The sequence below is a fragment of the Mustela erminea genome, chromosome 12 (assembly GCF_009829155.1).
Source record: "Mustela erminea isolate mMusErm1 chromosome 12, mMusErm1.Pri, whole genome shotgun sequence".
Lineage (NCBI taxonomy): Eukaryota > Metazoa > Chordata > Mammalia > Carnivora > Mustelidae > Mustela > Mustela erminea.
The window spans coordinates 93,036,226-93,324,583 of record NC_045625.1 but is presented as its reverse complement, the minus strand read 5'-3'; the positions used below and the strand labels follow the sequence as shown (position 1 = coordinate 93,324,583).

The 288,358-nt window shown below is 44.1% G+C and overlaps 1 protein-coding gene across 3 annotated transcripts; it reads right to left on the bottom strand.

Moving 5' to 3' along the window:
* Positions 1 to 84,721: 84,721 nt before the first annotated feature.
* LOC116570531 (contactin-associated protein-like 3) lies at positions 84,722 to 247,877 on the bottom strand. 3 transcript variants are annotated; one of them, XM_032307716.1, is made up of 24 exons: positions 247,738 to 247,877; positions 221,057 to 221,167; positions 211,112 to 211,305; positions 174,656 to 174,803; positions 166,992 to 167,195; positions 166,149 to 166,333; positions 164,933 to 165,076; positions 161,637 to 161,898; positions 155,668 to 155,814; positions 149,487 to 149,658; positions 142,599 to 142,705; positions 138,315 to 138,434; positions 126,065 to 126,265; positions 122,123 to 122,279; positions 115,127 to 115,254; positions 107,336 to 107,506; positions 106,203 to 106,421; positions 104,045 to 104,284; positions 103,250 to 103,480; positions 101,900 to 102,033; positions 101,023 to 101,110; positions 91,670 to 91,900; positions 91,376 to 91,447; positions 84,722 to 87,432 (listed from the first exon to the last, which is right to left on the bottom strand). In XM_032307716.1, exons 1-24 carry the CDS (start codon positions 247,820 to 247,822, stop codon positions 87,239 to 87,241), a joined length of 3,945 nt encoding a protein of 1,314 aa, XP_032163607.1. In that variant the 5' UTR covers positions 247,823 to 247,877; the 3' UTR covers positions 84,722 to 87,238. The 3 variants fall into 3 exon arrangements, with proteins under 3 accessions (XP_032163607.1, XP_032163609.1, XP_032163610.1); XM_032307718.1 differs by lacking the exons at positions 174,656 to 174,803; positions 211,112 to 211,305; positions 221,057 to 221,167; positions 247,738 to 247,877 and having other exon boundaries at positions 164,933 to 165,071; positions 166,992 to 167,091; XM_032307719.1 differs by lacking the exons at positions 161,637 to 161,898; positions 166,149 to 166,333; positions 166,992 to 167,195; ... (2 more) ...; positions 221,057 to 221,167; positions 247,738 to 247,877 and having other exon boundaries at positions 164,933 to 164,948.
* Between the last annotated feature and the right edge of the window lie 40,481 nt (positions 247,878 to 288,358).

The window sequence follows — 288,358 nt, the reverse complement described above, 5'->3', positions numbered from 1 at the left end:
GGAGCAATGAATGCTGTCAGGCCCACGGCTGACCCTCTGGGTATCTGCATCAGTAAAATGTGAATCACCACTTCCCTCCAGGAGCTCACAGTCATCTTGGGAAACCTGCACATAAATACGATCCTGTCATTTGGGAGTCTTCCTCTAAAACCGATGTGTGCATTTCCATGTTTTTCTAGGAGGCAGCCATTCTGTTTTGGTGTATATTTCCCAAGGAAACACTTGCATGAGCCCAGAGAGACGTGAAAAATATCCCTAGTGGCTTTATATTTAACAGTGAGCCACTGGCAACACCTTACACATTCCTTAACAAAGCAAAGGATGAATTAAGTGAGGACATGATTGTAAAACAGAGTGCAAGATAACACTTACAAAAATTTATATATTTCTATTTATTTAATTTATATGTACTTATATATTTACATTTATATATTATAAATATATAAAAATATATGTATATTTAGATTTAAATATATTTAAATATTAATTAAATAAATTAATAAAATAAATAATTAAATAATATAAATATATAATAATTTATATATAAATTTATATATTTGTAAACGTACATATATGCTTAAATGCATATATGTATTTATATGCATATAGCTATATGTGGATATTTATTTTTTGTGTATTTATATGTTTATGTGTACATATAATTATATGTATATTTATATGTTTATAAGTACATATTTAGTTGTATTTATGTTTTTATATGTATATTTATACATATATATGTTTATGCAGATATATACATATACAAATAGATTTTAGTAACATAACACTTATTCCTTAAAAGCTGTTCTTTTATGTAACTTCTGTAAATTCATAATATAAAAATAATATTTATGATTTTTAAATATCCATATATCAGGGTGTCTGGGTGGTTTGGATGGTTAGGCATCTGACTCTTGATCTCAGCTCAGGTCTTGATCTCAGGGTAGGGAGTTCAAGCCCCATGCTGGGCTCCACACTTGGCCTGGACCCTACTTAAAAAAAAAAAAATCCATATATCTAAGTATTAAAATATATGAAAGGTTAGACATCAGGTTCATGATAGGATTGCCTCTTTCTGCAGTAAAGATTTCACTTATTCCCTATTATTTAATGTGATCTTGGGGAGAGGGCACTAAGGTCAGGAAAGCTCACACGGACCTTGTAGGTGAGAGTGCGGACACTCGTGAGCAAATATCAGTGTCAGATGGTGAAGAAATGAGACAAGACTGGGTGCTCGAGGGAAACTGCAGGCTGCTTCAGAGCGGGGACCTGGAAGAACAGCTAGAAAGCAGCTTGAGAAGAGCGGCATCAGCCATGTTAAAACTTAGGGCAGGAGCACTGCAGGCAGAGGAAGGGGCAAACGCCAGTAGCTCAAGTAGGAGGTCGCGTGGATGGGACATGAGGAACAGGAAGAAAGTGGGAGAGGAAGGCCAAGCCCAGGTCCTGGTGACTTTGTGGGCCAAGCTGACCGGGAGAGGTGGCTCCCTTCTGAAGTGCAACAGGAGGTGTGGGACACTCTTGACCAAAGGAATGATAGGACATAACTTGTGTTTTCAAGACTCGCTCTGGGGGCGCCTCGGTGGCTCAGTGGGTTAAGCCACTGCCTTCGGCTCAGGTCATGATCTCAGGGTCCTGGGATCGAGTCCCGCATCGGGCTCTCTGCTCAGCAGGGAGCCTGCTTCCTTCTCTCTCTCTCTCTCTGCCTGCCTCTCTGCCTACTTGTGATCTCTGTCTGTCAAATAAATAAATAAATAAATCTAAAAAAAAAAAAGACTCGCTCTGGCTGCTGCTTGAAGAACAATGTTGAATGGCAGGGTGGTGCCTGGGGGGGCTCAGTCTGTTTAGCATCTGCCTTTGGCTTAGGTCATGATCTCAGGGTCCTGGGATCAAACCTGCTTAGCAGGGAGTCTGCTTCTCCCTCTGGCCCTCCCCCTACTTATGTTCTCTTTCTCTCTAATAAATAAAAATTTTTAAGAAAGAAAGAGAAGGAAGGAAGGAAGGGAGCGAGGGAGGAAGACAAGGAAAGACAGTGGTTAGCAGATGATCACAAAGTCCACATTGCAGGTTGAGTGGTTGAACCTGAGGGACAGGGTTGACTAGGGAGAGAGGTGGATGGGCGTGGTATTTGGAAAACTGTAGGATAAATTGAATTAAGAGAGGATGGGACTGTGCTTTCAAGAACCAGGCAGATGGATTGACTCTCCTGAATGCAAACCAGTAGATTAACTGGAAGTGGCTTCTGTTGCTTCTGGACCAAAACAGTAAAAAGAGAAAAATTAGGAAAAACTCCTGGTTTCTGGCTTGGGTGAGAGGGTGTGTCCTGCTATGCTGAGGACATGGCAGGAGAACTGGGTCTGGGGACATGGAAGTCAGGAATTCCTAGGCTATTTAGGTCTGAAATGTTTACAACATATCCCCGTATAGATAGGTGTATGAGTGGACGTAGACGCCAAGGTAACGAGAGAGAGGAGTAAGAGAGAGTCGCTGGGACACCAGTGATCACTGACATGCAGAGGTGGAGAAGAGCACCGGACACGGAGAATTTAGAAATTTTCTGAAGGGGCTTAGGACCGGGACCTCCTCCTCCAACAGCTAACCATCAAGCAAACTGGACAAAAGAAGAGGAGCCATCAAAGGAGGTGGAGACGAGCGTCCCGGCAGCAACACTGTTTGGAACATCACAGGAGCCAGGAGGAGAAAGACTTCCAAGGGAGTGGTCTACTACGGCACAGAGCTGTGGGGGTTTGAAAAGACGAGACCGGTCACCCGTGGCAGGGGACCCAGGAGGAGGGGCTGCAGGGAGAATGTCGGGTGAGGCAGTGGAGCGGCAACTGCTGGAAATTCTTTCAAGATTTTCACCAAGAATCAAGCAGGGAGATGGAGTAGCTGCAGGGAAATATGGCATTAAAGAATTTTTTAAAATCCAGTAGATACTGTGCGGGGTTGCACGCTGTTGGCGATGATTCACAAAGATGGGGAACACACGGTCATGGGGTGGAAGAGCTTGAAATGGAAACTCAAGCTCTCTACAGGGTTTTGCTTTATGTTCAAAGACACCCTGCAAATTAGACAGAATGTTAAGGGTACATGGTGGAAATAGCCGTATTGGGTCCACATGGCCCGTTTCTGTATTGTAGACATTTTCCCAAAGGGACAGCACATGTTTGCACACACATGTAATTAGGAGGTGAAGGTGGGTATTGTGTTCTGTGATAGACCCAGCAAGTTGGATTGAGTTTTACGGAAGTAGTTCACAACTACATAAACAATGTTTGGGTGAGTTTATGATGTTTCTAGAGCTGCAAAGTGTTTCCAATTCTCTTCCTCTTCCTGAAACATAAAAGACTGTGTTCCCCAGAACCGGGCAGATGGATTGACTCCCCTGAATAATTCAGGCCGACAGGTTATGACTGGAAGTGACCTCTGTCACTTCTGGACCAAAGCACTGAAAAGCCAGAGAAGCTGCCTGTATTATTCTTCTGTCAGAGGAAACCTGATGCGTCCTATGAAAGGAGGGTGTCTTGAGAGCCCCTGGCAAAGCAGAGCTGTGCAGGGAGGCTGGTTGCCCTGGAGACTTGCTCGGAACCACAAAGAACTCTGCAGGAGCAAAAAAGGGACTTTCTTACGTTAAGCTACTGAGATTATGGTGGTGTTTGTTATCAATCCAACACAATTAGCCTAAACCTTATGCCCTGCAAATCAGCCTGTATCTACACCATAGCCTAGCCTCTACCATGTGCCACAGAAGGATGGCAGAGAAAGACGGCTGTTACCCCATAAATTCAACTTCTTAATAACCTGCCTAGATGTTTATTTTTTAATCTCTTGACATTGTCTCTTCTCTGCCAAAATCATGTGGACTAAAAAGGTCTTTTCAGAATGTTGTGTAAGAAACCAGAGTCTTTCAAGGCTTGAGAGTCAAGCAGAAAGGTAATAGGATTTGTGTGATTCCAAGGCTTCTGTCAGCAGAATGGTCCTCAGTTATTATGGGTTGAATTGCATCTCCTAAAATTCCTGGGTTGAAGTCCTAACCCTTCTACTGCAGAACGGGACTGTACATGGTATGAGAACAGACTGACTTCTGCACCCCGTGGTCACCGTGGCCTGAGAGACAGTGAGCTCAGTGTCCTGAAGCCAGGGAGCTTCTGGGCTCCTGGAGCAAGAGAGGCCATCTTTTCCCACTGCACTGAGCCTAGCCTGACAGCAGAACAAAGACAAAGCAGGCCCCGGGGAAGCAGAGATGAGCAGAAGGACCCAAAGAAAGGAGACTTTTCTTGAAGGAAAACTGTGGGTGGGGCTCGTGTCTCACAGTCCCATGCAGATCTGTATCTGTGTGAACTTGCACACATCCTGGGCCTGAGTCTCACATCCCACCAATGGCAGGAGTAAATTCCAATGAGCAGTCAGCAAGTCGTTTATGGAAGTTTCCAATAACCCTACAAATGGAAACGTGGCTCCCAAGGCAGTTCTCCACACATAGAAAATTGATCTCTCCTGGGTAATATGGGTTCTTGCCAGTTATAATTTTTATGCTCAGGTTATATATTAGACAAGCTATTTCAGGAGCTCTTAAATCCATGAAACCAATTCCTGTGGTTGCTCCAGAGGTAGAATCTATAGATGGCTGATTCTACAGATGTCAATTACTTTGCTGGAGGCTGATCCTTGGGTCCCACCTGCCATGTGTGTAACTCTAGGACCTGGAAGACGGTGTCTGAGGGTAGCAAAAGTCCATCAGGTAAAATGAGTCATGACCATTTGTCTTAATACCTTATTTTCTCAATGATTTGTTTCTGGGTTGCATGTCACCTACTGTTTTCTTATTTACCTAATGATTTTATTTAAAATATGTACATTATAATAATTTTACTATCTCATTGGCATAAGTTTAAACCATCTTAATTATAACATATTATTATAGCTCATTATCTTTTGCTATGTTTTCTTTTGTGCTCATTCTCGTTAAATAAAATAAAAATGTTTGACTTAACAATATACTTTCTGGAGCAGTTTCAGGTTCAAAGCAAAATTGAACACAAAGTACAGAGAATTATCGTACACTCCCATCCCCATAAATGCACAACCTCTCTTATTATTGACATCCTGCCCCAGAGTGGTATGTTTGCTACAATCCATGAACCCACCATGAACCAACTATGCAAGGAACCAACTGTGTCAATAGTTGAGTGCATTTATGTGGGTCTGTTTCTGTACTCTGTATTCTGTTTCATTGATCTATTTTTACATCAATACCACACTGCCCTGAGTAGTAGTGTACTGTAATAGTAAGTCCTTTTTTTTTTTAAAGATTTTATTTATTTATTTGACAGAGAGAGATCACAGGTAGGTAGAGAGGCTGGCAGAGAGAGAGAGAGAGGGAAGCAGGCTCCCCGCCGAGCAGAGAGCCCGATGTGGGACTCGAGCCCAGGACCCTGAGATCCTGAGCCGAAGGCAGCGGCTTAACCCACTGAGCCACCCAGGCGCCCCGTAAGTCTTTAAATCAGGTAGTGTCAATCCCCCAACTCTGTTCTTCCCCTTTCAAACTGTGTTCATTATTCCAGGTCTCCTTATAAACTTTAGAATTCACTTGTCATTATCCACAGAATAAGCTGACACATTTGACTGGGACCGTGTCGAATCCATAATCAAAGCTGGAAGGACTGACGTTTTGACAATATGCCATATACACATAAATCCACTTAATCTTGGGGTGATACCCTATCCTACTCACAGGTTCAGCCATACACAGGCACAGAGTTACATGGGCACGCACACCAAGGAGAGAACTTCTGGACTATATTAGGACTGTGGCCACCACACTGCTCTATATTACAGGGACTTAAAGGATATAATCAATAAATGCAGTATGAGGTCCTTGATCGACCCTGGTTTGAACAAATCAGTTATAAGAAGATATCTGAGGGACAACAACTTATTAAAGGTGATAGGAACTATTGCTAATTTTAGTGAAGTGATAATGGTATTTCAGGTACCTTGAATTAAAAAATAAGAGTCCTATGTTGTAAAGTTACAAGCTGACATATCTAGAAATAAAGTGCCATGATGTCTGTAATTTCCTTTAAAATATTGCTTCAAAGACAAGAATTAGCAGAGACCATTATGGAAAAATGTTAATGGTTGTTACAACCAGATGATTTCTATGAGGTTTTCATTACAGAAAGAAAAAACAATAGAGAAGTGAGAAGAAACATCAGGGCCTTGGCACTGGTCTTTGGAAGTAGATATATGGAAGACAGAATTTTTATAATAGCTTTTTATTTTGGAGGCTTTTAGATTTGCAGTAAGTTGTCAAAATAGTGGAGTTCCAATCTGCCCTTTGCCTAGCTTCCCCCATGTTATCTTAGCTGACCAGCATTTGCCAAAACCAAAATGAAGAGACTAGCATGGGTATGATGTACTCACTAACCTACAAATTTATTTGAATTTCACCAGTTTGTCTTTTTTTTTTAATTTCTTTTTAGTATTCTGGTACTTCATATTGCATTAAGAGTTGCTTAGAATTGTGGGGAACATCAAAGATTTTAGCATAATAAGAAAAGCTTGGAGAGGCCTGCTGGTTGCACGGGGCTTGCCTTCTCAGGTGGAGTAAGTGAAGAATGTAATTGATGGTCACCTGCTGGGTGATAACCACAAGCCATGCAAGGATAAGAGTTTTATACGGTGAATAGTAACTTTATAAAGTAACATTGGAGATTGTTTATATTTGAACAAATAGACCAGAAGACCACAGGCCCACCACCGCTACCAAAGGCAACAAGACAGAGAAAGGAAAACAAAACAAAACACCTTTCTGATTTACAAAATTTTTGGCTTTTGTTTTGTCTTCTTTTTTGTTTTTGTTTGTTTTTGGTTTTTGGTTTTGGCTTTCCTGTTACAAAATATCAAGATAAATAAAATAGAAAATATTACCTATTATTGGAGTTTTTCAGTAAATATCTGCACTCAGCAAAACTAAAACTAAAACACAAGCAAGTGAGCCTTAGTTTTCTGCTTTCTGCAAGTCAGCTTAAATTTATTGAATGAAATCATTACTTTCAAAATTGGTAATGAACAGTCAACAGATAAGTCTGGAAATTTCTCCATTAAAAATTCTTTCTCAAGAACAATGCCGGAAGAATTAACATCTTTATTTCATTTGAAAAAAAAAATGTATTCATACTGAATACAATATCATTATTGAGCTCTCATTTTACTGGTTCACATAAGACCACATCTGCCTGTGGGGGAAGGGGTGACTCCTTTAATCTTTTCCACATGTGGCTTTGACAATGGTTCCTTGGGGGGGTACATTTCTCAACATTGATATAAATTATAATTTCTGTCAAAAGAAATTACTGACATACTGGTTGGTTTAGAAAGGTTTATTTTTGAATTCAAGATAGGCTTGGCAGGTTTTGACACAAGTCACATCCTCAGAGACTGTCATATTTGGAATCTGAGAGGTCTATCTTGCTGGAGATGTGGATTTAAAGCTTGCTGGTGTGAATGTGAAGACTGATTGCTTTACAGGTGCAGCAGCTTGACAAGGTGGAGTCGTCAACTGTCCTATAAAAAAGTCACATTGCTGTGGACGATACACAAACCTCACCTGCAGGCCTTCTGAACCTCAGGGTTGAGTAAAAGGAGGTTGTATGTGATTCTTACATTGTACAAAACCAGGAGAATGGCTTTTATTTTCAGACCTGGCACTAAGATATTATTCTGTCAAGACTGGCATCTTTATGAATTCCTAGTGTTTGTTTCCCCATTGTGATTCCATGTCCACATAAGAAGCAAAAACTGGCATAATAATTAAAATTACAATACAAGAGAACTATTAGAGGGGTCCCCCCTATTCTCTGGAGAGTTAGATAAAATTTAATGAAATGCTCAATCCTATGTTCTGGGGAATCCCAGTACTTTCCTCCAAACTCATAAAATTTTCCAGATGATAGAAAATCTCATAATCTTCATGGATGAGAATTTCTGTTTCTTCATTTCATAGATCACTTTGTATCCATAATGCATATATATTAAATCATAAATGAAACTAATTCCCTTCCTTAATTTCAACAATCAAGCTAGTGAGGAAATAACAAGATTGTCATAGCAACGCTGGGCCACAAAATATGAAAATAGACAAGTGGACATCTTGGAAATGTAAAATGACATTGAAATGAAAACCAGGTAAAGAGATGAGTAGAAAATTATCAGAATTAGCCAATTACAATAGAATTAATAAATTTAAAGTTTATTCTGAAAAAATTGCCATTTATTCTGAAATGAGGTTTAATGTAATGTAGCTAGAATAAGGACTATACTCTGAACACAGTACAGTGATATTAAGAAATAGAAAGTTAAATAAAAGAGTTTAAGATATATTGAAAATGTCACTCAAAATAAACCAATTAAGTTACTGGAGTTTGAAAAGTAGAGAATAGCAAAGAAAAGGGCATTATTTTATCTTGTCTGCCTAATTCCAAAACACAATACATCAATTAATTTTGAAATAACTACGCTCTGTGTTGTCCCTCAGTTCATTTTGTTCTTGAGCTGACAATGAGATCTCCTCTGCATTTCCTTATGATCTGTACTATGTCTCTCTTTTCTTGTAGATTTCTTTTCTGTCAGTAGACATTAAAAGGAAATAATGTTGCTCAAAGTGTGCTATTCAAAAGGATATCGCCAGAGGCTGCGATGAAACACAAGTCCACCGTCAAACAAATTGGGAAATCGGTCTGCCTATGAAAGGCTATGGGCACTTCCACAGCAAAGAAACATGCCTGGCCTAATTGTAAGTCATGTTCTGAAATGACTTCATTTTGGAACTTCTTTTTCACTTGTAAAATTGAACGAAGCCAGAACTTCCAGCTCTAACGGAGGAAGGAAGAAGGTCTGCCACTCCCTCCCCACAAAAGCAGCTATAAATGAGCAGAAGTAAAAAAACAATTCTTTCAGATGTCTGGGAAATCAACCAAAGTCCTGAAATAATCTGAGAACTGTCCCTTCTTGGAAAAGTACTAAGTCTGGGGTCAGAACAGAGGAATCGCAGGCACTCTAGCCCGGGGCTCAGTGGGTGCAGACAGGCTGACATGAAGTGGCGGGAGGTGACAACTGCCAACTTCTCTCCCATGGTAAACAGAGCTCGCTGGCAGAAAGAAAGGGCTCCAGTTAGCCACAAATACAGCAGATCCCGAGGCTGTCTTCAGGCACAGAAAAGAGGGGAATGAGCAAACACAATGTATAAGCCAGGCTTGAAAAAATCCCAAACATTGAACTTGCTCTTCCAAACCCACATACACTGGCAGAGATAAATACCTCATGGGCTTGAGATCTTGGAGCACAATCCGCTCAAGCTTCGGATTAAGCAATGCGGATGCAGGGAAGTCAGAATTGTAAATTAAGAATATAAAAATTTTTTGAGCAGAGACATCAGCTTCTGCACACCACAGAACTCACAGAGTCTGTCAAGACAGGATAATAAACAGAGAAACCAGCAAGTGAACAAAACCAATAATAACAGCAACTGAAGAGGAAAGTCAGAGTCAATCTCTGATATGCTATGTAAACTGTTCAGTTTTTAACCCAAACTAGGAGACGTGGAAAGAAAGAGGGAGCCATGGCCCATGCTCAAAATGAAAGGGAACAAATCTGTTCATATATGCCCAGATGTTATACTTGTAGGAGAGACTTAAAGCAGCCATGACAAGTATGTTCAAACAAGTGAAGAAAACCGGACGTAAGGCATTATAGTGTGAAAATAATCTCTGTTTGAATAAACCAGTAAAGAGTCTAAAAGGGATACAATTTTTTTTGTTACTAATGATCTAAGGGAATTTCTGCCGTTGGATAAGAATAATTGAAATGAAAAAAGTCACCTAAGGGGCTCAACATCAAATCAAGATAGCAGAAAGAAAAGCAGGGAAATAGCATCTAGATAAACAACAATTAGCTTATCTACAGAACATGGGAAATGACAGAATAAATTCCAACAGGAGAGACCACTGAGTGGAAACCACTGAGTGGACACCACTGAGTGCACCGACCTATCATACAAGCCTCAAAGGAGAGAACAGAGAAGAAACATAGAAAACATATTCCAAGAATGAAAGGCTAACAACATACCATGAAACTCAACAAATCTCATGGAAAATAAGTGTAAAGAAATCCACACCTAGAAACATCATAGTCAAAGATCGAGTCAAAGGTAAAGAGAAAATCATAGAAGCAGAAGAGAAGAGAAGAGAAGAGAGAGAGAAAGAAAGAAAGAAACTGATGACTTGTCACACATAGGGAAGTATCGATGGGATTCATCATGGCTGATGGACATCTAACCAGACACAATGTGAGACAGAGAATATTGGAATGCCATAACCAAAGTGCTGGGGGACAGTGGGATAGTCCACCAAGAATTTTATTTCCGGAAAAAGGATCCTTCAAAACCAAAAGTGAAATAGAGATATTTCCAGATCAATGGAATGGAATAGTTTATTGCCAGCAAAAAGGACATACTGGAAATATTAAAGAAGACTTGTTGTCTGGGAAAAAAATTTCTATCAGATGGCAATTTGAAGCCATGTGAAGAAAAAAAAAAAAAGCCATGAGAATGGTAAATATAAATACTTTACAAGCGATATTTTTCTCATTTCTTCTCTTACTTATGTTAAAAAGCATGAGATTGTGCAAGTGATAATTATAACACAGTATTATTAGACTTACACAAAAATGGAATATATATGGCAATGATAGCACAGAGGTAGGTACGCAAGTGCATCAATGTTAGAGAAAAAGTTTCTATATTTTGTCAAAATTAAGTTCTTGCTAATCTGACCTAGGTTGTGAAAATTGGGAAATATTGTAATCCCTACAGCAACCACTAAAAACAAAAACAAAAACCAAAAAACTCAAAAACATAGTTAAGAATCAACATAGTCTTTAAAATGCTGCAGTGAAATAAATTTATCACAAAAGGTGGCAGTGAGTAGAAAGACAGAGGATCAAAAGACAGTATGTTTTCTGACTGCCACAGAATCAGAAATTGATGGCAAAAAGAAAGCTGGTAAACCTAAACATATGTGGAAATTAAAGAACTCACTTCTAAATGATCATTCAAAAAATGTCACAAGAGAGTTTGGAAAAGATCTTAAACTGAATGAAAGTAAGAACATGACCTGTCCTAATTTATGGGGTACAGTTTCTGTAGGGTTGAGAGAAAAACCTATATATGTAAATGCTAATGTTATGGAAACAGTAAGGCTCAAATCAACCACCTAAGCTCCCCCTCAAGAAACCAGAAAAATATGTGATAAAAAATCTGACTGTTTAATGTTCGACTACTGAAAACACTTACATCTCACCATCCTGGTTCCCCCTCTGCCTGACATCTGGACAAGCTAGTAAGAAAGTCCCTGGGCTCCTTCCTTTGTGCCCATGGGGAGCTGAAATACACCTGAACATCCACACCCAAGCTCCAGACCCCAAGCACTGTCAGAACCGCAGGTCAGTCTTCTCTTCCTGGTTTTCTCCAGCAATTCCCATTTCTGCCGGGGAGCCTCCTTTCCCTCTGGAGAAAGCTTCGTTATGCTAGTAACAGACATTTCAGCTCCTCGTGGTGGATGCCTGTAGCATCATCAGTTTTGACATCCAGACCAAATTTGGGGTATAGAGAAAATAAAACGGAGTTCCGTTGAGGGGAGGAATCCAGTTAGTAGTACACAAGCAGCCTGGATGAGAAGGAGCCAGAGGTCACTCTGAGAGGAGGGCTGTGTGTGGGGGGCCACAAGGTAGCAGAGAATCTCAGACAGAGAGGACTCAGGGGTTCACAGGAAGTGCTAAATGGAGCACTTTACGGGACCTCCTCTACCAGCAGGAGGGAAACTCACACTCACCAAGAGAAGTGCCTAAAATTTGGCATATCTTAGCAGACTGATTCTTATGTTACTAAACTTAAGAAATTTAAACAATGCAAAGCTACATTTATTGATTTTTTTGTTTGTTTGTGTTTGTTTGTGTTCCAAGATTCATTTTTTATGCACCACACCCAGTGCTCCATGCAATATGTGCCCTCCTTAATACCCACAACCAGGCTCACCCAGCCCCCCACCCCTCTCCCTTCCCAAACCCTCAATTTGTCCCTCAGAGTCCATAGTCTCTCATGGTTCATGTCCCTCTCCAATTTACCCCAATTCACTTTTCCTTTCCTTCTCCCAATGTCCTTCATGCTATTCCTTATGCTCCACAAGTAAGTGAAACCATATGATAATTAACTTTCTTTGCTTGACTTATTTCACTCAGCATAATCTCCTCCAGTCCCATCCATGTTGATACAAAAGTTGGGTATTCATCCTTTCTGATGGAGGCATAATACTCCATCGTGTATATGGACCACATCTTCCTTATCCATTCATCTGTTGAAGGGCATCTTGGCTCCTTCCACATTTTGGCGACCATGGCCATTGCTGCTATGAACATTGGGGTACAGATGGCCCTTCTTTTCACTACTTCTGTATCTTTGGGGTAAATAGCCAGAAGTGCAATTGCAGGTTCATAGGGAAGCTCTATTTTTAATTTCTTGAGGAATCTCCACACTGTTTTCCAAAGTGGCTGCACCAACGTGCATTCCCACCAACAGTGGAAGAGGTTTCCCCTTTCTCCACATCCTCTCCAACACATGTTGTTTCCTGTCTTGCTAATTTTGGCCATTCTAACTGGTGTAAGGTGGTATATCAATGTGGTTTTAATTTGAATCTCCCTGAGGGCTAGTGATGATGAACATTTTTTCATGTGTCTGATAGCTATTTGTATGTCTTTATTGGAGAGGTGTCTGTTCGTATCTTCTGCCCATTTTTTATATGATTGTCTGTTTTGTGTGTGTTGAGTTTGAGGAGTTCTTTATAGATCCTGGATATCAAACTTTTGTCTGTAGTGTCATTTGCAAATATCTTCTCCCATTTCATGGATTGCCTCTTTGTTTTGTTGACTGTTTCCTTTGCTGTGCAGAAGCTTTTGATCTTGATGAAGTCCCAAAAGTTCATCTTCACTTTTGTTTCCTTTGCCTTTGGAGACATGTCTCGAAAGAAGTTGCTGTGGCTGATATCAAAGAGGTTACTGCCGATATTCTCCTCTAGGATTCTGATGGATTCCTGTCTCACGTTAGGTCTTTTATCCATTTCGAGTTTATCTTTGTGTACGGTTTAAGAGAATGGTCGAGTTTCATTGGCCACACTAATCCAAAAGAAAAGAGAGAAATCCCAAATTCATAAAATTATGAATGAAAAGGGAGAGATCACAACTAACACTAACACCAACGAAGTAGAAACAATCATCAGAAGTTATTATCAGCAGTTCTATGCCAATAAGCTAAGCAACCTAGATGAAATGGATGCATTCCTGGAAAACTGTAAACTCCCAAAATTGAACCAGGAAGAAATCTACAACCTGAATAGACTGATATCTAGTAAAGAGATTGAAGCAGTGATCAAAAACCTGCCAAAAAACAAGAGCCCAGGACTTGATGGATTCCCTGGGGAATTCTACCAAACTTTCAAAAACACATAATTCTTAGTATTTGTAATATTTTGATAAAGTCAATGGTGGAGATTCTGAATTTATAGACACTCATGAAGTTCTTCTCCTTAGAATTTTGACTGTATGACTTCTTAGTTAGCCTGGCTGGAGCCTTGTGTGTTTTATTGATCTTTTCAAAGAATCAGCTTTTGGTTTTGTTGATTTTCTCTGCGGATTTCTTACTTTCAATTTCATTGATTTCTGCTCTAATTTTTATTGTTCCTTTACTCCTCCTTACTTTGGATTTAATTTACTCTTCTTTTTCTAGTTGATTAAGGTGAAAATTTAGATCATTGGTTTTTAGATATTAGGTCTAAATATAGATCTATGAAGAACGAGCTTCTTAGATCTTAGATCTTTCTTCTTTTCTGATGCACACAGTGAATGCTATACATCTCATTTGAAGCACAGCTTTGGCTGCACCTTGAAGACTTTGATGAGTTATGGTTTCATTTTTACTTCATTGAAAATTTTTAAAACTTTCTCTTAAGATGTCTTCTTCACCCATGTGGTATTTAGAAGTGTGTTGTTGAATCTTCAAGTATTTTGAAATTTTCCAGCTATTGATTTCTACTCTGATCTCAGTATGGTCTGAGAACAGACATTGTATAATTCCCCTCACCCTTTTTTTAATCTGTTAAGGTCTGTTTTATGGCCCATGATGTGGTCTATTTTGGTGACTGTTCCAAGCGAGCTTGACAGTGATGGGTGCTCTGCTGGTGTTGGATGAAGTGGTCTGTAGCTGTCCATTATGTGTGGTTGGTGGAAGATGCCGCTGCGTTCAACCTTGTCCTTACTGCTTCTCTGCCTACTGACACACCCACTTCTAACTGACAAGGGTTGGTGTCTCCAACTATAAGTCCACTGATTTATCTTACTCTTCTTATGTTCTATCAGTTTTTGTCTCATATATTTAAATGCTCTAAAACACACTTTATCATTATATAATACTTTTCTTTATTTGTTTTACATTTATAATCTGTACACCCAGTGTGGGGTTTGAGCTCATGACCCTGAGATTAAGAGTCACTTATTTTATCTGAGCCAGCCAGATGCTTTCCTTTATCCCCGGTCACGTTTCGTTGTCCTGAAGTGCTCCGTCTGAAACTAATAGAGCCACTTCTGCTTTTCTTAAATTAAGGTTAGCATGGTATATTTATCTTCACCTTTCTACTTTTAATCTATATGTGTCTTTATATTTAAAGTGGGTTTCTTCTAGACAACATATAATTGGACTTTGTGTTTTGATCTACTGACAGTCTGTGCCTCTTAATTATTGATACAGTTGGATTACTATTTCCCATATTTGTTACTACTTTCTATTTGTTGTCCTTCTTTGTTCCTGGTTTTGTTTTCCACTCATTTTCTGCATGGTGTGGCTTAAACATTTAATATGATTCCATTTTCTCTCCTTCCTTAATGTATCAATTATACTTATACCTCTCTTTTTTTATTAATAGGTTTTATTACTTCAATCACTTTTATTTCTTATTCTTATTTTTTTACTTTAATCATTTTTAATTGGCTTTGTCATTTTTGTGCCTCTTATTGTAAAACCACCATAGATGTCTTTTGGAATTAAGTAGATATAAATGATTAATAAACATAAAGGCAAAATCAGTTTAACATATCTATTGCATCTAAGAAAATAAAAAGTCAGCTTTTTAATCCAGAGAGAAATAAGAAGACAGAAATTACATTTAAAATTAAAAACACATTTTAAAAATGTAAATATTAAGTGTGGTTTTACAACTGTATCTTGACTTTATTTGGTTTATGTCATCTGGGACATTGACCTCATGATTCAGGGGAAAGAGAGGAGCCAGGGAGAGGGATCTCTAAACACCATGCGGAAGAAAATAACTGAGCGTGTCAGTGTGTTCAAACGATCATAAAAATCAGGGCTAAAAATATGGCACTGGACTGGGAAAATGGTGAGCCACTCATTGGCTTGAAGAGAAATTGGATGTTGTTCCCACAGGGACAAGGTGTCTTTTGTTGGAACCTTTGCTGGGACTCCGATTTCTTGGAAGAAGTGCAGAGAAAGCACCATTTGTCTTAATTATATCCATGCTATTCAGGTATTTCCCACTCTCCATGAACTTAGATCATATTTATAAGATACTAGAATAAGTACCAAGGTAAAATTTATGTGAGAATTTCCAATGACTATGCAAATTTTGAGACTTTGATGCTTGATGCATTTAAATAAGATAAGCAAAGACTTATTCTATTTAGTTGGAGTATTTATTTAATAAACTGAAACTCATAGGATTTTTTTTCCTTAAAATTGGAAGTAAGTTTGGAAAATGGAAGTTTTGTGGGAAAGCAGTAAAGCTTGCATTTCACCTGAACCACAAACTCAAGAGATTATCTCATCTTAAAAGAACACAGCTGAAAAAAAGAAAAATCCAAGACACGAAAAACATGGATAAGGTCACAAGTAGCATCTTCTGAATGCAGAATTCAGCAGATAATGTAGACATAAGGAATGAGGTAAAATTCAATAAGAAATCTAGAAATACATTACTTTGACATTTTGCTTCCCCAACAGAGACTTGGGGAATAGTGTCTGCATTTGGATTGTGTATATTGGGTTGTGTACATACATAGGTGTATGTCCAAAGTCGCCAATATACACATCAGGGAAATGAGGGTTGGGGGGAGGAGGAGTAACAAGGGCTTACAATTCAATTCAAAGGGTTGTAATATTTATCTCTCCTCTCTCATCACATCTTTTTTAAAGGACAGTAAATGGATTTATGAAAGACATGTACCCACAAGACTATAGTAAAATAGAGAAGATAACAGCAAAATAATTTTGCAAGTGAGCAACAAACCCAAAGAAACCAACCCCAGGCTGGGAGATGAAAAGCTAAGGACACCTAAATCCGTGTTGTGAGAGTCCCCAGAAGCTGGGGAGCTAGAGATAACCCATGTCCCCAGAAGTGCTGGCAACCAGCCGGTGGGCAACGCCCCGCCCCAGGCAATGTGTCCAAAGGCGGGGGTGGGGGGGTCGGGGGGGGGCGACAAATGGAGGGGGGGTGGGGTGGGGGAGTGGGGTGACAAGGGTTAGTAACACCTGGCTGCTGAATCATCAGGGGCCATCCTGAGGGCTGCCCACCTCAGTCAGCATCGCCTTCCCTGAGGGAGAGTCAATGTGAGAAAAGACCATCTTTGGTAAGAATTAAGTGAAGTCAGCCTTAGAAATGAGAAATGCTAAATGCAGTTTTCAGAGCTTTGTCAGAGATGGAGACTGGAGAAAATAATAGAAAAAGGCATTCATGCAGAAAATGAAGATGTTAGGAAAACCTTACACTGTAGGTAGTTGTTACTCACCTGACTGATTTCTTCCTCTCAGATCAATGGACTGACTTTCAGACTCCCAGACTCCTGGACGGCTATTTTAAGAGTTACAGATAAAAGTTCAAGGTTTGTGAACTTGGCATGTTGACATCGTGCAATTATTTCCATTTGTCCTTCTGCTGTAATGGTGGATCATATTGTGCCGAAGTTCATGAGTTGGTCAATAATCTGGGTTGTTATGTTGGTTAATTATCACTGCTGTAATAATACCCACTATTTACCAATAACCATTATGTTTCAAAGCACCAGGTGAAACTTTTTATCATGACTCTAAAAAATGTACAGACTTGACCTCTGGGCATCCTCTCGTGGTCCAGACCATTGGCTTCTAGCGTATCTGAGGTGGTTCTGAGATCAGCTGAGCAATGGCCAAGCCCGCAGTTTTGGACCCTCCCCCATTGTAAGGCTCATTTTTTCCTCTCCTCAGAGTGAGAGTCTCAAGACTGGTCCTTTCTTCACGGTGGCTTTTCCGCTTTCCTCCGTGGAGAACCCTCAAAGCTAGAAGACGATGCTAAGTGAATCATGTGGCCTTCACCATCATAATTAATGACTTCTTACAACAAATGATGCTCGTTTTAAAGAGCAGCATGGGTATGGCGCAGTCTCTGCCTGGTCGATTCATCAAAAGCCACATGAAGCTTTAGAGGTGGCCGGGTAATTTATCAAAGGGAAACGGGAGAGCCATGAAGGGGGATATTGCTTCATCACTAGGATGATGGAAGAATGCACAGAGGAATTTTGAATGAAGCTAGGATTACTGCGTGACAGAGGAACGGTGCCTTCCCTCTGGCAGAGTGCACTTTGAAGGGAGGAAACCTGGACAAGGAGCAGAAGAGAACACTGAAAGAGAATAGGATGGAGAATGGAGGCCAGTGATGGGAAGCCGACAAGAGGACACTTAGGGGGCGGGGCCTCGGCAGAGACAAAGCACAGCCCCTACCACTCCCGAGTACACCTGCCCCCCACAACACCCCCTACACAGGGCTGGTGTAATTTAAATTACAGAACATCCAAAAGCCTTTGCTCAACAGCCTTGGTGTGCCCCACAGGAGACAATGGCGGGAGCAGGTGTGAGTCTGACCCAAAGGAAGAGCACAGGAGGGTTTTATGGAAGCCATGGAACCAGCGTCAGTGAGGCCCATTTGTATTTAAAAAAAAATAGCCCAGCACTCTGGTCTCTGATTTTTTTTAGCACTCTTCTGAAAATACAGTGCTTCTAATTAACTTAAAAATCGAGGAAGAAAATTGCAGCCCCACCTCTGGATGGGAGGAAGCCCTCAGGCCGCACCCCAGCCTGTCCGTGCTGCAGGCAAGTGCGCAGCCTGGATCTGCCCCACTGGAAGCCACTGAGCTTCCCCGCCTGGTCAGCAGCGAGCAAGGCAGAGTGAGGAGTTGTCCCCCCATCAGATGACCAGACCCCAGGGAGTGACAGGTGCCCTGGTGGAGAAGTTATGTGAGGGTGGGGCCAGGAGGGCATGGTTTCCCTCCCCCTTGCAGTACAGGACTCTGATCTCCTTTTCCTGGTTTCTAAGATCCCAAATTTAAAAATCCTTTTATAGCCTTTTCTCTGCATTGCAAGTAGTGGAGAGAGACTAGAGCTAAGGCCGTGGGCTCCTGTCTACCAGTTAGTGGGTAGAAGAAGGGGACATATTTCCATGATGATAAAGTACATATCCGTAAGTCAGTTTCCCAAACAGGATGCCTCTTTCAAACAATACTTGCATTTCAAAGTAATGATGTCTATTTTCTGATTTTTACTTATAAATAAAACTCCTTTATTCTATGTTGTATCTTCTATTTGATGGTGTTTTGGAATCTAGGGGATATGGAGGGATGAAGCTTTATCTGGCCTCAATAAAGTAAACATTTACTGTTGGGGGGTGAATGGGAAAAATAAGGAAACAATGTCTGTGAACGTGATCCTTGATATAAAAAGGATGATCAGAGGAGGAGGAAGGGGAAGGAAGGAAGGCTGAAGGTTTTACCCAGAGGAAGAGGTGGAGGAGAAGGTGAGGCTCCCCCGCCCCAAAGCTGCTGTTCTCCCCATTGTGGAGGACACATCGCTGATAGGACACATAGTTGTTCTAAGTCACCCCTTAGCTGGAACCTATTTATGATCCATGTGGACATATTTAAAAGGAGAGTTGCTAGCCATCCCGAGAGGGAAGGATCTTGAAACTTGGGAGGTTAAAAATCAGCAGCAGGGAAGAGAGACAAAGAGGAGAGAACTGGAGAGGCCCCATGATTACAGAAGGGACTGTGGAGCCTGTTGGAGGAGGGGAGTTGGAAGCGAGGAAGAGAGGTTCTGCATTCCCTGCAGGATAGCTTCTGTCTGGGAAGGCATGTGTGAGCGCCTGATCTTCTCCTGGCTGCTCTGTCTACAGTCAGGTCGGGCTCAGGGAACAACTCAGAGACCCAACACTGAAAAAGGGAGCAAGCAGTGTGAAAGGCACAGGTGTACCCACCACAGAGACATGCTTTATTCGGCAGCCATTGCTAAGCAAAGTGAGCCGTCCAGCCACAGAGGCCACCGAAAGGGTCTTCACTCCCTTGGTAAACACTGCCTGCCCGGCCATTGGAAACCAGGTGGGAAAGAGGCACTGTGGGAGAAGTAATTAGACACAGAACTTCTAAGAGGCGGGCAGAGAAAACCTCTCACAAAGCAGAAGACAGAGAAAGCATCCGTGCTGCTGAGGAAGTGCTGAGCTGCACATCACAGGCAGGTCAGGGGCAGGTTTACGGTCAGGGTTAGTGTTAGGGTCAGGGTCAGGGTCAGGGTTAGTGTTAGAATCAGGGTCATGGTCAGGGCCGGGGTCAGGGTCGGGGTCAGGGTCAGGGTTGGGGATTGCAGAGACAAAAGGAAATCTCACCCCTCCGTGCAGCTGAGCTGGGATGTGCATGATCTCGGGATAAGTGACAAGCTGCCCTCAAGAACAAGGACTAGAAAGCGCCATTCGTCACTTGCAGCTCATCCTCAGCACTCCTGGCCCTTGGGAGGCCACCTGTGTTTTCTAGTTGACTTTATCCAGGGGAAAAAGAAACTTCTCATGTCTTAACGATAAGAGATCATTCATACACTTTGGGCCAAGCAGCTGGGTTAGTCTCCTACCCTCCCACTGAGACTGGGAGATGGGACCTCACCTTTCTCGATGATTACATTTTAGAGATGGTTCTTGGGTCCCCAAGAAGAGCGTCTTGGGTCATAAAATGGCCAGAAGCTTGTGCAGGCTGTACAAGGATTTCCAATCATCTGAAAAGCTAAGGGCAAGGATTGATAATTACAGGGTTTCTAAAGGAAACATCCTCAGAAAAGGGAAGGAGGACATTCTTTTGCCTCCTTTCCACCTGGGACAGCTAAAAAAAAAAAAAAAAAAAAAACCTGTTTTTTTAATTGGTATTTGCCCTACAGCACCTGAGCATCTGAGGTTTTACTTCAAGAATAGAAAATTTCCAGGCCTTAGAAGCCCCAAGCATGCTCTGTTTGCCCCATAGGGGATTCTGTTCATTTTTTAAGTTTGCTGTCAAAATTTAAATATCTCACAATGGCCCGTGAAATCCAGACTTCCTACATCTCAGAGAACTCAGAGCATTTTGTGACAGTCAGCTGGACCTAAGATTAAAATATCAAAATACCATCCCAGTGTTATTTCAGAGTGAGTTTATTTACTGTTAATGAGCTACACACTAGGCTAAAATCTACACTGCACAGCGCCGGGGCTGGGGACATTTCCAGATATGATAAAAATGATCACTTGTTGAGCACCTGTCATGTGTCGTGCTGTTGTAATCATCTCCTCTTCACCCCCTTGGTGAGGGAGGAATTCCCGCCCTTAGGGTGGCGGGGATGGCCACACACACAGCCTGGACAGACCTGAGGGGCAGCATTCAGCACCCACGGGCTAGGCAGGGGAGGTCAGTGCACACACCAGGAAGGGCACACGGGGCATGCCCTTGGAATCCAAGAGAGCCGGCAGGTTCCCAGAGGCAGCTTTGTGGTGACAAGAGGGTGGGGCACCCCAGATCCCTCAGGAGGCTGACCTGCAGCCTGTCAGTGAGTTGGAACCTCCTACTCAGGCCAGAGCAGCCGTCTCGCCTGGTCTGCTGGGCAAGGAGGACTATTTGCCGGGGGACACCTCACCCACAGGTGCAGAGGGGAGCTGGAGGTCAGGCTGCCCAAGGCTCTGCCCGCTCCCCATATCACTCAATAATACTAACTTGGACCTATCGCCACCCTTGCATATAGACTATTTCAGGGTTCATAGCCCCTTTGTGAAGTAGTCCTTCTCTTGTGCCCATCTTACAGAGGGGGAAGCTGAGCTGCAGTCGGGAAGAGATTCAACCACAGTGACAGCCCCTACAAGTAACAGGGATGAGCCAGGCTCCAGGCTCCAGGGCTCAAACTCCTACCCAGGGAAATGGACAAAATGACGTTGTATCCCGAGTTAAATTTTACCAAAATACTTGTCTCTATTATTTAATTTTACCATTTTACCTTGATGTAGTTAAGCCATATACCAAAAGGTACAGTAGGCTTTCATTTCACTGAATCAAAGTGAAATGAAATTTTTACAGTGTCTTTGGCCATAAACCAGTAGTTCAGCCCTTAAAAATGCTATAAATAAAATAGATAGAAGTCAGAAAACCATCTAAACATTAGAACACCATCTTTGCCTCTTGAAGTTATTATATTTCCAGAGTAAGGTGCTTTGATTCCAAAAATTGTTTTTACTTCTTTTGAGCCATGATGGCTAAATGATGATGCCAAGCACTGACCAATGGATGGTTCATGGAATAATTACTCCAGAATGCAGGTAGTTCCCAAGAGCAACTGTCAGGAAATGTGGAGAAAGACTTTCAAGTGGGTAAAAAATATTATTGAGTGTCATCTCTAATACATTTTCAGTTACCTCTTTGAATTAACTACTTTATAATGCTGCAAGTTGTAGCATTTTTATAGTAATGAAAGTCTTCCTATCCTTAGAAATGCATATTTGTCCCAGATATCCAGTTGAGAATTGTCATGCAGACATTGAGCCCCTTTGCCTCTATCTCATACATTTATTTCAGCATTCCTGATACCTGTAAATGTGCCTGTGTGTGTTGAATTCTTCGTTTAACTACGTGTTACATTAACCTGGTTCCCTTGTGGAAAAAAACATCTTGGACACATGTTTATCTTTTTATTTACATGAAAGTCATGATTGACCTCTTTCTTTTTAACAAAGTATCGCTTTGCACAACTATTACAATGTTGCCTTCGATCTTCAAAATGACGCTATAGGACTCTGGTATAGATGTAACTTAAATTTCTATGAGGAAATGCTAACCTGCTGTGAATCAGAAAACAGATTCTCTTTGGTACTTTAAACATGTCAAAACTAGTTCTGATCCTTAAAACTGAATATCTAAGAGTCAAAGTCAGTAAAGCACATGGTAGGATGAACTTGGTTTTGGGGTGGTGATAACAAGTGTCTCGTCAAGCCACAATAGCGTGGCACCTAAAATCGGAGTCATCACTCGTGTCCCAGTGTGAATTAGTTCAAAGCAGCTAACGCAGGTGCACCGGCCACCTGCACAGTTCTCCCTCGAATGAAACTTCTGGGGTCAGGTGTGCTCTGCTCCTCTCAACACCCTGGGTGAGCGCTGGGCTGGGCAGGCGCTCCCACAGCTGCTCTCCATGTCTGTTCCCGGCTCACACAGTGTGTCCTTGGCCTTCCAGGGCCTGGCATAAGTGGCTGTGACAAGTGGCTTGAAAGGCCCCATTGGGCAAAGACAATTCAGGCTCAGTGTTCTGGTTAATTTTCATTGTAATTTAATTGCAAACTTAGGGAAGAGTTTTGAGAGTAAGATGAAAAATTACTCTCTCCCCATATTGTTATTGCTATTCTTTGTTTTCTGGATTCTAATGCTGTATTTGCCCCACTTCTCTTACATTCTTTATTGCGTGTTTCTAAGGAGCATAGACATTCTCTTGCCCAACACTGTACCATTATCAAAATCGGAGTATTTAACTCAATACAATACTATTAACTAATGCACTGTCCTGCAGACATAGGCAATTGCACCAACAGAGTCCTTCGTAAGTATTTCATTTTCCTGTCCAGCACCCGATGCAAGATCACAAATTGTCATTATTTGTTTGCTCCTCTTCAATTCAGAAGAGCTCCTCTGCCTCCTTTTGCCTTTCTTGACCTTGATGTTTGCAAAGATCACAAGTCATTCTGCGGAGTGTCCCTCATGGGGCGATGGTCAGATGTTCTCTCATGAGTGTCAAAATGTTAAGGATTCTGGAAGTAACAGCAAAAGCCACGTGTCCTCCACAGTATGCCATATCAGAAGACACATTCTGCCCGTCTGCTCCTGTTTTGGTCACTGTTGTAAGGGCAAATACATTTTATTTGTTTCGTATATACCATGGAAAAAGTTTAAGGATCTCATGACCAATCATGTTTATTGGACACGAGAAGTAGTTATTGGACACCAAAAATGGCATTTGATAAATCCGTAATATGCAAAAGATCTCCATCCCCCTGCCCCTGAGTCATGTAGACACAGTTCTGGCTTCTCATGGAAGTCATGGCAACTGGTGAACTCTTCCGACCTCACGAGTGCACACCCAGGAACACGTCTGGCCAGGGTTAGGATACGTACAATGCAAACTGAATGGTTCCCTATGTCTGTGCTGAATAACAACAGAGAGTAAATGAGACTATTTTTCACTGTAATGAAAGACTTCACAAAGCTGACTTCTTTTTTCTCATTTTCCTTTTTTTGTTGTTTTTTTTTCCTTTTCCTGCCTTCCTGTCTTTTTTAGTCTTACATTCTATTTATTGTTATTCCTTCAAACACTCTTAAAATACAATTATGAAATAAAAAATGCCACTTGCCACACATCTATGCAAATCCATTATAATATGACTTTAGATTGTTCTATAGTAATCTTTAGAAACAATTCTAAAGTTTTGCTGATTTGCACTGCATTTACTGTGTAAAGACAAATAGTGGTTGTATTAATTTTGATTTAAGGTGATGCATTTTGTTCTGATTTAATCTGAGAAGCAATGAGTCTTCTGTCGATATGTATCATGTAAGAGTGTGATTTCACCAAGGAAGCACAGCACAGCAACTTTCTTCATATTTATGAAATATTAATTAAAAGTAGTCAAATATATTTTGCTTCCAACAATGTGTAGAGAGAGAATTAGTTTTCCAATATACCAATTTCGAGCATGTTAAATAGCTAGATAGTCATGAAATTTTATGCAAATAATGGTTAGGAGCTAACTCATAGGATATTATATATGACATACCTAAAAGTGGATATAAATTACAATCAGCCTTCTGGTGGTATCTGGGGAATGAAATTCTGATTTAATTAGTTCTATAATCTCTATTTCAGAATTTATAAGTGTTGAAAATCATCCAATGGTGGCAGAAAGCTTTCAACCTGATATAACTTTATTCAATTTAGCACCCAACATTTTGAAAAGAATTTTAAACTAAATACTAAATATTATATAACCACATGAGTCATCTTCTCTAAACTTTTTGCTAATAGTCTTTAAAACACAACCATTTGAAGTTGTAAGAGGAAACATTTTCCTTTATGTTATGAAGCATAAAGCATTTCTCATTAATTTCATGTAAATCACATTCACTGATGTTTTTAAAAGTCATGATTCACGGGAAACGGTCTCTTACAAAGTAAAAAACGTGTGGTTCAGCCTTTCTGATCCACATGCTAAGAAAATGCTGTACTAGGAAAGACCAGCATTGCAGTGACATTTCTCTTTGACAGTGTGAAGGAGCACAAATACGTCTAGTTCAATTTAAATCGTCTCTGTCTCCTAACCACTGTGCTACTGCAAACCCACATAATATGTTTCAAGAAAAATCTCCAGATGGAAAGCTTGAATATATTTCTTTAGTAGACGGAGTTCTATACAAGCCCGACTCGGCAGTGACTTTGTCAGATGTGATGGGAATTCAGTAGGACTTGTCTGTCTCTCAGTGATGCCGACCTCTCATTTTGGAGGCACATTTCAGGCTAAGGAGTTGCCCCCCCCCCTGCTGTTTTTCCTGCTGCCATCACTCTCCCTTGGTCCCTCACCTTCCATTGGTTCCTGTGGCACATCTGCTGTGTGACGTTCTACCTGCCTTGGGATAAATGGGTCCACCAGGAGGTGGGGATTGAGGTTAGCTGCCCTTGTCCTCTGCCTCTGTCTAGATTTTTCCAACAAGATGGTTAGCTGCTATAAGTAACTACGTCATCTTGAGAGAGACAGAGAGAAAGAGAGAATCCTTGGCCCTGGCGATAGCTGTTGTTGCGTTTTTTTTAATACCAGGAGTTGCCTAAAAAGATTTTCTAGGGAAAAGCTATCTATCTGGTCATACTAGGAAGGCAAGGGCAGCCTGGACAGCAGAGAGGTTGGTGTCATCAGCTTGGACCCAGGAAGCTTATCCCTATGTTAAGCTGTGTCACCCTGAGGGAAATTACTCCTGCTTCCTTCCCAGAGAAGCCAGCTCAGGAAGCAGCCATGTCCGCCCAAGTAGGCACATACACCCCTGTTCACTAATGCCTCATACAGATCCCTACAACACCTCCAATGGACCAGGAAGTATGGGGAAACCTGGGTGCATGGGGGCCTGGATACTACATGCCCTGTCATCCCATGGACCTGTTTTCTCCTGAGGAGGTGGACACTGACAAGAGCAAACACAGATGGCAATGTAGACACAAGAAGCCCAGGGGTCCGTCCAGAAAGGTCAAACCAGTTCACTCAATCAGCGTGTCTGGGGTGTTCAGTCAAGGAGGGGATGAAGGATCCGTGTGTGTGTGTGTGTGTGTGTGTGTGCGTGTGTGTGTGTGTATGGGTGGGTGGGTGTAGCTGTGTGCTGTGTGGTGTGGGTGTATGTGGGGGTGGGGAGGTTAATGGAACTGAAGGTGGGACCAGAGGACCGGCTTGTGATTCAAATAGTGAGCATTTACTAAATTTGCCTGATACAGAACTCTGAGTTTTATTTTAAGCTGCTCTGTGACCTGTGGGGTGCAGGTTAGAGAATAAACATATTGTTTCTTCTCTGCCATGTTCTCTCCAGTACAAACAATGCCAGTTGCTCTGGTGTTACTGCTGGTAATTCTAATTATTCTGCTCTCGGTCCAGACAGATGTGGGAAACCTCTTTAATTAAGTGCATCCAAGGAAATTCAGCTCAGCAAAGTCATGACAAGCACAAGACAAGGGCCTCAGGGCTCCCCAGGTCATGCACCAGTCTCACCTCCTGGCGAACAGGTCTGACCCAGCTCTTGTGCTTATGGCTCAGACATGCTCGGAGGGGATGGTTGGAATGTTTTTCCAAGCTGTGTCTCTGAGCTCCTCCCCTGGAGGAACTTGCCAGCTGGGCTCTGGGGCTAAGACAACCCCACCCCCCCGGGGTCCCCTCCTTGAACAGAGCGGGAGAGCCAATGAGTCCCTATTTCTCAGCCTCTAATTCAGCTTCTCTTCCAACCAGGTCCCTGTGTTCACACATCTTGTCTCCAGGCATATGAAGACTATTTATTAGGCTACGCTCTTTTTATAACTTATCATGACTTAATTAACAATGTTCCTTGCTGTTTTGTCTTCTTTTCCCCCGGGATGATGGGGGTGGGGATTTTTTTTCCTGTAGCTGTCGGTATGTGACCTGTCACCCTTTGCTTGAGAACCCTGAAAGTGAACCCCAGAAGCCTAAAGGAAGGCATGGGCTCCCCATGTACCCACTCCCACCCTCCAATCCCTGGAAGTGAACCTCTGTCAGTTGGATGCCTCCAAAGCAGGAGGCTCACAGAGCACTTGGAATTCATGCTGGGGGCAGGGACGAGTCCGATAACTGTGGGGCTGCCACACCCCTGCCTGCGGCATTGCACAGACAGGTTTCCTACAGAACAGGGGGAACCCTGGATGAGCCCTAGACTTCTCATCCACCTGTGAGTTGTCTATACCTCCCAGTTAATTTCTACCTCCGCTCTGGAGCCTGTTTCCATGGCTGATAGTCAAGAAGCCCCATGTTTGCAGCATTCGCCTATGGTGAAGGTGATGTCAGTCATCACCCTGACCGCATAGGACTCTGCTTTGGAGTCCTGGACCTGCATCCTATGAGGTGAACCCTGATTTTGCAGATTTGAAAATGTCTTAGCAGAACAGTGGAACTATGGAGCCTCAGGACCAGGATTCAGACGTGGGTCTACCCACTTTAATTCAAGTCAAGAGTATTAACTCAGGGGCCCCTGGGTGGCTAAGTCGTTAAGGGTCTCCCTTCGGCTCAGATCATGATCTCAGGGTCCTGGGGTCGAGCCCCGCATTGGGTTCTCTGCTCAGCATGAAGCCTGCTTCTCACTCTGCCCCTCCCTTGACTCATGTTTTCTCTCTCTGACAAAAAATAAAGTAAATAAAATCTTTTTTAAATAAGAATATTAACTTAAATTCTCTATTCTAGTTTTTTATAGGGAAGAAACTTTCAAGGTGTTGGAACTGTTTAGGAAAAAAACTAGACAACTAGTGGAATCGAGTATCTATGGAGAGTTCATGCTTTCCACATCACATATGACTTCCACCTGCAGTCACAAGAGTTTGCACCCCCACCCGCAGCCCAGACACAACAGCTCTGGAGTCATCTTCCAACCGTAATGGTAAGCCTGGTTCTCATGGGCTCAATACATCACCATCTTGATTCTTCTGGCTCTTCCTACACTCTATACCCTGGGGACAGCTAGTATCTGACGTCACAGACAAGCCCACCCAAGCCCCAGGGTCATGCATGGTCCATGGAAGAGGCAAGCAATGACCCATGTGTGTCCGATTCCCGATCCTTGATGTGTCCACCTTCCCACAGGAAGGCCCTGTAATGATCTATTCACGCCATGCACAGCCACTGCGCTTGTCCTTGGCCAACAGTTACAGAACAGGAGTAATCCCACTCCATCAGTCCAAAACTTCCCTCAGAAACCCTCTAAACAAAGAAGGACGGATGAAGTCAGTGCGTTGCTGTGCTCTCCGAGTTGTTGCTGTTTATCCTAAGAAATGGTTGCTTGATGTTACTCATTCACTCAAATAACGCACAGACCACCTTCTCTGTACCTGGCCCTGTCCTCGGTCCTGGGGATGCGATGATAAACCAGGAAGAAACAGCCCCCGACACGGAACTTCCGTTCTAGCCAAGGAGCGAGGGCCAGACACTCTCAGTGTGGAAGGTGAAGGAAGGCGCGCGCTACGGACTGAATATTCTTGGGACACTCGTGCAAAGTAAGAAACATATACCGTAGATACATACAGGGAAACACTGGAAAAAGTGTACATATCTACTATAGGTGACACATTATACGTCAACCCCCAAAAATATCATGAGCCTCCCAGTCAATGCTTAGAGACAATTTCCATTCGACTCATAAACAAAATAAAGGCAAAAATGAAGATAAACTTTGGAGGTAAAAATAAAGATGTGAACGTTGACCAAACCCATGAACACAGAAGAGCAGAGACAATCTGGGAGGCGAACAATTCGATTTTTCTTACAAAGGGAAGATAATGTCAGGACTCCACAGTTCGGCGACACTGGAATGATTTTCCTAGAAGCAGGAAGCAGTGAGGGATTCACATCGGCACGGCTTCAAAATAGCTCTTTTTTTGTCTGCTTCTCAGGGAGTCGTGTCTGAGTTGGCCCCAAACACAGCTTAATTCCTTTCTTATTGTTTGTGCTGCTCTGTGAGCTGCATCATTTTTGCATTCTTACAGGGCTTTGGGCTTTATCTCTGTCGACAAGGCACAAAATGAGAGGACTGCACACGCGTGGGGAGAAACTTTCCAACCTGCCTGGATACTTCCAGCCGCTCTATTGTTGCCGGTGCCCCTGGCCAGTGGAGCCTGGTGTTTGTTCTGTCCAGAAAGCATATGCACCAGATAAGGTCACTTTAATTAAACTTGGAATCAAGAGCTGAATGAGATGCTTACACTAAGCCCAGCATGGAGGAGCTCAAAGTTGTTGTCTTGAGTGAAGGAGCCTCACACATAAATTCATCCTGGATGTGCCCATGCCTACGATATTCTAGAACCAGTGAGTAAGGTCAGGGCCCCAGCTGGCGCTGGGGGGTCAGGGATGTGGCAGCAGCTCAGATCTGCTGGAGAAGACCTGATGAGTGATTTGCTGCTGTCTGTAGGTCCACACCCTGATGCGTGCAAGGCTGCCCCTCCCCCACTCTGCCCACAGGCTGTGATCAGGGTGTGGCTCTAGGACAGACCATTGGTGCCCACTGGGAGCCTCCTACCAGAGCAGCTTTGGCTTCAGGACACCCCTCTGGGCTAGTCAAGAATCCCCAGCAGGACACTGCAATGAGACTCCCATGACTCCCTATGCCTCTCCCAGGGTCAGAGGGAACCGTGGTCAGATGGTGTCTCCTCCCTTCTTCCTTTCCCAGACCTTCACCCGGCAGGTCTCTTGTGTATTTGGTCCCATCCTGGTTCCTCTTCTCAGAAGCCCACACAGACACAGTAATGGAAGACAGAGCTGGATTTCTCATTAAAAGAAACGTTGTGACCAGATGCTGAGACCTGGGTCATTTTATACGCACGTGGAAGTCTGCAGGAAGTAGCAGGAAGACATTTGCAACTTTCTCTAAAAAGTATCCGAAAGGGCCACCTAGGTGGCTCAGTCATTAAGTGTCTGTCTTCAGGTCAGGTCACGATCCCTGGGTCCTGGGATCGAGTCCCACATTGGGCTCCCTGCTTAGTGGGGAGCCTGCTTCTTGGGCTGGGAGGTGCCCACCAGTCAGGATGCTATGAAGCAGGAACACTTCCTGGCTGCTCAGTCTCCTGCCAGATGTGGCAATCACTTGCAGACCCTTGGAGAATGCAAGCAGCCCCAGAGGTGGGCTGAACCCTATCCCTCCAGAGGCGCCCCTCTTGGGGAATGACCAGGAGGTAGTGGTGGAGCCTGGGCTTTTACCATCTGCTTCTGATTCTCATCTTCCTGGTGCAACTTCATGCATGCGGGATAAGGAGAGCAAGGCTCTGTGCCCCTTCTTTCCGTCCTCTTGGGCACTCTGCCTATTGGGGCGACTCATCCCAGTCAGCCACAGAACTGCTGGCCACGGCAGGGGGTCCTCCGAGCTGAGCCCAGCCTGCCTGTCGGTGGGTAAGGGGCGGGTTCTGCATGAGGTGTCCTGTGGGGTGCCCGGGACCAGTGCAGGTCTTCCTTAGCCCAGAGCGTGAGAGCCACCAGGATGTGAGGGGTCATCCTCTGTCCGCAAGTTCTCGGGTTCCCTGACTGCCTCACCTGTGACACACACAGGGCTGTGGGTGGCACACGGCATTGGCCATCATCGCAGACAGGGGCAAGTTTGAGAAGGAGAACAAACTGCTTCCTAGCCACGTGCTTCTTGTCTTTGCTTACCTGAGAGCCTAGGGGCGTCACTCCCAGTCACGCTCAGTGCTGCTGAGCTGCAGGGGGCAGAGAGCTGGGGCCTTCCTCCATGTGGGGAACCCCCCACCCAGTGGGCCACACAGCTATTTGGGGGCATCTGCTGTGCATTTTAAGACTCCCTGGCATCCTCAAAGCCTTGATCAGGATGCAGGACATGGTGCTCAAGTTGCACACAACTGAAAACAGGCTGTCCTGGAAACCAGGACCCAGCTCTCTTCGTAGCATCGCTGCTGGAGGGCAAACCGACCCGGTACAAAGTCAACCCTTCATCCTCGCTGTGGCAGTGGACACCTGCCTACCCGGGTGCAGCTGTGCTCATCCCTGAGGCCCTTCAAATGTTCCACCGAGTGTCTCCACCAGCAACAGAGCTTCTCGGGGCACACCCAGCCCGTTCAGTGCCCCCCGGTGATCGCCCAGCCAGTGGCCCCATTCACGCATTTGAAGTCAATATTCTAAAGATGGAAAAGACTCAGAAAACGTCAGGGCTGGAGGAAAGGCACATAAAGGAAGGGGAGTCAGTTAAGGGCGGACAAATCTGTTAATTGGGATCTCTCCTGCAGAATTTATGCCTTAACTTTCTTTTATTCCTCCCCTCTTTTTTTTTTTTTTTTGTGTGTTTTTAGTAAAACACCCAAACAAAGCCATCTTCACACAGCCAGGAGATTTGGAGATAATAGGGAAAAGATTTCAAGCCACTGTGAAAACTGCTGGGAAAGAAAATTCATGCCAGCCGCCTCTAACACACACACCCACACACCTTCACACACAACAGAGTGACACACACACACACACACACACTCACTCACATACACACTCACAATCCCAAACCAGCTCATTGCCCCTGTAACTGCAGTGGGGCAAGCTTTGTTACACGGTAAGGAAGGAAGAACCATGGGATGTACCAAAGGGCTCTCCGTGGCTGGTTAGGCCTGTGAACCTAAGCTCCTTCAGCTCACAGGACTGGAGTTCAGTGAGATGCCAGACATGTTTCCAAAAGAATACAGTTGAAAGACATTTACAGGATAATAACACCATTCCTGCACATTAGGCATTTGGCATGATTAAAGAAATTCATATTAGTGTATTCCAGTACAAGACACTTTAAAGTTGGTGAGCAAATTCTCAGCTCTAATGCTAATAAAATATTTATCCTTCAAAATCTCAGATAAAATATGAAATATATTAATGATGTAGGAGAGCATAGACTAGGTACGATGTTCTACTCTAAGCCTCCAGCACGTCCCAGTGAGGCTTGAATGTGATGATCACTTCCATCAGTCACGGAGCTCCACATGCAGCAAAGTCAGGCAGAGATGGTGGGGAGACTCAGAGGTGTGTTCACTCGTGCCAGGTTCAAGGGCATGTATGTTGCACGTGTGTCCCTCAGCCACTTTACCTGGGGGTGGTCTGGTGGTGCATGGCCGTGGACACCAGTGAGGGCAGACTGCTTCAGGGCTCTGCGCCAGACGTGAGTTCCCGCCCCTCTGGGACTCATCCCAAAGCACGCCCCTCCCTTGCGCTCCTCCTGGTTGTTGAAGGTCAATTGAACTCACCGTGTGCATCCAGCCCCGAGAACCCCGCAGATGGGAGCCTGTGAATTTCATAAGGGGTAACTCACTTGTCCTGCTTGACCTTCGTATTTGCAGTAAAACCTTCTCTGTCTTTAAAATCAGATAGAGAGTTGTGGGTGGTGCTGTTGGTTATGCCTTGGGCTCTTGATTTCAGCTCAGGTGAGGATCTCAGGGTAGTGAGACCGAGTCGCAACATCCAGACTCGTGTTGGCTCCATTCTCAGAGGGGGAGTCTGCTTGGAATTCTCTTTCCTTCCCCCTCCGACCCTCCCCCCTGGGCACACACATTATCTCTCTAAAATAAATAAATACATCTGTAAAAAAAATAAAATAAAAATCAAATCAGGGTGCCTGGGTGGCTCAGTGGGTAAAGCATCTACTTTCGGCTCAGGTCATGATCTCAGAGTCCTGGGATTGAGCCCCGCATCAGGCTCTCTGCTCAGCGGGGAGCCTACTTCCCTATCTCTCTGTTTCTGCCTCTCTGCCTACTTGTGACCTCCCTCTCTGTCAAATAAATAAATAAAATCTTTTAAAAAATCAAATTGGGCAACAGTATTAGTTAGTTCAACACAAGGAGCCTCAATTAATTGAGCCCAGGGTGGTGTTGCACTCTTATGACCTCTGGTATCTCTTTCCTGTTCTTTTCACTTTTCACAGCATGTGCTAATCACCATTGAAAGTGGCTCAAACTTTTATCTTAGTCCTATATAATACATGCCCTTGTTCATCTAAAATTCAATTATATCCCTTCTCTGGCCAGTGTGGTTTGTCTTCTCTTCTCTAAATTTCCCAAAAAGTAAATTATATTTTATGATTAGCTGGATTGTTTTCTATGTCTAAACATTTAAAAAGTACTTATGTGATTTTATAAAGTACCGAATATGCCATCATTTTGCAGAGTTCCCCAGAAAAAGGTTATTTATGTGAGCATAACATTCATAATATTTATATTTCACTCTATTAGCGTTATTTATGCAACCTGGATCATAGTTTTCTGTCCAAACTTAAAAGGATGGACCTAGAAGCATTGGTTACTGACCTGGCTCTCCTAGCTCCTCCAACTTTTTTTAAATGAGAAATTCTTCATGAATGATGGCTTCTGCCATGTGACGTTCTTTTCATTTGTCAATCATAGCCATCACCAGGGCACCATGAATGGCTTCACTGTCTCCAGGGCTCCTCTGATGCTCACCTGCTTCTTCCTTCCAAAGCCTCAGTTGCAGGAGGCAGGACACACTTAGGAGAAAGGATTTAGAATCCTTAATCACAGAGACCATGGATGCACACTTCCCCACTCTCTGGGCTCAGACTCACATTCCGTCACCTCCCAGCCATCCGAAGGAACGGAGGAGACTGTGCAGACATCTGGGCATTCACTTACATTGGGCATTTCTAGTTCTCTGGAAGATCAGGAAGGAGTATTAAGAAAAGAGAGTCAGTACCAAACCTCTGAGAATTTTTTTTAAAGATTTTATTTATTTATTTGAGAGAGAGACAGTGAGAGAGAGCATGAGCAAGGAGAAGGTCAGAGGGAGAAGCAGACTCCCCATGGAGCTGAGAGCCCGATGTGGGACTCGATCCTGGGACTCCGGGATCATGACCTGAGCCGAAGGCAGTCGTCCAACCAACTGAGCCACCCAGATGTCCCAACCTCTGAGAATTTTATGCTCACAAAGGAAGTGAGAAATAATGGGCAGCCTTAGAAAATTTGCTTTCAAAAGTTTTGCTTTTAGATAATATTCACATTTGGGTTAGGCAGGCTTGGCTTTTAAAGGCCCTGAAGCTCCTACTAGTACCATCCCTTAGATCAATGGCTGGCCCTGTCCAAATCTTCACAAATATCCACTGAGGCATGTGGGGTCTGTTACTGCTAGGGGGTCTTCATGAGAAACAGATGACACCCAGTGCAAGGGGTACTCAGCAAAAGGCTTGGTCACAACCTCTGAATGCACAGCTGCCAGCCTCCCCATCTAGGACAACAGGTGGATGAGCTCCTGCTTTCCACTCTGGTCCTTGGAAGCAAAAGGTCATCAAATTCAGCTGCCCCTCAGTGGTCAAATCTGACCCCAGTATTGCCTTCAAACACTATTGCCTTCCAACAAAAAAGCATCTCTGTATTAGACACATGCATACAAAGACAAATGATTACAATTAAACACATAGCAAATTTCTAGAATAAGACCACTGTTGGAGGCAGCTAACAGTCGTTAATACCATAAAAAGTAAGAAATAGAGGATAAGTCGAAGAAACGACTACTGAAATGCAGAATTAACCCCAAACTATTACACAAAGAGCCACCCATCTTCTACTGGAAATGTGCTTTAAGTTCACAGCATCTCTGTTTGCTTAAGAGTTGCAGAACACCATTGATGGTCAACAGAGCCATATTTTCTTAAGGACAGTTGTAGAGTATTTTAAGTGATATTAACAAATTGCTGAATAGCGTCATGCATGACTCATTTTAAAAACATGTGCACAAGTGAGAGTGTTGTGTATGTGTGTGCGCACGATTGAGTGTGTGCTGTGTGTGTGCACAAGTGAGTGTGGTGTGTGTGTGTGTGTGTGTGCATGAGTGAGTGTGTTATGTGTGTATGTGTGTGTGGTGCACAAGCCACTTTTTAAAAACTGGGCTGAGAATTCTGGATAGCTGCAAGGAACTGTTAATTGTATAAAGAGATGTTGAAATAGACTTGGACATTTGATTGAGAGGATATCACCTTGGCCACAGTTACAATCAGATTAAACCTTGGTAAGATTCCAAGTGGGCTCAAGAAGATATTACCAAGGCAGAAGTATGGAAACGGTGCTTTGAATGAAACACAGAGATCCGCTTTCCCTAGTGTGCTCTTATGAATGGCAAACTCTTCTCTTTTAAATTCAGTTTCTTCTCTGTATCATTTTGCATACACAAAATCTTTTTAGTAGAAAGTCCTGGAATGAGAAACTTGTTGAATACCTCATTTGACTAAGCAGAGAATGTGGTGACTACATCTTATAAATAATTGAAAAGCCATTTCTGATAAACTTAGTGAAAACAGAAATAACAGATGTGACCTAGGAAAAACATTGTCTGAAAGCTTGGGTGCATAGATACTGATTGTCATAATTTAAAACTCATTAAATCCAAATGATAAACAGTGAACTTCTTCTTGAAGTTCAACCTTGCTTCCCAATTCAAAATGGTGAATTAAACACATATGTGTATATGTGGTTTTCCCCCCTCATTTTCTTCTCAGTTTCCTATTGAAATGACAGAGATGATGGGCAGAGAGATCCAGTCTGTAAGTGGGATGACAATTGTGGTACTTATGAATTCCTGGTACCCTGGGGATTTTGTAGCCAGATGGTTGGAGGACACAGTTGACACAGGAGAAGACCCTGTCCTCTTCCCCCAACCCTAACACAGCCCCCATGCTTGAGCAATGGGGGTGGATTGTGCTAATGGGGAAGGGAAGGAACCATGACAGTATTAGAAGACTGATTTTAGAAGGTCATTGCATCACGACCTTTGCTCTCTTCAGTCCTGGCATAAATGTCAAAAGAGGTATTTATAAGAAACCCAGAAAGCAAGCCAACCTATAGATAGCCGAGTAAGAAATGAGCCAAGCCCAGAAAATTTGAGCTAATCCTCAGTCTTCTGGCTCAGGACACACTAAGGGATGCATGTTCAAGCCTTGGGTTTGGGGTGCTTTGTTGTTGCAGCAATAGCTTATTCATACAGAATTCTGGATTCTTCACTGAACTCAGTGATCCCAGAGGCCTGAGCAGTTTGTCTTCAGGAACCTCTGTGGATCCTCTCAGAGGAGTCCTATTTGACTTTCTAGAAAATCCAAGATGTGTGAGCACACTGGGGCTTGTGCTGATGTTAGAACATGCAAGGACATTCAAGGGAAACGCAACTAGCGAACGGAAGCCATTGAAATAAAGAGACTCCCATGAAAAATTCAGCTCAGTTTGCTTAAAAATGTATTGACAATGGGCTAATGTCAGATTGTTAAAAATAACATCAATGGTTATTTGATCTCAAATGAATTTTTCATTTGTAGCCTTTATTTTATGCCCAAATTACAAATGTGTCTTAAAAAACTGTGACTCAAAGAAAAAACAAACCAATTCTTAATTTAAGGATCAGATCTTTCAGTGTGACAACTGCTGTAAGCAATGCATTTTACTTGCACTAGATGCCCAGGAACTGGGCACAAGCCCATGTTCTCAATTTTTCTTTCCCTAACTCATGTTAATTAAGTTTAAACTGTCTTGACATCTACATTTGGGGACTCAAGTTTATGGCTCAAGCCAACTTTTCATAAATTGTAATTTTCCCTTGGCTATGAGATTTCTTAATCTTTCATGACTGACACTTTTCCTAATATAGAGCCCAGGCATTGTAGGTCCTTACTAAATCTATTCTAACTGCACATATTTATTTCTGTATTTTATATTAAATATCTTATAGGAGCTAAGTGTAGAGGACAGCCCTGTGTATCCAGCCACAGCAGAATAATTCAGTTTATTTGATCTGTTCATGCCATCAGTTGCAGTAAAGGCAAAATATAGACAGTCCTTTCTGAAACTAATTAGCGTACAACTCAAAAATATTTCTACCACATCACTGTGGAATACCAATTTACATTATAAGACATAAGAGTAGCTCTTCAGCTCTTGATTTTCTAGGAAAAAATGAGGGAAAAATGCCACAGCTGCCCTTTCAGGAGTTTGCATGTTGGGAGTAACCCAGCCTGAGAGGCTCACGTCCTGCCCCTGGCAGGGCTCACAGGGATGGGGAGGGCCGGTGCTCCCCAGAGAACTTCTTCCAGGGATAGCACCTGTCCGTAGCGGAACTGTTCCAAGACAACATGACCTCAAGGCCCTAGTTTTCCTTCGTGGGAAATGCATCACTTCTCAGGAGAGAATCCTGTATCCCAGTGCCCTGAGGGACAGGTGACCTTTCTGTTTCCCTCTTCCAAGTCAGGAATCCTTGTCCCAAGGATCTAGTGCTCAGAGACACACAGAGACTGGCTTCCAGGGCACCAGTCCCCTCAGACTCTGCTGCCCGGCACCTGGTGACAGGTAAAGGGTCTGCAGGAGACGTCTGAAATAGAAAGGTCCTTTCTTGAATAGAAGGGCCCATTAAACACATGTCAGAAACAATAATGTCTTTCAATAAAGTTTCTGTTTACTGGCTAAATGACAGGGGTAGAAGCAGAAAAGATATTGTAGTAAAGTTCTCATATTTCCTCTCATACGATGATTTTTTAACACAAATTTCCTATTTCCTATATTGAAAATACGTGACTTTTCTGTATTCAGTTCCTTCGAAACCTGTCTCTACTTCAGTTGTGCAGAGAGAGGCTTTCTCCCTGTCTTGGCATTTATATTTTCTGCTTTTCTGGGTGAAATATGCCCACTTGGCTCCTTGGTGTCCTTTGAATGTCCTCTTATTCATATCCTGTCTTGTACTTAAACAACAACAACCCTCACACAAAGGATGATAATCTGACAAATGTAAGGCAGGCGTATAAAGAGGGAGACAAACCATAAGTGACTCTTAATCTCACAAAACAAACTGAGGGTTGCTGGGGGGAGGGGGTTTGGGAGAAGGGGGTGGGATTATGGACATTGGGGAGGGTATGTGCTTTGGTGAGTGCTGTGAAGTGTGTAAACCTGGTGATTCACAGACCTGTACCCCTGGGGATAAAAATATATGTTTATAAAAAATAAAAAATTAAAAAAAAAAAACCCATAAGATAGTGTCTGCTCTATGACGGGTGCAGAAGTGGTCAATTTTCCTTTCAGTTTTCCAGAATTTAGGGCAAAGAGGAGTCTGAGCTGTTCGGCTGACCTGTGATGTGACCAGGTCCTCAGGTGGTAGGCTCTCAAGTAAATGCCCTCTGTGGGGACCTCACAGAATGGACCCTGAGTATGATACTGAGCAACATTTTAAACAATTAAGTGTATTCATGGGGTTGTTTTCTTTCCTTTCCTTTCCTTTCCTCTTTCCTTTTGTCATTGGACAAATCTGCTTTGTGTTCATGAGGTTCATAAAACATCCCTCCAAGTCAGGTGATGGCAATAATAATGCAAAGCTATATACCAGAAAAAGCAGATCTCTATGGGGCCAAAGTAACAGGTTCCCATTTAAGCTCACCCTTCACCCTGCTTAATGGAAAACAAATGATCAGATGCAGAGAAATAGCTGAATTTTACATCCTCTAGACCACCCTGAGCAATTAATTATTCTTTTCAATCAAATTTCATTTTGTTCAGAACAAGAGTGACTCCACAGTCAAGGGCCCTGGGAAGAATGTGGCATGCTGGTGCTCTGTCCTACAGCAGTGGGGGATGTGACCAGATGACTCAGCAGGCAGCCAAGCTCAGGGAAGGACAAGGTCCTCTTATGAGAGGTGACCACCAGAGAAGGGCTCAGATCTGTGCAGGAGTGGTCCCCCAGGAACCTGTGGGTAGAGTCTCATCAGAGCAGAATCACGGTTGTGTGTCCCAGGGCTAGCCCCTAGGACCAGTCCTCCCAGACACAGCCACATGCGGGAGAACAAACATATAGTTATGAGGCTTCCCATAAAACTTCATGGAAGCAATGAAACTCTCTAGTTTATCCAGAATTAAATGCACGTAATCATTGCCTGCATCAGACTTTGGATTTCAGGATCATAAAGCCCACACAAGCACAGAAACATAAAGAGCAGGCACATGCAGGAGAATCTAGTGTTTCCCGAATGTCCGGCCAGACAGGGCCAAAGACCATTAGACACAAACAGATTCCCCTTAAGCCTGTGATTCCAGCTATTTCACAATGAAAAGTCCTTCAGCAGTTGTAAAATAGAGAACAGACAGAAGAGTCAAGACAGGGGTCTTTAAAGTGGAAAATACCGGGGCGCCTGGGTGGCTCAGTGGGTGCCTTCGGCTCAGGTCATGATCTCAGGGTCCTGGGATCGAGTCCCGCATCGGCATCTCTGCTCAGCAGGGAGCCTGCTTCTCTCTCTCTCTCTCTCTCTCTCTCTCTCTGCCTGCCTCTCCGTCTACTAGTGATCTCTGTCTGTCAAATAAATAAAATCTTAAATAAATAAATAAATAAATAAATAAGTGGAAAATACCCCGTTGTGACAGTCTTCTTTTTTCTCATTTTTCTATGGATGAAGTTTATCCATATTTTGATCTTTTTTTGTCACTGTACTGGAGTGTAATAAGCCCTGCAGAAGGTGAGTTAGATGCCTGTGGTGAACCTGCTGTTTTGGGTGAGGATTTCCCCAAATCATGTGCTGAATGGAACCAGATTCTTCAGATATATGATCATGTAATGACAGGCTTTCATACTAGATTTCCGTTCAAACCATTTCATAAAAAGATATTTTATTCTCAATAAATCTTCATTTTCTTAAAATAGTCACAAAAATTCCTGCTGCCTACTACATCTGGATAAAACTAACAACCATTCCCTAAATTCAGAAGCTCACCAAAATCCTTATCAATGAATTGTTCTCATCTTGCTAGACTCTCAAACTGAGAAGTTGAATTCGGTGACAAGTCTGTAGTCTGAACACTTTGAAGACATGAAATCTGACTTCTTGGTTGTGGTTTGGAAGTGTACAGCATTGATCTCCCACGGCTCCCAGAGCAGTAGAGACAATGACAATGTCTCTACTCCTCCCAGAGCAGTAGAGACAATGACAATGTCTCTACGCCTCCCAGAGCAGTAGAGACAGTGACAATGTCTCTACTCCTCCCAGAGCAGTAGAGACAATGACAATGTCTCTACGCCTCCCAGAGCAGTAGAGACAATGACAATGTCTCTACGCCTCCCAGAGCAGTAGAGACAATGACAATGTCTCTACGCCTCCCAGAGCAGTAGAGACAATGACAATGTCTCTATGCCTCCCAGAGCAGTAGAGACAATGTTGCATGGAGGGCACTCTTCCTCCCCCTAATCTCCTTGCCCCATGTGTCAAGTCAGACTGTAGGTCCAACTGTGGCTCAAGACAGATGAGTCAGGTAACTTTGGCTCATGTATAGGACATGGGCTCCTGTACTATATCACCCAGGCATAATCAGCTCCAGCAGGGTATGGACTGTGTCTGTGATAACCAGCCCTCCTTCCCCAGGAGCCAAAACAAAACAGCTGAACAACTGAACAATATTTAACACTTAAAAAACTCTGTGGAGTCCTCTAATGAAAGCCAGGCATGTAGCTCCCAGGCACAAACATAACCTACTGGACTTAATGAGTTAATTCTCTCAAAGAACTTTAATAACTTGTGAATTCAGAGCTGCTATTCCAGAGAAACTATTGCCCAGGTCTTGGTTATGAAGCTCTCTGGTTTCCATGAACGCAAGCAACTCTGAGTCTCGTTCCCCACAATGTGAATTCTCTGGCTTCCAGTTGCCAAACCGGCGAAGAAAGAAACTTGAAATGAGTAGCTCAGACCATGCATATACAGGGCAACCGATGGGGTGTAGCCGCTGTGGGGTATGTAAAATCTGGCTGCGCAGCGATCATCCTGGCAGTGTGGGAGAGACCACAGTCTGTGCTGTTGGAAACGACTTTCCAGTTTTGAGGTGAACTGTTTCTACAGCTGACCTTCCAAAGTTAATTTATATAACTTGCATCACCTTTTCCATGAAAATAATTTCTAATACATATAGAATTTAAATAGTAAATAACAATATTTTAATTTTCAGTAAATACTAGATTCACATGTTCAAAAACAAATGAAAGATGAAGAAATGATGCACATTGCATTGTTCTTGAATCATCCCAGGTCCATGAGCTCCCAACCCTGGGGGAACACGGTGTGCTCCCTGTGCCCCATGCAGCTCCTCTCCCATGCACTGTCCTCCCCAGGGCAGGCTCTGGGGTGTACACTGATGGCTAGGTCCCGACAGGAAGGCTCAGGGTTGCACCCACCGTGCAGTTTGCCAGATGTTGACCTCTAGTGACTCCGTGCCTGGGTTCTGGAAGTGACGGGATCATCCCTTTGTCTCCATTTCTGTTCACAGTGACTGGAGAGGGACTCTGGGACCAGAGATGAAAGCCCCTGAGGGACTTGGTGGAGATCTGGCTGGTGGAACCTGCTCCTGGGCACTCGCTTGGGGCTCTCTGAGTGTCTCCAAGGACGAGCACACTCCTTGCCTTAAATGATGAGGCCTCAGCATATCATTTCTTCCCTGTCCATGTTTGCTGTTCCAGGAAGCATTTCTTGGAGGATTTATTTGTTTATTTTTAGAGAGAGTGAGCAAGGGTGAGTGGTGCCGTGGGGTGATGGGAGAGGGAGAGAACCACAAGCAGACTCCCACGGAGCGTGGACTGTGACACAGGGCTCTATCTCATGACCCCAAGATCATGACTGGGACTGAAACAGACTTGGAGGTCCAACAGACTAGCCACCCAGGCTCCCCAGGAAGTGTGTTCTCTTCTTTAGCCGTTAATATTGTTCTTACTAATAATCTCCAGAGCTTCCCTAGGCTACGTGGGAGCACTTATAGAAACGCTATACTTTCCTACACCAGTCTCTCAAAAGTCCTAAATGGCAATATTTATGAATGTAAACATGACAACTTTTGTTCTTCGGTTGAAGAGTCTTTGATATTTACCAAAGTAAAACATTATTTGCCATCTTAAAAGTGGGGAAGTGAAAAAGCCAGAGGTTTAATAACACAGAGCCTAAGAGTTTCGTCTGCAAACTCAGACTGCTCGGGTTTGAGACTGGATTGTACTCTGGGGCTTACTAAATGCGTGACCCTGGCAAGTCACTGACCTCCACCTCCAGGTGATTGTCACCATGCCTGCCCCACAGAGCGGCTGTGAAGATCAGGTCAAAGGAAGGAGCCCCCTCACGTGCTCAAGACAAAGCAGGCTCCCAGGGACAGATTCGTGACCCCCGGGTGCTGACGACTGCACGTTTTCATGCTACCACATAAAGCATCAGCAAGTGTCTGATGACGGAGAACTCCAGAAGGAAATCTTTGTGGACTTTAAGAGGTCTGAATGTTTTAAAGACACTAATTCATTCATTCTTGGATCAGTTACTGGATCCCAGCTCTGTGCTGAGCATTGCCTTTAATGCGAGCACTCCATAAACACAAATAAATAAAAATTTAAAAGACAACACCCAAATACGAGTGCTGGACTTGAGTTGTGGAAGTGGGAGATGGCAGGTGATCAGAAGACGGGCTCCTGCAGATCCTGGACAGGGACAGCCCCCAGGTAAGGTTCCTACAGGGCGGCCTGGGGGCACAAAGCTGTGGGCAAGAGCCATCTGCAGACAGTCCTTGGAATGGGTGGGAAGAGTGAACCCCGGGTGCCCTCCCTGCCGCCATTCAAAGTCACCACCCCACCCGCCCCTCAGTTAAGGAGCTTCCAGTCGGACGCGACTGTTAGAGGAGCCTGGAGACTCGCCAGGGTCCCCTCGCTGTCACATTTACTGGTACACAACACAGCGGGCAATGGGGATGGTGACCCGTGCCCCCTGGAGAGCAGAGACTCTGAAAACCCACGTTGTAAGATGCTGGGGCACCACAGGAAAGCCCCTGCCGCATTAAAAGGGGCTGGATAGAACTGTCTGGAAAATGGGCTACACACAATAAAATTACATCTTTATTAGACTCTGGGAGGATTTGGGTTCAAAAGAAAGCAGTTATTACCAATAGGAATCCGAGAGCTATCCCAGCTGCCACTGTGGTTTCAGGGGTGTTTTGCACACCTCAGTACTGATCAAGTGTAGTGTGTCGTGTGTTATTATATCTCAATTAAACCTCAACAAGATGGTCAAAAATGAAGCTCTGTTCTATTAAGTCACCTGTAGAATTTGGGCTCGTAGAGAAAGCATAACGTTTCTGACTAGTTTATGGCTTTGTTCATAGATTAAAATAGTTGGGATGTTTTGTGATTTGACTGAAATTTCATGTATTTAGAACCATGTGCACCAGAATTATTTCCACATATTAGGCAGCTCTTTTTTTCTCAGAATTCAATGGGGAAGATGTTTAGACGTTTCATGCTGAGTCAATAAACACCACCGAAACATTTGATAGTATTTAATCTTATTTTAGCTTGAAAACTTTGGGTATTTAAAATTATTTAATGTTTCAAAATCAATAATAAATTACAGATGAAGAAACACTATGTTCTCCACGTTCTGAGCAGCATCAGATTTCTTCAGTACTTTGACTGTACCTATGGTTCACGATGACCTTTTCTGGTTGACCTGACTCTGCTGATTGTTTAACAAATACTTATGAAATATCAATTATGTACAAAATGCTACAGACACAGGGGTGAAAAAAGATACACCCCTAATCTCCTGGGGCATATATAATTCAGATATTAAAAGGAAGTGACACTGGTTCTGTATCTAAAGAGCCTGCAAATCATCCCTCCATCCTCCTAGCAAGTATGAAGCTGGATACAGTCACACAGTCAGTTCTTCCCCACTGGATCTATAGATTTAATGTATTTCCAGACAAAATCTCAGCAAGTTATTTTGTAGGTATCCACAAACTGATTCTAAAATTTATACAAATTGGCAGAAAGCCCAGAATGGATGACACAATATTGATGGAGAGGAACAGGTTGCAGGACTGACACTATCCGAGTTCAAGTCTACTACAAGGCTACAGTACTCAGGACAATGTCATTCTGGGAAAAGAACAGGCAAACAAATCAAAGGAACAGAACGGAGAGCCCAAAAAGAGACCTTCATAAGCACAGTCAATGGACCTTTGACCAAGGAACAAAGGCAAAACCCAGTGGAGCAAAGATGGTTTCTTTAACAAATGGTGGTCATCCACACACAAAAAGGGATTCTGAACACAGGCCCATCCCCTTCACAAAAATTAACTCTGAATGGATCATAGACCTAAACGTAAATGTGAAACTGCGAAACTCCTAGAAGATCGCAGCAAGAAAACCTCGTACACACAGACAGCAAACCCTTATTACACTACAGACGAGAAGTGACTGTCACACAGGTCTACGGATGCAGCGCTCCGGCAGGGGGATGTCGATCATGGGGAGGCTGGGGGGCTGTGCGGACTGGGGATCTACAGGAAACCTCAGTTCCCTCCCCGCAGCTGTGCTTTGAGCCAGAAACTGCTCTAAAAAGTAGGTTTTAATTTAAAAAATGCAATGACACAAATAGATGTGTATTTGCAGGTTATGACAAATGCTGTCGAGAAAAAACTCCATTACTCAAGGACTTCTTCCTGAAGGTGATCACACTCTAGGCAAAGAGCCAGAGAAGCGTATTTCCTGAAGCTGGAGCTCACGGGCCAAAGCTGGGGCATGAAGAGTCTGGTGGCATTCCAGGACCGGAGAGACCAGATCCCGATTGAGACAAATTGTCATTTTTTGCAAAAGCACAAGCACTTAGCTGTTTCTGAAATCCTGACATTTGCTCCTGCTCAGTGTACGAGCCATGGGCATTTTGCAAGCAAGTGGTTGTAGCTTCATTCATCCTGAATTCTGGACTGTTTGCCTTCGCCAAGGAGGCAGCTGCTAGGTGCTCCCAGAATCATTGTTTTCAAGACAGGCTCTTCATTAATAACTGAAGACTTCTTAATAACTGAAGATAAGTGTCTCGTAACCAGGTCGTTGAGCCTTAATGAATTTCCAGAACCACATTATGGAGGATTTTGAATCTACATTACTCCTTCCCTGTAATCTCGAAGTCATTCTCTGGTTTATGAACACGTCGAAGGCTTCTCATAACTGCCTCGGCTCACAGCTCGCTGGCTGCACACTTCTTTTTAGACATCTCGGGCTCATTTGATTCTTGAGTTGTTCTCACATCTGTTCTGCAAAGGAAGTACCATCTCTTCATTTCAAAACATAAAATAAAACAAACTTTAAGAAAGAATCAGAAGCTGTAGCTGGTGACAGATGACACGTGAAGGGACCAGAGGTTAATTTCCTTCAGACTGTCCAGGAAGAGTCTAAGGCTCTCCCTTCAATGCAGGCCAGACACGTCATGTCCTGCCATGTGCTGTGCTTATGTAGGAAAGGGCGAGGGGGTCAGTGTGCCCCCGTAGACATGAATAACTTTTTTTAAAAGATTATTAGATTGTCTTAATATATTTCCAAAAAAGTCTTCCATTAGATAACACAAGCAGGAAAGCATATCATAATGGCAATTAATCATAATAAGCAGGAAAGTGTATCAAGCAATCTCCTGAATGATGACAAGAAGTTTTTCGGACAGCCTGACTTACCGCTGATTAAATCATGAATAGTCTAGATAGCGTGTAGAAGGAGACTTCCCCCTTCCCTTTACTGCAGCTCAGTTCTTGCTAGAAAAGCTCTGCTGACTTGAAATCTTTCAGATGCATTTTGAATGGCTTCGGGTTAACAAGTGTGGGGTCTGTGGCAGGACAGGAGCACGAGGCAGTGTGACTGGTGTGCCCCCTTGGCCTCAGCCGAGCAGAGGCTGACAGCTGCTCTTTCAACAGCTAAGGGTGAAGGGTTACGAACTTCCCCTTCCCACGAGCACAGGCAGAAACCTAGATGGAAAGACCAAAAAAGCTAATAAAGTTTTGGGAGGTGTGCCTAAAGGCAGCTCATCATGTGTGTTAACGAAGCTGTAGCAAAAGTCATTGCAGGATTTTAAATTCTGTAATATTGTAATTCCATGGGTTAGTATGTTGAACAACATTTGTATTCGTTACCTACTGCCCTGCAGTGAATCGCCACAGACTCGGGGGCACACATGTATTAGGTCACAATTTCTGGGGGAGCCCAAACCCAGCTGGGCTAGGCTCTCTGCAAGGCTGCAAGACACAAGTGGGGCTAGTGCTCTCCCCGGGGCTCTGGGCTGAGCTAGAAAGGGTCTGCATCCAGGCTCAGTCTGTCTGCAGGCAGAATTCACTCACTCCTTCATGGTTGTAGGAATGGGATCCCATTTTCATGGTGGCTGTAAGCCAGAAATGCTGGCAGGCTGATGGTTAGAGTTTGCCTCAATTCCTCGAGGCCACGGCCAGTTCTTTGCTCTGTGGGATCCATAATAACGCTGTCTGCTTCATCAGAACCCACAGCAGAAGGAATGTGAGTCTCTTAATGAGATGAGTCACAATCCTATGTATGGATATCACAACGGGGAGTCACACATTCCCATCACCCTTGCCGTATACTGTGGATTATTAGCAAGTGACAGGTCCCAACCTCGGGGAAGGGGGTAAGGAATCCCAGAAGGATGTGACCACCAGGAGGCAGGGGTGGGGGGTGTAGGACACACCTTTAGAGTCTGTCTGCCTCAGCTAACAGTGACTTTTCCTTAAGGGTGAACACAATAATCACGAAGGGCTCGTCCATCATCTGAAGTTGCATGGGCCATTATCGGGTTTCTTGTCCAATACTGCAGCCACAAGCCACACATGAATATCTACATTTAAATTTAATTAGCTGTAATTAAAAGCTTGGTTATCTGATCACACCAGTCACAGTTCAAGGGCTCAATGGTCACGTGGAGTAGTGGTTAACATATTCAACAGCCCAGATGACAAAATATTTCCATCATCACAGTAATTTCTATGGGAACCTGTGGTCTAGAGTGACTTTCACATTGGTCTATATTGTTTACAGTTCTGGACAGACAACACTACTTTTCACAAATTATAAAGATTCTTTATATTTTATATTTTGTGTTAGATCTCTTTAGATAGTTGTTTTTTGAGATATAGTTCAGAATGAAATTTTCTATCCAATTTAAGTATATAATATAATAACTCTAAAATAATGAGAATAAATAAAAATACGTATTTTTTTAAAATAACAAAACACCACCAGCTCTGCACTGTTAGCATATTTGGGTAGAAGGATTTTAAATTCTGTAATATTGTAATTCCAAGTAGATAAAGTTGAATTCCCTCGATTTTCCATCAGCATTACAAACATACATAAACACATAATCAAATATTTCCTTCCCTCCCTCCCTCCCTTTCTTCTCCTCTTTTTGCCTTCCCTCCACCCCTACAAAAATACTTATGCAAGACCTACTGTAAGCCAAGCTCTGTTGCAGCTTGGGATACATCAGAGAACCAAAGGTGCATTCTAGTGATGAGTAAAATATTTTCTGAAACTCAATCTCTTCCCTACAAGATTATGATGGGAAATGACCAAATAAAATAGAGCAGAGTTCCTTCGCCTGCGTCCTTTTCAGCTTCCAGATAGGCACGTCCCCATGCATGGGAGGATCTCTTCCAGCCTATTCTTGATGCTGCCTGGCCTTGCCCAACTGGGGAGACTCCTAGGGCACAGTTAAACCTCATTTCTAATGCTGTCCTTATAATAAACAAGCAGAACAAAAACCCAGTTAAAACAAGCAAAGAAATAAACAAAAATGAGGTAACACCTAAAGAGAGTCAATTTCTCAAGCTCGAACATCTCACAAAGTCAATGATGTGAAAGTCCTCCAACTTCCCCATTATGCCCCTAACTTCACATCTGAATGATCATCGAGAATCACACAAAGCCCATTAGCAGTTGGTCCCTCACGTTGCTAGAATTACCAGGAGTATTCCAAAGTATATTGTCAGTTCAGTTATTTTTAAATGTTTCTTGCTGTCTTAGGATTTTTTTTTTTAATGAATTGAAACATAATTTTGAGCTATAGGTAAAGGCCGTTCCAGAATACAGATGCAGCCGCACATCACTGAGAGATGGGAAAGGTCTTGATCATGAAGCATTCTGTAGCTCCTTTTTGCTTCTCTTGATTAACTGGTGAAATGTTCAGTTAATTCACTCAAGTCAAAATAATTTTACTTATAAGAATCTTGATTAGGGGAATTATTATAAGCCTCCCCCAAAACACCTAATACTTAAATGAAATGTTCAATTCTGTGTAACACATGACAACAAAATAATAATACACCAGACAGGAGTAGATCACTGCATATGAATTTGCTGATTTTCGTAGCTTTAGTTATCATGTTTCTGGGTGAGGAAGAAAACTCTCTGAGGATAAACACTTTCTCTGTATTTGTCCCGATCCCACATAATAAAAGACATATCATTCTCATTTCTATGGAAACTTTCATTCTCAACATCCAGGATTGTTTTTTATCCACTACTTTCTGGTTAGGAATGAGTGCAATCCTATTAGATGCCCATGGCCCCCAATCAGATATGTGTGCCAGTCAGTCAGACAAGCACGCCCTGCAGGTAGACATGCGAGCCCTCCAGCTAGACACCTGTATCTGCCTATTGAATATGCATGTCCTCCACCAGACCAACTCGGCCTTCTGTTAGAAACACAAGCTCCTCAGTTAGAATGCTCTGTCCTCTGACTGTACACGATGGCCCCTCTGTTAGCTCTGCCTGCTCTCCAGTATGACAGACTCAGTGGCAGTTAGGTGTGTCCTCCTTCCTATGAAACTGGCACATGCTTCATTAAGCCAGACAAGTAAGCTGTGCAGCACACGCAGAGGCCCGAACGACCCCAGTAAAGGACTGAGGGTATCCCATGTCTTCAGATGGCTGCTGAGATCTTTTGGAGTCCTTCATCTGTCGGCCGAGACCTGTCAGAGGAAAAACTCCCCCGTGTGAGGGGGGCTCAGATTCTCCAGCAGCAGAAGACAGCAGGTGCGGGAGTTACGTCTGATGGGAAAAGTGAGCAGCTGCCTCGTTTGAAGAGGCTCGGTTGCCAGAAGGCAAAAAACGATGGGGGACGGGGGGATAAAACCAAATAACCAAATAGCATTAGTCGGTGCTTGGAGCATTTAGTAGGAATGTCTGTTGGTTGCTGGCATGTAGGTGACATTTCTCCTGGGTGCCTCATTGTGACCTCTGCTCATCCTAGGAACTTTTGCTTTTGTGGGCCCCTTCCACAAGAGATACTAAAATTTATATTTTGTGATTATATGGATTTAAGGACTTATGTAATCAAGTCTAGACTACTTTTATTTTCCATGAATATCTGTTTATCTGTCAATTTTCCACAGAAGTTGCCTCTATCAGATTCTTTGGGCTGCTGTGAAAAATAAGTAGTACAAAGTTGGTGGCTTCAAACATCAGAAATTCATTTGCATGATCCTGGAGACCAGAAGTCCAAAATCAGGGTGTTTGGTAAGCCCCCACTTCCTCCAAAGCCTTCAGGGCAGGGTCCTTCTTTGCTTTTTTTTTTTCTCCCAGTGGCTCCTGGTGGCTCCTGGTGGTTCCTTGATTTCCAGCACATCATCCTGATCTCTGCCTCTTTTTTCACAAGGCTTTCCTTCCCATCTTCGTGTGTTGTTTCTCTGTCTCTCATTGGATTTAGACCCTAACTTAAGCCGAGATGATCTCATCTCTATCCTGATCTTAATTACATTAACAAGGACTGTACCCAAATGAGGTCTCATTCTGAGGCTCTGGGTGGCCATGAATGGTGGAGAGACCCTGTTCTACCCCCAACACTGCACAAAAATACTTTTGACCTTGTGATTTTTGATGATGGAATTGTTATCTTTTCTGCGACTGTGCGAGAAAGTGGATGAAAGTCAAAATGGAAGCAAGACAGTAAAATTGTAATCATAAAGGAACTTGCACTTTTAATACATGACCTGCCACTGATGTAAATGAGTTCTGTTCATTTTGCCCGTGGCCGGTTTTTCATTCAGATCTTGTCGCCTCCACCTACCCTTCCCTTCCCTCTCGCTTTTCAACCACCTCCATCCGACTCTATTCTGAGACCTCCTCCATCTCGGCCACTTGTCCCCACCATTCTGTGGCCTTCATATGTCCAGGTCCCCCAGCTATGACCTGTTCTGAGTAGATGGGACTCCACTCCCTCCTGCCAAGTGCAGCGGTGGGAGGCGAGTGTGCCCTGGAGAGGTGGTTCCCCTTGCTGACTGCCATGGGCTCACGGAACTCACAGAGGAACCTCCTACGTCCACTTCACAGACTCTGATCACGTCATGTTTTCACACTTTGTGTCTCAGACCCAAGGGCAGAGTAAGGATGTGTGTTAACACAGTTCCCATCACCAAGCAGACATTTTGCAAGTTGCCCAGTGTGATGTGTGAGTGTGTGCTTTTTATGTGTAAGACACCAAGAATGTTTCCTAGTGTAAACGTGAAAATTATGTGGAGAGCCTCTCTCTCTTTTTTCCACTCTCCCTTCTCTTCAGTATGTTTAGTACATCCAACCTGCCCACTGTGGTCAGTGACCCATGTCGTGGCCCCCTGAAGCCTGAGGTCCCACATGCTGTTTCACCTGGCCAGCTTCTGGGCACAGGAGCCATTCCTTTTTCTCCTCTCAAAATTCCCGTGTTCCATTTTCTTGCAGCCCGAGGAGATAATTAATGTGCTAGTGGCACCAAACCAACTGAATTCATGTCAGTGTTGCTAGTAGCTTAATGTTCTTCTCCTCAAAAAGTATCTGCACTGTATTCACTTCACTTTTACATGGGTCATGGGGGGATTCTAGAAAGAATCATAACTCTAATACGTGAGTGAAACCTCACCGTGCACGCACACAGCAGACCCACACACAGACTCAGCAGACGTGCTGTCAAGCCTCCTCCTAAATAAACACAGTATCTGCCATAACTTGCATGAAGTCTGTGATGGGCTGTATTCAGCAAGATAAAGAGGTTCTTGTTCAATGAATACCAATGTAAAGGGTCAGAATCATAATGCAGTCTTTTAGAAAAAACCCACAATGAATATTTATCTCTCAAATATTCACTTGCCTTCACATACTTCATAATTGACTATAAAGCAAAGTATAAGAAGGAAATGGCTTGAAAGATAATTTAAAAAGAAAATATTAGCAGAGAAGCTCTGTTATCAGGGAAGAGGCTAATGTATATTGTCACTTTTTTGACAATTGGTCTTGAAGAATCAGATATTTTTAATAAGTTTCTCATTCCATCACACACAAAACATCTAGGGAAAAAATGTATTAGAGAAACCTAATACTAGCTCATGATTTGTGGCTTTGCCTTAGAAACTATCCTGATACAATGCGTAGCTTGTGTTTGCCTAATATCAGAATATAGGTAGAACTATGCACAACCACACATAAATGCTCATCAATGTAAAGTGACATAAATCATCACTGGAGTAGACTACAGGGTGAGTGTCGAGTGATCTGACTTGAGTTGACCATTTGTTATGTGGTGGTAGAGCCTGCTAATCAATTTCTAATGGCGGGTAAGGCTGGCAAGTAGGATTCAGCAAGGATATTGTACACACCATATGTGTATTCATTGTATTATATGTATATGACATATATGTGGTATACATTGTATGTGTATATGTCAATGGAACAAACTACGAATCCAGGAGCAACCACGTTTTCATATGGTAATTGGTATACGATGTAGGTTGCATAGAAAATCACAGGGGGGGCGCCTGGGTGGCTCAGTGGGTTGAGGCCTCTGCTTTTGGCTCGGGTCATGATCCCTGGGTCCTGGGATCGAGTCCCGCATCAGGCTCTTCTCAGCGGGGAGCCTGCTTCCTCCTTTCTCTCTCTGCCTGCCTCTCTGCCTACTTGTGATCTCTCTCTGTCAAATAAATAAATAAATTCTTTAAAAAAAAAAAAAGAAAGAAAGAAAATCACAGGGAAAAAGATGGGTGGGCTTCATAGAACATGATGCCACCACAGCTGGTTTTTTATGTGGAAAAAAATAAAACTGAACCTCAACTTCACACACCCTTAAACAATAAAGTTCAGGCAGACAACATAAATAAGCATTAACAACAAAGTTTAGAACTGTGAAAAACAACCCTCATCTAGAATTTGACCCACGTGTCGTCTTTCCTCCAACACAGATAGCCAGCTGGAATTGAGTGTAAATAATTTCATTGTACTTCCTGGCACTGTATGAAGAATTAAGCCATGCTTACCCAAACCCTGTCACATTATTGTCAACGCTACCTCCCGTAGGGTTTTCAGAACATATTAAAAAATTAAGAATGAAATACCTTGACATTTGAATCTGCTTGTCCTTAGCTTTGGAAACAGGGCAGGGTTGATAGGGACGGCAGCAAACAGGATCATCTGTTCTCCATACAGAGGTGGAAACACTTTCACCAGCGGTAAATTATTTGCTTTGGGGAATATTCACTTATTCATCAAATAAATATTTACCGAGTGAATTCTATAAGTCACTTGCTTTCTGGGTCTTCAGAAAACACTGATCAAAACAGACTTGTCATCTTGGCGATGACCTTCCAGCGGAGAAAGGCAGGAAGTGAGCAAAGCCAGGCTATTCCACTCTTCAGTGCTGCCCGGGGCATGGAAAAGGCCATGGGAGTGAGCTTGCTGTTTTCCCTAAAATGGCTGGGGAAGTCCTTAATGGTAAGATAACCTTTGAGCAAAGAGGTGAGCCAAGGGGAGTGCAGTCTGTTCAGTATTCTGAGATCAGAGCATACTCAGGCCCTGTGTTTTTAGGCAAAGTCTGAAAATATTTAAATGGGTAAAATATTTAAAAACTTAGTTGGGCCAATGCAACATGGTTCTGGACAGAATGTGGTATTCCCGGGTCATTTCCCAATCCCACCACTGTGAGCCATACCCAGTCCTTCTTCCAGCTCCCCCCACAGGCTGGGAGCCCTATCTGCCAGCAGCTCTGGGCTCTGAGTCTCCAGGCCGTCTGACATCGGGTCTTTATGAAGTCACCATCCCCTCTGGATCTGAGTCTTCCCATCTCAGAAGTAATAGGATTAAAGGCTAGCATGGCACAATGCTGTGATTGTATGAATATTAACTATGACAAAAATGGGATATCACAGTTGATTTTAAAAGGCATAACCTTGGGGCACCTGGGTGGCTCAGTGGGTTGAGGCCTCTGCTTTCGGCTCGGGTCATGATCCCAGGGTCCTGGGATCGAGCCCAGCATCGGGCTCTCTGCTGGGCAGGGAGCCTGCTTCCTCCTCTCTCTCTGCCTGCCTCTCTGCATACTTGTGATCTCTGTCTGTCAAATGAATAAATAAAATAAAAAAAAATAATAAATAAAAGGCATAACCTTTTTAGCAGGAGTATTTAATTCTGTAATTGAACAAAAAACATGGGGATGAAATCTCAAAGCAATAGCCATGTTTCTCCTACATCAGGTAACTATAAGCAGCCTCCTTCTCCTGGCTGGTGTAAACCCTTTCTTTGAAGGAGCAAACAGAGAACGATGGGCCTCAAAAGAACAGACCAGTTAGAAAAAGGAAGGTGTGGGTAAGACTAGAGAGGTGGAAACATGACATTCCTCCTCTAAGTTTTTATGCTTCTCAAGGTCACCGACACTTCTCCCCAAAGGCATCTGTCCTCAGCTGCTGCCCAAGCAATGACTCCATCCCCAAGGCCCATCCTCACCCTGGACAGGGTTAGACAGAGAACTCAGACCAGCAACTTCCCCATCACTGCACCATCTTATTATCTGCTCCTGCTAGTTTATTCTGAGTTAAAGACCGAAGAGCTCAACTACCATGTTGCCAGGCATGATTATTTATAGTAACAAATAAAATACTTCCCAAGTGCGAAGTTTGACCTTACTAAATAACATACAGCGCCAACCTCAAAATGACTGACTTAGTACAGCTTATTTTACCTCTCTTGGCCTCAGGTTCCTTACTTACATAATGCTAATAATTAATAAAAATAATAAGACCCCATCCCATAGAGTTGTTAATGTGAGTGAAGTGAATCTAAGTATCAAGTATGCTCAAAGCAGCACCTAGGCTATTTTAAGCAACCTATCAAGATCTGCTGTTATCAGGGCACCTGGGTGGCTCAGATGGTTGGGTGTCTGCCTTCAGCTCAGGTCATGATCCCAGGGTCCTGGGATCGGGCCCCACATCAGGCTCCCTGCTCAGAGGGGAACCTGCTTCTCCCTTTCCCTCTGCCTGCTGCTCTTCTTACTTGTGATCTCTCTCTATCTCTCCGTCCAATAAAAAAATAAAATCTTAAAAATTTTTTGTTGTTATTATTTGAGACTGTATCTGTCCCCAAACTAGAAACCCTAGTGCTAGCCTTCACATTGCTCTTACATGTTTAAAGAAACCTCAAGAATCTGTTGGTTTACTGACTCCTGAATTGTCATTCACATGGGCTGACCTAAGTCACATTTTCATTCTGGGTATCTGAGCCCCTCATTCTGATGGAAAGATCACATGTCTACAGGATGGTTTCATAAATGAGCAGGATCAAAATGTTCAAAGAGCCTACTCTGAGATTTGACTGCACAGACGATCTCAAAGGCAAGGAGTCTTGAATCAGCTTCAAGGAGCAAATGGCAGGCAGCTGTTGGAAAATCTTAAACAGAAGAGTTCACAGAGCATAGTCCTTGTAGGGGGAGGGAGCAGGGAGCAACTGAATATGGCAGGTGGCCCATGAGACTGGGAAATCAAATCAGGGGTCTGGAGAGGCCCTGAAACACGCTCCAGTGCACAGTCAAACCAGGGTCTCATTGGCCAAAGATAGCTTGTGAGCTGCGTCTGCATTAGGGCAGGTGTACGTATTCCAAACAGGCAAGAGCTTAGCTGAGCTTGGTGCTGGTCATCAGATGCGATGAAAGAGGAAATGTAAGAAAGCGAGAGCTTTGCTAAACAGAAGAAATAAATTGTATATTTATTCCAAATCCTGACCATTGGGCACCAGCATGCAAGCCAACATCTGATACCTGTTTATGCAACGCATGTGTTATCATAACATGAGTAGATTAGGTGGTATGTTTGCCTTATATCAAATCACCAAGTTTTATATTAGAGTGATATACTCGTAATGCTTTGCTTATCAAACCAGAAAATTCATCACACGAAGTCCATTTTTCACAACACGTCTGGATATTTTTTTCATAGCAGCCAGCCTGGCCATGCAATTCCTTTCAGCATCACTGCCAAGCTTGGAAATCAGAGCAGGCCCTCTGGGAACGCTGAATGCATCGTGGTAATGGCTTTCTAGGACTATTTGTTTTTCCAAAGTTGAAATGCTTGTTACAAAACTGTGTTATAGGACACTAAAGATGTTTATCTAAAACTGCACACAGTGGTTGTCCACATATATCCAGTATGAAAGCCCAGATGCTTTCCTTAAACAGTTCTTGAATAAAAAGCAAATGAGGGTTTAAGTTTAATATCAGGGCCTGATATTAAATGTATTATGTATGTTGTCACAGAGAATGGACTTTATTCCATAAATGTCTCCTGACACAGGAATGTAAAGTTAAGGAAACTGTATTAATAAGTTGACATTTTCTTAATTTTTATTTTCCTGGAAGTGAGTTCCCTATATATGCAATTACTTTTCAATTAAAATATACAGCTTAGATTGGAAATAACCAATTAAGAGTTATGGATTTGTTTTCAGAATAAATCAACCCAGAACCCAATAAAACATGTTTTTACCTATAACAATATTTTTCTCCTTTGATTTTTTCTAAGGTGCTTAATATGCAATTATTGAAATTTCTGCAACTTTGATTAGATAGAGAAACAGGTAGATGATAGAGATAGGTGATAGAGACAACTGAATGATAGAGAGTTAGATGATAGATAGACATTAGAGGGATGGATAGATGGAAGACAATGGTGGGTACAGATAGAGAGATGATAGATAGAGAGATAGATAGATACATAGATAGATAGATATAGATAGATGATAGATAGATAGATAGATAGATAGATAGATAGATAGATAGATGATAGATAGATAGAAAGACAGACAATGGTAGGTAGGTACCTGGAGAGACAACAGGTAGATCTATCTGTCATCTCCCATCACCTCTAACTGCCTACCGTGGAACTTCACCCAGTTGGTCTGATGTCTCAGTTTGCTTGGAAGAGTAAGAACACCAGGAATGTCTCCAGAGGAAAGGAAGAGAGAGAGACTAGGGAAGCTTCCAGCTCTTGCTCTATGGAATGCAATGGAAGAGCCCACAGGGCACTCCTGGGCACCTTGCTCCTGGGGACTAGGAGAGCTCGGCTCCGGAGCAGAGCCAGGTGGCAGCTCATCCAAGAAGCTCAGTGCCAAACTTCACCATGTCCTTTCACCTATAGTTTTAACTGGTTTCCATTTTTCCTTCTTAATAGTATCTTAAGGAACATTTGATTTGTCACTGCCCCCCTGACCCTGATTCTGGAGACTTAAGAATAGAAAGAGAGCTAGAGCCCTGAAATATATTCACAAGATTATTGAATAGGATGAACGCTTAAGACTCTCTTTTTGTTAATATATTCTTTTTCATCAGAATGCATTCTTATGATGCTCTTCCCACTCAAGAGTGTACTGAGGATACATATATACATAAAAGAAAGTGTTCTTTGAGAATACATTCCTAATGTATACATTATCTGTGCGTAAGGCCTATAACAAGCATTTGTCAGTGAGGAGAATATATCCACGGGAAAACTCTCCCGAGAAGAAACCCTCTCATTCATGAACACATTCATGTGAGTGCATTTCTCTTCTGTCCCATCAGCTGGCCTCGTTTCAGCCTCCAGCTCCAGCATCAGGAGCCGCTACAAATAAAGTGGACATTCTTTAATGTGCTCTTAACCCAAAAATAAGTCAACCCCAAACAACAGAAAGAAACACATTCTGCCAAAGAATCATTCAACAGATTGACCCCATGGTGACCTGGTTTTGTCTGCTGGCCTGGATATGAGCACGTGGGACCTGTCACTGCAGGACTTCCCAGGGCTGGAAGAGATGACCCCAAAGCACCCGGGGACAGTTGGCCAGATGGAGAAGTGGCTAGGTCTCAGGGGTCTGAAACCAGCAAGAGGGAGAAGCAAACAGAATCAGGAAGGATCTAGGGCAGGCATCACCCAGGGACGTTCCCGAGTCCAAGAGCAGGCCCAAACTCTGGTGAAGCCCCTGACCACCAAGGCATCCAGTGACCAGGCCACGTCCAGGGCACATCCAAGGACACAGTGACCCCGGAGACCCCTCCCCATATTCACAACCCCAGTAATCCAGGGAAGATCCACCTTCCTGCCTCAAACACCCACATGAGAAGAGGGAAGGAAACCGTCTTGAGTCCAAACATTACGGCATGGCCCTTGGCTCTCTGTAATCAGGAGCAGACCGGAGGTGGCTTGCTTTGGCCTTTGAGCTATAGACTCTGACCATTCAGTTTCTGATTTTTTTGATTGGGCTGTTCAAAGGTGCTAACGTTTGGGTTTGCTGCCAAAATGCCTAGTGGAGGCTAAGATGACCGACCTATCAGTAGGAGACAGACAGAGTAATGAGTTCATTCAGTGACCCGACCACGCAAGCTCTTCTGGAAACCAGTCTGCTGTCTCCATGATGCCATGCAGTCCTCTAAATATGAGAGAAGTTTCTGGAAGCAGAGGATGAATTATTGCCTTTCCTGGTGCTTCCATTGTTGCATTTTACAATTGCCCTGTTTCCTTCCAAGTCCAGGCCATGAACATTTAAATGGATTTGTGATGATTGAATCACAGTAAATGATTTCATGCAGATTATCTGCCTAGTTGGAAGTTAAAACTCTCTTTTCCATCCCAGAGGAAGTCATCGATAGGCAGAGGCATATTTTTAAACTGTTGACCTTGATATTTTCTTTCTTGTTGTGTTTCTTGGCCAAGATGTTTCTTGGAATTTGAGAGGGGAAAAAAGTCTTCGAGACGTGTTATTTAGCTTTATGTGATATAATGAAATTGCAAAGATGCTCTGAAAATTATATTAAAAAATATAAAAATAATGACGTGGATACCCATACCCCGCACTGCCCTTCCCTGCACATTATCACCTGCTCCATGAGGCAATGTGCACATTTCCATGCAACTGTTAAACCATTAGTGAGTGCCTCGTGCCAAGGTCAGTGCTTTCTTGGAAAATATAAATGTCTATCGACACTATTGTCTTCCCTGCAGACTTGTTCCATATTTGCAAAACATGGCTTATATGGTGGTAATAAGAGTGTCAAGTAATCTGTGGTGGCAAGATCAACCAGCAGGAAGTTCTCACTGTTGTGCATCTCTGTGTATCCTTTTTTATGTAAGGATACGACCCAGCAAGTCCCAGTTAAGTCTGGACTCGTAAATAGTTGAAATCACACTGGGGGAGGTTCGCTTGAAATTTACTCTTATTTCTGTTCATGTTCAATAATTGCCATGTTATTTTTAAGAACTTCACATTCTTAGATGCTGTAAAGCTGAAAATAGTCTACCTTGAAAGAAATCTTAACCACAGAAATTATATTTCTATTTCTATTATCTGTAGAAAAAGTACTCGCTACTAAGTTTCTGACCAAAAAGCTAAAACTGGTGTCTTTCCTCATTTTCCTGCAATTTAGAGGACACATCAGTATTGACACAAGTGCATAAAGCAATGCATACTCATGAGCCCATAATGTCTGTTAAAAATAAATCATTTCAAAATAAAATCAAAACCCACCTAGATATATGGCTGGTATTAAAAAAAAAAATATTTTCCTTAAGACTTGAATTTCTAAAAACAGTATCACAAGCTTGAGGTGTATCATGCTGCTTAACTGAACTCTGGTCACTGACATGAATGCACCATAAACAGAACATGGATGCGGCATGTTGAGGTCACAGAGGCAGCTGATATGAATGCGTGGTGGTGGTGGTGGTGGGGTTTCTAGCTGAGTTACCCATTCATTCACCACACAGTGTGCATTCCTAATGAAAGGAAGGCTCTTTATCTTCTTGCCTTAAACTCCATTTGTCTGTTCACTCCTTGACTGATGAACACAGCCATTTTCACTCCCTGTGACTATCCAGACTCAGGTCCAGTGTTTACACCCTTAGAATGCACCGACTAGAAAGGAATCCCAGGACCCCCTGCGGGGCTCAGTGGGTTAAGCATCTGTCTTTGGCTCAGATCATGACCTGGGGTCCTGGAGTGGACCCCAAGTCAGGGCCCCTGCTCAGCAGAGAGCTTGCTTCTCCCTCTGCCTCTGCCTCTCCCTCCCCTTGTTCTCTCTCTCAAGTAAATAAAGTATTTTTTTAAAAAAAAGGAGTTCCATCTAAAAAGAAGTATTTAATCTCCCTTTCTATGACATTCCCTTTCTTGAAAGGTAATTCTTTTTTTTTTTTTAAGAAAGGTATAGTTCTCATAGAAATACAAAGTGAAAGGTGGCAGAGTTTTTATTCATCGCGTTAGTTAATGAGGGAGCTCGCAAGGTGTAATGACCAAAAGCACCCGAAGGACAAGCCATACAAAAGGCTACTAAGAATGCTGAAAGAATGTGCTTAAGAGATGTGGACCGGGCGGCTTTCGTGCCAGGGGAGGGAAGTTGGTGGCATTTCCACCTGACACTCCTTTGCCATCTCTGCATGAGGGTTGTTTGCATGGCTTTGCAGTTATCTACAATTCACAGAATTGTGGAACAGCTCAAAGGCATTGAAAATCAGGAGGTAGCACTAAAGGATGGGCCCTGAGAAAGCTCAGTTCAAAGTCCTTCATAATGTGTCTCTTTATTAATTATCATGTAAGCATACACAAATTACATCCTTTGGCTGCATAAATGGTGGGTCTAACCCGAAGTTAAGTCTTACTCAAATAAATGGGTATATGTGTGCTTAAGAGCCCTTCTAGAAGTTCAAGTGCAAACTCACCCTCGGAAGAAATACAGCTTCCACGCAGCGCACGATTCCAAGTTGGCACCTCTCTCTATTGCATTCTCTTTTAGGAACACTTTCATTACTAAGTGAAAATTACCATCTGGCAGGACAGTAACCCCAAACCATGAAGCCTATCCTTAGGCAGAATGGTAAGGTAAAGGAAAACTACTTTATGTGATTAATTTTCTAGTTCAAAGATGGAGAGCTTACACTAATACATGTTTAGGGAAGTTACAGGCGGCATGCAAGTAAGTCTCGCTCTTCCGATTGGATTAGATCATGTTAATTCACACACATTGAAATTCACCTGCATTTGTTGGTCTATCTATGGGATGCAAACCATCTCCTAGACCTGCTCCCACTGTGGACCCTAAGTGTGCCTCCAGTTTTGCCGTGAACTGGATATGATGAACCATACCCTCATCCAGTTACCTTTAATGCGGTATATCTTTTCAAGCTCTGAAAATCCCCTAAACTGCAGCCCATAATGAGATGGCGGAGTTTACCATGTGGGTTCTCCAAAGCCATGGGGTTGATGAATATCTCTGAGTCCCCGCTAACCCACGTTTGAAATGGATTCAATTACAGACGCACCCTCTGGACTGCTGTGCCATTAAATGAGATCACCCACGTTAAAAGGTGAAAGGGGTTAGAACAAGTGTCCCCCAAATGTGCCACTTTGTCAAGTGAATTGCTTAGGGCTGAAGGCAATCAGCACCCAGCAGATTCAAGAAGAGCATTTACCTCTCCCTTAAACTCCCTGAAAGAATTAAGATAGGGGACTTGGTCCAGAAAGAGAACTATGACTAAGAGATAAATTATTTTATCTGAAAGACCTATCTATATGGCAGGACAAATACCTAAGTCCTCAGCATCTGGTCTTCTTATCAACCTGTGAATCATCTCCCTCCCCTTTGAAGCGCCAGGCCCCCTTCCATTCCTCAGCTCCCTATGGCACATGACCTTTGACTGCCCAGGTGTCCTTAGGTCACGTTGTCTTTGTGGAGTAGTTCACACGTGATTAATTTGTTTTTCTCCTTTCCATCTGTCCTATGTTACTTTGCCTATAAATTAGCCTAAGAACCTGGAAGGATAGTCTTTTCCTCCTAAACAAAGGTCTTCAAAGGATTTGACATTAATCACTTAAGTATTGCTATTGTCATTATTATCACTATTGTCCTCAGCTGAGAGACTGAATATACAAACCACCAATGGCCAGATCATATAGGACAAGAAAACTCTGACTCCTAACTCAGCACCACGAGCCCATTTCTATCCCTCACATGCTTTCCAAACCACCCACACAACGGGTTTCCTTCTACTTAGCCTGCCTCTAGCTTCTCCATGTTAACAAGCTCCAATGACAGCTTACCTAGAACCTGACTTGTTTCCAACACCAAGTTTTCCCATTCTCTTACCTCCTTTGAGTGTCTGCAGGCACAGATGATGGTGGCTGACCTTCTGCCTCTAACAAGGCCCAATGGCCTTTTGTTGTTTCACTGGCGTGATGGATCTCAGATTAATTTTTTGGTGTCTGCTCCTTTTTTTTTTTTTAAAGAGTGTATTTATGTATTTGACAGAGAGAGATCACAAGTAGGCAGAGAAGCAGGCAGAGAGAGGGGGGGAAGCAGGCTCCCTGCCGAGCAGAGAACCATGTGGGGCTCGATCCCAGAGACCTGAGATCGTGACCTGAGCTGAAGGCAGAGGCTTTAACTCGCTGAGCCCCCAGGTGCCCCCATGTCTGTTCCTCTTTGCCAGATGGCTTGTCCCTTCCTCCCTGGTGCCACGTCCCATTTACCTTGGCATCATTAATTTTTAACACTCGCCAAGTCACCACCAAATACAATTTGCTGAGTGATGGAGTATATCCCTGAAAGTCCAGAACTCTGCATTTTCCAGTCCTTTAGTTCCTGAGCTAGGACTCAAGAGACCAGTGGCCTGTTCTACCCAATAGAGGTGAAAAGAAGAGACAAGGAAGACGCGAGCAGAGAAGTGAAAGGTCTGTTCTGGGGATGGAAGGGATGGGTGGGGGCAGTCGATGTGACTGTGAGCTGCTGGCTGGGCTCTGAGTGAGCTGGGTCCAGAAGCTTAGGCACTTCTGTAAGGCAAACAATAGAAATGTAGGTACAAGCATTGGAAGAGGCTGGTGCAAATGGGTGCCTCGAACTTAAGCCGTCTGAGCTTCCGCGTGAATCTGTCTCTGGGACCTGTGGATGGCAGAGGTTAAGTTTTGTGAAACTGACACGTCCCTTGTGGCTGACTTAGCTTTGATGTTAAGAACCGTTAAAAGTTAAACGGAGGCATATAAAACTAGCAAGGGTTTATCTGAGCAAAAATCGATTCCAGTCAGAAAGCGCGCAGTGTAGCAGATAGAGAGGAGCTTCAAGGAGTCGTACAGAATGAAAGACCTTTGCAGGCAGAAGGGAACAGGAGCGAGGCAGGAAAGCAGATTGATCGTTGTTAGTTAAATTTCCTTTGGGGAATGACAGGACGTCCACCAGGCTGATGACCCGACTAACGCTGATCAGGTGATTCCCACCTGGCTGGTTTAAGATTCCATTTCTGGGAGAGACAAACCTCCAAGTCTTGGTTTGGTGATGTTGGACTTAAAATAGCCACCCGTTCTGGGCCTGTCGTCTAATTTTTCACAGACTACTGCAGGTCAGTCTGGGACCCTGAGGAAAATGTCTAGGGTAAAAGGGGAGGAAGGCTACTGTAAACTGAAGGTGGCCAGCGCCCTGTTGAGGTCACCTAACTCCCTTGGTGACACCCTGTTTAGAGTCAAAGTCCCACGGCACTTTTTTTCTAACCTAGACTGCTTCTTATACCTTTACAAAATGTCTTGCAGGGAATATTCAAAAGTGTCCTGGCGCTACCTCCAACAACAGAATATTCATCTGTGGCCTAGGGAGGGATGCCAGGAAGTGGGAAATGGCACTGAGCTCCTGTGCATCCCAGTTCCTAACCTTGCAAGTGTTCTGGCCGCGCGTTCCTTGCTTCCGCGCACTCGATCATGACGAGTTCAGAACTCAGCTGCGAGGACGTCGTTGCTCTGGGAGATGTTTGTTTTCCTTGGTGTCTGTTGGATGTTTAACTACTTAGGCACCAAGTTCACAAAACACAATTCTTCAGTATAATAAAGAGATGTGCAGGGAGCAAGGGGACCCAAGAAGGAGATATTTTTTAAATGCCATTGTTTTTGCTGAAGGGTTTTATCTCTATTCTTAATTGTGAAGGAACAGATATGAAAACTAGGATCTAGGGGACTGGGAGGAGTTACGTAGAGCTGTTCCTATGCCAGACCTTTTGGCTGCAAAGACTAAGGTAAAGTGTCCATTATCGCCCTCGACCCGCAAGGACGACAAGAAGCCTGGTTCGGTGTTAATGCTTCATTTCTCGTTTATTTCATCAACTTCCTTAGCTTATATGCAGCAGGGTGACCAATAAGGGGCCAAGCAATGGGGAGAGCCAATCAGAGTCTTGTTACTATGCTGATTAAATTTGAAACAGCCAATGACTATGTCCTCCTTTAGGCGGGCTTCACCAGAAAGTTCGTTGTATACTTGCAGCGTATTTTGCTGGCAGTGAGCCAAGCGCCATCTTGTAATGGCGGGGACTTTCCCGGCTGGAGGCGGTCCCCGACAGTCCATCCTATCCTATGTTTGACATTAAGGCCGTTCACATCAAATCTTTTCAGAATGACACATAAACCATAAAATAGAACTCATCTGCTTATAATGAAAAGCCAAGGCTCCAAGCTCCTAAGCTCCTGCCCTCGGCCTGTCCAGCCAGATGTACCCATCGTTGCAATACGTGTGCTTCCGTGGAAAACGGCACCGTGTTTGTGGGAAGCACACCCTTCAGCCATCTGACACAGACCCTGTGTTCACGCTGAGCCTCTTACTGCCCCTAGCGATTTAACAACTAGGAAAATCTCTGACAACTGAGGCTATGCTGAGGGATTCTAGTCCACAGACACTCAGATACACTCTTTCCGGTGGGAGTCCACGGACTCCCCCATTCTAGGGAGCGGAGCAAAATATACTATCCCCAAACATGCTTCTTTGACATAAATTTTATCTTAAACTGATTATTTTTAAGAAATGGCAGACACAGAAGAAGCTCCAAAAACTGAACACAAGGAGCCCGGGGACCCCTCGACTATATCTGGTATGCGGAGTGCAGGGCTTGGACAGTTTCAATTTGTCACCTGTTAACTCAATCTCCTATTTTCCGGGTTTGGCCTTTTATTGTTTTTGTTGACCATGAGAGAACCTGAGCAAGTCATTCGACTCATCTTGAAGCTCAACTATTGAATTCATATTTAAAAATATTTCCAAGGGTAATTTCAATTTCCTAATTTTTTCATTTTCTTATTATCTTTTCTTAGAAAGGAATTTTATATCTGCATCATTTTCTTGAATCCCTTTGAGGATGCTAATTAGAATTTTTAATAAAACCATTACTTCTGTTGCCTGAATTATTGATCCTTCCCCAGGGTTCCAGTCTCCACTTTCCCTACCTTACAATTTCTCTTACATCTTTTCTGCTGAGATCTGGTGATCTCTGGCTGCACATTTATTTTTAAAACTCAAGGACTAGCGATCAAAATGAAAGAGAGGGCTTGAGGTTACCTTTGCCCAGCATGTTGTGAGATTGAAGTGGGATGGGGAAAAGAGCTGATGCAGGTCAGGGGGGACACGTGACCCCTGAGATCCCCATCTCAGTGTTGCCTCTGAGTGATTTGAAGGGAGGCAGCTCGGGTGTCTGTGCAGAAGGAAGGTGCTTTCCCAAGAATTCCCTCCCCAGGTTAGAAGTCTGCCTGGAAACCCCGTGGATGGGTCCAGACTTTGTTTTAATTTCTGTGGCTGAGCCACCGCTTCTTCAGAAGCCCTGGCCCTGGCAACCAAAGTCGCCCACCCAGCCCGGCGGACGGTTTGCAACATGACGTCACTCTTCCCGTCTTCACCGACATTGTCCCAAGAAGCTCAACCTCAGGGACCAAAGCTGCAGCGACCCCGAGGCTCATTCCGAGCTCCCTGAACAGCCTCTAAGCTCTCAGGAGCAAGCGTCCATGACTGCTTTGCCGCCAGTTCTGGGGTGGCTGCCCCCCCAGGCCCCACCATTTCCACGCTCCCAGGAACTCCAAGCATCCCCCTGGCAGACAAGCCCATCACACTGTGGTCTCTGTGCGGAGTTACCTTCCTCTGGAACAGCTCATCTGCCATGGGACTCAGTGGGCACCGAAGGGGAAGACCCGTCCGTGTCCGCTACCGGTTTCCACCAACTTACTCCGTGATGGCCCTGGAGTTTGCCACAAGCCACAAACCAGATTGTACTTGGACTCTAAAGAGACAAACTTATTCTCATGTTTGAAGATACCAGTTAGTGTTTTTCTAACCCTGAATTCCCAAGTTCACACTTTCCAAAGCCCGCGTGTTGATAAGTGTCTGCAGCTCCACGCAGGCCTGTCTCTGTGATTCATGCTGGAGGGCCGTGGCCTCTGTGCCACGTGCTCATTTCTGGTGCCGCACTCTCTGCCCGAGGCCACCCTCTGCGGATGACAGCTGGGAGTCCCATGCCCTCTGGCCAGCGGGGACTCTGGCAGGAGAACTGAGAGAGGGAGAGAGCGCTCAAGCTGTTTGTTTCCCTAGTTCTCTCTAGGTGTAGTCGCCCCCGGCTCTGTCCCCGGCAAAGGCCACTGCTGCTGCCCAGGTGGCCTGTTCTACAGAATCTTCCTCCTTCCAAATTCTAGTGATCTCTGTCCGCCTGCCTTCAAACCTGGGGTGCTGCGGCCAGCCCTGGGCCCCTGCACTCTCCTCCCCTGAGACCTGTCCCTACTTTATAATTAGGCTCTTCGGTAAATAAAAGCTTCTTAAGGAACCTCCCTGGTGTGCACCATCTGTTTCCTGTTGTGCATCTGACTGATACAGCAGACCAGAGAGAATAAAAAAAAAAAATATACCATTTTCTGCACAAGGAGAATGCCACACCTTTGGGACTGGCTGGGTGATAGATGCGTCCCATTCATTGAGTAATGACAGGCCCTTCACTCAGCACAGCTGTGGATGATATCCTGTGTGTCCTCAGCTTTATTCAGCTTTGGTGTGCGCATCGGCGTTGGTCTAACGCACTTAAATTTCATGACAAAACAATGATTCCCCAAGTATCTTAGTTTTTAAGCAAACGGCCACCACTTGTACTCATTACAGCATGAGTTTTTGCCATTTTGTGATTTTATTTACCCCATTGTCCTAAAACTGCCATACTGGAGATCCGGGATTCTGAACCGCCCAACAAAGGCAAGGACAGTCCTGATTCCAAAGGTCCTTCCTACCATTGTATGATGCTCTCCAGGAATCAGGTCTTGGCTGCCCCCCAAGATGGGATAGCAACCTCACTTCCTCCTTCCTCTGGTCACCACCTTATCCTGCTTAATTTTCCCCCCAAACATTTACAGCCCCCTGACATTTAATTTGTTTGTGTGTGTGTTTGAATTTCTGTGATTCCCCACAGTGGAATGTGAGCTCTGTGAGGAGGAGGCTTGGTCTGGATCCAGCTCTATCCCTGATACTCAAGACAGTTTTCAGTGTTATCATATCAAAATCCTGTATTGAATGAAAGAGTAGCAGATGTGGCTCTGGAGCTCCGGAAAGGGAAGTGAGTCTTTGGAGATGATAGTTAGAGAGAGAGAGAGAATCTCATTATCTTTAATGAAGAAATGGTGGTTGACTATCACTGCATAACTGGCCACTCAGAGCACCTCTGAAGGCTGAAGGCAGAGGAGAAAGAAGGCTGGCAGCATCCTGAAACAGAGTGGCTGGAGGAGAAGAGGGAATCTGGGAGTGCTAAGTGCTGTCGTGGAAAGCCATGTCATAAGGGAAAGGGGCGGAGAAAGGACGAGCTACCTAATGTTCAAATGCGGCAGAAAGCCCTGGTGAGGTCAAGGGACATGTCCACGGGCTGCGGGCTGCCTCACCGAGTGTCCACTGAGCACAGTTCACAAGGACTGCAAGATTTTTGCACACTGGCCCAGGGCCCCTTCCTGGGAAACACGCATCAGCACCATCTTCCCTGTTGTCCTGGGAATGGAGAGGGGCTGGTCTAAATCTACCTCGTGTTCATGTGTGGCCGACACCAACTATCTTCCAGGTCTGTGCACAGCAAAACAGAAGGGAGGTGGGAGCCCTGGGAATCTTCCTGTGGCGTGGCTGGTGGATGTGAGCACCCCTGGGTCCTGACGTGGAAGTCAGAGGGAGCTCAAAGGAAGGAGAGCTGCCACTGCCAGGCAGCATGAGTGAGAAATAAAATTTGGATGCCTGATGCTTGTGACCAGCTCCTCACAGCAGCAAAGCTGGCTGGTACTCCTTAACACACACAGACTCTTACTCTGGTACCCACTCGTAAGCAGAAGACCATCACCGGGCAAGAGTAAGCCAGGCTAATAGGGTTCAGACCTACAGTCCTAATGACCAGCATGAGCCTAATACAACCCCTAATCAGTGGTTATCAAATATTCTGTGGCCACATATGATGGACTGGTTACATCTCTCGATCATGGGCATTTCTGGAAGACGTCCCACTCTAGAGGATGAAGTAAAGACATGTGACGCATGATCGTAAGTTAGTAAAAATATAGACTCAAAAACGTGGAGACTGATTCATATAATCGTGGAGATTGATTCATATAATCAATTCATTTATTCCAAGACAACAACGGGCAAGTTTGCTCCTCACCTCTCGTTCCTCCTTCAAACGTATTCTGCAAGTTTCTACCAAGAGGAGCTCTGCTTCCTGCCTCATGCTGGACCCAAGCAGCTGAATCTAACACGGGAGATCACAAGGGCTGAGTGAAGCTGCTGTAGTTAGTTCACAACGGACCCAAACAGGCACTGAGGAGCTGCCGGCAGTCCTACTGTGCTTCTGCAGTTAGCTCTGTCTCCTGTCCATAGAGAAGATGTTGTGACATATTGTCAAATTTTTTCAGTGATCTCAGCCCAGAGTCACACTTCCCATGGGAAAAACACTCTCAGAAACATTGTCATCTTTCCAGTGATACAGTAATACCTCTCCATGTGTCCTTATCTTCCCTCTTTTTCTGACTTTTATCATAAAAAGGAACATCCCATCTCAGATCAAAGAGGGAACAGGACTCTCACCTCTCCTGCCTTGTCTGGGAACTCGGTCCACATCCTGCTTCAGGGGCAGGAGAATCTCCTGCGGACCATGTACCCTGTAGGACCTGAGGTCAGCAGCGAGCCAGACGCTGAGGGCAAGGGAAGGGTGATGGCAGCCTTGGACTGCAGTAACTCTGTATATAGCAGTGCTCTGGACCAACATAGAACTTACCAGAGGAAGAGGGAACTAAGAATTCCATTTTGATACATCTAGGTTTCAAGCTGTCTCTGACCTACAAATGAACACACTTGTCTGAGGAGGTTCCAGTGAATTTATTGAGAGGCAGAGCCCGAGATGAGCTACCCACAGACACAACTGAGCTACAGGAGAAGACCCCAGAGTGCTGCTGAGAGCCTCTGACAGCCTGCAGTCAGGTGACGGGGAGTCAGCAAAGGAGCCTTAGCAGGAGCTGGCAGTCGAGAATAGAAACCAGAATCCGGTGGGCAAGTTCTTCTGGATGGGCTGGGTTCAGATGACATGAGTTATCATCACTGGGAATTGGCATCTCTGCTGCCCTAACCCAGATTTCAGAGGATCAGCAAGAATGTTATTCAAGAGCCTCAAGAGTGTCCCTAAAACCTCATTCACCCACATTGAGTCTAACAGGCACTTTATAAATAATGTATTAGAGCAGTTAAGATGTGGGAGCTTAATTAGAAATTATAGGCCTTTACTACTCACACCCAGGAGTAGAGAAAGCATTGGAGATGTTGGAATAGAAACCATCCATAAAAAAAGTAAAGTAGGCCCAGCTGCAATCAGCATGGGCAGGGAGTGCCGCCCGTACCGCGTGACCCAGTCCAGGAGCCGAGCAGGCTGGTCATGCTCTGTGGGGGGCTCACTGGACCTTGTTGTTCAGATGAAGCTTCCTCTGACCCCAATAATATGAATCTTACAGAGCCATGTGGGCAGGGAAGTAGCCCTGAATAGAAACTGTAAATGATCTGCTTGTTAATTCACAAATTCCAAGATTTTTGGAAGCCTGACTAATATGGAAATATGTAAAGATTTGTTATATCTATACAAAGAGGGAGCATACAACAAGAAGTGTATTTTATTTATTGCATCAAAAAAAAAAAAAAACCATGGAGGGGTGCCTGGGGAGCTCAGTCGGTGAAGCATCTGCCTTAGACTCAGGTCATGATCCTGGGGTCCTGGGATCGAGCCCCACACTGGGCTCCCAGCTCAGTGGGGAACCTGCTTCTCCCTCTCCCTCTGCTGTTCCCCCAGCTTGGGCTCTCTCACTCTCTCTCAAATAAATAAACAAAATCTTAAAAAAAAAAAAAAGACTGCCTCGAAAAAGATACAATCATAAAGTCTCTGGCATTTCAGAAATTATATATGATTTTACATTTAATTTAACATAACTTTTGTGCTATACAAAAATGAATCTCTGATTTTAGGTTTTGGTCTAGAATGGAAATGATAAAACGACCCAGGAAATCACGATTCGTCTCTAGGCATCTGGAGACAAGCTTCTCTATAGCACAAAGTGACTCAGAGGTTTGGTACTTACCCACTGAATTTAGGCCAGATAACCTATCAAAATAAATGATTTAAGATAACATTTGTTGCAATAAGTAACAAATTATATTTTATTATTATTACTTTAAGTAAGTAGGTAAATCCATACACAGAGAAATATTCGTGGGAATAACCACATCTACATCAGATTTAGTAGTATCTCCTGATGGCTCTTTTTTCCTGTTTTATCAACAATTAACATACATCACTATGCCTGTTTAAGGTATACAGGATGAGGGTTAGATTTACGGATGTTATAAAGTGACCATCACAGTAGGTTTGGTTAACATCCATCATCTCATATGGATACAGGAAAAAGAAAAGACAAAAATTCTCTCTGTGATCAGTTTTTAGGATCTATTATATTGACTTTTGAATGTTATCACACAGCAGTGCGAGCCCTGGTCATCATGTTGTACACTGTATCCCTCATACTGATGCATCTCGCTGCTGTTTGTTTGTACCTTTAGCCACTTCCCCCCAGGTCCCTTTCCCAGCCCCCGTCCTCAGAAACCATGCATTTAACCTTTTTCTGTACACATTTAGCAGGATTTTTCTGTTTTATTCTGTACTTTTTTTTTAGATTTCACACACAAGTAAGATTGTGTGGTATTTGTCCGACTTATTTTCCTTAGCCAAATACTTCCTAGTTCCATCCATGTCGTTGCCAATGGTAGGGTGTGTGTGAGTGCATGCGTGTGCGTGTGTGTGTGCATGAGAGAGAGAGAGAGAGAGAGAGAGGGAGGGAGACAACTGCTTTATCCATTCACTCACTGACAGACACTTAGGCTGTTCTCGTGTCTTGGCTATTACAAATACTGTCGCAGTGAACATAAGTATGCAGATGACTTCTCAAGCTAGTGTTCTCATTCTTTTGGTTCTATTCCCAGAAATGGAGTTGCTGGATCATAGGACAACCATTTTGATGGACACTGCCACCAGCATGGGGTAATACCTGACATGGTTTAATTTGCTTTTCCCTAGCGACTACTAGTGGTGATGACCATCTTTCTATATAACTTAGCCACCTATATGTCTTCTTTGGAAAAATGTCTATTCTGGTCTTTTGTTCAGGGTTTTTTTTGTTTTTGTTTTTGTTTTTCTCAGTTTTTGATTGGATTTTTTTTCCTGTTGAGTTGTATGAGTTCTTGAATATTTTATCAGCACTGGGTACTATATTCAGTAGTAAATGGGGGTATAAATTAGCTTCCTTCCTCATCACAGTCAGATTCTCAATGGTTGGGCCCCACAGATTCTCCTGCAAACCCTGTGGTATGAGGTCAGAGCGAGGGTCCCCACGAAGTGACCCACAATGCTGGGAAGGCATCTTCATTCTCTTCTCCCCTCAGGGGGTCCTCACCAAGGGGTGCTGCAGTGGCCTGGAGGAGGGGCAATGAGGTCAACGTGTAGCTGACCCTCTGCCAGCTGCCTTCACCTAATGCAATCTGCCTTCATCTCTGTGGTACAGGGAATGTTTCAGCCTCACGCCTGTGTTCTAGGATTTTCTCAATGTCTCAATCACGGTTAGGTGTTCTTCTTGTGAGCGGGAGCAAAGTCAGGCATAACATACGATCCTATCTTGGTGGCATTACTTTCCTGGCAGTTATTAGAAATAATTTCCCAAAAAGGAGAAAATCATGACACTCATAAACAAATAAAATAAACCTGTGTTAAAGATTTTATTTAACTCATTGGTTAAATGGAATAACCAAGCATAATGTACACATGAAGGCAACACAGTTTTGTTTTGTTTGTTTCTGCATTGGAGGTGGGGGTTCTCCCTCGGGACCTGCATGTCTCTAGACAAGAATTATTCTGCACTACGGCTCATTAACTTAGCTTGCAGAGCTCTAAAATAGCCTCTATGAAATCAGCATCAGATTACCCAGAGAGCATGCTCCACAGTGAACGCAGACTTTCTCATTGAGGCACACGTCTTCTCTACGCGGCCCGCATCGCAGGAATGCTCATGAGGAAACTAACCAGGAGGTCGTGTGGCATGTGCTCCGCTCTGTCTGCTTCCTGTCCAGCCAGCCTTGGCTGAGGGATGAGGAGGTGGCCAATGCAGCAGGGAGCAGTGTAATTCTGAGAAGGTCTCGTCTGCCTGCCCACCATGCATTAACCATGACAGCCTGGTGCCTGCAGACTACGAAGCCTTCCATGGAGACCCTCAAAACCTGCCAGAAGCTCCTGGGGTACCTTAGATGGCAGATGTTTGAAGAGTTGCAGATGGCACATCAGAAGAGGGTCTGCTTATAGGACTGGTCACGTTACAGAAGACAATTCTTTTTTTCTTTTTTCAGCATAACAGAATTCATTGTTTTTGTACCACACCCAGTGCTCCTTGCAATCCATGCCCTCCTTAATACCCACCACCTGGTTGCCCCAACCTCCCACCCCCTGCCCCTTCAAAACTCTCAGATTTCTTTTCAGAGTCCACAGTCTTTCATGGTTCATCTCCCTTTCCAATTTCCCTCAACCCCCTTCTCCTCTCCATCTCCCCATGTCCTCCATGTTATTTGTTATGCTCCACAAATAAGTGAAACCATATGATAATTGACTCTTTCTGCTTGACTTATTTCACTCAGCATAATCTCTTTCAGTCCCGTCCATGTTGATACAAAAGTTGGGTATTCATCTTTTCTGATGGAGGCATAATACTCCATAGTGTATATGGACCACATCTTCCTTATCCATTCGTCCATTGAAGAGCATCCTGATTATTTCCACAGTTTGGTGACTGTGGCCATTGCTGCTATAAACATTGGGGGTACAGATGGCCCTTCTTTTCACTACATCTGTATCTTTGGGGTAAATACCCAGTAGTGCCATTGCAGGGTCATAGGGAAGCTCTATTTTTAATTTCTTAAAAAATCTCCACACTGTTCTCCAAAGTGGCTGCACCAACTTGTGTTCCCACCAACAGTGGAAGAGGGTTCCCCTTTTTCCACATCCTCTCCAACACATGTTGTTTCCTGTCTTGCTAATTTTGGCCATTCTAACTAGTGTAACGTGGTATCTCAATGTAGTTTTAATTTGAATCTCCCTGATGGCTAGTGATGATGAACATTTATTCATGTGTCTGATAGCCATTTGTCTTCATTGGGGAAGTGTCTGTTCATGTCTTCTGCCCATTTTTTGACATGATTATCTGTTTTGTGTGTGTTGAGTTTGAGAAGTTCTTTATAGATCTCGGATAGCAGCCCTTTGTCTGTAGTGTCATTTGCAAATATCTTCTCCCATTCCATGGGTTGCCTCTTTGGTTTTTTGTTTTGTTTTTTTTTTTTTTTACTCTTTCCTTTGCTGTGCATAAGATTTTGATCTTGATGAAGTCCCAAAAGTTCATTTTCGCTTTTGTTTCCTTTGCCTTTGGAGACATATCTTGAAAGAAGTTGCTGTGGCTGATATCGAAGAGGTTACTGCTGATATTCTCCTCTAGGATTCTGATGGATTCCTGTCTCACATTGGAGGTCTTTTATCCATTTTGAGTTTATCTTTGTGTACGGTGTAAGAGAATGGTCGAGTTTCATTCTTCTACATATACAGAAGACAACTCTAATTCCCTTAGATAGCAACGTCTTGAAGGAAGGTACCACACAGTTCCTCCCAGTATGACAGCCTCCTGCTGAACAAAAGATGGACTGGATTTGAGGACACAGACAATGTTAGCAGCCGCATACCATCGGGCATGCACAGCACAGCTGTGGACTCTGCAGACAATGGACAGGGAAGCAGTCACTGCAGACAGACTACATGTTGGCCTCACGGTGAATCCCCTCACTCCCCAATGGATTATTGCCAACTCCTAGGTCACATGTTCAGAAGGCAGATTGTAAGATATCTTTTAAAAATGAGAATCATTAACACATAAGTTGCTGGTTCTGAGGTTCTAATCAATCTGCACCTGTTAAAACCAAGAAATAGAAGAGATGCATTAGAGCATGGCTTTGCCTGGACACCTACTGTGTTTTTAAAAGAAAACAAAATTATATATTCAATCGACAACTGGAAAATTTTCAGAAAGCCTTCCAACAGAAAAGCTTTGTACTCAGTAAGCAGTGCATGTGACCAGGAAACTGATTACACAAGCCTATGTTTAAGTGCTGTGAAACCCATTATGTAAATAAGGCAAATTCAGAATAATATTGAGGTCTAGAACTGTAGTAGCCTTTCCTTTGATTGTGGCTGGGGTCATGGCCACATATATACAATTTGATTTGTGGGAGAAAATGACTATTATGAGCCATATTTTACAGACAATTCCCTAGCAATGTTTGGGAGACACTGGGTCAGAAAGAGGGGAAATACAGCAGGCTGCTCCTGAAAGCTCCAGGAATTGATATACTTTGCAAAGCAAGGGGCAGGACACATTTTTGTACCATGGATGTGCAGTGTCTTACCATTTTCCTGCCTTGCTTTGCCTGTTGCTAAGATCTAGTGGCTTCTTGGCCCTGGAAAGGGTCCCCTTCAGTGGGGTGTGGACTCTAAGAACCAGCCACATGATTCTGGAAGCCAGTGCACAATGGCTTCTTGTAGAAGAGAAACGGCAGGTGTTCTGAAACGAGTGGATAAGCAAAGATGGAAATGTTTGTTGGAAGTTCTCAGGCTTGTTCTCAGTCTCCTTTCTGGTTCCCCATGTCTGTTCATCCTGCTGTACTACATTTGCCATCATGGGGGCGGGGGAGGGCCCATGTCTCTTTAGTCAATTCTCAATCACCTGGTGAGCCCAGGAATCCCTCTAGATCATCCTCCGCCACACCCACACCACACATCTCAGGAATGTTTCTCCTGCTGGAAGTCTTCACAGTGGGGCTGCTAACCTCATCTGACCCCCAAACACACTGAGATGCACTGTTTCTTCAATGGCAGAGTGAGGACCTCAGCAAACCGCTATTCCGGGGCGGGGGTGGAGAAAAGAAAACTAACAAAACAACAAAATACCAACCAAACAATTCAAAGGTCAATATATTTATGGATGCACAGAATAGCTATTTTTTAAAGTCATGCCTGCTGTGATGCCTTGAATGCCAAGGACAGCCACTGTCTACACACTTGTCTTAGCCCCTGAGAATCTGCTTTGTCTGCCAATGACCATGAGTTATAATTGCTTATTTCTGTTTCTATGTATAGCTCCTCATGAATTCAATTTCCGCTAAATACAAATTATTAAGATACGTGCTTGAGGGTGTAAAATAATGAATGGTATTGAACAGGATCAGCTCACCTGCCTCCAGAGACCCATTGAAGAGCACCTGAATCATCGACAGAAACGACCTCCAGCAACTCTTCCCGGGTAAGCTGTGCTGAATCGACGACAGGGACGACCTCCAGTAGCTCTTCCTGGGTAATTTGTGCGATGATGTCAACTGACATGAAACAGAGGAGCCAAAAGCATGAAGAAATTTAATCTGAGAGGAAATGTGGGTTTTTTTTTTCCTATTAGTTAGGAAAATGCCAGTCTCCTCAAAGTTAGTTAGCAGAGCATTTCTGTGGAAAAGTTAGAAACTGAGAGAACCAGGGCGATTTCTGGAATATCCGAGGAGGGTCGTTAATCTTGTCTGACCCCAAAACACACTGAGGTGCAGTTTCTTCAATGGCAGTGAGGACCTCAGCATGCTGGTCTTGCAGGAAAACAAAACAAAACAACAAATGCCAAGCAAACAATTCAAAGTAACTAGTTTTGAATTCTGAAAGTGAATCCAGTCACAGAACAAACCAACAGCCGTCTGTCCAACAGAAGCCACTGACCCTTGGTGAGACAGCGGTATCTGGAATGTTCTAACCCCCGCCTCCTCGCACACCCCCTCATCCCACACCCTGCTCAGCAGAATAATGCAAAGTTGGCTGGATGTGTTAACATCTTAACAAGGCTGGCCTCGAACTGAACATCGATTAATACCATACACCAGACTGGTAGAAGGGAAAAACAAACAAAAGAAATGTGATAACCTCAGTAAATGCATAAAAAGAATTTGACAAAATGCATTACCCACAAACAATCCAACATGAAATTAAGGAAACAGTTACATTCCAAACAGCATAATTGAGAATAAAATACCTAGGAATAATTTTAACAAAAGAGGTGTGATACTCATATACCACAAACTACAAAGCAGTGTTGGAAGAGGATAAAGCAGATGTCAGGAAGCGGAAAGACACCCCGCTCGTGGACTGGAAGGCAGCATCATCAAGGTGGCTGTCTCTCAAATGGGGCTGCAGCTTCACGGCACACCTAGTGAAATCCCGGCTGCCTTTCATGCATAAATAGACAAAGATGAACCCAAAATTCACATGAGATGCAAAAGGCCCAGAAAGGAAGAATTAATCCTGGAAAAAAAAAAAAAAAAAGGAAAATTTAAGGCCTTGTATTTCCCAATCTCAAAACCAGCTACAAAAGTACAGTGACCAAGAGAATGTAGAACGTAGGTAGGGACAGAAACAAAGACCAAGGGCACAGAACTGAAAATTCAGAGAGACCCTCACTTTCATCAGCTGATTTTTGACAAGAGTGCCAAAACCACTTAATGAGGAAAGAATAGTTTCCTTAACAAGCGGTGTGGGGAGAACTGAGTATCTTCATGCAGAAGAGTGTGGTCCATCCTCCCTCACACCGTGGACAGAGACCCACTGAGAGTAGCCACAGAGTGACACGCAGGAACTGAGACTGTAGCCTTCCAGGAAAAAAAAACAAAGTAAATCTTCGTGGACTTGGCTCAGGCAATGACAAGCAGTTTCTTAGAAAGTTGAGCATTGACTTAGCACAGGACCTCACAAATGCCCTCCCAGAGGTACACCCAAGCTCACTGAAAACCTATATTCACACACTGTGTTGGTATCTGTGCACCAGTGTCCCCAGCAGCTTCATTCCCAACATCCAAAGAGTGGAAACTCCTCAGTGTTCGTAGGCGGGTCCATGGATACACGAATCCTGCATCCATCCAATGGGCTCTCATTCAGCTTACCCAGGGACCACAAAACTGGAGGTCACAGACACAGCCCTCTAGACTGCCCCAAGAAAGCAGACACCAGCCTGAGTCTGGAAATCTCTGAGACCCTGTTCACTTCAGAGCAGCTACGAGCTTGCTTGTCCCTACAGACCATTCAGGTCTGGTCACTCTGCTGGAATGACCCACAGAACTCAGGAAAGTGCTCTGCTTCCAGTTTTAATATAGCAAAAGGGTAAATCAGAACCAGCAAAGGAAGAAACATACAAGGTGGGTCTGGGACAGGGAGGGTTCCAAACGTCAAGTCCTCTGAGAGGCGCTACCCTCCTGGCATCATGTGGGCAGTGCGTGCATGGAGGACCGTCTGCCGGGAGGGTTAGGTTGCTGTTCCGAGTACTTCCTGGGTCTTTCTCACAGGGACACGATCAGCTGAGCCACTGCCAACATGACTGACCTCATTCGTCAGGCCCACTTCATTCCCAGAGGTCAGGCTGACATCATTTGGCTCATCAGGTGCCCTAAGACTGTCAGTGCGGCCAGCCCTACCACGAGCTGTCTGGGAGCAAACTCTAGCAACTGTGGTGTGAGGGGACCCACAAGGACCTTCTAATGCTTGGGAAATTCTAAAGATTGGGAGGTTGTCCCCTAGGAGCTAGGGACAAAGGGCAGTGAAATTCCTTATTACACAAGCCATAGGAAGGAATGAACTACCAACTCGTGCCACAACACAGATTTAGCCCAAAACGCATGATGGTAAGTGAACGAAGCCCGATGTCAGAAGCCACATGTTGTGAACCACAGCTTCTATGAGATGTCCAGGAAAGGAAACCCATAGAGAAAGGCAGTAAATCATCATTGCCAGGGGCTGGGGGAAGGAGGCATATGGGAGGGACTGCTAATGTGTCCATGGCTTCTTTGCTGGGGGGGGTGGTGATGGAATGTTCCAGATTTAGAGAGTGGTGATGGGTGCACAACTCTGCGTATACACTCAACACAGGTGACGTTCATGGCACTTGAATTATCTCTACAAGAAAAAGCACATAATTCAACGATTCTGTATTTAATATTTACCTATTCACTAAAACTTACTTGTCCCCCAAAGTCAATACTTATGCTGCTTTCAAGCCATTCATTTACGGACATGCACAGGGCATTGAAAAATTCGTCACCCAGCGCATGTGTTTCTGGCTGAGTGACAATGGAGCGTGGACAGCTTTCTTGTCTTGCTTTCAGAAAGAGATGGACAGAAGACACAGACAGCCGGGAAGGCACAGTGTAAAGCCAGCAGCATCCACTCTGACACCTGCTGGGGGATGGCGGGTGGCCTGAGACAACTTCTTAACACTTCTAAACCCTCCTTTCTCTTTCGTAAAACAAAGAAAATCAATGCATTGCTGTTAGGATCTAAGGTTTTAATCTATGGGGGAGGGGTGTTTGTGTGCACATGCGCACATCCACAATTTTCCCTAGGGAAGATGTTTCAGTATTCACTAATTCAGTGTTCACTGTGACTGTGTAGAACATAAGGACCAGGAATAAAGAGAATCCAATGTATGTATTGGATTCTCTTTATATATATACATATATATATGTATATATATAAAACCATAGGTGTATCTTTACATATATGTGTTAGTCATGTGTCTGTGCCCCAAAGTCTATTTTAGCTGATAATGGACTGCTTCCTGCTGATGAATATGTGCGCAATGCGACATTCTTCATCCTTTTTCTTCCAACCTGCCTCTATTATTATATTGAAGATGAATTTCTTATAGACAGCATGTTTCCGAGTCCAGATTTTCATTCCATTCTGCCTATCTTTTTGGTGTTTCCTATTTTCATTGCTTTATTGTGACCAGTTATATAAAAATAATCCTTTTTGTTAGGGCTTAAGTCCATCATTTAATTTTTGTGTCCTGTTTCTTGTCTTTGATTTTAGTTTTATTTGGTGTTTTTTTTTTTAATCCTTTCTCCTGCCTTCCTGTGGATTTCTTGACCATTCTTCTAGAATTCATGTTGATTTATCTCTAGTGTTTTGGAGAGTGTCTCCTGCATAGCTTTCTAGTGGCCGCTCTAGGTGCTACGTTTTACACACATCAACGACTGGGCTCTGCTGTTGAAATGAGGTCCCTTTACCCTTCCCTGTTATAGATGTCGCAGACATTTCCTAGTCACGCGTTTGGAAATTCATCACACTGTGTTGCGATTTTTCCTTTCACCGTCCAATGTAGTTTAAATAGTTCAAGGGGGGAACAAAAATCCCTTGATCTGCCCATATTTCTGTCTACTGTGTCTTTTTTTTCCATCCTGGTGTTTCAAGGTCTCTTCTTCTGTCAGCCTCTGTGTAGCACTTTCTTCTGCCGTCCCTAGTTCTGCTCTGACAGACAGTCCTGCTTTCTCTGTCTGAAAATGTCCTGATTTCCTCTTCACTCCTGAAGGACAGTTTGGGCGGACAGAGAATTCTGAGTGGACAAGTCTTTTCTTCTAGTACCCGGGCAATATTACATGACTTCCCTCTGGACCCCATGGTTGCTGTAGGAAACCCCCCTGCCTTTGAAGTGGTGTTGCCCTGAGGGGAGGTGATGGCTCCCTCTTGAGGTTTTCCAGACTTCAGTCTTCTGTTTGGGGGAGATTGATGACAACGTGTGGTGGGTTAGAACTCTTTGGGTTTCACTGGCAATCTTGTCTCTTCAAGTTGATGTCTTGCCAAATTTCGGAAGCTTTCTGCAAGCCACTGTTTCTTTTTCCTTGCTGAAGTGCACTTGGCACATAGAATTGTGTTAGTCTCAGGGGTACCACAGAGTGATCTGACAGTTGCATCAGATCCCTACAAAGTGCTCACCATGAGGACACCCTCCCTGTCTGTCACCTACAGTCATTACAAAGTTACTGACTATACTCCCTGCGCTGCACTTCCCACTCCCACAAATTCTTCACTTTCTAACTGGAGGTTTGTACCTCTTGATCCCCTTTTTGCCCAACCCCCACCCCTCCACTCTGGCCACCGTGAGTTTGTTCTCTGTGTTTATAGGACCGATTCTGCTTTTTGTTTATTTGTTGATTTATTTGTTTTGTTTTCTAGATTTTGTGTGTAAATAAAACTGCGTGGCCTTTGTCTTTCTCCTGCTGACTTAGCATGTTACTTCGCATGATACCATCCAGGTCCAACTACACTGCTACGAGGCTGGTACTTCTTTGAATATTTTTTCAGCCTGATGTCCTTCTGTCATCCCGAGGCTCCAAGGACAGGTACACTGGAGCTTCTGTTACAGTCACACAGGGTCCTGAGGCTGGGTGCATTTTTTCAGACTGTTCTCAGTCTCTTATCCAAACTGTCTAATTTCTATTTCTCTATCTTCCTATTCATTCATTCTCCCCTCTGTTATTGTGCCACACCCTGAGCATTTTATTTTGGTTGTTATATTCTGCACTTCCAAGTGTCTCATTTGGTTCCTCTATAAGTGGTCTATTTCCCTGCCAAGACTGAACTACAAGATCTAACTGTCTTCTATTTTGTTTCAAGGGGGCTCATAATTGCTTGTTGAAGTTCTCGTATGCTAACTGACTTAACATCTCTATTGGATAATTCTAACAGCTCTGCAACCTCAGCCTTGAGATCTATCGACTGCCTTTCCTCATTCAGAGATCTCCCCTGGTTCTCAGCATGATGAATGGCTTTCTTCTGAAGCCTGGACAGTTTGGGTATTATGTTGTAAGACTCTGGATCTCATTTAAAGCTACTGTGTGAGCTGGGTTACTTTGACACTCGTCAGTAGAGGAAGTGGGGAATGCCAGCTTATGTCTGCCAGGTCGGGGCAGAAGGGCAGGTTTCCTATTTGGCCTCCTTTAGCCCACATCCCATGAGGGGGTCCTCATTACTTTAAGGCAGGGGTGGGAGGTGTGGCTGTACACTGAGGCCTGTGTGGTACTTCCCTGGCTGGGATAGGTGGTGGCGTCTTGTGACTGCTCCCCCATGGCCTCCAACATGCCTGGGAGGAGGGTTGGCCTTGTTGGATTTCCCTAGGCACCTAGGGGAAACCTCGGCCATTCGCCAGGCCTCACCCCCCAGCATCCCTGTGGGAGGACCTTGCTGCTGTTGGGTGACGGAGGGAATCCAGCCTCCCATGTGCTTTCTGCACTAGGACTTTGGGGGATGGAAGTCCTGACAGCTCAGCAGACCTTCGTCAACACTACCCTGGTCATGAGCATGTGTTGGGACAGTGTGCGATAGCCTCACGAGGGAAGTCTAAGATCCGCACCTCTCCCTGCTGGCATGTTGTAAGTGGGACTACGGGTTTCCCTGTGCTGTGATCAAGAGTGGAACAGTTACCCTAAAAGTTTTCTTCCCCAACAGGCTGCCCCTTCCCTGTTCCTTGGTTAGAGAGAAAGCAGGATTTCATTAGGGCTGTGTGTGTGTGTGTGTGTGTGTGTTGTAATAAGAAACAACACACCACATAAAATTTTCTACTGTAACCACTTTTAAGAGTGCTGTTCAGATCAGTCGTGTTAAGTATATTTACCCTGTCATGAAACAGATCTCCAGAACGTTTCCATGCTGCAAACTGAAACTCTGTACTCACTAAACAATTCCCCTTCCCCCCTTCTCATGGTAACCATAATCCCTAGTATCTGTTTCTCTAAATGTGGTTACTCTAGATTCCTCATACAAATGAAATCACACGGTATTTTTATTTTTTGTGACTGGCTTATCCCACTTAGTATTATGTCCTCAAGGCGCATCAACGTTGTACCCAATGACAGCATTCTTCAATAAAACTGAGGGTTGTTTTTGAAAAGATCAACAAATTTGACAAATTCTTAGCTAGGTTAAGTAAGAAAAAAAACACAAAACACTCAAATAAATAAAATCAGAAAATAAAAAGACCACAGAAGTAAAAATGGTTATAAGAGTATGCTGTGAAAAATGGTTTGCCCAGAAATTGGGTAATGAAAAGAAATAGAAAGATGCCTGCAAACTCACGACCTACCAGGGCTGAATCATGAACTGGAAAATCTGGACAGACCAATAAGTATTAAGGAGCTTGAATCTGTGATGAAAAACCTTCCCACAAGGAAAAGCCCAGGACCAGATGGCTTCACTGAAGAATTCTACCAAACAATTAAAGAAGAATTAACACCAATTCTCTTGAAAACCTTCCAAAAAATTGAAAAGAGGGACCACTTTGAAGCTCATCCTAGGAGGTCAGTATCACCTTTAGACCAAAGCAAGACAAAGAAACTGCAAGAAAAAAAAAAAATACAACCCAGTATCTCTGACCAATATTGGTATAAAAGGTCCCAGCAAATACAAGCGAACTGAATCCAACAGCATATTAAAGGGATTATACACCACAACCAAGTGGGGTTTGTTTCTGGAATAGAAGCATGATCCGGCACATGAAAATCAATCGTGGTAACTCACCACACTCACAGAGAGAAGGTCAAAACCACACGGCCACCCTGGCTGGTACAGAAAAAGCATTTGACAAGATTCCACAGCTGTTCTTGGTGTACAGTCCTGGACCAACAACCTTCGAATCCCGTCTTTTTATTACCTTTGTCTGGCTTTATTATCAAGAATATGCCTTTTGTTTGTTTGTTTGTTTGTTTCTCCCCTAAATATGTGGCATTATATTGGAAGTATTTACTCCTTGAGTAAGGGTAGAATCTGAGTCCACCAGGACTTGGACTTTGTGAGAGGAGTTTTGACTACTGATGTCTGAGGTCCTGGCTGGGATGCTTCCCCCAGAGAGGAAAGGGCCACCCAGTCCAATACACTCCACAGCACCCACTGCTGAGGTTGTGAGGAAGAAACAGACACAGAGGGTAGCCTTCCAATGCCTCTTTGAACCCTGTGGAGAGAAGGGTTCCTGGGTCATCAGAGGTGTCACTCACTAGCAGTCTGCACCAAACCAGAAGGGTTCAGCCCAGAACACCGGACACAATCCCCCCCCCCACCCACAACGCATGCCCTTTTGGTTCACTACTGGTCTTCTTGAGCAGAATATCTCTTTTTCAGTTACACCCCTATCCGGACTCTTGCTGCCAGTGTGAGAACCTAGAACATATGAAGTGGAGCCATATGCAGTTACCATGTCATTCATATCACAGCTTCTAGATTCACCAGCTTATCCACATGTTATTAATTCTTTTAAAATACCACGAAGGTATCAGTATTATTATTTTGAAGAATTTTCTTGCAGTTTATCCACATATTTAACTCTGTGCCCTTCATTCTTTCCTGTATCTCAGACCGTGCAGTCTCTACAATTGCTTTTTTGTGCTCAGGACACATCCTTTGACCCGTGTTGACTTATGTAGTAGCCATTAGTCACATGTGGTTATTTAAATTTAAGGAGATTTTTTAAAAGATTTTATTTATTTACTTGACAGAGATCACAAGTAGGCAGAGAGGCAGCAGAGAGAGAGGGTGAATCAGGCTCCCTGCTGAGCAGAGAGCCCAATGTGGGGCTCGATCCCAGGACCCTGAGATCATGACCGGAGTCAAATGTAGAAGCTTAACCCACTGAGCTACCCAGGTGCCCCAAATTTAAGATGATTAACATTAACATTAACATGGGGTTCCCCAGTCAGAGTAGCCACATTTTACATGCTTATTCATAACCATATGTGTCTGGTGGCTAATTTTCTATTCTCATAGAAATTTCTACTGAGCTGTGTTTCTTTAAAATGTCATTAATGAAGATCTCCACGTGAAGACGTACTCACTTTTTGTTATCCTAAGTGTCTTCCCTTCGCACTCCCTTTTCACAAATCTTCTCCTGAGTATAGGATTCTGGGTTGGATCCCTGCATTTGCATATAACAAGGGTAAGGAGGTGCTTCTGTAATCCTGCAGCTGAGAAACCCAAGGTCAGTGTCCTTCTCCCTAAATATGACCCTTGTGTACAATCCCAGATGAGGCTGGAAATCGGGGCCTGGCCTGGCAGGTTCCTGCTCCTGTGACTGCGAGTATCCCATGACCTGGACGACTGCATCTGCAGTTCCTCTTACTCCCCTGTAAGCGTGGATAAAGTGGCTCCCACATCATTAACTTGGATGTAAGATGGTTATTAATGAGTTACTTTCAGTTAATGAATCTTTCCCATGGGGTCTGAACTATCAGTCAACTGTTTATATCTAAAAAAGATACCCGAATAACCACTTTCATTCCTACTTCAGTATACTTTATATGTATGAGATCTCCAAAGCCTCAGCTGACTCAACAGAAGCAGTAAACTAACAGACTCACTGTAGGTTAGGGGCTGCGCTAAGCCCTCCCAAGGGTTAGGTCAGTGCTTATGAATACGTTCGTCCCCCACAAAACGTCGTAATACTCATATGTGGGTTTAAGTAGCCCGAAGATCTAGCACTAATAACATTTTTGTTCAGCTGTAGTATTTTCAACGTGTACAGAATCTTCCAATGCCCTAGAGCTTGAAAACGAGCCCATGGTCTCTAGGGGAGCCTTGCGTGCACATGCGAACCAAATCCATTTTCTCATTTGGAAGACAGACCACTTCACGTTTATCACTATCTTCCTAATTCTTCTTCCCATGTTGCCACGCCTGATGAGCCAGGCTGGTGTAGAAGGAGACTGCCAGGACCATGGAGAGCGCCGAGGGACCCTTAACATGTTAGTTACATGCACAACAAACAACAGATTAAATAACCCAATAAACGTGTTCATTCACTATGGGTCCATGGCCCCCCATGTGGGAAGACGGTCCACGCTCCCCCACCCCGTGCCCGTGTGGGAAGACGGTCCACGACCCCCATGTGGGAAGACTATTTCAACATCCCAGTCGCATCGTCACCGTCAGTTTATACCCTATACAGGAAAATATATCCATCGTGTTTGTCCTCCTTCAGGGCAAGAATCATGAACTTTATATTTTATTCTTAAAAAATCCATGGAAAACAATTATCCGCCAGATGTTCTGTAAGGAAAGAAAACAAACAAAAATTCCAGAAGTTCTGATTATTCTAGACGCACAGAATGCCCCAACATGTTTTTCTCTATGGTTATATAATGCTGGGTCATAGTGAAGGGGGCTTTACGTCATCATGGAGTAAGCAGGGGTTCTGAAGTTCTAGTCTGAATAATAAGTGCTAATTATGTACTATTTTCCTTTTCTATTTGGAAATAAAACTTGGGGAATTATTGTCTTTGAACATTTATTTCATAGAAAGATGTTATTTGCAAATTGGGATTTGTATATTTATAGTGCTCTAGAAACCCAGCTCCGGGAGGAAATCTTGTGTAACCTGTTTTAAGTACATAGTAAACATCCAATGAATAACTTACTGAATATTAAATTATTGTTCTCTGGCAAAGGCATAAATACCTACATTCATAGGTACTTTAAGTTGTAATAATCAGTAAATACTAGGCACTTTATGTTTTACTTTGTGTTTGACAATTTAAACACCTTCACAAATCATATTAACAGAGCACAGTATTCTCTATATAGAGCAGAGATAAAATAATACACACACCACAACAGAGTATATGCCTTTCAACAATTTTTAATAATTTAGGGGAAAAACAATATAATTTCATAATTCAAATTTCATTCAATTTCTCTTAAAAATATTTTCCTAATTTAATTCAAAAATGTTATTTCATTAACAAATAAGCAGGTAAAATTTACAAATCAGTAAAGTGGGTGATTCGTCACTGCAGTTTGATACAAATATTTTGTATTCTCTTTTAAAAAGAGAGCAGAATACAATGAATTTCACTATCTATAAATCTGCAAAATGCCAGCTACCAAAGTGATTAACATTTCCGGAACTTACTATGATCATTTGTTAAAGTTGTAGTGATTTCAGGGTGTAAACAGTTAGTTGTGCATTAACTAGAACCTATCGTTTTTGTGCTGAATCCTTCTCCACTCTGCATAAGACTTTTGGGGGGAGGGGAGTATATATCATTCACCAAAGTAGGTTCTTCATATATTACTCTATTGAGACCCTGAAAATCCTTCATTCTTCACTTAAAGAAACTTCAATATAGTACTGTGGTAGATTAACCTTCACGTGACTCCCATGATCTGCTGGTTGGAGTCCTTCTGTGATCCCCTCCTCTTCAGTGTGGGCAAGACCTAGGACTTGCTTCTCACCAACTGAATTTGGCAGTGGGGATGGGCCGTCACTCCCATCATCACATTACAGTGTATAAAACTCCGTCTTGTTAGCAGACTTGCTCTAGAGTCTCTGTCTCTGTCTCTGTCTCTGTCTCTCTCTCTCTCTCAATCTTGCTGGTCTCGAGCAGAAGCAGGCTTCCCAGAATCTCCCAGCAGTAAGGAACAGAATGCTGCCCATAGCTGTAAGACCGAGGACTTCCCCAGCTGAGTCTCTGGATGAGGACACAGTCCTTGCTGATGCCTCAAAGCAGCCTTGCAGAAAACACAGTAAACTGTGCCCAGCTGCTGATCCACAGAAACTATGAGATAATATACTGTGATGACTTGTTCAATGTCATAGAGAACTAATATGAAACCATAAGAAAAAAGGGGTTTTGTTTTTGTTTTTGTTTTGAGAAAAGACTTATACAGGGGATATCTTTTTCTATTGTTTAAAAAAGTCACAATAAAATGGGCATACACTCAAAGGTCATAGCAAGGCTCGGTGTATGGAGTTCTGGGTGGTCCTGTTGTGGTCAAAAGAAGCAATGTGATTCCTGGCAGGCACATGGCAAGTGGATTATCAAGACCATAGCACGTTTCACTTAGAAATGGCTAGTGAGTGCAAATGGTCGGCTCCGTGCAATTATCCTCCGACCCCTACCAAAGAAGTCATTACTGGAACAATTCCTGTGGTTAATACAAATCCTTTACACCTCGAGTATGCAAATATCCCCGAATATGAAATGAACTGGTTGATTCTGGGTTCTCTGATGGAAGACTCTGACTCCGAGATCCTGGATCCTGACCAGCATGACAGATTGGGTCCAGATCCCACAACCTGCATTTCCCCTGGCATCAGCACCCTTCCCCCGACATTCCAAACAGTGACTAGACTGAGGTGGTGTTTCAGGGGATGGCTTGCCTAGATCACTCGGAATTTAGAAAAAAGAAATGTAGAATTTTGTTCAAAACGAGTCTTTCCCCAAGTAAATGAAAAGACAGTCACAAGACATCCAGTTGTTGGGACAACCTTCAGAACAAGAGAACCACAAGGCTGCAAGGAATCCTGACCATAGCGCCCCACATTTGAAAGAAACAAATTTAGGATTAAGTTCATACTGATGAAAGGGAGGAAGGATACATTTGCAGTGTTAAGGACAGAGTTTATACCTGAGCACTACTTCAGTTAGAAAATACACATGTTGGGGAGATCGTCAGCTGATCTTTATCATAATTTACAAAGATTAATATGGTGAATTACAAAGGAAAAAAAAGCAAAGTAGCGCAGACTAGAATGCTTTACACGCTTTGCTACCTATGAATTTTTCTGTTCCATAAATGAACAGAATACTAAAATTTCATAGCTGACATTTAATATTCATTTCATCACTAAAAATGTATGCAAACTGACTTAAAAGAGACAGATCATAAAAACAATCGGCCAAAAAAAAAATGGTTTTTTCTAGTTCGCTAGTGCATTTTCGGCCGGTGAGCTCTGGTTCACGTGGAGATAGAAACGCACTCCATGACCATCAGAGAAGCACTTCCCGGCTTAGAAGCATCCGCAGGTGATCGATAAAGTAGGCAAAACACAGATTTGCATGCGACACACAACACTAGGGTCCAACTTTGACTTTTATAAACTTCCGGGTCTCATTTTTAAGAGAGTAGGACCACAGCTCACATCCTTGTTCTCACTTCAAACCCAAAGTCAATATGCAAACCACGTGTGAATTTTCGACAATTGGGCCAGACAGTCAGACACCGCTGCACAGGGGTTAATGGGCACAGCCGAGTTCTTCTACACACACAGGTCATGAAGCAGCATGGAGCAGAGCTTCCCAGGACCGCAGGCGAGCAACTGACAGTGCTGCAGGACAGCCACCTGTCCGGGGGATGTGGGGGGGCTTCGTCCGTGGGGAGCCCCCGCTTAGTGAGAAAGTCCCATCACCAGAGCCCGAAGTGAGGCACTGCTGCCCTTCAGAAGAAGTACTCTCTCTGGCTCTCACTGACTGAGCTTTGCACGTTGACCTCACTCTTCAGAGCCGTCTCAGCACTGTCTCCAGCCGGGGGAACAGTTGACCCATTTTTTTGGTACAGCCACCTCTGCTGATAAATGCGTGCAGCTATGGCAGTGAGACAGAGCAAGACAAATACCACCACCGCTATCACACCTGGGGAGAGAAGTGGGAGGCGCAGTCACAACACAGACTTGTAACACACAGGACTCACGTAGCTGATAGCAAGCTCACGTACATCACACACGCATCGTCAGGAAAGTGGGCACTGGCCTACTGGAACACTGAGTTTACTTCTAAGTCCACACGTCCTTTGGATACAGCAGTTTTATGCCTTTAGACTAAAGATCTATTGGCCTGGCTTTCACTTGGTGCCTGCCTGTTAAAATTCAGAACCACAGCGTGGCCTCTAGGTCATGGCCCCACGTCATGCTAACAAGCGAGCACGTTTTCATTATTTTAAAAGGATGGAGTGTATAGACTTGTCATAGAGTAACTAAATGCTCATGTACAAGTACATTAAAAAGATCTGCTGCTGACGTTCTGCAGATTTACAGTTCTGTGGTGAGTACACCAGTTCCTTCTATGACGCTAGAAGAGTCTTACGTGATCTCTGCTGCTGGGGGCCATGCTTTGTGCGTGATCACCTTCAGGTGCTTGTGTGTAGGGTCTATGGCTTGTTTTTAACCAAGGAAAACAATGGAGGTGATGTGCTGTACCTTGGTTGTGTGAATATGGTACGTGAGACAGTGGGACCTCTCTTACGGGACCGTCCCTCTTCCTGCTGGCGGTAAGGGGGCAGGCAGTCATGGTGGGAGTCTCTATAGGAATCCTTACATGGCATGGAACTACAGGGAACCTCTAGGTGCTAAAGGCAGCCAGCAACAATTGAGAAGCTCTCGGTCCTACAGCTACAAGGCTCTGGATGCTGTCAACACCCATGTGGAGGAGGAAGTGGATCCTTCTCCAGAGGAATCTTCAGATGAGACCTCAACACTGGCTAACACCTTCATTGCAGGCTTCTGTGACACTGAGCAGAGGACCCAGCTAAGCTCTGCCTAGACTGCCGACCCACAGAAACCCGGACATACTAAAAGGGAGTTGGGTTAAGCTCTACGTGGCTGGTGATTTGTCAGGCAGCAGTAGCTAACCGATATACCACTGTATTAAAAATCTGTAGAAAGAGAGACAATGTTCAGCAATAGGGAAAGCAGATTATTTGACATCTTCTGCTGGTAATGCTTTAAGTACTAAAGTGTTAGCTCTGTCAGTGCTTCTCAACTTTGGCTGCACGGCAGATTATAGCTCAGAATCTTTGGTGGGAGGCTTGGACACCAGTATTGTTTTAGAAGTTCCTCTGATTTTTTAAGGGCTGCCCATGTTGGGATGGTCAGATGAGGCCTAGAGGGGGTTGCTCAAGCTGCCATATTCATTAAAGAATGAATGTTAATCCATACCCAAACAGGGAGGTACCAAAAAAGCATTAATCAGTCAAACACTTTTAAGATGACTGACACAGGCATTGATATTCCAATTAGCAAATGTTAGAAAATGCATTACTGTTTAGTTACGTGAATCCAAATTCATGTTGTTAAATGAAGATTCTTCACTATGCTCTGGGACAGAGATAAAGAGCATAATGGAGCCCAACAGACTTGCATGCAGCTCGGTGGGTGCCTCCGGTCACAGGGATTCCTGAGCAGATGCTCAGAGCCCCTGGGAAGATTCTTAAATACTAACAAGTACAGCAGTCATCACGTTCACCACACTTTGCACCTCACCTGACAACAAACAGTTGTTGCTTTAATTACTCTTAAGTTTTGTTACAGGACTTCGCTTTGAAGAGCTACATTGTATCCAGTTTTAGTATCAGGGACAGGAACTCAGTAACAGTGATCAGGCCACTTGATTATCCAGTCACTGTCACCATTACCCTCAAACACCCAGGATGTTATTGTGTATGTAACTGAGTACTAGCTTGTTTGTTCTGTGAGACTTGGTAGGGTCCTAGGGCAACCTCTGTCTTCATCCGCTCTCTGAAGAGACTGAGATGATGTGACTAATGCATCCAATGCCTTCCATAACCTTCCTTTTGACAATCCCAGTGTGAATGTGTTTGTGACAAGCACTTAGGTCTGTCTGTCTCTCCATCCATCTACACATCTGTGTCCTTCTCTATTTGTCCATCAATACAATGGATCCTGTGGCAAGAAACACTCTGTGATCTCCGGCGTACCAGGTGTGAGCATGATTTAGGTTAATTCCCCTTCCTGTATTGTTCCCTTTGTTTGCAAGAGGAGCGGTGACGGAGGGCAGCACGTGGAGAAATCCACCTGCCGGGGTGGTTCTTTAACCGGACTAAGTACTTTACACGTGGTGTGGTCTGGGGTCATTCGGTCACAGGGCTGAGGATTCCACGCAGGATTCTATACTGCAGCTCAATGCAGCACACAGCCACCGCACAGATCGAAGGCAGAGCCAGGTAAGTTGCAGGGGCCATAACCTGAGCTGTTCCCTCCCTCACACCCTGTGTGGTCTGATTCTCCCTCCTGTCTGTCAGGAGCCAAGCAGGATTTCTCAGGGGAAAAATATAGGTGCAACTTACTTACTTTGTACAACTTGCCAGTGATATTTAACCAAAGGTGATAAGGCCCCAGAGACCACGCCTTCTGCTCCAGCACCAACCTGACTACCATCGTTGCTCTCACTAAACATGGCGCCAACCGTTATAGTTTGCATGTTTCGACTCTGATTCCTATTTCAGAAACATGAATCACATTTAAGTCGATTTATTTTAAATCAGCTTTTTGCCTTATATTGAAGTCTTCTCATTCAAAATAAATGAGAATGGCTCAGGATTAAGGCTTGATTTATATTTTGACACAAAAGTATTCCTTTTAGGTATACATTATAAATAACACATATGTTTCTTTGTTCCTGGAGTTGTGAAATCAGAAGATCATGTGCCTCATTCATTAGAAAAACAGAAGTGGTTAAGATAGGAATGGGCAAGTTCACATTCTTACACAGATTTGGTCAGCACTTGAAAATGTCTGAGTACCTTCCTAATAGTTTGGAGAAAACTGGCATCTTGATGAACAGAAACCCAATGGGCAGATGCAGTCTGGTCTGCCTGAGAAGCAGACACCCACTTGCATCCTCCAGCTTGGGGACGACCTCCCTTTTCTGGAGTAGCCATGGGACGGAGAGCCGCTCGCTCCCTGCAGAGTTTACAACAGACACATTCCAGTAGTCTAATAAATGTAAGCCTTCTCTGAATCATAAGGAGGATACTTGAATATTCATTTTTTAAAGCAGGCCTAAATAAATTCTGTTTCAGAGAACATAGTGGGAGATATTTAGGATGGAACTACCTGTACCTTTTCAAATATATGTAAGTACATAGAAAATGTCAATATACATTATATGTGAATATATATGTAAATACAGGTATGGTTTATCTATAGGACTTTGCTTTAAAGAGCTGTGTTATACCCAGTTTTACCATCACATGTATAGAATACATGTGACACTAAACGTGTATATATAATACAAATATATGTGAATAGTTACATTTAGAAATACAAATAAATATATGTAAATCTAAGATAAGACTGACACCAGGAAACAGTTCCATATATTTATGTTTAGAAAAATCTTTAGGTTTTCTATCTTTATGTTTATGAAAATGACAACTTGCACAGTTTAGGTGGTTCTAAACTCACTTAATGCTTTACTTTTAATATTATTTTTAAAAGTTTTGGGCGAATGGACTGAGAAGTTGTGGCTGTTTTGGATCAAAGAAGTAAAGGTGAATATGTCATATACGTGTATGTGTATATATGATCTCCTGGGACATATGAGTGGGTATTTTCAAATGAAAAACCTTATTACTCTGTAGTTCGGCACCTATCCATGGGTTCCCTCCACTCAGCTCCCCTGAGCCCCGGCAGAGGCCGACATGGGGGCAAGCCCGTGAAGAAAACCCGCAAAGGGGTGTCCTGCCATTGACCTCGCCCCCCAGCTCCGACTCCGGAACACGGGTTTATGCCCGCAGTGACAGCAGCGCCAAGGACCAGGTCGTTCACCGCCCGGTTACCTCCGATGACAGCAGGGCCACTTCTGTCAGCGCTAACTAAGGGCTCTCCCCCGTCTGCCGGTCCAGAACCACCTACAGCAGAGAAAGGAGAATGACAGAGGCAGAGGAAGAGGACTTCGGTGACATTCGCAAACATCCGACAGGAGAGCAGAGCGCTGCGCGAGCAGAAAGGAACAAGAAACCCAGACCAGAGCAGGGCCAGGCGACCCCACCGAGGACCTGGGCAGCCCCGGGGTGCAGACGAGGTGGAGGACCGCGGGCGGCGAGCGCGACTGCGGGCGGAGGGGCACGCACCTGCGCCACCTGCGAGCGGGCGGGTGGCCTCCCGCGCCGGGGCTCCGGGCCCCGCGGACTCCGCGCACCGGGACGCGGCGGCCACGTGTCCACGCACGGTGACCACGACGGGGCCGCTGGGGCGCAGAGCAGCCTTGAGCGGAGCGGCGGGGCCGAAGCGCACAGCTGACAGGCAGCCGGTGAAGCCGCGCACGCCGGCCCGCAGCGTGTCCGGGTCCGCGCCGGGGGGCTCTGCGGGCAGACAAGCCGGGCACTGGTTAGGGCGTGGGAGGCACAGGCCTGGCCCGTGTGTGCAGGGCCGCCACCAACTGACCCGCTCTCCGAACCCTCGGCCCCTCCTTCCGTAGGGCAAGACAGGCAGGGCGGTTCCTACGGCCCCCGCTGGTGACCGGCGGGCGCCAGCTCTGCCGGCAGGCAGGCCGAAGCGACCCCGGGTGCAGTTCCGCCCAAAAAAGGAATCCACTCTCTGCCGTTACGCGTTTCAAAGATCACAGCATTATTTGTAACGGGATCTGTGGCCGGTAATCGAGGTGGCACAGTGAAATGTCACCCACGCGTGGGGACAACAGTGCTCTGGGAATCCCTGGGGTGGTTCTAACCTCCCCATTTACACTTGACTCTGGCCCAGTTCTCAGCCCCACAGAGGTCGCACCCCAGCTGCAGGTGCCACCAGGGAACCCCACCTCCCACTGCCTTTCCCCTGTCACAGCGGTGGGCTCTGTCCCCTTCCCGTAAGTCTGGGCTGGCTCCCCGTCCTAGCCCCCGACCTGGCTCGGATCTGACCGAGGTTGGTTAGTGGGAGAAGGGCCGCGACAGACCCAGGAGAGCAGAGCACCAATCTCTTCACCTGGAGGACAATTAGCCCCTACACTGCACTTGCTCAGTGCGCCCCAAATCTGACCGGGCCCAGTTACGTGCAGGCTTCGGACGTTTCACGGGTGTGCAGGGAAGCCGCCTCAGTGTGGGGACCCGGGGCATCCGCGTCTGACTCCCTCCCTGCTTCAGTGTGTCCACTAGTCGGCTGACACCTTCTCCTACCAACCATACACAACAACCAAGAATTCACCCGGTGCCTTCCACAGGCCGGCCACCGTGTGGGGTCATTTTATTCCTGCTGGAAGCCAGTTGACATTAGATTTCAGAAATGCGACCTGGATCCAGGCTGGTCACGGGAACCGTCTTTTCAAAAGGATATTACCTCTATCCTGCCAATGGCTTTTGGACATGTTGGTAATTGCTCGCGTTAAGGGAGGGATAATGAGGATCGTTACACTATGTTTAGACTGCTGTACCTTCTGCAGAAGAGACGCACGACTCTACAAGTCGTTCTGGTTAGCGTGACAGCAGGTCTTAAAGCTCACCCCGAGGATCTCCGCTGTGATCTGTCCCTCTTGATGTTGTGGATAAACTCAGGGGGTAGTGTTTGCTTCCTTGGAGTTTCTGAGAGGTGCTCTAAGCGCTATGTAAAAGACCTCTAAAAGCAACTAAAATGAGGGGCATGTTTACATTGCTACAATCCTCATAAAGAACTCTCTGAAACACACAGCTCTCTTGGCCAGGCTGCTCATATGAGGCATCAAGGAGGCTTATGTATGATGAATTCCAGGTAGATTCTCATAGTGAAGTAAGCCAGATGGAGACAACTCAGTTGAATGATCATTTTAGATTAAAGAGCTCTTCTGGGGCACCCAGGTAGTTCCGTTGGTTAAGGGTCAGCCTTTGACTCAGGTCATGACCTAGGGGTCCTGGGATTGAGCCCCTTCATGCTCCCTGCTCTGCGGGGAGTCTGCTATTCCCTTTCCAACTGACCCCCCCCCCACACCCGCAGCCCTAAGGCACTCCTCTCTCCCTCAAGTTTAAAAAAAAAAAATTAAAAACAGAGTTCTTTAAAGGTCACATTTTTTTTTTTTGCATTCAGACAATATATATTCCATAAAGAAAGGTGTCCTTGCTTGAATATACTTAAGAGAATATCAAGAAGAACTAAAACAGGAAAACGCTGTGATAGTAACTAGGACTGCCACAACGCTTCAATACTAAAAACAAAAACAAAACACCACAGGCCAATTAAAATTCCCATCCACTGAGCAAAAAAAGGAACCAGACAACACTCGCTTTCCTGGTCAAAGTCTGACATGAGCACTACCAGGCTAGGGTCACAGAATCAATCCTGCGCAGATGTGTATCTTACTAATTAACTGGACTAACTTTGTGAAATTTATTTTAAAGATAAATTTTAAAATGTCTATAGGCAGTGCTATTATTCAAGAAAGGAACTCCGGTATCTCAATGTGGTTTTAATGTGAATCTCCCTGGTGGCTAGTGATGATGAATATTTTTTTCATATGTCTGTTAGCCATTTGTATGTCTTCATTGGAGAAGTGTCTGTTCATGTTTTCTGCCCATTTTTTGATATGATTATCTGTTTTGTGTGTGTGTTGAGCTTGAGAAGTTCTTTATAGATCTTGAATATCAGCCTTTTGTCTGTACTGTCATTTGCAAATATCTTCTCCCATTCCGTGGGTTGCCTCTTTGTTTTTTTGACTGTTTCCTTTGCTGTGCAAAAGCTTTTTATCTTGATGAAGTCCCAAAAGTTCATTTTCGCTTTTGTTTCCTTTGCCTTTGGAGACATGTCTTGAAAGAAGTTGCTGTGGCTGATATCGAAGAGGTTCCTGCCTCTGTTCTCCTCTAGGATTCTGATGGATTCCTGTCTCACATTGAGGTCTTTTATCCATTTCGAGTTTATCTTTGTGTACGGTGTAAGAGAATGGTCGAGTTTCATTCTTCTACATATAGCTGTCCAATTTTCCCAGCACCAGTTAGAATGGCCAAAATTAGCAAGACAGGAAACAATGTGTGTTGGAGAGGATGTGGAGAAAGGGGAACCCTCTACACTGTTGGTGGGAATGCAGCTTGGTGCAGCCACTTTGGAGAATAATATGGAGATTCCTTAAGAAATTAAAAATAGAGGGGCGCCTGGGTGGCTCAGTGGGTTAAGCCTCTGCTTTCAGCTCAGGTCATGATCTCAGGGTCCTGGGATCGAGCCCCGCATCGGGCTCTCTGCTCAGCTGGGAGCCTGCTTCCCCCCCCATCTGCTTCTCTGCCTACTTGTGATCTCTGTCAAAATAAATAAATAAAATCTTAAAAAAAAAAGAAATTAAAAATAGAGATCCCCTATGACCCTGCAATTACACTACTGGGTATTTGCCCCAGAGATACAGATGTAGTGAAAAGAAGGGCCATCTGTACCCCAATGTTCATAGCAGCAATGGCCAGGGTCGCCAAACTGTGGAAAGAACCAAGATGCCCTTCTATAGATGAATGGATAAGGAAAATGTGGTCCATATACACTATGGAGTATTATGCCTCCATCAGAAAGGATGAATACCCAACTTTTATAGCAACATGGACAGGACTGGAGGAGATTATGCTGAGTGAAATAAGTCAAGCAGAGAGAGTCAATTATCCTATGATTTCACTTATTGTGGAACATAAGAAATAACATGGAGGACATGGGGAGATGGAGAGGAGAAGGGAGTTAGGGAAATTGGAAGGGGAGAGGAACCATGAGACACTATGGACTCTAAAAAACAATCTGAGGAGTTTGAATGGCTGGGGGTGGGAGTTTGGTTGTGCCCGGTGGTGGGTATTATGGAGGGTACGTATTGCATGGAGCACTGGCTGTGGTGCATAATAATGAATTCTGGTACACTGAAAAGAAATAAAAAATAAATAAAATGTTACTAGTCAAAAAAAATTTCTTATGAGATGCACGACTTGCGAATGTTTATTTTCATTTTGTGGATTGCCTTTTTACTTTTTTAGTAGTGTCTTTTGAATTACTAAGGTTCTAATTTTAAGGAAGTCTGACTTATCTGTTTTCCTATTTCTGCTTGCACTTTTAAGAAACGATGATCTAACCCAAGGCTTTTGAGAAACCTTCTCTAAGAAACCCATGCCTAACCCAAGGTAACAAAAATGTACAACCATCATTTGGTCTAAGAGTTTTATAAATGTAGCTCCTACCTGGAGGAGTATCATTCATTTTGAGTTAATTTTTCTAAATGGTGTGAGGTAGGGTCAACGTTGCTTTTTTAACCTGTTGGCTCTGTCCCATTTGTTCAAGACACTAGTCTTCAGCTCCACTGGATGGGCATGGCAACTATGTCTAATGTCAACTGACGATAAATAGTTTGACTTCTTGACTCTCAGTCTACTCTCTTGGTCAATATGTTTGTCCTTATACCAACAGCACACAGTTTTGACACTATGGCTTTGTACCAAGTCTTAAAATCCAGGCAAGAACTCCAGCTTCACTCTTCTTTTCAAGATGGTTTCTGCCAATTGGAGTCCCTCACATTTCCATATGCATTTGGGATCGACTTGCCACTTGGACTTGGATCGGAACTGTATTGAACCTGTAGATCAATTTGGGGAGCACCACCATCTTAGCAACGTTAACAATTCCAGTCCACAAACATGATGTCTTTCCATTTGTGTAAATCTTCCATAATTCCTTCCGGCAGTGCTTCATAGTTTCCAGCGTATGTGTCTCACACCTCTTCTGTTCAAGTTATTCCAAGGTATTTTATTCTTTCTGATGCTACTTTAAGTGGGATTTACATTTCTGTCTTCATTTCATTTTTGTATTATTCATTGCTAGTATAAAAATACAATAAATTTCTATATGTTGATCTTATATACTTGCTCAAACTGTGTACTAGCTCCATTAGCTTTTTTCATGGATTCCTTACAAGATCACATTCTCTAAAATTAGAGATAGTTTTACTTCTTCATTTTTATTCTGGATACTTTTTACTCTTTTTTTTTTCTTGCCTTGTAGTCCTCACTCAAACCTATACTACAATCTTGAAGGAAGACATTGAGAGTAGACATCCTTATCTTATTCCTGATCTTAGGGAAAGATTTCCATTATTTTCCATTAAGTGTGATGTCAGACATGGAGTTTTAGTAGCTGTCTTTTTTCACACAAGGAGGTTTCTTTCTATTCCTACTTTGTTTTTTGGTTTTATTTTTTTATGAAAGCACAGTGGATATTTTTCAAATGCTTTTTCTGTGTCTATTGAGGTAACCATGTGGCTTTTGTCCTTTATTCTATTAATATGCTGTATTATGTTGATTGTTTTTATCTGTTGACCCAACCTTAAATTCCTAGAATAATTCTTATCTGGTCATGTATAACAATTTGCTTATGTTACTGAATTAGATTTTACTGGATTAGATTTGTTAATATTTTGTTGAGGATCTTTGCATTTGTATTCATATTGCTAAAATTATATAAAATCTTTGTGTCTTCCACCCTATGACTTTCCTCCCAAATGAGAGAAATTCTTAGGCAGAGCACAAGAAAGACAAAACATATGTCACAGAAGTCAATGGTGTTTTTAATATCCAAACTGCAGTCTGTCCATGAAGGCATCAGTGAGTAACCTCCACATTATTTATAACCCAATTCTCATATATGGAGTTCCATTTCAACACAAGATCCTTCAGTGGGTTTCTTATCCCCACTAAGGGTTATCTGCATGACTGTACTGACTTGAACTACATTCAACCTATTGTACTCTTTCCCAGGAGGAAAGAGAAAGGCACATCTTTATTCTGCACCCTTCAAAGCAGATTTTCATTTTGATATTTTGGGGATCTTTGGTGTTGTTGCTCTTTAATGCACAAAAGACAAAATCCTCAGAATACCATTTACACAAAAGTCTTTAGAGAGATAAAGCTTAGTGAAAATATCAGGGCACCTTACTGGGTTGTTTTAAAGCTCTCATACTTCAGGGTTACAGGCCACATCCGGGTTAAGACTAGACAGAAAATTAGAAATGTAATGATCTGCACTTAAACTAGGATTTTACTAAAATTATATTATAGTAACCAGGAGCACTTGACCTGAGCAGTTGTCGTTAATAAGACCACTGAAGAGCGGAAAGAGCAAGAGCAGCCTGTTAATCTAGAAGATGACCCTGAACCACTCCTCCCAGCGTGTAGTAGGGTAAATAATAATGATGATAAAGGAGATCCGTCATGAACACTCCTTTATTCTTCATGTTCCTATTGTACTGACAGCGCTTTTAGGGCAGGTACAGTATGTCTTGTTTCTAGGATTCAGAATGCCCAGGGAAGTACAAGTGCACATCAGGGACCCCCAGAGCTTTTTTTACTGAATGGACAGGTTGTTGAGTCAAAGGAGCTCACCAAAACAAGTGGAGGACAGCCTGCCATAGCTCAGGACAACTGTATTTGGAAAATAAACGGCTCTTCACTATCCAGTCTGTTGGTCTATTTTACTGCAAGTTTATGAAAGGAAGCTCAGCTTCTATCTCCCAAATCTGAACACAAAATAGTCATCTTCTCATAGTTACTAACTGCTAAGTAGAAGTTATCCTGAAATAAAGTTACCCAAACATGAAAAGTGTTATTAGCCTTTGATCAAGATGCATACCTGTAGGTACAGATGAAATGAATATTTATAATTTTATTAGACTCAGTTGCTTCAGGCAATAAACTCATTGCTGAAATTCAACTTCAATTTCTACAGCCTGAGAGAGATGCTTTTTGACTAGACCATTCTTGAATAGAAACATTAACATCTTCGATTCCATGCTACTGCTCTCTACATATGAACTTCCAGAAAAATAAAAATGTATATGATAAAATGTATTATTCTCCTTTTTTATTAAATGATTCCCTTTATATAAGGCAGTTTAGTTATTAAATCAGTTTCCATAATCCATGACATATCCTTTTACAGATAATACATTCAAAGCTAAATTGTCTTTAAAAATGGTTGTCAATTTCACACTTTCTGCTGGCAACTTCCTACCTTGTGCCACAGTCACCTCTGAACCTGCCTCATCTCTCCTGTCAGAGCTGGAGTCACTGAGGGCAAGTGGTTAGTTGTGTGTGGTGTGTTCCTTTTGTTCCTTGACCCTATCTGTCCTCATGGCTGGGAAGAGTGCCCACAGATGCCTGCTCCAGCAACAAAGGAGGGATGACTCTGCTGGGGGCAGGCAAGGCCATCCCTGCACTCACAGACCTCACCTGCACGTAAGTAAGCTGAGCTCTGAGGCTTGCACATCCCTAAGATGATCTACTCCTCACTCTGTTCAAGCCATGAATGGTAACTGTCAGGCCAGAGAGTGGAGCTCAGCAGCACATAAAAAGGGAGCAAATTCTTTTCCATTTGGGTATTAAAAATTCTTTTCCACTTGGATTGTATAAAAAATTATAGTCTTCAGCTGACAGCTGAGGATGGGGTTCCATCCCACTGTTCTGCGAAACTCAACATGGGCTCTGACTTTTTAGGAACTTCATAACCTCCTCCCACTAACTGTATACTGTTATTCTCATGGGTCAAAGCCAGAGGAGAACCTTATTTCTTTCCATTGTTTACCCAGTTCTTGTGGTCTTTCTATACTATGTCACTGTTTTTGTTTTGTTTGGTTTTGTTTGGTTTTGGTTTTGGTTTTTAAATTTATTTGACAGAGAGAGAACAGTGGGAGACGGAACACAACCAGGGGTGTAGGAGAGGGAGAAGCAGGCTTCCCACTGAGCAGGGAGTCTGATGTGGGGCTCCATCCCAGGATCATGACCTGAACCGAAGGCAGATGCTTAACGACTAACCTCCCAGGCAAACCTCCCACCACCCCCTTTTTTGCCACTGTTCTAAATAGAATAATAATAATAAAAATAAAAACTTACTGGGTGTTGTATCTAACTGATGAATCACTAAATTCTACACCTGAAATTAGTATTACACTGTATGTCAGCCAACTAGAATTTAAATAAAAACTTTAAAAAATTTACTCATATCACAAAAACATGGATGTCCAGAAACACCTAGAAAACACACCTGAAGTCACACATTAGAGACTAAGCTATTCCCCTCCCTCTCCCATGGGCTGTATGAACAACAGACTTCTCCCAGTGCTCAAGGGGAACAACTGTGCTCGTCTGCATTTCCACGGCAGCTGCTGGAGGCCCACTCTGCACGTGTAGAGGGGGCAGGAATGGCGGCCACACCAAAGCCTTTCTGCCAACACATCATGGGCTCGATTCTTTATCCACCTTAAGGCACAGTTAGAAAGCAGGACCACCACTTCAGCATGAATTTGGTATCCGTTATATGATGCCAAGACTGTTTTCACAGCAAAGAACCCGGGGAACCTGCTTCACTGGCTTAACCTGCACCTGTAACTCCCAGGACCAACTCAGAGTTTCCCGTACCCTCTACCATCTAAACTATGAGCATCTGCATTTACCATTTACAAGGGCACACTGCGATTTTCCCCATTTCCTCTGAAAAATAAGAACTCATAATTTTATTGCCCATCATCTTTTAGAAAAATGTCACCTTTTTAACAGTTACTATGCTTCTCACCCTATTTTGAACATGTGCTCGTGGGCTGTCTTTAAATCTCCAGCATCTGTAGGATGTTTTATGTGTCGGGGATGGAAGAAATGATCCAAGAATCAAGGTACAAATGGCTGGAAAGGTAGTAAAGAGTCCAAGAATTATCTCGGACCGAACACAGCCAGATGAGTGTCACGTACCAGAGCAGGAATTCTACTCAAGACTACAAGAGGATTTCTCCCAAATAACTTTAAATATCGACAGCACATACAGTCTACAATATAAACAATCAAAAGGAAAAAAATACCTTTCAAACTTTATTTGTATTTCAATTAATTCTTTGTGACAAGGGGGAAAACAAAGGTATAAACAATTTGATGCTTAAGTAGTCTGGTATGCTTTTACTCTGCTACTTTTATGAAGAATAACTCACAGCCCTAAAGGGTATGGGGGGTCTTCAGATCCTGACCTTCCAGGGATAGCTGGGAGCACTGAACACATCTAAGAGCAGGGCCCAGCCTACTGCCCAACATGTACTCACTTGCTTCAAAGAAAATGTAAGTCCTTTCTCCTTGTAAATGTAAATCTATATTTATCACTGGGTGATTTCTGCATTTGACTCCTGATTAATATACAATCTGTGAACATGACACCTGCTTTGATTTCGCCTTTCCTCAATTGTTATAAAAATACCAAGTTTCATTCAGCTTGATTGCCAAGTGAGAGGGCACGTGAGGAGACCCCTGACACTTCTCAGGGGTCACTGTGGCTCACCTAGCAGACAGCCCTCACTGGTGATTACAGGCACACTGGGACAAAAGGGCCACTTCTACCTTGATTGTCACTTGCTAGGAAACCGTGAATATGACAAGGAGCTTCTTTCAGCCTCATGAACCCTTCTCCTGTTTGCAACTTGACACTTCTGATCCATGTCGGGGTTTGGAGGAGTGGGGACGATGTTCTTTCTGACACTTACCTAAAATTGTCCCCAACATAAGGGATTTGACAGCATTGAATTCTGCCCCTGATGACAGGACGACTTGTCTCCTTGCACTCTGGTCAACCTATTAAATAGCAAACATCAAAATGGCGAGTAATTTTGGTGATGAGAGCATGGGGGTCTGAGGGAGACCAAGGAAAACAGTAAGAACGAGCCATACGTTCAGCTGTCACAAAGGTGAAATGGTTTCATAGCAATTGTTTTAATACCTTGGATTTCACACGACCCCATTGCCTATTCTTTTCCCTTTATTTGTCTTCATGGTTTAGGGATCTGTAATTGGTATGATCCACAAAGAATTGCAATAAGCTATTTCAAACCTTAAAGCTTTTACTTATTTCAAACAGAAATTAGTAACACAAGCCAAAAAAGTATTACTGGCACAGATTCAATATATAAAGGTTATTCTTCAAAACCTAGTGACAATGAATAATTGAAACACTGAAGCTTTTAAAAAATGTATTCCCACTTTAAGCAAAATCTTGCTTTTCCCCTTGTGTTAACATTTCTGCTGCTTTTGCTCTTTTGTAGTCAGATGGATATAGGCTCTCTTTCTCATCAGAATGTCTCCAGTAATCACTGGGAGAAACTGGGCAACATTCCCCTATGGAGGAGGACAGCTTGGCATTTTCACAGTCAAATATTAACAAGAACCACGTCAGCCTCTTGCTAAACAAACAAATGACTTTGCTGAAGCAAACACTTTGACTATGTTTTCTGTCCCCAGGACTTTCTGGGAAGACTGCTGAATGTGTATCTCTTTTACTAGGATTTATTCTCAAATCCTTGCTGGAGGTCATACAGTGAATGCCACAAGTTTGGTTACTCTTGCTGCTGTGAATCTACCCCTTACCTCCACAGAGACCACCACCTCTTCTCTGTGAATCGTCACCTGGTGAAGCCGCCCATCGGCGAAGTTTTTAAAACCAAAGTTAAAAACGTCAGGTTCTTGGTGCCTGTCCAGCTTATACCTGATCTGCAAACTTCCTAAACAAGCCAAAAAAATGACATTTTTAACTAAAATGGAATTTTATAAAAACCATCAATACAGGTTATAAAGCACACTTTGTTTTTGTTTATTTCCTATAATTTGAATTTATTGAGCATTTGCTTAAGGACACCGAGAGTCTCTATTCCTGGAAGAGTGATCATTTATGTGCTCTTCCAGGGCTGAATTCAGAATCCGATTGCACTATTTGAAAAGTCAAGCCCAAATGGTCTTTTCCCAAGTTCTTCCATTTTCCTTAACAAAAGGAAAAAATTCTAAGTTAAGCATATGGGAACTCGGAGCTAGGCTCAAAGTTAATTATTCATGTGGTATTCAAAGCATTTAATGGTAAAACCTCAAGCAATATTGCATTAACATTCAGTCTCTATAAGCATCACTTCTTTTAATGTGACTTATTTTAATGCATTTTAATGTATTGCTGGCATTTGCATAATGAATTTTTTTTGCACAACTAGAATTTTTTCCCTAATGTTTCTGCCATAACCAAGAAACAGAAGAAAGACCAATGATTTGCTATGACATCTAAATCTCCTGATGTCCTTCACAGGGATGCCCACTGCCCCATGACCTCATACTGCCTGGAGCAGATCTTCCAGAAAGTAGGTCTCTGCCCTTTCGCTCTGTGAAGCAAGGTTACAGCTTGGGCTAATGCTCCATCTGCAACAGTCTTGGAAAGACTCGGTGGCCATGAGTTGGGTACCTCTCATCCCACTTCTCTTCATATGTAGATATTGCCATGAATGGCTTCCCAGCCACCAATGAGTAAAGAACAATCCTATTCATGTGATGCATAGAAATAGTGGATTTTAGATAGTTTAATATATTTCTTTACTTTGCTAAGAAGGAGGAGGAAATATTTTCCATGTACAAAGTGAACTATCTTGTTTCAAAGTGAATTGCAGAACTAATTTATTCACATACAGAAGGAAAGACTTCCCAGAATAGCAAGAAGCCTAGAGGCACATCAAATACCTAAAATGATCAAACTTGCATGGGGAAAATGTATCTTAAATGTAATCATGGAAATGTGAACTTTAGTGATAAACATTTGAGGGTTATCATGAACAAGTGTAACAAGCATGGCAAGCCATGCAATTGTGTTTCCTTTTCGTAGTTAAACACCTAAAGGGTCCCCCTCATTGTGGTCCTTATTTTTTAATTCAGCCTCCTCGTTCTTACAGACTCAACACTCACCATTGGGGGCGAGGATCACAGACAGGTACTCCTCGTAGAAGGAGCTCACGTAGAGGAGTAAGCTGGGCATCCCTGTGGTCCGGAAGCTCAGTGTGGCCACTTCTCCAGCCAGTGTCAGACCCTCATGAAGTAAAGCTGCAAAGGAGCTTGAGTTCTTGCTGGAAGTGTAGTTAGAATGTTCCTGAAAGTCGTAGATAACGGACGAACCAGTTCCAAAATACGCAGAAATTTCTGGAATGACACTCATTTTTGTTATGTTAGCACAAAGTCAAGGCGAGGCTCTTTTCTACATGTATTTACACACTATCTCTAACCCCTAGTCTTTCAAGAGAGAACATAAGAATGTCACGCTTTGTTGTTGTTGTTTTTTTAATTCAGAAATATTTCTGATTAAAAAGGTAATCAAGTATGGATAAAAAGACAACTTATCCCTGTATATATTCACATGACATCAAACCAAGTAACAGTATTTTATTATGGCCCACAAAATGTTTCATCTCAGAGTTACACAGCATTAAATGCCGAGTGTAAACATACACTTAGAGTTATTGTCTGTCTCAGTGTTGCGTGAATGATTCTGAATCCAACAGAAGTCATCACCAGCTTCTCAAGAACAGAATCATAAATGGGCAAATTTGGGAGAGAAACAACTCGTTTAGCTGATCACAGAGTACTGCCTTATCCTTTCATAGAGAAAAGGTAAAATGCCAGAAACACGAGGCAAACAGCCAAATGGGGTGCCTCCCTCCCCCCATCCTGCTCCAGAACTTGTCTCCTGCTCAGGGAGACACTCACCGCTCTCGCAGAATGGCCCGTCATATGCAGAGAAGGCACAGTCGCAGATGATGCCCCTGGGTCTCTCCCTACATCTCCCTCCATTGCGGCACAGGTGTCCATAGCTACTGCAGTGTCCTGGGCAGCCTGGGTCCACGCCTGGTGTCATTGTGGCCCTTTCTTCCAGGTCCAGGGCCAACCCGTTCAACCGCAGCGACCGAATGCACCCCAGGAAGCCTCTCTGTCTGGTGGCCGTCCCGCCTACAAGGAAAACAACTACAGCTATGCCCTGGGGGTCTCAGTGGCATTTCCACCCCAGGTCCAACTGCGGGCTGACTGATCACGTCAGAAAAGGGACCCACCAGAAGCTTTACAAACACATGCAATTTTGAAAACCTAGGCTGTGATCTCATACTAAGAATCATCAAACAATATCGAGTAAACCACAGATGGAAATATTTTTGAAGTTGAGCTTCGTAAATATTTATTCTAAAAAGTACTTCTTCAAGTTCTATTTAGAAAGATTTGTACATTTTTAAGTCGGTTCCTTCATTAAAAAAAAAAAAAGACCATCTCTCCTTTTTAAAGTTTAAGTGTATAAACTGTGATGGGCACAATAAAATTAGATAGTTGAAAATCTTTGCAATATAATATATATTACAAATTTGTAACATGCAAATACATATACATTGTATAGGGTTAATATGTAATATACATTATAATTTGTATATGCATTGATCATATATATTTTGTTACATATTTATTATATACTTGTTATATATAATATAATACATATATTATATATAATAACAAATTATATATGTAATACCATCCTTTCTTAGAAATGCTTCCATTAACAATGCCATTAAAAAGGAATTGAGGAGCAGGCAAAGAAAGAAATTAGGGTAACATTAAAACCCAGGCTCAGGGCACCTGGGTGGCTCAGTGGGTTAAGCCTCTGCCTTCAGCTCAGGTCATGATCCCAGAATCCGGGGACTGAGCCCCGCATCAGGCTCTCTGCTCAGCAGGGGGCCTGCTTTCTGTCCCCCTCTGCCTGCCTCTCTGCCTACTTGTGATTTCTCTCTCTCTCTCTCTGTGTCAAATAAATAAATAAAATATTAAAATAATAATAATAATACCCAGGCTCAAGCCTGCCTCGCTCCAGCCTGCTGGCTCTGAGGTCAGGAGGGTAACAGTCACAGAACACTGAGTAGCTCTCTCTATCATGCCTACACGAGCCTAATCTCCAGTCTGGGGGCCTTGGAGTTTTCTGTGTCATGGGTTGTACACACACACACACACACACACACCTCCCTGCATAGCACAGCCCCCAGAAGCTGTAGGTGTCCTCTGGCAAAGCAGACTGCAGGCTAATCTGTGATTTAGATTAGTTCCTAATTGGACAAGCTCCTTATTTACTTGAAAACACATGAGAAATGACGAAGGAAGTGCTACCTCGTTGATTTGCTTGCTTTCCAAATTAAAGTAGAGTTGTCTGAAAAGTAACGTAGCAAAACTTACCTCTCCCTTTGAGAAAAAGAAAAAAAGTCTTAAAAAAAGTAAGCGAGTACATGAAAAGGAAGACTTCTACTACCCAGAGCTTTCATCCCTGAAGCACCAGCAGCAAGAATGGAACCAGACTGGTTCTGAACCTGGTGTCTGCAAGGAGGCTGACACAGCCACGTGAGTCCTCCTGCAGTCTGTGTTAGAGGGGACACGGGAGAACTCGGGCACAGTCACATGTCAGATTCCCTGACTGCACTGAGAGATTGAAGCCGGGAGTTCTGGATGAAATTTGCTAACCGTTTTATAAATAGCATTGATAAGAAGTCACTAAAGCAAACACAGGTCATCAATACTGTTGAGGTCCAGCCTGGGAATCCACCCACTGGGGACCGGGTTTCTCTTCTATTTCAGTTTCTAGACTACATCACTCACTCTCTCTGGACCTCCATTATCTCATCCATGACCTGGGAAATCTATGGAAACCATGATCCTGAACAACACCCTATGGAAACTGTATTAACAATCATCTGAGGAAAGAGAGCCCGACTCTTGCTGGACCTCTCGGTCCATGGTGCCAACAGGAGCCGCGTGCACCTGCTGCCATCATGGCTGGATGGCTCGACTCTTCTCTGTGTCCACCAGCGCAGCCCAGCCAGAGGGCAGCCACACTCACCCACAAAGAGCTGGCTGTTGAGCTGCAGGCGGGCATGGCCGTCCGCGGGCGCAGCTTGGGTCTTGCTGGGGAGCTGGTCCACTTGAAGGGTCGCCTCCTTCACGTTCCTCTCAGCCCTCACGTGGTGCCACCGGTTGTCGTTAAAGGGAGTGGGAGACCGCACGGTGACCTCACATCGCCCGTTCCCCACATCGAAGGAAAAGGTCACTTCTGTAGGAGCTGCAAACACAGAGAGGAGAGTAGCTCGGTTCATTCCGCAGGGAGGAAATTCGGTCTCGAGAGACAGGAGGTCAGCGGCACGACACGCTCGTTATGAAAGCGGACGGTGACACTGCTGCCGACCAGTGTCACTCTGAGCTGGTGAGGAGGGCAACAGAAATGTGTGTCCTGGGGCAAGAAAAACAAAGCTGTTTTACCCGATTCCTCATCAGAGAATGCTCATCTTGCTAAACCTTAAGGAGTAGAGACCTTTCCCCACCGGAGGGAAACTGGCCTGTGACCTGCCTTCTTATATATCAGCGGATTTATTTCAAGGTGGGTGGAATTCTCATGTACTTCATTTAAAAAGCCCTCCGTGAAATTTTGAAATAAGGAACCGAGCCTTGCATACATGCATGAATGATGTGGCAAGTCGATTACATGAAATGATTCTGCAATTTAGGGAGTAGTTATCGGATGAGTTTGGTTTAATAGATCCTACTGCACACACAGTTAGGGCAGCACAGAACTGGGCAGACTGCTGTGTGTTTTGTGAATCACTGTTTTCCTCTCTATTAAAAATAAGGATTTAAAATAATGGAGCTTTAGGCGCTCCTGGGTGGTATGGTTGGTTAAGCGTCTGACTATTGGTGTGAGCTCAGGTTGTGATCTCAGAGTCATGAGATCAAGCCCTGCACTGGGCTCCACGCTCAGTGTAGAGTCTGCTTAAGACTCTGTCTGCCTCTTCCCCGCTCCCAACCCTGCTCTCTCTCTCTCAAATAAATAAATCTTTTTTTAAAAGTTATTAGAATTTTAGTATGTACTAAAGGAATACAAGTTATGAAGAAAGCATAGCAGTACTTTGGGAATTAGGTTCCCAGAAGGGTTACTGCTATATACTGAGGCCTGGTGGCTTTGCCCAAGGAGTGACGCACCGTGCAGCTCTAGCCTGATGAAGTCTGTGATCCCCAGGTTCTCTATAAACACCCCAGAAGGTGCTGTCGTCTTAAAAAAGAAAGACACATCAGCACTGAGCTCTCCACGGAACGTAGGGAAGTGAAGGTATGAGGTCTCAGTGTTGAAGGAAGCGGAATTCCAAAATGAATCTGTGTCCAAAAAAAAAAAAAAAAAGATAGTGACAATAGCAAGGATACAGAATAACAACCATATTTTGTATTTCTAGCAATTTTTTTTACCATTATTACCTTTTTTTACCATTATTATCATTATTAAATGCACTCATTATCTATGCAAGCCTTCACTTGGGGGTTCTTCCAAACATACAGCCACAATGTGAATATCCAGATACTGACTGTTTCAAGGATTAAGATGGGCAAGACTGCAACTGAGTGGACAGATAATCACTGGAAATACCCTGCATTTTTTAGAAGACGATATCATTTATAGATTACCATTAAGTCAAATTGACTTTGGGGGGACGTACAGTTAGAGGAACTTTAATACACGCATAGGGTTGTATAACCACCACCAAAATCAGGATAAAGGACAGCTCCATCTCCCCTCCTCCCTCGGGCTGTTCTTACAGTCACACCCTCCTCTGCCCATGAGCCCTGGTCTTTGTGATCTACAGTTGTGCCTTTTCCAAGTGTCATATAAACAGAGTCACACTGTAGGTAACTTTCTGAGACTGGCTTCTCTCAGTGGAAAGCCTTTGAGATGCATTCATTTTGCCACGACTTGTTGCTGCTCTATCATCCTTCATCATGTGGATCGGGCCACCATTTCTTTGTCACTGGAGAACGTCAGTGTGGCTTCCAGCTTCGGTCATTCACAAACAGAGCTGCTCTAAACATGTCTGCCAATCACATGTGTTTTCTTTCTTGCTTTCCAACCTAGATGACCTTCCTTCCTTCCTTGGTTGCTGCACTGGCTAGGATGTCCAGTGCGACTGAAGTCACAGAACAGAAGCGGTGAGATTGAATATCCTTATCTCGTGCCCACTCCTGCAGGGAAAGGATTCAGTTTTTCACCAGTAACCATGCTGCCAGCTGTTCTGTATATAGATAATCTTTATTAGGATAAAGAAGTTCCCTGTTATTCATAGTTTGCTAAGAATTTTATTGTGAGTCATATCTGATATGAATATATCATGTTAGTTCGTGATATAATCATAGTAATTCAAATGATTGTGTTCATATCAATTGATGCAAAAAAAGCATCTGGTGTGATTGTTCTTCTTTAAACTGTTAATATGGTAGATGACATTGATTGATTTCCAAATATGGTCAACCCTTGAACAACAAGGGGGTTGGGGCACTGACCTTTGCACAGTTGGACATTCACATGTAACTCTGGACCCTCCAAAAACTTAACTACTAATAGCCTAATGAACAGGTTGACTGGACACCTTACCAAGAAGCATCAACATTTGATTAACACACACTTTGCATGTTATAGTATTATATACTGTATTCTTACAATACAGTGAGCTGGAGAAAACAAAATATTATTAAGTAAATCATAAGGAAGAGAAAACACATTTATAGGATGGTACTGTATTTTGTGAAAAAAAAAAAGATCTGCACATAAGTGGACCTGCCTAGTTCAGACCCATGTTGTTCCAGGGTCAGCTGCACTCAGTCAGCCTTGTGTCCTGGGGTAAACTCCAGTTGGCGATGATGTATTATTCTTTAAATGTTCCTGGATTTTTTGCTAATGTAGTTGAGGATTTTTGTATATGTGTCTGTGATGATGCTGTCTATAGTTATCTCTGTCTTAATTTTTTTTTTTTTTTTGCATTTTCTTTGTCTACTTTGGGTACCGGGGCAATGTTGGGCCCTCATAAAATGTTGGAAAGAATTTCCTCTGCTATTTGCTGAAAGAGATTGTGTAAACATGGTGTTATTTCTTCTTTGGTGGAACTCACCAATGAAGTCATCTCTGACTGGATTCAATTCTATCAATACTTCTAGGTCCCTACTAGTTGTTCAATTTATCTTGAGTGAGTTTTAGTAGTTAGTGGTTCTCAAGGAATTATTCTGTTTCACCTACATTGGAGAACTGACATGTGTAGAGTTGTTTGTGGTATGCCATTATTATCCTATTGATGTCTATAGGGTCTGTAGTGATACTCCAACTTTCACTCCTCATGTTGGTAATATTTCTCTTCTCTCTAACAGTTTTGCTAGAGAGTTATCTATTTTATTGTTCTTTTCTAAATATTTTCTTTTTATAGATCTCTGTCTTTAACTGATTTCTCTTCTTATCTTTACTATTTCCTTCCTTCTGCTATTTTGAATTATTTTTTCTTCTTTTTCTAATTTCTTATGGTAAAAGCTTACATCAGAGTTGAGACCTTTTTCTTTCATAATACAAGCATTTAATACTATTACTGTCTCTCCAAGCACTGACATAACTGCCTCCCACCATTTTTGATATGTTGTATTTTCTTTTTTATTCAGATCAATATATTTTATAATGTCTGTTGAGACCTCCTTGACTCATTTAATATTTAGCAGTTTGGTGTTTAACTTCTAAGTGTTTGAAGACTTTCTCACTCTGTTCTTTGTTTCTAGCTTAGTTCATTCATGTCAGGGCATGTATTTTTGTGTGATTTATTTGATATGTGCTCAAGTTTGTTTTGTGACACAGAATACGGTGTATCCATGTGCATTTTAGAATAATGTGTATTTTACTGTTGGTAGGGTGCTCCATAAATGTCAATTAAATTCTGTTGCTTTGTGGTGACATTAGGTTTTATGTACACTTTGCTTGTTTCCCCCTCATTAGTTCCAAAGATTAATGAGAGAGGAGTATAGGAATCTCTAATTATAATTATGATTTTGCCTACTTCCCTTTTGCATCCTGTCAGTTGTTGCTTTATGTATTTTGAAGCTTATTAAGATTCTTATGTCTTCTTAATTGCTTTTTGTATCTATTAATTTTCTATGCTTTCAAGCAAAAATTCTAATACAGAATCTCCAGCTTTCTTTCAGTTAGTGTTTGTGTAGGTAATCTTTCCTTACCCCACTTTTTAAACTTATGATATCATTATATTTGAAGTGAGTTTCTTGTACAATGTACATAATGGAATCATTATCATCTGTCCTTTAACTGGTTTATTTAGACCATTCATATTAAATATAAATGTTGACAAGTTTAATTTAGTTTTATCATTTTATTATTTTTTCCTGTTATTTTTTCCTTATGCTTTTTTGTTCTTCTCTATCTCCTTTGGGTTTAAACATTTTTTAGTATTCTGTTTTTGTTTGTCTGTAGCAGTTCCTTGGTTGGTTATTTTAGGAGTGACAATATATACACTTACCTTTTCAGAGTCTGCTCAGAATCTACATTTTAACCACTTGGACTCATATGTCAAAACCTGGCCAACAACTCTGTCAGTTTACTGCGTGCCCTTTATTTAATGCTGCCAAATGTATGCCATCTGTACAAATTAAGAGCTCCTTGAAATAATGTTGTATTTTTTGCTTTCAACCACAGGTATATTTAAAGTAACTCAACAGGAGAATAAGCTATTATATGTACCCTGATATTTACTATTTCTCATGCTGATTTTATACCCCTGAGGTCCCAAATTTCCTTCTGGTATCATTTCCCTTCTGAGTCTTCCTTTAGAAAATCTTTTGAAGTATCTCCTGGTAAGGAGTGCTTTTAGCTTTCCTTCATCTGAGAATTTCTTTATCTTCATCCCTGAAGGAGGTTTTTGCTGAATATGGAATTCCAGACTGACAATTCTTTACTTTTATCCCTTGAGAAATGTTTTGCCACTTCCTTCCTGGCTTCCGTATTTCTAATGAGAAAGTCACGGCCATTTGAGTAGGAGTTCACCTACAGATGATGCATTACTCTTCTCTCTGGTTGATTTTAAAACATTCTCCATTGCCTTTGTTTTCAGAGTTTGATAATGGTGTGTCTGGAGGTGAATTTGAGTTTATCCTGTTTCACGTTCATTCAACTTTTTGCCAAACTTGGACAATTTTCAGCCTTTTTTTTTTTTCCAATTTTTTTTTTTTTTTTCAGCACCACACTATTCTGGTCTGCTTCTGGATGTTCAATTACATGAATGTTAGATCTTTTGTTGTTGACTCGGAGTTCCCTGAGGCCCTGTTCATTTTTAGATTTTTTTCTTTCTTTTGATTAGATGAGTCATTCCCATCATTAAGGCCACTGACTGTCTCATCTCAGATCCACTATTTGGTCCACCCACGACATCTTTTTTTTTTTTAATTTTCAGCATAACAGTATTCCTTGTTTTTTGCACCACACCCAGTGCTCCATGCAGTCCCTGCCCTCTCTAATACCCACCACCTGGTTCCCCCAACCTCCCACCCCTTGCCCTTCAAGACCCTCAGATTGTTTTTCAGAGTCCATAGACTCTCATGGTTCACCTCCCCTTCCAATTTCCCCCAACTCCCTTCTCCTCTCTAACTCCCCATGTCCTCCATGCTATTTGTTATGCTCCACAAATAAGTGAAACCATATGATAATTGACTCTCTCTGCTTGACTTATTTCACTCAGCATAATCTCTTCCAGTCCCGTCCATGTTGCTACAAAAGTTGGGTATTCATCCTTTCTGATGTAGGCATAATACTCTATAGTGTATATGGACCACATCTTCCTTATCCATTCGTCTGTTGAAGGGCATCTTGGTTCTTTCCACAGTTTGGTGACCGTGGCCATTGCTGTTATAAACATTGGGGTACAGATGGCCCTTCTTTTCACTGCATCTGTATCTTTGGGGTAAATACCCAGTAGTGCAATTGCAGGGTCATAGGGAAGCTCTATTTTTAATTTCTTGAGGAATCTCCACACCGTTCTCCAAAGTGGCTGCACCAACTCACATTCCCACCAACACCCAGGACATGTTTTATTTCAGTTTCATATTTTTCAGTTCTCGAGTTTTCATTTAGCTCTTTGGATATCCTATTTCTTTGGTGAAATGTTCTTTTTTTCTATTTGCTACAAAAGTGTTTATGATCACTTGTTAGAGTTCTTATGTAATAGTTGCTTTAAACTCTTTATCAATTTATTCTAACCACTGTGTCACAATTGCATTAGTATCTGTTGACTATATTTTCCTAAGCCAGCTTAGATTTTTCAGATTCTTTGTGCTAAGTAATTTTGGATGACTTCCTAGCTATTTTAAATATTATATTAATAAATTCTGGGCTTTGTTTAAATATTGTGGAGCATGCTGATTACATTTGTACATGAATATTATGTATACATACATATATACACATATATACATATATACAAATCTTATTTTTTGTTTTGAATTTATTTAGGTTTTTTTGCAGGCACTTGGCCTAGTTAGGATCTGGCCACACATTGCAACCTGCCTTCTGTGGGCTGTCTCTAATGGCAGTCCAGGTTCCAAAGCCTTTGCAGCACGACTCAGCTCTGCCTCACTTGTGCACGACCCAGCACCAGCCTGGGTCTTGGGAGGTCAACTCTCCATTCAGTTCTCAACTTCTTGGGTCTACGGTTAGGACCAAATCCATGCATGTGTGGTTCCAAGGTGAGCCTCGGACTTCATGAACAGCATATAGCATGCTTTCCTGAATGGCTGCCTCCCGCTGCTCTTCCAGGTACTTCCTGGTCCCCTGGTCTCCCTTGTCAGTCACGGAACTGGAAAACAGGCTCTACTGAGACTGCTCTGTAATACTCTCCTATGCAACTGTACCTGGTCCGTTGCCAAGCAATGGGTGAGTGGAGGAAGAAAACAAAAATAAGAGGAGTGTTCCCATCATCTCTGAGCCACAGCTGCCCTATGCAGGGCAAAAGTCCCCTTCTGAAGTCCTGGCTCTTGTGCATTCCCTGTGCAGCTTTTGCTGCTATCATCATGGGTCTGCCTGGATAGAAAAAGAGGGAACTGGGATTCCTGCATTCCCTGAGAGTTAGGAACTTTCCGTTCTGGCCTCTAGCCAGGGTTCGAAGGCTTCTCTTGGAACGTCTCTGTCTTTGACCCAGTGCCTACGTCTGGGTTGACTGAAAGATACCAGAGGGAAAAGTAAATGATGCCTCCTGGTTTCTCCTCCTTGCCTCTCCTAGCTTCCTAGAGCCCTGAGAGAAGTCTTCCAGGAGTTCTGCCCCGGTTTCATAGGGGCACTCATTGGAGAGATGGGGTGGGTGTGCTTAGTTCGTCCTATCTGGACACCGAGTGTGGTCTGCGGTCTAAGGTCATGAGTGGGAAGAACAAGCCTTGGTCCTGTCGTCCGTCCAGGCGTGTTCGTATGTTCTTGACACTGTGACTATCCACCTCTCAGTATTTCTGTCATCTGATGTAACGAACTTCCTTTTTCTCAATGGCAAGGCTCAGAAATGCCAGGATATCTCCACATGGCAACATCTCCTATGCAGCCCCAGGAACGGCTGGCCACCACAGCCTTGGTAGATGTTGAATTTTGGCCTCTGCTCTGAAACGAGTGCCACTGGAGACTCTGGGCCAGAGGACTGATGTGCCCTGACTTTTCCCTCTGGCCATTCTGTGGCATCTCCGCTAAGTGGGCAGAAGCAGCTTAGCAAGCAGGTGAGTCAAGCCACTGGGAGGGGGTGCTGGATCCGGTTTTGAAATTTAAAGCGATACAATTTGTATTTGTGGATGAGTCCAATGTGTGTTAAGAGAGGAAAGAAGTTATGAGTGGCTGTTACATTTTCCATCGAAATGAAAGGAAGCATGGAGTTGCCATGCCCTGAGTTGGGAAGGTTGTCATGGAAACACTTTTTTTCCTTCTTTTGGATAAACTGTTCTGAAATGCCTACTGAGGCAGAGAGGTACAGCCTAAGCAGCTGGGTGGCAGGGGTGGGAGTGCAGGGGGACGGCCTGGGGTATAGCGAAGGCAGAATCATTGACCTCAATGTGGGATGTAAAGCCACCAGCCTGTTGGGAACAGCTCACCACTGGAGAGTAGAGAGGGAGGGCTGAGGACGCAGGCCGGGGCCACCACAACAGGATAATGCCACTGGCACGGGGAAGGAAGGAGGGAAAACCCAGACTTTTGTGGGTAAGCTGGCAGCTGAACAAAGACGTGAATCAGAGTGAGTGAGGACAGGAGGTCAAGGTCAGGTCCGATGCCATCCGATGCCACCTGAGAGCAGGTGTGGGTTAGCCAGGCTGAGGTCTCACTAATACCTGGAAAAGGCAGTTTTTAGGGAGTGATAAAGAAGAAGCCTGGAAGAGAACGTATTCCAGAGGGTTAGAAGGAAGTAAATTAAGGCAGAGTGGGTCTGCTTTATTTCAGTTAGTTTGGGAGAGGGAAGTCTCCAGAGAAATCCACATGCAGTGGGAGGAGTGAGGACAGTCAGGACCACTGAGGTTTGCAACTGTCAGAGCGTGACAACGAACAGGCACGTGATGGTTTCCGGCACCCCGTTTCTCAGTATCTTACCAGTTTTAGACATCTCAGCACTCAGCCAATACTTACTCCAATTAATTAATTTTCAAATCACTAGATTTTGCTGACTAGGTGATCAGTGTTTCAGATCATCCCACCAACATTCACAGTGATAGTCCGACTCAAATACTACACAGAGGACACACACTCTGAAGGTAATACAATATTCCTCATTTTTTTCTCAAGCAGAATGCCGATATACTCTTCTTTTGTAAGTTAACACATTCCTAATGAGATGCAGAGTATTAGCATAGATGGTGTTTTTACAGATTCAGGCAGCTACATGTCTCCTACAACACTGACATGCATTTCCAGAGGTCAAGACAGTTCATCTTGCCTCTACTTACTGTCCCCCGAGCAAAGCAGAGGCCCCAGCACATAAGCCGCTTCTGAATGTGGTCGACCTGTGTCTCTCATCACAACCTGAGTGACTGGCAGGTGCTCCTTGTGGGAAAGGACTACTGTGTCACTGGTCCTACAAAACAAATATGACCACCTTAGTGTTATTCTGAACGACATCCAGAAAAGAAGCAAATAGTCTTTTACTGCAGCACAAGACGTGATAAGCTAAATTTGTAAATATGTAACAATGAGGAACTCAAAAGGCTCATCTGAACTCTGGCAGAGTAACGTACTTAGTAAGGTCATGCACGGATTGGAGCCCCTGTCCGTCTGCGCGACCACGGAGATAACAGCGGGCAGGACTGAGATCATAACTGTCACTGCGAGCACGAGATTATATTTCCCTGCAATGAGGCAACTCGCTGCCCTTTCCCACATGGCCGCCTTGTGAGATTTCCTTTTCTTTTTCTTTTTTCTTTTTTTTTATTTGTGAGATTTAAATGAAAAATTTACACATGCAAGATCTGCCTGGCTTCATTAAAAACAAAACAAAACAACAACAACTAAAAAATGCCCAACTCAACAGATTTAGGTTTTCAATTCCCAGATTTTTCTTTTTTATCTCAATTTTCCAAAATTCTTATCGTGGTTACTAAGCATTTCCTTATGTATTGATGCCATCCATTAAAAAAGAAAGAAAGAAGGAGGAGGTTGATTAAACCAAACTGAAGGTATGATACAATGTGCTCTTAAAATTAATACATGGGGTAATGTGGGGGAAGAGCTCATCGTGACTGTCACTATCCGTTCATTCAGCCTACATTTGGTGCACAGCAACTCCTTGCCAGGTCCTGCGTGTCAGGGGTGTGGGCATAAGAACCACCATCAGTGTCCCCAAGGAATCTCATGGATATTATAGACAATGACGAAAATATAATTGTAATATAACAAAATCACGTAAGTGAATATTTGGGACTGAATATCTATGGTTCCAATGTACCAAACACCGGACTAGAGCCAGAGGTCCTGGTAGGAAGCTAGCTGTGCCACCAACCACTGCTCTGGGCAAAGAAAGAAGATTCTTCTGCACCTTGTGAGCTGCTCATGTTTTTACATCCTGCTTCAATTATATATGTGCTTCGGATTTAGAACAGATAATAGTTTGTCTAATATTTCCTTCAGGTGTGCTGCATCTGTGTAGAACCTAGGAAGTTTCAGTTTCTAACAATTATAAAACCCCCACTCGCTCTGCTGTATACAAATGGAAGCATCTGAACCTGACATTTTTGCAAGTTAAAACAACCAGCAGTTTTGAATGGTTCAACCTAATAGCTTAGCCTCAAAAAGGCCCTGCATCAATTAATAGTTAATCATTCCAATTCTGTTGAGGCATCAAAAATATTCTTTCGAGGTAGGAAGTTTAAAATTATTAGCATTTTTATTTTGCCTTAAAAATGTAACAAAGTGACTGCTGGAGCAAATTAGCAAGATATCAAAAATTTGAACTAAATATCCTGAAGCTTCTGAAACATTATTTTTTGGAATCAGATGGTTTCCAAAAATCAGATGGAACAAAACTCCAGGGCTTTATCTGGGTAAGGCCCTGCGATTTCTGTGGGTGGAAGCACACAGGAAGGTCGTCCCAAACACGGAACACCTGGTTTGTTGAGACCGGGACAGGTGGTCGGTCACAAGCCAGAAGGTGGCATGGATCATGGGGGGAGTCAGTCTGGAAAAATCATTGTTATAAATGTGGGGCTAACACAGCAAAATTAATTCCTGGTGTTAAGTATCAGGAAATGTTACAAATAAGCATTTTCATTCCTGTCATTGCTATTTTGGTAGAACATTTAGAGGGAAAATGCAAGGGTATTAGTTATTCATTGAGTAACCCTGAATTTTAAAGAACCATTTAAAAGCTACATTTATAATGTAGTGAAAAGCTACACTTTAATTGTTTTTAGCAATGACAAAGCACAGAGAACCCTGCAAAAAAAAAAAAAAAAAAAAAAAACCTAAGGAAAATCATAACGGGTAATTGTGTGTTAAGGCAGATATCATAGTTAAGGACTTTTTTCATTCTGTTGTTTGCAAAGTAGCTTCCTGAGCCTGAGGAAATTTTAAACAGCTCTTAACTGAGAATTCTTTCTCAGTGCAGGTCATTCCCAAATGCCCACGCTTCATGTAGGATGAGATTCATTGCCAGGGTCACCAGACTCATTCGAAATCGCCGGATTTAGTTACGTCTCAGGTTTTTTCTTGTCTCTCCATGTTTCTCTTTCCCGAAGGCTGGGAGTGTTGCTCTCTCGGCGTGAGGACTCTCACGATAGGTTCCAAGCACTCAGTGATGCGACTTCCAAGGCCACTTCCTCTTAGTCTTCAGTTCCCAATGCTCTAGAGACACTTTTTTCTCTGGTTGTTTCGCAGAACACCTTTTCGCAGGTGCAACACAGCCACCAAGACTCCTGCGTTCTGGGAAAGGTTGCAGGGAACAAACACCGGGTTCGCTTTCATGTTTCCTAATTCTTCCGGAGAAAGTGAGCCTGGGGACCACGGAATGATTACTGCCCAGAGTTCCCTGTTTTGAAAGCTCCCGGGCTCGCTCTTGGGCTGTGCTGTTCCCTTCGCTGATCCCATTGGCAAACGCCCTTGGTTCAGAGCCTGCAGTCCCATGACACTCCAAGTCCTGGAGGGCCAGTCTTCCGTCCTTGCTTCCACCTTCAGAACTGTCACTGACCACTGCTTTCCCATGCCCATCTTCCCAGCGCCTCGCCAACCCAAACACTCAGCAAATGACTGGCATTGGAATTAAGTGGATCAAGAAAATACTGATTTTTCCCACTCATGGCAGTCCTGTGATATCTCCATTTAGATACATCTTCTTATAATCTCATAATAAAACATAAAAGTTCTGCATATTTCTGTTATCTTTATTGCAGAATCTACAGTCTTCATCGTGATTTTGCAGTAGTTTTCATGATATTTTCTTATGGTAATAAGCTTTTGTAGGAATTCAGTTATTCTAAGATTTAGTGGCTAGCCCTACAAGATTCTCATTAATGTCAGCAATATTTCTGTCTATCCTCTTGGGTTTTCCTGGTAGGCAACCATATTTCCTATGAAAAATTTCATCTTCATTTCCTTGTTTCTAATCATTTGTGGCTTTGAAATGCCTCTATATTTTTGTCCCTCTGCTATTCATTTCTAACCTAAATGTCCTATAACCAGAGAAACTGTCCATACCAAAACAACTACTGTAAAATTTTTTTGGGTTTTGCTTTATGAAACTAAGAAAATCATTTTGCAAAAATGTGCCATGTGTGCTTGAGAAAATTATATTTTCTGTATTTTTCAGGGCCTACCAAATCAAGCTGTTGATTTCATATAAAAATATTCCATATTCTTGGGGCGCCTGGGTGGCTCAGTGGGTTAAGCCTCTGCCTTCGGCTCAGGTCATGATCCCAGGGTCCTGGGATCGAGTCCCGCATCGGGCTCTCTGCTCAGCAGGGAGCCTGCTTCCCTTCCTCTCTCTCTGTCTGCCTCTCTGCCTGCTTGTGATCTCTCTCTCTCTGTCAAATAAATAAATAAAATCTTAAAAAAAAAAATTCCATATTCTTAATAATTGTCATTCGCATGATGTACTAATTGCTAAAAGGTTTATGTCTAAACCTCTTCTTACAATGGCTGATTTGTATATTCCTTCTTTCAATTCAGACAATTATTTTATATATACATTTTGAGTCATTTTTGTTAGAAACATATGAGTTTAGGATTATTAGGGGTTTTTTGGTGAAATTAAAAAGCATCACGATATGGTGATACTAATCGTACTACTTAAGACTTCAAAATTTGGGGGCACCTGGGTGGCTCAGATGGTTAAACATCTGACTTTGGCTCAGGTCATGCATGATTTCAGGATCCTCTGATGAGCCCCAAGTTGCTGGGCTCCCCATTCAGCAGGGAGTCTGCCTCTCCCTCTGCCCTTCCCCCCACTTATGGGCATAGGCACCCTTCCTCCCTGTCAAATAAATAAAATCTTAAAAAAAAAAAAAGGCTTTTAAACTTAAATTACTTCTGTGCACATTTGCTTGGTAAGTTGTTTTAGGATTTTGCTTTCAACATTTCTAGGTGTACAAACAAGATATACTTATTTTTAATTCAAAATGACCTATCTGCATTTAAATGGCTATTTTTGTCACATTTATTGTGCCTCATTACTCATAATATTCTTACGTTATTTTGTTGCTCGTTGTTTCCTCTTCCTTTTTAACTTTATCTCCTACCTTCTTTTGAATTAACTGTTCCTAAAATCCTGTTTTTCCTTCCCTCCCTCTTTGGATTTGAATATTACACTGTTTCTATTCTTCAGTGCTTACACTTGAAACCCTAATGTGTGCACTATGGAGGAGGAGTCAAGATGGCGGAGAAGGAGCAGCTGAGACTACTTCAGCTATCAGGAGATCAGCTAGATAGCTTATCTAAAGATTGCAAACACCTGCAAATCCATTGGAAAATGGAAGAGAAGAACAGCATTTCTAGAAACAGAAAAACTACCACTTTCTGAAAGGTCCCTCCCCCAGAAGATCAACAAGAAATCCAGCCAAGGAGTGCAGTTTCAATACCAAGGAGAGCAGCAGAATTCCAGAGGAGGAGAAAGCAAAGCACGGAATTCATGGCTTTCTCCCTGTGATTCTTTAGTCTTGCAGTTAATTTTTAATTTTTTTTTTCTTTTTCATTTTTTTCTCTTCTTCTGCTAAAATTTTTTTAACTTTTACCCTTTTCTTTTTTAACATTTTTTAACTAGTTTATCTAATTATATGTATATTTTTTTCTTTTTTTATACTTTTCTTTATTCATTTTCTTTTTTTAATTCTTTTCTTTTCTTTCTTTCTTTCTGAACCTCCTTTTTATCCCCTTTCTCCCCCCTCACGACTTGGGATCTCTTCTGATTTGGTTAAAGCATATTTTCCTGGGGTTGTTGCCACCCTTTTAGCATTTTACTTGCTCCTTCATATACTCTTATCTGGACAAAATGACAAGGTGGAAATATTCACCACAAAAAAAAGAACAAGAGGCAGTACCGAAGGCTAGGGCCCTAATCAATACAGACATTGGTAATATGTCAGATCTAGAGTTCAGAATGACAATTCTCAAGGTTCTTAATGTGTGCACTATGAGCCATTTAATGCTGACAAACTTCTACAAAACAAGTTTCTAAGTTCAATCATATTCTTATTTCTAACCCTGGCTGTAGTCCTCTGTCAATCACAATCATTTTGTTTCCTGGTCAGGACTGCTCCCTCCTGTTTCCGTATGGTACATGCCTGACACATGACTGGTGTCTCGTATTTGCCTCTTGTGTTTCTGTTAACCTCTGAGTTTACACATTTCTTTCCTCGATGTTTCTTCTAGCGTCTGGGACTCTCCTTACCAGATCACCCACTTTCATTTTGAAAACTTTCTTGAAACTTTGTCTTCTGGAGTCAGCTGGTGGTGTATTTCTTCTGTGTTTGTCTGTCCATCTGGGTGACCCTGTATCTTGGCTGGGGACACACTTGGAACCAGACAGTTACAGTACTTACTGCTGCACAGCAAGGGGAGTGCCGGTGCCTGCAGGCTTAGCTGGGTCCACAGAGGGGGTCTTGCCTGGCTCCGACAGTCCTTGCTTTGACACCTTCTGGTCACCTCCACTCCCTTTCACATGCTCTTTAATCTTCCTTGATTTCAGCATGATGTTTCTACAGATGGATTTACTCTTATTTATCCTGCCTAGTAAGCTAGTATTTTCTCAAGTCTCGCCACTTCGCTATTTTGGTCCTTAATTATCACCTGTCTCCCCTGTTGAAACTTGATTCCGACCCCAGATCTCCCCTCCCTGTCTCCGCTTTCCTTCCTCCCATGCCCATCTCTCTGGGCTAGAGTTCCTGCCATCCATCTATGTGCATTTTCCATTTCACCAGTGTTCTGATCCCATGTGTCTAGTATCTGATCTGCCAAGTCTTAAATTTCAATGAGAATATTTTCATTTCTAAACGTTCACTCGGTTCTTTTGTAAGTCGTGATCACCTTTGTCAATAGTATCTGGCTGCTTTCTCAATCAATCCCAGGCCTTATTTTTCCAACAGCTCATGCATTTATTTTCTCTGATGTCCTTAAGGTATCCATGATCTGGGATTTTTAGGCATCCGTTTACTCCGTGGTTTCTTCTGTCTCCCACTTCTGGCCCCTGGGGCTGTGTAGCCCTGATTGTGAGCTCATGTTTGGTGGCATTGTTATCTGTGGGAATCCTTGGGGAGGGCAGGCCTCTAGCAAGAATGTCACATACTTTCACGACGAGCCATCGGTACTGCTAACCGGTGGCCACACTAACTTAATCCAAGGACTGTGTAAATTGAACTCCAGATCTGTGTGAGGGCAGGTGTGTGGATGTGTGTTTTCAGGGAGTTCTTTCTTGCTGCCTGGGGGGTTAGCTGGGAGGTTGGTCCCTTTCCACCACCTCTCTGGGTTTGGAAGTCTTCTAAGACCTCCATCGACAGGGAGAGGTTTGTGTCCCATAATCCCCTTTTATGCACCCTAGACCCTGTTTGATTTCCCCTATGAGGCCATTTAAAAATGCAGCTGGCAGCGAGGGAGGTGAGCAAGCATGCGGGGTTGGCTATGGGGCCATCGTCGTATCTGTCGGGTTAAACTTAACAGTAGGAACTTGGATAATGGTACCTTCAGTGAATGGGAAACATTAATCTGGTATTCCTATCTTGTCTTATTAGGAAAAAAATAAAATGGACATGATTAGTTACTCACAGGTAAGCAGAAATAGCTACCTTAACGCCTCAGACCTCAGATTAATTACACAGTACACATCAAAGCTTACACCTCGAACTGGCTGGGGAATACATTAATCTCTTCTCTTTATACAACTGTCATGTCCAATGTCTGCCTAACTTACACAGTTTAAGCAACACAGAATTACAGTTTGCACAGGGAAATCATAGGGAAATCACCATTCATTCCGGGCGGCAGCACAGTTGCAGTGATATTGAGAATCAAGGCAGTTCCCCTGTAATCCACAAGCACACTTTTGAACACCAGGCAGAGAACCTCCCCAGTAACTGTGTGTCTCATTGGTTCTTCCAATCCACCAGCTCACTGGGGTTCCATCTGAAAGACAAGTATGAGAAAGGTGACACCTACTTTGCCCCCCACTGCCTGCCTCCCCAACATAGTCCTTTATTCCCTTCTGTCTAAAACACAGATGAGCAGAGGTTAACTCCACAAGAGTTCTTTCAAAGAGGACTTCCAAAGGTTTAAGAAATATTTCCACGTCTAGACTTAGGTTCTCACCATACGTTTTACTTTTATTAGAAAACGAGCAAGTCATCCCTAACTCATTCAGGCATGATATCTATACATTTCTCTTGAGGACTCCAATGACATCATTTATTTGGACACAACATTGAAAAAACTGTTATTAAAAAAAAAAAAGGAATGAATGAAAACCAGAGTAATTTGTACACTGCATCCAAAAGCTGTTCGAGAGCCTAAAATGCCATTGAAAGATATAATATGGGACAAAATACGGATTTCTTATCTATTGGACAAAAACACCCATACTCTTCTGTCATGTCTTCCAAGTCTGCTGGAGGAACGAGCTTCTTGTACTGACACATTGGCTTTGTATCTGGAAACCACAGACATGGCCTGACAAGCCTCCCTCGTGCCCGAGGTGGGTCCTGGGCTCTGGACAACTGAGGCCAGTCTATCTCAACATTCAAATGCTCCAACAGGACCAGAGGCCACCTCAGCTCTGCTGGACTGTGTCCTCTGCTGAGGCCCTAGGGCAGACGTGCAGGGTGAGGGTGACAGGGAGGAGGGCTCTCGGGAGGGTGGAGGGGAACGGTGCCTCACAAACAGAGAGAGCCAGAGCAGGGGAAATGGAAGGGACCTCCGTCAGCCGCCCGCGAAGATGCCCGTCCGTGTCAGCGTGCTCCCTCCCTCAGACCCTCAGGTGGTCCCACCCGGCCCCCACCGGGAGTCTGGAACACGTCACCTTCTCCGTAACTTACATCCGCCACCGCTCATTATGGCTCCCTGTTCGATGAGCCTTCACCTGCTGCCCGCAGCCTCCCAGCGGGTGCGCACGGGCCGCACTCATTACCGCCCCCCGCAGGCAGCTGGGTGGGATATGCGCCAGGAAATCCAGGTCGGCGATGTTTGTTTTTTCCCCTCAGTGTGTTGAAACTTCTCTGTAGGGGGTGGAAGATCTTTTCCACTCAACAGATACTTTTTAAAACACCATTTTAAACACAGGATTTTTCAACATTCTTTTCATAGATGGAGGAGCAAAGAAATCATTGCCCACAGATGCACAATTGTTTGTTTACATCTGAATCTCTTATTTTCTCTATCAAGTAAGAACCAGCAAGTGCTGTTTAAGGTACAGAATGCATTTGGCTCAAGGTTTCTTGGAGAAATCCAGAGAGTTTGCAGAAGGATCACTAAGAACAAGGCGAAGAGGAAGAAGAGGCTGAAGGGAAGGAAACAGGGCTCCCCACACCTCCAGCACCCGAGCCCCTGGCTGGCTGTCCTCTGCTCTGGCCACAAGGTCAATCCTCAGGGACCTTAACGCTCACAGCATGGAGACTGAACAGTGTCCTGGGATCAGCACTTGCCGACCTTGAGCTCCCTCGTAGGCCCCCAGAACTGCAGCCAGTGAAACCTGCAGGATAGAGACCTGCCGGCCACTGCAGGCAAAGGCTGTGGGACCCTCACACAAGCTGAGGCCCACGGCTCCCCAGCAACCTCCCAGAACACCACAGGAGCCAGGGCTCCGCCTTCTCTCCTCTCACGATAAACCCCGGGGACCTGAGAACAACTGAGGATTTGAACATAGGAGTTCTTGGGGGGAAAACTCAATTCTGACTGACATTTCTGTTCCCAGTCTGCTCCATGACACTCTTAAACTTGCTGCTCCAAACGTGGCAGCTGCCTAAGGTGGTTTTCCATGGCGACATTCTACTGAGGGCTCCCAGGGAAGGCTCCTTGCGCCCATGAGAGTCCTGGATGGCACACGGCGAAGCAGTGCGACCCTTTTAAGTGTCAGGCAACAGTGTTTAGGCCTTACCTGCACCGTAATGAAGGGCTGCTGGGATCACGGGCTGGACTGCGTCCGTCTAAATGAGGTTTGTACGAGTTCTCCAGCAGCAGCCCACGGAAGTGCAGCCTTTGTAGTTACGAAGGCCCTCGTTCCATCTCCACCCCAACCCCAGTTAAAGCCTCGGTTTGGTCGCGGCTGTGGCTGTGTTATTTATTGCTGTGGGAGGGAGCACAGCTGAGGAATCTCTTGCGAATCAGGTAGGGGGAGGCCCACCCTCCATGTGGGGATTCTCTACTAACCTGGGCTGTGCGTCCAGGCTGTGGCACAGACCACACACCAGCACGCACGAGTTTGCTCCCGGACTCAAGGGGGTTTTGCTTTCTGACCCTGCTGGCGGCTGGCATCTACACCACTCTGCCTTCGCCGCTTTCCTGCTCCAGCAGCCCAACCACCATGAGTTCCTCCTCCAGAGGCTGCTTTCTCCGTCCCAGGAGCAAGCCGGTTTAGCTCTCTCATGTGCTTGGCAGGAACCCAGTCACAGCGAGCACTGAGCCTCCAGCACAAACCATGCATCCACACGCTGGAGCAAGGCCAACGGTAGCGTTTGCTTCACGCACTTCATCGACGTTGTGCAGTTTGGTCCCGGCGAGGTCAGTGTCTGAGTATGAAATTCTTGGGGAGATGAACCCCCGGGCTTCTGAGTGGCAGGCTCGGACCCTGAGTTCAGAGGACCCTGATGACCTGAGATGCCTAAATTATAACCATTACCGCTATTTCTGCTTCTGTACCTTCGCTTGCTAACCCATGAGGAGATGGAAAAATACCAGCAGACTTTCTATGGACACTCTGTAACCACACAACCCCCACCCAGAATCGAACCTGACAGAATGGCTGCTCCCAGACCCCCCATCCAGCTCTGGGCAGAGAGATAACCATCTGGTGCCCCGCGGCTTGACAGGAAGACCCCGGTCAATCCTGAGGTGACACATACCTTAGCGGCACCAACTCAGCAGTTTGAAGAATGACAGCCCTTTGACCTAACCAATAATCTGTTCCCAGCCTGTAGTGCACCAGTCATATTATAGAGTTCCTTTTTGATTTTCCGCGGTATGTGGCGATTTGTTACAAGATACTATGATGTATGCTAAGTCCCTGCCTCCCCAAAAATAGTGTATAAAAAGTGTTGTGATCCTGAGCCTGGGACCTCTTAGCATCACCAGCAACAAGTGCGCAGAGGTCTGGGTTCAAACTCGTAATAAATGACCCTTGCTGTTTGGCTTTGACTCTGGACTCTGGTGGTCGTCTTTGGGGGGTCTCGAAATTTGGGCACAACAGACCGTTCTGACAGAATGAGGTATTTCAGAGGAAGAAAATATGAAACCAAAAATAGAATTTTCAAGAACAGTAGCACTACGCAGAATGAGCCGCCAGCGGGTGTGCCGTGTGAGAGGAGCTGCGTGACACCGACAAGGCTCCCTATTAATAATGACCGAGAGACTGATGCCACTCAGCCCGTGACAAAGAATCTCCAGATAACTAAGCCCGCATGCTGTCCCCCATCTGTCTGAGACCGAACATTTTGGAGGCGTGGCCGCCCTTCGTGGCGGCTGAGCGCCCGGCATCCCACAGCCTTGTGAGGGACTTTCACTGATCTGTCGCCTACTTGAGTCGGGAAGAGACTTCCCAGCTCATTCTCCGCTTTGAGCGAGGAGTCACACTTACCAAGCCTGCTATTCACTCCAAGGAAAAGCATCTCTGTAAAGTCCTGATCGCAGCATGGGCACCTGGGTCAGGCCCCTGCCACGGCGGGCACGGCAGCCTGTGATGGCGAGGGACTCCCACTACTCACCACGACTAGTGGAAAGCCTCGACTTCTTGCAGTGCAGGACCAGCTCCTGTTGGCAGTCGTCCGCACCGTCCATGATGGCTTGCAGCTGGTCCGGGCTGGCTGTGTACTTGAAAAACAGGGGCTGGGGGCTGTCTCCATTCAAGCTTTTGACCTTGGCCAGCTGGGAGCCATTGTGCTGTACCGAGGTCCAGGTGGTGTCCTCTGGGCAGAAACAGGGTTGGGAGGGAGACAGTGACTGTGACTAGGTTGGAGCAGTTAAACATAATGTGAAAGTTGGAAGCCTCCTTTATCCAAATTAGGGTTTTAATGTTTTTAACTATCAGGTCTCTTTGGTGTTGGGGTCAGCATAAGAGACACTGTTAAACTGTTAGGAATGGGGACTCTATTGGAATTCATCTTACCCTGAATGCAGCCAACATTGTCAGGGGGCCAATTCTTAAAATTCTGTGTTATAATATTCAAAGCTATAAATAAAACATTCTGTCCCTTAATTTATGTCTTTCCATTACTGTAAGAAGAAAGCTAAGTTTTTACTGTGTGTGCATATACTCTTACATTAATATACATATTACTCTTCATTGGACTGAGCATTTTTTCCTCTGGTAATCAAAGAAATGCATAAGAGACACAAGAGGGGAATAAGCAGCTCACATGATCATACAAAATGATAGGAAATCAATATTTTTGACAAAAATTGACTGATCGTGTGTCAGCATCTCATTCAGAGCCCAGCCCCAAACGAGGGCCCTCTGGAGTCGCTAATACAACCATTCCTGTCAGGAACATGACACACTAATGTCTGCTGGCAAATTCTGACCTGTTTCTGTTCCATTGATTACCCATATTTTTAAAAGAGATTTTAAAACAATGGATGAGCACTCCATGGTGTTTAAAACAGAAGAGAAAGATCCCCCTTTCTTCTACCTTCCCCCAAAACCTAGCTCCTCCCACAGTGTAAAAGGGCCATGGTTCAGGGGCCAAAAGGCTGGCTTCATGTTGTCCTAACCCAACTTCATTTATAGCATCAAATCACATAAAACTTCGTCTGGAACACGCATCTGGTACAGACATGATCGGTCGACATATTTCCAAATTATAGGGGCTGGAAACAGTCATGTGAGGTTTATTCTTACTACTTTTAATGGCTAAGACCTAAACAAGGTTAAAAAGTCAAATCAGTGTTACCAGGAACCCTCAGAGCCCTCCCCGCCAGCCCCTCCCCATCCTGCCCCAGGAAAAACCTAACAGCCCCACTGGTGCTGAGGGACCCATCGAATACAGTCAGAGATCCAGAGCAGAGAATGCCCAGGGGCCATAGCTCAAAGCCTATGAAAAACACCATCAAATATGCAAAATCCAGCAGGAACAGGAGCAGACTGTGAGTCAGCATGACTAATGTAGTCATTCAGTAAGTCACAGAGAAAAAGCTTCATAGATCATCCCCTCTCTCTGCTCATTTAAGGGGCTCTGAGTGTTCCTATAGCAATTTGAATCCTACAGGTTTTTCTCCCCCCCTCTTTAATCATGTTTTCACCAGACATTTTACACTTCAACATTTTCCTGGAAAATTTCTTAAATGGACCTGGTGTTATTTTTTGCAATTACCTACTCAAATTCATAGTCAGGGTTCTTCCACCAGATGAAAGGGGGTGAGAGCACTGATGGAGAAGCCAGGGGCTAGGGCTCGGGGATTCATGGGTTCTAATGCCGGAGGGTCATTTATGTCCATGGCTTACAGCACAAAGAGAAACGCTGTGCCTGAGGGGCTCACGCAGGCTGGTGGCCGTGTGACGGACTCATGGCCTTGCATGGTTACAGTGTAATCAGAGAACTCTTTCTTGAGTGGAGAGAAGGGAAAGCGTGAACAGAATCTCAAAGCTGCCTTTTGAATAAAAGAGAAATTTCAATGCTTGTCCTTTCTAGAAATATCACTTGTAAGGCCCCATCAAGGGCTTGTTATGTTTCCTCGATGCGGCACAACATGGGATTTTAATAGATTTCCAGCTGTAGCTGGGAAGGCACCCTGGAGAGGCAATGTGACAGAAGCTCTCGAGGATGAGGAGACAGACCAAGGAACCGAAGGGACCAGCGTGGTGGAAAGACACTTGGTTGTTACACACCGTAGTATGGAGCACAAATGAGATCAGAGGAAATTAACTGTAATGGGGAAAATTTCAAGCAGGACTTTCAGACTGTTGTATGAGGCCCCATCATATCATGTTCTCCAGCTCAGCGGAGCCTCTCATCTGCACATGAGCAGGGAGGCTAACCGGGGCTCCTGGCCCACCGTTCGCTTGGGCAAACCAACCTACATTAATGGGACACTTTGGTGTGATAAGCAGGATATAAAAAAATAACACTGACTCACCATATCATATGACACCCCTCATTTCTCTTTTTATTTTGCCAAATTATATCCACTTGGCAACCTGCAACACTTCGTACACTGTGGATTGTATCTCTGAACTATACAAGGCATCTTTTAAGGGAAAGCAGGTGGTCAAATGGGGAAAAGGAAATGGATGTGTATTTTTAACGGTCGGGGAAATGTGAACCCAAGGTGGGTCTGCTATGCTCATTTTCATCTCCCCAAGGGAAAAGAAGAAAAAAGACTTGATTGTAAAAACCCCGATGCCTGTCTAGGTGGTCAGTCTGTCCTTCATGAGATGGACATTGATCTCCAGGAAAGGGAAGGCAAGAATCCCCTTTCTGACAGATGGCTGAAATAAAGTCCAAGTTGGGTCCAAACACCACCTCTTCGAAAACAAAGCCAGCTGCCTGCATCTCTTCTGATGGGAAGTGGGTGCTCGAGTTCAAGACAAGGAGGAAGGCAATATGTGAGGTGGTGGGACACATTGCCTTCCACATGCAGAAGAAGAACCAGTGGAGGACAGGCACTCACAGTGACACAGGACGGCAGAGGGATGGGAAGACTAGCAGACATCCCTGGAGTCACCAAGATGGCGTGAACACTGTGCTCTAGGCAGGACAGCCCCAACCCTTCTCAGGACTCTGCAGCATCACGATCCAGAGGGAAATACCACAGCAGGTGGCTCCCATCTGTCTTACAGCCCAATCCTCCTGCTGCCCAGAAAATGGAAGGGAAGCCTGGGAACACCCAGTCACCCAACTTCAGGAAACTGTGCCACATCACCACGCAGTGTGGTCACCAGACCTTCTGAGATGCTTAAGTTCTCAAAGAGCACTGAGGCCCAAGACCTTTCCAGAGTGCCTCATGTACCTGGGTCTGTATCCTGGATTTCAAAGGAAAACACTCCCAGGGAAAACAGAACCAGATCATGGGCTTCTGATGGGCACCTATGTGCACACAGGGTTGGGAGGGCCAAGCAGCTGCTGTGAACATCCAGTGGGGGCCAGAGGAAGACAACCGGTGGCTCTGATCTGCCCCTGCCCTAGACCTAGGTGGCACTGGCCCTGCCGTGTTGTCCATGTGCCAGAGCCCAGGAGGATCAGATGCTTGTGTTTCACCAAGGAGAGGTATGGCTCCTCAAAGCAGGCAGCCCCTAGATCCTAGGAGAGACCCAGAGGCCGTCCTGTCTCAGCCCCACCCCTTTGGGTCTCTCCGGATCAATATTTGCATTAGGGCCCTTACAAGCACTGCTGTTCTTGTCAGAGTTTGGAGGCCTTAAGCTTTCCATGATTTACTTTAATATTTTCCACACAAGACAATGCTTTGAGACACAACTAGACACCCCCAAGAAATGCAGCCACTTCATGGTCTTCTTCTCCTGGGGTTTCAGAGGGTCATCTTGTCACTTAACAGGTCACACTAAGTGTAGATTTATGTGTCTGCTCAGTCATTAGTGTGGACCCTGCTGTTTAACATGGAGGGACATGGGCCCCTACCCCCACAACCTCCCATGTGCTCAGTACCATGAAATGTCATTAGTGTCCCCCCCTGCGTTTCAGCCTGCCACACAGCAAGAGAGCAGAGCAATTTCCTTGGAGAGAACCTTGTGTAGACACTTACAAAATTAGACATGGACGGAACACTGTGTCACAGTCAATGGGAGAATATGGGCCCTAATCGGTGCTCTTGAAATCATCAAAAAATTCTCTAAGCCTTTGATGCTAAATTTGGTAAATGGGGAGACTGAACCAGGTGACATCAAAAGACTGAAAACTATGTTTTTGCCCGTCTTCAAAGGCCATTAACCAGGCACGATGCTGGCCGAGCCACCATCTGAGGGCTGGATTCTCACTGCTTGTCGAAACCATCTTCCTGTCCATCCACAGGCAGGGCCGTGCTGATGAGAGCAGGAAGACGAACTTTCCCCAAACACACATCTTTCCACTCCCTTGGGAGCAGGGACAGGACCTGCTGCGGAAGTTGTGTGTTCCCACGCACACTGGGTGTGCCTACTTCGGGAACTCCCTTTAGAAGCTGCAGGAGATCAGCCAGAATGATGTCCCCTCCATGGGAGCAGGAAGGATTCCTACCAGGCAAAAGCCCATAAAAAAGAGATTCAGGGTTGTGGTGCATGACCATCATCAAAGAGCAGATTTTCTCTCTCTTTTTTTTTTTTCTCTTGCAAATTCTAACATTTCAGCATTATAGAATCTTCTGGAAGAGATGCTATTTTCAAGCAAAACTTGCCACACGTGACATGATGATGCCATGCTTACTGTCCATCTCAGTTTTCAAAGGCAAAGCAGAGAACAACAAAATCACAACTCTTCCCAAGCAGAGAAAAATATATTCCTCAGCAGCTGTGCATGTGTTCACGAAGGAGACTCTCTAACCCACAGGCAGAGCCTTTTTATTTTGTTTTACTTTATTTTATTTTTTTACAAATTCCCAGCAAGTGTCCCTATCTACAGACGTACATCAGAGATACGCAGGCCCCGGTCCAGACCACCTGAATAATGCATATACCACAAGACAGAGAGTCAGAAGAACGTTTCGGTTTCCACTGCATGTACAGGTCACCTCTCTGCCCTCCTGGAGTCAGTATGAAGTGTGCGATGACATGATGTCTAACAAACCTACATACCTCAATCAAGAGTGCCTCTTGCTGAATGAATGCCAGCCATCATCGGCGCTCTCAGTGAGCCATGATCTTTGCTGCTGGAGAGCCTTGCCTTGCTGTTGGTGCTGCTGACTGATCAGTGTGGCGGTGCTGAAGGTCAGGGCAGCCGTGGCCACTTCTGAAAACAAGACAATGGTGATGTCTGCAGCACGACTGACTCCTCCTCTCCTGAGTGACTTCTCTATAGTGTGGGATGCCTTCTGGTCACATTTTACCCCCCAAACTGTCAACTAAGCTGATGCAATATTTAAACACTTGGTTCTTTCAACCACCTTCACCAGGAGTAGATCCCACCTCCAGAAACCACTTTTTCTGCTCATTGGTCAGCAGCAGCTCTTCATCCATTCAAGCTATATCCAGAGTCGGCAGCGGGTCCGTCCCATCCTCCGGCTCCACTTTTGATTCTGGCTCTCTTGCTACCTCCACCACTCCGGCAGTGACCTCTTCCTCTGAAATCCTGAGCCCCTCAAAGTCATCCATAAAGACTGGAATGTACTTCTTCCAAATTCCTAGTCATGGTGACATGTTGATCGCTCCCCATGAATCATGAATGCTCTCCAGGGCATCTAGAATGGTGACTCCTTCCCAGAAGATTTTCAACTGACCTTGCCCAGGTCCATCTGAGGAGTCACTATCCAAGGCAGCTACAGCCTTAGGAAATGTTATTTCTTAATGACGATGACCTGCCGGCTGAAATGACTCCTTGATTCATGGGCTGCAGAACGGATGTTGTTAGCAGACATGAGAACAACGTAAATCTCACTGTCTGACTCCATCAGAACTCCGGGGTGATTGGGTGCACAGTCGGTAAGTGATGATAATGTGAAAGTAATCTTTTCTCTTTTTTTCCTTAGGCGGGTCTCAACAATGGGCTGAAAACATGCAGTACACCATGCTGTGAACAGGTGTCCTGTCCTCTAGGTTCTGCTGTTCCATTCACAGAGCACAGGCAGAGGAGACTTGCCGTAATTCCTAAGGGCCTTAGGATTGGAGATGTGATAAATCAGAACCCGCTACACGTTAAAGTCACCCATCGCACTGGCCCCGACCAGACGATCAGCCCATCCGTGGAAGCTGTGAAGGCAGCACTGACTTCTCTCGTCTAGCCGGGAAAGTCCTCGATGGCACCTTCTTCCCGTGGGAGGCTCTCACGTCCACCCTGAAAATCTGCTGGTCAGTGCAGCTGCCTTCAGGAACAATCTCGATCTTCTGGATCATCTGGATCTCCTGGTCACTTGCTGCAGCTCCCACGGCAGCCCGTGCTGCTTCACCTTGCGCTTTCGGGTCCCGGACGCGGCCTCCTTCCTGAAACCTCAAGCCCGGATCTCTGCTCGTGTCAGGCTTTGCTCCTGCAGCTTCCTGCCCTCTCTCTGCCTGCATAGAACTGGAGGGAGACAGGGCCTTCCGCTTTGGCTGAGGAGAATGCCGTGGCTGGCTGGACTATTCACTAAATAAATAACATTTATTCACTAAATGTTCTCTGTATCAGCAATAAAGCTGTTTCACTTTCCTATAGTTCATGTTTTCACTGAAGTAGCACTTTTAATTTCCTTCAGGAGCTTTTCCTTCGATTCATGACTCGGCTAACCAGTATCAGAGGCCTCAGCTTTCAACATGCCTTCCTCACTGAGCTTTAGTCTTGTCTAGCCTTTGGTTGATAGCGGGAGGCATGCAGCTTCTCCTTCCAGTTGAACACGTAGAGACTATTGTAGGGCTATTAATTGGCTTAAATTCAATATTGCTGTGTCTTGGGAATAGGGTGCCCAAGGACAGAGAGGGACCTACATGAGGAAATGGCCAGTTGGTAGAGCCATTTACCAATGAAGTTCATGGTCTTGGATGCACATAGTTCATGGTGCCTGAAAACAACCCTAATAGTAAAGATCACTGGTCAGAGATCATCATAACAAATATCATGGCAACAAAAAAGTTAGAAATACTGTAAGCATTACCAAAATGGGCCACAGAGATGCCAAGTGATCAGGTGCTGTTGGAAAATGGGGCTGGTAGACATGTTTCACCCGGGGCTGCCACAAACCTACAATTTGTTTCAAAAAAAAAAAAAAAAAAGCAAATCCCTTTGACCTGAATCCAAGTTCAGTAAAGCAAAATGCAATAAAATGAGGTATGCCTATATTTAAAATAGCAAATGCAAACCTATAATAGTCATAATATGTTTAGTGAGCTGAATTACATTTGTCCCCCTCCCTAGTCTGAAGGTCAACAAGAGATGTTCATCCCTCTTCTTACTCAAACTCGGTGTGACCCCTGGAGGCCCTCAGCACAGCGGTCAGGTGTGAGCAGGAGTGACCAAACACCTGAATTGAACATCTGACTGGAAAGGGAGGTGTTTGACTGGGCTGAGACAGAAGCTGTTGCAGAAAGACAGAGGCAAAAGAAACAGAAAATCCGTACAAATCCACAAACATAAAAAGCACAGCAGGATGCCTTGACAGGTGCCCATTCCGTAGAGAATTTCCTTTTGAAATTAATGGGAGAGTATGTAAAGCAGCTGACTGGCTGTCCTCCGTTCTACCACGACGCCAGCTGGAGGCCACTCGAAATTTCTGTCATGGGAAGAAGGAGGCTGTTTAAGAAACACGGTGGCTCAGTTAGCACAAGCGTGACAGAGTCCATGGTAAGTGGTGGGTCACTAACACGCTGAGTAGATGAATCAGGATCCGAGCAGGGCAGCGGGCAGGTGTACAGCAGACCGCATCCTCGGCATTTTCCTCGAGCCCCTGTCGACTCATGAATCTGATGCAGAGTCATAGCTCTGCCTTCATGCCATCCCTGAGACAAGTGCTCCCACGGTGCCGTGTCTGGGAACCAGTGTTTGGAGGATGACTAGGAACACATCAGAGGACAATTGCAGGGGGCTTCCAGAGGGGAAATATGGCCCCACTGTCCCTGAGGGCAGAGCCATCGAGCTCACGTTTCTCATCCCGCCATCAACGAAGTTAGATTCTGTCTCTTCTGCATAGGAAGGGGATCGATCTGTTAACAAATTGCATAAACAGTCCCTTCAAAATAGTTTTTTGTTTTGTTTTGTTTTGGTTGCTTTTATACTAAAGATACTAAAATTTATACAGAGTATATTCAGAGTATATTCTGGCACCAGAGTTTGGAAGGCTGTTACCAAGTATATACTTGTAACCATTCCTTTAGAATTTTGTTTTTTGCATGTTTCTCCAAGCGTGAGTATTGTTTATAATAATTAAAGAATACTTAATTGTCCACGGGCATGGTAGCTTCATGGAGAAGGTGACCTTGCAGTGGAAATATTTCCCTCCGGGGAGAAGAAGGCCAGGATCTTAGTTCTTCCACCGTCACAATGAGGTCTGTTGGGGGACCTCATGGGATTATAACTGGTTCCTTCCTGGATTACCTTGGATTGTTTTAAACTTTTGATTAAAAACTTTGCAGTGTAGCTTCTGGAATTATTTGTCGTCTTTGAGTTGGCCTCTGCATTTCTCTGTCTTTAGCACGGTGCTTTCCTTATGGCTTTGAGTTTCATAAAAACTCTTGGCACTTAACATTATTTGGAAATCCTCTCCACAGTATTTCTAACAAAGCAGGATGTATGTGTGTGTGTGCGTGTGTGAGTGCATGTGTGTGTATGTATGTGCGTGCATGTGTGTGTGTACGCACGCGTGTCTGTTCCATGCTCCAGCTCAACCCTAACTCATGGAACTTTATGCCACTTATTCATCACATAGAATAAGAATATACAAGCTTTAGGGGTTTTCTCTTATGAAAGGCAGCTGGAAACTTTTCTAAAAACTTAATTAACCAAAAGTTCTTGTGATACAATGATCTGTACTTTGCTTGGTCATTTGCAAAGTAATATGAAGGTGTACATGGTTAAGTGTTATCTGATAATAAAAATATATAGCAATATCAATCATTAAATCATTACCCCTAATGTTCATAAATTCCTACACACACAGACATGCACATGCACGCTTTATAGCTCTAAGACTTTCCAAGATTAAGTTAGAGAGTTTGGAAGATGTTTAATTTACAGAATCCATGCCTTCAATATTATCTTAAGGCATGTGAGTGATTCTGCTGTCCTTGTGGATGTGGTGTCATTAAATTCCACAACAGCCAATTTTACAAACAGAGCAACAGAACCGTGGCCTGGACCAAGAAATGAAGAGTGGCACCAGAATTTTACAGCTGCATTAGCTCTATTTCTCCTTTCTGTGATGCTCTTTGCCCTCTTTCCATTTTAATTTTGGTGGACACAAGGCAGGGGGTGCCAATGAAACCAAAGGTCCAAGCCCCGTGGCCATGGCTTCTGAATCTGTATGTACATCAGAAAATCTCAGGGAGCTTCATAAAAACACAGCTTTTCCTGGGATGCTGCTGCAGAACTCGATCCTGCTGAGAGCAGAGCTGCCCTTCCATGGACAGTGGACAAGGGTGTAGAGACCCAGAGATGCCCCATGTTGCTGTGGGATGCTGGACAGTGTCCACCAGCCACCCCAAAGCAAAGGGGATCCTGCTGGTCTTTTCAATTAATGTGTAAAGTCACTCTCCAAAAATTTTTTAGAAGTTTGTATTGCTGAGGAGATTCTAACTACCCAGCGGGCTTTCAGATGACACATTGCACTTGTTTTTATGACCAATAGGTCCCCACAAACTAGTTGCACAGCTGGCAATGCAGCCTCATGAAGTCACTGCGGGAATCCTGCTCTCCTCTGCAGACCCACTGCTTACCTGCTGCTAATACCTGCACCCTCCTTCCAGGGCTCAGATGCAAACATGGTAAACGTTCCAGATGCCTGTCTTCCTCCAGCCACATTAGGTCCATGTATTCGGCCCCAAATCCCTCCCCTCCTCCATTCCCACCTGCTCCACGCCATCCCCACTAACGGGTCTCCTTGCCCCTGCCGGGCACAACCTAGTGGTCAAAACCCCCAACTACTCTACCAGTGGGAGTCCTGGACCTGTCACTTTCCAGCGGCGTGACTCGAGGGTACCCCTCGGGTTCCTCCCCCCACGTCTGTCCAACAGATTAGGATCCCGGGAGTGCACTCCCTCTGCTTGAAGGCTTGCTCGGGTTTTCTGGAAGCAAACCTAACTTTCAAACTGAGTGCTTCCCTGGATGCCTCTATTTAAAATAGAGCCCCGCGGCCTGTGTGCCCAGCCCCCACCATATTCAGAGTCACAGCACCTGCCGCCATGCACCAACCACCTGCTCCAGCAGCAGCTCTCAGGGCTCTGGTTCTGCACACAGACCTGCGCACAGCACACCGGGGGCAGGGAGTGTTCTCCTCCGCTCCCTGCCGTGGTTACCTCCGTGCCCAGCACACGGCGGCTACTGCGGACGCAGCAGCTCCGTGTTGGGAGGCACTGTTTTTTCAGCTCTTCAATGTGGGGCATTACTTCAACGTTTCTCTGAATCACGCCTGGGAGCAAAGTGATTTGCATCCTCAGGAGACAGTCGGTGAGGCTTTCTTCTTACATAAATTGATCAAGAGATTTTACCTTTTAGAGGCTCCTTCTTGCCTCAAGGATAAAAATTAAAAAAAAAAAAAAAAAAAAAAACCCGGCTTATATGTCATCGGATAGTTTCTTGTGTTACCCAGAATCAAAACCTGAGATCTGTTCCTGCTTTCTCTTCAAACCTGAGATCTGTTCCTGCTTTCTCTTCACACTTTGACTGTAACTACTCTTCACTCTACTAGTGGGCTCACTCTGAAAAGGCAGCAGCAATGACAGACCATCAAAACACATCAGGGATGTTATGAAATTCGTATTAAAACAAGTGTCTATGAGCCAGCGGTACATTCCAAAGGCACTTTATAAATACACACAACAAAAGCTTCTGGGTGAAGCCTGGACCATGTGTCCACTTGCATGATTGAACTATTTTTCTTTTATTATAACCATACACTGCAGACAGTCAGGCAATTAGCTGTCTGTTACGCCTTTTGGCAGCAATTTTTTTTTTTTTTTTTAATAAATATGACCTCAGCCTTGCCAACCCTGTCAGCAGTTAATTATCTAGAAAACAGCTTCAGTCATTGAAAACTTATTCATCTTTGCAATGTGCCAGCTGGGATCATTTTCATTTTTCTCCTGATCTTGAAATTTTTCATTGTATAAGGAACTTTTCTTATAGGACAAAATATATGAAAATCTGTAATAGGTCCTAGACTTCTGTGATAATTAGGCATATGATTGATAAAAGTAGAATGTATTACTGGGGTGCCAACCTCTTTATTTAGCTTTCTCTGTTCTTGGCATTCACTTGAGCCATGAAAACCAAGCAGAAATTGAGTAAGTAGAAGCCTGTTACAACCACTGGAGCCCAGGATATCTAGAAAGATCCTTACATACTTAACACTTCACATATCTTTCAGTAAAGTAAGCCAGTATATTTACCTCATATCCCGCTGCAATGTTTTGGTCAGTTTCTATGATAAGATGCTTTCCCCAAAGCCCCCAACAGTCATACATCCATCCAATGCAAAGTTGAGGGTAGTTTTGGGGCTGGAAGATATAATTGATCCAATTCAGATCAACACTAGATTCACCATTACCAAAATGCTCAGATTTTATGTATGCAGTGAGAGTAGGTGTAGAAACCATAGCAGAACTTCCAGCTTGTCACAAACCACCATTGTCAATTCCCCATAAATGGCTCCTTCCATCTAGAAATTGCAACCCTATTGGGGTGACATGTAGCAAGAGCAGAGAAAGCAAGTTGTAACCAGGTTGGGGTTACCTGAGAACCATTTACAGCTGACTCTTTTCTGACCAATGTCTCAGACTATGCAGGGTCAAACCCTAAGGTTGTCGAAGTCCCCGCCAGGTCCATACCACTAAAGTAGCACAGGAAGTTTGTAAAGGAGGGTTGTTTCTGCTGGCAAAATGTGACGTGAGCACAGAAGGGAAGATGTGGCCACAACACACACACACACACACACACGGAGGCATTCGAAATAGCATCAGTTCATGGGCAGCATTCACCACGATACATGCACTGATCCTTTGCAGAACTTGCCTACAACACACCTGTATCCATCTGCCATATGTAAATGGATTTCTAGGGAAAATGAAATATTGCTTATACATAGTTGCACAGGAACACACACGTTATTCCATGGAGCTAAACCTCATGGTTTTGCACACAGCAACCAATCACACAAGCTTAACGGGCACAGTAAAGCGTATCATTAGCGTACCTGTCACGTTGCAGTACACAAGAGCAGGTCCCAGCGGGCCACTTCCATCTGAATCGATATAGTAGAACCCTGAGGAGTCCCCTCTGTGCCTGTGGGCGTCACAGGACTGCTCGAACAGAGCTGCAAAGGACAAGGATCTCAGACAGGGCTGCAGTGGGATGGATCCCTCCCTGTCCTTAGTGATGGGATGCTTTCCCCAGTGATATTCATTCTGCCTTGCTCTCCAGGATGGTTTCTCCAGGGGAGTGTTCCCCTGTGTCAGTCAGGCAGCATGAAGACCCTGAAGCTTGGAGCGAAAGATTTTAAGAGGTTATCACCATGTGTATCTGAACCCTGCCTGGTCTAGCAACAAGATTCATTCCAAAACCACGATAACTGGTCTCACACTATCTCCTCTTCTGCCCCATGACGTTTAAGCCTTGGAAGTGCACTGGCTTCATCTTAAGTGATCTGTTATTACCTAATAACCATGTCGATGTATTAAATTACTCAGTAGTTATATCCTCTGTTTACTTAAAACAATCTACCTGTGCAATGCATTACTTTCCAGAGGAGTTTTATAAATCAGTGAGTCTCCTTCATTCCATTTATTTTTTTAAGACTTTTTTTTTTAAGATTTATTTATTTATTTGACAGACAGAGATCACAAGTAGGCAGAAAGGCAGGCAGAGAGAGAGGAAGGGAAGCAGGCTCCCTGCTGAGCAGAGAGCCCGATGCGGGGCTCGATCCCTGGACCCTGAGATCATGACCTGAGCCAAAGGCAGCCGCTTAACCCACTGAGCCACCCAGGTGCCCTGTCCTTCATTCTATTTATAATGTGTGTTTTAAAAGGAAATTTCCTGAAATGCTTCACAAATGATTAAGCAAATTGAAAGTCAAAATTATATATATACACACACATATATATATGCACATATATATATACACATACACACACACGTGGAATATCTCTAAGTAATTTCAACATATCCCGATTCTTAGTTGAATTTTTTATACGTGCAATAAATGTTTTGCTATCACAAGGCAAGTGACTAACATTGGTGGATGATGGACTTAATCAATGTTCAAAATAAGTTTAAATGACTAATCAACTGAGTAATAGCTCCCATGTGTCTCATTCATTTTCTTGACAGGAAAGACCCTTTGAAAACCTGAGAAGTAGCTAACGGCAGCCAGTCAAGAAGGACAACGTGGACTGGGTCTCTCAGCCCCCCTAAGGCTGAGACCTGGCATCCATGAACACAGACCTGCAAGTGGCCAGGCCAGAGCCACAGAGTGGAGTGATCCTAGCAGGGACAGAGGGGTCCGAGCGTGGGTGGAGAACAAACACAATTCTAAGCTCACGGAATTATCTACCTTTTAAATCTCTGCCTCTTTTGAAGAGTGAAGAGAATCTGGGAGAAGCGGGGCAGCCAGGGCAGAGGGATTTTCTCCTTTCTCACAGAAGAAGATCAAAGTCATGTCTGCCTGCCCAAGGATTTTGCAAAATATGGCATTCTTTTATAAATTATGGCTGAGTATCAGTGTGTCAAATTAAATTGGCCTCCATCTGTCACACACCTAGCACCACCATCCACTCATGACCACAGAGACAACACAGATTACTTTCCCAGACATGCTGACAGTTTGCCCACTCATGTTTGTGTTTCTGCAAATACATAAATATGCTCGTAACTGCCTAGGAGAGTGTCCAGAGGGACAGACTCAAAGTGCTAATGATGGTTACGTTTGGGTTGGGGCTGGGCCTGCCTGGGGACCAGAAGCAGAGAGGGAAACACTAGGGAGACACCTGCTGTACATGTGAATGCAGACACATTCACTGGACATTTACACCAAAATCTCATGGTCTCTGATCCCTTCCTGTGGCTTTGGAATTATCCAACCTCCACTTCGGTAGACAGAGAATCAAAGTAAAGTCAGTTCAGTCATTCGACCAAATCAAATTATGAAGGCCACAAGTGAAAGACCGTTTTTTATAACACTTGGGACTTTTTCAATCAGAGCTGTTTGGAGCGATGTTTAAATCATAGTTACTGATAATGCTTTAGCAACTGTGCCTTAGTCATTAAGTCTGTGTAGGACACCTTGCTTGATGTGATGGGGAGACATACCCCATTCCTAGCTGCAACTCTAGACCAGTCACTCAGCCTCAGACTGCCCAGATGCCAGCTCCTTCCAAGTAGTTGCCTTGGCAAGTTCTCACCTGGCACCATAATAATAAATAGAGATGCAGATAGAATTGCTCTGGTTGAACTTATGGGATTTTAGGGGGTTGAGTGACCTCCCTTTGTCTTCAGAGCCTCCTGGCTCATCTGCAGAACCCCCTGGGCTGGGGACTGGGCCTTCTCATCCCAACAATGATGCCTGCTTCCTTGGGGTTCAGTTCACTTAAGGTTAGATATGGGACAATCCATGCTTTTGCTCGGTGAATTTTCATGTCATGCTGTCTCTCTAAAGGCCCAGAGAAGGAAGACATGCTACAAAAGGAGGGACTCAGAAATGGTGGCAGCCACTCATGAAAATAGTACAGAGGTTCCTCAAAAAGTTGAAAATAGAGTTATCCTATGACCCAGCAATTCCACTACTGTGTGTTTGCCTTGGAAGATACAAATGTCGTGATCCAAAGGGGTACGTGCACCCCAAAGTTTATAGCAGCAAAGTCCACCATATTCAAATCAGGGAAAGAGCCCAGACGTCCACTGACAGATGAATGGACAAAGAAGATGTGGTGTGAAAATACAATGGAATGTTACTCAGCCATCAGAACGGATGACATCTTGCCATGTGCAACAACATGGATGGAACTAGAGGGTATTATGCTCAGTGAAGTAAGTCAATCAGAGATAGACAACCATCATGTGATCTCACTCAAAATTGGAATTTAAGAAACAAAACAGAGGAGCATAAGGGAAGGGAAGGAAATATAAAATAAGATGCAATCAGAGAGGGAGACAAACCATAAGAGATCCTTATGAAAACAAACAAGGTTGTTGGAGGGGAAGGGGTAGGGGGATAGGGTCACTGGGTGATGGGCTTTAAGGAGGGCATGGGATGGAATGGGCACTAGGAGATGGATGAATCACTGACCTCTCCCTCTGAAACTAATAATACACTACATGTTAATGAATGGAATTGGAATAAAAATAAATTAATTAAAAAAAAAAGAAATGTCACTGATATACCAAAAAAGGAAAAAGTAAAATAAAAACACAGACAACAAAAGCTAGTAATTAGAAAGCAGTGAGGATCTCAGGGCTCTGTCGTGAGCTTCTAGTACTAATGAATTAGGGGTCAATAAAGTGTGCTTACCTGTGAAATTTAGAAAATAATTATTCAGGAAAGAGCCTGGTATTCAAGGTGGAAGAAATGGGATGGAGAGGTGGTCGAGAGCCCTCACTGGCAGTGGTGTCACCACGGTCAAAGGAGCTGACCTCTTTCTTTCCTCAAGCATGCAGTGTGGAAAATAAAGCACTTACCTTCCAGGGCAACTCTAAAGGAGTTGAAACGTGCAGAACTAGACAGAGTGAGGGTCCCACAGGCATGCGGTAAGTCCCCAATGTGTAAACCACTACCATTATCAAAAAGCATCAAGATTGCAAGGGACCTGAATGTTTGCCTGGCTTCTGGTTGACATCTAGAAACCCCCCATGGTATGTCCCATCCTATCCTCCTCTAGAGACTCTCCCTGTGTGATTTTATAAATACTGAACATCAGTACTTCGTCCTCTTTGGCAGACAGGACTTGGGAACCAAAGTTGAGTCCAACCCAAGGAACAGAACAAGTAATACCACTATGCCATCTAGATTTCTTTTTGTATGGGGGGGGGCTTGTTTTTTCACTATTTGTTATATTTTATCTTCCTATACTATCTTCCTTTGCCTCCTATTTTATTTAATTTTTTCTGTCCTATTTGATACTATGGATTTCTGTAAGCTGTCGTAACATCACTAGGAAATAAAACTGATTAAAAATAAACCAGATAAGGGCACCTGGGTGGTTCAGTTATTTAAGTGTGTGACTCCTGATTTCAACTCAGGTCATGATCTCAGGTTCATGAGATCGAGTCTGATGTCAGGCTCCATACAGGGCTGGGATTCTCTCTCTCCCTCTCCTCTGGCTCCTCCCCACCTCTAAAATACATAACCAAGCCAGACACAAATTAGTCTCTAAAATACCTACTGGTTTTGTTGTTTTCCACCACATGGTTGCACAGATACAGACACATATATACCAAATCACGGAAAGGAAAAGAAACTGCACAGAAATTGAGGTGTGATGCTTACAGGAATGGCAGGTTGCACCTGTGTATCCAGTGTATGCACAGTCACAGCTGAAGGTGTCCCAGGACTGGGAGCATTTGCCCCCGTGCTCACAGTAGCTGGGCAAACATCTGCAAAAAAACAGATACACTGGCTTTTCCCCACATTCAGTCAGAAAATTTGTGTCTTAGGGCTAACCTGCTACAGTGAAACATGATACCAACAGGGCCTACCTCAAACTCAGAAAGTTTTGCCCCATCAAAAAACAGAAATGCAACCTTTGGAATGAGAGAGGATATTTGCAAATGATATATCTGATAAGAGCCTAATAACCAAAATATATACAGTGCATATAACACAACATCAGAAAAATAAATAACAAATTAAAAAATGAGCACCGAATCTGGACAGATGTTTTCCCAAGAGGCCATCCAGATGGCCAACAGACACATGAAAAGATGCTCATGACTCATCATGAGGGAAAGGCAGATCAGAACCACGATGACATCTCATCTCACTCTGCTCAGAATGGTTAGTATCAAAGAGACAGGAAATAGCAAGTGTTAGGGAGAATGTGGTGGAAAGGGAAGCTTTGTGCACTGTTGGTGGGAATGTAAACTGGTGCATCAATTACGAAAACAGTATGAAGTTCCCCAAAAAAGTCAGAATAGAAATCACATATGATCCAGTAATTCCACTTCTGGATATTTATCCAAGAAAAACAAAAACATGAATTCCAAAGGATACATGCATCCTATGTTTATTGCAAGTATTATTTACAATAGTCAAGACATGGAAGCAACCTGAGTAGTCATAACAGATGGGTGGACAAGGAAGATGTGGTATATAAACACACAACAGTAGACTCCTCGGCCATAAAAGAGATGAAACCTTGCTATTCGATGGAACACGAATGGACCTAGAAGGTATTATGCTCAGTGAAATAAGTCAGATGGAGAAAGACAAATACCGTATGATTTCATTTGAATGTTGAATCTGAACAAACCAAACAAATGAGCAAACAAAAGACAATTAAAAAGAGAAACAGACTCATAAATATGAGAACAAACTAGTGGTTGCCAGGTGATGGGGGAGGGGAGAAGGGCAAAATATGTGAATGGGATTGAGAGGTACAGACTTCCAGTTATAAAATAAATGCCAGGGATGAAAAATACAGCATAGGGAATATAGTCAATAATATTGTAATAAGTTTGTGTGGTGACATGTGGCAACGACACCATTCAGGGTGAGTGTTTCATAGTGCATGTAACGGCTGACTCACTCTATTGTACACCTAAAACTAATACAATATGTAAACTGCTTTTCAATTACAGATTAAAAGAACTTAAAGTTAACTCAACTTAGATCATAGACTTAATTGTAAAATACCAAACTGTTAAACTCCCAGAAGAGAACACAGGAGAAAAATCTAGCTGACCTTGGGCATGGCAATGACTTTTCAGATATGGTCTATGAAAGAAAAAATTGATAATTCAGGCTTCATTAAAATTTAAAACTTAAGGGAATGAGAATAGAGGCCACAGACTTGAAGACTGTCTTTGCAAAATCCATATTTGACACAGGATGGATATCCAAAATATAGATAAAACTTTTTAAAAATCCAACAATAAGGGCAATGAGCAACCAACTAAAAACTGGGTCCAAAGAGTCAAAAGATCTAAACAGATGCTTTACAAAAGATGGCCAGACAGAAAATACATGTATGTAATCATGAACAGATGTCTTACGAAAGATGTCCAGATGGAAAATACATGTATGTAATCATGCTCGACATCATTAATGATTAGGAAAGCTCAAATCAAAACCACAATGAGATGCCACTTTTCACCCACTGGAATGGTTCTCATCAAAAAGACATCATAACAAGGACAGGCAGGGACGAGGAGGATTTGGACCATTCTACATCACTGCTGGGAATATAAAATGGTACTTTGGAAAGCAATCTGGAAGTTCCTCAAGCAGTTACACACAGATTCACCCCTGACCCAGCAATTCCACTCCTAGGTATCTGCCCAAGAGAACCAAAAACACAGGTCTCCACAAAAACCTGTACATTCATGTTTATATTAGCATTATTCATAAGAGTCAAAAAGTAGAAACAACCTACATGTCCATCAAATGAGGAATGGGTAAAAAAAAATTGTTAATATCCTCACAAAGGAATGTTAGGCATCACAACTTTGTCAATGATGTAGAAATGAAGACCGACATCAATTTAAAGGCAGATTACTTGGGTCCTGACAAGTCACATGGCCTCTCTTGTTACACAGTTAAAGCTCTCGATATAGTCCTTCAAAAGCTTTATACATCTGCAGGAACTTACTTAAGTACTTGTTATCCTCTGGAGCTCAATGCCTATTTCTCTCAAGGAGTCAAAGGAATGGAACCCAAAAGAATGGGTTCCTTCTACTCTATATGCAGTTGGCACTCCTTTGCTATTTGGGAGGAAGTGCTGTAAATGAGCCCAATGTCTTTCAAAGGACACACATAAACTCTCTCCTGCTAGGTCTGCTGGCATTTGAGTGGGGACACCTGATTCCATCCAAGAATTAGAAGGTGAGCTTCTTGGGAAAATGGAAGAACATCTCTTCACCTCCAATGATTATAGAGCAGGTCTGTTTGCATCTGGGCCCTTCCCTTGGTGACTGTTGTCCCATGTCCTTGGCCTATTTAGGACAGTTTCCTTGACTCTACACACATGAGGTCAGCTTCCTTACCCCAAACCTCCAGCTTTCTTGGTAGGAACCAGTATGCACAAGGAAAACCAGAGAGAGGCACCAGCTGTAGTAAGAAAACTAAAATGGCGGCACACTCCCAGGTTTGTGATTGGTGGAAACCGCAAGTCCAGCATGCTGGTGATGCTTACACACAGATGAATTGAGCTTAGCCTGCACCAGTTTCTTTGGGAAAGGAGGTTACAAATCCTACATATCATGCATGGACCAGGTCCCTTCTGTATTTAGGGAAGATGTTGGCCACAGTTGGTGCAGAGGAGGGCAATCAGGATTGAGATAGTGCTTAATGCCTTGACCTCTAAACAATTGTTAAGAGAACAGATGTTAGCCTAGAGGAGAGCCAATGAAAGGAATTCACTGAGTACTTGTTGGATTATGGAGATAAATTGTGCCTAAACTTAGAGCAGGAAATATGAAGATTTGTGGTAGAAATCTGGGTGGAAAAGAGGACATTGATGAAGCATTTGGTGAATGGGCAAGGGTCTCATTCCTGAAATATGGAACAGAAGCAGGATTCTCTTCTTTATGGTGAGAAAGAGATCCCTGCTTTGAGATGGAAACTTCAATAGATGTCATGCTTGAAATTCTTCTCAACTTTAGGATTTTGTACTTCTATTATTCCCAAAATATCTTCAGATTTAAGCCTCTTGACTCTGTACCTCCAAACATCATGCTTCTTCTTCAGTGTTCCACTGAGTGATGATGCAACCTCTTATCCAGCTGTCCAAGCCAGAACCCGAGGGTCATCCTGACCTTTCCCTCTCCATCCCCCCATAGCACACACTCATCAGCTTGTGCTTCTGTTCACCACACACTGTGTACATCATCTACATTTTTCTTTTCCTTACCTCAGGCTATTATTCCTTCTCCCATGAGTAGGCAGCCCCTTACCTGGCTTCCAGGCCGCACACCCTCTCTCTGTGGCCCACACCCAAACCATCTTCCCCCGTTGGCAGTATTGCTTAGCTGTGCAAGTGGCTTCCTAGCACAGATCCCTCAGTGACTTCCTGGAGAGCCTTAGATCAGCGTCTGGATTTTGAGCTAGCCACCAGGCCTCTGTGGTGTAGCCCCTTCCCAGCCAAGCAACCCCATCTATCACCATCCCTCCTGCTTGTCCTCAGACACCCAATTTCTACAGCAGCCATGTTCAAACAGGCAGACTCATGGTGGAACTTTAGCTTGGGCTCATGGCTTTACCATTGCTGGATTTCCAGCCTCTCACTCAACTGACATACCCACCTACAACCCCAGGGTAGGTGTCTCTCCCTCCTCTCTGATAGCCCTGCCTTGTCCTGGCACAAATTAGGCACCTGTCCCACATGTCTCCACAACCCCCACCCCAGAACTTCCACTTCAGTCTACTGATCTCTAAAAAACAACATGTAGAGCACGTGATGTTGTATTTAGCATCTAGAAGATGAATGCTGGCCAAAGTCCGCAGAGGTGGGCAAAGCGGCCGCATCAGTACAGTCCGTGCCTAGAGATGTTCAAGGTGGCATTCCTGTGATCCTAAAAGAAATCTGGAAAGGACTGTGTAACCTGAGTTATAGGACATGAAATCCTAATGTCCAAAACATGATTGCTGTAAGACACGGTCCCTCACCACGATAACCTCGTTTCTGAAGCCTTGTCCCCAAGAACCCACAGCTCTCCCAGTGTCATGGGAGCCTGGGGTGCACAGAGCACCATATGCATAAGTCCTTGTGCAGCTCAGGAAGGTCTCCTATATCCCCAGCCGGTTTCAAACATCTTTTCATAACCTGCTGTGCCATTGGGCCAGGAATGCTGTTATATATCATGAATTATTAACTCCTTTGCCCGACAGATAAGAGTTACAAAATTGCCTGCATTTCAATCATAAATCTCAGCTTCACCTGAGCACAGCATGACTGGCTCTGGACAAGCAAGGTGCAGGCTGATGGGTGGCCGGGGTCAGCACGGAGCAAGTGCCGGCAAGAGCCTGGCATGGAAGGTTGCTCAGTCGTATTTCCACGTGAATCTACTTTGTGGTACATTGAACATGGAGGTGGAGGTGTGGCCTGAAGCACCAAGGAAGAGTGAACGTTTCTAACAGTGCAGAGTAAGGACATGTTTTCTGATGTTAAACCATGAAAACCATAAAAATTTACAATTATTGGCTACATCAGCCAAAGTGCCGATGGCTCTTTTCAGGCCCACGTACGGGGTTGCCATGAACCTCAGTTTCTGCTTTGAGCAGAGAAGGTAACTTAGCATCCCAGATCCCAGAGGTCCCCATCCATTGCTAGTATGTTCTAACAACCATTTTTAGGTGTGATATGGGAAATCTTTCTATTTTGGTCACACATACACACACACACACACACACACACACACACACAAAAGCATACCTCACTCATACTTTGTTGTTGGTTTTTTGTTTTGGGGATTTTTGTATGTTTCTGGGTAACGACCTTTCTGCACAAAGGCTCAACATGCATTTCTTATGTAAGAGAAACAATATGATTGCATCATGCTTTGTGCAGGAATTCCCAGGGCACTGAAGTAAGTTCCTGTGAGCTTCACGAGCTCCATGACTGAACAACAACCTGACCCCTGACCCTGCTGAGCCACTGACAGCCATTCTCATCGGCGAGGGCTATACCCTACCTCCAAGTGAGGGTTTCTGAACCCCCTCCCAATACTAAGATTTAGGATTCCAGAGTTAGCAGAAGCTATAACTTACAGACAAAGCCAGTTCCTATGCCAGCATACATTTCATAATCTGAGAATTAGGATTCAAAGTTTTTGCCTAATTCTTTGACTCTCCTTTTGCCCCTACAAATGAACAGAATATAACTATACCCATGAACATCTGCATTAAGGAAAGCAACTTCTTATGAGTTAATATTTCAAGTTACTGGAACTTATGGTTTTCTAACACACTGCCAAATTGCAACACAACTTGTACTTTATTGGACACAACATGGGATTCCAACTAGTGTCATTAAACTGGGAACAGATCTACTGCACAAAGCACCTTGTACAGCATGAACTTGGAAGAGGTTGGCCACACACGGATGTGGGAGGGTGTCTGGAGTGTGCTCGCTTATTCGACAGGAACATAAGGCAGTCCCACTTCAGGAAGGGCAGACATACCGGGCACAGAAAAATTTAATGTCATCAAGCTAAGCCATCCCTTTTAGCTAGAAAACCTGAAAAGTCAAAGAGTGTGACAAACAAGACAGTTTGAATAAAGTTGCAAGACTTCGTGATTTTAATGTCCTATGGTTTTGGGGGTTTTCTTTCTTTTTCTTTTTTTAAATTGAGGTATAATTGACTTAAAACATTATGTTAGTTTCAGGTGTGCAATAGAATGAGTCAATATTTGTGTATCTTGTGACGTGATCACCACGATAAGCCTCACTAACATCCAGCACCACACACAGTCACAAAAAGTTCTTTCTTGCGATGAGGACTTTCAAGATCCTCCGTGACTTTCAAATATGCACGACAGTATTCACTACAGTCATCATGCAGCTTGCTACATCTCCACACTTACTTATTTTAGAGCGGGAAGTTTGTGTCTTGTCCCCTTGCACTCGTCCACCACTATGTCCTCACTGACTGGTACCATGCTCAGTGTGTGGTAACTGGGTTCCCTCCATTCCTCCTTGTGTTTGTGTGATTAGGAATCCCTGAGGCTGAGACCCTTCTAGGGGAAGAGTTACTTTTCATTTTCTACATAGAGAAGGGAACATGGGGTGAATCCCGATGACCACATGTGGCTTTCAACCTCCTGGTCCTCAATGATTCATCATCTTTCTAGAATATTCTAATCTGTTTTGTGCCGTGAAAGAATTTTTAGAAGTATTTTTACTCATCAGTATTTACACTCATCAACAATTATGGCACCACGAACAGGATTCTGTAAAAACTAAGTGGCTTGGGGACACACACAAGGAAAACTCACGACAGTGCATCTTCTAAGAAGACACCATCTGAAAGGAGCAACAGTTTGAAATTAAGCAGGGTCATTTTCTAGTTTTTAATTAATTATAGGTTTCCACATGGGTTGGCTATCAGGAAGGAGAAGGGGCTAGAAGGAGGTGCTCTCCCTCAGTGGCTCATTTGTTCTTAACCCACTATCCAAAAATTTTGACATCAGGAATGCCAAAATGACCTGGGACAGCTTTACCTGTCAGTGAGGCCACAGGTGTCTATCTGGAGGTCACGGAAAGTCCCCAGCGACCCCTGCTGTACTGTGATGGGGTCCACCGCCTTGTCGCCAATGGAGATGAGCCTCAGGCAGCCCTGAAACCCGGCCAGGGGACCTCCGCATCCAGGGCCAGAGCTGCTGTCAGGACAGCCTGAATGAACATGGAGACACACAAAGAAGAAAGTCAACAGCCGTCAGTATTCTGTACGTGCGAGTTCGCCGCCGCCTCCTCGCAGACGCCTGAAGATGACGCTTCCTCATGGCTGAGAACAGACGCTACTGGTTTTGGTAAAGCACAGAAATAACAATTCAAGCCAGGCTGGTGGACAGATGAGCCGAAGTAGACTCTACCAGTAGAGTCAAGGCCTAAGCTGAGTTTAATTTCTCTTTTGAAACCGTCCAAAGAAATTAGTCCTTTCAGCATGATATTAAACTATATGAAGTAAAGGCCATGGGATAACAAAATCAGAAAGAAAAAATCACAGGCCTACTAGGACCTACGAAACTTAAAATGCTTGAGAAATAATTATGTATGTGACATTCCTACTCTGGGCGTGCATGTGTAAGCACATCGTCACAGTTAAAACAAGGTTTGACCATACACGGTCAGAGACATCTAACGACAGTGTAAATGACTTACGTTTCCAACTGTTTCTGAATGAGGCATTTTAGTCAAATACCTTTTCACACACACACACACACACACACACACACACACACACTCACACACACACTTAACAAGTATCTCAACAATATGGCCCTGAGAATAACGGAGAAAAGTTAGCATCCTGGAGCACCCTATGCAAGAAGAAATGAGCTTTAGCTGTTTTCAATAATAGTAAATTTTTACAAGTTCTGCTGCATTCACTAATTGGCTTGCTGTAAATTACTGTTAAATTAATGAAGAAAAAAGGCCATCAGACCACGATGACTCACCAAAAGCTTTAGTGGCCCAAGACAGCAAACCAGAGTCTGAGGCTGTAAATGAGTTTGATTTCTGGGTGGCTTCGTGTGGCTCGTCAAGGCTCTGAAACCAGAACCTACGGACAGCGGACCCAGACAGCCACCCCCGATTTCAGCCAGTGCCGATCAGTAATTCCTCTTTTTGCTGCCGCCTCTCCTCTCTGGGAGCCCTTCCCCGACTCCTTCCCACGGAGCACTCCTGACAACTTCTTACTTTGGTGTTGTGTGATTCTGATCAGGTTTTGCTCCAAAACACCCTTAAAAATTTGAATCCACCTCAGGTTATCTTCTACAGTTGCAAACCATAATGCCTCTGAGGAAGACAGAGAAATTGTCACTGGATGTCACAACCCCAGAATGGGTCACGAGGTGAGACCTCGTTACAGCCGTCATTGTTCCCTGGTCTGCTAAGGTCTCACACACACAAGGACCCTGGAGAGATTCAGAGCGTAATTTGATGTTTCCCAGATCTGCAGGGCATGTGTGGACAGCACCACGATTCCACAAAAGGAATCCAGAGGGCAGCAGCTTCCCACTACCCTCCCTGGCAGACACTGAACTCTGTGGATGGTAGGGTAGAGCGAAACTGTTGTCAGAAGAACAATTTACAAAACTCACACAGGAGAAATATAAAAGGGAAAAGGGGAATCCGCACCACTTGCAAGAAGGCTACGAATCTGCGAGAGGAACTTTGTCACGGAAAGAGACACAGAGCCCTGCTTTATGCGCGCCGTCCTGTCATAATTATCGAGATCATCCCCTCCATTTGCTAAAGCATCCTGGTTTGGACAATAAATGATATGGCCACCCTAACTGTAATAGGAAGATGCCCTAGTCTGCTCTAATGGGAAAGCATGACAACAAAGAGTCACTGACCACATGGTGAGCAGGGACGTGCCACTGAGCCTCTGTCAAGAGAGCGGGCTAAGGAGGGTCTCGGAACATGGGGCACTGGCTGCCATGAATACCGCATACTGCTACGGAGCATGGACTGGATAAAGTGGATTTCCCTGTTATCACAATGCATATTCCGGTCCCAATGGACTGGAATATAATTAAAGAGACGCTGGCATACACCATTCTTGGGGCTGGATAAAACATCTCTGGCATTGACATCTTTGGATCTCAAAGTTCCCACTCAATTTGAAGCTGACCTGCCCCCCCTTTCCCCAGAACAGAGCTGGGGAGTCCAACACACCATACAGATGAGGGGCTCTGAACAAGGAATTCTTCCCGTGCACATACAGCTTTGAACACAGCACATCGACTGAGAATCGGGCTGCATGTTCACTGGTCCTAGACCTGCCTCTCCTGCTTTTCCTTCACAAGAAACAATGGTCATCTTCTTATTTAACATCAGTAAATTGGGGTGTTTTGGTTTTGAGTGTTTGCTCCAGCTTGGTGATGGCATTAGCTGGGTTGGTTGGAAAGTGTAAATTCCTTCTCCAGGTAAAAAAGATGCTGTTATGTTGGTATAAGAAGGAAAGTTGAATATGTTGGTTTGAATCAGTGCCTGGAATTGCTCTGTAGGAATCAAGTGGGTGTTTACAGCGGAGTACGTACAAGTCATTCTGAATTTACACATTAGTTATAGATAATGTGCTGTGACTGCAAGATCTTACACTACTTTTGCCATTCAGTGCCAAATTTTAATCAAAACCAAAAAATAGCAAACTGGTAATGAAGAAAAGTCGTTATACTCTCTCATGGGATGTTTAAACTTTGTAATTCCACTTATCTTAGAGACACAATTTGTTATTAGAAACTATACTAACGAGACAGTTTTTCTGCACATCAACACAATTTTATGAAAACACATAAGAAAAGCCTATTATGCTTTTTTTTTTCAATACATTGCCTCCAAATCTCTAAGGTCCTTTCATAGACCAAAGGCTGGAAACAACCAAAGGTTGTTTCATTGAATTGATTATGCATATTAGGAAAGCTTGATAGTTTGTACATAGGAAAATTTTAAAATCACTGGCAAGATGATTCTTGGCAGCTATAGGATATTTATCACATCTTTTATAATAGCAAAAAAATGGGCACCATCAAGTTGTTGCTCAATAGTAAAACGGGACAACAGATTTAATAAGTGAAACATGGTGTCATACACATCCAAACCACAGGGCGGTAAAAATTAATTAACTTACCTATAAGTACTGCCAGGGTTGGATCTCCAAAATTAATCTATAACAGTGACAGCAATAACAATAAAAAGAACCCAGAAGAAGGCACACGTTAGGGCCCTATGCATAAACTGAAAAGCAAGGCAACACAAAACACTACTGTGTGAAGTCACCTACGTGGATATAGGTTCTAAAGAAAAGCAATACATTAAAAATTACAAACTTTCAGTTGTAAAATAAATAAGTCATAAGGATGCAACGTACTGCATAGTTATTACAGCTAATAATACCTTATTGTCTATTTAAAAGTTACTATGAAAGTAGGCCATAAAATTTTCATGACAAGAAAAATTATAACTATGTATGGTGGTGATATTAACTAGTTATTGTGGGATTATTTTCTAATGTATACAAACACTGAGTCATATGCTCACATGTGAAACAGACATGGTGCTACACATTGATTAAAATATAAAAAGGTGTTTCTCCGATTGACTTATTTCAATAAGCATAAGCTCTAGTTCCATCCTCGTTGCCATGTCAATCGGAGAAAGACAACTATCATATGATCTCCCTGATATGAGGAAGTGGAGATGCAACATGTGGGGTTAAGGGGGTAGGAGAAGAATCAATGAAACAAGATGGGATTGGGAGGGAGACAAACCATAAGTGACTCTTAATCTCACAAAACAAACTGAGGGTTGCTGGGGGGGAGGGTGGGTTGGGAGAAGGGGGTGGGGTTATGGACATTGGGGAGGGTATGTGCTTTGGTGAGTGCTGTGATGTGTGTAAACCTGGCGATTCACAGACCTGTACCCCTGGGGATAAAAATATATTATATGTTTATAAAAAATTAAAAAATTAAAAATTAAAATATATATATATGTAAAGGTGATCAAAGATTAGTAAAAAGGGGGGCAGGGTAATTCTTACTGGGGGAGTGAGAATTTAGAGAAGAGGGAGACATTAAAGCATTGTAGTGTTTAATTGTGTACATTAGGGGGTTAGCCCACAAACACTCTTTCAAGAAACATGAGTAGTATTTTAAAATGCATACATGGATTACAAAATGACCTCATATCACATCACATGTAAGTATTTATGGAAGGTACTTGTTCTCATGCAGCTGTGCGTTGCACATTTGGAACATGCCCGAAACTATAAGAGAAGACTCTGTGGTTTTAGAAAGTTTTTTTTTTTTTTTTTTTTTTTTACTTTTTAATACAAAATAACAAGCATTCCATTTTGCACCATTAAACAATACAGCAAGGATTTTTCTTCCTGTCCCCTTTAGTGCTTCAAAATCTTTTATGTTTTAAGTTACAGCCCCTGGGTAAATTCTTTATTTGGTTTTGAAGGAATCAGCTCCTCCGCAGAGCTCTAAAATCTGTCATAAGCAGGTTGGTTTTTTTTTGTTTTTTTTTAGAGAGAGGGAGAGATCACAAGCAGGCAGAGCAGCAAGCAGAAAGAGGGGGGAAGCAGGTTCTCTGCTGAGCAGAGAGCCCAACGTGGGGCTCAATCTCAGGACCCTGAGATCATGACCTGAGCCGAAGGCAGAGGCTTTAACCCACGGAGCCACCCAGGCGCCCTGTCATAAGCAGGTTTAAGAACGTGTCTGGGTCAGAGGTGCACCGTATTTGGCGGGGGCGGGGGGGTAGAGCAAGCAATCCAACGTTCTAACGCTCCTGGCACCGCTCCACGCTCATAGTGATGCTTGCTTCAGGGGGCTTGGAAGACTAAACACCCTGTGTGGGCTTACTGTCAACTCTTTGGGAGGATTTTATACTTTGCTTTTGGGCTATCAAGTTATCTCCACCATGACCTCAAACTTATTTTGGAAAGAAACAACCATAAAACGCGAAACGGGAGTAAGAGCAAGGGCGGCTTCCAGCCACGACTAGACGGACGTCTCACAACGGACAGGCCTAAGCTTCCTGTGGCTCAGTCTTTTCACACGGATGCCTCAGAATGGACACTGTTACCCTCAGGAGCCCCCTCCCTGGCCGCATGGATCCTGCACAGACTCGGTCGAAGTTCTACCCAACAGGCAAACCCGCCGTCTCCCACAGTTGGGGTGATGGCCTGGTGTTGTCTTGGTAAAGTTCACCACGAGGTAGTGAGTGAGTGTCAGTAGCCATTAAGTTCCTCTCTTGCTCTGGTGTAGGTGTACACAGTGGGCAACAGGACCCTTCCTGAATGTTTAGGGCAACAGAGCAGCTGGGGATCTTGGGGAAATGCAGATTCTGGCTCAGGAAGTCAGGGGAGTTACATCTGCACCTGTGACAGGCTTGAAAGTGGTGCTGCCATGGGTGACTCCCAGGCCACACCAGAGGACCTGGGCCACCCAGGGAGGAGAGCGGCTTACAAAAAGTAGACCGCCCACGTGCAACAAGGAAACTGTCGCATAAAAACACCTGAAGGAAAGATCCTAAGGGTTATTTGGCCTCCCCAAAATACTCTACAGTGAAGCACAAAAGGTAAGAGACAGAGAGCGAGGACCCTCAGAGTGGCCTGCACAGAGTCACCTGGAGAGCCCACTCCCTGGGTGTCAGAGCCAGAGAAAGCAGATCTCTAGGGACAGAGACAGGCCCTAGCATTCTGGAAGCTTTCCAGGTGACTGCAGTGAAAACAAGTGCTAAACAAGTGCTAAATTCAAAACCCCCATAAATTCAAGGCCCCCCAGAGACTTGTGTTTTAGGCCATAATTTACCACCTTTGTCAGGGGTGCCTGGGTGGCACAGTAGGTTAAGCACCCTATTCTTGGTTTCGGCTCAGGTCATGAGATAGAGCCCATGTTGGGCTCTGCACTCAATGGGAATCTGCTTGGGATCCTCTCTCCCTCTCCCTCTGTCACTCCCACTCGTGCTCTCTCTCTCTCTCTAAAATAAGTAAATAAATCCTTAAGAAAAATTTATTGTCTTTGCTTGACATTCTCATTGACAAAACTGAAAGAGAAAGCTCACTCCTCAGTATTAACCTTCATTTAAAATTGCTGGTTGTCTCAGAAGTCAGGAGCTGGAAAGACAAAGATGGTTTGATTGTCAGCACCACCAGTTCCTTTCACTTACCGCCCAAATAATAGGTGTCCCCTGAATCAATCTGCCCACGCAGGGAGTGAGCCACAGAGGCTGCCTCACCATCCACCATCACACTCAGGTAATTTCCTTTCAACGAGAGGGACACTGAATGCCACTGCCCATCACTTAATCCAGCACCTGGAAGTAAACAAAATCGGGTCAGAGATTGCTAAAAACCGTATAGATGCAGCTACACAAAGCCATGCTTGAAAACAATATAATCATGATCTTAGACACCCTACGAAACTTCACCTGAAGTTTGAACTCACTTGAAACCCCCCAGGTTATTTAGCTGGCTGGGCAATGGAGACACACCACAGAGGACAGCTGGGCCTCTCTGAGAGAAAGAGAGAGGCTTGGGACAGATGTGGGCTTGGGGGGTTCTTAACAGACAATGAGATGATGTGGTATCCTGGTCATGTTTATCTAGGAGGAAGGGGTTGCCTGTGGAGAGAGGCTCATTGAGTAAATGTGTGGTTCCAGAGGGTCCTTGCCTCTGATCTTCCACAGTCATAGATTGGCCAGTCATGTTCTAACACAAATTATATTCTAGCAAAAATTACTGTGGTCAGTTAAGAGTATTAAGACATATGTGCACAGGGCAATGACTCTGTTTCACTTTCTCATCACTCGGTTAAATCAGAAAAGTACAGGAAGAAAAAAAGAGAAAAGGAAGAAAGCTGAATTGAAGGGGAAAGGAAGAATCAAGAGTGTACATTCCAAACATTCTGCCTTGGACAGCACAATCTTAGTTTCTCCCAGTGCTCAGGCTTTAAAGGATTAACACAACAGGATCCTGAACAACCTTAAAATGATCAAATACCCTAGTCCCCTGGCACAGGGCGCACTTCCCCCTCTTCTAGTTTGTTAATATTTTAGGATATTAAGAATGATAAGATTTTCCAAAATTGTTTTTATAAAAATAAAATCTTGTCCCTACTTTCATGTATTATTACTATATATAATCTTGGTAGACTCTTTAGAAAAATATATCATATATATCAATATAACTCTTTAGAAAAATGTATCAGCAACTTAAATATTACTAAAACATGAAAATTCATAGAAAAAATGTAAAGTTTAGAAAGCATCACATTAAAGTGTATGTGGATGTGTATGGGTGTGTGTGTGCATACTCAATCACTGTCTAAAATTGGACAAAAACCAGTAGGAAATATTTTTAAATATTAACATTAACTTTGGATGGGGGAATTGTGTTTGCCTTTATGCCCATTTTCCATTAGCCAAAGCGAGTCATTCGTTCAAAGGCAAGGGACTCCTCCCCTCCACGGGGAGGTCATGGCCACTGTGGTGGCCCCAGAGACACCTGCTGTTCTGAAGGAGCACAGTGAATAATTGGAATCTTTAGAAATTGTCTTGCCCAACAGGGAAACAGGTCAGAAACAAACTGTTCAGCTCATTGAAAACAACAAAGTGAGACTCTTGATTTCTTTGATGTTGTGCCCAAGCTCGCGAATGAGCCTGCCTGACTCTAATATGATGGTCTTGGGGAATTGTCCTAATATATTAGCCTATACCTCTTGCAAATAAGAAAGGTGCCAACTGCTTAGAGCCCTGTAAGTTTGGAAGTCAACCTGCAAGGGTCAGAAGTTATTTTCTAGTTCATGGGGATATGGGACCATGTTTCTGGTAGAAAGTTAACCAGGCATATTTAATTTAGTATCAGAGTTTGGCCCATGGAACCTAATCAACCCTGTAAATCCATGTCCCTCCAATTCTCTTTAATATGTCAACGGTACTGCAATTTAAAATGAAAATACAGCTTTTTTTCTTGCCTTGGCTTCATTTCTCATCAGTGACATTGACATGGATTCAAGATGCTGTGCACAGGAGTATGTTTCTGGCCTGACCCAGGAAGTCATAGGCCCTACTATAAAAACCGTGATGCCTCTGCTCCTCTCAGACTGTGAAATAGGAGTGATGGTACTTCCCAGCACTCCCTTTCAGGGACTTTAGCTCTTTGTCATGTACACACATCTCTCACTTTCTGTGTCACATTTGTGAATCCAGAACTGTTGCAAGGACCCCACATGGGTTATGTTCATGAGCAATGATAAGAAAGTTGACAACAGAATCCAGAGGATTACGGTTAGATACTCAAGACCTACATTATGACACTGGTCCTGAAGGAAATCCTCCAGTCCTGGAGCTGAAGGAATCCACAAACAAGAACCTGGGAGTGTCCCTTCCACTCTTGTCATTCGGTATTTATTTTGAAGTTTACCTAACATTATCTGTCAGGATAATCCATTTAAAATCTGATGTTAATGGGGCACCTGGGTGCCTCAGTGGGTTAAGCCTCTGCCCTGGGGATCGAGCCCCATATTGGGCTCTCTGCTCAGCGGGGAGACTGCTTCCCTCTCTCTCTCTGCCTGCCTCTCTGCCTACTTGTGTTCTCTCTCTGTGTGTCAAATAAATAAATAAAATCTTTAAAAAAATCAAATAAAATCTGATGTTAAAATTCCCTCCTGTCTCCTCCCTCCCCCCATCTACCCACCTATCTAGGACATAGAGTTATTTCCTGGGAGAACTTGCAGAAAACACTCCAGAATATCTCCTTGAATGGGTAATAGATGCCATTTACCTCTATAATAAAAGACTGTTTTTAATAAAATTTGACATTCTCATTTAAAAGTGAAATGCCAGCTCTTATGATCATTATGTTTCTCCCCATTATAATTCTCACCCTTTGTGTTTCTTTTGTGTGTCTTCTACCCTCCCCACTGCCGACAGAACGAGCGCCTGTCTCCCAGGCAGCACTTACAGTCAGAGGATGGACGGAGAAGGGAGGCGCGGGTGTTTTGCTTTGTGCTGAGGACCCGATGCTCATTCTCCCACCTACCCCCAGCTCCACAAAGGCTTCTGTCTTTGGGGGGGGGGGGGGTGATGGTCTTGGAACTAGTTTTGGAATAATGAGAACTAAAGGTTTTGGAGTAACTGCTGACTAGCAGACCCTGGGCTCATGGTCTGTAGGCTCAACATCATTGCTTCTACCATCAGTCACACTAGTGTCACTCCAAAGATGAGGACCTGAGGCTTGGGGAGAACACAGGTGGCACTTTTCAAGCCCATCAGCCCTAGCAGCCAGAGGTGGTTCTGGAAATGGGCCTGGGAGGTGAGTCCTCTCACACAGCCCTCCCACCAGCTTGTGTAAAATCCATCCTAATCACAGAGAACATGCCCTGGGCAGTCAAGGCCCTTCTGGAAAGGGGGGACTGTATCTTTTCCGACAGAAATGGAATGCACGCTCCCCTCCCCCTCACTGACCTTCTGTTCCCACCACGCTCCACTAGCCCAGCTCCACAAGCACACGGACACTAGATTGTACACTCTGGACCTTTCTAGATGCCTTCACAAACACAGTGAGGTAACTACTTGGAAAAAAGACCCAAAAGCTGGAAGCAGGGTGAATGATGACCAGGTGTCCTTTCCTGGCATCCAGCGGGATTACATCTCACTCAGCCTTTAAACTTTGGGTCTTGGTTTGGTAGGTGCTTTCGCACTTCATCCAAGGTTTGGAATGAAAACCAGTCACCATCTGTCTCCTCTTCCTCACTTTCTGTACCACGCAGACACACCTTTCTCCAGCTGAAGGCTTGTGGCCCCCTGCCTGGAGCGCATCTCTCAGGGACATTTTTCCAACAGCATCAGCTCATTCTGTGCCTCTGTGTCATAATCCTTCAGACTTTTTCATCACTGTGACATTTGTGATGCTGATCTGTGATCCATGACTACAACTCGCTGAAGGCTCATGCGGCACCATTTCTTAGCAATAGAGTATTTTTTTAAATTTATTTTTTATTTATTTTCAGCATAACAGTATTCATTATTTTTGCACCACACCCAGTGCTCTATGCAACCCGTGCCCTCTATAATACCCACCACCTGGTACCCCAACCTCCCACACCCCCACCACTTCAAACCCCTCAGATTGTTTTTCAGAGTCCATAGTCTCTCATGGTTCACCTCCCCTTCCAATTTCCCTCAACTCCCTTCTCCTCTCTAACACCCCTTGTCCTCCATGATATTTGTTATGCTCCACAAATAAGTGAAACCATATGATAATTGACTTTCTCTGCTTGACTTATTTCACTCAGCATAATCTCTTCCAGTCCCATCCATGTTGATACAAAAGTTGGGTATTCGTCCTTTCTGATGGAGACATAATACTCCATAGTGTATATGGACCACATCTTCCTTATCCATTCGTCTGTTGAAGGGCATCTTTGTTCTTTCCACAGTTTGGCCCTTCTTTTCACTACATCTCTATCTTTGGGGTAAATATCTTTGGGGTAAATATCCAGTAGTGCAATTGCAGGGTCATAAGGAAGTTCTATTTTTAATTTCTTGAGGAGTCTCCACACTGTTCTCCAAAGAGGCTGCACCAACTTGCATTCCCACCAACAGTATAAGAGGGTTCCCCTTTCTCCACATGCCCTCCAACACATGTTGTTTCCTGTCTTGCAATAGAATATTTTTTTAAATTAAGGTGTATATATTATTTTTCCAGACATAAAGTTCCTGCACATTTAACACACCATGGTATACTGCAGACATAACTTTTATATGCATGGGGAAGCCAAAAAAAATCCATTTGGTTCACTTTATTGCAATATTTGTTGTATTTGGGTGGTCTGGAACCAAACCTGAGTATCTCGGAGGCAGGCCTGTATTTCAAAGGTTTAAAACAAAAAAAAAAAAAACAAAAAACCACCCCTCAAATGCTTCTAAAAAAAGCAGCAAGAAAAATGCACCTCTGGTTTGTTTCCAAAAATTAATGTGTTACCCATTGAAAGCTTAAGAAATCAAGTCAATAAAATATTCCTATAATATTTCAGTGCCAGCCTTCAAAAAAAAGTTAAATAACTAATCCCAGTGTGTTGGAAGGCAGAACGGTGTGTACTCACGTGAAGCAACAGCAAAACATCATCTCTTCGTTAATAAGGCATGCAACTTGTAAATCTACACAAACCAAGAGTGAAGCAATATTCAAAATTTGACTTGACACTCCCTGATTGTGCTCATCTGCTGAGGCCCACAAGGGAATTCCCTATGCTGGTGGTCATATTTTTTCTTTTATTTATAAAGAGCAACAAAGAGCTACGTTTCATTCCCGGCTTTCAATCCCGACCTGGTAACCTGGGTTAGGCAAGGTGTTTCTTCCGTAGTCAACACTCGTGGAATGACACCCACCTGGCTTTACATTTTCACCAGCACTCTAACGCAAAACAGTCCCCAGACTCCGAGGATAACATGACCCTGGAAGGGAGTTTAGAAATGTGGGTCCTTCTTGGAAGTCAAGCAGAACATTCACCCATAGTTATAAGAAGCCTTATCCAAAACAGGGATTCCTGAATCAACAGAAAATCTAGGAAAAATCGTAACTTCAAATATTATGATTGGTGTGCGTATAGGCTCCAAAGATTGGATAAGGAAACTCTTTTGTCAGGACTCCGACTTAGGCTACTGTTCTCCAGTGTTTCACGTGGACTGCCAACTCCCCACCATCAGCTGATAACTAGGTTATTTTTTAAACTTTTTAAAAATATTTTATTTATTTATTTGACAGAGAGACATCACAAGTAGGCAGAGAGGCAGGCAGAGAGAGAGGAAGGGAAGCAGGCTCCCTGCTGAGCAGAGAGCCCGATGCGGGGCTCGATCCCAGGACCCTGCAATCATGACCTGAGCCGAAGGCAGAGGCTTAACCCACTGAGCCACCCAGGCGCCCTATTTTTTAAACTTTTTGAGAGGTATGTGTGATCTGCAGCTAACTTCGGGTCTCACACTGACTCACACGCCAACAGCCTGGAGGTACCTAGTTCAAAGGTAAAAGAACTCTAGTTCCCTCTAGAAGGATTACAAGTTATCTTACTGATTCAGTCACTCATTTAATGCAGAGGTGACAGAAGGACCATGTGGTCACAGCAAACACCTATTACCTGCTGTGACATCCCTCGCCGTGTGTCCGGGCTGGGAGAGACTCAGCCTGAGTTTTCCATCATTAAGAACGAGCACGAGAGCCACTGGCCCATGTTGGAACTGAGTGGTCAGCAGCAGCCCTGCCCTGTTCCAAGTTCGGAATTGGAAAGTGACCGACACCTTGTCCTCTCCGACGGTGCCCGGCAGAGCCAAGTAACTCCTGGAGCTCAGAAAAGTCACGGGCACAATTTGTGGGTGTGAGCACGAGAAGGACACATTTCCCTGTGAATACAGTGGAAAAGGGTTTAGGAAGGGGCAGAAGGGATGCTTTCATGAACAACAAGCTTTCCAAGAGGTGCAGTTTCCTATCAACCTACCAGCAAGCAAGGACCTAAGAACTAGGTTTCCCCATCCAGCTGTAATCCAAGTTTACCTGACAGGTCCCTCAAACCATGACAGTGTCCTGGCTGGGCAAACCTCCTTCTGAGGCTTTTAGGGAAGTTTTGTCTCCTCCATTTCTGGGCATTGGTGAAGGAATCTCGAGACACGTCTTTCCCAGGCCTTGTGCTGGGTTCAGGACACAGCAGAGGAGACAGATTTCTTATACTTCGAGGCACTGGCTGTTTACTTGCAGCATGAAGCCCAGCATCACGGACAGTGGCTCTGGGAACCTTCCTGAACTCCCCTTGGTTGTGTGAACACTTACACACCCATCACTCAGGGGACATGAACATCTGGCTCAGGCAGGCCCTAGGCTTCGGCCCGTCTGAAGCAGGGGTGTGGCTGGCCTGCACGGGCTGTCCACCTCTTAGAGGCTCCCATGGGCTGTGTCAACCAGCACACGCTCCCCAGCCTGACCTCTGACCCGCCAACTGCCTGTTGCTTTTATTTCATTCTATTTTATTAAAAAACACACCATTGAGCTTTAGATTATGTCTGCTGCTCAAGGAGCAAATTTATTTTTAAGTTCTTAAAAGAACTCCAATTAAGTGGGGTGCCTGGGGGGCTCAGTGGGTTAAGCCTCTGCCTTCACCTGAGGTCATGATCTCGGGGTCCTGGGATCAAGGACTCAGAGGGAGTCTGCTTCTCCCTCTCCCTCTGTCTGTCCCCCTGCATGTGCATCCTCTCTCTCTCAAGTAAATAAATAAATTCTTTTTTAAAAAAATTAGATTTTCATAAATTCCAGAGGAATATGTGCCCAAACATTGTCCTTCCTCTCCAAAATATATACCATAAAAGCACTGTAATCAAGTCAATACAGCATTGGTATGGGGTAAACACAGCAGCGGAGCTCAGTGACTGACCCACAGAAAGATCTGAGACCACAGGTACAGCCACCACGTGGTGACAGCTAAGATTCAAGCCTGTGCGTGGAGGTTGGGTCTGGTCACTAAACAGCTCAGGCATGAATGGGTACCCACAAGACCTAAAATAACTACTGATCCACACAAAGAGTAAAGCCCAGACAGTCAAAGACTTATTTTTTTTTTCAATTTTAAAGTAAATAAATAAATGAAACTGCCTTAAAAATTTTTACAGGAAAATCCTTGAGACTGTATCTAGAGTCTAGGGTTTCAGAAGTATTTCAAAGCAAGACCAAATACTACAAAGCTATTTAAAAAAAAAAATACATCGAGACATTGGCTACGTACCAGTAAAGGCATTTATATGCTCAACATGGCCCATAACATTTAATATAAAAGATATGATATATGATATATACAATTATAATATAATATAATATATATAATATAATATATATTTATATTATAACATGATCTTATATTTCATAGAGAATTTGTTAATCTGAGAAAACATCTGGATCGTGAATGACATAGGGTAATTCATCAAACCGAAAACTCTCTTATAAATTGGGACACCTGGGAGGCTCAGTTGACTGAGTGACTGACTTTTGATTTTGGCTCAGGTCATGGTCTCAGGGCCCCAGGATCGAGTCCCATGTGGGGCTCCGAGCTCAGTGGGGGGTCTGCTTGAGAGGTCCTCTCTCTTTCTCTCCTTCATGCTCTCTAAAATAAGTAAATCTTTAAAAAAAAAAAAAAAAAAGCATTTCCACAGGTTTCTCTGAGTTGGAAACTAGAGATGGAGAAAAGCTCACATAAAACAATCCCATTTCTGTAAACGACACTCAATATGGAGGCGTCGACGTTCACAAAGCTGCGTGCACTGATTGTAGAGGATTTGAGTCTAAGCAACCAAATGTGGAAGGACAGACGCTAGCTCAGTAACACGCTGGCCCAGGGGGACGCCCGCAGCCGCGTGGAGGGACGAAAGCCTGACAACAGCCCAACCCATCTGAGGGGTCCACCTGCCTCAAGATAACTTGCTCCTTATTCGCTGACTTAAGTCCCCAGATCCACAGCAGACAGACTCCTGGCCTTGGGACGAGAAGGTCCCTAACGTGCCCAGTCGCCTGTTCAAAGCCACATCTGCCTTCCAAAGAGTCAAGCAAGTTTTCTGGCAAATCTTTTTCTTTCTTAGGTCACAGGACTGATTTTACTAACCTCCCTTTGTGTATCTGTGGGTCTTGGCCTCCTTTTGCAGAACAATGAGGCGTTCCTGCACATCAGGAAACAGGCACCAGACCCCCGGGGCACAGCCCCTGAACTCGGAGATAGGGTTTGTGGTTGGCACCATGGAGCCTGCCCAGGATGGAGAGATGCAGCAGACCCTTCACCGACCCACTCCTAACCCCTCTGCAAATCGCTGGGCCAGGCAGAAACCCGACAGCTGGCTTTTGCACAAGAGTCCACCTTCTCCCCAGGTTCCTGGCCTCAAATTAAATTAAGCTCAAATTCCTTTCCAATCCAAATTCATCTCTCGAGTACTGGCCCTTCAAGCGAGCGATAGGCACTGACCTAGGAGTTCAGTAATGGGAGAAAGGAGTAAGAGGAAATCAATCCCAACAGAGACCCTGCCCCTAAAAGTCTTTATTCAGATGTGCCATGACACATTTGCGAAAGCATGCCTCTGTTTCCACACACCTGTAAAAATTAAGAAGCCAGTGGTGGGGATGGAGGAGGGCACTTGTGAGGAGCCCAGTGACACAGGGAAGTGCTGAATCGCTGAACTGAACACCTGAAGCTCATACTACACTGTGTGTGAGTGACTGGCACTAAAATTTTAAAAAGTTAAATTTAAAAATCAAGTTAATTATTTAGTGAATTAAATCAAAAACGAACTAAAAGGCATACATGACTGGCACTTTCCCTGCCTTCTGGAGAGGCACATTCTAGACTGGGCCCATCAGACAAGCTGTAGTTCCCTGCTCCATTGACCTCACGTGTAGCTCTCTTACCATGACGAGGATCTGTGGTGTGTGTTTCTTGGACAAATCAATGAGATCCACTCCATTATAGTAGAGATTTTCAAAACAGCCATGAAAGTCTTTTTGTGGGAATGCCACTGATTTTACGTGTCCAGGAATCCCTCCAAAGCTGATCTTAGAAAGAAAAAAATGACATAAATAACATTGTTTAATGATTTTCTGATTGTCTGCCTAAAACATGTATGCTCAGCAGGTATAAGATAATTGCCTCCAATCTATCTGGCATTATTTTAACATTATCATGTTAATTTCAGGTGAATTTTTAGACGTAGATGTACCAGTTCTTTCTTTATTACATTTATATAAGTAGGTTAAATACCCCCTCTCGCAATTTGCTATTCGAAGAGTTATGTCACTTCAGCTGATGGGGAAAGTTGTACATTCATTTCCACGGTCACTTTTGATCGGGGTGACAAGGCGGCTGACTGTGATGACATTCTACTTTACAAACCTTCCCAGAACCCAGCTTCAGGGTCCGGGTCTTTGCCAGGACACTGCTGATGGGTTAGAATAATGAAGGCATCGATAATCTCATTCAGGACCAGGCTCTGCAGCTGGCCTCCTCGGCTGAGGCCACTTACACTAAACGAATGCTGAAATCATCCCCTTTGCTGTGATAGATGTGCTGAGCAGAACTGGCAGAACAAAAGGTGTTCTCCAGTGCTGGTTAGATACATGCGGGCAACACGCTGGGATGTGTTAAGCCTTTAAATGTCCCTAGAAACAGTATTTTGAATTGCCTGACTCTGGCTCTCTTGTTCCTTGAAAAGCAGGTTGGAATGTATGGTGATTACTTCTCCAAGCACCCTAGATTGCTAATTCTGTTTACGATCACCCTAAAACACAGAGATCTCCAAGGGAACGGATCATGGTCAGCACCAGAGGTAACACGGAAAGCCGTCCAAACACGTATTTTACTGTGCCGCCTGTCCTACTGAGAGCTCTTCACCCACACACTTTCTGAATTCAACAACTACTTCCTCTCAGGGGAGAACTCACACCTATGAGTGATACAACATCTCAACAATGTACATGGGTCTCCTGCTGGGCTGTCATCTGTGGGAAACATTTCGCAGAATTCCAAATTACTAGCAATGGGAATTTCTCTGTGTAGCGGTATTTTCTTAAAAGGTTGTATTGCGTTTAAATAACAAAATCTGTAATACTTGAAAAAAAATGTTCACACCTTATAATCAAGATCCAAGTAGTCGCACTCGCCCTCGGCCTGGAAATGCTGACTGTGCCTGTCCACAGTGAAGTGGACATGTGTGTTCCCAAGCTCGATGAGGACAGAATGCCAGTGCTCGTCATCCAGCAGGCTGCCCAGGGTGAGGGTCACATGGGCGTCAGGGGAGGGCAGGTTAGCACAGCCTACAAGGACAGGTGAAGCAAATGAACCGCCCCATCCAACCCGGTACCATGGCTGCCGTGTGGGAGGCCAACTCAGTACTGTGGCTGCTGTGTGGGAGGTCAACATGTCCCCCAGTCACTTTCCTGGCACACTTCTATCCGGAGAGCTGGTCAACTGCCTTTACCTCAGCCTCATGGGCAACCTTCTCTCACTTGGGAATGATTTCTTCTATCTTTCTTGTGTTTATTATTATTAATTATTGCATTTTCATTTTTCTTGGAAGTATCTTCTTCCAAGAACCTCATGAAGAGCACCACCTCATGGTTTCGGGGATCCACCCTTTGTCTTTACAATATTACCAGGTTGTTTACTGAACATGTGCAAATGGTCTTATACACTAATCGACCTGTAAAACTTGTTACAGTCAAGTACATTCAGGATACATGAGTGTTCTCCATAGTACACCTCAGCCGTGGAGCGACCACGCTCCCATTTGCCCAGACCATTCTGTTTCATGCCTCTGGCTCCAGAGTAATTATTTCTAGGGTCTTCTTTCTTTCTCGAAAGTGTTCTGGTTTTCAGGATAAATTAGCTACTTAACTGTGAAAAACTAAGCATAAAAAGATACTTCTATCTGAAGAGGCATATTTTTGAAAGCATCCACTGGAAACTTTTTACCTGAATTAAGCGATAAGATGAGCTTTCCTCTAACTAACTGCAGGGTGACGTGTTTGCCATTTTGTCCTTCTCTGTGGAGTAGAATTCCGTCAGTCTGCCTGGTTTTAAATTTCAAAGAAATAACATCTTTTGCTGGACTCATGGATTTCTGATTAAGCGTATATAACAAGGAGCTTTTCCCATCAAAGTTAACCATCTTGGATCCTACAGTGGGAGAAATTAGAAAATAACCTAAGTATAATACATCTTTACTGAAATGAGCAAGTTCACACACACACACACACACACACACACACACACACACTATATATCTCTGGTCTGTTTAGTGCGGAGGGGAAAAAACGGTGCTGCCCATCCTCCCTGATACCTGTAGATGAGATCCCTAACATCCACTCTTTGCCTTTTCTGACATTTTCCCTAACATGTATCATCTAGAAATACTTCTGTTGACTAAGCCCAATTGCTTCTGCCTGTGTACTGGCCACTTCTCATCCTGTAAACAACAAAGATCGGTAAAACAGTTGAAGTCACTCCCCAAGTTGGCACATCGTGGCTATGAAGCTGCCATTGTCCCTCAGCTCTCCGATAGTCTTATTTCTCCCACTATCAAGATCATTTGCATTCTCTTTATTGAAAAAGTCATATTTTATCATTAATGTGAAAAGAACACTGGTCAAAGCAACCACAGACAGAACAGAAGAGCACAAAGGGATTCATACTACACAGAAGAATCTCTCATATTTCTCATATTTCACAAGTAAAAAGACAAGATGTTATTGTGCCTTAAAAAGTCAAAAACCATATGATTTTACTCATACATGGAATCTAAAAACAAAAGAAATGAATAAACAAACAAAGCAGAACCAGACCTATAAATGCAGAGAACAAATTGGTGGCTATCAAAGGGACAGGGTGAGGATGGGCAAAGTGGGTGACTTGGAGCGGCAGGTTCAGGCTTCCAGTCATGGAGTGAATGAATAAGTCAAGGTGTGGCTAGGAAATTAGTCAATGATATTCTAATCGAGTTGTGTGGGGATGTGCGGCAGCCACGCTTGTGGTGAACATTGTACAACCCGTAAAATTGTCTAATCACCATGTTGTACACCTGACGCTAATGTAAAATTGTGTGTACACTGCACTCAAATTTTTGAAAAAGAGGTTTTTTCAAATGTGTGTGTGCAATAAATGAAGGTACAAGAAGAAGCCAAAGAAACAGGAAGTTGATGTCTTCTGAGCCAATGATACAATGTTGGGTTTATTTAACTTCACAAAAGCCTGGGACCAATGTACATTAAGACCTGAATTTCATTCAGACAAACTAAAATATTTACAGTAAACCCTTTATGTTCACAACTCTAAGGAATCCTTTATTTCATGCAACCACTTTCTGAAAATTCAGGAGTTTAATTCTGGTTCCCATACATGGTGGAAAATATATAAACACAGCAGTGTGTCTAAAAATCATGGAAATAAGCAATTATTCTCCATTGCATAGTTAAATTAATGTCTGATAAAAACATATCCCTTTGTCAAATTTGAATGATGTCCCTTCTGCAGTTAGCGAGGAATTGTTTGGTCCACAAATGATTCTATCAGGCTTCTTTTGATCAGATTAGGTTTGTCCCCAACTTCCCTGTTGCCACTATAGCTTTTTAAGAGTAATGTTGGTCTTCTAGAGATGAGGATGTCCTGGTGTGTTGGGTAAGCACAGAATCCAGCTCCATCCCAGAACTGTGACTCTGCTGGCCTGGGGTGGGACCTGAGAGTCTGCTTTTCTAACATGTCCCCTAACAATGTTGACAATGTCCATGCCGCTGGTCTGGTGACTACATATGAGAACCACTGCTCTACAGAACCTAGATTATATTTCCTGGAACATTCCCCCTCAGGCAAAATGGAGTAGTGAAAAATTTATTGGATTTATAGAAACACAAAAGAATGGGCTGAAAATCCTTTTGTTGTAATGTTTTTGTTTCCTCTCCAGTGAGATCCCTAACACTCAGAACAATCAACCACAAGCTAATCATCACATTCTATCTTACAAGGCACATTTAACATGTGTTTTGACAGGTTCTCTAAGCCTAGAAGGGGACTGAGTTGTAATCTATAGATGTCACCAATGGAGTAAAACAAAGCCACTTCAAACAATATATCTGGTAGTAATCTTGGTGGTTTCATTAAATCTTAAATGGTAACAAACATAAGCTCAGTGGAGAGGAGTTAAAACAGCACAGATAAAAATGAGGACTTGCTTTCAGAAGTCTGAAATGTGAGGCTGCTTTCTTTTCATCTGAAATGACCCACATCACTCTGTAGCCTATATGGCCCCATGAGCTAATTTTTAAAGGTTCATTAAAAAAAAAAGAAAAAAAAAACAACAATTGTGGTGGAGATCACAGATACCCACAGACCTAAAATAGTGCTGTCTGGCCCTTTACAGATGCCTGTCTTCCCGCCCTCAGTGCCATTAACCAGTGATCCTTGCTGAGCCAGATTCCTGGCTGCTTACAAGTGGCCATGGTAAGAACCAGCTTACTGCAAGACATGTGGCGATCCTTCTTCTATTAAAATATTAAAAATCCTGAGGGTTTTGAAGGGGCCGGGGGTGGGAGGTTGGGGGAACCAGGTGGTGGGTACTGGGGAGGGCACGGATTGCATGGAGCACTGGGTGTGGTGCAAAAGCAATGAATATTGTTACATTGAAAAGAAATTAAAAAAAATAAAAATAAATAAATAAAATAAAAATTAAATGAATGAATAAATAAATAAATAAAAATGAGAGGATTCAGTCAGACCATGGTAGGACTGGAAGGATGAGTAAGTTGAATACCAACTTTATAGTCAGAAAGAACTGTATTTATGAAAAAAAAAATCAAAATGGAATAAAGAAAGATCTTGACACACACACACACAAAAAACCTATTTTAGATGGCAAATCACAAATTTAATTATTTTTGATCTGCCTGTTTCATAATTCAATATACCTCGTTTGTCACTTTTCATGAATCTATATTTGTGAGGTCAAAAAATAGATAAATATTATGGCTCCTGTGGAATAGCAATGCAGACCATTTTCTGTAGCTTCAGAACTTGCCTTGGCAGGGATTTGGCTTTGGAAAATATAGTTTTGTCATTAAAAGACCATTTTCCTCCATATTCCCTTCCTCCCCTGCCCCTACGCTGCCCTGACTTAATTTCCATTTGTTCCCCCAAGTACAGCTGTATTTTCATTTAACATGGGTGTAGCACCCACTAGGTGCTGGGATGCTGGGAGGAAACCCAAGAGGACAGACATGGCTCAGCCTTCCCAGAGTTGACAATGCTCCTCTCACCTTCTCACTTCAGCTATCATGAAAAGAACACATTTCAGCAGGAGTAGCCTAGTCTTACTGTGGTCTGCTTAGGAAACTAGAGACAAGAAAGCTCACAGTCAGGAAGGAGGAAGTGGAGCACGGGAGAGGTCTTCTCTGGGGAAGTGTCAGTAAAGAAAGAGGGTAAGAACTTCCCAATCATATGGCATGTGTCACACACAATTTACAGGTAGGCACCCAAAATCAGCCAACACGGTTCAAACAATGGGCTATACTGTTGATCAAGAAGCCCCTCATGATAAACGTGAAGCCCACGTGATAAGTAAGAGTGCGTCCTGTCACAAGGATGACTTACAACAGGAATGTGTGCACTGGAAACTCAGTTTCGGGCCTCATCAAAGAGAATTAATTCTACAGAATGTTGTTCACTTACAAACGTTCATGAATGAATTTGAATATCTGAAAACAAACGGACACGTCACTAAACATAAAATGACATTTTTAAACATGTGTGACTCATACACCATTTTTAAAGGCAATAGATTTTTTAAAAAATTAAACCAAAACATCGTATTGTGGGACAGAGAAGACTTAGCTTAGTGAGTTTGCAGCAGCTAGCTCTCCAAGTGCAGATGGGGGACAGCCCATCTACAGAAGTAGAAGTTCCCTCACCTTCATGCCCATGTTGGTGATAGCATCAAAATATGGCTCCAGTTAAGAAAACTAATAATTACAAATTGAAATTGTATAAATTGGAAAAACACTTTGTATTTTTCAATGAAGTATCATATCACATTTTCCATTTTGGAATGTAGGTTCTGCACTCTTGCAGAACTAAACTATTGGTTCCCATTCTGATTCATAATAAGTGATCTCCATCTCAAGTACCCCAATAATTTAATTAGTTGAATTACGTACGAACACATTTTTCACGAACCTTCTTGTAAAGTTAAGTGTGATGCTAACAGGTAATTTAATGCATTATTTTGGAGTTTTTATTCAAATAAAAGTATGTTAGAGTTGGTTATTTGTATTGATTATGGACATTTAAATTTTTATGATATTTATATTATATGTGCATTTATATTACATATATATTCATATTTATAAAAATATATAAATATCAAGAGTGTTTTGAGGTTGCTAAACACAACTTATAATTTTTTGCTGTAACAGTCAGTACACTTTTTAAATAAACACAATATTTTAATTTTTTTTAACTAGGCTCCATGCCCAGCACGGAGCCCAACGTGAGACTTGAACTCATGACCCTGAGACAGAGACCTGAGCTGAGATCAAGAGTCGGATGCTTAACTGACTAAGACCCCCAGGTGCCCCAGATAAATACAATGTTTTAAAATGGCCTATTACAAGTTTTACTCCCAATTTTATTTTCATGCCTGACTTGACACTGGACCAGAGTGTCACAGGGAAGACTGGTAGGTCCCCATGGTGTTGGCCATTCTATGCCTACATAGTCCATATGCCCAAGGACTCATGCACTCCTTTCCTCCCTCTTCTCCCCTTCTGATCTCCCCTTCTTCTCTCTGGCTTCCCTTATTCAGACAAGCAACACACTAATGAACACAAGACGACACTATACCACCACAGGATGGGACTAGTACAAGCTCAAGGGAATACTTGAGAAGACACAGACCATGAACACAGTGGTCAAAATGGAAAAGAAGGAGTAGAAGATGCCCCAAGGAAGAATAACAGCCAAGAAAGAATTGAAGGAGGACCCGGGGTCAGTGTCGGTGTCTGTGGCTTACAGAGACCTACATCAAGGATGTCAAAGTGAAACTGATCAGAGTGTGTAAATGTTACTGAAAATTTAAGAAAGTGGAGCACACCCGAATGGAAACCTTTTCAGAGTGGGATACAAAACCTAGAACAAGTCCGTGGGGAATATGGCCCTGGACGCCCCCTTCCACGAGGCTGCTGGAGGGGGCATAGGACTCTAAGAAGAGCTCACACACACTCCATGTGCAGTCTAGGAGTTGGGGGAAGGGAGGGATTTCCAGGTAGAGAATGTGTGTGTGCCACCCCAGGAAGCCATGAAGAATGCCTGGTGTTCGTAGGAACAGCAAATACCATTGTAATTGGAGTTTAAAGAAGTGAAACCAGAGAGAGAAACTGCATCCAAGAGACATTATATGCCAAGATGAGCAATCTGGACATGTTCTCAATATCAACAGAGCAGTGAGACTAGAAATGGGGGGGGGCAATAATTAGCACTTTGGGCTATAAATCATATCATATACAATTACTGTCAAAAACAAAGTACAAAGCTCTATGCTTGAACAATTGCTCTTATTAATAGTAAGAATGAAGACAAGACAGAAGCTCCACTAGTAAACCATGGACGCCGGGTAGTTTTGCGAGTCACTGTGACTGTTATCAGTCCATAGTTTTAGGCTAGGAGCCCCCTGTGGCGCACATCTCGTGTTTGCTGACTTTAGCACGCAGGTCCTTCCCGGGACCAGGCCTGAAGCTTTGATCTCCCTGGGACTGACCTCTCCCCCAAGGAGGTGGTACCGCCTCATGAAGAACATCAGGCTAACAGCAAATCACCATCAAAGACCTTGTTCTGCTTTGAAGTCAGTAAACCTGAAGTCGTTTCCAGAGTAATAGGAAGGAGAAGCTGATTTTATGGGATCAAAGAGAAAACGGAGTCTCAGGTGGCCCAGCCGCTTGCCGCAGTGAGCACGTTCACGGAGCTCAGACACAAAAGGAGGGAAGGCGACAGCCCGTGGAAAGACGAGGAAAGGGCGGGCAGCATCGCGAAACCATCTCCGCTGAATGTTGCGTGGAAGGGCCAACACAGAGGCAGCGTTTGGAAATGGAGTGAAAGCAGAGCCTGTCTGAGCTCAGGAAGATGGTGGAGCTGAGGCTGAAGGGGACACTTGAATCTAGGGTGGGGTCACTTCTGGGATGGCGAGCCCCACCTCCAGAAGGTCTCCCTGCCTGTGGGATCAGCAAAGGGGCAATGGTATCCTTGCTTTGCAGCAGTTTCCTGTGCCCCACAGCACCGACACCCTCCTGCACCCTGAGACCACAGAAGCCCAGAGTCCCAGAGCCACTGTGTGCACACTCATGCCTTCCTCCCTCCAGAAGCCCCTCCCGACCCCTGCTCACTCTGCAAGCCCTGCACTCAGAAAACTGACTGGCCATGCTCCTCCCTAGGCCCCAGGATTGGGTTCCAATATTTTACATTTGTTTTGTACAATGTTATGACCTCTCATAAAATCCTGACAAAGAAAACCAATCATTTTAGAAGAGCACCCTACATCCAGTCCCTAACACAGATCTTTGCAAACAGCAAGTATCCGATAAATTCTGAGATGGCACGTGAGGGAACAAAGAAACAAAAACTTGCATAATATAGTAGCTATGAGAGCCAAATTTGGAGGGAAGACAGAGTTTTTAAATCCTAGGTCCAGTATGGAATAGCTCTTGCAAACCTCTCCATGTCTCTACGGTGAAGTTAGTTCTTCCCTCAAGGCCATACCAGGTCCATCTGGCTGGTCTGGTTGTTGAATGAGAAAATGTCTGCTAGGTAGGATCTGACATATTAAACATTCCACCTGTGACAGATCGCACTGACACTTTTCGGTAAAGCTAATGCTCTGCTCAGATATGAAGTGAAGAGTGACCAAAAACCCAGCCTCCCACGATGTTCCCAGCCAACATACTCTTTGGGTTATTTTCCAGTTTTCTAGAAATTTTTCCTTAATATTTTTTTCTTTTGTGCTCATTTTAAAAATTCCAGCATATTCCAAATCATCAAAATGGCAACGGTAGAGTCGATTTCCCCACAGACGTCACTGAATGCATTTCACGCTCACATTGGCTATGACTTTTGTCCCTCTGCTCATCAGTGGGGAAAAGGGGGAAGACTCAACACATAAGTGATGTTCGAACAAGGGTTCATGTCAAGGAAAGTGGGGATTTGAGCAGTGAATATGGGAGAAGCCCAGAGTCATTTTGGGTTATGGGGAAATCAAGATCACCGGCTGTCCCCTATGTCCCCACACCAGGGTCACCTCAGTGCCCAAAACGGCACCATCCATCACAGTGAATTGTTGTGGTTGACTTGGACCTCATTGTTTGGATGACACGCCCACTCTAAAACAGGTACCCCGCTCTCTTCTGGGACTCTCAGATTCCGAGGCTCAGTTCGGGCCCACCTCTATGTTCACCTAAAGTAACTAAAGACAGCAGTACCCAGGCTTTCCACAAAGACATACCTAAAAAATTAGAAACAAGTCAAGCTCGCTTTTCAGCCTGGCCATGAGAGCATGTCCCTCTGTCACTGATTTGGGGGCAGGGAGAGGGTTAAAGAGCACTTACGGAACGTGCATCCGTACACTTCTAGCCTCATCCCGATCCTGCCCTTGGGGCTCCAGGCTAAGGGGAGGAAGCGCAGGAACCTGGCTTCAAGGGGAGGCTGCAGTCGGTAATGCACCACACTGTCGGCGTTTGTGTTCCCTGGAAAACCCTGGGAGAAAACAGAGAAAGGATCAGTGTGTCTGCAGAACTCAGAGCTCCCCACTCTTCTCCTGCGGGTTAGGGACAGAAGCTTTACTCTGTTCTTATGCTAAAGCCTATCTGCTTCATAGAAAGTCTGCTAATGTTTAATAGGGATGTGACCACATTTCCTCAGGGCCTGGATTAGTCACCATTGTTCTAAGCTTTCCTTATTTGCAGGGTGATTTACAGTTCAGAGGCACCATTAAGCTGGGTGTAAACCTGCCACCCTTGAAGGCTTGCTCTTCCCCTAAACCGTTTCCCTCATCTCTAAGCAGCGGAGACGCTCTCCTGCAGCCCACATCCAAGGCAATCAAGCACGATGTTAACTTGCCGTCCCTACAGGAAGAACCCTCGACTCGGGTATGAGCGCTGGGAGGGACATACACAGGGTTCTGTTCCAAATCCTTCGTTTATAAAGGCAAAACCGAAGTCCAAGAAAGTAGAGTCTGTGGCGGCAGGACAGCGGTTTCTGGGCAGGGCCACGACTAGATTCTGAGCTTTGGATTTCAATCGCAGTGTTCTTAGTGTGCGGTCAGGTTGCCCCCAAGATAGCCGCACTTCGGGAGCACTGGGAAGACCCACAAGACAGAGGGGTACCCTTGCCTGGACACAGGCACCTGGCCTCAGGCTAGAGGTGGCCAGCGTGAGCACAACTGACATTGTTACAGGAGACGTGTGACTCGTTTCTCACCGCGGTGATTTCATGTGAACATCAGCATGGGGTAATGCACCATTTTGGGGAAACCCAAAAACAGGTGATGCTCTGCAAATACACACATCGATCATGTCACTGATGACTTAATCTATTTCAGACAGCTGTGCCACTAATGATTTGTTTGGTTTCTCAAAGGTAATACATACATACGAGAAGAATGAGAGAACAGAGCACAGACTCCGACACCAGGAAGTGCGTCCCCAAGCAGCCTCTCTGCCCTGACCCGCAACCTCTCTTGAATGCTCCTGAAGTGCTCAGTACTTGCGTCCGGGGAGGAAAAGGTAGGCGGGCTTCCGATGACATGGACTTCGTTACCCCTGTGGTGAATCCGCTCCCCTCACCCCTACGGTCCTGCCTTCCTTAGCATTAACTCCCGCACAGCTATCTTCCAGAAGCTAGAGTGTGAGCCACAGGACCACGGTTCTTGTGTAGACAATTTGCTCCTGTGAAGTCCCCTGAGACGCTGGGCTCCTCTGTCCTGCCACCTGGGCCCCAGAACCTCCTCTAGCCCCCTTCACACCAGGATTTCGATGGGCTCTTCCTGCTGTTCGGTGTCAGTGTCGACCCCGACACTGTCCACCCCCTTTTAAAACTGATTCCATCGACTCTTTCTCAGACTGTCCATCAGTTTTCCCAGAGGACCTATGCAACAGCAAAGCCATAACAGCCTAAGGGTTTCCAATCATAACACAGCATCTTAGCGGAAAATGCTGCCCCATCCAAGGACCTTACCAGTCTATGCTCTGAAAACAGACAGCTATGGTGCATCTCTTCTAAAAACCTATGTCAACTGGTAAATCAATGCTATTAGTTCTTTGGAACCCCCCATCAAAAGTTCAAGTTCTGTGTTCTTTGATCGCTCCAAGTTTTACCATCCAGAGGGCCAAAGATGTTCTCATAATACTCTTTCATATAATAGTAACAAAATGAGGAACAGAAGACTTGACCCTTTCTTATGCTCTCTGGCATCAGAAGGACACACTCCGCCTCCCACCACAGTTAAAAGGGTCAGATATACTCACGCTGCACGGGAGCAAATCTCGTAGTTGGGCCAAAAAGAATGCACATCTTGTCATTTTGCTTTGTGAAACCCTAGGCCTGGCTTAACACCCAAACCCAACCAAACCAAGCCCTATCACTACTCGGACTTGTAAGCCACAACAAGCAGGTAGGAACAGATGGAACCAAGAATACAGAAAACTCAAATGTGGTAGCAGGGCCAGTCTCAGACCCTATAACTCTTCCTCTTGGCTAGTGAAGGAAACATCATCTGGCAAGCCCTCTGGCCTCTCTCTCTTGCTCAGTGGAAGCACCATTTTGTCCAACATCACCCGTTCTTCAAGGGTTGGCAACCATTACACCAAGAGCAGGCAAACCCTCTCCATTGACTCTGTGCTCCAAATGGGAAGTCGGAAATGTGCCCTCCCTGCCCCCAGCTTCCTGCAGGAACTGGGTAGGAGCTGCTTTGTACCAACAGCACCACTGTCCAGCACAAGCTCCTGTTATTACAGGATCCCAGACCCACTGCCTTCATCCACAAAACCAGCTTGGTCTAGAAAACTCTGAAGGTTGAGGAGCTATCACATGAGATAATACCTGACAATCACGTTCCCACACCTGCCTGGAGGTAGGCGGCCCACGAGCACCAGCCACGGTGGCCACAGCCTTGGCTGCCATTTTGGTTATGGCGGGCGCATCTGGCAGAGGCTGCTCATCTGTCCAACTCTGCATCCCATTCCTTACACTCTGTCTCAGGTTCAAGACCCGAGACATACAGATCACCGTCGCTCCCACATTCACTGTGATGCCAAGATTACAATTCAACCTCAGAACTGAAGTCCACGTTTATCTGAGGGTAACTGACAAAAACTAGGAAAGGTATTTGAACAAATTGTTTTCTTTTCCTTGGGTATCATTACTTCCTTCTGAAGTACTTTGTCTGTGGAAGGTAAATTCTGGACACCGTCATTCAGACTGTGTGATGACAACACCGTATAGCAAAAGGAATTTCTAGTGCTGTTTTAATGGAATTTAGACAGAATACTATTTAAGAAATATTTCAAGGGACAATAATGTCTTAATAGTCTATGAAGAGGAGATTCAGAAGGCACTCTTTAAAACTTCTGGGAATCTGTATATGAAACATTTGTCACACACAATTTTAATTACATTCAAATATTGGAACGTATATATGTATGTGTGCACAGCTCTGTGACCATGTTAATCCATTCTAATTTTAAGGAATCACATTATTTTTGTCTTACATAGAACTATTACCAGTCCCTTTGGGTACAAATCAATCACTCATTTCTTTTAAGATACATAAGTTAAATGAAATGACTTCGGCACAAGACGGATCCCCACTAGCATGTCACTCTCACTTTCGTGGCTCATTACTGAAATAATCCCATATATTTTGGTGAAGCTAGTGTTTATCTCTTAAGAGGTGGTGTGATCTGTTCCTTGCCATATGTACTTTTGCTTTGGTGTTTCCAGAACAGATCTGGGTGAACAGGCCACACAGCCTTGCAGAAACAGAGGCCCTCTCTGTGCTCTAGTAAGTGGGAAGATGAACGCCCCATCTTCCCGATCTCTCGTGACAGGAGTGACCTCGGGGAAGCCAGCATTTTCATGTGTAAAGTAAGAGCAAGAAAACTTCCCTTAGAATTTTGATGAGTTAGTGGGAGGAGTTCCATGGGCCTGTCTTTCTGGCATCCCTCTTGGCTCGCTAGCATTAAGAAACACAACCATGAGACTCTCCCCACAACTGATCACTAGGGACACTTCATCTGGACACGGACTCAATATCCGGTTACTTTAAAGACATCACATTGAATCCTTTGTCCACTATTAGGAGCAGATGATGTCTGATGAAGTCTTCCGTTTCCACATTAGTTAGGTTGAAGGTAACCCGAGTCCACGGCTCGGGCTCTGTTCACCTGCTAGAAACATGTTTCTAAGATAATTTGTTTTAGGAATTGGTGACATTTCTGAAAAGCTGCCAGCTCTGCACTGATTGAGTTAGCAGTCACGTTAGTACACTCTAAATCCGGAGAAGGGATCACTGGGAGACTCCCGCAGAGCCACGGTCTCAGTTGTAAACTGAGTCATCACAATTCTGCATTGGAGTCAACAAATAACCTTCGAGATGCCTGTTATGTGTTTGTCATTTCAGGTTTGAAATGTCTGTGTCCTAAGGTCAGCTTTTATACCAATGCCTTCTTTCCAAACACAAGCAGTGTTGCCTATAGAAATAGTCTTGGTGATTTAAAAATAAATAAATAAATATTACGCCTCATCTGCAGGCCCCTAGGAAACCCGAGCTTCATTATTCACTCACTGCTGTTCATTTTAAGACCTCTGAGGTAGGAGAAAGGATGTTGCTGGGATCAAGAGAGTGTGCAAGAATCCCCAAGCTCTAATTCTGGCCATTTTAATTACAGGGCCATGATGGTCTTGGACAAGATGCTTAAATCTCCCCACATCTTAGCTTCTTCATGAGCAATGGGGGAATAATAATAATTACTGCTAATATTAAAAATAATATTTTGTCCCTGTTATTTCCAGAGGCTTACAGACCATGAAAGGATGTACTAAAATTATTTGCTGTAGTTAGACCACATCAAAGTTGTAGTCAGTTGTCTTAAAGTAAGTGATCTTGTTATGAATTATTTTTAATATTTGAGTGAACTAGAAAGTACCATAATATTTACACATAGATAAATCAAGGAAATCTTCCTCCTGTCATTCTACTGAGTGAGCCGGACTGGGATGTCAGAAGTATGACCCAGAGGGAGGGCCTGACCCCTTAGATGTCGGTCAGCCAGGTGCCTCGTGCGAGGTGAGCACTAGAGTTTAACTCATGTGGATGAGTTGACTCCAACAGTGTCCTATCCTAGAAAGTGAACGAATAATCTCCATTCTCACTTAAAACAACCAGACAGGCACCTGATGCTCATCTTCTGATGTGACGACCTCAGGGTGTCAGAAAAAAATGTGCACTTAGTTAAGCATTTCCTAGTTTCTTTCATGGACTCAGTGGAAGCAAGCCACACAGTCAAACCAGTGACCAAGCAAAAAGAGACGACCATGTCTCTGGCTTCCAGCACCTTCCCCTACCTGGAGAGGGCACCCGCCCTGTGACTGAGCACAGCTGCACCTCCCAGAAACCCATAGAGACTGGGTCTGGACTCATCCACATCCTGGGGCCAAAGCAGGTGCAGGAAACAGGGTCCTGAATGCTGCTCTTCATTAAAGTGCTTTTGTAATCGCAGCTGTATAAAAGGACAATATATACATTCCCAAAATATTATTGAAATGAAGTATTTTTAAAAACACATTGAGAAGTTTTAAGGCCTTAATGCTTAGTTTTACCTTCTGCTTGAAATACGAACCCAGCAGACAAGACAAGACAGGTCTGACTCTGGTTTCTCAATGCTCCTCCCTTCCCTATCTTCTTACGTGATCAGGAGAAACACATTTTATAAGCTATCTGGAAGGCCCACTGGTGTTGGCAAAGAGGTTGAAAGTAGAGAAAAAGCCAGAAAAAAATATTTCCAATAGCAAAAAGATCATACTTTAAAAGCAACGTAATGTTATTGAAAACAATACCAGAACATCACAAAAAAGGTGTGTGGTTTGATACATAGCACAAGCTTATTTTCTGGAAACCGAATTAGCTTTCAGTATTTGAAGAGTGACACCAAAGAACAAAAGGAGGTATTGTTAGTGTTATAAGAAATCAATTTAATAATAAAAAAAACATGACTTTTCTCTTTGTCTGCATTAAAAATAAATCAAAGCAAAACTAAAAAAAAAAAAGAAAAAGAAATGCCTCAACTGAGTGTTTAATAGTGTGCCTCTCCTATCAGCAACTTGATTAAATAAGTTAAATTAATAAGTTAATTGAATGAGAAGAATTAAATATATAACCTGACGTAAATATAAACTTGACTCCAGGCACAGTTTTGGGGCATTCTTTAACAACTCATTATTGGCAGAATAGCACGATCCTCTTAGCCTCCTGCATGTGTTCAAAATAATGATATATCAAATGGGTTATTTGTACAAAATTTAGATTTCTCATCAAGAAGTACCTGTGACTTGAAGAGATACCATATGTATTTAATTCAACATTAAAATACTTTATAAAGTAGGGAACCCAGGGTGCCTGGGTGGCTCAGTGGGTTAAAGCCTCTGCCTTTGGCTCAGGTCATGATCTCAGGGTCCAGGGATCGAGCCCCACATTGGGCTCTTTACTCTGCAGGAAGCCTGCTTCCTCCTCTCTCTCTGCCTGCCTCTCTGCCTACTTGTGATCTCCGTCAAATAAATAAATTTTTAAAAAATCTTTAAAGTAGGGAACCCATATAACTTGCTGTGATGGGCTGAATCGTGTCCCCCACCCCAATTCATATGTGGAAGCCTGAGCCCCCCGTACTTCCAAATGTGACTGTTTGGAGACAGGGTCTATAAAGAGGTGATCAAGGTAAAATGAGGCCATTGGAGTGAGTCTTGATCTGACAAGCCTGGGTCATTGCAAGAGAAAATCTGGACGCACAGAGACCCCAGGGAACGTGCGCATGGAGGGAAGACCCTGTGAGTACCAGGGAGATGTCACACATCAACTGCAGCACAATAACTTGGGTGGGGGGGACTTCACACCAACATTAGACGTCTTGGACAAAAACTCCCCATTTTTAAATAATTTCTGAGGGAGAGTGAGTACCACTGAGCAATTAAAAAAATACTTCTGAAACCTGCTCTGTGGCTTCCCATTTCTTTCAAGAGGCTAACTGCCCAGTGCCTGGCCAGCTCAGTCAGAGGAGCATGCAACTCTTGATCTCAGGGTCTTGAGTTCAAGCCCCACCTGGGGTTTATTAAATAAGTTACTCAGTAAATAAACTTTAAATAAATATATTTTTTTAAGAGGCAAATGGCCCATGTTAATACAGGGGAACAAGCAAACAATCCTGCAGTAGTAGAATGAAAATGTTTTCCAAAATGAAATTCTGAAATGAAAGTTCTGAATGAAATGTTTTTCAAAATTTTCTTCTCCAATAGAGATTTGGATTTATCCTGGACTGTTTATAAGGGAAACATACTCACCCTCCCAAAATTCTGCTGTCATACATACAAAAAATCAGAGTCACTTCTGAGGGTAGTGACAACTTTGCATTGAAAGAAAGTGTTAATTTATATAGAATTTAGCCAAATAAGTTAAAAATTGTATCAAGATCAAATAGCTGTTTTTCAACTAATTGTCTATATAAAGTTGTTTTGGTCATTTTAGAAACCCTTCACCCCCCAAAATGCTCTTTTCTTAGCATTTTAAATTTGAGTCACCAATACTGTTAAACCAAAATGATTAGGGTCACTATGAGTTCAAAATTAACTCTGACACAAGAATTATGCTTAGAATAGGATAAAAGCAATACATATCTGAGAAATGAGTTGAAATGAGTATGAAGTAAGTCCTTTGCCACATCGACTCACCATTTTCCAGAGACAATAAAAGGCTGTGGGGGCCAGAGCATAGGGAAGACAATTCTCCATGGGTTTCTCCCATTTCTGCACATCTTACAGAGTGAAGCCCTGACTCTTTTCTTTTGAGCTGTCTTGCAAGGACATTTATATAGAAAGCAGCCCTGTAAGATCATTTTTTTTCTCCTTCCAGGTGAAGGGCAGGCATGCTTCCTGCACAAAAGACTCAGGTTCCGGGAGCTCCTGTAATGTAAGCCCCTGAGTGTGCAGGCACCCACCTGGGCATGACGCACACTCACATGAGGCAAGTGTGATGTAGGGTCAAGGGGAACCAAGGTCAGGATGCGACGCTGCCTGCCAATAACCAAGTCAGTCCCACGCTCCCCGTCTCTGACCCAAGAGTCTCCCGTCTCCTCCCACATCCAGGAAACAGGCAGGCGAACTTGTTGCAAATAGAGCAAAAACTCAAACACCTCACGGTTCTAGATGGAAAGTTTGAAGTTCATCTCCCTGCAGACTTCTGAGAACATGTAGGAAAAGGCGTAAGACTAAACACTACTTCATTCAAGCCGCTATGCAAACATTTGTACATTTGACTATATTGGTCTGTTATGTTGTTCTCTTTTGTTTGCTTTTATTAATGCATGAATCCAAATTTCTGAATTTATTTTTAAGTGCTACATGTTACACTGTTTCTTAATAAAAAGATAACCAAGAAAAAACAAAATGTGGTCTGTGTTCTCACTAGCAAGAAAACCGCTGTTGACACAGAAAATAAATGAGAAACATAGATGGCTTGGGCTAGAAAAGTCAAGTAGTGCAGAAAAGCTTAACATGCAGAAGCCACTCTTCCTGCCCTCTCCCTGTCCCCAGTTAGCCATTGTTTATGGTTTAGTGTAACTGTCTTCTGCGTTTCCTGTTTCCCACCTTTTTTTTTTCCAGATTTTCTAGTAGGGATCCCTGTGATTAGCGATGACAGACATGAGGACCCCGCCTGAGGCACAACAGGGGCCATCCCTCTGCCACAGAATCCTTTCCATGACTAACCATGTTCTAGAGACGCTCCAGCCGATATCGCAGGCACTAGAGGAAATATTAGCAAATACTGCTCATGCCTCCCCCCAGCATGGAAGCAAGCTGGATCCACGAAACACCAGTCCCTGACACCTGGAAACACCCTCCTCCCTTCTCCAAAAGGAAAGCAGGAAGGAGAAATCCACCCAGGCCCTAATCTTCAGAAAGACCGATCAGGCGCTCATGCTTGGCTTAATCACTTAAGCCGGATCAAGTGAAGTCATGTTCGTTAGTACACTGCTTACCACTCATTTTTAATCAACACCTGGCATGATAAGAAAGCACGCCTCTCATTACCTACACATTGCATTTGCTCAATGGTAAGTTTTGTGACACTATATTCGACTCACATAATTGGCTCCACAGTTTGTCTCCGCAGTAAAATTTCCACCTACAAAAAAATTTCACAGAATTGGAAGAAATCTGCATTATGTTCTGTATACAACCCAGATCTTTTCCATCTCAAAATGTTTACCTCTGTATTTCAGTATGCTTGACAATCTCCTTTATAATCTCAGGGTATGTCTTAGACTCTTTAAATATGCAGACTAAACTAGAATCTGGGATTCCAGAGACACAGGGGGTGATGATATTATGGTCTGAGCTCCTGCTAGTGTTAGGGAGGAAAGATTTCCCATCTCTTGGAGAGGGGCCTATACAAAACTGACGAGAGGCAGATGAACAGGAGCAGAAGTGTGTTCATACAGATGGGAGAGGAGAAGCTAGCTCTGGGCTGAAGCTGGAGGCTTACTAGACCTCATTTAGCAGGGAAAGAGGGAGGAGACAGGGCTCCTAAGGGAAGAAACAGATTTGTCTTTAGGAAAGAAAAATGGGTTTTAGGGAGAATGAACCAGAGATGGGGAATTTGTGGTAAGATTTGTTTATTCAAGTGGAAGTTTTGCTTTTTCTGCACCATGAACAGAGGATGTGGCAGCGATTTAGGGTGGGTTTATCTCAGTGTCTCTCCTGGGAGTGGATCCGCCTGGAGGAGGGGACTCATGGCCACCTCACCTCTCAGAAGCAGCTGCTTTGAGACAGGTTAGCGCCTTGAAGGCTTCTTTCTGCAGCTGTTTCCCAATGCCTTGGGGCTAAAATCTTCTTCATGCCAGTTTGGGGTTCAGAGAGGGTCCTCCTACTAGAAGCCCTCCCCCTGTGTCCTCACCATGGGCTCCCCCACCCTCACCCCATGGGGCTATGCTTGTTCTTTACTCTGCACAGAGGACAAAACTGGCTGCCATGAGGTCTGCTGGCCAGAGGCAGAGCGGGGTTCCTCCCAGGGCTGTAGGACTCCAAAGCCCTTGAGATCCGACCACTCGAGACATCTCAGAGCCACCTCGATCCAACACTCCTTGTGATCTTCAATCAGTTTGCCTCCCTGTCAGCCACTACCTGAGATCCTGGACCATCTCCTTAGCCGCTCTGTGCCTGTAAGAGGACAGCAGCACTCACTGCTAACCATGTTACCTCTACTGACTATCATCCATGTTGTAGACAGCAAGGCCTTCTCAGAAACACCCGGAGACCAAGCTCATCCCGTACTGAGAGACGCCTGGCAGCTCTTGCTGTTGGGCTGTGACCAACTCTATGGCAGGGGCCATAAACGCCCCAGTGCAAACGGGGCAGTGGGGAGGGCACCCTGAGGGCAGGCATCCTGCACTGCCGACTCCTATGAGGAGGGTCTCCCCCAGAAGTTGTGTGCACAACACTACCGACCACGCTTCCCCCTGTGACGGAGGAGCTTTGCTACCCATCCTCACAACCCATTTCTGATGGTGTTTGGCCACTTACAGAACGGAAGACGATTGGTTTCCAAAATTTCGTGAAATTCACATTAACTGAAAATTTTGTTTTTTAGAATCTACTTATTGAGAGGGAGGGGCAGAGGGGGAGGAGCAAAGGAGGGAGAAGAACAAGCTGACTCCCCACTGAGCGGCGAGCCCAGGCCGCAGGATCTCAGGACCTCAGGACCTGAGATCACGACCTGAGCTGAAACCAAGAGGAGGTGCCTTAATCGACTGAGCCAGCCAGGGGCCCTGAAATTTTTGAACTAACTTTTGAAGTACGCAAGAAAGGAGAAAATACATTACCAAAGAATTCACAAAATGGTAATGACAGTGACTATATGTGCTTGAGGAGGGTTTCCTCCACATGAAGCCCTGAGTCAGGACATTGGCTTAGAGAACCTCCCTCACAACCCTAACCCCTCCTCCAATCCCTCCCCTAACCCCTCCCCTAACCCCTTCCCTAACTTCCTCTAACCACTCCCCTAATCCCTCCTCTAACCCTTCCTCTAACCACTCCCCTAACCATGCCCAATAACCCCTCCCCTAACCCCTCCTCTAAACCCTCCCCTAACCCCTCATCTAACCAGTCCCCTAACTGCTCCCCTAACCACTCCCACTAACCTCCCTTTTAAGTCAGTTTCTCTCCTTCCTTTCTTCATCCAAAGTATTTGTTAAACAGCCAGGGTCGGCGTGGAGCCTGGAAGAGGACCCCCATCAGCCTTTTTGCTGGCTTGAACCAGACAGACAGACATCTGAAGAAAAGGGCTCACCTGTGCTGAGATCTGACTGTTTCCAGGACACTAAACGTGATTTTTCTCATAAGCAGGATCTCAATGAATCCATGCCATGACCCTGTGGGTTAAGGTTAATCGGGCTGTTTTTTATGGAAAGAAAGAAAAACAGGTTGAGATTGGGAAAGTTTCTTGGCCAAGGGGTCACCCCCAAGAGGCCTGCCCCTGAGACTGAGGGTGGGAAGTTTCCAGAATAACATCTCCCACACTAGGGCACGTGCTGGGAGGAATCCACTTACTGATGGGAGGTTTTATCTGCACATACTCCTTGGTTTCCCTACGAAAGAGGACTGCTGAGCGATGGAAACATGAAGTAGGAATTCTCGGGGGAAACACCAAGAAAGAAACATCAAGTCTAGGGTGCTGAGTGACTGTCCTTTGTCGACCCTTCATCTCTCGTATGCCTTCGACTACCCCCTCAGCACGCGGAGGGTTCGGACGGGTGGGCTCAGAAGCCCTACAGACTCTGACTAAAAGAAAGACCCCATGACAAGATTTCACCAATGCCCAGGAGTTTAAAGGACAGCCGAGAGAGCTAAGATTCCGCATCAGAAGCAGCCAGGGACATCTGGAGGAGAAAGGTGCAGCGTAGCCCCTCACAGGCCTGCTTCGCATGGACAGGAAGGCAGAAAATTCTGGCACTCCTTCCTGTAGGCATCAAAAGACCATCCTTCCTTCATTCAAAACTTACCACCCAAATAAAAACCACAAATGAACAAACAAACAAATGAAACATGTGGAAAGGCTGAGCCAGGGACAATGGTTTCTACCCCAACTATTCCTGAGTTAGTATTATGGTCTTACAATACCTCACTTTTATTGTTTAACTGTCTCTGCTCTGAGTACATTTCAGAGAAAATTCTTAAGTGAGCATTCAAGTGAAGCCATAAAAATGTTCTGTACTGTGATCAAGTGGGCATTTTAACGATTTATAATTATGCTTCTAACGTAAGAAACGCTCCATGCCATGCCTCCCAAGCTAAGCTTGTTAGGAGTCAGACAGATTCATGAATGTGTGCAGTCTCTGTTACATTTCCATCCTGGGCTGTTTTTCTTCTAAATGTTTATAGCTGCTTAAGCAGTGATTTAGAAAAAATGCTTTGACTACTTTTTTTTCACTCTACAAATCCATGTCAAATATTGTGGAAATATTAAAAGATATAATTCTCCCGTTTCGTTCTTGTGTCTCAAAGCCTTTTAATTTGTGTTTTTGAGAATGCTGTGCATTGATGGTAACCTAAGTGTACTAGGTGTCCTGATACAAGGGTGGTGTTCTCCATTCGACTCGAAGTTCACTTCAGCACAGAGGAGCCGCTGACATCTTCTGCTGCTCCTGTGCGGGCTCTGCCTGCCCCATCACTGGGCTTACTTGCCCTGCTCTGTGTCACCAACAGTTTATGGGACCGCTGGGAGTCTGTGTTCTGGGATCCTGGCTTCTCAGCTGGACCCACTGGCAGAGTCCTGGGGACCACATGATCTGCCCACAGAGTCCTACCATGGCCCAGGGTAGTAACAGGGAAGATCGCTTAGCATTGAGAACACTTAGCATGGCTTCCCCTGGTCTCCCCCCCCCCTCACCGGGGCAGCACCCCACCTCAGCTCCTGGCCACCACTCCCAGGACGCAGTGGTAGCTGCTGCAAACTAGGGTGATAAGAGCCTTCTGCCCACATGTGACATACATGTAATCTTAGTGAGGCAATGATGGACCAGGGAAGAAAACAGTATCTGCTGAGAAGCTCTAACGCAGAGTTCCTGACTGTCCTGCAGCGTCCATGACTAAATCTTTGACTCTTCGTGGACTTCCACTCTTTCCATGCAAAACCAAGGGGACAGTGACCCTGCCTAGCCCCCTCCATGGAGGAGGGAAGGGGTGCTTGTGATTTATAGACTGAGAGAAAGCTCACGAATCCCATAGCTGATGATTTGTGGAACGAGGCCCGGTAGGAAGAAAAGAAGTAAAAGACGGAACAAAAACAGAAAGGTGAGGTGTCCTTTTCCTTCAGACAGTAACAGATGCACCGAGGAGTCTGAAAGGTGGCCAGGAGCTGGGGTCCAGGGCCCAGAGGACACCACGGACCCCTGAGCCTCAGCAGAACGCACAAATCTCAGTTCTGCATCACCATTAATAAACAGAAATGTTTCTTCTCTCTCAGTTTCAGGTGTTGAAAGACTGTTTATATATTTTGGAACCGTCCCAGGCTGTACCAGAGTCTTGGTTCTCTTACCTGAGAACGAAAATATGGTTGAAAATGAGAATAAAGGGTGAAAACTGGATCGTAAATTGTTAGCACTTCCTCTCTCCCTGATAATTCAACATCACCATGCAGAGGCTGTGAGCCCCCTCCTGGGCCTGCCAGGGTGGTCAGGCAGGCTCCTGTCACAAGGTTCCCATCTCACCCTCCCCGTCTGTGACCCAGGGACTCCAAAATAACAGTGGAATCCCCTCAGTGCTTTGTGGCCATCCCAACCCAGAATACAGGGAGCTGCCCAGGGGTTCTTAGTGGTTCAGGTCTGCACCTGCTGGATATGGTCACCTCCTGGGCCCGCCTGCCATGTGGCCACCAGCAAGGAGTGCCAGTTGTGCCTCCCACCCTAACACCTGTGAGCATAACAAATATGGTCATTTCTTAGCTTTCCTGTGCGTGACTTCCACAACCATGCTGGAATGTTCCTTAAAGATCCCACAAGGGGGACTGACCTACCCCACTCACAACACAGTGATATTGGCCGAAAACAGAATCTTCATTACAAATACATGCAGTCCGGGAAAACTAAGTGATTCACTAAGCCAGACTTCTAGAAGGTGTCCTGCATCCCAAATGCCTGATGAACTCAGAGAGCCCGTCTCCTGCTCAGTGGATCACAACAGCTCAGTTCCTCTCCGCCCCAAATCCTTGCTTCCCTGCTCGTGACTGACCCCGTTCTCATGACCATCAGCTGTGGCTTATGACTAGTCATTTCTGATTGTGTAAAATACACTAGAAGGAGGACCTTATGTGACAAATGATTGAGGCATAAGAAGTCATACCTCTGCCACAGTCTCTTAAAACACTAAGAAACTTCTTAAAACATAAATCAGAAGATGTCAGGACATCTAGCACAGGAGGCTATGCAGCTCCGTCTGAGCGGGCCAGTCCCTCAGATCACTCACCATCTGCGACTGATTTTAAAAAGACAGTGTGTGCTAAGTTAACGTAATTTAACTTATATAATTTTGGAATGCTTTACAAAAAGGATAATCACAGTTCTCGATATTATCTTATTATGATTATGAAAAGAGTTAGTTTGACCTTTGCTCAGTATTTATTCAAATGTGATTTTTAAGCCTCATTTTACTAAATGAGATGAACCATAAAGCTATGGGATACTGTAGCATGAGCAATTCAGAAGTCCTGAATGCAGCTGGAAGGCTAACCCGTGCAGAGAGGATCTAAGGGCAGGGGACCCGGAACAATGTGCTTGTAGATGTCACCATAGGCTTACGTCACACATGACTTTTCAGTCTTACAATGAATGGGTTTTATGAATTCAAATTACTCTGCAGAAGCTGTCATAGCTGTCCTTGCCTTCCGTCATCACTCTGGTGACTGGGCACTAGGAATTCTGTAAAATATTTTACATAAACACTACCCATCCACCAGTGATGGAACTAAGATATGCTCTATACACAAGGAATCATTTAAAAAGGTTATTTTCTCTGAGATGACAGCTGCTTTCACCTGGAAATGCAATAAATACTTTCCTTACAAGATTCCAATGACTGACGGTGAGGAAACACACAGGGCACTGAGTGCAAGGGGCCGGAGTCGGGCTTTCAGGGCTGCGCAGGCTGGGGCTGCGTGTGGGAACCAGCAACCCCAGATCAGGAGCCCCAGAGCCCGGGATCCATGAGGAAATGCAGCAGGTGCATTCGTTGGAAGTCAGGGAGTGCTCCCTGGAGGAGGAGGCAGTGAATGCGGGATTTTCACTGCACCTGAGCAGGCCACCAGAGCAGGAATGACTGGGGCAGGGCACAACTGCAGGAAAGATGCTGAGCAGGAAGGAAGCCGTGGGGGACTGGCAGTCTGCCCCCGGGACATGGGAGGACTTTTAGGACACGAACTGGCCAGGGGACGAGCTGGCAAACCCGGTCAGGACACTGCACTGTGAGGGACCCTGAGTGTCCGAGCCAGAAAGGGTGACACGGTCCCCAGGCAAGGGGCACCCAGGGAGGCTTCAGGGCACAGACCCACACCTGCTCAAATGGGATGACCACACAGGGCCCGGAGTGGGGGAGGGGAATGGGGCTGCTGTGAACGTGGGCCGGGAATCTGTCTCTACAGACTGTACCTGAAATGGAGCTAATTAGTGACAAGGACTGAGTAAAATGGGGTGAGACCAGTTCTTGGAAGGTTGCAAGGTGGTTTGCCTCCTGGTGCCCAGCCTGGCTTACGTTGTTGTCGGGCTTCCCTTCTCTTCCAACCACCAGCCATGAAGTCAGCATCTGGCAGAGTTCCAGTGACTAACTGGGCATGGGTGGGGGCCGCAGGAAGCAGGGTCCCCATCTCCTCGTGTGATCTGTCTCCCCTAGGGCTCCCCAGGGGGAGTGCTGGCATCCTGAGAGACTCACATGGATCCCAGGTCCTCGACCCTCCCCAGCCTGAGGTCAGAGAGAGGGCTGTCCCTCCTTCCTCTGGAGGGGACACCTTGGAGCGGGCCCTGAGAGGGGGCCTGTGGACCTGTCTCTTCTTTGTCAGTGGCCTCCCTGCTGCATTTGTTAGGGTCCCTGCACTGTGAGGATGTGCCCCACAGAAGCGCTCATTTAGTGAGTCCCCAAGATGGCACTGCTTCCCTCCCCCCACCCCGGGTGATGGTCAACTCTAGCTGGCCCTCGGGAAACATCTGATAGGAAACAGAAAGTGCAGGTGCCTGAAAATGGTCTGGATGAGGGAAGGGTGGAGGGGCTTTGTGGAGCCAGCAACAGAGGCACACAGGACATGGCTGGAGGTCAGCAGGGACAGGTGAGGAACCTGTCTTAGTGCTGGTTCCAGCTGGGGTTCCAGCTCTCCATCAGTGTCACACACTGCCCACAAACCTCCCCTGAGGAGGGAAGGCTGCTTTGGTCATGGGCGTGTTATTACAGTAACTGTCACAGCCTGAGCACCAGTGGGACGGTCCCTGGTACCCGGGAGCCTTGGCAGTGTACTTTCATGCTGTGAGCATACAGACACATGGTGTTGTTTCCAGCAGCATCTGGAGGGATGGATACCAGCCCTCAGTGCAGGAAGCATATCTGTGTGCAAGGAGGAGCCTCTCCACTTATACACGGTCACACGGTCTCTGTAAGAGTGACCATATCCCTGTGCAGTTTGAAGGTCCTCTTAGGCATCGCACATATCAGGCTGGCAGGGTAAAGACCTCTTCTTCTACCCGTGACTGGAAGCCACTCACACTGTGTTTTTATTTTAAAAATATGGAAACTGGCAGATGAAAATAACAGAACACGAACATGTGTGTACCAGCACGTTTTGAAATAGACTGAATGTTTTAAAAACTTACTTAAAAATTCAGGAAAGTGATGTCAGCAAGATGACACATAAAAAAACTCCATGCCTGTTCCTCCACAGAAACACCAAATACACAACTAGAGACTGACCAAAATAACATATGGGAACTATGGGAACGGCCAAAGAGACACAGCAACCAAGTGAGTGCCCGGTCAAGAATGCACCACGTGTTGCAAGGCAGGAAATTCCATGACTGTGCTGGGCAGAGCAGTTTGAGCAGAGTGGTTGCCACAAGCTAGTCCCCTCTGCAAACCAGAGAAAGCAGAGTGGACTGATCTGCAACCCTTTGATTTCTAACCTGTCAAGGGGATACCTGAAGGACTGGTCTTGGGACACCCAACACAGAGTTCAGACAACCAAAAGTGGCTCACACCACAGAAGGGGGGAAATCACTGGAAGCAGCATGTACTACTTGTGAAAACTGTCCTAAAGGTAATTACAGACACAAATATCTGGGACAAGTGATTACTGATTGAGGAATACAATAGAACAGCTCACATCCCTAAAATGAGCAAGGGTGTGAGCCTAACAGAGAGGAAGACATTAACAGCAGCCATATCAATGGGAGACCTGGGAAGAGAGCACATGAACAGATCGAGGGACAACAAAGGCATGAGAAAAATGCATGCCAGGCTGATTAGCGAGGGTCTTCCCTGCATGAAGCCAGCATGCAAAGCCTGGGAGAGGGGGCTGTTTTTAAAAATATCCAGTTTTCTACAAAAGATCACAAGGCATACAGAGAAGAAGTAAAATGTAGCTCATTCAAAGGAACAAAATACATCTCCAGAAACCATCCCTAAAGAAACACTGGCTTTGGATTTACTAGAGAAAGGCTTTAAAACAATTGCCTTAAATATGCTCTAAAGGTTAAAGGAAAACATGGACAAAAGAGCTAAAGGAAATTGAGAAAATATAAGAGCAAAATGAGAATATCTACAAAGAATTTGGAATTATTAGAAACAATCAAATGGAAATTTTGAAGGTGAAAAATACAAAACTGAATTGAAAAAAAATCATTTAAGGGGTTCAATAGGAGACTCAATCAGAAAGACTCAGTGAACTTGAAGACAGGTCACTTGAAACTATTGAGACTGAAGAGTAAAATGAGAAAAAAAGGAAGAACACTGAACAGAGCCTGAGAGACTTATGATGGGAGAACATCAAGCCAACCAATATAGACATTATGGTCTCACTCCATTTTACTCAGGCCTGATCACCACTTAGCTCCATTTCAGATACAGTCTGTAGAGACAGATTCCCGGCCCAGGTTCACAGCAGCCCCACTCCCCTCCCCCACTCCAGGCCCTGTGGGGTCATCCCACTTGAGCAGGTGTCGGTCTGCGCCCTGAAACCTCCCTGGGTGCCCCTTGCCTGGGGACCGTGTCACCCTTTCTGGCTCGGGGAAAAAAAAAAAAAAAACAGGATCCAACTTTATTCTATCTATAAGATACTCATTTTAGATGTAAGGACACAAACATAGATTTGGAATTAAAAGGAAAGAAAAGATATTCCATGCAATTAGTAACCAAAAGACGAGGGTTGAGTATACTAATATCAGATAAAACAGACTAATGCAAGAAGTGTTTCAAGAAATGAAGAACATTATATAACGGTAAGGTCAATTCACCAAGAGGATATAAGAATTATAAATAAAATGTGCAACCAACATCAGAGCACCTACATATCAAACTGACAGAACTGAAGGGAGAAATAGATTGATCTAGAATAAAAGAAGGAGACTTCAATACCACATTTTCAATAACAAAGGAATAATCAGACAGAAGATCAGTAAAAATTAGGGGACCCGAACAAGACTATAAGCCAATTGGTCACTACAGAGATTTATAAAATACTCCATCCAACAAGAGTAGAATACAGATCTTTCTCAAAAAGCCATGGAACATTCTCCAGTATAGACCAGATGTTAGCCCATAAAACAAGTCTTAAAATTTTTATAAAGATGGGGATCAGGCAAAATATCTTTTCTAATCAAAATGAAATAAAACCAGAAAGATTTCAGAAGGAAAATTGGAAAATCTACAAATATGTGGAAATTGAACATTATCTAAAACAATAAATGAGTCAAGGAATAAATCACAAAGGGAAAGTGAAAATTTATTGAGACAAATGGGAATGAAACCACAACCTAGCAAAACTTATGGGGTAGCAAAAGAAGTGCTAATAGGGAAATTTATAACTATCAATGCTTACATTGAAAAAGAAGAAATATCTCCAAGTCAGCAACCTAACTTTACACCACAGGGAACTAGGAAAAAAAAAAAAAAAGAAGAAGAACAAATTAAATCAAAAGCTAGCAGAAGGAAAAAAATAATAAATATTAGCAAAATAGAGATAACAAAATAGAGACTAAAAATAATATAAACAAAACAAGATAAGCAAAATAGAGGATAGAAACAGAGAAAATCCACAAAACCGAGTTGAGTCTTCAAAAATCAAAAATTGATAAGCCATTAATGAATCTGACTAATTGAAAAAGAGAGAATACTCACACAGCTAAAGGTAAGAGAGAATACTCAAACAGCTAAAGGCAACAATGAAAGTTGGTCATTACAACAGATTTTATAGACAGGGAAGGGTTATAAGAGAATACTGTGAACACTGTATGGTAGCAAACTGAATAACTGAGATGAAATGGATTAATTCCTAGAAATATGAAATTTCGCCAAGACTAACCCAGAAAGAAATAGAAAATATGAACAGACCCATAACAAGTAAGGCTGCTGAATCAGTCATCAGGTCTCCTTACAAAGAAAAACATCGGACTTGATGGCCTCACTGGTGATTTCTACCAAATATTTAAAGAACCAACACCAATCCTCTTAAACATTTCCAGAAATATGAAGAGGAGAGAACTCCCTGACTCATTCAATGAGGCCAGCATTACTCCATAATCCAGAGATACTATAAGAAAAGACAACTACACACCAACATCCCTGATCAAGACCAGTGCAAGAATCTTCAACAAAATACTAGCAAACTGAATTCAGTAGCATATGAAAAGGGTTATGCACCGTTACCAAGTGGGACTAATTCTTGGAATGCAAGAATGAATCAAGAAACAATCAGCGCCATAGGTCACATTATGAAAGGAAGGGTAAGTCACATGATCATCTCAACTGATGCAGAAAAAGCACTTGAACACATTCAGCACGTTTTCATGATAAAAGCACTTAACAGACTAGGAATAGAAGAAACTATGTCAACATAATCAGAGTTATATATGAGAAACTCAGAGTAAGCATCATACCCCACAGGGAAAGGTTACAAGCTTTTCGTCTAAGATCAGGAACAATTCGGGGATGCCAGATTTCGTCACTTCTACTAAACATAATACTGGAAGTACAAGCCAGAACCATTAGGCATGAAATGCCTAATTGGAATCTAATTCCAATGGAATGGAACCTAATTCCAATCCAAATTGGAAAGAAATAAGTAAAATTATCTCTGTTTGCAGATGGCATGATCTTACATGTAGAAAACCCTTAAATTCCAGGAAAACAACAACACTTTTAGAACTAATCAATGATAGTTGACCAAAATCAACATACAAAAATCTGCTGCAATTCAATACCCCAGCAATGAATAATTTTAAAAGGACACTAAGAAAACAATTTCATTTATAACAGCACCATAAAGAATAAAATACATTGGAATAATCTTAGTCTAGGGGTAGTAGAGTTGTATACTGGAAACTATGAAATGCTGCTGAAAGAAATGAAGGAATACACTTATAACTGGAAGGCTACATCATGTTCATGTTTTGGAAAACTTTATATTTCTAAGAGTTAATGCTCTGCAAAGGGATCTACAAATAATTTTCAACATGGGTGCCAGAATTACTCAGGAGAAAAGGGAGAGTTTTCCAACAACCAAGGCTAGGAAAATTGGATAATAGTATGGAAAAGAATAAAAATGGACCTTCACCTTGTACTGTATATAAAAGTTAACTCAAAATGAATCAAAGTCCTCAGCATAAGACCTAGGGCTATAAAAACTCTCAGGGAAGAAAAACAGGACAAAAGCTTTATCACATTAAATTTTGTGATGATTTCTTGGATAGGACACTAAAAGCACAGACAGCATAAGGTAAAAGAGATAAATTCAAATACATCAAAATTTAAAACTTTTGTGCATCAAAGAATGCCATCAGCAGAGTGAAATGGCAACCCATGAATGACAGAAAATACCTGCAAATTGATTAGAGGTTCATATCTGGAATACATAAGGAACTTTGTACATCCCAGCAACAAAAAAATCAGACATCTTGATTTTAAAATGCACAAAGTACTTCAATAGACATTTATCCAAAGAAAACATACAAATGCCCAGTGAGCACATGAAAAGATGCTCAACATCAGAAGTCAGGGAAATGCAAATCAAAGCTGCAGTGAGACACCACTCACACCCTTTGGCTATGTTTTCAATGGGAAGTAAGATGTGTTGATGAGGGTGAGTTGGAGCCGTGGTGCGCTGGTGGGAATGCAACACAGCAAAGCAGACAGTTCCTCAAAAACTTAAAAATAGAATTACCACAGAGTCCAGGAATTGCACTTGTTGGTATACACCCAAAAGAACTGAAAGCAAGGTCTCAAAGAGATATTTGTTCACCCAAATTCACAGCAACTTTATCTCCTACAGCCAAAAGGTGAGAAAGTCCACAGATCCCTCAGGGGAAGAGCAGCACTGGCATATACATGCCGGAGAACATTCTTCAGAATTTGACACACGCTCCAGCACGGATGGACCTGTAAGACATGCTGCGTGAGATCACCCGTCACGGAAAGACAAAAATGGTACGACACCACTTAGATGAGGTGCCCGGATGAGTCAAATTCATGGAGACAGAAAGTGGAACGGCTGTTGCCATGGTCTGGAGAAAGGCAGGGATGGGGAATTAGTATCTAGAGGGCAGTGAGTTTCAGTTCGGGAGGACGGCAAGGACTCTGGGGAGACCACAGTTTGAAAATGCTAATACCATTGACCCGGCTACTTGAAAATAGTTACAAAGTTAACTTCTATGTTGTGTCTGCTTTACCACAATAAGAAATATTTAAACAAAAAGTGCACTTTCATTAATGTGAATGAGACCCAGCCTGATTTGCGATCCAGTGAGAAATCTAATTCTTGCACATAAACTCCCTGGGGTGATGGGGAACCCCATCCACCCCTGCCCCCCAGTGCCGATCTCCTGCTCACCCTGTGCATCATCCACTGTGCCCACCACCAACATCACGGCAGTGACATGGGACCCACCTGCCATCATGCCTCATTTGGAGTCACAGAGAGGCAGGACACTTGGCACAATTTCTCACCTGTCCTCACACAGTGGGTATATACCCACCACCAACTTCACATGGTGAGGGCCTCAAAATGCCCACTCTGGTGTTTTTTTTTTTTTTAAGATTTTATTTATTTATTTGAGAGAGAGAGAGAATGCATTTGCACATGAGAGAGAGCACATAAGCAGGGACAGGAGAGAGTAAGAAGCAGCCTCCCCACTGAGCAGGGAGCCTCAAATGGGGCTCGATCCCAGGACTCCAGGATCATGACCTGAGCTGAAGGCAGACACTTCACCGCCAAGTGGAAGAGGTGGTATACCTCTTAACAAGAGGTATAAGGGCTGGAAAGGACGATCTCCTAAGACAGCGGCTTCAGAGAGAAAGGATATGAAAGCCAGAAAGGCGGAGAGGGAAGTGAGCTCAGAGACACTGTATCCAGGCGAGGGCCACAGAAAACCAGAGGCAAGTCTAGGATGGTCATCTTCACTGCCTTGCATTTCCCTGAACAAAGATGCCATGGGATGCTGAGCAAGTCCCCAACAGGGGATGAGGCAGGCGTTTTCCCAATGCTGAGCAGCTCTCTTTGCTGGTTCCCAAACCTGGAGGGACCCGCCATGCCTGCTCTGCATCTCACTCCCACCAGAGAGAAACCATCAGCAGAGGCACCATGGAGGAACTCTGAACAAGATGGCAGAGCTCTAGGAACTGAGGCCCAGGCAGGGTTGGGAAGGCAGCCAAACCACATCATTCTGGAATGCCACTGAGGATCCCAAGGGCAGCAAGTGCCCAGACATCTCCCAACCACTGTCCTTGGGTGCACCTTCACCTGCAAAACCCAAGGCTTGGGGGACCCAGATCTGCCTCAACTCACCAAGGTCATGGCCATCCTCTCGTGCCTCCTCCCCCTGTTCTGTAAGGCTTTCTTCTGCATGTGCCGGGAAGCGATCTCAAAGCAGGTAACAAGAACAAGAACAAAAAGGAAAATAAAGGACTATGTTGACCGTATCTAACACTATTCCAGGGTAGCACTGAAACTGACCATTGTATAACTCAGAGCTTAATTTTCTCGTTCTGCAACATGAAGACACCTGCTGAACAAGATGAAATGACATAAAGTACCTGGAAAGCTTGAAACCACGCCTGGCTCATAGTAAATGCTCACTAAATGTCAGACGCCAGTCCCCAGGCATCAGCTCGGCTCACACACCCGCTTCCCTCTCTGGGTCCCACTGCACATTGCACTTGGGATGCTGTTTGCTCATCTTCCCACGTTATTCAAAAGCATTTTTCTTCAATTCCCTTTCAATTCCAGATTATTGCTCTTCCTCCCTTATTAAAAATGGTCACAACAGACAAAATGAGAAAGTCTCTCTCCTCCTGTCCAATAAATATCATTTAACTACAGCTGCCTTTGTCCTTCCTGGCCATTGTCATGTTGGGATGTGTTGGAATCCCAGCTCTGGGACCTGTGAATGTAACCTTGTTTGTTATCTGGTTTTTGCAATGGTCAAGTTAAAATGAGGTCACTGGGACTGGGCGGTTTATAAGGAGAGAGACAAGAGCAGAGGAGAGACAACAAGAACACGTGGAGGATGCCACATGATGACCAATGCAGACATCGCACTGATCCGTTGACAAACCAAGGGCCCCAAGAATCACCAACAACATCAAACCATTAGAAGGACATGGAATGTTCTCCCATAGACCCTTGCAGGGAGCATGGCCCTGACAAGAGATTGAGTTTGTACTTCTAGCTCCAGAGTCATGCAAGAACAAATTTCTGTTGTGTTGAGCCTGAGGTTCTTAGCAACAGTACCTAGGAAAATCTTACAGGGATAGACTTAATTCCTTCCCACCTCAAGGTGCCCAGGAGTGTCTGAGAGGCAGGTTTTCCAAGAGAGGCAGGAGATCACTGTGTGCCTCCTTAATAATCAATTAATGAATTTATTTAATTTAAGGGTAGAAAATCTTCAACAAGGTAATGAATGCATTAAGCATTTCACTTGTTATTATTTGGGGGCATACAGAAAAAAGCACTACCACAGTAACTTTGCCTTCCATTTTGAGACACTTTTCTGCTAACCCTCAAGTTTCCTCCCAGGAAATAGGAGCTTGTGCTGGGTCTGAATCTTCCCTCAGTGGGAACTTCCCCTAATAAAGTTCTTGCTGCAGAAGGCACTCCCCCCCACCACCCCCATGCCGCCCGGGGAGTCTCTTTCCGTGGTCCTGATTTTTTTCTCTTCTCTCTTGTAAGAAAGAAAGCTATTGAATCATTACAAAGATCAAAGCTCTGAAAGGAAGATAAGCCACTCAAGTTTGAATTGATTAAGAACATTAAAAAATACACAATAGAAGACGGGATCAAATCCAAATAAAGTGCCTTTGCCTAATGCACATCAAATGGGGTGGATTTTAAACTTCTCTCTCTTGGTCACAGATGTGACATGAGGCAAAGTTCTGGGACATCCGCTGCGTGCTCTCCTTTCTTGCTCACCACTCCTTCTGGAAAAGGGGTCTGACCTTGGACTCTTTTTTAAAACTGGGCTCGTTTGACAGTTTTAACTGATTTCTCCTCAAGGGCATAAGGGAAAAGATTATGCCAATAAGAAAGTAAAAAGAGTTCTGAGCACAGCACAGCATCACAGGGACTATGACTGGCAGGAGATCTGATGTCTCAGGCGTGGAGCTCAGCTGGTGGACAGGAACAGGACAGACAGACATGCTCATTTCTATACACACCGACCTCTGTACCATAATTCCAGAGGCAGCTTGCCCTTTTATATGCAAGCTGAAAGTCACCTAAAAAAGTTTTCCTTAAATTGGAATAGTATTTATTCTTATCTGTATCCTCAAAAAGCCTATATTAGAAATATAGTCACAGTGGAGATGACTTAAGATTCTATTTACATGAAGGATACTCAAGCCTAAATCCTCATTTCAGCTGACAATCTCAAATAAATAGCGAGCATATTTTTATTTTTATGTGTAATAAAAATAGCATGAATGATATGATATGCCTTGTAGCCATTAGCCTGTAGATCTTATAATCGATACAATTTATGTCAAGGGTGTAATCTGGGGAGAAAGGCCAACACAGAAGCACTATGAAAGAAAGAAGTCAGTAACTGGAAGTTTCCAAATGTCATCAGGGAGAGACTGGGCATCATGGAAGTCACGGTCATCCAGGAAAATAGCCACGAATGACACCTTTTTGGAAGCCATTCACCCAACAGAGAAGATGTGGCTTCATGAATATGGGGTCAGCTCATCATGCCTTCTTGAGAAACACAGAGATGCAAAGGGTCCTACTGCTTTAGAGGACAAGAGCACAGAACTTGGGGGATCCACGCAGAGTAAGCAGAAGCAAACCTGGACTGGGTCTGGGGGAAGCAGACCCTCAGCTCTCAGCTCTCAGAAACACACTGTGTAGATGAGAAATTAGAACCCTTGTGTGCTGTTCAGGGGATTGCAAAATGGTGCAGCCCCTGAGGAAGAGTTTGGAGCTTCCTCAAAAACTTAATATAGAATCACCATATCCAGCAATTACACTTCTAGGGATATGTCCAAGAAACTTAAAAGCAGGATCCCCAAGAGACAGGTGCACACCCATGTTCAATGCAGTATTATTCACATTAGCCAAGAGGTAGAAACTCCTCAAAGGGCCATTGATGGATGAAGGGATATCTCGGTCCATTCAGGCTGGTAGAACAAATCACTGTAGACTAGGTGCCTTCTAAATGACAGAAAATTACCGCTCACAGTTCTGGAGGCTGGAAGTCTGGGGCTGGTGTGCCAACATGATCAGTGAAGACCCTCTTCTGGGCCATACATGTTCACTGTGTCCTCACAGGGCAGAAGGGGGTAGGCATGTGTCTGAGCCTCTTTGATAACGCACCGCCCATTTCTAGAGGAGTCTGCTCCCATGGCCTAAGCACCTTCTGAAGGTCCCACATGCTAATATCATCATCACCATTGGGAGTTTGGGTTAGAGCGGTGACTTCAGGTGGGACACAAACATTCAGATCATTGCAACAGATAAAGAAAAGATGGCGTACCAAGACAATGGGATATTATGCAGCCATTACAAGGAAAGAGGTCCTCTCCCATGTTACAATGTGGATGACCTCAAAGACCTTATGCTGAGTGAAGTAAGCCAGCCACAGCTAGACTCATGCTATAGGATTCCACTTACGTGGAGCACCTGAAGCAGTCAAAGTCCTAGACACAGTTAATAAAATGTGGTTTCAGAGGGCTGGGTGGAGGAGGAAAGGGAAATTCATGTTCAGTGTGTTCAGAGCCCTTCATTTTACAAGATAAGAAACTTCTAGAGATGTGTTGCTCGACAACATGAACATACTTAATATATTAACTTAATATAATTATCTTCAGTAATTATACTGAACTAAACACCTAAAACTCGTTAAGTAAATTTAATGTTATGTGCTTTTTACCACAATAAAAATTAACTGTTTTGTATTTTTTAATCCTTTCAACACCCAGTATTTAATGGAATACTAATATATACCTGTAGTTTAAAAATAACAATTATTGTGTATTTTTAGCCCCCAGCCTGTTCTGCAGAGTGAGAAGTGCTATTACTAATTTGCTGTGTGTCTTTCCAGAATTACCGCGTGTGCAGGCACACGTATGTGCATGGTCATCTCAGGGACCTTGGATGGGGGCACAGTGTGCGCATCGCTTTCCTCACTTAAAATAGCATTTCCTGAAGCTCGTTATCAATACATAGATTCACCTCCCTCTTTTCAAAGGAAGGCATTTGATGCAATACTGCACCGTAGCATGCTTTATCTCTGCGCTCACCAGCGGCAGAGAACCGGACCGTGACTGTGAGGACGTAACACTGTCCTCACAGGCGTATTCTGTGCCGTTCACGTGTCCCTGTGGGATTCATTCCCAGGAGTGGAGTTTCTACTGGGTGTAGACAGTGTTCTGAGGGGACTTAAGGTGACGCTCCTTCTGGACTATCATCTTCAGAGCTATGCAGCAGGCATTTGGGAACCCCTTTACTTAATTTTATGGAAATTGCCCTCCAAGGGTTTGTGAGAGTGAACAACTTTTCATGCATTTATAAAACTCTCTGTTTCATTTTGTTTGCTGCCTATTTCTATCTTTACCCCATTTTTTTTCAAGATTATTTATTTATTTATTTGTCAGAGAGAGCAGAAGCTCGGAGAGCAACAGGCAGGACAGGCAGAGCAGGCAAAGGGAGAAGCAGGCTCCCCTTGGAACAAGGAGCCCGGTGCGAGACTCGATCCCAGGACTCTGGGGTCATGATCTGAGCTGAAGGAAGATGCTTAACCAACTGAGCCACCCGGGCGTCCCTATCTTTACCCATTTTTAAATGATTTTTTAAATCATACCCATTTATTTACAAGAATGCTTTATAAATGAAGAAAACTTGCTCTTTATAATATATATTTAAATTTTCCCCAATTTATGTTTGGTGTCATCTCACAGCAATTTTTCCCCACACATCATTTTTAAATTAATCTGGTTTATCAATCTTTTTATTTTTTTTTTTTTGTAGCATCTGGGTTTCCCATTTTCCTTAGCATGCTCTTTCCAATAATGTGTACAAAACATTTTTCTAATTGCATCTACCCTTTCTCTGTGGCTGATTTATTTTAAATTGTATGTATTTAAGGTATAAAATAGGGATCCAACTTTATTTATTTTTTACAGGTTGTACCAGTATCATTTATTGAATAATCCATTTTTTGTCACTAATTTGAAATGCCACATTTATTTTTTGCTAATTCTGTAAATATATTTATTAATGAACCCTATTGTGTTTCTTCACTAATATTTGCATTATGCTAATATAAACAATATTAATATTAAGTAGTTTCAAGCAGCTACATTTAAGCTTTGTAAGACCTTTTACTAACTTAATGGGAATAATTCCCTTTAATACTATTCTTTTTACCAATTGCTGTGGCTACTTCTGCATGCAAACATTTTAAAATGAAAGTTAGAAAGACCTCATTTTAGGGGCCCCTGGTGGCTCAGTGGTTAAGAGTCTGCCTTCAGCTCAGGTTATGATCCCAGGGTCCTGGGATAGAGGCCTGCAACAGGCTCCCTGCTCAGTGGGAAGCTTGCTTCTCCCTCTCCCACTCCCCCTGCTTGTGTTCCCTCCATCACTCTCTCTCTCTCTCTCTCTCTCTCTCTCTCTCTCTGTCAAATAAATAAAATAGAAAGAAAGGAAGGAAGAAAAAAAGACTTCATTTTATTTTATTTCAGGGTTAGTTAAGGATGAGCATACATCATACATCATTACACTATAAAGTCTTGATACCCAAGGACAAGGATTAATCTCGCTTTTCTTTGATGCCCCTTAATGGTGTTTTAAGTACCTTTTGGAGCTTGTTTTGTCAATTTTATTGTTTGTGATTCTATTAAAAATGAAGTCCATGGTTCCTTTATCATTTAACTAATTACTTACAAGTACAAAGAGAAATTAATTAATTTTGGAAATTACTTTCATGAGGAGATACATTGCTGAGTTATTTTATTTTTTTAAATTATTTCCCAGGAGCTTTTCCACAGTTATCCAAGAACATATAATGACAAATTATCTTCATGTCTAATTTTAATGCCTCTTGTATTATTTCCCTCTCTATCTGAATGCACTTTTTAACTTGAGAACGTAAGGTTAGAGGCTTAGAAAGGAGGGCTTAACACCTTCATCTTTTAAGGTCACATTGGATAAGTGCTTTTAAAAAGCCGTCCAAATTCTCAAAAGTAAAAGAAATCCCAGATTGATTATCTCTGACACAAGTGCTGAAATAAGGCAGAAGTAGAAGTTTAAAACTTAATCTGGAGATGAACAAACAATAAGGGGAAAGACTACCTTTTACCTAAGTGAGATGACTCATTATGAAGACAAGTCACCCACAAGACCTCATGACAGAAACGTGGAAAACACTGGTCTCCTTCAGATTGCAGAGCAGTCATGTGTCTTACATCTGTTCCCTGCATAACACTGCTCAGTAAATGATACTGTAGCAACTAGGCAGCCATCTGGAAAAATCCATGCGCATGGATCCCTACCTCACACCTTAGACAGATAGAAAATGGACTAAACCAGGGATCAAGCAACCTGTAGCCCAGAGCCAAATGCAGCCGGTGCATGTTTTTGTAAATAAAGTTTTATTAGAACACAGCCACACTCATCCACTTACACAATGCCTGTGACTGCTTTCACACAAGGGAGGAGCTACAACAGAGACTGTATGGCCTACAACACTGAAAACATTTGTCATCCGCCCCTTTACAGAACAAGCTAGCAGATCCCTTGAACACACCAGCAGTCCTCTCAGCATGAGCAATCTGAGAGGATCTTTAGAGGACCTCCAGCTTCTCAACTGATGCCCCAACAGTACTGGCTGGAAATTTGAGGATTGCTAATTAGAAACTCTCACCATCTAGGAGTTTTAAGACCAGCTACATTAACACTTTTTTTAAATACTGAAAACCTGTCATCCTCTTCTGGAAAATACTATTATTTATTTCATTGCTGCCTCTGTCTATACAAATTTATAAAATGTGCTCTGCATCAAAGGCGGAAAACTGTTCTAACTCCAGGCACAATTTCTGCAACTTGCAGAGATACTGTACGTATACAGAATGCATAAGTACACACCACACATGCGCATTCTGTATATTTACAGTATCTGCAAGTTGTAGAAGTGTAGAGTTGATGGTCACTCCATCTGAGACAAACTGTTGTTACATCATCCTCTGAAGCTGAGCTGCCTGAGTTGCAAGGGGCTTGGAAGAGTCTCCAGGAGACTCAGCTGGAGATTCCCTGAGCTTCCCTGCCTTCTGTCTCCCCGAGACTCAGCTCAATGACGTTTCCTTTCCATGACTGTGGGGAAACTTATCTGTAAGAATTTAATTTTTTCATTGTTCACTTTTCCTGCTTAACACAGAAAGGATTTTTTTTAATTTTTATTTTTGTGCTCTTTCAAGGAATTAAAAAAAAATCCTACTTTTAATGAAGTAGGTAGAAAAGATAGACAGAGAAACAAGCCAGAGACCCTGACTCCAGAGCTGATGTGAAACAGTCACAAGACGAATGAATGGAGTGAAAGAGACTAGTGTGTGAGACATGAGAGTAGTGTGCGAGACACAAGAGAGTAGTGTGCAAGACACAAGAGAGTAGTGTGCGAGACACAAGAGAGTAGTGTTCCAGACAGGAGAGAGCAATGTGTGAGACTTGAGAAAGCAGGGAGTGTCCAAGCAACTTCAGTACAGAGTGAAGGTTTTTGGGTTGGGGAGGATTGTCATTGACAGAGAAGGAAGGAAGGGAGGAAGGTGGGAGAGAGGACAGTTTTCCAGGATGGAATCCAGCATTGATCTGCTGTCACTGAGACCTGCAGTTAAGGGCACACGGGAGACCACCTTAGACTCAATAGGCATCATCCTTGTACAACTTTGTGGGGAAGAAGTGTTAAATATCTCGCTCTCATATTTGGCACCAAAAGCCTCCCACTGCATAAGCTGCATCCCAGGGGTGGCTAAGGTTTCCATATCGTTAACTACCGATCTGGCTGGGGCCTATTTGATAACAGCAACTTACCATTAATTCAACCCAAAAGCCCTTTATCAAGAGACCATAGTAGGCCTGGGTCTCCCCAGAAATCAATCCCTGACCTAATGGCCCTCAGAGCTCAGGAAGGGAAGACACATGTGGAAAATCCAATTGCTGTCCACAATGATTAAGTGCCATCCATGAAGGAGGGTAGAGAGTGGCTGCCATGGTGATTGATACACTGTACATGAGGAACGGGATGGTTAAGCGGGAGCTACCCATATCCCCGCAAGGCTGAGTATACAGAAGTGACCAATAATGGAATCGTCAAGTGTTGCTCCCATTATGCTATAAACTGACTGGTCTCAGAGCCGCACTTGGACCTGGTGAGCCTGGCACTGGCCCAGACCCCAATCTGGCCTCACAGACCCTGCAGACCCTTTCTGCAACTACTTATGTGAGGTGGGGCTTGGTTCTCTCTGGTCATCAACTCAATAGTGAATGTGCACACCCAGACCTGAAATAAACCATCATGGACTTAGCGACTGAACTCACAGGGGCTGCGTCCGGTGAGTTTCCACTTCAGCTCCCAGCCAAGCTGCCTACTCAGCAGAGTGCCTACTTCCTTGCACACATGCTTCCTTATTTCTGATTCAAGTTGTTCTTATTATGATTGGACATGGTTCTTATCCCTCTTTATTTTGAAATCACATATGGGTCTCATGATTTTTCTACTTACACCAAGTTACCATGGTTTATTTAAATCTGAATTCAATAGTTTGGGACTTTTTTCTGGTGATGCCATGTTTCAAACATATCCTGAACCACAAACACACACATGTGCCTGTGATCTGGATTTCACAATCAATTATTTTCCTGTAAGCGCACCAGTCCCTTCCCTCAAACACATGAGCCACTGCAGAAGTAACTGATGGCCCCATCCCATCTGCATTGCTCCCAGCATTTTCCTGTCATTTCTTCTACGCTAACCCTTTGCAGTCACCTCTGTCACTCTCGGAGAGCACTACGAGGCTGTCCTCTCCTTCCGTGTAATGTTACTTAGCTTCACTAATTAGTCAACACTTTCTGCTTGGTTCAGGTTGTAAGTCATCCAAAGTAAAACAAAGTTTCAAATTCTTTGCTATTTCTTTTTTATTTTCACCCAAGGACCCACTGATACACATTTTTTCAAGGCAAAAGAAATCTATTCAATAGAATTATTATACTAGATTCTATGTTTATTTCAAATAATTTATTTTGTTGTTGTTTTTCTCCAAATCCATTTACTAGTCTCTCCTTAGACTATGCCCTTCTCATGCAAACATCCTGCAGAGGAAGAAAACGCCACTTAAATTCTAAGTCGTCAGTATGTTCCGGGTAACAGCCCAATCTTGAATTCCTAAGAGATACATAATCTTTGAACTTGAGTTTCAGGAGATAAGAATAAAGCCCTGATTAATGCAAAATGTACAGGTTCAGGAAATAATCTAGTTCTCAAAGATGGTACTAACTTTAAGCACTTGGTCGTTATTGATAAAAGCAATAAGACACTCTGGGCTTTGTTCCACTAGGTTGGTGATTACTGGGGAGAAAGAGAGTGTCCAGCAGCCAAAGGACAATGGAGTGAGGGTCCTAAGGCTTCATTAAAGGGAGAATCATGTGCTCAGGGTAACAGGTGCCCAGGACAAGCTGCATCCTCCAGCAGGATGTAATCTCCTCTGATCCAGACAGGTAAGGTCACTAAAGGAGCAGAACCACTTCTCCCGCAGATGGGGCATGGGTCTTTTCAGTCAGCGCTTCTGGGATCCTCTGGGAATCTTGTTAAAATGCAGATCTGGGGGCACCTGGATGGCTCAGTGGGCTAAAGCCTCTGCCTTTGGCTCAGGTCATGATCTCAGGGTCCTGGGATCGAGCCCCGCATCGGGCTCTCTGCTCCGCAGGGAGTCTGCTTCCTCCTCTCTGCCTGCCTCTCTGCTTACTTGTGATCTCTGTCCATCAAATAAATAAATAAAATCTTTTAAAAAAAATAAATAAATAAATAAAATGCAGATCTGCAGGGCGCCTGGGTGGCTCAGTGGACTCCTGCATCGGGGGTCTCTGCTCAGTGGGGAGCCTGCTTCCCCCTCTTTGTTTGCCTGCCTCTCTGCCTACTTATGATCTCTGTCTGTCAAATAAATTAATAAAATCTTTTTTAAAAATGCAGATCTGGGATCCAGGAAGCCAGGATGGGGGCTGAAACTCCATTATCTCTGTCAGGATCCCAGGTGATGCTGATGGTCGGTGGGCCTCCTGTTGAGTTGTAAATCCCATGGTCATCCAGGTCCTCTCTCTTGCAGAGAAGGGGAAGACAGGAGTTGAAAGATGCAATGTACAGGCAAAGGAAAGCAGACAAATATAAAGGAAAGCAGAGGATCATAAAGAGAGATGAAGACTAGGAGATTTGAAAATATGGCCCTCCCAGCTTCCGTCCCTTCTTAGTCGACAGTAGCCCATTAGGGTGGCTGAAAGGTCCTTACATGGCTCTGCCCATAGCCCAGGATCCTCAGTGCCTAATGTGGGGCAGGTGGGACCACCCGGTGGCAAGGACTCTTCCAACAACCACAGATGGGAATTCTTGAATGGCCCTTCCCCTGGAGTCAGACAAGTCCAAATGCTTCCCCAGGCTTCCAAACCCATCCATCTGCACCAGGAAAAACATGCCAGTAGCTGACCCAGGGAAGACATGGGGCAGGCCTCCCTCTTGGGTACAGCTGAGCTTGAGACCACTGGAATCTTCCTCTTCACAGTGGTTGGACTCCTAAATCACCTAGACCAATTCAAATCTCAAGGCTGACACAGTCCCAAGACCCTAATAATGCGAGCGGCTCACTGTGCCTAATGTTTGTGCAAACAGCTCATTTACACTCAGTACCCATCGTCCTGGCTGGGGTCTTGCAAGGAGGGAGCCTGTGTGACCGGCCTCCAATAAATGTTCAGGCTGCTGAGTCTCTAACGAGCTTCTGTGGCTGACAGCTCTCCTTGTTCTGGAGGGAACTCAGCACGCTCCGTACGTCTCCGCTTGGAGAGGACTCCTGGAGGCTCATGCCTGGTTTCCTGGGGACTTCATCCCATCTATGTTTTTTCCTTTACTCCTTTTGCTTTGTACCCTGGGTACATCATAGTTTTATGACTATGCATCGGTCCCGCGAGTCCCCCCAGTGAATCACAGGACCTGAGGAGGATCCCGGGGATCTCCAGACACCCAGCAGGGGAAAAAAAGCAGCTCAGTCAACAGCTTACCCAGAGGACCCAGCCAGGTGCACCAGGCTTCAGACCTACAGAAATCGTGACCTAACAGCTCTGTCTCATATTAGGCCACCGAGCACCTAGTCGTTTTTTACAGGAGTAGCACAAAACCAAGAAAATGACAGTATCTCTTCTGCTAATAAAGAGGATAAATATCTCAAGGAAAGTTTTTAGAATCTTAAATTCACTCTCAAATTAATGGCAGTGAAGCATAGATTAAAAACCAGGACCTGAAGAGTGGGAAGGGCCTTCGGGAAGGTATGTGCTTTAGGGTGAAGAGCAGGTCCTCTGTGTGAGAAGGGCCAGAGAGCAGCCAAATCTGCCCGATCGTCTTCAAGAGACTGTGGGTAGAATCTTAATTATCATCTCGTGGGACTTACTGTGGCCAGAGCCGGCTGTGTACGCAGCCTGCGGTGGAGACAGCACCACGTGTGCTGTGGGGATGGCTGAAGGACGTGCAGAAGGAGCGCCTTTCCTAGAGGAGACCGAAAGGCAGAAGGAATTCCTGCCCTGGAGGAGCTTCAAGAAGCCCTGAGCCGAGACGAGGGCCTCAAAGGGGGCAGAGCAGGGAGCTCAGGAGAAGCGTCCTACCTCCAGGGAAGGTAGATTCCACCCCTTCAGTCATCCAGCACACATTTACCAAGGCGGGTCTCTGTGAGCGAGCTCCCCGGGTGTGGGAGGGAGGCCACCACACCAGACGTGACCATGCGACGGCCAGTGGGACCGAGGAGTCCAAGCATCCATCCTCACCTGCATGGTCTAGGGTCAGTAACACCACTATCCTTGGCCCTTACTCCCCTGGGCTCCTTGAAACAAGGTGCCACATGGTGATGCTTGGATTTTGGTCCCCCCAAAACCAGTTAACTAAAAAACAGGAATGGTCACAATGTCACATCTGTGTATCGGGGTGGGATGGGGGTAAAAATATGAACTTTGGTTAATACAACCAAGAATAAGCACACATTAGTGATCCATTACCTGATTTCAAAAAACAAGATTTAATTTGGAACAAAAGCTCTCTGTATGGGTAAATGCTTCCTTAACTTTTAACTGTTATTCATTCTTACTTAATGTTGATCTTAACCCTGGTTTGGACCTGGCGTTCCTAGAATTAGCTCAATGTCGAGATATACTTCCAATTACACACTTGGCAACTGCTTTTGGGGGGTATTAAAGTCAGCTGGTCCCCTAAACACTAATTTCTTTTTCCCAGTGTTAGACAACTAACAAGTTCTTCCTAATTCAATTTAAATCAACATCTATTGATGAACTAGAAGGAGGTCCAGAGATAAAAAATTAAATAGGCCATAATCAATGAAGTTATACTAAGTAACAGAGTTCTAAGGGAGTTCAAGTGAGGCCAATTTGTTACCCAATGAGTATTATCATTTTGTTCCTTGTTAGCATTACAGATCAGCTAACAAGCTACCAGCTTTTTCGCTGACACTTCCCCTCTTACCATGACAAGATAATTTTTAAGACTTACCTAAATATCCTTACCTAAATTAAATGGAACCTAAACTGTATATTTTTTATTGTGGGTAAATTGTCCTAATATAAAATTCACCACTTTGGCCACTTGTAAGTGTGCCGTTGTGTACCACTGACAATCACACGGCTGGGCAACCGTCACCGTCATGCACCCCCAGAACTTTCTCATCTTCTAAACTGAAGTTGTCCCCATGAAACAGTAATTCTCCATTCCTCCCCTCCCCAAGCCCCTGGAAACCATCTAAAGTGTATTTCTTAAAAGACTTATTTATTCAGGAGACAGGGTGCTTGGGAAGAGGGAAGAGGGAAGAGCAGAAGGAGAAGGAGAGAGAATCTCAAGCAGACCCCCCACTGAGCATGGAGCCAACAGAGAGCTCGACCCCAGGACCCTGAGATCATGACCTGAGCAAAATCAACAGTCGGAAGCTCAACCAACTGAGCCACCCCAGCGCTCCAAGTGTATTTTTAATAAGAAGAAGAAAGTAATTCCTTCTCCACCTGAGAAATCTTCTTGAGGCCACAGCCCCTATTGCTCCAACGGCCAACAGCAACGCAGCAGACACCCCACTCTATCCACAGAGCTCCTCCCTCAGGGCACACTATGATCTAAAGACTCAAATCTCTGGATATCTGGTAAAGTCCATATATTTTAATATTCAGAAAGTCAGGTGAGTGAATTTTAATTCTTCTCAAAGAAGCATGGGTATAGAATCAGAAGCAGAAAGCATGTCCCTGGTGTAAGAGAGTTTAAGTCGTTGTGACTCCAAAGAATCCCTGAGATCTACCCCCCATGAATGACAAGGGGACACAAAAGTGCCCAGGTTGCTGCTGGAGCCAGACGTGTGTCCCTCAACATGCCATCATCTAAATGGAGACTCCCTGTGACGTGTGTGTCAGTGTCTGGAGACTCAGGAATCTCACTTAACCGGAGGACTCGGAAGAATGGGTTTACTCGGCTGAACGACTGACACCAGCTCCCGGGCTCTGGGAGGGAAGCTACACTAGGCTGCACGTGACCTCACCCCTTCAATCACACACTGTGTCCAGGAACAACGGGGAGACATGTTCAGTGTTTCCCTGCAGCACAGGGACGTTTGACTTAGCACATACGGGGCCACACGCGTCTTATATTCACTTGTAAACATACTCAGCTACTTTGGGAGGCTCCGTCTCTGTGCTCAGTCGACAGATCCACAACATCAGGGAGTGACTGGCACAATTCATAGCAAGAGACAGCTCTCAGGAAGGAACATACCGAGACGCTTTCCTCTCGCCGGTACTGCTTCCAGTTCCTCCCGCCGTCACTGAACATGAGGACGTAGCTGGTCACCCAGTCGGAGCTCCCGTACCCTCCCTGCGTGGCCACAGCTGTGACCTCCACTCTCTCTCCAAGGTCGACCTGCAGCCACTGGTATTTATCTGACACAAGTGGAGACCAGCCACCAGCCCCTTGAGGGGAAACAGAAGCGGAGAAAATAGTAAAGGGGAGAAATCGTTAAGACATTATCACATTATCCTGTGAAGAAAGAGATCATAAATAAAACTTAAGAAAATCAGAATTCCAAATTCTTGAACGTATAACCCTCCATGATCACACACACACTCAAAACCATGGGTTAAGTAAACAGATGAATCCTACATTCCTCATGAATTGCTCTGATTTCTTGGTCATGACCCTGACTCTCGGGCACCCAGTGGTCCCAGGCAACACGTGGCCGACCAAACACCAGGTCACCACATCCCTGCTTGAGACTAATATCTCCGCCGGCCTGTATGTATGACATGCCTTTGGACGGACCTGAAGGAAAACATGCAGACCGTGGTAGAACTAGAACAGCTTAGTTCTGGAATCCCAGCATGAGGAAGTGCCCTAGCAAATGACGGGACAGGAAGGGTGGGGATGGCAAACCCGACGCTCGATGCGCTCACAGGTTCAGGCGAGAAACAGGCATTTTGAAGAACCATCTGAAACGCAGAGCAGCAGGGGTGGACTTGAAGGTTTTCCTGCGCAGGGAGGGAGAGCCTGAGGGGCAGCAGGGAGCTTGAGGGAGAACACAGAGCGAGCGAGTAACAAGAACATTCTGTTGTCGAGACAGCAGCGGCAGAGCAGAAATCACGAGGCTTTGTCTTGTCCAGTGAGAAACAGATGAGACACAGACTCAGAGGAGGCTCCCGGAGGCTGTGCTGGGACATACTTTGTTCTTCACGCCCCAGAAACGTGGCTTTTGAATGTAGACTTAAATGTCACATTGAAGTTCCTGGTTTTAAATTAATAAGCAATTAAAAAACTGGAAAATAAGTTTGAAACACCTTCCGGAACCAATATTTTGCCAATTATCCCTGTCCAGAAAACACAAGTCATGGAAGTCACCTGTAATATGATAAGAGGGGTTTGGGAAAACAATTTTCCCCACTGTCTGACACCTCGCTTGAGGTTCTCATAGTGAGGCCTAACGCATTAGACCACATTGACCGTCTTCCCGTGAGAGGCTGTTACGGACCCCCGCACTGGGTTTGCTAAGGCCTGTAGGGCTGAGTGTATGTCAGGAAGTGTGTGAAATGGTGCCAGGACGGCTGCGAGGGAAACGGAAGTGGGGCGCTTGCATCAGGATCAGGGCGTCCCCAGGGGGTGGGCATGGACGTCTCTTCACTACATTCCCCTTTCACCACGTCTCCCCTTCACCACACAATGTGTTCAAGCACAGCCTCCAGGAGAACCCGGGTTCTTTCTCATTTCTTTCTACCCAGGTTTCCCAGACTGAATCTTTGTTCAAGTATTCCAAATTTTCCTCTCAACGTACCACAAGCCCAATGCCTTTTTCTTTGACCCAGAATCCAAAATGTGCTGCCTTTTGGGTTGTTCTGTAATGCATCTTTTTTTAATTTTTTATTTTTATTTATTTTCAGCATAACAGTATCATTATTTTTGCACCACACCCAGTGCTCCATGCAATCCGTGCCCTCTATAATATCCACCACCTGGTTCCCCCAACCTCCCACCCCCCGCCCTTTCAAACCCCTCAGATTGTTTTTCAGAGTCCATAGTCTCTCATGATTCACCTCCCCTTCCAATTTACCCCAACTCCCTTCTCCTCTCTAACACCCCTTGACCTCCATGCTATTTGTTATGCTCCACAAATAAGTGAAACCATATGATAATTGACTCTCTCTGCTTGACTTATTTCACTCAGCATAATCTCTTCCCGTCTCGTCCATGTTGCTACAAAAGTTGGGTATTTGTCCTTTCTGATGGAGGCATCATACTCCATAGTGTCTATGGACCACATCTTCCTTATCCATTCGTCCATTGAAGGGCATCTTGGTTCCTTCCAGAGTTTGGTGACCATGGCCATTGCTGCTATAAACATTGGGGTACAGATGGCCCTTCTTTTCACGACATCTGTATCTTTGGGGTAAATACCCAGTAGTGCAATTGCAGGGTCATAGGGAAGCTCTATTTTTAATTTCTTGAGGAATCTCCACACTGTTCTCCAAAGAGGCTGCACCAACTTGCATTCCCACCAACAGTGTAAGAGGGTTCCCCTTTCTCCACATCCCCTCCAACACATGTTGTTTCCTGTCTTGCTAATTTTGTCCATTCTAACTGGTGTAAGGTGGTATCTCAATGTGGTTTTAATTTGAACTCCCTGATGGCTAGTGATGATGAACATTTTTTCACGTGTCTGATAGCCATTTGTATGTCTTTATTGGAGAAGTGTCTGTTCATATCTTCTGCCCATTTTTTGATATGATTGTCTGTTTTGTGTGTGTTGAGTTTGAGGAGTTCTTTATAGAGAACTTTTGTCTGTACTGTCATTTGCAAATATCTTCTCTCATTCCGTGGGTTGCCTCTTTGTTTTCTTGACTGTTTCCTTTGCTGTGCCGAAGCATCTTTAACTTTTTATTCCAAAATAACTTCCAATTGCCCAAAGAGCTACAAAAGTGGTAGAGGGGATTCTTGTCTCCTTTGTACCAGTTTCCCCCAAAGTTACCATCTTACATTGTCATGGGGCTTTTATCAGGATGAAGGTATTTACACAGTACAAAATTAATGCAACGACAAACGTTATTTGGATTCCCCAGTGACCCCACTGACCCCATTCCTCTGCACCAGGAGGCTGTTTACACACCGACTCTCCTCTGTGTTCTCAGCGCATGCCAGTTCTGCCACCTTTCCTTGCCTCTCGTGACAAGATTAGTTCTGCTGCTTTGTCTGAGGGCCCCACTCATGGCTGATGACTGGAAGTCCTTCTGTATTCTAGCTGAGAGCCACTCACAATCCGAGGGACATTCCTTGGCAGCTGGGCATGATTTTTATAATTGTCACAAAAATAACCTTAAAAATTAGGTGTTGGCATTCAGCAGATCATTTTTTTTTTTTTAACGTGGAGATTCCACATTTGAAATTTCCTACAGATCACTTTAGATCTCTGAGGGACTACTGACGTCCTGTATCCAGCTTCATCCTAGTTCACAGCAGAGTCCTGTAGAAGGTGCTGATGATACCCCTGCTGGCATTTTGTCATGTTTCCCTGTGAATTTTAACCTCTCTCGAGGCCAGGAAGTATCACCAGCATGGCATCACCCATGCAGAGAAGCAAATTCAGTAAAAAGATCACGATGTTACCGGCATGTTCCTGGGACCAGCCTCTCCCACAGGTGCTGCTGCCTACCTGCCAACCAGCCTCCCCCACCTGCAGGTACAGACCCTGAACACCTCCTCCTGACCTTCAGTGAGGACGTGCTTCTGGCATGTGTGCCAAGCCATCTGATGAACTTGGGGCGGCGGCAGGCATGGAACAGCAGAATCCCCTATGCCGGGGGTGGTTCGCTCCAGCAGGCTAACGAGGTCCCCATGCACCCAGATCGCTGCTGGACGCTGATGTGCAGAGGGAGTCTGCATCCCCCCACCCCCGTCACCTGCCTCTCTCCCCCCTCCGCCCCTTCCTGAATACAGGGTCATAATGTGTACCAAGGAAAACCCATCTGGGGGCCCCACTTGTGCAGAGCAAAGTGCAGAGCCTGGAAGGTGACCCCACGCAGAGCCTGGAAGGTGACCCCACGCGGAACATCCTCCTCCCTCCGGGGACAGTGTGCTAGCTGTGTGTCGCGACGCCGAGGCAGATGTGGCAGGAGGATGTGTGCAGCACCCAGTGTCGTCCCTCCCACAGGCTGCTGGGTGCTGGATGACAGTCACCATTACAATGGGCCATCCCTGCCGTGGCTTCAAGGTGCATGAAGGGCCACAGCCCCGGCACTGAGCTTTCCGGTGACCTTATCACTGAAGGTCTGTTGCCTGCGCTTCTTCCCAAAGGTAAGACGGTGAAGAAAGACACACTTGTCGTGCATGCAGGATGGGCCAAGGACCTCACCCGGGGCCCCATGTGGGACCCCACAGGCCCCACACCCAGGAAGCAGGACCGGCATGCCGGTCCCTGCTCCACCAATGAGGAAGACACAGCATTTGAGGTTCCTGTGAGGGTGTTGGATGAAAGCTTGGCCCTTTCCACTCTCGACCCCTTGTACAGACATCTCCCCGCAGTCCCTGGGTTATTCAAGATTGTCTGCTGACCACCAGCCAGACTGTATTTAAATTGATCTGTCAGAAGTTTTCTGTCTCTGGTTAATCCTGTGACTGCTTCCCCCCGCTTTGGTGGCTCTGACAGCAGCAGGGACACGTCCTCAGGGAGAGGAAAGGTTGGCTAGGAAACTCACAGCGCGGCCTGAATTGCTCTGTCCAAGGATGGTGATGACTGTGACCTCGACCCCTGGTATTCACAGAACATGTACTTGTGTGAACCATTGGCTTTACACAGAGAAGAACATGACCCAGGGGGAGAAGAGCCAAACTTCATGCCTCCTTCAAGCTTCAGTGAGCACGAGAGCAGCCGTAAGAGACTCTTCTCTCCGGGACACCAGGGTGGCTGGAGGGAAGGTGGGCAGGGGATGCAGTAGTGGGGTGATGCGCATGAAGGGGGACACGTGATGTGATGAGTCCTGGGTGCTGTACGCAATGATGAGTCACTGAACTCTAGCCTGAAACTAACACTGTGCTACGTGTTAACTAACTTGGGGAGAAAAGATACCCACAGAGCAGAAGTCAAGTGGGTTAGTTGGAAGTGAACAGACCTACCCATCTTTAGGGCATCTATGCCAAACACATAAGTGGCTCTACTACAATTGTTGCCAAGGGAAGTGTCCCCCTGCGATCAATACTCTGTTGTCTGGGAGGGGGTCGCATCCAGCGATGGTGTTCTTTCCACATTCACTCCGAGTTCCAGGCAGGGCCCAGCAGGAGCAGGAAGAGCAGGAGAGAAGCAGGAGCCCATGCTGCCTGCCCCAGGAAGATGACAGGTGTCCCCAGGAAGGTAATGGACATCCCCAGGAAGACGACGGGTGTCCCCAGGAAGGCAAATTCATCCCAGGAAAGCAAAAGTCATCCCAGAAAGGGAACAGGCATCCCCAGGAAGGTGACAGGCATCCCCAGGAAAGAGGGGCCAGCGGGCAGATGGGCTCTGGCGACGGTGTCGAGGTCCCCCTGACCTCTCCACTCAGGGGTCCTAGGGCTGGATGTGCTGAAGCCTGGGTCAGACACTGCTGTCACTGAGGGGATTAAGGCATCTGCTACAAATATGGTTCCTCAAGAGACAGCACCAGCTGTGTCCAGGTAGCATTCCGGCGATCAGGACGGAGTAGGCCCAGAAACCCTGCCTCGGGACCCCCAGCTCCCCTGCCTGTGTGCTTCCTGCACTGCACTAGGAGCCTCAGCCGGGAGAATGGGACATTTCCCATGAAAGATACCTGGAGGGAAACGGTCACTGCAGCTGCCTCAGTGTGAGCCGCGTTCCCACGTGCAAAGACGCCGGAAATGGCTGGGTAAACAGACCCTTCGACAGTCAGATGAAAATGCATGCTCAGTGCACACCTGTTGCCCTGAGTTTGCTTTAAGTGCCAGAGATCTTGAGGAAGAGAAAGCACCGCACAGGCATTCACATGTGACCTTCCCAGGGACTGATTTCCATGCCCTACGCACCAAGCCTTCTGACTGCAGCTCTGTCTGCATAAAGCAGACAAAAATGGGTCAGTCCCATGTGTTTTGTTTTGCTGTCCTCACACAGACTCCTGAACGGGTCATGGAGACCCACTGAGATCTGACCAGAGGCTCTCAGCTCCGACTCGTTAGAAGTTCTGCCCCAGCAAAACATGAGACGGTTCTGCCGATTTCCCACCATGGAAACAGAGCAAGAACTGCCCAACAAGCCTGTCACAATCCGAACAGGTCATAAATCCTTCACTTAATACTGAATAAAACGTGTGACTGAGCTCATTCATGTCCCATGAAATCTCTGTTTACAAGGAGTGTGGCTCTGGGACGTGTCCTAATTCTAGGAGGGCATCCTCTCAGCAGCCCCCTGACTCACGCAGAACAGACGGGAGATCAGATCACCCCTGAGGCCATCGGAGGTGGGCACCTCCCTCTGCTGTGGGAAGACCCCTGGGGAGTCCAGGGCCCAGAAGGGCAGGAGGCCAGGCCAGCCCACTGCTCCCCAGGGGAGCTCAGCTGCATGCTCTCAAGGCAATGTCTCCTTTTTTAAAAATCCAGTATGGTGGAGGATCATGTCAGGAAATGCAGTGGGGAGCTGCTCGGAAGACTAAAGCATGACAACTAAATTAGCCGCCCATTTGTGACTGCTCAGTCAGCCAAATGCCTCTGGGGGAAAAGAAAGAAAATTCCACTGATGCTAAAACTCGCGTTCTCTTGAAGGACGCTGTATGGCTTAATTCCTAACCGTTAGTAAGCATGCCGTGAGAGCCTCTGATGAAGAGTCGTGGACCAATTACCTGCTGTAGGAAGCAGAGTATTGTCATGAACGCAGAAATGGGGAGGGCTGAGCGTCACATCACATGACAAGCAGCATGGTTTGGGAGGTGCCTTTAAAGGATGGCAGGTGAACATGTCAGAGCAAAGCCCACTCCGCCGACTTCCTCAGAGGGAACGCAGCAACGGGACACAGTCAGGCTGCAAGGGCGGCAGGAAGAACAGGGCCTGGGATCACCATCCCCCCATCAGCCCCTAGTCCGGGCCGTCTCCCTTCACGTTCACAGCGGCAGAGCAGCAGGCCACGGTGGGGCCGGAAAGGTCCCAGCAGCCCTTGTCCCTGGCTATGGTCCCCCTGAGTCACAGGTTAAAGGGGCAGTTCAGGACTCCCGTGTCAGTTTCAGTATGGCACCTGTCACCCATCAGGGATCCCAGGTGCCTCGGGAAGGATTGCTAACTGGACCCCACCACTTTGGCAGACAGGAAGGCCGCCTTAGCTGGTGAATCCTGAGCAAGGGGCCCTGGGCAGAAAAAAAAAAAATGAAATTCCTAGAAGGGGCAATGCAGATGAACCTGGCTGGATGGAAAATCAATGTAAAGATAAAGTGTTTATGCCTTTTCTTAGGGACGTGATCTGAATCACAGCGTTTCTTCTTAAGCAAATTCTCAGGTGTTGATCTCCACACAAGTCATGATCTGGAGGGCGTGAGATGGAGCCCCGTGCCGGACTTCATGTTCCGTGCAGAGTCTCCTAGTCCCTCTCCTCTGCTCCTCGCCTCACTCACGTTCTCTGTCTCTCTAAAAAATAAATAAAACCTTATAAAATAATAGAAATAAAGAAACTGTATTACTGACTGCTGTCTTACTATGTTCTACATCAGGTAGATGCAGCGATCAGCTACATACAAAATCCCTGGCAGGCGCCATGAGGGTTCAGATAGTTCTATTTTTCCATAAAAATAGTGAAAGCTCAGAGACTGCTGGACAAAATAGGGAGGTAAGACAGACACCTTCTTTACAATCTCCAGGTACCATAATATAGACCAAGGACATTTTAGCCACATAATCGAGTTGTCTAACACGGCTTCCATCACCAGATCTTTGCCAAATTTTCAAAAAAGCTACAACTATTATATAGGAAGAATCATCGTCATTATTATTATAAAATCTTCCATATTTTATACAATCCACATGTTACATCATAATATCCTAAACTGAAGGGAACTAATCTGTTCTCCAGCACTTACAAAGTCAAAAGATACTCCAGGAAAGAATCTGAGATGTTGGCTTTAATTTTTTTTTTAAGATTTTATTTATTTATTTGAGAGAAAAAGAGAGACAGAACACAAGTGGAGTGAGGGGCAGAGGGAGAAGCAGGCTTTCCTCTGAGCAGGAAGCCTGGTGCAGGGTTCAATCCAGGGACTCCGGGATTATGAGCCCAGCCCAAAGGCAGACACCCAACCAACTGAGCCACCCAGATGCCCCTGGGATGCTGGCTTTCAACGGAAAATATGTATAGATAATCCTTCAGAAGGAATATTGACAAACCGTGCTGTCTGAATTCTGCCTTAGGAATGGGTATGAAATCAGATGGTAAAATGAAAGAATATTTAATGAAATATGTATTGTGTACAATGATAGTAGCAACAGCCACAAGAAAGAACCTCATCAGGTGATTGCCACATTCTTAAAAAATTAATTTAAATCTGCAGAGAGTGATCTGACTATAGTAAATACCTTTTGTACTTACCATTTTACAATGGCTGCTTATGATAGTCTAAGTTATTAATTTTTTAATTAAGTATAATGGAAATAAATTCATCTTAAACACTGAGATTTTCCCTTCTGATGTTTATAAACTTCCCAGTGCCACCACATTGACAGGACCAGAGGCCTGAATCATAAAAATATTCTGTATATGCAAATCAGAAACACAATACACAGGCCCCTTGGGATCCTTTAAACTAATTAAAGATGGTGCTTATTTGGTTTTTACAGTCTTTGGGCAACCACTGGAAAATTTAGATGTTAAGCTGGTATTAGAGGAACCACCAGACCAAAAATAGTAAATTTGATCATTTAATTACTAATTGAAAACCAGCTTCAGTGAGAGGCTATTTTCACCGGAGGACTGAAAGTCATCATGACTGATGCTTCCTAACTATCTGGAGGAGAATATATCTGGCCAGAAATGGTTCTTCATAGTAAAAGGCCACGAAGGTGGTCCTCATCGGCATGATCTCTCCACTCCCCAAACTCACCAAAATCCTCCACTGTGTGCTTATGGGGCCCTATCAGTCTATCTGATCACTTGTGGGGTTCCTATACCTGACTTTTGAGGACATGATAAAATTCAAGCTATACTTAAACTGTGATCTTAGAAATACCGAATAAAGGGAGGCAAATGCTCCATTCCATCGTAATGATCTTCAGAATTTACATTTACGTGGGACACAATTTAAAATTTTACTTTCTGGATGAATCATTCACCAAAAAAATTAATCTATCCCTTTCCAAGGTAGTAAAACATTTGCGTTTTCAGTGCATGTATTACTCAGTTTACTGAACTATTATTTGTGCAAAAGTGAAAGCAACTTCATCCATGACAGTCAAGGAGCAAGAGTGAATGAGTGAATACCCCCAACACACCCAAAAAAGGAAGCCTTTAGCTCCCTTCCCATGGATACGAACACAATCTATTTTCAACAGGAGGCTTTGTCCCGGCTCCTCCCAGGCCAGGTCCTGGGATGGGGCTGTTTCCCCATCACTACCCTGTGGCAGCTTCCCATCTTGCTGGTGCCAGCCAGTGGCTTGCTTGGTGTTCCCCAGTGCCCATGACATTGGCTCATTCATTTGTTGTTGGGTTTTTTGTTTTAAGACTTTAATTCTATATTTGAGAGAGAGCGAGAAGAAAGAGCAGGAGCTGGGAAGAGAGGGAGAAGCAGGCTCCCCACCGAGCAGGGAGCCAGACATGGGGCTCCATCCCTGGACCCTGAGATCACTGAGCCACCCAGGAGCCCCGTGTTTGTCGTTTTAGTTACCCACAATAAGCACACTTGCTAGTCACCCGTCCGTGGAGTGCTCTGAAACTAAAAAGGGATGAAAATAATTTGGAGCCTCCAGTAATTCCCTTCTGATTCAGGTCTCATTTATGACCACTTGCCGACCATCAGCAGGGAAGGGAAACATCAGAACCAACAGAAAAGAAGAAGGCTACAGACGCAGGAAGCTAGAAATGATACAAGGCTGAACCTGCTTCATTTCCATCCAACTGCGATGTAATTACTCTTCGAGCCACAAGAATGAATATGAGGTAAGAATGGTCGTTATTCTCTGAGAACGACTCGTGATGGGCTAACAGCAAGACAGCATCAGACTCACCGTCTCTGCGATTAAGACTTGCGAACCCCGGGCCGTGGCTGCTGGACAGCTGTGAGGAGCAGCTGAAGGACTCTCGAGGCAACGTGGACGCCAGCGGGACATCACAGCCATCTGTGAGGAAAACCGCAAATTCAGACGAACCCCTGCTCCAGGCACTCCCGACTTCTGCCCTCCCTGCCTTCCCCTGCCTTCTTCCTCGCCCTCCTCGCCTCCCTCCTGTCCTTGCTTCTACTTAACAGGCCGAGAAAATGCTAGAACCCATGGCGGACGTCGGTCTTGATCAGAGGTGTGTTAGTCGGTGGCAAAGAAAATAAAGCCCCCGATGGGTAGCACTTGCCATCTTCCGTGGTGTACATACTCCCATCGTGGGCGTTCCCAGCTGTCAGCATGATGTCACCAACCATCGCAAGGGTAAGGGGGTCGCACATGTCACTTCATTGTACAGTGTTTCCACCGTGCAGATTAAGAGATTAAAATAACCTCAAGAGCATAGACAAGAGTGAGATGCCATGAAAGAAAGTAGTACCTGGCGAGTTTGGAGAATTTACCTTTGTTCTTAACATGATTTACTTAACTGTAACTTTAGACAACTTAATCTTTAATAATGACTGTGTTTTAACAACTGGCTTACAAAATTCATGGAAAGTGAATGAATGGCTCTTGCTGGCTGCTAAAAGTGGTTCCAGCCCACTGCCCCTCAGTGGAAAACTATTAAAAGAATTTCCTTTAAAATCAGGAAGAAGACTTTAACAGGCATCACAGCTTCTGCTGAAAGCAGCTCTCAGAGTCTTATCAGTACATAAAAGAACCTTTAAGAATTAAAAGCACAGAATTGGGAATGGAAAAAAAAAATGAAAAAAGCAACCACCATCACTTCCAGATGATACAACTCCAGAGGCACAAAGTCCAAAAGTCAGTAAGTGACTGGTTTAATAGCTCAACATCCCAAAACCGATTTCATCTTAAACTCTAACTGGGGTCCAACGATAACTAGAATAGCAAATAACAACAAAACACGTAAAGTATCTAAGAATGAATCTTACAAAACTGTGCAAAACATTTATGGGGATAATTATAAAAACTGTACTGAATGACATTAAAGAAAAACTGAGTAAAATACAGACTTCCACGATCACAGACCAGAAGATTGCATTTATTTTAATATTTTTTTTAACTTATGTGATAGAGAGAGAGAGATTACAGGTAGGCAGAGAGGCAGGCAGAGAGAGAGGGGGAAGCAGGCTCCCCACTGAGCAGAGAGCCCAATGCAGGACTCGATCCCAGGACACTGAGATCATGACCTGAGCTGAACGCAGAAGCTTTAACCCACTGAGCCACTCAGGTACCCAGAAGACAGCATTTTTAAATGCTCAGTCATCCACAGTTTGAGCTAAAGACTCACTAGAAGTCCAATCAAAAGCCCAAGAGGATTTTTCATAGAAACTGAGTCGGGGAACCATGACTCAGAAGTTCATAACATGGGGTACAGATATGATTTAAGGAGCCTGCAAAGACAGAGGAAAACTACATCTTTATTTTCATTAAACCTCCCGCTAAAATTCAGCATTTTCTTTAATCATGAGCATAGACAAACCACAGCATCTTCAGTAGTGCCCATGCTTTTTTGTTTGTTTGTTACCATCATGAGTTACAGACCATCTTATAGCAATCATTGTCACAATATCTAGAAATATCATTTATGTTCCTCCTTATTTCCAAATGATCGTATTTGACCCAGCACTAGATTTTGTTATTTAATGAGCTAATAACAAAAAAACATTATATTACAATTTCTGATTTAGTGTATATATATAATGCATTTATAACCATTGCTATGAGAAGGGACACAGACTTCAGTGAAGTTCCAAAGGGGTCTGTGGCACAGGAAGGCCTAAGAAGCCCCCGTGATGGGTGTGTGCACAGGCAGCACAAAGTGTTGACCTATTACTGGAGTATGCTTAGTACTTTAGAAAATTCCAAAAGAGGAGTGTTATCTACAGGTCATGGTCAATGGAGCTAACTCGAGAGTTAGCCTAGAAGTCTCTCAGGGTCTAGCATGTTGAGCAGAACAGGCCTGCATTAGTCTCTCAGTACACAGGTGTTCCTGGGGACCTCACCACCACCTTGAAATCACACAGCGGACTGACAGCAAGAGAGGGCTATTCCCATTGTGTGGCTAGGGAAGCCTGCTCTCTTCCCAGCCCTGGCCCCACACGGGTCTGTCCTGATGCTAGTCCCCTCTGCTCACACTGTCGTCATCTCACCACTGAAGCTAGCATAGATTTTGCAACTGGACTGGGGTGGGCCTGGCATTCACCAGCCTTGCCGACCCTTGGGTGTCACTCATCCTTCGCTAAGCCTCGGCTCTCTCCTCAGTTCGAGGGGGAATCAATCACACGACTGGACAGTGATGCTATCACATGATTATGCAATGGAGAGCCAACCCCCACAACTGTGCAGTGGGCCGTTACACAACAATACAAGGTAACTCGCACAGCAACATGGCAGGGAGTACAAGGGGGACCCCCTCACGGAGAGGACTGCTGAGGGTTGAAAATGTTTGCTTTTATTCTTCTCACTCTGCTAAGACAAGTCAACACTTATTAAGTTCCTTCAAAAGATGCTATAAGGACATATTCCCCATAGAGAGATGTGAAAGGCAGTGTTCAACGTTCCAAACCATATTGTCATTTTTTACTCTTACTTCATGAAGCTTAGCTATGAAGCTTCATCTTTAAAAAGAAAAAAAAAAGAAGAAGAAGAAGAAGTAATAGCTTTAGTGTTGTAATCTTTCTTTGGAGGAACAATTTATAAAATTTAATTTTAAATGCCAATGTTTTTTATAACCCTAACTTAGAGGCTTCAAAACCAGTGTTCCAATGTACTCCAATGTAGTAGAAGTTGAGGACTTGTGTGGTCAAAAACAAGGTGGTCACATGCTTATAAGGTACCTGGAGAAGAGAGGTTCAGGATTTGGACAGTGTTTTCCAGGCATTTAGTGTGTTTCTAACTGCATTTAATCCATGTAAGGTGAAGCCTCCAGAGCCATCCCAAACCTATATTAACTACTGTTTTCAACCTGAAATGTTTAGGTTTTCTACTATGATACCCGAAGCAAAAATTGTCAAGACCCAACTTAATTTTCTTTTTTCTTCGCATCATTATAAAACATGTGAATCCCACTAAATGAGTATCTTTCTCAAGAATAATCTGATAAACATTATTTCTATCCAAAAAAAAAGATGATTCCTGAAATGTTTCAAAGGTACAAGAATTATTCACAAAGTATGGATTTTGACAAGTGAGATGACAATCAACTTTAAACAACTACTATTTATCACTTAAAGGGAAAGCAAGTTGAGTACAAATAATAAGCTTGTGAGAATTAACATATGAAAATAGACAGAGAATATTGCAGTTAAGTAAGCTAAAGCAATTTTATTTCCCTTCATAATAACCACTCATATTAATGAGAGTGAGTCCATGGAATAATCTTAATTTTGAGATGCACTCATCCTTCAGTGGTTCAAATGTACTCCAAGTGAGGTTCTCAGGCTTAAGAATACTAAAGGAAAAGTAATGGTCAATTGTCATGGGTTTTAGAGAAAAAACAAAAAATTGTTCATGATTTATGTATGACTCAGATCAGAGTGCTAGAGACATCCTTATGTGCATTCTGATATAATAAATCCATATTTATGAAATACTCAAACCTTGTCTCACTAGGTGCACCTATTACAATGTCATTTTAATCAAAAGCCTATTGTATGTCTTACCAGCAGAACAGCCTTAGACTGAGATTATAAAACAATATTCCAGCTTCTGTGTTTTAAAATTATATGTATTTTTTCCAGGTGAAATCTTAGAAATTTGGAACTTCCCACAACTGGAGACAATAGAGGTGGCTTAGTCTTCCCACTCTAGGTGAGCTGATCTGGGGGTTTTCTAGGCTCTTGATCATCTTCTAAAACTATTTAAATCTACCCTTCCCCACAGATAGAAAAGAAGCCCAGACAGACTCCGTCAGTTAGCCACAGCCTGTCTGTAATACATTTGTTCTGGTTTCTTTGACACTTCAAATTCAGTTTGTACTTAATTATGTGTAAGTGGTATCTTTTCAGGATGCCTTATCTTCTGGATGAGATTAAAAATTCCTCCACACAGAAAATTCATGTTTGTTTGTTTGTTGCTTGTTTCTCATCCTTTAGCATATCACAATGGACTCCAGTCCCTGGAATGGAACAGAGAGTATGACCTAAATTCCCCTTAACTTCCAGCGCTACTTGCTCCTCCCACATGGGCAGCTGGAATCAAGGCCCACACAGGGGTGCCCCTTGGCCACTAGACCAGCAAGGACATACGGACTCAGAAGAGCCTGAAGATACCTAGAAATCTCTCTCCATCAGGAGGAATGAGGCCCAGAGCTGCTGCTCCAATATTCCTCGATCCCTGCTGGCCCATCAAGGCCACTGAGAACTTTGTGAACATCTGGGGCCCCCACGCCTTCCTTCCTGAAGTGTGTGCTTTCAGAGTCCCAATCCGTATAGGTTCGGAACCATGCTGTCAGCACTTTGGACGGCAGTGCTGAACTTGGTCAGGGTTCAGGGGCACTGGCTAGTCTCCAACCCTCAGGTGCACACACCTGTGCATGTGTGAGTGATAGTAATGTCCCCCTAGAAGCAATGGGACATTCTGTAAGCATGGCATACAGGGTGCTCTAGGGACACGTGCCTAATTCTCCAAGCCCATCTCAGTCACCTCCACCCTCACTTGCCCCTGAAAATGTGTGCTGCTGTGTGCTCAGACTGGCACACCCCATGTAGACGCCATGTAGGACTATACTTGGCCACCAACTGGGCATCCCATGAGTTTGAACAACTGCATGAGTTTAAGTCTGAGTTACTTAGTTTCATGATCCTCAAAGCCCAGCATATTAGGAGCCCAGCTGTAGGAAAGCAGAGGTGATTTCAGATTTCTTGTCTGTTCCAGTAAGTTGTGCATGCCAGTAATAGAATACAATCATATCTCTGTGAGAACCAAGTCAGAAAGGACAAATTACACCAAGTTCCTGGCTAATTTATTTATCTCACCCATGCAGAGAGTGCTTGCTTACCCATTAGCACAGTCCTAAGTTAAGCACTCTTGTTTTTACTTCTAGGCTTGCTCTCCTGTCATAACCTATGTTGTGAATTATTTCAAAGGTTGGGTTTATGTTCACTGAATTAAATGAGAGCTATTTAATTAATAGCTCTAAATCCAGATGTTGCCTTTAAAATTATTCCTTGGTGTAGAAGGATTCACCTTTTTTGGTAAGTTAAATGGTAACACTAAAAAAAAATTTGCCATTGATTTTAGTGGCGTGATAGCAAATTAATACTCATTAACTGCAACTATTATTAAGTATGAATTTGAAATAATTATTGTTCTTATAATTAAATAATACCTCAGGTTCCCTCCAGCTAAGTGAACTCATACTGTTAGTGTTTCCTTTTTTAGATCAAAGCATTTGTAAAATGTCTTATGTTTTTTTGAGAAAATTCTAAATTACAAAATTATATATTCCAAATGCTTTATAAAAATGGTAGAAAAGATGTAACTGGGCAAATATTTGTTAATAAAAAGAGCTTCCTGACTAATGATCTGGCTTTGGTCTTCCAGAAAATCTGCAACTCAAAAGCACAAAATGACTTTTGAAAATGTCTTCTTGTTAGAATACCAAACAATAAAATTGAAAACAGGAAATCAATGGACAAAATCAATCAAATCAAAATCATTTACTGACCTTTGCAAAAGTCAGTAAAAGATTCTTGCCAGGCTAGCTTAAAAAGAGAGAGAGAAAGTTCACAAATTTCTAATAAGAGAAATCAAAGAAAGAACATCACCATAGATCCCACAGACATTAAATGGGTAATAAAGAAATAATATGGCTGACTCTACACCTATAAATTTGATAATCTAATTATCAAATATGGACTAATCCCTACAAGAAACAATTTGCCAATTTCACACAAGAAAGAACACAATCCGTATAGGCCTATATCTACTAAAGAATCTGAATCTATAATTAAAAACTTTCCAAAACAGAAGCACCATGTCCAGATGGCTTCAGTGACAAATTCTACCAAATATTTAAGGAACGAAGGTTACCAATTCTCTACAAATACTTCCAGGAGCTAGAAGCAGAGGGAAGACTTTCTGATTCATTTTATGACAAATGAATTACCCTAATACTAAAAGCAGTCATAGATATTACAAGAAACCCATAGACCGATATCTCTCATACACATAGAAGCAAAGTCCTCAACCAAGTATTAGCAAATTGAATCCAACAATGTATAAAGAGAGCAGATGTAATTCATCCCAGGTATATAAGGTCAATTCAACATTAAAAAACCAATTAATGTAATCGCCCACATCAACAAGCTAAAGAAGAAAACCACGCAATCATATAAAGAGATGCAGAAGAAAGTATTTCACAAAATGCAACACCTGTTTGTTGTAAACACTCTTATACGGAGGGGAACTTTCTCATCTTGAAAAAGAATATCTACCAAAAACCTAAAGTTAAATCATACCTAAAGGTAAGAAACTTGAAGCTTTCCTACTCCAATTGGGAGCAAGACAAGGTTGTTCCCTCTCCCCCTTTCTTTTCAATATCCGACTAGATGTCTTAATTAATGCAATTAGACAGGAAGAGGAAATAAAAGGGATACAGATTGGGAAGGAAGAAATCTTTGTTCACAAATGACATGATCATCTATGTAGAAAATCCAAAAGAAATGACCAAAAATCTAGAACTAACAAGGGATTATAGCAGCACACAGGATATAAGGTTAATATAAAAAGTCGACCCTTTCTTAAATACCAGCAAAGAACAGGTTGAATTTGAAATTAAAAACACAACACCATGGGGCACCTGGGTGGTTCAGTGGGTTAAAGCCTCTGCCTTCGGCTCAGGTCATGATCCCAGGGTCCTGGAATCGAGCCCCGCATCGGGCTCTCTGCTCAACATGAAGCCTGCTTCCCCCTCCCTGTCTGCCTGCCTCTCTGCCTACTTGTGATCTCTCTGTAAAAAATAAATAAATAAAATCTTTAAAAACAACAACAACAATACAACACCATTTACATGAGCATCCAAAAGTATGAAATACTTGGGCATACATCTAACAAAACATGGACACAATCTGTGTGAGGAGAGCTACAAAACACTGATGCATAAAGTCAAAGAACTGCATAAATGGAGAGATGGTCCATGTTCAAGGACAGGAACAGTCAATGCTGTCAAGATGTCAGTTCTTCCAATTTGGTCTATAATTGAAGGCAAATCCATAAAAATCCCAACAAGTTATTTTGTGGATATCAACAAACCAATTCTAAAGTTTACATGGAGAGAAAAAACTACCCAGAGCAGCCAACAGAATATTAAAGTTGGAGGACTGACACCAGCTAGTTCAAGACCTACTACAGAGCTGTGGCAGTGAAGACAACTCAATATTGGCAAAAGAATGGACAAATGGGTCAATGGAACAGAATAAAGCCCAGAAGCTGGCCCACACAATAGAGCTGAAGGTACCCAATGTAGCAAAGACAGGCTGTTTGACAAATGGCATAAGGACAACTGGGCATCCACATGCAACATCAAGAGTCTAGACACAGACTCTCACCTTTCACAAAAATTGACTCAGATAAATCACAGATCTAACTGTAAAGTACAAAAAAAATAAAATTCCCAAAAGATGGCTCAGGAGAAAATCCAGATGACCTGTGTTTGCAAATGACTTTCTAGATGCAACACCAAAGGCATGATCTATGAAAGAACGGATTGACCTGCTGGTGTTGATGAAAGAACTTTCTGCTCTGAGAAAGGCACTGTCAAGAAAATGAAAAGATAAGTCACAGACTGGGAGAAAACATTTGCAAAACATACATCTGCAAAGAACTGCTCTCCAAGTATAAAAATAACTCTTAAACTCAATAATTAAAAAGAAAAAAAAAACTCCATTTAAACATCAGTCCAAAGACTTCCTGGCACCTCAACAGAGAAGATGGCAGATGTCAAATAAGCAGATGACAAGAGACCCGACATCATCCGTCATCAGGGAAGTGGAAATTAAAACAATGGGATACCACAACACACCCATCAGCATGGCCAACACCTGGAGCTGGGCCCACATAAAATGCTGGCATGGACAGAGGGCAGCAGGAGCCCTCATCCATTGCTGGTGGGAGTGCAAAACAGTATGGTCTTTCTGGAAGACAATTTGGCAGGTTCTTAGAAAACTAAGTATACTCCCTCCGTGCATTCCAACCGCACTCCTTGGTATTTACCCAAAGGAGTTGAAAACTTACGTCCACACAGTAATACATACACGCTGTTTCTAGCAGCTTTACTCACTGATGGCCAAAGCCTGAAGTCAAACTAAGTGTCCTTTAGTCAGCGAATGGCTAAAGAAACAGTGGCACAACCAGACAAGGGGATCTTTTCAGCACTAAAGAGAAGTGAGCTATCAGGCCATGAAAAGACAGGAAGGAACCTTACGTGCATATGAGTAAGTGAAAGAAGCAAATTTGAAGAGGCTACACACCTGGAAAAAGTGAAATTATAGAGACAGTAAAAAGATCAGTAGCTGTCAGAGTTTAAGAGGTAGACAGGAATGAATGGGGGTGTGGAGCACCGGGACTCTTAGGGCAGTGAAGCCACTCTGTAGGGTGCTGTCATGGTGGATACGGTCTTTATACATTGGGCAAGTCCCATAGAGTGTACAACACCCAGAGTGACCCCTCACATAAATCATGAGCTCTGAGTGGTAACGGATTCATCAGTTTGAATGAAGGAAGCCTCTGGGGTGACTGCTGGTAATAGGGGAGGCCGTGCATGTGTGGGGAGAGGGGGAATATGGGAAATCCCTATACTTTGCGTAATTTTGTTGAGAACCCAAAATTGCTCTAAAAATAATGCCTCCTAAAAAGCAAAGTCCTTCTTTTTATCAACAACTGAGAATTTACTTACGAATAACGGCTGTGATTCAAGTAACTTCCCTGCGACAAGACACAAACGATTCAGCTCTACACTGATTTTATCCCAGCTCTACGTCAAGAAGACTGAAATTCTGCTCTAGTGCTTGGCTGAAAAATTCAAATCTATTCCTTCCTGGTTTCAAAATAATGCAAAACTGTGTGACTTCCCGACCTCAGAGGAAGCGGCCCTGGTGCAGCGCTGTTCCAGGTTTGTCACGGGCTGCCCTCCTTCCGCACACCAGAGAGCCAAGAATTTGCACCTGTTTCAAGGGCAGAATTTTAGTGATCCCAATTATTATCCATTAAGTTCCCCAAAAAACATTCAGCAAAAGGCACAGACACCCAATGGTGACTGTGGCTTTAGCATTACACCGGGACCACTTTTAATGACTCATCCTGCTTCTCATGAAGGATCCACAGGTTTTGGAAAGAACCAATATTTATTATCTTTATTTCCTCAGCTTCTAGCGCACTGCCTGGCACAGGGCAGGTATCTGATAAACGTGCTGAATTCAACTGGGCCACAAGGTGGAGAGCGACTTTCTGAAATCTCCATATCTAAGTAATATTTCATCTCGACACATGTTGAGCTCACACCACCCAAACAGCCAAGTTCGTCCTGATAGGAAAAGCCTGCAGGCTTCACTTCTGGGTACAGCAGCTCCACAGGCCACCTGCTGTCACAGGAGCAGCCGGGAACCCATGGTGTGCTCTGTGGGTGGCATTTAAACCAGGACTGGGGAGTCAGCAAGTAAGAAACAGAACCACAAGAATCCGGAACCCTCTCCTGCTCCTACTCAGAGGGCCACACTTGAGAAAGTCTGCTGTCGACTCACGTTGGCATTGATGTGGCTCTAAACTTTGAGTTTATTTATTTTTTAATTGCATTTTTTAAATATTTTATAAGCATATAATGTATTTTTAGCCCCAGGGGTACAGGTTGTGAATCGCCAGGTTTACACACTTCACAGCACCCACCACAGCACATACACCCACCAATGTCCATAACCCCACCCCCTCCCAAACCCCCTCCCCCCAGCAACCCTCAGTTTGTTCTGTGAGATTAAGAGTCTCTTATGGCTTGTCTCCCTCCCAATCCTATCTTGTTTCATTTTTTCTTTGCCTACACCCCAAGCCCCCCACGTAGCATCTCCACTTCCTCATATCAGAGAGATCATATGATAGTTGTCTTTCTCCAATTGACTTATTTCGCTAAACATGATACACTCTAGTTCCATCCACATCATCACAAATGGCAAGATTTCATTTCTTTTGATGGCTGCATAATATTCCATTGTGTATATATACCACATCTTCTTTATCCATTCATCTGTTGATGGACATCTAGGTTCTTTGTATAGTTTGGCTATTGCAGACACTGCTGCTATAAACATTCAGGTTCATGTGCCCCTTTGGATCACTATGTTTGTATCTTTAGGGTAAATACCCTGTAGTGCAATTTCTGGGTCATAGGGTAGCTCTATTTTCAACTTTTTGAGGAACCTCCATGCTGTTTTCCAGAGTGGTTGCACCAGCTTGCATTCCCACCAAGAGTGTAGGAGGGTTCCCCTTTCTCCGCATCCTCGCCAGCATCTGTCATTTCCTGACTTGATGATTTTAGCCATTCTGACTGGTGTGAGGTGATATCTCATTGTGGTTTTGATCTGTATTTCCCTGATGCCGAGTGATATGGAGCACTTTTTCATGTGTCTGTTGGCCATCTGGATGTCTTCTTTGCAGAAATGTCTGTTCATGTCCTCTGCCCATTTCTTGATTGGATTATTTGTTCTTTGGGTGTTGAGTTTGCTAAGTTCCTTATAGATTTTGGATACTAGCCCTTTATCTGATATGTCGTTTGTAAATATCTTCTCCCATTCTGTCAGTTGTCTTTTGTAAACCTTGAGTTTAAAAAGAATTTAACTAGGTGTAGCTCACTAACTGGAGACCTGCCTTGCTGACCCATAAATCTGAGCTATCCATTTCAAGGGGCAGAGTCTAATATCCCACAGACTCTACTCACATTGTTAAAATGGCTACAGAACAATGGAGTGCACCTGTTTTTAATTTTTGTTCAGACATTGTTCCCACGCCTTACCGATATACTGTGATTCTCATAAAATCACATAGCTCCATTCCATAGATGGTGCTCCTCCATAAGCTGATTCATGGAGCAACAGCTAATAAATATTTTGGGGGGAAACACAATTTATTTTGAAACTTTGGACAAATTTTTTAAGTTTCTCAATTTGCACCACCAAAAATTTGGAAAGAAAGTTATTTTATTCCCTCTCTACTCTCTGACAGTAAGACGATCAAAAATGACAAGACAAAGTTTTTAAAAATTTACGAGGACACATGAAAGGATTTAGATGTTCAATTATATTTTAAGAAATGTTTCTCCCGCAAGTCCACGTGACAAATCTTAACCAAAAAAACCCAACAACACCCTATTCTATTTGATCGATAAATACTATCACCAATAGTTGAATTTTTAGGACGAGGCTTAGGTGACTCGAGAACTTACTATCTTGGAAAGAATATTTAGTATTCGGGCATTTTCACTGGAAAGAATTTAAAACAACAAATACAAAATAAGTAACATATTTCCAAGCTAAAAACTCACCGTTTCATGAGAATGAGAAACAGAATACACGCCATTGCAGAGAAATATGTATTTTGTGCTTTAAATAATCCGCTGGGAGGCTCAAAGTCTGGTGTGAGCACCGACGGAAGCCTGGTCACAAGCTCTGCTCTGCGACTGGGTCCGCCCGCCTCTTGCTCTGCCTCCTGCCTCCTGCCTCCCTCCACCTCCCCGTCTTCCTCGTCTCCCTCCCGCCCTCCTCGTCAACAAGGACCGTTGTTCAAAAGAGTCTGCAGTTGGGGGCAGCAGGTACAATCAATCCAGCCCAAGCACGAATATGTGTACGTGACCCTTCCACAAAATACCGTTTTTCCCCATTTTGTTGGAGGGAGGAAAACACAAGGCAGTAATTTCTTCATAGAGCTCCAAGAATGTATACAGGATACATGGGGGGGGTTATATTTTGGGATTTGAAATATTATGGAATTTAGATGATTCTGGAAGTTTCAGTACAATCCACTCACAGTTAAGTATTTTCTGGAACAGCCCACTGAGGTCCTGGTACACAACAGTGTTGCTGTTTAATGTAATGTTTACCTAAAAATTATTTGAATTTCAATAGTAACAGTTCACTGAAAACTTGGGTCTCTGCCCAAAAAATTTCCATAAAACAATCATTTTGTTTAATAGTTCATGTTTATTCAAAACTAGAGGCCACTGCTGTTACACAAGTGGAAAATCGAACATTTTTAGGAAGCTTTAGGAAACACATCAAGCAAATACACACTTACACACTTACTTACAAAGGTAATATATCTATTTGGTGTTATTTCCAAGGGTGCAACTAAACATTTCTTTTCAAAATTCACCTGAAGAGGATGGGGATTTTTCACTCCTCTACTAACCTTTCCAGCCATGCTGAGATACAGCACTTGTGTCAAAGACAAGGGGCAATGCTGAAATGTTCAGCGGCTAGTAGAGATTTAAAATTCCCAGCCTATGTCAAAGCACACCGTGTATATATACTGCCGTTTCTTTTATAAACCTCTCAATCTGCATCATCTAGGCATTAGATAAGACCACAGAACTTAAAATTAGTTTATAAAAGATACAAATCTGCTAACCTTGGGGAATTCCAGATTCTAACAGAAAAATGCGTGATAAAATCCAATGTGTTGTTCTGTTTTAAAATATGAGAAATAGCTCAGACACCCGTAAAAAAATGCCTCGGTAATTTATCAGCAGTAATTGTTGAAATTTAATAATGTCACAAGTATACGATTAAAGTGCTATGAGCACGAATTAAATTGTGCCACCCAAATCCACCCACAGCGCCAACAGCCACACTTGGGATTATCGCTGTAACCTAACAGCAGTCCGTAAGAAAAGGAGATCAGATGAAAAACCACACATTTAAATGACCCCATTCACCTGCTTTCAAGCATAAACACATTTTCTTTGTTTAATCAAGAATATTCTCAATATCAGATAAAAGACAAATGAATGAATAAACATACAATCATATTAAAATATGAAACAGAAAACTTTTTTCCTAAAGAAGAAAAAATTTCACAATGTTGAAGAGCATGTAAAATATCCCATTTAATTCATTTTTCACTGATTATCCTTATATTTTTTTAAAGATTTTATTTATTTATTTGACAGATGGAGATCACAAGTAGGCAGAGAGGCAGGCAGAGAGAGAGGAGGAAGCAGGCTCCCCGCTGAGCAGAGAGCCCGATGTGGGGCTCGATCCCAGGACCCTGAGATCATGACCAGAGCCAAAGGCAGAGGCTTAACCCACTGAGCCACCCAGGCAACCCTCCTTCTATTTTTAATACAATGCTTACTTTCAATTTTTGAACAATGCTTCAAGTGAAATTTTACTTATTTCCCAAAGACCATTAGGAAAAGTTTACTCTCCCTTGTCATTCTCCCCACTCATGACTGTAAATTTCCAATGAAAAAGTTATTTTCCCTCATAACTTGTATTTATTCCACTTTTCCTTTTGCTTCTGATCTTACTGCTCCAAAGAAGTCAACCAGCTCTCATTTCATTAGAGCAAATCAGCTTACACCATTACCTTGGGTGACCAAAACTGGGACCATGTTTCTCTGTTCTTCCCACTTCCACAATCTTCAGTCAACAATTCCCATTATTGCGTTCCATTTATTTAACTCGGCATAAGAGCTTCTGTAATCGAAACATACTATTCCTCTTTAGTTTTAGGAAATTTTCTTCTACTTTTAAGTTGATAATTCTTTCAAATTTATTGAAACTGAGTTTGATTTTTTGTTTGTTTGGGGTTGGTTTTTTTTTTTTTTTTTGGTCAAGTAAAAATGTAATATTCTTTACTTTTTAAAGATTTTATTTATTTATTTGACAGAGAGAGAGATCACAAGTAGGCAGAGAGGCAGACACAGAGAGAGAGAAGGAAGCAGTCCCTACTGAGCAGAGAGCCTGATGCGGGGCTCGATCCCAGGACCCTGGGATCTGACCTGAGCTGAAGGCAGAGGCTTTAACCCACGGAGCCACCCAGGGGCCCCAAAATGTAAATATTCTATATATAGTTGAAAGCCTGAATAATATTGTCCAATATATTCTATACCCAAAATATAAAAGCTGGAAATAATTTCTTCAAATCTCTATATCCTTATCACTTCGTTACATTTATTTTATGTACTTGTTTGTCGATTTTATCCAAGGCTTTCTTTTTTTTCTTTCTTTCCCTCTCTTCTTGCTTTCTTTTGAATAGTGTGAAATCTGTACCCCACCTAGTCCTTTTCTTTTTTTTTTAATTCTTTTGGTTTGGAAAGTATACTTTCTTTTACAATTCTTCTTTTGGGCTTCCTTAAAATCTTATACTACACTCTGGTTTACAATTTAACAAAGCCTACAATCAAACAGATTTTAATTCCCTCCACAAAATAATGCAAGGATCATAAAACACCTTATTCTGATCACTCCTTTCCATGTTGACCTTCCATTGCTCACGTAGACCTGTCTTTCTTTTCATCGCATCAACTGCACACTGATATTGCACATACAGCTTTATTGTTGCTCAAATGTGTGATCGTATTTGCACACTAGCTACTAGATTTTTACATCTCGTACTGCCCTCTGTAATCATGTCCTTTCTTGCTAAACTTACCCATCAGTATTTCTTTAGTGAAGTTTTGTCGGTCTTTCATACTTCTGGATTTTACTTTCTCTATGCATGACTTTATCTCACCTTCACTCTTGAACTAAAGCAACAAGTCTACAGTTCCTGGTTGGTAATTATTCCCTCTCACAAACTTAAGAGCTCACATCCCTGCTTTTATTGTTTGTCATCTGTCTCTCAGACCACTCATACCAGTTTCTCTCTATTCTGGTGTTCAACAGTTCCAACATAAAGTGTTGCTGTGTGTGGTAATTTCTTTATTTTTGTATTACTAGGGATTTGAAGGCCTTCCTGAATCTAAAGATTGGTGACTTTTCAATTCTGGGCAATTTCCATAGATGGTCTCTAAGGATTACCTTTCTATAGAAACACCTCTTAAGTGTTTCTTCTTTCCACATCTCCTCCTTCCAGTACTCCTATCTGACACAGAGATCTTGTTGTGTTCTTCTCCCTGCCCCTTGGCCTGGTTTTCATATTCCCTGCCTCTCTGTCTCCCTATGGAACATGCTGGTTTTTTATTCCACGACTGTCTTCTAATTTGCTAAGTCTCTCTCCGCCTGTGTCTAATCTGCCATGTTAGCAGCCCCTGAGTTCTTTAGGCCAATGATAAAGAATTTCATTTCAACACTGTTCTTTCTCAATTCTGCTCAATCATTTTGACCATCCATATTCTCTCCATTCTCCCTGTCTTTTATTTCCTTATACCTATATAATAAATCATACATTATAAATTGATCTCAATATCTACATTTATTTTTATCTGCGCAGTTTCTCATTTCTTCTTATACTCCCTCATGGTGCTTTGTTTCTTCTATGTGTTTTGTTCTTACTTTTATTGTAGGTATGTGTTTCCTGGACATGAAACCATGAGCCTAGATGATTGCAGAAGCAAAACACATTCAACAGGAAGACAGCATGGACAGGACTGGAAGAGATTATGCTGAGTGAAATAAGTCAAGCAGAGAGAGTCAATTATCATATGGTTTCACTTATTTGTGGAGCATAACAAATATCATGAAGGACAAGGGGTGTTAGAGAGGAGAAGGGAGTTGGGGTAAATTGGAAGAGGAGGTGAATCATGAGAGACTATGGACTCTGAAAAACAATCTGAGGGGTTTGAAATGGCGGGGGGTGGGAGGTCGGGGGAATCAGGTGGTGGGTATTATAGAGGGCACGGATTGCATGGAGCACTGGGTGTGGTGAAAAAATAATCAATACTGTTTTTCTGAAAATAAATAAATTAATTTAAAAAAACCAGGAAGACAGGACATGAGGAGACAGAAAAGGAAACAGGGGTGTGTGTGTGTGTGTGTGTGTGTGCGCACGTGCACGTGTGTGAAAACCCTGGTGATAATGCCAGTGCAGTGAGGTGTCTGTAGTTCAGGGTCAGTTAAAGGAGGAGATGAAAGCAGAGAGTGAAGAGAAGGGACCTTTCAAGGAGTGTGTGTGATATGAGAAAATACATGAAAGTTTTACCAGGGAAAGTAAGGTCATCTTTAGAAAGATTACTCTGGCAGTAGAATAAACTGAATTAGGAGGAGGTAAGCTGGTAACAAGGAAACCATGGAGAAAACTATCGCACATCAGTTCCAGAGACATGGAGGGCTTGAACAAGTGGTGGAATAATTAATGTGGTGGAATAAATTGAAGAGAGAGTGCTAACCCTAATCTTTCAGAATCAAGCCAGAATGCTCCCTCTCTAGGGGTCCACAGCGGTGTCATCATGCCCACTTTAACTGAGACTGCATCCCAAAATACATACAGATACATCTGGCTTGGAGACTAACACTCATTTAACAATCATAAAGGTCGAACCATCTGTATTGATGGCCAGATACTATGTATCCTAGAAGACTTCTGAAAAAAATAGCCAGATAAAAACTAGCGTCAGTTGGATTATACAATCCAATACCAAATAAATAGATAAATAATGTGATTAAAAATGGGCACAAGATTTGAATAGACATTTTTCCAAAGAAGACATCCAGATGGCCAACAGACACATGAAAAGATGCTCAAGGTCACTCGGCATTAGGGAAACACAAATCAAAACCACAGTGAAATATCACCTCACACCTGTCAGAATGGTTAAACTCAAGAAGACAAGAAACAGCAAGTGTTCGTGAGGATGTGGAGAAAAAGGAACCCTCATGCACTGTTGGTGGGAATGTAAATTGATGCATCCACTATGCAAACAGTACAAAGTTCCTCCACAAAAAAAAAAACTAAAAATAGAGATGTCTGGGTGGCTCAGGTGGTTAAACATCTGACTTGTGGTTTCAGCTCAGGTTTTGATCTCCTGGGTTCTGAGATGGAGCCCCACGTCAAGCTCCATGCTCACCAGGGAATCTGCTTGCAGATCCTCTCCCTCTGCCCTTCCCCCTATTTGGATTCTCTTTCTTTCTCTCTCTAAAATAAATAAATAAGTCCTTTTTTTTAAATTAAAAATAGAAATACCATATGATCCAATATCGATTACTAGATATTTACTTAAAGAAAATCAAAACACTAATTTAAAAAGATACATGTACCCCCCCCCAGTTTGTTCCAGCATTATTTACAAAAGCCAAAACATGGAAGCAACCTTCCTGTCCATCAATAGATGAATGGATAAAGAAGGGGTGATACGCATTTGTGATGTGTGTGTATATATATATAACAGAATATCACTCAACCATGAAAAAGAATGAGATGTGCCATTTGCAACAGCACGGATGAACCGAGAAGATATTATGCTAAGTGAAATAAGCCGGACAGAAAAGACAAATGCCATATTATTTCATTTTCTAGGTGGAATCTAAAAAACAAAATGAACAAAGGCAGAAAGAGACCCATGAATACAAAGAACAAATTGGTGGTGGCCAGAGGGGATGGGCAAAAACAGGAGCAGGGCAGGGGGAGGTAGGGACTTCCCGTTCCAGAATGAGTAAGTCATGGGATGAAGGGTACAGCCCAGGAGTAGTCAGTGGCATTGAGGCTGGGTTGTCTGGTGACAGATGGCCGCCCCGCTCCCTGTAAGCACAGCATGAAGGTGAGAGCTAGCCAGTCACTATCCAGTCACTATGGTGTACATGAGTACCAACCACACTTCAATTACCCCCCCCCACCTCTCTGAGAGTGTGGCCAGTGCCTTGAGGACCCTTGTTGAGTTTTAGTTCTGTGCTACTTGAAAGGACGCTGTTGGAGTCCGCACCGTGGACATGGTGCTGCCACTATGTCATTCTGAAAACAGAAGCAATCTTCATTTGAAAGTAGAGATATTCTCTAGGCACCATCAAGCCCTCGAGTCTGTGAGTCATAAACATCTTCAATAATAGTAACAGGTTTTGTTGACTGGGAAGATCCCCTAGCCCAGACCAGGGGAGTCAAGCCCGAGACCCCACAAGAGCTTGCTCTGGGCATGCCAGGTTCCTAGCCACAAGTCCACGGCTGTCATGCCAGAGACAGCTGTGGCTCAAATGAACACAGCCTCCTGGCTTCCCAGATGGCAGTGGACAGCCACACTGAGGTGCAGGAGTCATCTGTCAGCCTCCCTGTCCTCTGCCGAGTTGTACAGTCAGCCTTTCCCACTGGGCTGAAATACGGCTTCAAGCACCTGGTGGGTGAACCAGGCTTCTGGGGACCTACAGTGACACACTGCTCCCAAGCACCTCTATTTCACACCCGGAATATGAAGCCTGGCTCCAGCTTGATGTAGGATCTCCCTAGAAACAGACATCTCGTCCAAGGGCCCCTACCCAGAGGCCTCCTCGTGCCCGTGCATTGGTCTTGGGTAGTGTCCCTGACACCTGGCCTTTTCAGTGCCCCCTTAAGATCCCAGCAGCTTTTAGAACATGCACCATGCACCTGGCCTCAGGCCAGAAATTTTGTCATGCATATTTCAACGAAAAGAAAATAAAACATTCAAAATCAGCTAGTGAGGTCTTTCCATGGGCAAATGATGAGCTCAGGGATGCTCGTGTAAAAATTAACTTTTTACTGGGCTACCTGCAGAATGATTATAGAACACCCATGAGGATGCTGCATGGCTTCTGTATACTTTCAAAATAGCATATTTTCAATATATTAATTTCTTCCTTTTCTTGGTAAATACTTAGTGAGCACCATCAGCCGGGCCACCGGGACAAATAAATGTGATTCTGTTTTCAGGAACTTTAAAATCTAATGAAGGAGGCATACACATAAGCGACCATCTGCTACATGAAGCAGATAAGAGCCTGAAAGCCAATGCTTTCATCATAGATGTTAAACTAATTACATAAATGGATGGTGCATTTTGCTTCCTTGTCAGGATGATGCAGGCAAACCACCTGGTCAGGGACCGAATCCCAGTCCCTTCCTGGCTCCACCCCAGGTGGGTCAGAAGGCCACCCCCTCCCTGTCACAGTCCCCTGGTAGGATCGGCCGCACAGCCCAGCAGAGACAACACAGAGAGTCAGATCTGGGGATTTGGCTGGAAGCTTTGGGAAAGTGAATCACTGGCCTGTTTACGTACTCAACAACCCACTGTCTCTCATAAATAACCCCCGTGCCCTCAAGAACTCCCTGCTTTCCCGGAGCTCGGAACAAGGGACAAGTAAGTAAGGACGCACCGCTCTGAAATGATGAAGGCCAGAGTCCAGCCAGGGGGGAGCGTTATCCCCAGCGGTGTGCAGGGCAGCCTGACCTTAGCCATGGTTCTGCCAAACAGAGTGCCACCAGAGCACCAGGCCTGCCCAGGACGAGGAGGACAGACCAAGCCTCTGGGCACGGCCTCACCTGCTGGCCCTAGCCCTGCCCAAAATGAAGGGATGGGCACCCACAGTTCCCCTCCTGGGGTAAGTCCACGTGATGGAGTTTTCTGCCACTTGGAACTGAAAGATGCTTGCCATGGCCCTGATCTGGACAGCTGCGTTTCTCACTGGTCTACACACAAAGTCCAGCAAACACCGAGTCCTGACAAGTGTCCCAGCGCGCAGTCACACTGCCCCCTCGCACTCAGTCCTGACCCCAGCAGCAGAAAGGAGGGACACCTCTGGGCCAGCCCAAGCCCACACGTCAGCCCAGGCGGTCACTCGACCTCACTGCCCACGCAGACACGGGAAGAGGATGAGGCTCGCAGTCGATGGCTGAGAAGTGCTCCGTGCTCACCTGCGCACGCACCGACATGCACACACACCGACATGCACATGTGCCAACACAAGGATGCACTGACACACACACATGCACTGGCATGCACACACTCTGACAAGCACACACGCTGATGCGCACCTGCACTGACACACACATGTGACACGCACACATGCCAACATTCACACGTGCAGACACGCACACACGTGCCAACACACATACACGTGCCGACACATGCATGCACTGACATGCACACGCTCAGACACGCACACGTACTGATACGCACATGCGCCGACACACATGCACTGACATGTGCACATGCCGACACGCACACACACTAACACACACCAACACACACACGCAACACGCACATGTGTCGACACATGCATGCACTGACACGCTCGCACACTGACACACACATGCACCGACACACACACGACACACACACACGCTGACACATACACACGCCGACACACACGTGCACCGACATGCACACGTGCCAACACGCGCACACACTAACACACACACCAACACACACGCAACAGGCACACATGTTGACACAGACATGCGCTGACTCTGACACGTGCATACACCGACACATGCACATGCGCAGACACACACACACACACTGACACGCATACCCACGGACACGCACACGAGCTGAAGCACACACACTGGACATGCCGCCCCCACCAGGCTTTCCTGGTCGCGCTCTCGGGTTGCCCTGGGATACACAGACGTTAAAATAAGAACAAACTGGAGCTGTGAGTCCTGCAGGCAGGGCCTGATTTAATGTCCCCAGGGAGCAGGTCATGCCCTTGGTCAACCAAGCTGGCAACTTCCATGCGGGCTCACAAGCCCCAAGAAAATGCCCGCGGCATCTGAGCAACCCAAGCCAGGGGACAACAAGACAGCAGTGATGGAGCAGGGGGGATGGTGGGTCTCAGGCCCTCAGGAGGTCACCAAGCCTCCAGGCCCACATGAGGGCCACCAGTTCTGGCACCCCAGTGGCCTGGTGAATGCATGACCTGGAAATTCCTTCTCCCTGGCAACAACCACTAAATCGGGGACAGAACCCCAAACCATAGATTTTGCGAAAGCCACATCTCAACCCTACTCGGGAAGCCAAAAACTTACAGCTTGTCATAGTCCCTGAAAATAACACGTGCCAAAGCAATTTATTCTCCAGTTCAGGAAGCAGACTTCTCCATGTTTCTCTGCAGGAGTAACCTAACACCCCCCACGACTGTCTAACCCACAGTACTCAACAGTAGTAAAAGACCCCACCCAGATGAGATACATGACACCATTTCTTGTCCTACAGCAGTGCGACAGGGCAATAAACCTGCATAGTTAGCACTTGTATCTGAAAATAAATCAGTGTAACATGTACCGCCTTAGTGTCTAAGCTCTGATCAAACAGGAAATGACCAAGTCAGCCATGCTACCTTATGCAAAGGAATTAGACCATCGTGTGGGCGTACTGAGCAACGCTCCGAGGGACAGGACAACGGTCATGCTGTCATCCTCTCTCCGCAGTATTTACAAGTTGTGTATGATTCTTCCCAACACGTGATAAAAGACATCTTTAAAGCATGTCATCCTACGCCATAGAATTCAAACGAGGAATAACAAGTATGTCTGTTCGGATGGTCAAATGCCTCTCAGAAATAGGCCGACATAAATCATTCCATCTTTAAAAGTTACTCAACCCAAACCCGCCCGTGCCGAAAGCAGCAGCACGACAGTGGCCACCGTTGGCCGGGGGAGTGGGATCCTGCAAAAGTCACTCTGAAGCATTTTGTATGTTGAAGCCAAGCCGTTCAAGGCTCTAGGAAGTTAGTGGGGAGAGGCCCTCGGCTATGTTACTTCCAGATTGTTGGAGCTATTTTATACTTTTATAGTCCAAGACTAATTTTTATTAAAGGAGGAAAATTCAACTTGAAATTTGCTCAGTTGATTGAGAGCTTTCTGTTAGTGAATAGGTCCTTTATGAAGTACTTTTGAATGATTTGGGGGGGGGGTTCCCCAAATCAACTCTAAAAAGCAGATTTTCATGACCTCCGGTCCTTTCCCCAAAACCTCCTTCCAGGCCTGGGAGGGTCCCTGATGACGTATCTTCGGGTCCTTCTGTCTGTTCTGTGCAGGTCTCCCAGGACTGGAAGAGCTGGCTCTGCTCTTGCCCACCACTCTGTGTTGACGATCGCCATGGACTGTGTGAGTTTCAGTTTGTTTTCTCCGTGTTCCCAAAAGCATCCTCACCACCTCGGCATTTCTGGGAAGTGCATTCAAACGCTATAAATACGGGTCTGTTTACTGGTTTGTCTCAGGCTCTTTCCAGACTGTCTGAACTCCGCTGCGCTACAGCACGCACCCATCCATCCCTGCTCCTTTTGCCCAACAGGCTTCACTGCTGCAGGAGCGGACCCCCATTCACCGCGCCAGGAGCACCCCCTCTGATAGGCTCCCCTCCTGCCCCAACTGATGCACGCGGAAGACTGGGCTCCCTCCAGACAAACACGGAGCAGGCTACTGAGGCAGAGAGAGTCCAGAACCAGTGAAAACCCTGGAAAGAGTTTAGCCCACACTGGTCAAGACAAAATGCCTTGACAGACCATATGGAGCCTCTTTCCCTCACAGCCTGCCTGGAGATCGAGTACGCTCAGATGATAACAAAGAATGTCCACGACACTTAGCAAATAATTACAAGAATCCATATTGACTCAAAGAACAAGGCTCTTGAAAAACAAAACCCTCGAGAAGAGATACATGACAAATATGTTTACTTAAATGAACACTCATGGGGCACCCAGGTGGCGCAGCCAGTCCCGCAACCAACTCTTGATTTTGGCTCAGGTCGTGTTGATTTTGGCTCTGTGTTGAGTGGGGGGTCTACGTAGGATTCCTTGCTTCTCTCTCTGCCCCTCCCACATGTGTGCCTGCTCACTCTCTTTAAAAAATAAATACATACTTGTCATTTTATACCTCTTAGTAATTACAGAATTATGTCCAGTTACCAGGTTACGCAGGCGTATTTTTTATTCTAGATTACTAAGGCTCATCGTGTCACCAGGTTAGGGTGATTCGAAGACTACAAGGGCCTCGCTATTATACCAAGCTGGGCATGTTATTTATATTTGAAAGAGAGGATGCTGTGTGATAATTTCTGTTACAGGGTTATATTCCTGCACCTGCGTCAGAGAAGACACAGTACTGCTTCCGCACATAAAGAAGCTGAGGCTCGACGAAGGAAGGGTTCGACTCTGGTGCAAATCTTCCAGCTGAGGTGGCAGCACTACGGGCCCGTGGATCCCATGGTTTGGTTTCCCGTGGCTGCTGTTAAAATGGGCTTGGTCCACACCCCCAGTCATGGTCAGACATCTCTTCTATGTATGTAGGGATTTACTGGGAAAGAGGACATGTGTCAGTGTATGAAAACAAATTCAGATGATCACTCCTAGAACAGAAGTGTGGACCCCACCTGTAGTGGACCAGAAATAGATCTTTCTTTCTTGCAACAGGAAGGGCACTTTGGAAAGGAAGGATTCAGAGGAAGCTTCTAGAGAAAATTACAAGCACTGAGCTTTAACAAAGTGAAAACAAGTCAGCCATACTCACTAAACAGAATCCTGGATCTGTAAAAATGTCATCACTTGTGTCAAATCATCACCATCAATGACTGAAATTTCTCACATACGCTTGGGTCCTTTTCTGGTGGACATGGAAAGGGGGCAGCAGCTGTCAGCCCTAGCTGACTTACATGGGGAAAATAATTCAGTTGTGAATTGCCTTCCAATTGTGTTGTTCCCAAGTGGGGAGGGGTACACATGACCTTCAGAGCAATGCACAATCCGGGAAACTGGTTGACAACAACCAAAATGTTGACGTCTTCATACTCAGATTATATCTCTTCTCCCTTCCAAAGGGTCTTGGAATTCATAAAGGAATCGTGGGCTCACCAGCATAATTCTAAAGCAAAGAGCTATCACCTTCTTCCATTTGTGGCTCTTGGTAGGAAGTAAAGGAGCCAGCAACAGCCTACATAGCAAACTTCCAGAAAGCAGGGCTCTAACTTGGAATCTATATCCTAACTTCCCTCTTGAGTTATTTAAGAGGACAGATCTGTATTAGAACACTCATCTTGACTCAGGACAGAGAGTTCTAGAAGGCAGACCAGGGAGATGTTCACATTTTTAAAAAAATCAGGTCCTAAGCCCTGTTTCACAGAATGCGGCTTGCTTTTTCTTCAAAAAGACAGAGAACACAGAGCAACACAGCAAGCCCACGGTCATGGCTATTCAAAAATACTTTCCCTCCCGTGTATCATCTTCCTGTTATAAAATTTCCCACTGATTAGAAATGTTCGTACCACACATGTGTAGTCTCTGAGATGTCAAATCTTTCAAACAAATCCTGTTCCTTGAGAGGATCTGTTGGGCTGGAACCTTGCCGAGGCTGACCCCTGGCTGGCTGCTTTACTACTGACAACTTGCTCTAAAGAGAGTACTTCTGTCTTTGGTCCATGTGGGTGAAGACCTTTGCCTTTTTTTACTCATCTACGACTCTCATTAATTTCTAGTTAGTGCTCAAGAATATCTCATGTTTGTTCATTTGGAAGTTCTATCTGAAAGGATTATTTGAGTTTTGAAAACACTAAAACAGGGTGGGGGGGGCAAGGAGGCTAGCCAACAGAAGATTCAGCAATATTCATGTTCATGATTTCCTGTTTGTGCCTTAAATCCCACGCTGCTGGCAAGCTCCTCGAGAATTTCTCAAATGTTGGAGCAGAACAAAAAAGACCCCCTTACCTTGACTTAGTAATAATGGGTTGCAAATATGTGCTGATGTATTTTGCTTGTACACACATTACAACACATATGCAGGAGTTAGAGAAACAACGATTTGGTCAAACTAGCGAATCTAGACATGAGATTCATTGACCATTTACTTCTACTGCTACAGATGTTGTGGCCAGAGGAAATTACTGGGAAATTATCAAAGGCCATCTGTGTGATCTCTACAAATCTTTAAATCTGCAAAGTCATTTAAACATATACTGGATGCTTGAAGGGGCCATCTCTATGGTGATCTGATCATGGACTTTAGTGTCTAAGACATCCTTCCATTGCAGATGTACATGCACTCTTGAATTTACTGAACTTTTCATAAGAGTACTAAATACACCTAAACACACGGGCTGAAAAGCACAGACTGGCATCAGCACCTGGAGAGTCAGCCCGAGACCCAGAGGGGCTGAGTCTGGACACCCAACCCGTCTCTGACCCGAGTGTCTGCACAGATATTCAGACACAGAACATCCCAGAGCATAGGATTCCGAAGAAGGATGTTCAGTGTCAAAGAGCCTGATACCTCCGAGGGTTTCAGGGAGTAAAACACTAAGTGAAAATAAATACCACAACAACCGATCTTGCCGATAGGCTGTAATCAGCACCACGGGGATGAGAAGGGCAGCTCTGCTCTGCCACACAGGAAGGATTTTTGAAGTCCCTTTTCCTTTAAGTAGGAGTGACCTCCCGTGACTTTTTAATGGTACCTCCGAGTAGGACGTGAATCATCCTACAATTTACTAATATCAACGAATCATTAGCAGTGGTCGTTTTTAATTTCTTAGCAAAATGACAAGAGCTCTATTGCAAGATCTGAGGATCTGATTTTACCGAAATGCCCCCATTTTAATTAATTCAGAGCAGTTGTCGTACAAGCTAAATTAAAATTGTGTCTGACACACAGGGCAGTATCTGCTGAAAGGAGCCTAAGGCTCGTTCGGAGGAGTGACTCCTACCCGAGACGGCCTTGAATGAGCCAGTACTAGCTGATGGTGCTACAAAATCATCACGCCCTCCGGCATCCACGGATGGAGGAGTGGGACAGTGACTTCAGGTGCAAAGCTTTTTTCACTTTAGCCAACTTCCCGGTGAGGGCAGAGTCGGGCGCCCTGCAAGGGCTGAATCCGGACACCCCCAAAGCAAGGTCAGTTTCTGAAGGAGCCTGCTAGCCCTATCTGGAAACGCACACTAGCTTGACCTGAGCCCTACACCTGATTTTATTTTATTTTTCTTGAACGGAATAGGGGCCAGGAGAAAAGACAAGAGGGGCTTTTTTAAAACCCCTTAACGGAAGAAAAGCCTCGGAGGGCGATTTCAGTCTGAGCAACAGTCTTCCAACTTTTCCTGACGTTCAGAGTGAAATCCCCGGAGGGCCGAGCCTCTGGACGTGCAGCGGCGTCTTTGGACGGGTCAGCCCGAGCTCGCCGGGCGCCGCAGGCTCTGGCCTCGACCAGCCCTGCACCCACCGCCGCGCGGAGCCGGACCTGACGCGAGCGCGGAGGGCAGGCTGCGCTCCCGGGGGCGCGAGGGGTCCGGCCTCCCCGAGCTGCGGGGCCGGTCCGCGGGGGGCTGCGGGCTCCCGGGCGCGGACTCCGCAGGGCGCGCACTGCAGACCCGCTAATGCAGGACCCGCTGCGCGGACCGGCTCCCGCAGCCCGCACCTCCGGCGTCCGGGGAACACGGCCCCGCCGGCCAGCCCCCGCCTGTTCTCGAGCGGACCCCGCCAGAACTTGGGCTGTTCCCGAAAGACTCCGCTCCCGGCAGGGACACCGCAAACACCCGGTTAGCTGCGCTTGCGACTAGGCGGGAGCGAAGAGCCCGGCGAGCCCCGCTGCGGGCGCTGGACCCCGCGCTGCCTCCGGACGCCCCTTCCCCGCACCGCGCAGCGGCGCCTCTGCAAACGCGCGCGCGCAGGAGAGCACGAACCCCAAGCCGGCAAGTCCCCGGGGACGGGCTACTCACGAGCTTCCCCCGCCGCCGCCGGGCTCCCGGGCCGCGCCGCCCAGACCACGAGCATCCCGAGGAAGGCGGCCGCGCCCGGCTCCATCGCCCCGCGCCCCGCGCCCGCGGCGTCCGGCGGCTCCGGTGGGTCCGCCCGCAAGCTCCCGGCCGGGGTGGCGCCGCCCGCTCCGCGCTCTGCGGCCCCGCGCCCCGCGCCCCACCTGCGGCCACACCCACCGCCGCCCGCCCCGCGCCCGAGCTGCGGCCCCGCACGGCCCCGGGCGCCCCTGGCGGCGGCGGGCGGATGTGCGTGTGCGCGCGTGCGGGGGTCCGGGGTGGGAAACGCGAGGCGGGGAAACCGCTAATCGGGCTGGAGGACGTTGACGTGATGGAAACTGTTGTAAAGAGGACGTCCTGCCCTCTGAGCTCCTGTGGTGATTCTCGCAGAAACCCCTCGTGGGCCCCGCAGGCCAGACCGAGATGGGCATGGTGAACTTTGGCGGGGATCTGTGTCCACTTGTAGCTCAGTAAGGCAGGGGAAATTGTCTGTGTACACACACACACACACACACACACACACACACACACGTCTGTCTGTGTGTGTGTGTGTGTGTGTATATATATATATATTTTTTTTTTTTTTTTAATTTTAAACGCTCCCCCACTTGAGCTACGGGTCAGCATTTTACTATGGACAGCCCTGCTTGCAGATTTGAGGGCTAAGACCGACCGACAGATTAAACCACAAACTGCTCCTTGGCAGGAGGAATGTTGTTCCAAATGCCGAGCTGACCTTCCACCGAGCAGGTGCACTGAACAGATTTAACTGAAGAATGAACGCTTTTGAAACAACTCGTGTCTACTCTGTGTGCGCTGCTTTCCACTCAGATTCTCTCATAGCAGTTCCCCAAAGAGCATATTCTTTTTAATGATGGCGTATTAAAGGAAAAGCATATCAAAGGGGGCGGGGGCTTCACAGCATAAAGATAAAAACCAGAAGCCCGCGGACGGAGAAGCACTCTAAGACCTGTGACCTGGAACTCGCCTGGCAGTTTAGCGGCCTGTCTCCTCCGCCGAAAGGGCTCGCAGCAGGTATAAATCCCGCAGTTAAGAGCACGACGTCACAGATCAATACGGTCCTAAAACTGATCCTACTGGGGACAAACGTGCTGAGATGGGGAAACCGGCTCCAGGCAGCCTTGTGCCGCGCGAAGTGGCTGGAATACGAAAGGAACTTTAACCTTTAGCAGATCCCCCCTTGCCTGTGAGCACAGCAAGCAGAGAAGGTGTTTTAATCGTTATTTTGCCTGGGAGGTGGGGAGGACAAAACCAGGAATGGACAATTTAAATAGCTTTGCCAAAGTCAATAGTACTAACAGCTGGAAGGACTGAGAATTAGACCAAATACAGAGATTCTGATCTCGACTTTATGGCTTCCTCCCCCCTCGCTTGGCCCCTGGGAATCAGGAACCCTCTCCCCTCCCCCGACCCCAGCAAAAGGCAGTGACAACAAAACCTGTTCAGAAGGTGTGTTTGGAAACTTGCAAAAAAGTCACAGGCATTGCAATGACCTTCCTTCGTTCATCAGACACTTCTCCCGGGCCTGCCAGGAGTCCCGGGACTGGGACATTTTATTTCTAATTTTGTAAAGCAAATATAAATTAACGATTTACATCAAGGGTCTAATACATTTTTTAAACGACCTATAACCCAAACATGGTAAGTGTGTATTCTTAGCCTAAATAAATGGTCACCACGTTCCTCTGAAGTAAATACTAAGCCCTGTTGACAGATAGGCTGGACCTCAGAGAGGGTTAGGGGTGTGCCCAGAATCACACAGCAAGCCGGGATTGGAAGCCAGGTTCACTGAACTCTAAGAACACCTTCTCACAGAGACAGTGTCTCCATAACGGAGAAGCTGTCACCCTGTGAAAACTATACTCATTTGGAACACTGAAAAAATTTAAATTAAATTAAAAAAAAAAAAAAAACAGTACTCAGTGATTCACAGGAAACCCATTTAGAATGCCTTGGTCAGCACCTCAGTAATTGATACCAATGAAACCAGAAAGGACAGTGATGGTAAATCACTTGAGCGGGGATTATGCTGGGTCAGATGAGACCCAGCAGCAGGAGGGAGTGTGACCCCTGGGTGGCCTTCCCTCTGCAGAGCACAGCATTGAACTGTTAACAAAAATTCAACTGAGTAAATTTGAAAGTCTATTTGACTTTATTAATTGATTCAGGAATCCAGCAACATCCCATCTAGCAAACAAAAGGGTAATTCCAAAGGGATCTAGAACAGGAAAGGTTTTTTAAGGATGAGGGAGTCATAAACAAAAAAAGAAAAAAAAAGGATTATTTGGGGTAGGATCATCTTCCTTTAGGAAAAAGGCATCTTATTAGGTGGATTACTTCATTTTGCTTTGTGGGTTGGAGAGGACCCATGTGACAGATTACCTTTATACATTGTTGATGCTGACCAGAGAAGCCCAGATCGATCAGTTAAGACTATATTTTGGAGGGAGGTTGAAACTTTGATTAGGTAAGGTATTACACCCTGGTTTGGTGGCTTGGTCTAGCATAAATGACTCCATTTGTGGCTTGTGGTTTTCTTTTTTAAAGGATGCTGGACCAGGGCACCTGGGTAGCTCAGTTGGTTAAGTGTCTGCGTTGGTCTCAGGTCATGATCCCAGAGTCCTAGGATCAGGTCCCAAGTTGGGGGGGTCCCTGCTCAGCAGAAAGCCTGCTTTTCCCTCTCCCTATGCCACTCCCTCTGCTTGTGCTCTATCACTCTCTGTCAAATAAATAAATAAAATCTTAAAAAAAAAAAATAAAAGAATGCCGGACCATGGCATGACCTCCCAGGACAAGGGCAGCCAGGGTGAGCAGTGCCCAGAGCAGAGCCCTGTGAGCAGGTGACCAGTGCAGGGCATCCATTTATCCCTCTCCAGCTGTGTCCTCCAGGAGGAGACTGAGTGGCTTGCTTTTTCGGTTGTTTGGTTTGTGTCATGGGAACCACAGCCCAACCTAGAGCCATTAGGGAATCGCAGGTTTGAAGCCCCCCTGCAGCTCAGACCAGCTGCAGAGATGCCTTGGGAGCCAGCAACAACCTTGGGCCCCTGCCAGCTGCTCAACACCTGGGAGCCTCAGCCTCCTGGTCTGTTTGATGAGGTCATGTCCACGGAGGACGGCTCCAAACACTAAAGGAGAAAACATGTGCTGAAGCTTAACATCCTGTGCCTGTCCAGAGGGCACTGGATCGGGCGGGTGTGTTGCTGGGAGTTCTGGGCTGGGAGGAGAGGGCATGCCAGCCCGGGGACCGCCAACAACCGGGAGCTAACGCACTCCATTCCCTGACCCTTCTCTGTAGCTCTTTGCTATTTTAAGCAGGAAAGATGAAAAAAAAAATGTGGAGATGGAATCTGGCACATTGCTAGAGCTGATGATTCAGACCCCCAGACCGTGCATGCACGCTGCCGTCAGAGTTTGTACCAAACATAAAAGAGAACTTAATCTCAGCATGAGTCACAACAGAAGACAAGAAATGACTGCTCGCATTCGGAAGGGTGTAGATGCTCATGTATGTCACTGCACACGGGCTGTCTATGGAAATACTCCAAGGGAGACCGAACCCCTAGTATTTCCTGGCCAGTGTCCTCTCTCCTCGATGCACACCTGGGTCCCCTCTGTCCCTCAGCGGGGGAACAACCAACTTGTCTACCACAGTGAAGATTCTTCTGAAGGCTGTCCACAGACTGAAACATGATGCCATTAATTCCCCTCTTCATTCAGCAATTTCTTCCCTATAAATTCTTATTTCTGCATGTTTTATTTAAGTCTAGAAATACATTTAACTTTACCCTCATGGTAGGAACAGATTTATCATTAAATCCTCTGAAAGTTAGAATACTGTGAATAAAATATAATAGTATTTCTATTAGGAGTAATTTTTCCCATAAGCCCCTGAGCAACAAATCCTGAAGAACAATTATCCAGAGACAGACTCCAGGGAGAATAAATGTCCCATGTGTGATATAGGGCACACTGCACAGCATCTTTCCAGGTTCTCTCTGATGAGCTGTGTTCCCTGTAATTAGTCCTTGGAAAGCCGGGTTTTTAACAGCCAAAAGGTTGTGCATCTGATTACATAAATCTCAGCTACAAGAATAGTCAACCTCATACTTCTTACAAATTCAGTCTGCTTCAACCCAGTAGGACCTTTTGTGACGACCACTGGTGTCTAAGACAACCTACAATAAGCCCCACCAAGAACTAGAGTATAAAAACAATACTGCATGGTATTCCCCAGAGTGTGGGAGGCAACATCCACATGATTACTCCCAGATCATCACACACAGTTTCCCTGGCGCTCTGGCTTGGATGGAATCAGAGAAGCTTAAAATTAAGATGGCGTCCAGACTCAGGTGGCCAGCACTCCCCAGTTCAAGCACTGCCTTCCACAACACCAATCCTTCACGTGCCAATGGGTGTCAAAGGCCAAGGCACACCCTTGGGGAAAGAAGGCAGATGCTAGGATTTCCTCCAATTACAACCCAGCGGCAGATACATTCACGGAGTCAATGACATGAGTTTCCACAAACGGTTCTCTTCTTCTTTTTACAAAAAAATTACAGCGATCTATTTGTGCTTTTGCAACCAAATTTCCAATTCTATGAAGGCATGAAAGATACCTCTGACTTTTTTCCTTCACTATTTTGGAGCCAGGAGGAAGGAGGAAGCACGGAATATATCTTAAAAGTTTTTTTTTTCTTTTTTTCCCCACTTAAGATTAAAATCAACACCTGAGCTTGACATAAGAATTTTTAGAGTCCTCCTACTGGAAGGGGCACAATTTTGAAATACAATTTTATACATTCAAACTCTAAATTGTACCTCTTTCAATATAGAAAGCTAAAATAAATAAAAATAAATTCATTTGGGTTGAGAGACTCGTTCACTAAATGAGCTTTTAGGGCAAAAACAAATGCCAGTTAATATACTGCGGTTTGAGGAGAGTTTGAGTAGAACCCAAAAGGGAGTTAAATTTTTTTAAGAGTTTAGCTGTTGAAATTATTAGGCTTAATGGTAAAATGCCTAGAAACTCTTTTTCAGAAGCACATACTTAATCTCTAAATCATGGTAACCACAAACAAGTTAAGAAAATGTAAAAAATAATAATAAAAAAAAATAAATAAAAGGGCGCCAGAGTGGCTCAGTCCACTGAGCGACTGCCTTCAGCTCAGGTCAGGATTGAGTCCCAGGATCCCGTCTCCCACGGGGCTCCAGCTCAGCAGGATGTCTGCTTCTCCCTCTGACCTTCCCCTCTCATGGTCTTTCATCGTCTCTCTCTCCCTTCCAAATAAATAAATAAAATATTTTTTAATGTAAAAAAACTTGAAGAAAGAAGAGAAAAGAAAATGTGGGCAGTGTGAAGTCTTGGTTTTATTACAGGGTAAGATGAGTAATAATGACGTCTTGAGCATCCAATTCCAGGCATAAAACACACTTTCTAAATTTGGTTGAGAATGAAATCGGCTCTGGTCTCAGTGGACGTCTACCAGAAGGCCCTGATAGCGCTTCTATACAAGGTTTTGTATCCTGCCATCAAGAATCATAAAGTTTGCTCTTCAGAAAGTCAAGAAGCATGAACATTGCTGCATTTTTTTTCTCTTTTAGGTTGATACTTGGATAAGAAATTGTATTGATGCTATCATCTTTTTTTTTTTTTTTGGCTAAAAGGTTTACTGTACTTTAAGGCAATGATGCTCATAAATGCAATTTATGTTGTTTTAATCACTGGTGATGAAATGTTACCATTTTTGACAAATTTGTATTTGAAACTTATTTTGACAATAAAGCATGCTTCAAACTGTTGAAGAATACTGAAACTCACCATAATAATAATAATAGCAGAAGTAGTAGTAGTACTAGAGGACAGGGAATAATAAATATTGGTGAAGAAGTAAACTAGGAGTCTTCACTCACCCCTGGCGGGAACGTAACCTGGCACAGCTGCCTTGGGACAAAGTCTGGGGGGTCTTTCAGTGGTTAAATGTGGAGTGACTATAACAGTGCAACTACCAGCTACACACTCAAGAGACATGAAAACGTGCCCCCACATGAACTTGAGCACAAATGTTTGTAGCAGCATTACTAACAAGAGACAAAAGGCAAAGACAACCCAGAAGCCAGTCAACACATGAGTGGATAAATGAAATGTGGTCTACGCAGACAATCAAATACTATCTCACCTTTAATGGGAAGGAACTTCTGATGTATGCTCCAACATGCGAGAACCCTCAAGGCATTGTGCTGAGTGAAATAAGCCGGTCCCAAAAGACCAAACAGGATATGATCCCATTCCTCTAAGGGCACTCTCCAAGACAAGTGAAGAGACAGAAAGTAGATTAGTGATCACCAGAGGCTGTGGGGAGGGAGCACTGGGAGACAGTGTTTCATGCGTACAGAGCTTCAGCTGGGGAAGATGAGAAAGTTCTGGATGGTATGGTGGTGAGGGTTGCACAACATCGTGAATGAAATGCCCTCAAATTACATGCCTAAAAAGGATTACAGTGGTGAACTTTATGTTATGAGTATAGTATCCCAGAAAAAAAAATAAGAAAGAAAATATAGCTTTGTCGATACAAAAGTTGTAACTTTAGTAGACTTACAGACCTTGATTTGGATGAATTTCCATCATTAAAATGTTGAGTGGGGAAGAAATACTACTGAAGTGTTTGGAGAAACCTTGAAAACATGCTAAGTGAAGGTCGGCCCCAAGGACCACGTGTATGTAAGCCCATTGATAAGAATTTCTCAGAAAAGACAATCTATAGAGACAGAAACTAGACTAGCTCTTGCTGAGGGCTGGGTGGGGGCAGAGGGAGTAGAAGAACAAGAGGATAACAGTTAAGGGGAGAAAAGTTTCTTTGGGGAGTAATAAAATTAAAACGGATTGTGGCTCTGCATATACAACTCATTGAGTATATTAAAAACCACTGGACACTTTAAAGAGGTGAATTGGATGGTAGGTATCTCAAAACCATTTTTAAGGAAGAACACAGGAACTCTAAAAATACAATGAACCCATTAACATCTACTTGACCACGGCTATTGCAGACAGAAATATGACTGACAAATGAGAGGTCACATCCATAAGCCGCTCATCAGTTCATTACTGTCCTAGTAATGCTGTCGAACAGCCTCAGACCTGAGCAGGAGACACCACCAGACTGAGCTCCCAGGCTCAAGACCACACCGGTTCAAGCAGGTGCTCTGGTCTCACCTCGCCGGTGTTGGGGACGCAAGCCATTGGCTGATCTAGAATGGCCCCAACTGGGATGCCTCAACAAGCCCAGCCACCAAGCCCAGCACCTCTTACAATGGGGTGTGGATGCAAGAGGAGACACAGGAGAAGAAGCACGTCTGCTCCAAGCCCTTCCTCCAGCACCTTGGCGAGCACTCCACTGACCAAAGCAAATCTCACGGCCAAAGGTGGAATCAAGGGCCAGGACGGCAGATCTGGCTTCACCTTCATGCTCTCCTTATTTCTACATACAATGGTATCCGGAACTTTGAGAAGTTTTGTTTTATTTCTGTCTCATTTGATTTAAATATTAGCCGCATTTAACATTTTTATAATCCAGCTTGAACAAGGGCCATGTAATTCAGGTATATGGAAAAGCGAATCAAATCTATTTGCAACAGGGGCTCTGAAATGCCCCTGGACAATGCTGTATGTGACGTGAGCCTCAACTGTGTCTGATGCCTTCTCCTTAAAGCGTCTTTGTGGCAGACGTCTTGGCTGCAAGTGTGTTCACAGCAAGCATTTTTGCTGCTCAACCAGCAGGGAAGCGATTTTGCCATAAAAAATTTAAAGGACTTAAAAAAACGGCCGGTTGGCAGTTTGGTTTGACAGTTTGGTTTCGTATCTCCATTGACATGCTGTTCCCATCCTCACAGCATGTAAATCGTAACCCCCACAGTGGCCCGCAGAGTGGCGTGATTCTGAACCGACATTGCCCGTAGAACTTTAGAATGTCTGTCGGTGGACACGTTGGCAATATGCCAAGAGCAAACAACAGTGTGGAAGGCTTTCACACACACCATGGAGCTCAGTTACAAATATGTGTCCTGGTCTTTGGAAACTGATACTCCTCTTAATGAAGGACAGAATTTTATTGGGAAAAAAATGTGATGCCCAATGAGGAGACAACTCGACAGGCAAAAAAAAAAAAAAAAGAAAGAAAAGAAAAGAAAAAGTATGAACATAGACGTTAAAGACAAGTGTTTAGGTACAATCCAGAAAATCAAATCAGTTATAAGCAGTGTTGCAGTAAATCTACCTACACACATTTTAAGTGTATTCAAACATTTTACACTTCACAGCAGAGCGTTTTGAATTTTGCTATTGATTTTTCATGTTTCGTGGTGTCCTTTTCAATGAATGTGTCTCTTTCATTTTTTGTGATTTTATCTTTTATGCCAAAATTGCCTTATGGTCAATTAGGAACATGGCGGAAGTGTTTGCTGTGAAAATGCTCACGGTCAAGATGTTTCTGGTGAAACTATGGAGAGCCCAGCTTGATGACTTGCCTTTTAATTATAGGAAATTTTAGCTTTTGCAAAGATAACTACTTTTAAAGTGCTTTTCTAAATATTCTTCTCTTATCACTGAAATGCATTCCTGTATGTACAAAGAATAATTGGAATAGGAAAATGTTAATAACGACCCACAGCACGCGTGCACACACACACACACAAACACACAGACTCCCACTGCTCTTGCCTGTGGGTGAAAAGTATCAGGTCACTGATGAAACAGATGATAACTCTTTCTTTATGCGCATTTTTAAGACTGGGTTCATCTTATTTGTGCTGTAATTATACTGTGACGTCACTCTGCATCTCGTTCTGGGTTTGCACATTTTACTTCCAGAGAGAGGCTTCATATGTGAAGAATGAAATCCTTCTCTGGCCTGTCAGTCTAAAACGACTTTGGATCCTAAATGGATCTCACATGGTCTGCCTTTAACACACTCTTTTTCGTTGTTACAGTTTCTGCACGACGGACTGTATTGGTCACATGAATTATGTAACAAATGCTCACCTATATAGTATTGGGCACACTTTATATCCACAGGCAAGATAAGAAGAAGGAAATGATTATATCATTAGAGTCTTTTTTTTTCTTCTTTAAAGTGGTGGCTGTGACTGATTTAGAAAGGTGTGATTTAAAAGTGGTGGCTCGGGCTCTGTCGCGCAATGGATAGTGCATTGGACTTCTAAAAGTGGTGGCTCGAAGCAGGGCTTAAGAAATTGTTCCTGCCAGGAAAGAGACCAGGCTCTGCTTCTCACCCCTCCCCCTTCCACGTGTTTCAATTCCCGGGAAGGTTAATGGTGCCGAACAACAGAGGTATGAAGGCACCTTTCATTACCCTCCGCGTCAGCAGCCCCCCAAGCCTCTTTGCCTTCCCTCAGTGTTTATGGGGAAAGACAGAGTGTTCTCTCCACACCAGAGAACATGAGAACTGACTTCTCACAGCCAAGCAGAACTTTGCCAACATTTTCTGGAAAACAATTCTGTCCCTTTCAGAGCCAGCCTGGAATGTAATTTGAACTCGAGTACAAAACAGAACATCCTTTAAGATGAGCTATGAGTTCCCTTAATCTTGTGAATCAGCAAACTGCCTTCTACGTTCTCCCTCACGTGTCTGCAACGCCTCAGTTACTAATCAGCCAGAGTAGGCCAGTAGGGTGTCTCTTTGAATCTTTTATACTGAATTCACAAAAATAATTGGGATGTTAAAGACGAGACGGCCAAGATGGGTAGAATGCACCAGCTTGTCTGCAGCACACCGGGATGCTGTCACCACTGGTGAGTAAAGCATCTTACGGCCGTCCTTTGTGACCTGTCCTCCTGAAATACCGCCCTCCATGCAGCCTCCATTGGGATTAATCTTACGTAGAAATAATCGGTACCTGTGAGCAAGGCAGGTTTTCAGGGAATGGAAATGAACTTCTGAAGCCCGGAATCTCTCTTGTTTCAGCACAGACTTGCTAATACTTAGCATAAGACAAAACCTTGTTCCTTTTCCTCATTATCGTTTCGAACACGTAACAAAGGCAATTCACTGAAAGGCAGGCAGTGTTGCCTTAAAATCTCCTTCCTCGGATCCTCAGCTTTGATCTCGGGAAGGACATCAAGCCCCAGGGAAGGGTGACATGTGCAAAGAAAAGACCACTGGAGTAGGGTTGCCAGGGAAAACGCAGCACACTACGTAAATTTGAATTTCAGAGAATCACGTAGTATGGGAGACGTATGTGTGCTAGACATAAATCTGGCAGCTCGACACTAGGTGTTCTGAGGAGGTGGTTGTTTACAAAAAGGAGGTCATGCAGAGCATCAGAGATTAACACGATACTTCACAGTTCTGTCTAGGACCAAGGTCAGCGAACTCTGGCCTGAGGGTCAAATCTGGTTTGCCCCTGTTTTAATAATGTTTTCCTGAGGAGCACCTGGGTGGCTCAGATAGCTCAGGTCATGATCCCAGGGTCTTAGGATCCAGCCCTGCACTGGGCTCCCTACTCGTTGGGAAGTCTGGTTCTCCCTCTCCTGCTTCCTCTGCTTGTATTCCCTCTCTCACTGTCTCTCTCTCTCTCTCTCTGTGTGTCAAATAAATAAATAAAATATTTAGAAAAATTAAAAAATGAAAATAAATAAAAATAAAAATAAAAAATATGTTTTACTGGAGACACAGTCACATGCAGTCATTGGGTATAGTCTAGGGCTGCTCTCATCCCACAATGCCAGAGTTCAGTAGTTATGACAGATACAATATGTCCTCCAGAGCCTAAAATATTTACCATCTGACCCTTAAGAGAAAAGCTTAACCAAACTTTCCTCCCAGAAGAAAATTCCCTACATGACGACTGCCGTCCTAAATACTTAGCTTTCTCATCTCTGCTGAAATGCTCCTTCCCGTAGGCAGGCTCGCGACTTCGAAGCTGAAATCTGTTAGGTTATTAAATACGTGATACTGTTTTGCTCATTGGAATCAGTCATAAGAAAATCAGGTTACTTCAAGAAAAATGGCTTTGAGAAATTTTTATACATGTCGACAATTGTGTTTCAGAACACCAGATGGCCTCATCACAAGCTTATTTCTCAACACAATGAAGCAGAGGATATTATGGAAGATTCAGGGAAATCCAATCCACCCACTAATGAGATCTTCCAATCTTCAGGAGAACATTTCCTACTCAGTTGTGGTTCAAAGTGGCTTAAAGGAGCAATTGTTGACTCCCATGTGAATAACTATGGTTCTAAAGAATGAAGGAATCACAGAATTAATCTCCAAACAGTGAGAAGAAAAGCTCGGCTCACAAAGTCTATAATGTGTCAGTGAGTAGTTGAAAGGAAGCTACTCCTTCCTTGGGATTTTTGGAAAGTTGGATTTTTTTTAATTTAATTTTTCTTCAGTGTTCCAGAACTCACTGTTTATGCATCACACCCAGTGCTCTGCGCAGTCCGTGCCCTCCTTAGTACCCACCACCTGGAGAGTAGATTTTATTCTTCAGAACCAACACATGGTTGAAGATACTTGGTGGGTGGATAATTTGAGAGGGACCTGGGGACCAAAGTCACCCCTTAGCGTGGATAGAGATAGCAGACAGGAACAAAACAAGGGCACACAGCAGCCCCGGTTTGAGAATCTAGCTTGCAGATAGAGTACAGAGAAGAAAATTCCATTTCTAATCAACCTGTAAGAGGTGTGCATTTAATTGTTAGACTGTGATGTGTCCAGAGCAGGAACAAGTCTAGACTGTCATGCCTGACTGTGCAGCAGCTGCCAGGGTTCCCCGACGCAGCAACTACACAGTGACAGTGAAGGAGAGAGCCCAGACTACGGCCAGTGCCATGGCCGCAGACTGAAGAACACACATGAGGGGTTTCCTAATTCCTATGGTAAATAACCCACAGGCAACTCCTCCAGGCCATGACCTAGATTGTATACTAAAAGCAAGAAGAAATAAAGAAAGCTGCTGGTCAGCACTGGGCAGAGAAGGTCAGGTCAGTTCCAGCAAACATGAGGTTCCTAAAGGGGGCTCTGTGGACAGAGATGGTACAGAGTCCAACAAGCCTTGACATGGTGCCTTGGTGCTCTGGGCCTCACCGGAGTGCTGCAAACCTCAGCCTGCACACATCCAACGTGAAAATAAAATCACCTGTCTTTTGTAAAAATTCTTCATGGAAAATGGCCGGGGCCAGTAACATAATGATAATTCCATAAATGTGTATTATTAGTAATAGAAACAACCATAAGTGTCACCTAAGAACATATTTAATAACCTAATACAATTTGGGTCACCTACTTCTACCCCAAGGATTTAATCTATCCTACCATAGCCTCTAATCTGTAGTGCCCCTTGCCTTTGCCTGGGGATGGCAGGATGAAATGTTAGGGGTTTGGGTCCTACAGTCCTATAGTTTCTAGTTGTTACATATGGATGTTCCTCAAGAGTATTTTTGTATTAATAAACAATTAAAAGTGAGAAACATTCCTATGAAATGCAGATTAACGACTAGAGTGTGAGCAATTCTAATTTAAAAATGTAAGAGTTAGAAGTGAGACTTTGACCAATGTGCTTTTCAGAAGCCACTATCGGACCTTTTCACAATGGGAAACTGTAAGTTGTGATATAAACATTCCCTATGGAAATTACACCTGACAAAAAGAACTCCAACTAAACATAACGTCTCCCATCCAAACACATTCCTTAATAACTACGTCAGCATGGAGTAGGGAAATTGTCAGATGGGACTGGAATTTGTCGGTTAGTAATTTCTCAGTGAAGCACACCTGAGTTAATCAAATGTCCAGAATTGAGCAAGGAGACCATCTCGACAGACTCTTAGCCGTAGTCAGATGCAGGGATTGTGGGAGCGCGTTTGTAGGGTTTGGAGTGTAAACTTAAATGGTTTAAGGTGGACTTTTCAAGATGGGAATCTGTCTGGGTTTGGGAAAATCTTATGACATAAAAGTAATAATTTGGAGGATCATTATGAGCCATAAAGGCAATTCAATAGAGAAAGGATAGAATTTTCAAGAACTAGTGCTGGAGTAATTTGATCCTTATGTCAACTTTTTAAAAGAAACTTTCATTCATATTTCATACTTTATACAAAAATTAGTTCAAAATGGATCATAGACCTAAATTTAAAACTTAAACAATACAACTCCTAGAAGAAAATATAGGAGAAAATTTTTATGACCTTGGATTAAGAAAATATATCTTTTTTTAAATATTGTATTATGTTGGTCACCGTACAGTACTTCATTTGTTTCTGATGTCATGTTTCATGATTCCTTGTTTGCATAGAACACCCAGTGCTCCATGAATCCATGCCCTCCTTAGGACCCATCACTAGGCCAACCCATCCCCCCAACCCCTCCCCTCTGAAACCCTCAGTGTGTTCCTCAGAGTCCACAGTCTTTCATGCTTTGTCTCCCCCTCTGATTCCCCTAATTCACTTTTCTCTTCCTTCTCCTAATATCCTCCATGTTATTCCTTATCCTACACAAGTAGGTGAAACTGTATGATAACTGACTTTCTCTGCTTGACTTATTTCACTCAGCACAATCTCCTCCAGTCCCATCCATGTTGATGATCAATTTGGTTATTCATCCTTTCTGATGGCTGAGTAATATTCTATAGTATATATGGACCACATCTTCTTTATCCATTCATCTGCTGAAGGTCATCTTGGCTCTTTCCACATTTTGTCTATTGTAGACATTACTGCTATGAACATTGGGGTACAGATGGCCCTTCTTTTCACTACATCTGTATCTTTGGGGTAAATACCCAGTAGTGCAATTGCAGGGTCATTGGATAGCTCTATTTTTAGTTTTTTAAGGAATCTCCACACTGATTTCCAAAGTGGCTGTACCAACTTGCATTTCCACCAACAGCATAAGAGGGTTCCCCTTTCTCCACAACTTGTCCAACACTTGTTGTTTCTTGGGATTGGGCAAATATTTCTTAGATATGACACCAAAATCACAATATATAAGAAAAATCAATAAATTAGATTTTACCAAGATGAAAAATGTCTGTTCTTTGAAAGAAGCATTCAGTTAAGAAAATAGGAACAGAAATCATGAACCAGTCAGAGATACTTGCAAATAACAGATTTTATTTTTTAAAAAACTTATATAGAGAGATAAATATTGAAACTCAATAATAAAATCTGAACAGACCAACTTCTGGTAAGGAGACTATGTTAGTATACACAAACCTCCCAAGAACAACAACAGAAAAGTCCAGGACCAGACCGCTTCATTAGTGAATTATACTGAACATTCAAAGAAGAAAAATACCAATCCTCAATCTCTTCAAAAAACAGAGATGAAGGGAACACTTCTCAAGTCATTTTACGAAAAATAAAGTCTCCTGATACCAAAACCAGACAAGGATGTAAAAAAAAAAAAAAAAATTAGAAGTCAACATCCCTGATGAATATGGACATGAAAATTCTCAAAAAAAAAAAAAAAATTAACAAAGCAAATGGAACAACACAGGAAACAGATCATACATCATGACAAGTGGGTCTTATTCCAGGTACAAGACGGCTCAGTACCTGCAAACCAATCCATGCGCTTCGCCACATTATCAAAGAGATGGGCGGACCATCACACGGCCTCCCAGTAGACGTGGCAGAAACGTCTGACAGTGCAACATTCATTCATGATCAGTGTCTCAGAAAATGGGCCTGGAAGGAGTGTAGCTTGAAAAAACCAGGGATGAACCTTGAAGACACCATGCCGTCGCAGTAAATGCGACAGAGAGATGCAAATAAACGATCTCATTTACATGGAGTCTGAAAGCAACAGACAGCGAAACAGGAGCTCGTGCCTGTGGAGAACAGACTGGGGCTGCCAGAGTGAGGCACTGTGGGGACAGGAGCAGGCAAAGAGGGGTCAAGACCCAACGACTTCCAGGTGTAAAATAACTAAGTCCCCGGTGCATGATGGACAGCACAGAGATTATGCTTGATAATGCTGTGTCGTAGATTTGGAAGTTGTTAAGAAAGCAACTTGTGAGGGGTGCCTGGGTGGTTCAGTCAGCTGGGCACCTGACTTGGGACCATGGCTCAGGCCCTGATCTCACAGGCTGCGGGATCCAGCCCCGGTGGAGCGGCTGTGTGGGCCCCTCACTCAGCAGGGAGTCTGCTTGAGATTCTCTCCTTCCCTCCCCCTCTGCCCCTCCGCCCACTGGAAAGGAAATAAATAACTTAACTTTAAAGTCCTCATCCCGGGGTGGGGGGGGGCACTGTGTGCACTCTGCATGGTGTGGGTTTAAACTAGACTTACTGTGATGACCACTCTACACTATGTACAAATATTGAATCATTCTGAAGCTAATATAAGGTCAAAGTGTATCAATTATGCCTCAATAAAAAATAATAATTGAACAACCAAACTTTTTAAAAAGGGGACAACTTTGAAAAGAAGCTTCCCCCAAGATGGATAGAATGCTGACTAGCGCAGGAAGAGATGCTCCGAGTCACAGACATTAGATGTCAAATTCTCCATGCAACACAAACCAAACTACAGCGGCAGAACGTAGATCAGTGCTGGTCTGCTGATGAGCATGGCAAGGACAGGGAGCATAAATGTTTATAAAGGAGCAAGAAATATCTTTGGGGAGATAGTTATATGTTTATTTTCTGGATTGTGAAAATGATGAGATAGATATATATCTATCTATAGATAGATAGATATCAAAACTTGTCAAATCATACACTTCAAAACATTCAGGTTAGTTCATTTCAATGATACCTTACTGAAGTTGCTTAGAAAGAAATACACTCCTACCAAAAAACAAAACAAAACAAAAGAATGTAAAAACATTAGCCAATGAGCATTATGACTCTTACTGTTGGAATTCCCAAAGGCACATGGTCAGATGGTACTTCTTCAATGAGATGTTCCAAGATGTCCTCTGTGCTGTGGGAAAACAAAACAAAACAAATCAATCTCCTAAGAAACATTTCAAGACCCCAGGTCACACCCCGCACTGATTTTGTGTGCTATGCTGCTCCGCCGCACACACCAATCGCGTAAGAGGAGAGAGAAGACCTGCAGCTCAGCAGCGGCGTAGAGAAGAAGCAGCCTGTCCCGCGGCTCCCGAGCAGCCCAGCCCAGGGAGCTGATGGAAAAGTGGCTGTGGAGTGTGTCTTACACTTAGAAAAACAAACCACCACACTAAGCACAAAGTTTGTAGAATTCTAGCACTAAAATGAAAACAGGAAGCTCACTGGAATTCAATCTTGAGAATGACAGCATCCAGCAACCTATCCTCCTTGTGGACACATGGCGGAATTAACATAATGTAACTTCACTAATAAACACTCAGGAAGGATTCCTGACAATGGGAGCAAAACCGGTCCTTCCTGTCATAGGGCAGAAAAGAGATCCTTCCTTCTCCATGTGTTGGAAGGAGCTGAAATATTAGGGAAGGGGATCAGGATATGCCACCCCCCAAAATATGCCTCGTTAACCTCAAGACTGTTCTGAGCTAAAGGCTGTTGAAAATCAACAGAGGCAGCCTAAAATCAGAGTTGTACCTTCCCTTGAGAGAGGGTATCTGCTTCTGTACCAGGCAGAAGAGAGGCTCTGTGCTGAGATGCGTCCATAAGTAAACCTTACCAAGATAACTCTTACCCGCCATATATTTCTCTCATCCATTTCCTAGGCACTTACCTACCATGTATCATCCTTCAAAGCCCAAACCTCCTTTCCTTTGTTAAAAATAGATATAAGCCCCCGTGTCTAACTGTTTCTTTGAGTTTCACTCCCTTTTTGTGGATTCTCATACATAATAAAAGATTAATAAAAATTGTAAATCTTATCTCCCATTAATCTGTAGCTCGTTAGTTTAATTTGCACTCCTCCCAGGACAGAGCCTAAGAGGGTGGAGGAAAAGGCTTTCTTCTGTAACATTGGTGATAAAGGAGAAAACGTGTTTCAGTGGTGAGATAAGAATAACCTTGGAGTTGATCAAATCATCACATTGGTCGCAGTGGTCTTCTATCCTGAGCACCATCCCTTGGTATTTGTCTTGCCTCTGCCTTTTAGGGTACCTGGGAGAGCTACAGTGTCTGGGAACGTCATCTGCTTTCTGCAACCTGAGTCCTATATACAGGTATTATTTTAAAAACTATTTCCGGGGTGCCTGGGTGGCTCAGTGGGTTAAAGCCTCTGCCTTCAGCTCAGGTCATGATCCCAGGATCCTGGGATCAAGCCCCACATTGGGCTCTCTGCTCAGCGGGGAGTCTGCTTCCTCCTTTCTCTCTGCCTGCTTCTCTGCCTACTTGTGATCTCCGTCTGTCAAGTCAATAAATTTTTTTAAAGATTTTTATTTATTTGACACACAGAGAGAGAAATCACAAGTAGGCAGAGAGGCAGGCAGAGAGAGAGGAGGAAGCAGGATCCCCACTGAGCAGAGAGCCCGATGCGGGACTCGATCCCAGGACCTTGAGATCATGACCTGAGCCGAAGGCAGAGAATTAACCCACTGAGCCACCCAGGTGCCCCAAATAAATAAATTTTTTAAAAAAATAATTTAAAAAATTTAAAAAATTTAAAATAAAAAACTATTTCCATACTTCCCTTTAAACATGTTCAAAGTAAAGCCATTAAATTCATGTTTTAAGCATGATGGCAGCTCAGCACACATGGCAGTCCCTTGAGAAAGCACAATGCCCCTATGGATTTCGGGTATGGTGTTAATATGGGCCTCAGGATTGTCAGAAGACAGAAAGCGCTGCACTGCCTCATGTCAGCCAATGTTTCACTCTCTCCAATGATGCAGCTCCCGGGAGCCTGTGACATTTCACCAATACCATGCTTTCTGAGAGAAGCTTCTGCCCTCACTCAGGGTCACACCCTACTTAGTCTGGCTTTTTTATTTTTAAATCATGTGAACAGTTTCAAGATTCACTGTTACAGTGGGGCAGCTAGAGAATACATCTGGGAACCCCCTCCCCAGGAACACGTAGTCTCCAGATATTTGTGGGTCAGATGAGCAAGAGAAAACCCCTTGTAAATTGGCATTAAGAAAAACTATCCAAAAAAAAAAAAAAAAAGAAAAACTATCCAAACACCTGGGGAGAAGCTAAAAGATTTCAGATTGCTCTTTGTCAGGGTCAAGCTAAAACTTGATCACCAGGTCTGCCTGAGGGTTATGTGACTCTCCAGGTGTGTACTTTTGCTTCTTTGTTTGTCTTGCTGTTTAATATTGCCAGTGCTGTGTTAGAACTCTGGAAGCCTTGGTCCTCACTTGTAGAGAAACAATTCTGTCCAGCAGCAATCCAAAGGAACTTTGTCCAGTGGATACAAATGATTCCTGTCTGAGAAAAAAAAAAATAACCCCCAAAGTTTAGGATTTTAGCTGGTTTTCACTACAGAAGCTTAGGTAGTTTTTTACCTAAAATTAATGATCTTATGGAAGAATTCTTTCTTCCAGCTCCCGTAAAGGCTTCCACTCCATCCCACTCTCTCCAACCAGCATTACCATCACGCCGGTTCTCTTATTAATGAGCTAATTAAATCTCTGACATATACTCATTTTATATTTGCATGAGAGTCATGGGTTTAATTTTTGAAAATTGTACTTTAACAAAGAGCCAGAGTGAATCATACTGCATGAGCCAGTCAATAAACCATGGGTGCATGAAGGGAGGGTCACCTGCATGGATGCACACACAGGAGAACACTAGTCACTTTCAAGCAGGAGCTCTGCAACCTATTCCTTGTTTTCATCTGGGTTCCTAAGAGCCAGGATTTTACAACACCTAGCATATTTGTTATGCTTCTCTGTTAAAAACTCTTAGATCCATATTTGTTGTATGCCATTGTAATTTCAGACTCCTGTTTCTCCTAGGGTAGTTAAAGCCCAGCACTCTGTGTGCAGGTCTGATAATGGGCTCTCGTGTGAAGTGGAGATGTGAGCTAGAAAGTTAGAGCCTAAATCTCCATCTTTCCTGAATGCTGGGACACTGTCCCTCAGCACCAGCTCCCCGCCCTGGCTCTTCCCACTGTTTTCCCAGAAGAGAACAATCTTTCCTTCCCTCTGGTCCTGGGGAGGCTGCTTGCACACCTCTGCATCTCTCCCTCCCCAGAGCTGTCCTCCTCCAAGTCCCAGCATCTTCTGTAAAACGGCTCTTTCCCTTGCAAGCAAGTTCATTGCAACTGCGCTGACTGCTGGATACCGTCAAAAAGAATGAATCAAATACCTGAAATGGAGATATTTGCAACTGGGAGGGAAAGCTAGGAGGAGACTGATTTCCTAAGTGCATTCGCTAATTTTTTTACTTCCAAACAATATTGTGTCCCTCCACAACCTAGCACCTGTAGACCTGGGAAGACGAACTTTAAATAAACAAAGATTCAGTGTTATTCAAGTTAAAGGATGCATTCTACTTAGTATTTTGAACCAGAACAAGGGTTGAACTTCATCCAAAGATCACTAAAGCATCCCACCGGTCCTCAAGAAGGCCACAGTGCAACGGAGTTGACAGACCTCTACCAGAACATAGAAGATAGTGTTTGTAAACATTGCAGAGGCACAAACCAGCTTAAATTAAGGCATAACTAGGGAGAAACACATGACTTAAAGGATCTAGAAAGTCTTTCAAGGGCTGCGAAATTTTAGCTGGGCTTTCAGCATTCGATTAAAATTAGGGAAGTCAAAATTGACATGGGGAGAAAGCCAGCTGAGGAAGCAGTGTGTCAAAGAACAAAGAGCCTGGTTCTTTTCTGTGCCCCCAAAAGCGTAATATTCAGTGACAGTCATCACTTAGGTATGATGACTCAAAAGACTTATTTTTACTAAAAAAAAAAAAGTTGGGAGAGTCTGAAGCTCTATTTAAATGGGATTCCCTCAAAAATAGTATCACTTTGTGATTTTAATTCAAGAAGCATTTCTAAAGGTCCTCCTGTTTAAAGATCCACAGAAAGAAAACAGTGATTTCCCTGATTTCAAGGCAACCTTGGCTTCCCTCCCAGCCTCGTCCCAGGCCACACCCGCTGCCATCTGGGCAAGCATCACCCCGTAACACCCAGGAGCCACCAGAACCCGAGGCAGGAGTTGCAGCTGTGTGTCCCCGAGGAGGCACCGAGGGAAGCGGGCAGGAGCGTCTCCCACTTCTCAGACACACCAGGATGATTTGGCATTGTCTTTCATCTGCTTGAATCGCTTCCAAAATCACTCATCATTCATAAATCATGAAAATCCCAAAGGTCACAGAGAACCTGGAGGACTGAGAACCAAAAGAGGCAGCTCGCGGTCCGAGTTTGACAAATAACTCCGTGATCTGGGGTGTTTCCCATTCAGGCAGGTGTGGCAGGCAGGGGCACATCTGGGTCTGCAGCTCCAGGGAGAGGCTGCAGGAATAAATCCTGGAACCTCAGAGAACACACTTACAGGATGCCAACCTCTCAAACTCAGGTGAAAGTTTACGGGATTGTAAGGCCCCCAAGAAAGGGGTCTCGACGGAGGACAAAGGCCTCCTCCCATGAGATCTCGCTATTTACAGGAGGGCAGGAGAGACCACGGAGAAGGGCAGCTGGGGAAGGCAGGTGGGAGCACATAGGACTCTTGAAGACACTGAGACCAAATATCCAAATGGCCCATGGCCAGACCATAGACAAAAAGCACTGACTCCAAACCTCTGTGACCTGCCGAGGAAGCCAGCCCCTTCTCTCTACCTGGCCCTGTAAGGCTGCCCGCTGTAAGGCAGACCCGTAACTCTGTGGGTAACGCAGGAAGCCCGATAATAACTTCCATAACGGTGAAGCTGAAACAGCCAAGAGCTGGCAGGTAACTGGCAGCTTTCCTGACTTTTGGTCCCACGTCCACCTTAGGACCAGCCAGAGAAAGCCATCCATGCTCCCCAACCCCCACCCCCCGGGATGTGCACCTGCTCGTTAGCCGCCCCCCGCGCCTTCTGCTCAGGGCTACCCTAAAACTTTCTTTTGCTCCACCAGAAAGTTCTCCTACACGCCCATCTGCCTTTAAGTCTCTGCCAGACCCAAGCGATGGGGGCTGACTCCCTCGCTGGCACGGGCTCTGGATAAAAGCTTGTCCTCCTTTGGCTGGTTTTATCTTGGCTTCCCCGCACAATAGGCGAACGTTTTCAGAAGGTCAGAGTGTTTAGCTGGGTGTGTTCCCGTACACAGGCTGAGTGAGGCGAGGCGGGAACATGTCCCTTGCGCTTGGCAATATGGAGGCCATGGGCGGCCGTGACTTTGCAGGAGCACTGGGACACGAGCCAGATCTGAGAAAGGTGAGAACTAAGAAGGACTGGAGAGAGTGGACGCAGCAAACATGGATGATGATTTTGAAAACACTCTCCCGAGGAAAAGAAAGGGAATTCAGAAAGTAGAAGTGTGGAAATGGGTGGTTTTACAATGGATATTTTAGAAGATTCCAGAACATGACTATATTGTGGCGGGGATAAGCTGGTTTAGAGAGGACTTCTGGTGATTCCAGACAGAGCACAAGTGATTGAAGACAGGAGGTCATGATGCGGTGAGGGGACAAGGGACCCAGAGCAGGACAAGGGGCCAGAGCAGGAGTGGGAAGGCAGAGGGGAACTTTATCCTTCAAAGGGTTGGCAGACGATGTGGGCAGTTGCCAGTAAGAGGAGGACCTGGGGAGAGATAATCTGCCAAGTGCTTCTATTTTCTTAATGAAGTAGGAGGTAAAGCCACCAGTGGAGGGGGGGGGGGCTCATTGGCGAGGAGCTGTCACAGACATGGAGCAATACGCCTGCTGGAAAGTGTGCTGGGATCCCAGCACGCTGGAATGTGGCTGGTGAGGACCAAACACTTTGGGAGAGTCTGGTGAGCTCAGTGCCTAGATTCACTCCTCCTGTTTTGTTCACAGGAAGGTCTGCATTGGTGCTAGGTGGGGCTTGGTCCAGTGGGGAGGCAAATATGGGGAGGCAGAAGGGATCTAAACTGTGGGGGGCACATGGCAGGAAGGGAGTCTAGTGTCCATCGATGGCAGAGACTCATCTAAACAAGGAGGAAAGAACTGTTGGAAACCAGTCCCAAAATGTGGGGTCTGGCTTCCCAGTGACACAGATGACCTTGACGCAGAGACACTGAAGTAGTTGAGCTGGAAGGGTAGAAAATGTAGCTGACATTTGGAATATTGAATGAGGGGGTGTTGGAAATGGTGCTCCACGCACTGGGGATCCCAGTTCCGAGGTGGTGACACGCAGGAAGCTGGCGGAGGTGATCAAAGCCAAGGACAGGGAAGCAGGACGCACTGACGTAGTGAAAGTATCATGGGCTGGGGCACAGGTGTTGGCTTCGACTTCCAAAGCTCAGGGTGCAGGAAATGTTATAGCATTTTATGGGTCTTTTTCCCCCTATAAATGAACCTGGGTGAGATTCCAGGCTCCAGCTCGGGAAAGGATGAAACCCCATCCCTCTGGTCCTGTCTGTCCCTTCCAGCTCCAGTGCCACACCAGGGCTCCTGCTGCCCCCACCCCCGTGCTGAGTTCCGGGAAGCCCATCCTTGTGCCTCTCTGCAGGTGCACACAGCACATTCCTTCTGAGATCTCGTCACCTCCTTGGCTGCCGCTGTCCCTTGCCCCGATGGTTCCCCTCTACCCTCGCCCTCAGACACACCAGAGTTGCTCCTGAAGACAGGAGGCCTGAGGCTTCTCCTGTGCGGCGGCCAGTGTGGGGCTCCAGGTGATGTCTGACGGAGCTGGGTTACCAGAATAAAATGAGAGAGGCGGGGAAGCGTGGGCAGCAGAAGCACGACTTGATGTTTCCATAAATTATTATGGGAAAATTCCAAAATTATTCTTGGTGTTGGTGATTATATCTCCCATACTCTGAGTATAGTAAGTGTATTCCAAAGTGTAAACTGACATCTGTTGAAATAAGCAAATAAGGGCATTTTGTCTCATTATGACTTTTCAGATACCTGTACAGAAAGTCTGAGCACACAATGGCTCCATAATCAATTATTATTTATTTTATTTATTCATTACTTTTAGTTCAAAAGTCATTAGAGAGTAATTTTCTTTCCTACTGACATAGTAACAGAAGCAAACAAAAAGGAAACGTGATTTACTTGAAGCTTGTGTTCACTTTATGAGGCAGAGGTAATTACAACGCATGCATTCAATCACTGACGTCCCCCACCAAGGGGGGCCAGGCGGCCGCGGTGTAATCACAAGAACAAAAGCTATTCTCATGGTGTTGTTTATATCGGACCAAACAACAATCCACCAAACTGAAAGGCAATTTACTTCTCAGGAGGCGTCTGCCTCCCCATCCCCATCTTTGTGGATTCCTGGGGTTAATTCATTCTTCTGTCCTTTAGAAGGAACTGGACGAGAGCTGTGAATAAAAAGCATGCCCTCAGCACTCCAGCGTGGCTTGGCCCTCTGTAAGACTGTCCCACTGCTGTGCATTTGGCACGGTGCCCCCATCCTCCAGTGGGATTGGGGGATCCTGACAGCGGCCGGGGGCTCCCAGAGAACCTGCTGGGTGTCACAGTACCAGGATCATGACAGGCAAATGGATCGTAAACAGGAGGTGTTAAGCTGTGCCCAGTATTCTCTAAAATAAAAGTAATCATCAGAGAATGTATACATACGGTGCACACTGGGAAGGGCTTTGCAGGGGAGAGGACGGGTGCGCACCAGGCCTCTGGGACAGGGAGGAGTCCTGCAGAGCCTGCCTGAGCCCTCCGGACTCCGGTCCAGCGCGGGGTGCTGCTCACCACTGCGGAGGCCCCTTAGACACTGAGCTTCCTTTTTACTAAAAGAATCTTAAGTACTGAATTCTGGAACACTGAGAAGAAATTTAAAAAATAATAATAATAATTAAGAAAAAAAAAGGAATGTTAAGCACCAAGACCAATCTAGATGTTCCTGGTTTAAACGGGTACTTGCTGACCCCCTTGAGCCCCAGGGCTCCCCGGCTCCTGCACTGGCCTGACTTTAATTTCGTTCTACTTAAGTGGATGGGTTTGTTAACAAAGGGTATTCAGTGAGCATTAAAATAGTCATCCAAAAATAATATAAATAACCCACTTCTGAAGCTAACCAGAACCCAAAAAGTAAAATTGTTGCCAATGTACTTTTCCTTCATAATGTCCCCCTTTTACCAACAGGAGCACCAGCTAGGGAAGTCTTCCTTGCTTTCCCTGGAAAGTCTCGTATGTGAGTATGACCCTTTCCTACCCTCTGGGGTGTGTGTGTGCGTGTGTCTGTGTGGTGCCATCATTTCTCACAACCAAACCACACTGCGGGTAGAAATCCGTCCCGTCTCTGCACATTGTTGGAAACAGTTAGCACTGGCAGTTGTGCTGGGCAGCTCCTCAGTGAAACATCCAAGTCTTGATTCGGGCTCAGGCCATGACGTCAGGGTCCTGAGATCGAGCCCTGCGTCAGGCTCCGTGCTCTATGGGGAGTCCGCTTGAGACGCCCTCTTCGTCTCCTTCCCCTCCACCCCTCCCCGCAGTCGTGCAAATGCACCCCCACTCACTCTCTCTAATAAATAAGTAAAGGAAACGTTTTCAAAACATGCCTCTTTTACATGGCTCTTATGAAGTGAAAGTCAAAAAAGCCAATGTAAGTTCTCCATCTCCGTAGGTGTCCTGTGTTAAACCTTAGCTTGCGCAGCCTCTCCTCTGCTCAGAGACACACCCCGCAGCTGAGGCTGAGTGGGTTTAGGAATCCAGAACTCTGGAAGGATTCTCCATTAGGTATGCTTTCTTCCAAGACAAGGAAAGGGTAGCAGCAAGTGTGTGCCTTTGTACTGGGAGCCTGGGAGCCTGTAAGGAAGGCTAGGTGAGCTGAAAAAGTCTTCGTCTTTGATTGACATGCTTGATTGACATGCTTTGGATGGTCCCAGATAAGATAAGCCCAGGACAACAGCCACCACAACCCCACAGGAAGGTGTCCCAGGACACCTTCCTCCCTCCCGACACCCCCGGCAGCGCTGCTTCCTGCTTCCTCTCACCCACACTTGCGGTGACGAAGGTGACAGCCACCATTTCCGAAGTTTGCAGCCTGTCCCTGTTCCATTGTTTCGCACTCAGAACACACACAAAGCAACACAAAACTCAAGAGCATACATGAATAAAAAAGCTATTCCTGTGTCAAAACAGACTTTTCAAAACCAAAGGAGAATCACAGTAAGAAAAGAACTGTTTTAGTTCAGGTTTCTCACGAAGAAATCCTGTACTCCTAGACGTGAGGCTGAGCCCCACCGGACGGACCTGCCTGTCAGCGTGAGCGGGAGCCATTAGAGGAGACGCCCTCAAGCTTGTCTACTGCATCATGTGAGTATCGACGACCAGACTATGGATTTTTTTCATTATTTTCAAACTATTCTTCCTTCCGAAGCTAAACTTACGGATCATACTTTCAGTATCTATGGGATTGCAGTAATTTAATTATAGATTATTAATACATGTAAGTTACTTTGTTGATTAAGACCCAGGGACAAGTCTGTGGTCACCAGAGATTCATCCCAAGGGAAGTCCTTGCTCATATTGAAAATACAAATGGACCAGGCCCTGAGGCTCAGTCAGTTCAGCATTGGACTCTTGGTTTCAGCTCGGGTCATGATCTCAGGGTTGTGGAATGGAGCCTGAAGCCCAGCTCCCCGCTCAGTGCGAGTCTGCTTGTCCCTCTGCCTCTGCCTCTCCACCAACCCTTTTTCAAATAAATAAAATCTTTTTGAAAAATGTGAATGGGTCATGCCTCCATAAGTGTTACATTAGGAATCATTATTATTGAAATTAATAAAAGTTAACATGGAATCAGTAGACCACCAATGAGACTAAAAAATATTTTCAAACTACATAGTTTTAATGAAACAAGCAAAACACAGCATCTGCCTTGTGTGAAAACAAATTAAAGAACAGCTTTTTATACCACATTCAAAAGATAATTCTAAATACCAGTTTGTTACATATTTCTTTTTTAATTAATTAATTTATTTAATTTCAGCATAACAGTATTCATTATTTTTTCACCACACCCAGTGCTCCATGCAATCCGTGCCCTCTCTGATACCCACCACCTGGTACCCCGACCGCCCACCTCCTGCCCCTTCAAAACCCTCAGGTTGTTTTTCAGAGTCCATAGTTTCTCATGGTTCACCTCCCCTTCCAATTTCCCTCAACTCCCTTCTCCTCTCCATCTCCCCTTGTCCTCCATGCTATTTGTTATGCTCCACAAATAAGTGAAACCGTATGATAATTGACTCTCTCTGCTTGACTTATTTCACTCAGCATCATCTCTTCCAGTCCCGTCCATGTTGTTACAAAAGTTGGGTATTCGTCCTTTCTGATGGAGGCATCATACTCCATAGTGTATACGGACCACATCTTCCTTATCCGTTCATCCGTTGAAGGGCATCTTGGATGTTACATATTTCTATAATTATTATATATTTGTAATTTTTTTTATTTTTCAAAAATATGGCAGTGCTCCAGAATTCCAAGAATCAAATGGTATTTGTGTATTTTGGGTACTAGCCCTTTATCAGATACATGTCTTTGCAAATATTTTTTCCCAGACCATGGTTTGACTTGTCATTCTGTCAATAGTGTCTTTCTGTTAGAGTAGAAGTACTTCATTTTAATAAAGTTTGACTGATTTTATATTTATTTCCATGATGTATTTTAAGTTAATATATGTGAAAGGTATAAAGTCTTTGTATAGTTTTTTGTTTTATTTTGTTTTGTTTTGGCATACATATACATTTGTTCCGGCACCAAAACTCACACGAAGAGAAAGTGACAATCTGAAAAGGCCTTGGTCTACTAAAGAATTTGAATCAGTCATTAATAATCTACCAAACAGAAAACACTAGGGCCAGATGGGTTCATTGGTGAATTCTACCAAACATTTTAGGGGATAAAATTATGCTTATTCAGTAAAATCTCTTCCAAAAAAATGGAACCAAAATGAATACTTGTAAATGTATTCTACGAGATTAACATTGCCCTAAAATCAAAAATGTATAAAATATTATTTAAAAAGGAAACATTCAGACAAATATCTTTCACAAGTATAAAAACCAAAGTCTTCAATAAAATATTAGCAAATCAAATCTAATAACATATGAAAAGAACTATATACCAGGACCAAGAGGGATTTATTCCAGGTATGCAAGACTGGTTCGATGTTAGCAAATTGATGAGTGAAATTTGCCATTTCTACAGGCTAAAGAAGAAAAACTGAATGATCGTATCAGTAGATGTGGAAAGAGCAATTGACAAAGACATAAAAAACATACAGATTGGAAAAGAAGAAATAAACTGTCTTTTTTCCCAGATGACATGATCATCTATGCAGAGCATCTTAGACAACCAACAAAAAATTCTGGTAACAAATAACATTTATGGCAAGATTGCAGGGTATATTTTCATATATAAAAGTTGATTGTTTCCTAATATACCAGCAATGTACACTTGGCTTTTAAATTAAAAACACATCATTTACATTAGTACCAAAAGAATGAGATATTTAGGTATAAGCCTAACAAAATAGATATAAGATCAACATGATCAAAAGGACATTTAAATAAATGGAGAGATATTTCACCTCACTTTTATAGGAAGATCAAAAACTGTTAAGGTGTCACTTCTCCCTAACTTGGTCTATTGATCCAATGAATCCAGATCAAAACCCCAGCAAGTTATTTTCTGGATATTGACAAACGTATTCTAAAGTTCATATAAAAAAAAAATGGAAAATCCAGCACAATATTGATGGAGAAGAGCAAAGTCGAGGACTGCCACCACCCAACTTCAACATGCACTCTAAAATTACAGTAATTAAGACCATGTGGTATTGGCAAAAGAATGGATGATGAAATCAATGGAGCTTAACAGAGAGCCCAGAAACAGGCCCACGCAAATACAGTCAACTGATCTTTGACAGAGGAGCAGAAGCAAGGCTGCCTCTCACAAAAATTAACTTGAAAAGGGTCACAGACCTAAATGTAAAACACACAGCTATTTAACAGAGGAGAAAAATCCAGGTCATCCAGGGCTGGGCAATGATTTTTAGACACAACACAAAAAGCACACTTCTTGAAGGGAAAAATTGATAGTTTGGATTTCACTAAATTAAACACTGTTAGAAAACCACAGACCGGTGGGCCTGCAAAATGGTATGGCTGCTTTGGAAGACAGGATGGCAAACTCTTCCAAGATTAAACTTACTCCAGTCTATATGATCAGCAATCACACTCCTTCGCATCTACCCTCAGTAGAGGAATGGATAAGCCAAGGCAATATTCAGACAACAGAATAGTATTCCTCAATTTTAAAAAAAGGAGCTATCAAGCAAAACAAAACAAAAATGAAACATAGAGGAACCCTAGAAGTATATTGGTGGGTGCAAGAAGCCTGTCTGAAAAGGCTACAGGCTATATTTTTCCAACCATATGGCATCGTGGAAAAAGCAAAACTATGAGGACAGTGAAAAGATCAGTGGCTGCCAGGAGCTAAGGACAAGGGAAGGAATGATGAATAGGGGGGTTCCAGGAGTTTTTAGGGCAGCCACACTCTGTAGGAGACTATGATGGTGGATACACGACATCATGCATTTGTCAAGGCCCCTAGAATGTACAGCACAAAGAGTGAGCCCTAATGTAAGTTTTAATTAACAACAATGTTTCGATATTGGCCCATCAACTGTAACAAATGTACCACTCATACAACATGTTAAAAATAGGGAAAAGGGGATGGAGGTGTTGTGAGGGTGCGGGGAGTGTATGGGAACTCTGTACATTCTGCTCAGTGTTTCTAGAAACCCCAAAATGCTAAAAAATAAAGTTCTTAAATTGAAATAGTACTGGCAGAGAGAGTTGGAAATTTATATGAAAGTGTTGACTCATGAACATTTCTGAGATTTGAACAAAGTGAATTAGTAGTGACTTAGTCTCAGCTTGGGGAGATGTGGGTCATCTCCCAAGGGTACGGGATTCCTTTTTGAGGTGATGAAAAAGTCCTGAAATTAACTGTGGGGATGATTGCCTTCTCTGTGAATATTCTAGAAACTACTGAATTGTGCACTTCAAGCAGGTGCACTCTGCGATATGTGAATCGTATCTCAATAAAGCTGGTGAAATAAAGATTTGTATCATAAAGTTAAATAAGTAGCATTTAATAGTTTGTCTCTCACCAGACTCCATGCACCAAAGTCTTAACATCTGGCTTCTTACCAGAAAGTCAATAATGTTTAAAAGTATAAGTCCAGAGTGAACGTCAATGCTTTACTGATTTCAGTGAAGGTTAGGAGAATCACAGGAGCCAGAGACCCTTAAAACATTTTCCTTCTGGACCACGGATGGTTTCAATACGATTTTTAAGTGTCATTGTTAGTGCCAAGGAAACTGTATACACAGTTAATTTGGGCTGAAGTTTTGAGCATTTATTTTAGAATAAAAACAATTACAGTAATCCCCCACTCCCCCCAATACACACAGGCAGAAGAACACATCCTCCTTACAGAGCTACCAGCTCAGCTGAATGCCATTCCAAAGAAGGGAATACAAAAGATAGAGCACGGTACAAAGAGCCAGCACTGCCATCGGCCAGTCACAGTGGTGGCTCTGTCCTCAGAAGTACTGGGAAGAATGAAAGAAGACATGGATGTCCAGATTACAGGGATTCACAAAATATCCCACCCTCAGCAGTGACCCTGTTGACTCCTCTAAGTAGCCCCCATCTCACTTGGAATGGGCTTTGAGTTTCTTCTCTTACTGCTGGGAAGAGTGTAAAGACTGATCTTCACCCCAAATCCTCACCTGACTCAAGTCATGGGCATTCCAGCATCATACTCAACAGCGAAGATTCGTGCCAGAGCCTCCTCTGGTGACAAAGGACAAACAGCAAAAATCAGATCCCACAGAGGCACCTGCAAGAGCAGGATCCCAGGACCCCACCCACACAGGCTTTGATGAGAAGGATTTTTGTTCCAGGGAGAGGCTGATGTTCCCTGGAGATAGAGTTTCAGGCTCAGTTCCTGAAAATAAATAATTCAATGGCATTACAGACTTCCCAACTGAGGATAGGGAAGGTGTGTATGAAAATGCCCTTGGGACATGACTGAAATTCTCTGCAGCCCTTTGATGTCCTTCAGGTTCCTGAGGTGTTCATCAAAACCCCAGAGCCACAGAACCCCTCTTCGTTCCCACCACTGTCCCACTCAACTTCTGTTTTAACTTACAGATCTTGAGGGCATATGCCATGATTTCCTCAGTCATGAAACTGCAAGGCCAGCCCCAAATCGCAACCCCGGTAAACCCGGACTACAGATGCCTTGTGACAGGAAGTGTCCTTAGCTGTGAACAACATAATTTGACAATTTTTCTTCATGAAAGGAGGGTTTAGTAAAGGATACAGTGAGCTCACAGAACCAGCGGGGAGCCGAAGGGCTTTGCTTGGGAGATGAGTAGAGACCAAACACCTTGAGTCAGGGTTGGTGGGGTACAGGGGCACAAGGGCCATAGTAGCCTCTTGGGCAGAGCCTGCCACTCCCCTTATCTTTGCCCAGTTAGTGCCAATCCGGAGCTATTTCTAACTTTTTTTTTTAAGATTTTATTTATTTATTTGACAGAGAGAGAGATCACAAGTAGGCAGAGAGACAGGCAGGCAGAGAGGAGGAAGCAGGCGCTCTGCTGAGCAGAGAGCCCAATGCAGGGCTCGATCCCAGGACCCTGAGATCATGACCTGAGCTGAAGGCAGCAGCTTTAACCCACTGAGCCACCCAGGCGCCCCTATTTCTAACTTTTTGAAGAGTGTCCCCCACCGCGGAGTGCACAGCTAAAGGAATTGGCCTCAGGGCCTCATAAAGATGTCTGCACTCCTGCACTATTCACCACTGGGAAGACATGGAAACAGCATAAAGGATCCCCGCCGGAAGGGATGGATGGAGATACGGGGTGTGTCTATCACCGGACGCCACTCCGCCTTCACAAGAAGGAAGTTCTGCCGCTTGCGACAACCTGGGGAAGGTGAGGGACAGCCTGCTAAGTGAACTAAGCCACACTCAGGGGGACAAAAAATGGCAGGATCTCGACTGAATGAGGAATCTCGAACAGCCGGACTGAGAGAAGCAGAGGGTGAGATGGTGGAGGCCAGAGGCTGGGGGAGGGAAGACAGGATTTAGTCAAAGGCACAAAGTTCAGGGCTGCCGGTTGACTTAAGTTTAGAGATCTGCTGTACCGCGTTGGGCCTACGATTAAAAATATGGTGCGTTCAAAAATTTGCTAAGGGCTCGATCTTATGTCAAGTCTTCTTTTTTTCCTAATTCTACTTTTTTGTTTTTTTATTATGTTTGGTTAGCCAACATAGAGTACATCATTACTTTTTGATGCGGTGTTCAATGATTCATTAGTTGTGTATAACACCCAGGGCTCTTATCACAAAATGAGAATAAAAAGTAAAGACGGTGAAAGGGAAACAACAAAAAAAAACAAAACAAAAGCCCCCCCAGGACAGAGCGTGAGCCACCCCCCCACACACAAACACACACATACACCTGGAGGGGGACTGAAGCGACATTCATAGTGGCAGGCCGCACACTGATTCTCAATAGGAGATCAGATCTGGGGAATTTCCTCCAAGCCAGGAGGCATGTGGGGGCTGGACAGTCAAAAAAATAACAAGGATGGCTTCCCCACATTCACACACATTCTTACACATTCTTAGAATTCCAGAAATTGTAAGTGTTCATGATTAACACGGTATAGTTATCTTTCAAACAGTAAAGACTGCAACACCTCTGTGTCCTACCCCAGTCCTAGCATCACTGGGCACCACCCAATTCTCTCCTCCAAGATGGTCGCAGGCACATCTCCATCCTCTGAAACCCGCGGAGTAGCGGTGGGTTTAACCGTCCCTGAGGAAGTGCTTACATAAGTGGTTTCACAAAGCAAGGGGAGGCCAAGGGAAGTTAGTTCTGGAGCAAGGAAGGAAATATGAGTCAGCATGTGCTTCTGCAACAGTCCTGGCATTATGACGTGATGCCCTTCAGCCGCTCCCTGCCCCATGTTCACTTCGCTCCCAGGTAGCACTTTACTCATCCCCTTCTTTACCTGGTGACCCAAACCAGACCTCCATTTCTGGGGACATTGAGACCTTCATGGTCCAGCCAGTGTGATAATGCTGCTGCCTCATTGATTTTTTTTAAAGATTTTATTTATTTATTTGACAGACAGAGACCACAAGTAGGCAGAGAGGCAGGCAGAGAGAGAGGAGGAAGCAGGCTCCCTGCTGAGCAGAGAGCCCGATGTGGGACTCGATCCCAAGACCCTGAGATCATGACCTGAGCCGAAGGCAGAGGCTTTAACCCACTGAGCCACTCAGGCACCCCTGCCTCATTGATTTTGATAAGATGTAGAATGTAAGGAGGCCAAGACCCAGCACCCCCTGATAACTGGAATGGGTGCCTTCTGCCCATCCCATGACCCTTTTCTCCCCAACTTGCCCAGGGATTGGCCTAGACTGGGATACCAGAAAGCAGTCTCAGCCTCCATGCAGTGGGGCCACTGTTGTGCCTGCTGATGGAAGCAGACCTCCCGTGGGTCCGACAATGTCCAAATCCAGAGTCCTCAACTCGGTGGCAAGAAGAAAAGTATTCATGTGCAAGTGATCACACAGTTCATCAGTGAAGGCAACAGTGGTTGCTAGTTCAAGTCGTAACCAGGTCCTATAAAATAGCACGCTGAGGGATCAGCCAGGACACAGTCCGGGACACTGACAGTCCAGCTCAGCTGCCCTGGACATGTCCCCCTCCCCCATCCAGCCAGAGAGACCACTGTCCCCACACTCTCCAGTAGCCACTGGAGAAGTCTGCTGTCACCACGACAAAATGCCGCTGCTCCTTTACCTTTTCCCCACATGTTCCTGATCACCTCTTGGGTTGGGGGATTGCATCTGCTGAGTGCAAGGATTGTGCCTCCTAGCTGATCATCAGAAGTGCCAACAAGGTAGGATCTGTCCCCTCATCCATTACCAGCATGAAGTCATGACTCCAGAATACAACAGTTGGTCGTGCAGTTGGCAAGTTCATTCCTGATTCCCAAACAGTCCACAGAAGCAAGCAGGGAACTCTCAGCCCTTCCAGTCATGTGCTCTCAATTGTCTTCTTAGTACCGATGAGACAGACTCCAAGGGGCTCACGTGGTTCATTCCCAGCAGAACTGGAATTAAGATCACACCCTGAGAACATGTGAACACCACACAAGCTGGTTATTCAGGTCATGTTGCAAAAGCAGAGTCATTACAGGGTTTTCTTCTATGACAGTCGGCAGAGAAAAAGCACATGGAAACAGCTCCCTGTGTCTCCCCTTGAGCTCATGAAAAGTACTTGGACAGCCAGACAACTGTGGGTAGGTATTTTAGGGAAAGTACTCAAAATAGGGAAGAGTAATCCTCCCCCATATTAGGTCAAGCAGTTAGCTTCCTTCCTAGCTACTTTTGAAGTCATTTTGATCCCCCTAAGCAGTAGTGGGACAGAATCATAGCTTATGTGAGCTGATGGGCTCTGGGCCCAGCTGGTCAAGACACAGATGGAGGGCCCAGCCTCGGAGGCCAGCTGCCCAGTGGGCTGATCCAAGACCTGGTTTCCAGGCACTGTCTTAGGCCCACACGGATCCAATGCCCACCACTTGCCCAGCATCACATTAGAGGTTACAGAGACATAACAGTCCCCTATCCTGCCCTGTAACAGAAGGTATTATGACTTTATTAGTGGGAATGCATTAAAACAGCATTTTTTTAAACAAAGTTTTTATTTTTTTTATCTGAGAGAGAAAGAGAGTATGAGTGGAGAGAGGGAGAAGCAGGCTTCCCACTGAGCAGGGAGCCCGATGTGGGACTCGATCCCAGGACCCCAAAATCATGACCTGAGCCAAAGGCAGGTGTTTTAGCTGACTGAGCCCCCAGGTGTCCCTAAAAGGGCACTTTTATTAAAGTAAATCTTCCTGATTGTAAGTAAGACCATGTGAATGTTTTTGGTCTTGAGCACTCAGTAATAACAACTCTGAGGACCGACGGGGTGTATTTAAAGTAGGAAAAAAACAACCCTCTCCTTTCTCTGTAAAAATGTGTCTCAGAACAACTGGGCTTACAAAATCTTGGAATACAAAGGCTGGTGATGAAAAATTTGTGATTAAGATCACTCCAGTTAGAGACTTCTAAAATATTTTTTCTTTCTTCTGACTGAAGTATTTTAAGCTGCAGAGAAGCTTGTTAGCTGTAATGGGACTCATTGAGGGTTGATTCTTGGGAGAGAGACAGACCCAGCCTGCCGTCAGGCATGTGTAGGGGGGACACTGTCCACAGCCCCAAATCTGGCAGAGAGCACACAGGTGTGAAGCCGGTGTGTCAGGACACAGGGGGACATAGGGGGAGGAACAGAGGGTGGCTCTCAGGGAAGACCACGGACCAGGGACTGAGTAGTCTTGAACTTGATGCAGTTCCCAGTCCTGGGCGAACTTGGAAATGTCACCAAATCTCTTCAGAATCTCTCAGAAAATGTCTCACCATGCAGGCTCTATTCTCCACCAGGTCTGCAACTCTCTTTCCAGCCCTGAATCCATTTACCTCAATTTATTCTGTAAACTTTTTATATTCTTCATTAAATCTCAGAAGCATTGCACTTGTCAGTTAACTTGACATCAGAGCTCTGCAAAATTGCCTAAATTAATAAAAAATTCCATATAGCATGATACCGTGTATCTTAAGAGAGTGCTTTTCTGTCTGAACATTACTCATCGATTACTAGATTTATGTGCACATGGTTAACCTGTCTCAAAAGTGAGCTAATATTATTCAGCAGAGTAATATTTCTAATGCAGTGTGTCAAAAGTTACATTAAATTCTCCCTGAAATATAGTCTCCTTATAAAAATCATGCTTCTCTTATTATGTTACCAATGATAAAATGACTGCCTCAAAGTTGAAATGTCTTGAACAAGTGAGAGTTCTAAAAACAAAAAACAAAAAACAAAAAACAAAAAACCCCAACACTTCTATGTAGACTTCTTATTTTATCACATTACTTTTTACAATGTTTTGTTTTGAAATAATTAGAGATCGCCAGAAAGTTGCAAAAGTAGAGCAAAGAAGCTCGATGTAATCTTCATTCAGTTTTCCCAACTGGTTACATCTTACTAACAATAGAACACTGTCAGAACCAGGAGACTGACATTGGTACAACACACGGATGTTGCATGTAGCCTTAACTGAAATCTGGATGCACACTTGATCCATCACCACAGAGATCTTCCCCCTGCCTCCCTCTCCCAGTCACACACCTCCTCCTCAGCCCACCCCATCCACCCGCCCTACAAACTGGCAATCACTTACCCATCTCCTTTTTCTTCGTTTTTGCCATTGTTTTTTTTTTTCATTTCAAGAATGCCAAATAAACGTACTCATACACTACATGCCCTTCAAAAGCCAACTCAAAGATGAGCTTTTTTCATTTAGCATCGTGTCTTTGAGATCCGTCAGAGTACCTGCACGCAGCAACTATCCATGCATTTGACTGTGGAATAGCAGTCCACAGTATCGATGTGCTATGCTTTGCTTAACCATTCACTTATTCTAAAAAGTTTCTTTAAAATTTGGTTGATTCCAGTTTACAGCTATTAAAAATGAAGCTGCCATAAACAATGACATGCCAGTGGGTACAGGGATTTCGGCTGTAATTTCACTTGGACAGATGTCTAGGTGAGCAATTGCCGGCACAAACCCCACTTGGACGCGGTGTACAATTCTTTTGCTATATTGTCAAATTTTACTTGCTAAGGTTTTGTTAAGGATCTATACAACTATATTTATGAGTGCTATGGGTCTACAGTTTTCCTGTACAGTCTGGTTTTTTTTAATCGTATGTAAATTTCATTTAGTTAGCATGCAGTTTTATGTTAGTTTCAGGTATACAGTGCAGTGATTCAACATTCCCATACAACACCTGGTGCTCATCACAAGTGCATGCCTTCATCCCCACCCCTGCTTCCCCCACGTGCCCCAACCTCTCCCTTCCGGTGACCATCCCTGTGCTCCCCAGATCATATCCCTGCTTCCCCCATGTGCCCCAATGACCATCTGTGTGTTCTCTCTCCCCTCCAGTGACCATCCGTGTGTTCCCCAGAGTGAAGAGTCTGGTTCTCACATCAAGGTAATACGAGCTTTATAAGATGAATTGGGAACTATTCCTCTTCAACTTTCTGGAAGGGATTTTGTGGATTGGTGCTAATTCTTCTACAAATATTGTAGAATTCTCCAGCAAAAACATCTGGGCCAGGAGATTTTGAGATTTTGGATTCAAAAGTTTTTTTTCAATTATGGATTAAACATCTTTAATAGACTTCGGGCTATTCAAATGATGTGTCCTATACTGGATGAGTTGTGTGAATTTCTCATTTATATTGGGAGGTTTATTGTAGAATTGCTCTATTTTCTCTAAATTATCAAATATATGTGGGTGGAATAATTTTCTTACTACTATTGCCATGTCTTCAGGGTCTGTAGTGATGCCCCAAATTCCAGATATGGATAATTTGAGGGCTCTCTCTCTTTTTCTCTCTCTGTCTTTTCACCAGTTACTAGAAGTTTGTCAATTTTACTGATCTTTTCAAAGAATCAGCTTATTTCCTTTGCTTTTCTCTGTTTTTCTTTTTTCTATCTTATTCATTTCTGCTTTTATTATTCCTTTCTTTCTGCTTGCTTTGGTTTTATTTTGCGACTATTCCTGTGGTTATTCCCCCACTTCTGGAAAGTATATTTGGAATCGACATAACTTAGCAGCTAGCAGAATCCTTACCTTTGTCTCCTGACCTGGGGAGTGACACTACAGCTGCAGGAGAGGCCAAGTGGGAGCCATTAGAACCACTGCATCTGGGCGCCTGGGTGGCTCAGTGGGTTAAAGCCTCTGCCTTTGGCTTGGGCCATGATCTCAGGGTCCTGGGATCGAGTCCCACATTGGGCTCCCTGCTCAGTGTGGAGCCTACTTCCCCCTCTCTCTCTGCAAGCCTCTCTGCCTACTTGGGAGGTCAAATAAATCAATAAAATCTAAAAAAAAAAAAAAAAAAACCACTGTATCTACCTAGGAAAGTAGAAAAGAAAAAGAATGACTACATTCCTTGAGGTACTGGGAGGGTCTGTGCACCCATCAAGGACATTCTATGTGGCTTGGAGAATGTCAGTGGATTATTGTATCCTTAACCAGACAGTGATTCCATAAGGCAGCTGCTGTGGCAGACGTGGTTTCATCACTTGAGTGATTTCCCGCATTCTCTGGTACCCTGCAGGCAGCCATTGATCCAGCCAATGTCTCTATCTCCAAACCTGTCCATCAGGCCCACACCAGGGGCAGCTTTCTCAGCTGGCAAGGGGACTGATGCATCTTCCCTGGCCTACCTTGGGCCGTATCAACTCTCCAACCTCATTTAGTTGAGGTGGTCTTTTCCTTCCACAGGACATCTCACTAGCCCATTATGCTGATGACGTTATGTTTACTGAACTGAGTAAGAAACAAGTAGAAACTTACTACTCTAGATTCACGTGAGACCTTTGTGTGTCAGAAATGGGAAATAAATGGGACAAAATGTAGGGCCTTTTACCTTGGTGAGATTTCTAGAGGTCCAGTGGTGTGGGGCGTGATGAGAGATCCCTTCTCAGATGAAGGCAAGTTGTTATTTTATCTGACTCCTCCTGCAACCGTGAAAGAGGTGTGATACCTGGTGGCCTTCTTTGGATTTTGGAGGGTATGTGTTTCTTATTTGAGTATGTGACTCATGCCTTGTTGCTGAGCCACACAAAACGCTGCTAGTTTGGAATGAGACCCAGAACAAGATAAGGGTCTGCAGGAGGTCCAAGCTACTGTCTGAACTGGTCAGCTGCTCAGACCTGTGATGCTCCATTTGGGCTGTATGGTGCTTGAAGAACCAGGGGCAGAGGAGGTTGCTGTTCAGAGCCTTTTGAAGACCCTTCTAGGTGCATCAAAGAACAGACCTTGAGAATTTTGAAGCAAGGCCCTTCTATCATCCACTAGATAACTACTCTCCTTCTGAGAAGTAGCTCTTTGCCAGCTTCTGGGCCAAGAGACTAAACACTTGACCATGACCACTAAATTACCGGGTGACCTCAGCTGTCCGCCATGAAACTGAGCACTACCTTACTCACGAAGCCACAAAGTGGGGCTTGCACAACAGCACCTCATCACCAAGAGGAGTAGCATATATATATATATATATATATATGCTCAGTACAGAGCAGGTCCTGGAGGCACATATAAGTGACATGGAGATGTGACCCAAATACCCATGGCCTCCACTCCTGCTACGCTGCTTTCTTTCTCCATGTGCACATAGGGCCTCTGGAGGAGTTCCCTATTATTCACTGACAAAGGAAGGGAAGACACAGTCCTGGTTTACAGATGGCTCTGCTTACTCTACAGACCCAACAGTGGGCTACCACAGCACAAAACACTCTCTCTGGGACATCCCTTGGGACCGTGGTGAAGAGAATCCTTCCTGTGGACAGAACTTCAGGCAGTTGGTTGAAAGTTAAATTCCTAGAAGGAGAAATAGCCAGACCTGTGGTTTTATACTGGATCGTGGGCTGTGGCCAATGATTTGGCTGGATGGTCGGGACCTGAAAGGCACAGGATTGGAAAATCGGTCATAAGGAAATATGGGGAAGAGGAATACAGATAGGCTTCTCTGAATGGGTCAGAAATGTGAAGGTATTTGTGTTCATGTGAATTCTCAGCAAATGGTAACCTCCGCAAATGAGGATTATGATACTCAAGTACATGAGCTGATCCATTCTGTGGATATGAGTCAGCCTGTCTCCCCAGCCCAAGGAGCTTATCGACAGAGTGCCCATGGTGGCATGATGGAGGTTATGCCCATGCTCAGCAGTGTGAACTTCCATTCACCAAGGCCAACCTGGCCATGAGCACCACAGAGTGCCTAATCTTCCAGAAGCAGAGTGCAGTGTTGGGGTCCACTATCAAAGGAATGAGACTGAGACAAAGTGAAAGTTATGCAAAGCCTTATTCTATACCAAGTATTAGAAGTCAGACTGACCGGCCAAGGGAACGAGACTGAGACAAAGTGAAAGTTATGTAGAGCTTTATTCTATGTCAAGCATTAGAAGTCAGACTGACTGGTCAGGGCCACCTCCGAAGAGAGCAACCCCTTCCCGATCTCACAGCCTGGTTTTATATGGCATAACCGCAGACCCAAGGTAGGTGGCTTCTATTGTTAAGGCGTTTACTTCCAGAATCGATACCCGGAACCATACCAGGAACTACTGGGGTGTTTATTCCCAGAATGAAGTCCATGAATGTAAACAACAATATGGCTACCTAGGCAATATGGAGTCATTCTGGCTAAGTAGGCCCTAATAGTTAAACGGGTTTTAACATTAAATTGACCCTAACATCCAGCACATCCCCAATATGGCCCACTCCCCCGGGGGGTTAAGCCGGCTGGTCAGTAGCATTGATAATACTGGATAGCTTCCATATGGAGGGGCAGCATTTTGTGCTTACTGAAATACACACTTGCTCAGGATACATATTTGTCTTCCCCACATGAACACTTCTGACAAAACTGTTATCTCTGGACTTACAGAATGCCTTATCCATTGGCATGGTATTCTACACAGTACTGCTCCTGATCAAGAAAACCATATCACGGCACACCAAGTGGTGATGGGCCCATGGTGGTGGAAGTCATGATCTTCCCATGTTCCCCACCATCTTGAAGCAGTTGGCTTAGTAGAAAAATGAAATTTGAAGACTCAGTTACAGTTCTGCCTGAGCAGCTATAACTTGCAGGCAAAGCTCGTCCTGGGCTAGGGTTCTCAAAAGCACCATATGTGACCTGAGTCAGTATCTCATACATAATGCTGCTTCCTCCACAGCCAAGGCTCATAGGTGTAGGAATCGAGGGGTCAAAATGAAAGTAGGACCATTGTGACCCCCACAAGACTTTAGTGTTCCCATAACCTTATGCCCTGCTGGCCTTAGCTCCAAAGAGATGAATGCTTCCACTGGGATACACAACAATTCCATTTAAATGTGAGTTAACACCTCCATTCGGCCACTGTGGGCTCCTTGTGCCTCTAAATCAACAGTCAGGGAGGTCAGTTTTATTGGCTCTGACTACCAAAGGGACTATTTGCAGACTACAAGTTCCACGTAAAGGTGAGGAGGTGTGTGTGTCTGGAATACAGGGAGTCCCTTAAGGCAGTGCTTGCAAAGCCTAATGCTCTGGGCTTGGGTTCAATGGAAAACTTACAACAACCTAATCCAGGCAGAACTGCCAGTGACCCAGACCATTCAGGAATGAAGCAGTGGGTCACCCCACCAGATGAAGAACCACAACTGGCTGAGGTGCCTGCTCAAGGTGAAGAGAATACAGAACAAATAGGGGAAGAAGGACCAATACCAGCTACAATCATGTGACCAGGTACAGAAATGAGGACTACAAGTGTCTAGGAGTATTTACTCTTTTTTTGTTATGAATGTGGGGGGGGGGGTTACCCTCTTA

Excerpts from the sequence above, each read along its gene's own strand:
- LOC116570531 (XM_032307716.1), bottom strand. The coding sequence starts at position 247,822 with ATGGAGCCGGGCGCGGCCGCCTTCCTCGGGATGCTCGTGGTCTGGGCG. Across the intron at positions 221,168-247,737 it reads GGCGGCGGCGGGGGAAGCTC|ATGGCTGTGATGTCCCGCTG; the intron begins GTGAGTAGCCCG and ends TTTTCCTCACAG. Across the intron at positions 103,481-104,044 it reads CGGGCCATTCTGCGAGAGCG|AAATTTCTGCGTATTTTGGA; the intron begins GTGAGTGTCTCC and ends GTGTCATTCCAG.